Genomic DNA, 244,461 nt, shown 5'->3' with positions numbered 1-244,461 from the left:
GAAACTTACAGAAGTTGAAGAAAAAGTTGGATGAACCGTGATACCTTACAGCCTAAACTACACTCCTCTGTTCCCCCTGCAGGATTCTCACCTAAAGGAATTCAACAAGCAGCCAAACGGGAGATGATATGGCTGTTAAAAGTTTGAGGAACAACCAGTTATTGATGCAGAATGGATAACCCCTTGCTTCCTTCCCCCACAGTCTAGGCTGGGTCTGCAGAGCAGGCCTTGAATGTCGGTCCCACTAGTACTTCCTTCTCCTGCCTCGGACCTCATCATCCATCAGGTGGGAATATCAACAGTAGCTCAGCAATATACAGAAGCTTTAGTACTGTTTTTTCCTCAATATAGAAACAAAATAGCCCCCCTTCCCATTTTCAGTGCTACCCAAGTATTTATGAGTATACCTAAATAACACCTTTTTATATACATACCTGAACATGTATGTGTGTTTTTCTTCAATGTAAGTGGGACGTGTCTGGCATGAAGGCAGATGGTAGCTGTGCTCCGTGTCCTCTGAGAGCACCCACTTGTGATGGCCGCCTGGTCATTACGATTCTTGACTGGACTGGCAGTCTGTCTCTCTTTTATGTTGGAGGCTTCCGGGGGTGACTGTTCTTTTTATGTTACAAGGGGTTGGCTACAGTATTTGAAGGGGAAAAATGAGTTTTGCATGGAGTTTATGCTCATTTCTAAAGTGAACTAATTTCTTATTCTTTCCTTAGTTGACTTTTTAAAATTCATTATTTCCTTAGCCTCATGTTGTTTCTTTCTACCAAAACTTTTAGCTATAGTCACAGAGATTCTAACCTAAAGGTGTTTCCAAAATGGACAATATGTGCCCATTTATATCATCAGAAAGGGAACTGAGTATAAGGACAAGTCCTTTATCTATTGGAACCAACTGCAGTCAGACCAGACTTAGGCCATGCAGGTGCTGATGCCCACAATGCTCCTGATGTGTGTTCCCTCCGTCCATTGCTCTCCCACTGCCCGATGTCACATTTAGCCAAAGAGAAATGTAGAGTCTCCCACTTTCTAACAAACCGGAGGACCAGAGTGATGTCAGGAGCAGCCTTGTTCTCACAAGTGACTTCAGTTACTCGGACCCCTGGCATCATCGGTGCAGCTTTCGAGGAGCTAAAATGGAGCTCGTCCGACGGCGAAGGCAGGGAAATGTTGGCTCAAGGGAGAAGGGACTGAAATGCTCTCTACAACCTAAAAAACAAACCTGGCTTTCCCCTTCCCCCAGATCGCAGAACACATTTCTGAAAGTTGTCCATGTTCAGAGACCTGAGGTTTTTCTTGTAGGCACACTTGCAATCTTATTTTAATCTGCTTAGCCACATAGAGTTAAAACCACGTCCAGTGGTGCGTAGAAGAACTTCATGGTGTTTAATTAGTTTTGGTCACATACAGAGAGAATTTTCTATTTCAGGATTAGGTTGTAAGAACATTAGTTAGATATTTTTTTATCCTCAAGGACATATAAAGCCTAATCCTGTTGTTACCGAACAAGGGTCCGAGGAGGGGGGCAATACTTGGCCCACGGAGGGATGCCAAAAACTGCTTCAGAAAACAGGGGCCCCTCCCAAGGACAGAATACTAATATCTATTGGGCTCTTCTGTCCACCGCCAATTGGAAAGACATCTCTCAATACCAGAGATTTGTGAAAAGGAAACAAAATGTTTACTTAATGCTATTCAGGCCTAGTGCCTTCATTAAAATATCAAAGTCTTTAAGGGTATACACACACACACACACACACAGTGCTCCCTTCTCCCACTGTCCCAACTCCCGGTACCATAAATCAGGAAAAGAGCACACGACAATTTTTCAGGTTGCTGGCACGTGAGCTGTGTCGCCTGTCCAGGCAGGATCTCCAATTAATCCAAAGTCATGTGGCACCTTTCACTGGCAAGAGTTCTTTGTACCAAGTTCCAGTCAAAGTCTCTCCTGCTTTCCAGGCCACTTGGCCAAAAGGAGCATCCCAAAGCCACGTGGGCTTCTTCTACCAAAGCCACACTCCTCCAAAAGCGCATCTTTCTTCTTCACCTGGCCGCAGGGATCTCCATTCTGACAAAGCTGCGTGGTCTTCCCTTTCACCTGGCCAAGAGGGGGTCTGCCCACTGCTGAAACCGTGTGTCTCTCCCTCCAATGGCTGTCCTGTCTGGGTTTTAAATCCCCCCCCCCCCCCGTGCCCATCTTCCTCTGTACCCCTATTTCCGACTCCTCCCACGATCAGTTACACCTGCCAGTATTTCTGTATTATTATAAGTTTACTGGGCTGCCATTGTTAGTCTGGGGAGGTGTGGCCCCATGTCCTAGAGCCAATCTCCTCCAAGCCCCCACGCAGGTGCTGTAATTCAGGGGATCTGCCCCCCAGTCACATCTTGGGGGGAAGTGACTTCATTCCCCTAGCTCCAAGCATGGCCGCAGCCATTTAACATATCCCTGTGACCCGCCAAAGGCTATAGATATGTTAAATGACCATTCCAGAGGTTAGCTGCAAATGTTGCTATGCAAAACAGCTCTCAATGGCCCTGCTCCATTTGTCCCTTCCCCCAACTGACACCTGGGGTTGGGCTGAGGACATCTTAATAATATTTTCTCCAATATTCTTATACACTCTGAGATCTGGACACCATTCCAAATCTTTTTTTGCCCCGCCCCCCGCCCGCCTTTGGCTGCACCCTGTATCACTGTCATACTTTAAAGTCATAATTTCAAGTTTGGAATTTTTTTAATTAAATAATTCTAAATAATTAGATTTCTGTTAGTTTAAAATAAAAAATTTCAAAGCCTTAACCCAGACTTCTAGCACACAAATTTGGAGTGTAAGAATAGATCTTTTAAAAATATATATTTTCTATTTTCAAGTAAAATTGAGGGACATCACTTCCTGATTCCCAGAAATCCTGAAGACTCCAGAGGGAGAGGAACTCTGGATGTACCCTCAGATGGCTGTCGGATACATACTCCTACACAAATGCTCACGTGGAGTCTTATAACCACATCTACTTTAAAACAGGCCTCCCTTCTGGCCTAATGGTGTTTTTGTTGGCTTGTTTTTAAGACACTGCCGTATACAGAATAGAGCCATGCCTGGTGGGCAGCTGGCTACACCCCGCCCCTGGGGTGTCCATGCCCTCAGATGAAACCCCCTCTCCCATTAGGATGGTTCACGGTGTTCTCCAAGGCCAGCATTGCCCCACCACCAGGGCCAGAGGTCAGCCACCTTTTGACCTTGCCCTGCATTCAAATGAATACCTATAATTACTTAGCACTTACAAAGGAGGGGAAGGTTGAATAGTTCTTTAATGTAACATAAAGTCATGCAGATGGCAACCCAAGAAGACAAAGAGCTGCCCTAATCAGGGTGGAACAATGGGAGGAAATACTGATTTCCAGATAACCAGAGTAACTGATTTCAAACCCAAGTCTGCAGAAATCCAAAATAGTCCCTGACTTCCATGGGAGCCAACAATCAGGAGACAATTCCTTCACCTCACCTGCCCTTTCTTAAGGTTCTGGAATGTAATCTACTCCCCACCATACCCCGCCTCCAATGACTTCCTTTTTCATGCAGGTAAGAGGAGAGGAGCTATTAATGACTTGTATTCCACTCTTTGCCCACACCTACCTCTCACACCCTAGTGCCCAGCAGAAGTTAGAGCAAGTGACACAGCAAGTAACAACTGAGCTTCAAAATATCAGTCTGATTAATACCTGGGAGATCCCGTGCTTTCCCCTGTCCTCCATCCTGCCCTCCCTTCCCTCCCAGGATGATGGTGAGACGCAGTGTCTCCCGAGCCACCCAAGTCAGAGCAAGATGTGGAGCGACCTGAGAAAGGCAGCTGCTGAGAAGCGGGTATTACCCGAACAAACGGATGCTTGTAGCCTCATCTGACACTCCCGTTCTCTGTGACATGCAGCTTTGCTAAGATAGTGACTAATGTGTGACATGGTGGCAGCGGGGCGCTCCAGTGTGCGCTCTGCAGCAGCTGCCCTGCCTGGCGAATTCTGTGTGGTGCATGTGCTGTGCCACGTGTAGCTGCACCCGCTCCCCAACTTGCATGACACATTTTCTTACATTTCTGAGAACTCCGTTGCACAAACCTCATTTTTAAATATATTTTATTGAGTATGCCATTACAGTTGTTCCATTCCCCCCCTTCATTCCTCTCCACCCTGCACACCCCCTCCCTCCCACATCCCCCCTTTTATCCATATATCACAAATTCTTTAGCTTCTACATTTCCTATACTATTCTTGCCCTCCCCCGTCTATTTTCTACCTACCATCTATGCCACTTATTCTCTGTACCATCTCCCCCCTTCTCCTCCTCCCACTCCCCTGTTGCTAACTCTACATGTGATCTCCATGTCTGTGGCTCTGCTCCTGATCTAGCTGTCTGCTTAGTTTGCTTTTATTTTAGGTGTGGTTGTTAATAATTGAGTTTGATGTGCTTTCACTGTTCATATTTTTTATCTTCTTTTTCTTAGATAAGTCCCTTTAACATTTCATATAATGAGGGATTGGTGATAATGAACTCCTTGAACTTGACCTCATCTGAGAAGTGCTTTATCTGCCCTTCCATTCTAAATGAAAGCTTTGCTGGATTGAGCAATCTTGGATGTAGGTCTTTGGATTTCATGACTTGGAATACTTCTTTCCAGCCCCTTCTTGCCTGTAAGGTCTCTTTTGAGAAATCAGCTGACAGTCTGATGGGTACTCCTTTGTAGGTGACTGTCCCCTTATCTCTTGCTGCTTCTAAGATTCTCTTCTTATTTTTAATCTTGTCTAAAGTAACTATGATGTGCCTTGGTGTGTTCCTCCTTGGGTCCAACTTCTTTGGGACTCTCTGAGCTTCCTGGACTTCCTGGAAGTCTATTTCCTCTGCCAGTTTGGGGAAGTTCTCCTTTATTATTTGTTCAAATAAGTTTTCCACTTGTTGGTCTTCCTCTTCCCCTTTTGGTACCCCTATAATTCAGATGTTGGAATGTTTAAAGATGTCCTGGAGGTTCCTAAGCCTCTCCTCATTTTTTTGAATTCTTGTTTCTTGATTCTTTTCTGTTTGGTTGTTTCTTTCTTCTTTCTGCTCCACTCCATTGATTTGAGTCCCAGTTTCCTTCCCATCACTATTGGTCCCCTATGCATTTTCCTTGATTTCACTTAATGTAGCCTTCATTTTATCATCTAATCTGCGACCAAAATCAACCAGTTCTGTGAGCATCCTGATCACCAGTGCTTTGAACTGTGCATTTGTTAGGTCGGCTGTCTCTTGGTTGCTTCTTCTGTTTGAGCCATAATGTTTTGGTCTGTTTGCCCCTGTTACGTATGAGGGGCAGAGCCTTAGGTGTTCACCAGGGTGGGGCTGTTGCATCACTGGGTTGTGACACTGTGGGGGCGGGGTCAGAGAGGGAGCAATGGCGCTTGCTCCACTCTCTCTCAGATTTCAGTCCCCTCTGCCGCTTCCCACAAGCAAATTGGGCCCTTCTGGTGCTGGTTCCCAGGTGGGTGGGCTTGTGTGCGTTTGTGTAGGCTTGTGTAGGCTTGTAGGCTGGGAGTTTCTCCCAGCAACTCAAACCCCACAAGTGTTTCCAATCAGTGCTTTTAGGCTTTATTTCCCATCCCTGGGGCCCTGGGTTGTGAGGTCTGTCTCACTGGTCGTTTTCACCTGGTTTATCTGCACAAATGTGTGACCACGGTCAGCCAACCGCCTTGCACACCTCACTGGGTCTGCTCGTTTCATCCCCACACCCATGTCTGCCAATCACCCCTTTTTCCTGCCACGATCCCCCTCACTGCCAGCCACTGACTCCACCCCTCTTATTGGTCTGGATGAATGGCTCGTTGTTGGACTTCCATACAGTTCAATTTTCTGTCTGTTCTGGTTGTGTTTTTGTTTCTAAATCCTTGCTGTCCTTAAATTTGGTTGTGCTAGGGGGCACAGTGTTTCCATCTACGCCTCCATCTTGGCCAGAAGTCCCACCAACCTTATTTTTAATAGTTGCCTGTTTTTCAACTATATGGATGTCCCATAAATTACTTGGCTACTTTCCCACATACGGATGTGTAAGATGTTGATATTTTGAATTTTGAAAAGCAATCCCCAAATGCTAAGCTGTGAGCATTTGCAGATGCTAGGGTCATCTGGACTAAAAACTATCCATCTGACCTGCTGGCCCCTCTATCTCCTGACCCTAAGTCAGCAGCCCCTGTCTTCTCCAGGGCTCCGCATCAGTCTCAGCGGGCCAGCTTGCAGGCTCCAACCCCTTGTCCTTGTGTCTCCTCCTGTCACCTCCTGAACACACACTGCTCCTGCCAAGCCCTCCCTGGCCAACAAGCAGTGATTTTCAACCTTTTTCATCTCAGGCCCCACATAAGCCAATTATTAAAATTCGTCAGCACACCAAAAAACATAATTTTTGCCCATCTGACAAAAACAAATAGGTATAACTTTGATTCATTCACACCAGATGGCTGTTGTGTTGGCTATTGTCATTTTTTTTTTATTCAACAATACAAGGGAAAAGAGGTCAGTGCCCCTGAGGAGTCAGGCATTGCCTGTTTTAAAAACTCTCACAGCACACGGGTTGAAAATCACTGTCCTGACACAAGGGGAGGGGTCACAAGGCCAGAGTGGCGGCAACCCCTTCCTGGGAATCGAAGCATCGCACCCACTCACTATTGACCACCAGCCCTCAGCAAACAGGTCACTATGGGCCGCCTAATAAAAGGCGGTGCATGCGGACACCCACGGAGCTGGTGTTCAGCTCGGCTCGTTGGAGCCTAGCTGCCTCTCACCACTGTCAGCAGCCGCACCTGGCACTTGTGCGGCTCCTACCACCACTGCGACCAGCAGGCCTCTCCGGGCGCCACTCAGTGGAGAGGGGAGAGAGGTGGAGAGCCTCCTCTTCCACAAGAACCCTCAGTTAACACTCCTCAGGAGGCTATGGCCTGGCTCGCCCGTTTCTCCCTGTAGACTACAGACAGCAAACTGGCGGCGCGTGTGCATCTTTGTTCCGTATTTTGAAAAAAAAGAAGAAATGGAGGGAAAGAAACAGCTGTAAACTCTTAAAATTTGGGTGATTTTGCATAAAGATCTAGTTCTCTTTTAAAATGGGCAGGTCTGGCCACCAGGGGTGCTGTGTTTTGGGAGAGTGGCATGTGGCTGCAGCGGCCGTCAGACAGGGCGCAGGTCCCCACCTGGCCCACCTCCCCTGTCCTCTTAACTCCACAGCCGCCGGGAGCCTATGGGTCTGTGACGTTGTGAAGGGCTTGTGTATAGGCTGTCGGCTCCCAGAGCAGGAGGGAAGGAAAGGATTTCTCGGGGGAGAGAAGCAGCACTGTGGGAAAGGCCATGGCTTGTAAATAGCTAACCCACAGGAATTTTTATGACTTGACATTCTCAGGGCCAGTGACAGCTGCTTTGGGGCAGGTGTCAGGAACATGGAAACAGCTGCAAGCCATGCCTAGCCTGCACCCTCTCCATCCTTCTAGCAGGAGGGAGCTGGTGCTGACCTCCCTGTCCCCTCACAGGGCTGGCAGCACCCTGTGGTGACTGCAAGAGTTGAGAAAGCCCATTCTCAGCTGACTCAGGACAGCAGCCCTTCTCCTGAGGCCCAAAGTATCCTCACATTCCCCTTTATCCCATGAGCCAGGAGCTCTCATGCAAGAGGGGCCCCTGATAACCCAAGCTGATTATACTCTGCTTTGAGAAGGTCTCCCTTTAGGGAATTCTAACACCAGCCAACCTTGGAGGACCAGATCCTTGGTAGCATCAATGAACTTGAGAACCAGCCTTGTACTGAGGACCCTCAGACTCAACCCACGAGACACACACCTGCCACTTAACCCCCAGGCCAAGTTATCTGGGAGCAGAATGCCATCTTGATTTGCAAGGTTAGTCATTAAAACACCAGAATCTCCTGGGACAAGTTGTCCTGCTTACGAGCCTGGGCCACAGAACTCACAAAAACAAAGGCCAAAGGATTAAAACAACTGGGGCTACCAGCTTTAGCCCTCACACTGCAAAAGAAAAAGCAACCCCAACAGTCCGCCTCACTGACCCAGCAGCACCCCTCACTACACAAAGACTCCTGGAGCCCTAACTGTGGACCTCGGACGCCGTGCTGGGCTGTGGGTAGGTGAGGAAGTAGACGTAGGCCCTTGGGGGGGGAGACAGGAAGCATGTTGATGTTTACATTAAGCAAACAAGTTTGTGAGTTAACAGAGGATGGGGTTCTGAAGAGAGAGGACTCGGCTCTCCAGGCAGCCTGGGGCAGGGGGCCCTTATCAGAGAGGGTGGAAGCAAGAGGTAAGGTGAGCAATATGAAGCAGACCAGATGGCAGGGCGGGGCAGCCTTAGACACTTCAACTTGTTTATTGTGTAATGGAAAACCAAAACCTTTAAACAGAGGACTGGAATGTTTGCCTTATGTTTTGCTCCAGAACCAGAACTACTGTTGAGAGAGAGAGAGAGAGAGAGAAATGGCAGAGAGATTAACAGATCACTGTGACGAGCTCCGTATGTTGGGAGACAATCCTCCACGGGTGTCTCGTGTTTTTATACTTCTGTGCAGAGACCACTTTTGTCTCAAACTGTCTCTTCAAGGATGTTTTTGCCACGAAAGCCCCTATAAGACAGATAGCGCTGTCCCTTGCAGGCAGAGGATAATAGGAAGAATGTCCCTTCTCGGTGGCCACGGTGGGGTCCTAGGCTGAGAGTCTGTCGGAAGGTGAGGAGGCACACACCCACTGCAGGTACAATATCTGTCTAGGTCACTGTCCCCTCTGGGGCTAGGGGACACTATTACAGACATGAAACTCATGCCCCTGCAGGGCTGTAATTATGTCCTTGGTCTCTGACCCAGGAGTCTCATGTCTCCTCACGGCACGGGGGAAACTGAGGCAGGATAAGTCGTGAGCTTGCAAGGAGGGCAAAGCCTCGGAGCCTTCACAGTTCTTCATGCTTCAATTAGGGTTAGGTCGACAGAAATGGGTACAAAGAGGATTCTGAAGTGTCCGAGTCGGGTGACAGGGCAGAAGACAGTGGCGTGTTTACCGAGAGAAAGAACACAGGCGGTTCCTGCAGAAGAAAAGTGGGCGGGCTTTGCTGTGCTGGGGTCCAGGGCTGAGGGGATCTGGAGGAGGAGCCAGCCGTGGGCAGGTCCTCGGTCCAGCTGAGCCTTGACTACAGGAGATGCTCCGGGAACAAACTGCACCTCTCCGCCTGTAGTGCGCCCTGAACTGAGCACTGCCTACACCCACACATCCCTGTGGCACATCAAGGTCCCGAGGAGACACAGTAACAGGTCCCTTTAAAAAAAAAGTAAAAGGTGCACTTTACTCAAAACTTAGGGTGTCAACTCCCTGGAGCTGGAGCCTGGGCATCTGAACTGTCTGAAGCCCCAAAGGTGATTCTGATCTGCAACCAGAGCAGAAAGTGATGATCTGTTAGCACCAAGGGCAATTAAACTTTCCTTAATGTCCTCGGAGAGAGCCTGACTTAGCCAACGGAAAGGTCAGCACCCTATTTGGGCAGCAGGTGGCCATTTACTGCATCAGCAATCCCCATCATTTTCGAGGCCCCTGATGTCTGGCCCAGGGACCAATTACCACTTGCCAAGTAACCACTGCACTGAGAGTGAGCAGACTTCCTGAGCTGCGCCACTCCGGCTGGGGTCGAAGGGAGGCATCTGCCTTCCATCGCCCTGAACTACCTGGACCGATCGTTTTGCATGACGGATCCTCTGCAGAAATCATCTGGAAACACCCATGCGTGCCCAGTCTTACTGGGCCCAACCCCAGACACAGCTATCCACCCCCATGCTGTCTCCCATCACCCTTCTGAAAAGCCCAGACACAGCAGACTCGGGCTGACAGTCTGGGGGCTCTGGGCTTCCAGAGAAGGCGAAGGGAGTGGCGGTGCCCCTAGGAAGCTCAGAGCCTTCCTCTGTAGCTTCCCATGTGGCCCCATGCACCTCACAGCCTTTCCATGGGGTGGCTATGACTTCCTCTTACCTTGGGAAGGTTGGCCCCCTTTCCTCTGCAGAACAGCTGAAGGGGAACCATCTAGTCCAGAATGTACACTCTCAATAACTGTTGGGATGTAAACTCATGAGAGTCACGAGTGTTTCTCAGCTCAATTTGATCCCACCTCCTGGCAACACGGCTATTTCAAAAAATGATTGGTTCGGAAATCCTTCACGCCTGGGAGAAACTTAGAATTTATTAGCAAAGTAATTTCTTCCAAGGCTTAATCCTCACCCCCAGTTGCCTTCCCAGTTTGATGCTTACACAGGGTTGGGGACCAGAGGGAGTTGCCTCGGGGGGGTTAGGCACCCGCTGTTTGCAACACAGGCCAAGCTCATCCTGGCCCGGAAGGCAGTTGCCAGAGCCAGCTCATCTTTTGTGTTTTTAATATTTCATGTATGCCTTTTCAGAGAGAGGGGGAGGGAGGGAGAAAAAGAGGGAGAGAAGCATAGGTGTGAGAGAGAAACATTGATCAGTTGCCTCTCAAACACGCCCCTACCAGGGACCTGGCCCGCAGCCCAGGCCTGTGCCCTGACCGGGAATCTAAGTGGTGACCTTTCACTTGGCGGGGTCACCCAACCAACCGAGCCACACCAGTCAGGCGCAGTCAGTTCATCTTGGAAAAAAAATCTTACGAGAAAACGCAGATCCATTTTACAGAATAGAAGTCCATTCTGTAGGCGAGCTTGCACCGTCTAGCCAGAAACAGAGGTACTCCCACCCCTTGTGACATGCTCCAGGCAGCAGCCTCGCACACCCCTGGGCACTGGAGACACAGAGGTCAATGATACGGGCCAATGCCACAGAGAAAAGGTGCAGCTCGAGTTTGGGTATGACAAGTTCTTAAAAAGAGAGAGCACATCTTGGTCAGATGGGGGGGCGACCGAAATTCTGATGGGACCTCCCTGAGAAAGGCAGTCTCAGTGAGGCCAGAGCATGAAGGGCGTTTGTGGAAGGACAGTACTTCTTCCTCTGCATCCCATGGGCTGTTGCTACCACTTCCATCTTATGAGCAGGACGCCGAGGATGGGAGGGAGCCAGCGGCCCACGGAAGGCCACACCACGAGCCGCGGCCAAGCTCCAAGCGGCTCTTCGATGCATCGGCACAGTCACAACCTGGGACTTTCTGACTTTTCCACACATGGGGTTCCTTTTTTCTAAAATCACCCTAGAGAACTTTCCCACTAGGTATAGATTGCACAGTGTTAAAGACAAGACAATAGGCCCAATATGCTGAGCCCAAACCAAGACTTACTCTTAAACCAGCCAGTCAGGAATCTGCTGATCAGCACCGGTGAGGTCGCCTGCCTGACGGACCCCTGCCACGCCCCAAAGGAAAGTGACCTGGGCACAGCCGCTCTTCCTAGTATAACTCCTTGTGCCGCTCCCTCCTGCCTGTAACACTCTCATTTTGTACAGCTCCTGACCAACTTTCCACCTGCGAGCTGGGATGCTGCCAGATTCGTGAATTGTTGAACAAAGCCAGTAAGATCTTTAAAATTTACTCGGCTGAATTTTGTTTTTTAACAATATCCTTTGGGGCTAACGAGGGACCAGCCCCCTAGGGTCTTCACAGAGACCGTTCACTAAGACACATGCTCCAGCGCTCCACTGGAGTCCACTGGAGTCCACCTCCTTCCGGGGTGGCCAGCGAAGGCATGGGCACCTTGCAAAGGCTTCGCTCTGCACCACCTCGCAATTAGCCCGGTCTCATTCTTTGTATTTGTTTCAATGCTTCCCTCTCACCCTGCCCCTTGAGCAGAATGTTTGATACATTGTACATGAGACTCGAAAGTCAAGTGCTGAAAGTCCACATTAGCAACAGCAGTCTGAGGGAGGCCTTCGCAGTCAGAACTCAGGCGCAGAGGCCTGAGACGGTTCTTCCCAAGAGGCCTGACACACCCTGGAGCGCCATTTTCGTGTTCCTACTGTCACTCCAGGTGATGGGAAATGAGTGCAGCTCCTCGTAGGTGGTCTTTGCTTTTCAAAGTGTGGTCCGCAGGTGAATCAGGGTTTCCTGGGAGCCTACAAGAGAGCCATGGACTCTCCAGCCCCACTCAAGATCTGCTGAGTGAGACACAGGTGATGGAAGCTGCGTTAAGGTGACCCAGGATTCACGCACATTAAAGTGTGGAAACTCTGGTAGCTCATTAAGATAATCTGGGCACTTAAAAAGGCAGAGAGGAAGGGCTGCATGTGGGTTTTTTGTTTGGTTTTGATGCCCCTGGATGATCCTAGCAAGCGTCTCTGATGCTGAGAACCGCTGCTCTCAGGCAGGGGCCTGGCCTCAGCCTGACAGAGAACCTCTAGCTGCTCCAACGCAGAGTCCCTTGTGGCAACTTGTCGGTGACCTCCCTGCCAGCTCCCAGGTCACAGAAATTCCACAGGGATAGCGGACCAAGATGGAGGAAACCCTTGGGTTTCAGAACAAGAAGAAAACATTTCCTGTTGCTCTGCAGGGCTTTAAGGCCATTTTTGCAAGTTTGTAAAATTACAGTGACTTTTGGGGGAGGATGTGGAGTGAGTGTTATTTTATTTGCCTTCCACAAAATGCCTTTGGGGTAATTCTGGCAAATTTTGGGGGGTGGTTTTTAAAAATATTCCCATCACATAGCATGGTTTTTGTACCTGCACAGTGTCCCGCTTTACCAAAAATTCTACTTGGCATCAGTCCCCTCTTTGCTCAGAATGAGGGGGCTGCCCTTCTCCTCAATTACCAACACTCATCGTTCAGCAAGTTTTTCAGTGCCTGGCATATGCTCGGGACTGGGCTATAATTCCAGGGTTTTCTGTCCTTGACCTTGACGCTTCTCAGCACTTTTCCCCACGCCCACAGCCTGGAAGTCCTGGGGCCTCCCCTACTCCCCAGCAGTACTCACCTTCTCAGTCCTGCTCTGGAATGACTTCCGCTGTTCTCCACTTGACCTTGGGGCCTTGAGACTTGTCCCTGAGTTCTTCTGTCTCAGTCAGCCCCACCCGGGAAGAGTTTAGCTCTTGATGAAGTCTAAATTTTCCATGTGGGCTTGTCTCTCCTCAGTTTACATTTCCCCAAAAGTGCATACAGAGTGCTTACAGCTCAGTGCCTGGAACACAGTAAACTCACAGTGAGTGAGAGCTGTTATCTCGAGGGATAGATATAGCATTCACCGTGGCAGCAAGGAGCTGGGTAAACTAGTGGGCTGATTCAATCACAAAGTAATAAGACCAAAACAAAGCACACATCATGGAAGTATAGCTCTTTATTTATAAGACTTGAATCACTCGAACAAGTTGCATTTAAGATCACTGAGTTCCAATAAATACAGACTGTAAAAGGTGTCGAGGCTGTTTTCAAGGGCTTAAAGCAAACACAGAGAGTGTGCCCCAAGCCATGTGCAGGCGCACCCATTGACAGCAAGGAGCACATACACACTCATCGTTCTTCCAGTGAAAAGGAGCACATGGAACTCAGAGCAGAAACACCACTGCCAGCCTGGAAGCCAGCAACAGACAACCAAACTCAGTGTCAACTTCCTAAGTTGGCCATAGCTCAGTACCGCACAGTGGGAGGGAGGCTTAACTACAGAAACTTACTGTCTCGCAATTCCGAAGGTGAAATCCGAAGTCAGGGTGCCTGCAGGGTTGGTTCCTTCTGGAGGCTCTGAGGGAGGAGGGGTTCCAGGCCCCCTAGATTCTGGTGGTTTGCTGGCAAGATTTTTTGGCCTTCCATGGCTAACAGACGCATCACTCGACCTCTGCCTTCCTGCTCCCTGTGTGAGTCTCTGTGTCCAAATTTCCCTTTTTATAGGAGCACTGGTTGCACTGGCTAGGACTTCATCTTACGTAATTTATTACATCTGCAAAAACCCCTATTCCAAATACAGTCACATTCTGATGTACTGGGGTCAGGACTTCCACATACAAATTTTTGGAAGATGCCATTGAACCCATAACTACCTCCTAAAACACAGTGGTCCAGGACACCTCACACCCAACCAGTCCTCACGACCTCCACAATCAAGGTTGCAAATTCTCAGATCAAAGCAAACTCCAGGTGATCCACACAGGAGCTCTTAGAGGAAGTAGATGGAACGTTCTATTCATTGTTTTGGAAGAGTTACCTGCCAGACTGATGAGCAGTTTGAGGCCATCCCCACTTTTCTATAAACTGTGTGAATCTAGGCAGGAGCACAGTGCCCTTCAAAGTCCTGGCTGCAAGAGCAGGATGTAGGTGGTAAACTACCTGCTCCTTATCTCTCCCAAATAAACTATGTTATTTTCAAGAGTGTATAAAAGGAGTAAAACACCTACTCACCCTAAGCATGCAACGTAACAACTGTACACATGTAGCCTTCAAGTTTCTGCAAAGTGTGAGCACCTGCAGGGACTATGCCAGCTCCAGTCAGTTGTTCCACATGATCACCACTAGAGGGCAGCCCATGAAAATGTTCCTGTTAACCCAGCCGCTCTACAAAAGCAAAATCTGATAAGACGATAAACTCCAGATTTAAAAGGTTCTTTCTCCCACATATAATGCAACTATACATTCAAGGAAGGTCAGCAACATGGTAAGCGGTATGTTGTTTGCACATTACCCTTTTTGGAGTGTATTAATAGAGTGTATAGTCCATGCACTCACCTGCTCTTTCTGCAAGTTTTCTTCAGTTGGGAGTCCCTATTGCGGGGGACAAACTGCACTGGCCAGTGCGGAGTCTGGTTCGGGTTCATGGGTACCAGGAGTGGACTAACTCAAGCATCCTCTCACTGGGTGCCAAGCTCACCTGAACACGCCACAAGGAGCTTTATTTAATTCACCAAATTAAAGAAGCCCTAAAGACGGTAATTTCATCAATTCTACCTTTGTCACACACTCTTCCCAAAAGAAAGGCACAAGTAAGCGTAAAGTTGGTTTCAGCCCCTCTTCAGAGTTCAGTTTCTCTACTCCGCCTCCTACCCCACCCAGCTGTGTCCATCTTCTCTGCTGTCACGTGTCAATCTATGTCACCAGGACCAGGCCTAGAGAGTCTACTTCTAGACAAACACCATGCCTCCCTTCTCATTCCAAAACTAGGCCTCTCACTCCTGAGAGAGCAGCACCTAGAAACAGCCCCACAGCCAGGCTAGAGAGTGCTGGCCAGTGTTTATGGACAGGCTCCCAGTTCTTCTTCAGAGGTCTAAACAGGATTGTCCTAGAGAGGCAGGGCTTCGTGGATTCAATGACCAAGAGCACTGGGGAAGGCTGGACAGACCGCTGGGCTCCAACTCCACATTGTTCGGCCCACCAGCTTCCCAGGGCTCTGGTCCAAGCCAGCCGGAAACAGACCCTGAGGAGTTCCACCGAACTTTAGCTATTCCACTACTGCCCGCACAAACACAAGGCATGACTGAGAATGAGAAAAAGCCAAGAGACACTTTTCAGAGACTCCTTGAGAGAAGAATGACTGGGAGGACCTGTGGCAGGAAGAAAGCTGAAAGAAAAGTACAGGTCCGTTCCTTGGTAGAAAGAAAAAATCAAAAGTAGAAAAATTTTTCCAAGTGTTTCATGATGCAAAATTCTGTGTACTTCCAGTGTAATTCATTTTTTGAAACAGTATTAGATATTTTTAAATCACGGAAGCACTGACGCTTGCGGTAACCGGTCCAACAATACAGATACAGAGAAACAGAACAATCATCCTCCAAATCGTCCTGCGAGTCCACCATCTACACACAGCAGAAAGTGCCTGTAAGTTCGGGTTTTGTGGACAAAGCATCCTTTTCCTGCTGAGCTGTGATATTCCCTCCCCAGTTGGCCTCGAGTTTGCCGAGAGCAATGAGGATGGATTACCTCATGAGTATAAAATATCTACAGCACAGCTAAGAAAACTCAAGAAATAGGGATATTAGAGATTTCTCATCACCGCTGATAAAGTTCCTCTAAAGTCAAAATAACATTTTGGTCTCAAATATCCAGGGGAATGAGACAAAATGTTCTTCAAACAAGTCCTTCCTTGCACAGTGTCAGGGACTGAGAATGCCACATGAACCTTAGAATTTAATCTTTAAAGAACATCTTTAATACTTTTCTCTAGAAGTATTAAAAATCTTCTGCAATGATAACTCAAAATAAAAGTTCAGTATTTCTCAAATTGGTTGTTAAAATTCCTGCTCTATGGGACTATAGGAAATTATTTCCTCAGAAAAAGGTTGTTAATATTATTAAGATTTAGGTAGGTTCATGAGTTCTAATTCTCATTGTGCATCGTATTTTCAGTGGAACCTTCTTAAAAATATAGGCCCCGGCTCCCTCACTGCAGAATTGCTAGGAGCAAGGCCTGATAATCTGCAATCTGCATGGTCCCTGGGTGATTGTGACCAGCAGACAATGACCTTAGGAACACAGATTTCCTACACACCCAGCTCTGCCCTGGTCTCTCATTACTCAGCATCTAGTAGCACTAAGAGCTTTCCCTCCCAATCACCAACTTCCCCCTCCCTGTCCCTCCCAATCACAAACTTTCCCCCTCCCTGTCCCTCCCAATCACAAACTTTCCCCCTCCCTGTCCCTCCCAATCACAAACCTTCCCTCTCCTGCCCCCCTTAGAGAATCAGACCAGAACGGCACTTCTCAAATCATGCTTCCAAAATACACAGCGACAGTCACCTGAGAACAGGTCAAAACCGCACATTCTCAACCTCCCCCAGCCCCAGAACCACCGAATGAGAAATTGTGGGGATGGGGCAAACAGAGTCATCTCTGTTGCGACAAGCCATCCCGTGGTGCTGATGCACACTGAAGTTTGAGAAAAACTGGATCGGAGAGTTTTGCAATTCCGAGAGAGAAGAAACAAAGAATGACATAACTCCATGTAAGGTAGAACCAAGTTTATTAATGACAGCCTTTATTACAACCACTCCCAAGTGTAAAAAATAAAGGGTGATTCATTAAAATGTTAAACTCACTTGGACTTCCACTTGGCCTTTGACTGGATGTGCCAAAGGGTGGGAATCTTGCCTGGTTCTGAGTCAACGGGTCAGATGGAGCTCCCTGGAGAGTGAGGTACTGAACAGAAAAGACGAGAGTGCCCGTCGGAGAGCACAGGCCTCCCCCGTGCTGGCAGGGCACTGCAGGACAGCTGCGGCGGGCGGACAGGAAGGAACACAACCTTACAGCTGAAGTATGGAGTGAACACTTCTAGTTACACAGAGACACAAACACACACACATGCAGAGTCATACACACCCAAACTCTGGAGACTAGGTTTTCAAAGAATGTTGCCCTTTCTCTGAGCGCATTGACACATTCATCAGCCCCAGGGAAGCAACGTGGGGCAGAGATGGAAAACTTGCTAAATGTTCACAAAGTATGCTAACTGGCTGCCCAGTAATGTGTTGGCAAATGTGTCTTCACCATGAAATATGCCTGCGGTTTTCCCAGCATTCCACAGACCACTGTCTACTGCCCTAGGAGAATGACATCCTGGTAGACAGTGGCTGGATGGAAGTCTGGGTACAAAACTCTCCCTGCCCACTGGGGCAGGGGTGGGTGGCAGCGCCTGGAGGTGGTTTCCCACCGGTGACCCAGAGCGCTTGTCCCATGGATGTTCTCCCCTCCATGGTATTTGTGCTTTGTCACCATCCTGACGGCTAGTCTGCACTGAGAGAACAGAAGAAGCTCTGCCCCTGCACGCTTATTTTTTTAATAAAAGAAAATTAAAACCAGAAGGAAAAAAACCCGCTAGAGGCTTTCTGACTGTGTCCACATTGTTTTGGGATGGGGTTCAATTCCATTCGAAGAGAAGGAGGGGCAGGATGCAGAAGAGGCCATGACAACCAATACGATTAAGGGAGAGCTGAGTCCACGGAAGCATCTTCGATGGCCCAGCTGGTCCCTCCCCAGCCAGGGAGGACTTGCCGTGCCTCCCAAGTCCATGAACCTATCGAACAGATGCTGACCAAATCCCATCTATAAACGGTGTGAGAAAGACGGCAGAAAGAGTACCTGCTGGATTCAGATTCACAAGTCATGCAAGAAGATGACACAAAAAAATTAATATTTGAGCCTGTGAGAAAACACTTCAGGGTTTAAGAGAAACTGTAGCTTTCCCTTTGGGGAGAACAAAAAAAAATCAAAAAAGCCAAAATCCCAAAGTATTCCAGAGTTTCCAAGGAATCCAACGCCTAATTTGGTGTGCTGGGGGGAGGGAGTATTTGGCTAATACCTCATCATGAACTTCATTCTCTTCTTGGATCTCACTGATCAATAAAGCACAGGCCTACTTAGAAAAAAAGAGGTGTCCTGCTAACACTCAGCATCACGAGTGTCCCCATGTCCTCACTCACAGTGTGGGAAATACACAACTTCTCTTAGACAGAGACCGAATGTGCCCCGCCCCCCCGCCCCGAGTTACTCGTTAATGTGGTCACCAAGTCTGACCTTAAAGACAAGCTGCTTTCTTCTTGGGATGAGAGTTGTCACAATTCCTTGAGTTGTACAGCAAAGGGAGGCCAGTCCCCCGCAGACCACAGGAAAGGGGTTGAGTTTTAGAGAAGGCGCACTTCTTCAGGCCATGGAACAGAAGGCAGTCCCTTCAAGGTGGGAGGAAGAGCCAGCTGACCCCTCCCAGCCTTCCAGGTACTGATGTGGACAGCAGGGCTGTTTTCCACATACTCAAGTACACCTGCGTCCCTCACCCTCCCTTTTTTTCTGGTTTTGGTAAGGATCCAACCATCCATCAATTCATGGCTACAGTAGAGATTCATGGCGCGACGACTGTCATACTGTTTTTTGTGTTTTTTTTTAATTCTGTCAGTGAGCAGCATATCCCAGCTTTACCCCCCACCACAAGTTCTCGGCAGCTCGGTCGGGCGGGACAGTGGGTGCCTCTGTGACGGGGTCCATGCAGCGTGGATGTGGCTGGGCAGGCGGAGGGCCCGGAAGGCTGGGTCATCCAGTGTCTCGCAGCAGCGGTGGCAGGGCCTCTGCTCTACCAGCTGGCCCTGACGGCTTCAATGTCGCTGACCAAATTCTGGGCCAGGCATATCCCAAAAATCTGAGCAAGGGAGAAAAAGGACCAGTGAAACTATGAACTTCATTAGGTTTTTCCTTGGCCAAGGAACCCCATTTTTCTTATCTTTGCTTTTTTAAATGGACGTATAACTCACATACTGTAAAATCCAACCTCTTAAAGTGCATTGCTCAGAGGTTTTCAGTCTGTACACAAGGATGTGCAACTACAACCACTCTCTGACTCTGAAACATGGTATCAGGCCAAAAAGAAAACTGCACCCATTAGCAGTGATTCCCGTCCCTCGGTCTTCACAGCCCTGGCAGCCACACCCTACTTTCTGTCTCTGTGGGTGTGCCCACTCTGGACATTTCATATAGAGGGAATCATATAATACCTGGCCTTTTGTGTCGGTCTGCTCTCCCATAGCAAAGTGTTTGCAAGGTTCACCAGCGCCATCGTAGCATGGGCCAGTATTTCAATCCTTTTGATGGTTTGAATAATATTCCACTGTGTCCATAAAGCACATTTGGTTTATCCATTCAGCAGGTGATGAGCATGTGCAGTGTTCCCACTTTGGGGCTATTATGGATAGTGCTACTATGAACATCTGTGTATGAGTTTTCGGGTGAACATATGTTTTCAGTTCTCTTGGGTACATACCCCAGAATAGAACTGCTGAGTCATATGGTAACCGTTAAATTTTCTGAGGAATTGCCAAGTTGTTTTCCATAGAGGCTGCGTCATTTTCATTCCCTTCAGCAATGTGCAAGGGTTCCAATTTCTCCACATCCTCGACAACTCTTGTTATTACCCTGCTCTTTAATTACAGTTGACCCTTGAGCAGCACAGGGATTAGGGGTGCTGAAACCCTTCACAGTCGAAAATCTGCATATAATTACAGTCAGTTCTCCACATACTCAGATTCTCAGCCATGGAAATGAACCTTGAACAAGTCAAGTCAGCTGAACTACGTCAGTCAACGGAACTGTGGTCAACTGAAGAAACGTGCTCACGCTGGGCCCACATGACTCCAGCCCCTGCTGTTCACGAGTCAGGGGTCTGCCCATCCCAGCGTGGGCGATGTGGTACATCACTGTGTTCCAAGGAGAAGTTCCCTCGGAACAACCAATAACGACGAGCCTCTTTTCGTGGTACATCACTGTGGTACATCACTGTGTTCCGAGGAGAAGTTCCCGCGGAACAACCAATAATGACGAGCATCTTTTCATGTGCTTACTAGCTTTTGTATCTGCTTTGGAGACATGTCTATTCAAATTTTTGGCCAATCTTTAAACTGCGTTTGTCTTTCTAATTGTTGAGTGGGTTTTTTTTATATTATAGATACCTGATCCTTACCAGGTATTATGATTTGGAGATATATTCTCCCATTTTGCGGGTTGTAATTTCATTTTCTTGATAGCAGTTTCATCACAGAAGTTTTTGATTTTGATGAAGTTCAATTTACCTCCGATTTCTTTGGTTACTTGTGTTTTTGGAGTCATATCTAAGAAACACTATCTAATGCCCAGTAACGAAGAGTTATGCCTATACTTTCTCCTAAGAGTTTTATAGTTTTACCTCTTATATTCTGGCCTTTGATCTACTTGCGTTAATTTTTGTAGATGGTGCGAGGTACGTATGAGTTCAAACTCATTCTTTTGCACACAGACATTCAGTGGGTCCGGCACCACTGGCTGAAAAGACTGCTCTTTCCCTAGGGAATGGGCTTAGTTTGCTTGTCAAAAGTCAACTAGTCACTGATGCACGAGTTTATGGCTGGACTTTCTATTCCAGTCCATTAATTCTGATGCCCAGCCTTCGGCCTGTATTCACTATCCTGATTACCACAGCTTTGAAGTCTGGAATTGGGAAGTGTGACAGTCTCCAACTTTGTCCTTTTTCAAGTTGGTTTTGCTATTCTGGGTCCCTTGCATTTCCATATGAATTTTGGGATCAGCTTGTCTATTTAAAAAAAAAAGGCTGGGGGGTGGGGGAGCAGCTGGAATTTTGATGCAGATTGCACCGAACCTGCAGGACCTTGAGGAGCACCCGCCGCCGTAACAACAGTAAGCCTTTCAATCTGTGAATATGGAATGGCTTTCCGTTTGCTTAGGTTTTCTTTAATTTCTCCCAACCACTGCACCCTATTTGTGCTCAAAGAAAAGTACCACATCCCCACATGGCAAAGAAGCCTAGCCCCTCAGACTGCCCGGGAGGGTAGTGGGCACGCCTTTCCCTCACTAGCACTTGCCAAGGTGGCGCAGAGATGGGAAGGGGCACCGCACGTCTTTGAAAATCCAAAAAACTTAACGCTACATGGATCTACTTTCGACCGTCCCTGTCTGCCCAGCTGTCAGGTGCAGCATTACTGAGCTCAGGGAAATGCCGGCATGTCAGCAGGCAGCTACTGACCCAATTTCTCTATGTCCACAAGGAAAAAAGGTTAAACCAGAACTTTAATAAAATACAAAGTGAATAAGGCAGGTCTGTTTCCCAGCCCCTCCAATCGTGTCTTAACAACTATGGCACTAAGGCGATTAAGCAAAGCCCCTGTCCTAGCGAGGGTTCTCCCTACGGGCACGGTTTCCCCGTGGCACCCAGAAAGGAGCCCTGTCTTACCTGCAGCAACGCGATGCCTATGAATATACCAGCCACGATGGTCAAGTTGTCCTGCAGCCACTTTTCAAACTGGGGCACGCAGCCTTTCGTGTAGATCACAACCTGCTGGTCGACTTCCTTCACCAGGGAAGAGGAAAGCACAGCATCACCACGCAAGTTCAACAGCTCCTCCAACACCCTTTGTGCTAACAGACAAGGTGGTACTCCACTTACTGGTTTCTGCCTGGCGTCATAGCCACACTGAGTGTTGATGACATCTTCCTGGTGGAGAAAGAAAACAACAGTGAAACTGACGCCTGCTCCTGAGCCCACGGAGGAGGCGACTGCGACCACAGGAGATCCCCATTAAAGGTCGGCGACACGCTGTGTATTTGGGCCTCCAGACAGTTGAGCACTTCTGTACATTACCCATGCAATTACTGTAACAATCCTCCGAAGCTGGTATTAAAAAGTGAGGCTCGGGAAATAGCAGAAAGGAGAGCAAACCTATTATGTGGAAGGCTCATGATTCAGACTTGATGAGCCTCCATAAGTATATGGACTTTAGGGAACAGAGACATAGATAAACTGGGGTCAAAGGATACAATGACTATCTTCGTTTTTGCTTTTTTGGGCGGGAGGGGGATTTCTACTTTCTAATCTATATGTTTCTGTATTACTTAAATGGGTTTCAATGAAAATACAATACTTGGTTAAAAATAAAATAATGCCCTAATCACGCACCACATGGACTGATGTTCTGACACCGACAGGCCTGATCAGAAATGTGGGTTCCCCTCTTTTAGGTTTGTATTTTCCCCTCTGCAGGGCATGGGTGGAATTTATCAGCTTAGCACTTATGGGATAAATGCTAAGCTTATCCCAGAGGATCTGTAGTTGAAAGGGGGAGGTACAATGCCTTCTAAGAATCTTCAGAATTCATCTGATGGGAGACTAACACAGGGCAGGAAATGGAGACAGAGCACAGTTTGTATCTTCTGGCCGGATTGGGCACCCTTTGCTGGGCACTCCTGCCTTCTGGCCCCACTCAGAGGAAAGGGAGGAACAAACCAGTGGGAAAGGTCAGCTGTCCTGGCAAGGTCTCAGGGCAGAAAGCACAGCCCTTACTGATTCTCCGTCTCCTTCAGAGTAAGAGTACAGCCCAGGCTGACCCCCTCCCCCACCCCGCAGTGGGTGGCCTGCAGGGACCTTCTGCTTTTCCACCCTAGGCCACAGCCCCTTTTAAAGAGGCCCACTCCCTCTACCTGACAGGGGAAATGGCACTGAACTCATCGGCGCCCACTCGGTTCCCCTTCACGGGGAAGGGCAGCTCTGAGAGTGGAGGCCTGGGGACTAACAGGCCAGAAAGAAGCTGGAAAGTCCAAGGGAGATAAATGCTGGAACAACTGCATTTGTCATTCTACCACTCACGTCTGGCTTTTAACGTACAATTAAGAGACTATAAGTCATTCTATAGAGCAGGCACGTAACCGGACCCAAAATTATGCAAGCATGTCCATGGTAAAACACACACACACATGTAAAACTGTAATTAACTGTGGTCATTACAACAGACAGTCTGGGCAGCCACGGTCTCCCCACATAGCATTCTAGTCCTATCTTGTCTCGAACTCTCCCATATTCCCCAGAATTAAGTCAGGAAGAAAAGGGTTACCAACCCCCAACCAATGCAGAGCGCTCTCGGGTAAGCCCCTCCTCCTCTTAAAGAAGGAGCAACAGACCCTGGGTCTGAAGCTCAGCGCCAACACTTGCTAGCAATGCGAGCTTGGGAGAGTTTACTTACACTCCATGAGCCTTGATCTCACCCAAAAAGGGAAGATAATGGTGGTGTGTGCCAGTAGGAACGTTCTGAACTTCAGTGAGCCAAGGCACAAAATGGCTCAGAATAGGAACCAGCATGCAGTGCTAAATCAACGCCAGTCATTATTACTCCTACCGGGAAGAACTGAGAACTAGAACCCCCGCAGGAGCTGCAATTAGGGCTAAGAGGGCAAGAAAAGGTTTTAAGAAAAAGATCTCTGTGTTCCTCCCACACACGCCGTCCTGTGCGACGCGCGGAGCAGTAAGCGATGTGCTGGCGTCCACTTACCGCGGGATCCTTAGTACAGCAGGAAAAGGGTACGCCGCATCGCTCCCGACTTGCATTGGAATCTGTGCAATTGAAGTAAATATTTAGGTTCCAATCATCAGCTCCAAAAGCCCCACAGCACTGCCACTAGAGCAAACAGGAGAGAATTAGAACATCTCGAGGTGGAGGCCACCAGGCGCCTACACGCACACCCGCCAAAGCGCCGACACCCGGCCACTGCCAGCTCTAACCCTCTCTTCTGTCTCAGAATTTATTTCTAAACCAAACGGAACCTACACGGCCCCTGTAAAAGGTTTCAAAATAATGAAGGCTGAGGGTTTGTAAAGATGTGTTTGCACGTGATTGGTAAGGACGTGTCGCCACGGTGTTGGGTGGGGGAAGGGCAGGCATTGGACCCAGGGCTCAGCTGGAACCGAGGGGTTTGGTTGGCGCGCACGGAGGAGCGTTCGCGACGGGTACTCCAGACACTGAACAGTGGGGTCTGTCCGAAGGGGGCCACTGGGGCTGGGGTGGGGCATAACTAGAGACTTCCTTTTTTACAATTTTGATCTCTACACCTTAAAGGTTTTTTTTTTTAGTCCAATTTATTGAGGTACGACTGACATACAATAAACTGCACCTATTTAAAGTGTACAATTTTATAATTTTTCACACATGTATACATTGTGAAACCATCACTGTAATCAAAACTGGACATATCCATTACCCCCCGAAGTTTTAGAGGCTTACTCTTCATCACACATCTGTTAGTACCCTGAATTTGTTTTCAACAAAGCATATATTTACATTTTCACCGTAAAAATTCAGTTGTCTCATTAAAATATAATAAAGTAGGGTGTTAAATTCTCTGGGTCTTCAAGGGCCTGATTCAAAGGCTGTTTGTTCCCGAGTCCCCTGCCACCGCGCCCCTGGGCTGCAGTGGCTCTGCTTCTCCAGTGAAATAAACATCAGGCCTTGATCATCATAACACGTTCAGGACCAAGAGCTACTTCAAGACATGAAACTCCGTGACAGAGTAAGACAACCGCAGGAAGGCAGCATTGCCTTATAAAGCACACAGCAACTGAGGAGCTCGTGCATAAGCTCCTCCCGGGCCTGAGGGGTGCATCTCGGGGTCTGCCTGCGGAGCTCTATCAGATCTGCCGCGCAGAGGAGGCAGCCACAATATTTGGCAGGGTGCGAGCTTGCATCCAGTTACCGCCTAACAAAACAGTGAGGTCGGCTGAGCAGATGACACAGGCTCCCTTTCAGGCCTGAGGTATGACTTACTCCAAGGCAGTCCCTGCTGCCACCGAACAAAACCAACAACTCGTGGTGCCTCCCCCAGGGCGAGCGCTGATAGGGCCCTCTCCCCCCTTTATCAAAAGGGGCCCCAGCTCATTCTGGAAAGCTCATCCCCTGGGCTTCTGTGTGCTCTCCGGCCCTGCCACAAGTGTTAATATAATGGACTCCACTGTCCAGGTCTGCTCAGCTTATCCAGTGTTTCCCGGGTGCAAATAAACACCCATCCGTTTGTAAGACCATCAGACTGTAAGCCCAATACAAAGCCATGCACATTTTATCAGAGTGCCATAGGATGTCCAAGAGTTAAGCTGGAGCTCTTATCCTTTCCGCTTTACTGTTGGGGAAATAGGCCACGGTTCTACTAGCCCAAGGTGACTTAGCTCATCAGATCTGGGCCCTGGATCTGTGTCTTCTGAGCCCTGTCTCTCTCATTTCGCACTTTGAGTGGAACAGGGCGTCTGCTACTTCCTTTGCGCTGCTGGGGCTCTCACACAGAAACACCCCGAAACCCAGGTGGGAGGGTCTGCTGTACCAAGTCTTCACTTCTTAGAGGTCATCGGGGCTTAGAACATCCTCAATTTTTGGTTTTAACCACATGTGCTATAATGATACTTGAAGAATACTTGAATACATAGACTTCAGGAACTTTTTGGACAAGTATTTTACTGATACATATATTATTCTGAGCTGTGAAGTGTGGAGAATGACCAAAAATGGGCAAGGAACAAGAAAGAACCCATGTTCACCAAAACACAGCGTCAAACCTAGAGCAGAACAATATTCCTTAAATATCCACAGCAAAGGGCAACCGTGATTAACACCTTCTTGCTCTAGGGTTTTCTTCTTTGTTCCTCCCAGCAGAAATTAAGATAAGGGAAAATAGGATATTTCCATTTAGGGCACAAATCATATAAGTCAGAGAACAAGTCAGAGAATAATAAGTGGACGAGTGAACACAGCAAACACCATGCAGGAAAGTCAGAGGTGGGTTCCAGCTGGCAGACACCCAAGTCAGGGGGATGTGCTCTGGGGTCATCCTTCCCAGAAGAAGGCTTTCAACTTAAAAATAAACCAAATGTAAACTTACATATTCCTGGGTGAAGTCTATGAGGTTTTGCAAATCAATGTCATCCCTGTATGCTCTGATGTTGTTGTTTATAAAGAAATACAGCTGGTCTTTGATCCAGTCTTTGAAAACAAATGCCAGAACGCCAGCAGTGAGCTCCAGGAAGAAAATAATTCCCAGGAACACAGAAAACTAAGACAAAAGACACACACAGAGAGAACAGTTATAAAGGCTATTTTGATCATATACAATTAAATAGTTCCTTCTAAAAAGGCTTGTAATTACATTGGGTTGCTATACACATCCAAAGCAGATAACCTTCCGTTTCTTGGGATTTGTTAATAAAATATTACACTTCAAGAAAGTATTTTTAAAAATCATTTCAGAATCACACTTCGACGCTACGGTGCTCCATTTGGCAATTAACCAACGAAGTTCATAAGCAAACATGGATACCAGGAACTTCTCGTTGGATCCACATGAGGCCTCATGAACTTCTCCTGACTGATATGCTGCCAGACAATGACCTTTCCCCACCTCTGGTAGGTTTCTGTGACACTGAAAAAGAAATTATCCCAATATTTTAAGATCACCTGTCCTTCGTTACTGTGGCCTTGACCTCATACACAAGATATTCCTTCTGTGGATTAAGATGCTGCTTTAATTCCCTTTGCACCTGCCATACAGGGTGAAATGGCAGACATGTTCATCTTAGGTAAAGAGATCAAAGAGGAAGTTGTGGGGTGATTGTGGCGTGAAAATAATTTCCCATCGAGAAAACAAAACGAAACCGCTGCGTTGAGGGCCTTCCTTCGTGAAGCACCCGTCTCAGAATATTTAAATACCACCAACATACAGCCACTGGGAGACTTCTGACTAATGTATAGACTAAGGTTTTAAAAGGAAGGAGAGAGACCACAGGCAAGGTGGCACTGCCTATACTTCTGGAGAAAACTCCCTTCCATCTAGAACACTCTCAAGAGCCCCACCTTAGTCATATCAATATACTATTCACACGCACAGTTCCTTCCACTTCCTCCAACACCCACATTCTTACCCTTTGCAAAGTTTTTTGCTCAAACAGATTATGAGAAATGAGGCTATAAAAGACTAGTGTAAACTGCAGGCAAGCTTCTGGTGACAAGGACAGAAAGGCTGACACTGGGGCCGCACAGCTGAGCAGAGCTCCTGAAGGCTGCAGGACAGGTGTGGCTGAGGGGGCAGAGGGGCCAGCGCTGCCTGAGGCCTCTGTTCAGCAGGCAGACACAACAGCCAAGAGAACACTGCACTGCATGGGGGGAGGGCAAAAAGGAAACTACACAGTTACTTAACATTAAAAAAGCCAGACAAAGTGTGTATTATTCATTCAGCAAACATCTAATGAATGACCTGTAACAGATCAGGCCCTGAGCTGGTGGGCTTGGCAGAAGCAACGTTGAACAGGACCACACCCCTGCCTCCAAAGAGCTGACGTTGGTATGGAATTTCGGGGTAGGGGGGAGGAAGGGCAGTGGGGCGGAACCAGTTCACATCGGGTGTCAGTATATCTGACAGTGTTTATCCAGGGTGCCAAGGGCCCTTCTCGGACGGTGGGCATGAGGGGCGGACTGGGCCTGGCGAACTCTGGGACCCCAAGGTTTAGTTAGGCCCCCAATCTAGGCTGTCTGGCCCAGCCCCTCAGGTTCCACAGAGCTCCTGGTTATCCCCCCTTGATGAGTTCACTGGCAACAGAATCTAAAGGGCCCTTCACGATCACTAGTGGTACCGGTAATTTTAAGGTGAGCTTTCCTCAATCTACAAAAAAAAAAAAAAAAGGACAGAAAAAAAATCCTGTCACGTTTACTCCATGCCTACCCTATAGCATAAACAACCCCTCCCTTTATTAGGTGCCGCCATGTACACAACAGTTACCACACTGCAAAAAGGAGGAAAACCACAGCAACCTCACATGTGTGTACGTACACTGTACCAACACAGAAGTCATGCAAAGGTTTTAGTTAGATTTTTGTTCTGACCTTCATAAGGCTAGGCGAGTTCATTCTCTAGTTACCCTGGTACATTTTCTCATGTTACAAAATATACATATCAAAGCCTGAGTCCAAATTAAGTCCTTATCAAACGTTTGGCAGAATGCTGCAGGCCCCAGGCTCTGTGAGCTAATTTCCCCATTTCCAAAGGTGCAAAGCTGGCGAGAAAGTTCCATTTCCATTTCACACAGGTTGTCCCTAGCTCTTGGATTTTCCCTCAGCAATTCTCCAGGCATTATGGCTTGAGATCATTGAGACTTCCTACTTATTTAAAAGACCACCCTAGGCCATTTTTTACGGTATGTGCTAAATGGAGAAAGGGACCATTTCAAATATTTCCCAAGACTTAAAAGAAGTCAAGAAAAAATACAATTCTCTTTGTTTCCAACCTGGGACTTCATAAATTAAGGTGATGGTTTAAAGAAATGTATATATTTCTGTCTATTCAAGTTACCTCTAAGCATCTTCATTCATAAAAATACAAAAGGGACTACCCTTATAAACCAACATGACTCAAGTGAATCATATTCAAGGGGACCCCACATTTGAGGACATGGTGGTTAAAGCTGATTAAAAAATAGTGGCAACTGGTAAGTATGACAAGGCCCAAAGGGCTACAAAAAAAGCTCAGTGAGGTGAGGCTCCAACTGTAGAAATATCTCACGCTAAAAAGACTGGCAGGTTAGCAGGCTGTGATCAGGGACAGAACTGTCGTGTGTGTGTGTGTGTGTGTGTGTGTGTGTGTGAGAGAGAGAGAGAGAGAGAGAGAGAGAGAGAGAGAGAGAGAGAGACAGACAGACAAATGGAGTTTTGGGAAACCAGCTACTCCCACCGGGGGTCTGTGTACACAGAACAGAGATCTAGCTGCTCATCAGGTTTTACACAGGACCAAGTAGCCCTTGGTTTGCCCTATTCGCATGAGCTCCCAGTAAAACAGCCTCCAGACCCTTGTTTTGGCCGGAGCTGCCCCAATTCAAAACGGGCTGCCCTGCATGGGCAGTAAGGGGACAGTGAGTCTGCTCTTCTTAGCAGTCCTCAAGAAAAAATGCCAGACAAAGATGTGCCAGACGTGCTGGGAAGAGCATCACATTCCACACGGCAGCTGGGGTTGCTTCGGGTCTATGCTTCTGTTTTTGATGAAAACGGTCCTCAACGATGCCATGTCACTAAAGGATGAGCATCATTCTACAAACAGGTGATAATTACATTAATACCGCTCTCTAGAAATCCCACCATCTTTCCTCATCATAGGAGGTTGTAGTTTTTCAATCCTTTTCCTGTTTTTAGAAAGGGGAGTGGATGCTGCCAGGATACGGCCACCATGGGAATGCCCACCCCCAGACGGACAGACCCTGTGGCTGACCTCTGGCTACACTTAGCGAACCGTCTCACACCTGTACCAGCACGCACAGGCTGTTCTGTCCCCCTTTGGAAGGACTCGCCAAAGGAAAAGCTTTCACTTTTTATTCTCTGCCTGTATTTTTAATTCCTAACAACCCCCTAGGAAAACTCCTCTTCCAAATCTGTCCATGCTAACAGTGATCTCACCAAGCACCCTGCAAGGGACCTAAAAATTATGCTGGTCATAGAAAGGAAGACCTTGCCTTCTACTGTTTCTTCATATTCACCAAAACCTATGCTTAACAGATTTAATCTGGCCAGGCAACAGCCCCTGCGTTTATGTCTGGTTTCTCTAAACGAACTAGCTGAACAATTTTCTGCTGATTATGTGCTTAAAAGAAAAAGCAAAAATCACTTAAAAGAAGAAACTATATGTAGAGCAACCTGAGTTCTAAAGGCCTTTCCAGGACTGAAATGGAAAGTCGTGATACCCACGTAGGAAACCGCCACAGGTAACGTGGGTGGGGCAGGTGCAGACATTATTAAGGAGGCATGGGCAGGGGGCGGAACCAGCGAGTTCTGCAAAAAAGAACGGCATTACCCAGGCCATATTTTTGCCAGGGCTCTTAGTTCAGCTCACTCTTGCCTAAAAATAGAGTGTCCTCCTGGTGTGGCTATGTTTCGTTTTCAACCTGGGAGCAGGCTGTGACACTTACAAATTTGAGAAGGAACGTGTTTTCCCGCAGAGCTCCAATGCACCCTGCAAATCCCAGAATGAACATCACTCCTCCCACCACGAGGAAGAGCCAGACCGGGTCAAAGCCGCCGAGGTCGGTGATGGAAGAGATGTTGGACAGAACTCCCTGCGGGCAGCAAAGAACACACAACAGGGCACCAGGTGCCCGGTTAGTTCTCCGACATGAAAAGATGATTACAGCCGACTTTCCCCTCTCCCGAAGAAAAACAGCATAGGTCATCTGATTATTCGGTGTGATTAATGCTCAAGAGACACTGCAAAAAAAAAAAAAAAGAAAAAGTAAAAACAGAAAACAACTTTCTTTCCAAATCTAGATAGGGTCGTATTTTAAGTAAAACTACATAAAGCAAAGAAAGGATCCCAAGAAATCATCCGTAGACCCTGTGGGGAGAAGATGTGGAAGTTACCTTTGCTTTCCATGTCCACAAACATAAGTGTCTGGAGTAAACAGCACGTATGTAAGCAAAATACCTCCCCTGTATACCTGAAACTAATATAAAATACTACCGAATGTAAACTGCAATTGAACATTTTTGAAAATTTTAAAGGGGAAAAAAGGAAAAACACCTCCCTCCACCCAGAAAGAAAGAAGAGTCATCCGGTCCCGGGACGTGGGTAAGTCAGACAAGGACCTGCATCGAGCCCTTGGCATTTCTCAGGGAACAAGGGATCCTGATGCTGCTGACATAGCAGCTAGGCCCAGACACAGCCCTTAAAAGTCTTCCAGGCAAAAACTGAACGTCCGGATCTGCCCTTGAGCTTCACAGATCTGTCAGGCTGAGATCCTCAAAGCTAAGAACAGGGGTTTAAATGATTTAGAAATCAAAGGTTACTCCCTGGGTTTCAACCCTTTCGTTCTCCTACCAAAGGAACCCAGAGTAATCTCATTTCTCCACAAATAATGCCATTTCTTTACAGAGAGCTTTTCTCCATTAATGAGACCACATCAAATATCACCCAAAACTCTGTCAAAAATTAGGAGATGATTTTCCCGTAAAATGCATGATACAAATTTATTATTCCTTCCTACAGAGACCAGCTACTGTTATCTTCAACCTGGATATATAGGAGTCTCAAATACTCAGTATCACCAATATTTTTCTTATCTTATTATTTTTGAATTCTCAAAATAGCCACAGAGTATCATGGTACATAGTTGGCTATAAAGTCTTAATATTAAGCAATTTGTTTTCACAGCATTTTCAAGAACCTGGAAGAATACAAAGTATTCATCTGATTTTATACCTGAGAAAAATGGAACCTAGAGAGGTGCGGTGAGTGGCTAAAGGCAATCTTTTCTGTGTTTTGGACACAGAAAAGAATATTTACTTCAGCACGATATAAAAAAAAGAAAGATTTATTGTGTTTAGAGGGGAAAAGAGGAAAAAGAACACTGATGTGAGAAAGATACATCCATCAGTTTCCTCTCACATGTGCCCCAAAAGGGGACTGACCCACGACCCAGGCATGTGCCCTGACTGGGAAGCAAACTGGTGACCTTTTGCTCTGCTGGACACGCCCAGCCCTCTGCACCACCCCAGCCGGGGCTGCACTGTTTTCTACCAAGCGGAAGCTGTACACTTGCTTCCAAGCACTTCTCAGTCAGCACTTGCCAACACCTGACTCTGGGAGTTTTAAGGTTTGGCCCATTTTAAGGTAGAAGGAACATGTGAACAAGAGTATGTTGTTTATTAGGTTTTTATTTGTTTGGGATGAGGGGAGCATCACCTTAAGAACAATAATAGGATATTAATCTAGAACACATAAGAGGAATTAGGAAGTCTTAAAGTACAACTTAAGCCCTATGACAGAGGCCAAGGTTTTAACTAAATCACAGATGAAGGGTTGGGAGACTGTGACAGCACTTAGGAATGCAGGGCTTATTCACTGACTTCTGAGCTGACATCACAAAAGACAACCACACCCTTCACCAGAATGCGGAGACGGTGGTGGCTAGATTCAGTCTTGTGTGCTCAGACATCCCAGCTCTGAACTGTGAGTCCCGGTGGGACCCAGCAAAGAGACACAGCAACCAATTGTGCACCGACACAAATGAGGCTCGGACAAGTCACACAAAATCGAAGCAACAGTGCTGAGGATCATGTGGGAAATCAACCACTCTCTCCCCCTCAGAACCTTTAAACACAGGTAGGAAGTTTCAGACCTTAGCTAGGGGAACAGAGGTCTTTGGGAGTACACAATAACAGTCTTAAAATGTAAAAAGTCAACTTAAATATGGAAGACGTAGACTCGATGTACTCAGCACCAAAAAGAAGAGGCAGCAGAGGTGGAAGAGGCAGGAAGAGATGCAAGGTCCACCAAAAGGAGGCCTTCCCAACACTGGCCTGTCTGCAGCAGTGGGTCAGAGAGGCTGCCTGAGAAATTGGTACCCTTCTGGGGCGATGCTGAGACCTCCGTTGGCAGTGTTCCGGAGGGGGCTCCCAAGTTGGAGGGCAGACGGGGATTCACTAACTTTTAAGTTCCTTCCATGTTAAAGAGCATTCTGTGATTCCATGGATTTTTAATGGGCTGCTTATTTGTGATTCACGCCCCAGTCTGAGCAAAGAGCAGATTGTTCCCACTGTTCTGTGCTCCAAGGCCAGGCACAAAGAGCTCAGTGAATCACAAGGACGGTTCTCTGGGCAACTCGGGCCCACCTAGCAAGCCAGCGAACGCACCTGTGCTGAAACACTCAGGCTCTCCCGCCCCCGAGGCAAGAAAATTACCATCCCAGGTCCAAGCAGGCTCCTGAGTCAGCTGTCCTCTCTGGGTTTCATCTGGAGGATGAGAATTTGGCTTCTCAGACAAACTCATTTTCAGACTCTCACTCTCTCCAGCCCGTAGGTAGTTTTAATTGCGAGGCCTTTCACTGTTTCCATGGAAACAACAATCACTGGGGGCTAGTCGGACTGCATAGTCTACTCATTTAAACCTAAATTCCAGCGAAAGACAGGGCTGGAAACAGATACTGAGAGGGTGTGGGAAAAGACATTCTGCAAAGCACAGAATGACCAAGAACTTTATTTTCAATGGATTCAGACTATACTCAGGGAGTTACCAGGTGAAAACAAATTCAAGTCTTAAAACACGGAGTGTGGACGTCAATGCCCAGAGCCCTGTGGTTAGGACATCACTCTCTTCGCCTGTGGGATGTTTCCAATATGCACGAAGGGCCGGCAGCCCCAGTGCTGCTGCCTGCACAGGAGGGTGAGGGGGAGCTGAAAGGAACGCTGGCAACGACCGGACTGCAAAGACGCAGGTGAGCTGACAGCCCGGCCTTCTGTGGGCTTCAAGACGGGGTCTCTCCTTGGACTTTGTAATTCTGTTAAGCTCAATTTGACAAATGAATAAGAAGTGCTAGAACATGCCTGCTGAAGAACAATTATAATTAAAGCTTGTGGTTGACAAGAAGCCGGAAGAAAAAAATCTGAGATTACAGTTAGGTGTGCCAAGTGATTTAAAATAGACATTCATTAGTGCTAAATCCTCAGGAACGTGTAAAAACAACACCAGCAGACACCTGGCCTTCTGGGGACCTGTGGGCACCACCTTCTTCTTCGGGGACACACACGTCCCCCTTCCCATGAGAATTCCTTCTCCCCCAAATCTGCGCCTCAGACCTGCCAATTCTCACAGGACCCCACGGGCTCAATGAGAGTCGAAAGCCTGAATGCCCTTCCTCGGAAACCAGGATTCAGAACATGCATTTCTCTCATGTGGCTGCAGCTGTAAAATACCAGACTCGCAGCCACAGGCAGCATGGTGTCCACCACGTGACCAAAACTGGAGCTCACACGTTGTGCTGGGAGGAATGGATCGGGGGTGGGGTGGGGGCAGACAAGGGGTAGGGACAAGGGCTGGATTTAATGCGGTCCCTCTTCTCGGCTGGCTGATATTTCCAGTCAGCATAACCACTAAGCCCACGTAAACAGCTTTCCTTCACGTTGATTCACTAGCAATTCCCCATCATTAATGACATGAGCCCTAGATGGAAATGTTAGGTGATTTATCTGTGTCACTGACAAATAATACATGATCTGAGCTCTAATTCTGCTCGTAACCTTGAATGCTCGGTCTCTGGGTTGAACTGCCAACTTATTAGTACTCAAATTTATTGAAAAAAGAGTGCAAACTGTCATTTGGCTACCCTCTTCTATACCCAGAACTGCTGCTTATGCAAGAAGTGTGCACACAGAGCCTGGCAGTTGCAGCCCAGCTGTAACTTCTTGTCCTCCTCCCCGTGAATCCTGCGGGCAAGGCCCTGGGAGGGGAAGATGCCAAGGAGACTGGACTTCATGGAGGAAGTCTGAAAATGCCCCGTGGAGCTGAACTGAATGGGAATGAGGATAAATGGATGACAAGCAGAGCAATTACCCACGTGTGCTTATTCCTCTCGCCATTTCTTCTGGCCAACCTGAAAGCAGAATTCTGAACAGAAGCCACAGAGACAGAAAGGGAAAGTGTAAGAAAGAGAGCCAGAGGCCAAGGCTGCCGTCACAAGAAAAATATATTCAAATACTACAGAGTCAAAACTACAGGAGAATTTCCTACACATATATTCTTTATTGATACATTATTGAGATTAATGGGCCCTGGCCGGGTAGCTCAGCTGCTCAGATCGTTGCCCCGATACGCCATGGTTGTAGGTTTGCTCCCAGGTCAGGACACACACGAGACTCAGCCAATGAGTGCATAAATAGGCGGAACAAAATTAATATTTCTATTTTTCTCTCCCTTCCTCTCTCTCTCTAAAAGTCAATACATTTTTAAAGAGGCAACCAATGAATACTTAAATAAGTGGCAAAACAATCCAGGGTTTCTCTTACCCTTCTTCCCTCTAAAATCAATGAAAAATTTTAATGATTATATTGATGAACACTGATGTAAATGAACACTTAAGAGAATTCTATTCTTCATGTTCAGACTCCTTGCTCCCATATCTCTGGTCTTCTGCCCCTCAGTCACCTAAAGTCCATGCCTGCTGCGGCAGCAGGCGGCAGAGGCGGAAACAAGTCAGCTGGGCCACAAAGCACGGCCATAGCGATGGAGTGCACACCAGTCCATTTTAAAAGGTGAAAGAAACAAAACTACTCAGCAAATTAGCCATTCCACAAACTGGCCTTTGGACAACTAGTTCTTGGCATATCCATTTGGAGCCGTGAGGAGTGACCCTCCAGGGACATGGGAGATTCCCATGATCCACTGGGTGCCAGACAGTCTCTCTCACAACTTAGCATGTGTCTAAAGAGGAATAAAACAGGCTAATGCAACATGTCTAAGGCCATATCATATACCAGAAGTTTAGGGAGCCAACAAACAACTGTGTGGACGTGCACCCCTCATGGTAAAAGGGAGGCTCTGGTAGTCCAGCTCCTGAGACGAGCCTGCGCTGGGTGTGGCACAGAGCACCGCATCCTGCACGCGGTCCTACGTAGTACGCAAGCCCACCTGCATCACCGACCATTTACCTGGACTCCTGAAACACATGAAAAGGGTAGCCTGGACAGGGCTAGACGTGGGGCAGAGAAACAGGGCAGTTAATACAGACACAGTGTCGTGAATCCCAGTTCTACTGCTTGCAAGCAGTGTGATCTTGGGCAAGTTACCAAACCTGCCTAAGCCTCAGTTCCCACATCAGTGAAATGGTGCTCTATGCCATGCAGTTATGAGGATGGAGGAAATAGCCCAAGTAAATACAAACACTCTGCTGGTGTTTGTATATAAGGATTCAAACAAAGTTTATCACCACTGTCATAAGCATCCCTGCTGTACTAGACCAAGAGGAAGACATCAGCTGCTATAGAAGCGCATAGGAGGGGTGTCTAATCCCAACTGCACAGGGGAGAATCTGTTTTGCTCTGGCACTTGCACTGCCTGATGCATTTTTGAGAAAAAGCTTTGGCCACACCCAGTTATCATGCCAGATGCAGGTGGCAGTGACAAACTCGCCAACTTGATCTTCTTTCTTGGGGAATTGAAGCCACCTAACAGACACTCAGAATAGAGGCAGAAGGGAGAATCCAGGAGTAAGCAAAAGCCAAGAGAAGACAGAGGCCATGAGTGAGTGGAAGCGAAGAGTGCCCAGAAGTGGAGAGAGAAGCAGTGAGAAGCCAGTCAACAGTGGTGAGCACTCCAAGCAGTAAGCAGCTGTGCCGCCGCCGTGACGGTGGCACCCTGAACCAGGGCAATGGCACTTCTGCTGTGGGGAGGAGGAGTGGGCACACTGGTCGCCCAAGACTCGCTGCTCATGAATGACCTTTCAGTCTCCGAGCCTCTCCTGGTCCCTGTGAGATGACCTTGTTCCATGGTTTTACGAACACTGTATGTTTCACAGAGAATGAAAAATCAGCCCATCATCCCTCCGATCTGCATCTCCTCCACAGCACCTCACACATTCGTTTGTCTCTGGAACTTAAGCAGCTTCTTCCCCACAGCTCTACCACTATTTCTTCTTGGAAGAGGTTTTATGCACGTGCAGAAATGAAAAGGCAAACAAAGCTCCAGAAGGGCTTCAAACCAACAAACCTCAGGAGTGTCTGTGGTTTTTTTCCACCACCAGCACAGACCGTCCTCTGTGTACCACCTGGCAGGCTTCAGTTCCTTCTTTCAACCCACACAGAAAAGAAATGCAAAAATAGCATTAATAAGCCCCGAAGGTCTGGGACTCTTCTGCTCTGGCATAGACAAGCACATTCCTTCCAACTGCTGGATGAGAAACAGAGACAGGCATATGGAATGCGCACCCAAAGCCAGGCCAGATGGACCCCTCCGAGATTTATGAGACTGGGTCCTGATTCACCCACCCCTCTTTAAACCAGTCCCCTCTGGTTTAAGGCGAGAGTTTTCCTGGAGGGAGAGAAGCATTTCCTTACCTGACAAAGGATGATTAAATAGGCCATTTTAAAGAAAATGAGCTTCTCAAGGGGGGATGGTCCTGGAGTTGGAGATAAGGTTTTCAACAATGTCCCTGGGAAGACCAAACTGGGACCACAGCAAAACCTGCCCCTTAAAAAGTCATCAGGCCCTGGCCAGGGGGTCAGTTGGTTAGAGTGTCGCCCTGATGTGCCAAGGTTGCAGGTTTGATCCTTGATCAGGATCAGCCAATGAATGTGTCAGTAAGTGGAACAACAAACTGATGTTTCTCTCTCCCTCTCTTGTCAATTTTTTTTTTTAATTCATCAAAGATCTTCAAAGAATGTTATAGGGCAAACCACTCTGCAAACCCCAAAACATCCATCCATCTAAGAACTTGCTGCAGAGCCCAGAGAGAGGCAGCAGAATGTGAACACAAGGGTGGGCAACAGACCCGGGGCCGCCCAGGGCATTGTAGTTGCACAGGGGCAGCACAACTCAGGGACGCAAGGTTAAAGGAAGGCCAGCCATTCTAAAGACGTGGTCTCCCTTTTTCTTCTGTCCAAGTCACCAGTTGAGACTAAAAGAAATCCCCTCTTGTCAAAAGTGGTTACAACCTGCCTTTGGGGAGGAAAGGAAGAAGGGGCAGTCACCCTGTAGGTCTCCAGGAAAGCCTGCAAGCAAGCAGCGGCTGGGGAGGCTTCTGTGAGAGTCCCATCACTGGGCCGCTCACAGGCGGGAAACCACAGGCACCACCCTGGTGCGAGTGACTGCCCTTGAATATGGAAACACAACCACCTGCAAAAGTGTCACTTTTCAGAAATCTGCCGTGTTCCTAGCCACTCTCCAGATACTTTCGCTTGCATTTTCGGAAGACAGGAGACAGGAACATTCCTGTCTAAGTATAGAGTTTAAACTTGAAATATGTGATTGAGGCTCTGATCATGGTGCACCCAAACTAAAATAAAAGGAAGCAAAGTCTTACCTACTGGCAGGTAATCACTGTGTTCTGGGGCCTCGGAGATACATAGCTTGCTTAGTTACTGAGCAAATACTTTCATGGGGATCACCTGAGGGGTTCCAGGGACTGTGTTACTCATGGGTATTCAGGATGGAAGTGTGGTGACCCTCAGTAACTAGGCTAGGGGATGACGAGTGAGTAGGGACAGTGTTGGGCAGACATACTAGCTCATGGTGTCACAGGGGGACAGAGGGGTGGGGCAGAGGCATGTCAGCAAGTGCAGAGACAAAGTGACAGGGCGGAGGGGTCTGTGCAGACATGTGACCAGTGGTCAGAGGAGACTAGGAGGCTGGCAGGGTGCAGCTGGGTTTGAACCTGAAGGCTTTTGAGCAAAAGAAGGCCCAAATCGTTTGTGCATTTGGCAAGCTCATTCCATGAGTGGCAGGTGGGTAGGCTCTGTGGTCATCCGGGCCGGCGATGCCAACAGCCAGCACCACAGTAACATAAAGGCTACACTACTGATCAGAGGCTGGCACAGCCTGGACTACTGCACCCTCGCAACAAGCCTAGCAAGTAGGACTATTATGCATGGCAGGAAATAGACCCAGAAACAGAGTTACCTGCCGAGTCACCCAGGTAAGCAAGTGGCAGAATGGATGCGAGGCCAGGCTGCCTGACCCCAGAGCAGGGTCTGAACCACGACGCTCTACTATCTGGAAACAGTGAAGAGTAGTTGATGAGAAGATTCTCACTTCTACAGCAACATCACATACCTGCTTCTAAAATGTTAACAAAAATCTGTGACCACGTGGATCAGGTGGTTGGAGCATTGTTCCGTGCAAAGGTTACCAGTTCGATTCAATTCCTAGGCATGGTCAGGGCACATGCCTGGGCTGTGGGTTCGATTCCCAGTTGGAGCATATACGTCCCTTTCNCTATTATGCATGGCAGGAAATAGACCCAGAAACAGAGTTACCTGCCGAGTCACCCAGGTAAGCAAGTGGCAGAATGGATGCGAGGCCAGGCTGCCTGACCCCAGAGCAGGGTCTGAACCACGACGCTCTACTATCTGGAAACAGTGAAGAGTAGTTGATGAGAAGATTCTCACTTCTACAACAACATCACATACCGGCTTCTAAAATGTTAAGAAAAATCTGTGACCACGTGGATCAGGTGGTTGGAGCATTGTTCCGTGCAAAGGTTACCAGTTCGATTCGATTCCTAGGCATGGTCAGGGCACATGCCTGGGCTGTGGGTTCGATTCCCAGTTGGAGCATATACGTCCCTTTCTCTCTCTCTCTCTCCATCTCTCCCTCCCTCCCTCCCTCCCTAAAAATCAATGGAAATATGTTCCCGGGTGAGGATTTAAAAAATAAAAAAAAATGCTAAGAAAAATATGTGCCATGATGTTAGAATGATCTTCCCACCTCCGACTGACCACTGTCTGAAAAACAGGCACAGAGCACTCCTTTCCCTCGCGTGCCTCAGTGAAACCCGGTGGACAAAAAGGTCAAAGGGAGGACTGAGGGAGGGAACTGGATTTCTCTGGGGAGAGTGGTTGCTGTGCTATGTGACATCACTACCCTAAACCTAGTGAGGATTCTCAAGAGGACCCCTGGGGGAGCTCTGAGACAGAGTGACTGGGGCCTGACTCCACCTAGGGAGGAGCCTGGGGGGCACGTCATCTGACCCCTGGCCTGGAGCTCTAGGAAGAGGGGCAGGCTCCAGGGCAGATGAGGGCTGTTCTGGTGTGTGGGCTGCACCCCCAGATGAGTGTGTCCAGGAGAAAACATGAGATGAGCACAGGAAGGCACTTAGAATGAGAAAAGACCTCAAAGGCAGAGTTCAGAAGAGCACTGGCTGAGGATGATGGCCCAGTCTGAGCAGGGGCACCAGGCAGCCACCCAGAACAGTGATACCCAATACTGGGCAGAGGAACTCTGCAGGGAAGCCTCAAAAAGACCAGACAGAACCCACTTACCATCTGCCAGGCCCAGATGGCAAAGCCCTGCCCCCACTTCTGCCCTGGAAGGAAGTGGGCAGAGGAGCATCTGATGAGTGGGGGAGGGGCGACAGGCGGAATCAGGGAAGGAAGGCCTCGCCCTGTTCCCCTCTTCAGGGGCCCAAGGCAGATGGAGCTGGGCACAGGAGAACACTCTAAGCCACAGTCAGGTTTGGAGCTTTAATTATTACCCTGCCCCGTGTAGTAACCCAGCTTGGACTTGTACCTCAAAACAAGAGTGGGACGGTGGTATCTGAGAGTGAGTGACCAAACTGCTGAATTTTTGACCCCACCTGATTTTCATTCTTGAGAAAACCCTCTAAGTAAAGTTTGGAGGGACATAAAAAAAGAAAAATTAATTCTCAATCTACTTCATGTGTTTGTCCAATGCAGCGATGACAGCGCGTCAGGTCGCAAAGGCCAGCTTTCCGGGTACCGAACGAGAGCTGTTTTGTTTTTAGATTTTGGGCTACAACCAAACACTTGAGGAGATTACTTGGATAACTGAGGAAGAGAAAAGCAGACAAACGTACACCATTTCAGTCAGTAAAATAAAATCTTCAAAGAAGAATTGTCAGCATCTCAGAAATGTCTCCTTAAAGCAGCTTCAAAGCCAAGGCATCTCCTTTTCTGTTCAAGTTACCTCATCCCCTCCCCCGCCCTCCTCCCTCAGGCTACGGAAACTTGCTGCTATTGCTAGGAACGGCTGGAACCACTGAATCTCACAGTCTCTAAGGTGACTTCTTGGGGGGAAAAAGGGAGTTTTTCCAAGGTAAGTCTACCGTAGAGTTGTGACAGGAATCAGCTGGAAGGTTCCAATGTGAGACTTACAATTACAGACAATGGTAGGGGGAAAGCCTAGAGGAAGAGAGTCCCTGTCATCCCCGGGAAAGCCGATGACAAGGTAAAATCGGGCTGCAGTCGTTCTGACTCCCATTCCCAAAATGGGGTCAGGAACTGCCAACTCTCTCCTTAGAAGCAGCTCACTGCCCACAGAGCCCAGCCCAGCCAGTGGCCTGAGGACAATGGAGGGCTGGAGAGGGACCTGGGGGGAGGCTCTGACTTCCAGCGTAACCTCTCTGGGCCTCAGTTTCCCCACCTCTGACACAGCAGGTCACCCTTCTATAAACATTTCATCTTAAGGCTGTAGAGATCACAGAAGTGAAAATGAAACTCCTGTGTGAAAAGCTGTTTTTCCTATGTGGTCCTCCACAATGTATAAGGGTTTTTCAGGGGCGGGGGAGTATTGCATATTTCCATTCATTCAGTCACAGATGATGTCTGGGCCTCCATGGTGTGGGGAGGCAGGGTGCTAGTACTGAGCAAAGAAGGGCAAAGATGACAGGCCCCTGCCCTCAAGGGGTTTGCAGGCCCGACAAGCCAGGATGGGTTACACCCTCCAACCGGTATGCTTGTGCTATGTGTGGGGGGAGGGGGGACAGAAAGGAGGAGCAAAGAACCTTGAACTTGCACTGAAGAACACTAAAGGGCACCCTTCCTGCTCTAAAACGCTAAGTGTCTCCTCATCCCCAGCACCTCTGCTGGCAGCACCTCACTTGTGAAGATATGTCAGCAGTATATCACCCTGAATCTTGCCTCCTTCCACTCCAAAACTCAGTCATGAGCGTAAATGGTGGGCAAAATGGAAAAGGAAAGGTACCCCTACTTTTTCCACAAATTGAGACAATCATAAATAGATTCTCATTTTTGTGCCAGAAATAAATGCTTATTTTTCTTTCCTGACATCTAGAATTAATAATGGATGTTGTTTCTACCACTGTCCCACTATCAAATCAGACACAGAAACCACATGCAATTTTACTTTCTTTTATGCTGTTAACATAGTGTGATTGCTAGAGAGAGATCTGAGGCAGCTACTGACTTCTGTAACTGAGCCATCCGAACCACAAAATAGTCAGGGTTTAAAAGAATGCTTTCATCATTCATCTGCTCATTCATTCTTTCATAAGCAATGTTTTTTGAACACCTACTATGTGCCAGTTAAATGTTCTAGGCACTAGAGTATAGGAGTGAACAAAAGCCTCCACCCTCACAGGGAAAGAGCAACAAACTTCTTAGCATATAAGTGTAAGTCTTATGGAAATACAAGGGGAGAGACTCAGGGATGGGCAGAAGAAAAGGCCCAGGGTAGGGTGACAGTGCTTATGAACAAAGGTGACATCCGAAAAGAGATCAGGAAGGAAGAAAAATGACAATGTGAATTTTGGGAGGACACCACACCAGATAGTGAAGAGCAAGTGCAAAGGCCCTGGGGTAGTGAGTTATGTTTGAGATTTTGGAGGTAAAGCAAGATGATGAGTAGAGGCTTGTATGAATGGAGTGGGGGTGGACCGGGGGTGCACAGTGTGGGAAACAAGGTTCCAGAAGTAATGGGGCACCACATACTCACTGCTTTGAGTGAGAAATGTTCACCGTAGGGTTTGGAGTGGAGAAGTGACAGAATCTGCCTTACATTTTTGAAGGACCACTCTGGCTGCTGTATGGAAATGGGCCTGGGGCACAGGGCGGGAGGCGCACATGAGCAATGCAGGCAAGATGTGGTGGCAGTCTAGAGCAGGGCGTAACGGCGGAGATGGTCAGAAGTCAGATTCTCAATACCCTTCCAAAGGAGGGTTGACAGCAGTTGCTGACAGACCGAATGTGGTATAAGAGAAAAGAAAGAAGGGTGTCTGGAACACCCAAGCAAGTGGAAGAACAGAGTTGCTGTTTGTTACAATTGGGAAGGGCAGGTTGGGGGTGGGGGGTGGACGTTAGGAGTGTTGTCTTAGACTGCTGACTTTCAGAAGCCCATTGGGCATTTAAGTGGAGGTGGTATGTAGGCCATACAAGTCTGGAATTCAGATGAGGTTGGGAACACAGATCTAAATTCGGAAGACATCAGTGTTAGGCACCATTTAGAGCCCCGAGCCTCACAGGGGTGTCCAACCCGCAGCCACGGGCCGCATGCAGCCCAGGATGGCCACGAATGCAGCCCAACATGAAATTGTTAATTTCCTTAAAACCCTTTTCTGGCTCATCCGTTTTCATTAGTGTGTGAGTATTTAATGTGTGGCCCAGAGGTGCCAAAAGGTCGGACACCCCTGGAAGAGCGTGAATAAAGATTGAGAAGAGGTCCCAGGACCCAGCCTGGAGCATGCAAAATTTAGAGGTCAGAGAGGTGAGCTGGAACTGGCAAAGGAGTGTGAGAAGGCACTGCCTGTGAGGCAGGAGAACCAGAAATGTGGGCTATCTTGGAGGCCAAGTGGGGAGAGTGTTTCTAGAAGGGAGAAACGGCAAACTGTGACTTAGTCCTAGCTTTATTGATCAGAGTTTCTGAGTACCTAGGGGAGACAGTGATGTGCTCCATGACTCAGACAGGTTCAACAAGAAAGCGACAGGATCAATAAGTCCCTCGGCTGGTTAATCAGAGATAAATTGAAGGCTATAGTCTAGCTATAAAGACAAGATGCAGAAAAACAATCTGATGTCATGACAGGTAGATAGATTACAAACCACGTGGCACCCAGGGGCAAACATAAGCGAATGAGTGTCAACCCCAAAGAAAATTTCTAGTGACATATCACTGGGCTCTGTCCTCGGCCTGCTTGACATGCCAGTGGCTTTGATCAGTGATAACTAAATTTGACTGCAATCAAAACCATCTAAGAGGCTCGTGAAAAGCGAGCATCCCTGTGTCCAGCCAGACCTACTGAGTCAGGATTCCCCCTGTGGGCAGTGGGGCGAGAAGCTAAAGGAAGCCCTGAGCAGAGAAAGGAATTGAAGGAGCAGGCTGATCGGCTGAAATGTACAGCTAAAACCAAGTTGAGTGGAATGTAGAATGTGCTCGAAGATGACAACTGGGTAAATGTGGAATCCTGCATTTAACTCTGGATAGGGTACACCCAGCTGGATCTGAGACCAACTTGAACTCTCAGTGATGAACCATGTGACCTCAATCTTTACGGACAGCACATGACGGGAAAAGGCACATAACCCAGCCATACCCACTATGTCCCCCTAAAGCACTCTCTCAGTGGGACAGAGGACACATGGGAGGGCGGTCAGAGGAACATGACCAAGATGCTGACAGGACTCCACCCAAAGAGAAGCAGATGTTTAGCCAAGAAACTCGGAAGAAAACAGGACTCCACCCTGAATACCTCAAGGGCCAATATGGAGAAGGACTTATTTTGTGGGATCCAAGAGGGTAGATCCACAACCAATGAGTAAAAACTACTAGAACACGATTCTACTGTAGTGGAAGGAAGGTCTTTTCAACAGCAGGAGTAACCCAAAGAGACAGAAGTAGTAGGTGCTTTGCTGCAGGAATAAACTCATGCACACTAAATCAGCACTCACTGCAATGCTCTATGTGCACATGTGTTACAGACACATGTGCACCCTTGCTAGACTGGAAGTCCTGAAGAATTTCAACCCCAGCGTCCAGCGCCAGCCCTGCCCTGTGCTCTGTGCGCAGTGAATGTCACTGGAACGAACGAGCAGACCGTGGCTGGATGCCACCAAGCCTGCTGGGCAACTGCAAGTCACGCTACACAACTGTTTGTGTTCCTCCTGAAACAGCAGATCCTGCTCTTTCTCAAAAACTGCACGCAAACCACTTTGGAGATAACAGTTACCCTCTGCATCTTCACAGTCAACTTGGAATTCAGAAATGAATTATTTAACTGTTACGTATAACAGTCAATAGTAATATTAGCCCTAGGTTTAAAACTCGGCCTGGTATTACATAAGTACAAGCAATAATAATTTTTGCCTCCAAAGTCTCTGTAGATTACATAAAAATCTGTGTTGAAAAAATCTGAGCCTTGCCCTCCAGGCCTCCTCTCATGTAAATGTCACTACATCTCTCCCTGGGGGGATTTATTTACTGATTCATGGGCTGGAGTGATTGGCCCCCTGGAGCAAGCCACCCACCACCCTTGGCCAGCTGTGGTTCACCACCAATGCCACCCTGTCAACAGGCCTGGTTAAGCTTAGAAGTTAACCCAAAGGGCATCCACAGAGCAGCCTTTGCAGTTACCAAGGCGATGGATGCGCATCATATCCTCCTTAAGAGCTCCCAATACCAAACCAATTCTCTGGTCCATGAATCAGAGCTAGGAACGCATCGAAAACCGAGGTCCTCTTCCAAAGCCATATTCTGCCCTAGTCCCCATGCAGGGGCAGACAGGCTACAGCCATGCGTCCAGGAGAGGGAGCCATGTCTCCCAGAAGCATTTACTCTACTGCAGGCACTGCCTTAGGGGCCAACTCATTTAATCCTCACAACAATCCTCTGAGGTGGGATTGGAGCCCCACTGCACGAATGGGAAAAGGATATCTCGGAGAAGTTGACACAGGTGCCCCAAGTCACACAGACGGTAAATGGACAAGCCAGTATCGGAACTCAGGTCTGGTCGGCCCCTAAACTGTACACAGCAAACAAAACAATCTTAAAGCAAAAAGCCAGATTGGGACACTCCCTTGTCAAAATGCCCGGGTGACTTCCTCTCAGCCAAACTTCTGCAGGACCCCACCTACTCAGGCCTCTGCCGGCCTCTCTTGCCTCATGCCCTATTCTTCTCACCCTTGTTCTCTCCTTCCCAATCCTACTGGCCTTGCTCCTGTCCCTAAGAGTCCCCAAGTCTCTGACTCCGGGCTACCACTCCTGCTAATCCCTCTGCCCAGAATGCTATGCTCCCCAACGCCCTACAGGTCCCCCTCACTTCATCCAGGTCTCTGCTCCAATGCCACTTCCTCAGGAGGCCATTCCCAACTGCTCTATCAGAAAGAGACTTCTTCTGTCACCACTCTCTAACTAGCCCTTACCCCCCACCTTATGTTTCTCGCCAGCACTTACCAGTACTGGACCGTACACACTTGGTTAGTAAACTGCTCATTGTCAGCACCTCCGCAGGAATACAACCTCCGGGGGGCGGGGGAGTGGGCAGGGACTCTGCATCACTCCTGCTGCTCCCCTGCGTCCAGGACCCCCAGGCGGCCCGTGCATGCCAAACTGGGTTGCTGTGTGCCCTCCACCCTCTGCCAACTCCATCTGGTCTCAGACACTGAGGGCTGCTACACAGTAAGTGGATGACCTTGTCCAAGTAACTTCAGCTCTCCAAAGACATCTCCCATTTACTGAGAGCGGCCCTGACAAAGAAGGGACGGGTATTTCATCCCTCCCTGAAGACCGCGTCGCCCTCCTGCTCTGATATTTGCTACTTTTGGAATTCTGTGATTTTATCAGAGAAGAGACATTTGGTGCAGCTGATGAAACAAAAAGATAATTATATGTCACAAAAAGAGAAAAAAAACCCTTCAAAACAACCAATTGTCTGTTTATTGCTAGAACAGACAATTAGTTCATTTAATGCCTTCCAGTATCTGTTCAAAGCAGACAGAAATGGAACTCTTATTAAAGGAGAGTTACACAGAGCTGCACGATCCAGCACTGAACCAACCCGAGGGCTTCCAGAGGTGGAATTTCTGCAATTCCACCAATGCAAATCCCCAAGCTTACAAGGGGATTGAGGCAGAAGCTGGTCATAATCCAAGAGAAGACCGGTATTCAACATTAAAGTTTCTAGAGATAAAATTATCTCTGTTTGGGGAACTTAGTTTGTCTCTCTCCATTTTTCCATAAAACATTTTACATTCTGCACAGTGTTTTGCAAATAAACAGCGGCTTGTTAGTTTCAAAACTCAGGATTTACTGTGAGTTTTATTTGATGCATTCTATCCGAACATTGTTTTAGTGGTGGAAATTTATCCTGGCATCAGAGGCATTTGTTTACCGTGCTTTCTTAGTTTTTCTCTTTCTTTTTAACACATATAATACTTCAAAGAAATGCTTGGCTTCAGGCCCTGGTCAAGCTCAAAGGGTGAAATACCAAAGAGATAAGAGAACAATCTTCTGGGAAAATTTAAGCTAACCTCTTAGTTTACAACTTTCAACCAATCCATCCACTCCCTCATTCTTACAAGGTGGGAGATGATAAAGCTTTACTGTGTAGCCAAATACCGGAACAGATAAAATGCCGACAGCAATCTCACTTCCAAAAAAGGGAGAAAAAAAGAGTTTGCATTTGTCTTTGAATTCCAGTGCTTGGCCTCAGTAGGGGAAGTTATACAGAAAAGATTAAAAGGTGCGGATGGAAAGTAAAGAGCGAACTTAAGAGTATAAAATGCTCAGAACAGTGTATCTTCACTGAATCTTGGAATATGCCCTTCTTCACTGCCAGATTTTTTTTCCTTTTACTGTACTGTATCTGATCATAAATTTTGAATATTCCTAAGTGTTTTCCATCAGCAGACAAGTGTCCACACTCTGTAGCATTAGTGGTAAGTTGATCTAATTCAAACAAATTACACCCAGCTTCCTTCACAGGATAGGCTAACAGCTTATCCCATAATGCTCACACTAAACAAAAAAAAAAAGATCTTTATGGCTTGAGCAATCTTCCAAAAGGTTAAAAACAAATAGAAAGAAGGCTGCAGGTTGTTCAGTGATATTTATGAGCATTATTGAAGTTCTTGTGCCAATATTGGGAAACGTTTCATGGAAACACTCATCTCTGACCAACTGATAAAATTCCAATACACAGTCTGTTGCCCACATGTATTGTTACTTCTGTGATTATTCTGATATAGTGATCAATTTAGGCTCCACCTCTAAGGAGTCTTTGAAATATGGTATTATCTCGCAAAATACTTTCCTTAAAGAATCATGGTTTTTTAAAAAATTTTTGTTGAATGTACTTGAGTGACACTGGTTAATAAAATTACATAGGTTTCAAGTATGTAACTCCGCAATATATCATGTATACATTGTATTGTGTGTTCAGCACCCAAAGTCGAGTCTCCATTTATGCCCCCGAGCCCTCTTCCCCTTCCTCCTTCACCCCCTTTCCCACTGGGAATCACCCACTAGTATCTGTGTCTGTCAAGTATGTATTTTTTGTTGTTGAATTCTTTCACCTTTTCACCCTGTCCCCCAGACCATAACTGCTCACACTCTGTGGTTTCAAGGAGGAAGAGAAGACAACCTCCCCCAGTATAACGTGCGGCCCCGAACAGCCCAGATGCGCGAATTTCCTCGAGTCACTCACTTTTTCGTTCCACGCCCACAGTCCAATTCCGAGAAACGCTATTCCCAAAAACTGAAAGAGAGAGAGAAAGCAGTATAAATACAAGGGTAAACACCATGTTTTTACTGATATCAATTATAAAGTCTTCTATTAATTCTTTTGCCACTTTTACCTGGCTAAGAAATAGTTTTCTCTAAAATCTGAGTAACAGGCTAACAGAAAACAGAACAAAACAGAATCCCCTTGATTAAAGTTACCACAGCATTGAAAAGCATTGGTTTAAAAAAAAAATGGAGTGTGTACATATGCAATGGAATATTATTCAGCCTTTAAAAAGAAGGAAGTCCTACCAAATGTGACAACAGGGATGAACCTGAAGGACATTATGTTAAATGAAATAATCCAGACAGAGACGATAAATACCACTTGGCATCACTGGTACGTAGAATCTAAAAATAAGTAAGTCAAACTCATAGAAACAGAGCAGAAAAGTGGTTACTTGGTGTGGGGGAAGTAGGAGGGATGGGTGAGAGGGTGCATACTTTCTGTTAAAAGATAAATAAGATATGAGAATCTAACGTACAAAGTGGTGACTATAGTTGATAATGTACTGTACAATTTAAATTTGCTAAAAGAATAGAACTTGAATGTTCTCACCAAAAACAAAGGTAACCATGTGTGGGCATGGATGTGTTCATTAACTTGATGGGCAGAGTCTTTTCATAATGTGAGTGTGTGTATCAAATCATCATGTGTACCCTAAACACCTTACAATTTTGTCACTTACGCTTCACTAAAACTGAAAAATCCACAAAATTTTAAAATAAAAAAGGGGCTGGGGACACATACATAGGTGCTTAGAAATCATTCAGGTTATGAATAATAAAGAGGTAGAATTTTGAATGAGGTCAAGGTCATTCATAACGTTTAATGGTGCCTTTGAAGGTCAAAGAGGCACAGCACATGCCCCCACAAGTCCAACCTGGTGCTCACTGCGAGACAAAAACCGGGGACGTGCACTGGGAAGAGCTGGCAACTCTCTTCACCACCAAACCATTACAGATGGGCCAGGCCAGAGAGGGCACGTGGAAAGCCCCCTGTCCCTCCACGAGCTCTTTGTCACTCCTTCAAAAGGCAGCATGAATCTTATCAAGTCCAAAGTGACCTCAAGAAAATTCCTGGATGCTTCTGTTCTTCAGAATCTTAAATTACTTATACTTGAGAGGACTTCCATGACTGGGTCTGGTCAACCCAGGTCCGCAACTTCACGTGTGACATGGAGCACAAAAGTGACAGGAAGCCGAGTTAAAGGAGGACACGATGCACTCAGCTAAGGCAGAGGTGTCCCTCATCCACGAACATGGACCTCACGTGCTGCCCATGAACTGTGGTGAATATGGGGGCGGGGGGCTGGGGGTGGGAGAGGAACAATTGGTGACCAGGGGAACTTTCCATTCTAACTCATCTTCAGAATAGTCCATCTGTTCTAAGACATGCATTTCCACCCTCCCCATACTTTAACATCTCTGAAACTGGGACGTGTCTTAAAATCGATGGTACCTTATAGTTGTTTTTCCTTAATTGTACCAAAAAATGCTATGTGACTTCTGATAAGGGTGTCACAAGTTTGATGACACATCACACAGTGCTGTCCGCCCACAAAGAGCTCGGGGATCAGAACTGGGTGTAACTGGCCGTGAGGGAAGGCTCACTCCTCATCTCCGTCAACAATAGCAACTCAGAATTTCCTGTCCAAACACTAAAGTGAGAAGAACAGGCCAGCTGACCAGCAGCATCTGACGTCAGCAGCACACTGTTTATTTTCCTTCATTCTGGTGAAGTTAAATGCCAGGAAAGCTGTCCTCTGAGAGGGGTACGCAAACAAAGTGACCGTGAGGGTGGCCACTCTTTCCAGGTTCGGGGATACCCGAGAACTGTGCACCTGGCGAGGTCTTCACCATTCGCCACAGGGAGCGACACTTTGCAGGCATTGGCTAAAAATCCGACCGGGGCTGGGAAAACAGCAGGAGCAGAGGGGAGGGGAACTGAAAAAACACAAACAATGGACGGGCCCTGGAAACGTCGTGCTGTTTCTAAAAGTCGAACTTCCCAAATCTCCCCACAACCATGCGTCAGGACAGCAAGGGTATGCAACACGTTCTCAGCCCCCATGCAGAAAAGTTCCAGCAAGTCCTTGGTTTGGCAAAAAAGACCCTTTTCTTCCTAATTTTGCTCTTACATGTTTGAATTGTATTTAGAAAGATTTTTTGTTTTTGATATCCCATCAGAAAAACTGTGGTCAGCCACTCTACTCCCCTGGTCAGAGTGCTATTTCACTTTACGTTTCTGATCCAAAACAATGAGGTACCAGTTCCCCAGAAGGTAGAGGGGACGCTGTAGTACAACAATAAAGCAGTTCAGCATGTTACTCTCTCCCTGTCTCTCACATTTACAGGCCCTCGGCACCACAGGGTGACACGTGTACACGCAGGGTCCCATCAGGCCTAGAGATCACTGAACGTCTCATTCCACATGTATGACACCCAACTCATCCCAAACCAATGCCTGATGCTAAAGCTCGGATCCTGAAGCTCTTCACAGACAAAGGTTCACATTGCCCCCCGTGCAGTACTTAGTCACAGTGACATCACGAGATGAGTGGGATGTTGTGGCAGAGGACATTGAAGTCAGCATTCCTCCCTGTGGAAGAGGGTGGACATGCCTCTTCTGAGAGCCCTGCCTAATTGCTAACATTTATTTCCCTTCATCACTCACCAGCCATTGTGCTCTGTGGGCAGTGTCTCTCTCAAGCATCACAACAAGTTTATTTTTAAATAAACACAGAGTTTAAGAAAGAGAAAAATAAGGCTCACAGAGGCACACAGCTTCTAAGTGGAAAAGCAGAGATTTGAAGTAAGAGGAGTCTAGCATCAAAGTACATGTTCTTCCCAGTCTTGATAAATCCCCATTTTCCCCCCCAAAATAGAAGATCAAGGCATCCGGGTTAGAATCATGTGGAACAAGAACAACAGAGTATGCATTTCCTCTCCAGAAAGCAAAGGAAGGTTGAGGCAGAAAGAGATAAAAACCTGGTTGAAGAACAGAGATGCCCCAGGCTAGAGTCTGCAATGGAGCGACATAGAAAACAGAAATTCCATGGTGGGTCAACTGTCTCCTCTTCCTGTCACTTTGAAAACCCTTTTTCTTTTATGAACCATATCAGTGGATTGAAAACCAAGAGTCTTCCACAAAAAGGTGAGAGAAAAAAATATCGGGATCTGAAGAAGACTCACAGACAATTCCTTTATAAACTTGCTCCAATACTTTCTGCTGTAATGCTGACTTTCCAAACAGAGGTTTAAGAATTTGGAGAAAGAGCCCTGGATTTAAAGTCAAGGAAAGCACCTAAGCGAGCAAGTGGTGCAGGGCTGGGGCCTCAACACACACATACCTTCGGTGCTACGTCACTAGGAAATGTCCTCCTGATCACTCTCAGCCCATATGTTTTGTTTTAAACCCAAGTTGTTCCAGCTCCAAATAATTAAACAGAGAAGAGCCAAGAAACAGAGACAGGCACGCAGCACTCGCGGCACACCGAGTTTCTTCCTTCCCACCTCCCCAGGAGAAGAGGACCATAAACCACCAAACTGACCTCACTTGGAAACCCAGGGGCCAGCGTACACGGAACAGCTGAGAACACTTAAAGGCAACTCTCTTCCTCTGAAACAGAACAGATCTGACGCATCTTCCCACATGGCAGTGTATGCAAACACGCAGTACAAGTGTTTGTCCACCCAATTTTTGATGTTTTAAAATGAGCAACAATAATTTTGCCAACATCTGTTGAATGCGAGTATGAACTAGGTACTCTGTACTTTTATGAATTAGCTAAAACAGCTCTGCCTAATACAGTAGCAATGAGCTACTGAGCCTCTGAAATGTGGCTCGTTCAAATCGAGACATGCTTGCAGTGTGAACTGTACACCAGATTTTAAAGGCTGAATATGAGTGAAAAGAATGTAAAATACCTCATTAATAGTTGTTTTATTATTGATTACATGTTGAGATGACAAAGCTTTAGGTATAGAGGGTTACATAAAAGATATTAAAGTTAATTTCACTCCTTTCATTTTAGTTTTTTTTACAATACAGTTTCTGTAACACTTAAATCATATATGGCTTGCACTATATTACTATTGAACCATGCTGGTCTGAAGTATCCCCCATCAGTCCCAGGCAGTGGGCACTGACACCATCACCATTTTATGGATAAGGAAACTGAGCCTCAGAAACATAATTCTCCCAAGACCACAATGGTGCCTGAGCTGCGATGCTCAGGAAATGACTCCTCCGCCCAAGCTCAAAATTATTTTAATACTTTCCTAATGAGCACAAAATGTTTGTCCAGCCAAAGAAGGAATAGAGAATCATACTGACACTCCTGTCCTAACACTCAAAATTGCTCCTTTAATTTCTGGGTGTTGGAGGCAAAGAGATGTTTTCCTGACTGGCAGTGAGGGTGGCACCAGGTGCAAACTGCCAGAGCCGCAGGCTGAGGGAGGTCGGCCCAGCTGTGCAGACTGGAGCCAGCAGGGCTGATGCGTAGCAACAGCTGGAGAGGAAAATGGCCCTCAGATGTGATTTGGGTGACTGGGCGTCTTTGCCAGGAGGGACACATCTGCCCCTTTTTCTCTGAGGAAAGGAAGATCTCTTCTTCCATCTGTTGTTTTAGTCCTTGTTGGGCCTCCAACATCTTGGCAATGAACCAATGCTCCGTTCTAACTGGTGCACAAATGGGTATTTCAAGAAGCCACTCATCCGTCCACCCACGATCCTGAACAAACATTCTTGCGCTCCTGCTTTACGCTAGACAATGCTTTTCTCTTGTGATAAACAAGATATTTTTAAAAAATGATATGGTCTCTGCCCCCTGTGAGCCTGAAGTTCAGTAAGAGACAGATTTTAACCAAATAATCAAAGCATTAAAGACAAGCTTGCCCTTGATGGTGCTATAAAGGAAAAGAAAATGAGGCCAATAAGACTACAGGAGCGGTATCTGACCCAGAAAGCACTCCAGGAAGGCTTCTCTGAGTGAGGGACGTAGGAACCGGAGTCTGAAGGATGAGAAGACATTAACTGGAAAAAAAGAAGAGAAAAGAAAAGAAAAAAAGGAAGAGTTTTAAGCAGAGGGAAGAGAACACGCGAAGGCCCCGTGGTGGGACCTCCACTAGGGTGGAGGACATTCTGACCTCCACTAGGGTGGAGGACAAAAGGCTCTGAAAGGTGACTGGTGTGGGCGGTGCACAGAGGATGGGGAAAGAGAAGAGGGCAGGTTTGCAATTAGAGATGCAAGCATGACCCAGCCCATGCAGGGCCTTGCAAGCCCTATTAAGGGATCCAGTCATTACACTAAGAGTGGTAGGAAGCCATTTGTGGGCTGTTTGTGTGTAGGGAGCTGCGGTGAGGGGAGGAGGCAGGTCTGCAACAGATTTGGTCATTGGCAAAATGATGATCTGGGCTGCAAAAAAGATTAGATGCACCAGGAACCAGGAGACAGCTTCGGTCGTGCTGACAAGCCTGGATCTCGTCCTGGACTGAAATGTGGTAGAGAAGTAAATGGGACTGAGACTATTTAGAAGGAAACCTGTCATTTTCGGGGATGACTAGATCTGGTGACGGGCAGGGGAAGGGTGAAGGAGAGGGAGGTGTTAGTGGTAATGCCCGTGATTCCAGCATCTTCTACATGGATGGCATTTCAAAATCCATCTTGAGTCCTCTGTGACAGAAATAACTCTCAGGTGCTAATTTTCTCAGTGGCTTTAGATCCAGTGGCATTTCTGAAGGCCAGTTTTCTTTTATAGGTATTTTGGTTGCTATCTGCAGTTTTTTTGAAGAAAATTTCAGCTCGCCTACTTTAAAAAATTAATTATTTAAAATCCATACATACACATGTCCACTATGATTATTCATAAAAGGAAGCAGTTATGTATAGATGTGCATTAAAATTCACAGGCAATTCTTTAAAAAAATAACAATTACACTAATGGCATTGGCCCCGAATCCCATGAAGAGCCTCAAAATAATAATGCAGCAAGTAAACAAGATGGAGAAAAACAAAAATCAGGTCAGTCTTTTCACCTCCACTGGAGCCTCAAAATATTATCTTAAATAACAATGGATAGAACTGTTATTCCTTCATCATTCCCATAAAGTTTTTTTAAAAAATTTTAGGCTCTGCCTGAATAAACAGGAGAGATGCACTGAATACACCTGGCACAACAGAAAGGAAAAGCCAGCCAGCCATTAGGAGAGACGTATTCTCCTGCGACTGCAGCACATGGACTTGTCATTGGCTATTTTCTGACTCTTCAGCGTGAACACCACTCCAGTTCTGGCAGGGGTGGGTGGTGAGGAGGGACAGTCCACCCAAGTGTGCTGAACACTTATGTTAACAAAACATGTGTGGTCTTTCAGGAGCAGGGGCCGATTTCAGGCATGGTAGATGCCATTTCTGCCACGTCTCTGGAGTAAGTGAGGTTGGCGGAAAATTCAATACGCAGAAAGTCAATCCCAGTTTTGCCACTGGGTCCCTGTGCCCCAGTTTGTACATTCAATCTGTCCAGAATCCTCATGATAGGATGGTATGACAGATAAAGCTCAAACTTGTAAACAGGACATTCCACATCTGAGCTGGGTCAACCTCTCTCACTTCCCCTCTCTCTCCTGGCCTCCTTCATGTGGCCCGAACACACGCAGGCTGCTGAACCCCGGCTCCGGTGCAACATGGGTCTGTGATCTTGAGAAACACTCTTCATTCAACAGATTTACCGAGCACCTACCATGAGCCAGGCAGCCCTCTAGAGGCTTGGATAAATCAGGAAACAAAACAGACAAAAGTGCCTGCTCTTACGGCTGACACTCCAGTTGGGTTGTGGGGAGGCAAAGGCAAAGGAAAGGCATGAAGGAGCAGATTACACAGGATGATGAGAAGCGCTGGGAAAGGAGAGCAGCATAAGGGGAATGAAATGTAGTGCAGGGTGCAGGGAGGGGTAGCATTATTAAAATAGAGGAGACAAGGCAAGTCTCCAATAAGAAAGCTACGTATAAGCAAAAACAGGATGGAAACGAAGGAGGTGGCGGGCCGATATTAGGGAGTGGTATTCCAGGCAAAGGAACAGCCTGGCTGGAGGAAGAGGGGCAGGGGCACGTTAGAGGAACAGCCGCCCAAGGGTGGGCTGGAGGGACCAGGGCAGGAGTCACAGGAGCCAGGCTGGGTGGGTCTTTGATGGTCAGTGACAACTGTGGTTTCTACTAGAAGAAAAAAAGAACCACAGGAGGGCTTCCTGACTTGCTACAGTGTCATGGTTGTCATTTGTCACATGCACATAATAAAGGTATTTAAGGAAATGCATGACAGCTGCAGGGGAATGGGATCACGTGAGGTCTGTGTGAGATTCTGACAGCCTACCCTGGTGCCTGGTACAGCCAGTGCCACGCACAGTAGCACCCTCCCCCTTCCTCAAGCATTGCTCAGCCTGCCTCCTTGCCGCACACCTACCTGTGTCCATCGGAAACCTTGTTTCAGGACCTGCCTCCTCCAAAGTTTGGACCTGTTTCTCCAAATGGGAGAACATCCTCGTCCTCATGATCAGAAGCCCTCTCCTCTGAACTTCGTAACCACTCACCACATGTCCCCTTACCTGACACATTCACACAAAGGACATAAAGGAGAGATGTGACGTGACCTGGGCTCACACCACAGGAGGGGCAGGGGCTGTGTGGATCATCGGACGTGTGCCCATTCAAGAGGCAGCAGCCCCTGCCCTCCAGTTAATCATCTCTCTTCCCTGGCACTCGCCAGAGGATTCTTCCAAAACAGTGGATACAAGCATCCCCATGCATTTAAAATAAACTATTAAAAGGTATACCATTCAGAACATTGAGATTGTGTTTAACTTCAAATCTTTTCAATTTCTTTATGTTAGCTCTCTAGTTCAGGAATTCTGGATATATGGGCCCTGGAATCTAAAAACCTACTAATTTTGGAAGCCCACCTTAAAATAAGTTTTTTCCTATCAGGCTTTATCGATGTCTCTTCCTTCTACCTAAAATTATTCTTTTTGTTGTTGTTGCCATTCTTTAATGCAAAGGGACATGTTTATCGATTTTAGAAAGAGAAAGGGAGAAAACAAGAGAGAGAAGAAACATTGATGTGAGAGAGAAACATCAAGTGGTTGCCACCTGTATGCACCGCAAACAGGGACTGAAATTGCAACCCAGTATTGGGTCCTGACAGGGGATCAAACCCACAACCTTTTGGTGTAACAAGGCAGTGCTCCAACCAACTGAGCCACCCAGCCAGGCTCACTCCCTGTTTTTATATTACATCCTTTATAAACAGGTTTTGGTTTCATTATACCCATTTAAAAAATAATAACACCCTTTAGGAGGAATGTGGGATATAAATTATAACCAATACTTATTGGGGTAGTTTCTCAAACTATACCCACCCATTTTTGAACACTGACCCCTATTCTTAAGGGGAGCCCTGCAGCCACGTTTGTGAAGGGGGTCCCACCCACTCTCTCCCCTCTCTAGACCAAGGAGTTAACTAAAGTGGGACACGTGACTCAGAGCCATTCCATTGAACACTGGGCTGAGGTGGAGTCTGTGCCCCCAGGAATCGGAGTTTGGATGCAGGGAATGGTGGTCAGCCTCAGACTTCCTTATGCTGTAACAGACTAGGGGTGCTGAGGTGACAGCGTGAAGACCTAGAAAGAGGGAGAGACCACAAGGACCTTCTACTCCTGACTACCCTCTGCTCCTCCCCGCACGCCCTTGTTCTGACCTGGGGTTCCACACGATGCCCTGGGTCCCTGCTCTACCTCTCTTCTTCTCCCTGCTCCTTTCTTAGCTCAAGCTACTTTGGGGGCTTTTTGTTACTTGCAGCCAAGAAGGTCCTAAGAAATACTGGGTTGGCCAAAAAGTTCATTACTTTTATTCCATGAAATAAAAGACACATTTTTCATTTTCAGCAATAACTTTGCTCATTTGGATATCTTGAGTAGGTCGGCTATCTCCTGCTATTGGCTTCTAGTGGATAGAGGGCAAGGATGCTGCTAAACAGCTTCCAATGCATAGGACAGCCCCACAGCAAAGAATCAATTTGGCCAAAATGTCAATAGCACCAAGAAACTTCGTAACCCACTTTTGACACGTCCGATGAGGCACAGCACCTTCTCCACATGCTGCAGAAATCTTTTTTTAAAATTTCAGTTGCTTTTACCATTTTTTCTTTTCATATATTTTTCTTTTCAGATATTTTTACCACTCTTGAAACAATAGGGCATAATAAAACAAAAATGTTGGGTGTATTCTTTCATTTTCAACATTAAAATGGCTGCACCAAAATTCACCAATTTTGATAATTTTTTAAACGCATGCTGACATGACAGCTGTCAAAATACAATCTAACAAAATTGTTTCAAATGAAGTTAAAGACAGCCAAGCACTACTAGAGCCATCTATGGAAAAAATGTAACAGACTTTTAGCCAACCCAATAAATAAGAGACCAGATGAATTCCCTTAGTCAGGGACAAGTCACTGTTAACAACAGAGCATGCAGAACAGGCATGAGCGTGATGGTGCTCTAGGGACTAATAACAACCGGGCAGAGGCAGCTGTTCTTTCCATATAACCGAGTAGAAACACCAGTGGCTCTGAAGTGCCCCATAAGCTGTTGTTACCTGGTGTGAGAAGGAACACATCATTCAGCCATGCTTCCACCTGAAGGAAGGAGCTGCCTTCTGCTTGCCCGTGAAATGTTGGAAGAAGAATGATAAAGCCAGACCTCAAGAAATAGTTCCCAAAGCAATACCACACAGCAGAGCCTGGGAAAGGGCAAGAGGGAACAGGGGAGGAGCCTTTTCAGTGTTCCCAGGCACTGAGGACCCATGCTCTCTCCTCCTGCTTTTCTAGAGACATGGAAGGGCTCTCTGCCTTTGACCTTGCTCTACAGCCGATGAAGGCCAGAGCACCCCTTGAAGAAGTGTCTACAGTCCTGGGACAATTTTGTTCAGAAATTCCTTTGTTGAGAGTTTGAAGCTTTAACATTCTGGCAAGAACGTATAATCTGATAGGGAAAGGGAGAGAAAAAGGGAGGGTTATGCAGACGATGAAACCTATATTCTTCTTGGGAATTATGCAGACAAAGCTCATAGAAGGGAACCTAAGCGATGCAACTTCGGGTGGAAATGTGGAGGCTGCAAGTTTACAGCTCACTAATCCGAGTCAGAAAGAGCAAGGCTTACCCTGCCCAGGCTATGCTATCAGTAACTCTCTGATTAGATAAAGCCAAGGCTAAGAACAGACCAGAGAGATGTTCTGAAGGCTGAGGAGGACTGAGGGGTAGCTCAAGCATTTCACACCACAGGCAGGTTCAAGAAGGGAGGTATCTACAGACAACCACCAGCCTCTTCGGGAATAAGCTCCTGCTGTTCGCCTTAAATGTCAGGCCTTGAAAGTTTAATGCTCTCAAATATAAGACAGAAAACTGTACTTGAACAAGAATTCACTGGGGGTGTGGGGGTTGGGGGGGCAGGGCTGGGAATACAAGACAGAAAGTTTAATGCTCTCAGATGTATACTGATTTTTGTGTTGGAGTATCTTAATTTCTTAAAAAAAAACATCTTGGGCAACATTTAAAGGGTAATGCAAATAAAAATTAAAATAGGATTACTCTTTTTTAAAGTGCAAGTAGGTTTCTATAATTCAAGTCATTAAATAAGTATCGTCAGTCTATGCTGGGCATGGTGCTAGGTGCCCAGGACAGAAGGGTGAAGAATACAACTGATGATCCCTTTTCTTAAAGAGCTGTGGAGGGGTTGTGGGTGGGAAGCAAGTAACCAAAACCACAACTTACCCACAAGGGATGGAGCCTACCCCTGAGGCACGTTGCCATAGAAACAGAGAGCTGAGGCTATGGGATCACTGTGGGGCCAGAGGAAGCCTCCTAGGAAGTGATACTTGAACTGGGTTTTCAGGAGAAGGAGAAAGGAAGATCACTCCTGCAGAGGAAGCACCTTGTGCAAAAGGATCAGACCTGCAAGAGTGTGCCCATCAGGAGCCTGCAAGCGTGGCCAGAGCTGGGGCAGAGGCAGGAAGGCCAGGCCCCAGGCAGCCAATACCACCCAGTGTGGGTCCTGCTTTGGCAGCAGCTCCCAGGAACTTGTGAGAAATACAAATTCTCAGACCACCCCTGCAGTGGGGCTCAGCGAGCCCTGCGTTAACAAGCCCTGGAGATAACTTGAAACGTGGTAAAATCTGAGAACCTCTGGGCTAGAGGTGGCTAAGTGGGGGGCATTGTCACAGCAGGCTGTATGTGTGTCCTAGGTACCAGAGCACCAAGGCACCACCAGGCTACAGGGAGCCAACAAGGGAGTTTTAGCAAAACAATGATGATCACATTGCATTTAAGAACTACCGTTCCAGTACAGCTCAGAGAATGAATTGAAGGTAGACAGTGAGACGAGTAGGGAGGCTACTGTAGTAATTCTGGTGACAATGGCACCAGCCCCGAAGGGCAGAGGCAGAAGGATGAAGACAGAAGAAAAGACCGAGGAGGAGACTCTGTGGGACTTGGTAACGGGAAGCAGAAAGGGGAAGGTTAAGACCATGGTTGAACTACAACGCCTGGGTTTGAATCCTGAATATGTGACCTTGGACAAGTTAATCTCCCTATTTCTCAGTCTCAACTCTATAAAAGAGGGATATTAATTTCTACAAACTCCATGGGGGCAGGGATGTTTGTTCGTTTACTTCATTCTGAACCCTCCGAACTCAGATCTGTGTGTACTTCACAGTAGGCCTTAAATAACTACCTGCTGAATTCATCCGTGATTGCGCTGGGAGATGAGGAAGAGAGAAGAATCTAAGGACATTCCCAAGCCTTTAGCTTAAGCAATTCAGTAGGCTGTTGTGTCGTTTTCTGAAGTTGGGAAAGCTGATGGGGAAGAATATTTTAGGAGAAAGATCAATTTAACAGTTTGGTTTTAGACAGGCTGCATTTCAGACGAATGCCCAACATGCAGGAGAGAGTGTCCCGGTGTGTACATGTGAGGGTTAGAAATCAGGTTCCACCACTTACTAATTGTGTGAGCTTGAACAAATAACTTAACCTCTAAGTTCTCTATTCCCCCCTCTGTAAAGTACAGAGAATAGTGGTATCCATCGCATAGGGTCATTGGAAAGACTGAATGAGATAATGCATGTGAGATGCTTCCTCAAGTGCCTGGCCCGTTCCGTACGTAGCACACGCTCAACAAAGAACCATTATCGTGGTTATTGTTCAGGCCGTATAAGGAGTTTGTAGAGAAGAGGACCACGGCACTGTCTTAGAGAACACTTAGATTTATGGTGGGGTGCACAGACCGAACTTGGAGGGGAGACGGCAAATAAGTAGATAAAGGGGCAACAGGACACCAGGGAAGACAGGTGTCACCGAAGTCCACATAAGGAGAATCCACAGCCTGTAAGGGTACATCAACGCAGGGAGAAAAGGGGGCTGAAACAGTGGCGACTGCCTGTGTTCAGTCAAGTTGAAATGAAACATAGAACAATGAGAAAACAGTAAAGAAAGTAACTTCCCTTATTTCCCTGACTTTGGACACCACGGGCAGCACCGCCACCAGACAGTCCCCCCTCGTGTGGTGGCTGGGCAGGACCCAGTGTTACTTAAGAGGGCTGAAAACCACCAAAAAGGAACTCGGGGCTGAACCAGGGTCACCTCTACGGCCAGTCCTGTCCTTTGCCCTGTGTAGGAGACAAAAGGGAGACAGGATTATGCAATGGGTTCCAAGACCAACACATGGGGTGTAGGAAACCCCAGGTCCAGAGCCAACGGGAACATAGCTAGCTGGGTGAATTCAGTCAAGTCACTGAAGGACGAGTGTGCGTAGAGAATGCCACCACCCGGCCCAGCCACACAGGGCTTGGCAATCCCACACAAATGCCAGGGAGACATTTGGAAAAGGATATGCTTGCTATATATACTCAATGTGATTAAAATGTCACATTTTACCCATCTGTTAAAATGACAGAGAAAAATCACGCTGCAGCGACTGGCTATATCATCTGGCACATCTGTGGCCCTTAAAAACCAGCACACATTAGTAGTTTGCGGAATCTGTGCTTATTTAGTGTCTGTTTCCAGAGCGTTTTGTGGTGGGAGATAATTTTCTCAAGTTCCTGAACGTCTATTGAGGGAGTAACTGATTGGAATTATGAGTGTGTCATTTGTTGCAGACAATCGTTTCAAAGAAGTCTGTACAGCAGACAGCCTTGGAAGATGGAGGCTGTGTTTCCTTACAGGGACCCTGGACAAGGACCAGGCAGGCTTACTGGCCATTACAAAAGTCTTAAGCTCCCTAAACTCAGGGTTACCTCCGATAACGCTCTGCATACGGGCATCCACTGGCCCTCTGTGCATCACCAAATGGAAACTGGGGCTCAGAGAAAGAGTGTGAAAAATACTAACAGAGTAGCAACTAGTACTGCTGTGATTAACAAAGCCCCACGTCTCGGACCTAGGGGGCTGGAGTCTCTGCCAGTGCCCACGAGACTGAGGCGGGGCAGCTGTGAGCTGGCAGGTAGAGCCAAACCTCAGACGCTTCACAATCCTTGACATTTATGGTTTTAGAAGAGGGTGCTTCCCTCCCACCCAACAGACTTTTCTCCAGCAGCCATGGCCTCCTCCAGTCTGCCCCATGGAAGTCAGCACTGTTAGAGCCCAGAAGGCAGAGGAGATGTTAGCCTAAGACAAACACTTTCTGCCCACGTGTGTGTGTGTGTGTGTGTGTGTGTCTTAAAGTACTGTGTTTTTTCCTTATTTTTTAAAATTTGTTTTGCTAATAATACCTACTTTCTTTTTTAAGAAACATAAGGACACACATTTTTTGAGGGAAGAAATTGTGACTAATAGACACCTTTGCTATAGATAATGTATAATTCTTTCATTTTAAAATGTTCTCATTGAACTCTAAATATTAAAAGCACTAAGAAATAACTGTGTATTTCAGGTAAAATTTAGTAAACGTTGTACCTTAATTACAAACATTTATTAAAAAACACCAGGAGAATGTAACTTCAATCCCTTAGCTGATACAGAATGAGACTATTGTTGCCTAACTCACCCGCCCCTGCAGCGAGCACTCGCAGGTGCGCACACTCGCACTGGCGCGCATGCGCACGCACCGTCAAGCCACAAAAGAAAACTAGAATCAAGAGCCTGCTACACAGACTCCTTGGAATTCAGAATTTTTCTTTAAAATGAAACAAAAGTATGCGCGAAATCATCTTGGAGAACCTTGGAGAACCCTCAAGTTCATATTAAAACAAGAACTGAATTTTCTCCCAGGTGGCCTTTTGAAATGTTAAATTCTAACAAACACGCGATGTCCTAGAAATACCACATAGCCTTCTTAATAACTCTCACAGAAGTTTTAATTCTGATCAAATCAAATGAGCACCCTTACCCCCCCCAAAAGATGGCAGGTACCTTCATTTCAAGCTCTTTTTTACATTTCCATACTTATGTTTAAAATATCTTTAATATTTATACTGGACTGACAACTTTCTGATGCTTCATATTCAATCAAGACCCCAAACATCTTGACAGATGAATGCAGAAAACATGGAGCACACCCAGAAAATTCAAATCCATTGATTATCATGTGAAAGAAGGCCTGGAGGCAATTAGTCCTTTGTTGTGGAGGACCAAAAAGCCTCCGCAGAAAATGTTCTATACACTGAGGCACCTTTGATCAGTCTCACTGGCTCAGTGACTCACAAAGGCTGGGAGGGGGAGCGTCTGAAAACAAAAGGGCAGACTGACGGCACCGTTTAGTTATTTATTCTGTATGTTCAGCTCAGTTTTTCCTCTTTCCAGCTTCTCAGGACACTATAAAAAGAAATGAAATGGATTCTTTTCAACCAAAAACATCAGCACTGCATACTAAGGAGAAAAGTATGCAGTGGGTCCTTTATATGGGTCCTTAACACAGGACCCATATAAACCACTAAATATCAAACTGCTCTCTCTAGTTAGGTATTTTAATAGGGGAAATGGGTTTTGACAAATCGCTCTTTTGTATGTTCTTTTATATAAGAGTTTATTACACAGACTCTTGAAAATTAATTTACATGTGAGACAAACTGGCCAAACCATTCACTGTATCAGGGATGGAAGGCTGGATTCTGAACAGGCAATGCCTTGGACACTATCCGTGTGTGATCCCTGGAATTTTCCTTCTCTATTAGAATTGTTTGGAAGCCTCTCAAGATGAACAACAGTGTGAACAATGTGTGAGTAAGCTGTACTTATTTCCTCCCATTTAAAAAGGCCCACAACTTTCCCTTCTCTGAACAGAAGCTGTATGATAATAAAATGATTTGAAAACAACGTCTTTGGGATCAGCATGCTTCTAAAACGACTTATTAATTCAGGTGAACGTAAAAAAATCAACATGGAAGTAGGAATTATATCTTAAAGGCTAATAAGAACACTGATATTTTCCACCATTTTAAAGGGATGGTACAAAGGGGTCGTATGAATCATGAATAGTAACCGTAAAATGAGCATGGCCTCTGGTTACAAACCATGGTTCAAAGCTGGGCCCCGGCACTTAGTATGTGTGACCCCAGACAAGCTGACAGACTCAATTTGCTCACCTGTCAATGGAGGTAGTAACAGTATTCACATAATGTGAGAATTAGTGAGTTAACATGTGTGTTTTGTGTTTAGTATGTATGCATTCAGTAAATACATTATCAGTGCAATTAAAACTGTCATGGAAAAAGCATCATGGCTCACTTTTCTGATAACAAAAGGCAATTATGTCACCTGTGTATTATGGAATTAATCTAGTAGATTTTTATCAGAAGAGTTTTCTCACATACCATGGGAATAAAGATTACAAAGAGGATTTTAAATCTTCCTTTTGTTTCCCCCTCTGCAAGAAACTTTTTATTCTCAATATCAGATTTCTCTTAAAGCTGTTTAATCAGAGAGGGTCGCCACGGGAAAGTAAACTGCTGACAGCATATATTAGGTTCACACTAATTTATGGAGGTAGCATCATGCTTATGAAAAATTGCTGGCTGGGATCCCACCGCGTGCCCTTGAGCCCCTGCCAGCAGCGAAGTTTCCTGCAATGTGATCAGTGAAGGAGGAGACCTTGGATGATTAATTAATGCTCCAAGTCAATCCTGTCTGACAGGCTTTCAGGCCCTACTGTCAAATAAGCCAGCTGATTTCGACTTTCCTGTGAACAAGTTTGTCAAGCACTTTACACACGGAAGGAAGATCTTCTCAGTATCCCCTTTAAGACAAATCCTGCTTCCTTTGACACACAGTTTGCCTCTGGTAAATGGCAGACTGAATGGAAAAGAATCTAAATCAGAAAGCTTGTCTGCAAATTCTCTGAAGACTGAGTGAAACTGAACTCATTTCCTAAGTCCCTATAAGCATTTGATACTCAAAACAGAAAAACTTCCTTGTGGATGAACAGATTTACCAGAAACACCTAACGGTCCATCAGTCTCTTTAAAAAGGTCAGCATAAAAACTGTACCTCAGTAACTTTTATTAGATTTTACCACGCAGCTATCAGTGTGGTGCTTTTTTTTCTTTCTTTCTTTTCACTGTCTGCTTCACTAGATATTAACTTTGTAACGTAGGTCTGTTTTTTAACCTACTCTAGGTCTGTTAGTTTGCATTACTGCATAGGCAGTGCTCTGAAATCTATCACTACTTCAGTCAAGCTTCTGAAATTAGATTTAAAAGAGAAAGAGATAACTTTCCTAAATCAAACCACTTCCTTTAAATGAAGCTGACCTTTGGGTAGATAATTTGTGTAAACATCAAATGGGCCCTGCCCTCTAAAGCTCATCATTAGCCTGGGTCTCAAAACCACGCTCCGAATGGGAGGTGGTGGGTAAAGATACAAATACTCTACTCTGGTCTATACAATACTGTCTCATTTTACATAAAGGCTTTACAGGAATAAAGTACTGTGCATAAACACTCTCACCTACAGCACCTGTAGAGCAGTGTACACACAAAAAAACATCTACAAACATCTTATGCTATAAAATGCAGGCCTCGGAGGATAAAATCATCCGTTTCATGACACAAAGGCCCAAGGTTTAAAGGTGTCAGGCTGTGCTTAATCAGAAAGGAGGCTGTTACTGATCTCCGCTCATACATGATCGGAGCTGAAAGGAGCCTCTTAGATCCAGCAAAGTCACGTCAGGAAACAGGAGACTGAGAACCTCCACTTAGAAGCTGGAATGGCAATCCTGACCTAAGTTCATTGTCTGCTGGGAATCCAAGGTAGCCCACAGATGAAAACGTCCTATCTAGGCAAGTAGCTCCCAAGGGTCCACATACAAACTTGACTTCTATGGCTTTCAAACGTCAGCACAAAAGTAGAGAAGCATCCAAGACACCGGGCAGTTTTTCGACACACAGCTCAGGGGACGGGACACCTGCTACATACCCAGGTTGATGGGTGGCCCCAGGGCCCAAGCCCCGGAGACACTTACAGTCAGGAGATAAGTAATAAGTCACTAACTAACATGAAAGCCAATTTGCAGTAAATGTCATAAATGAGACTGAGGGGAAAAAATGGTAAGTTCAGGAAAGACTACCAGATCCTAAAAAGGATTTCATGCGTCTGAGTCTTGAGGAATGGGTAGAATTTCAGAAAATGGAGATGGAAGGCCTTCTAGATCAGTGTTTCTCACAGTTTAATGGATCAAGACCAGCATTTCCGTCCCCTGCCCCTTGTGAAAGGGTATTTCACGTGGCAAGATGGAGTACTGCTTCATGACACCTCTGGTTCACACGTAAATCGTATTTCATACTGATTTCATACTGGGGGTCTTGATCAAAGAGTTTGAGAGCCGCTGTGTTGTTTTGTGGAAAATAAAGAGTGACCTCTCACGGGCCGGATGACAGCAACTAAGCTGCGAGGTCATCCTGGGCCTGAGCACAGACGGTCTAGAACACAGCAGCCAGAAACTGGATTTTATGCTGCAGGGGCAGGGAGCTCATTGTCATGTTTTAGCTTTTTGCCCTTTTTATTTTTAGGTTCTATTGACATCTACTGTGCGTGGTATGTCACACACATTGATCTCATTTAATTGTAACACACACCCTTTGAAGTGGGTATTATTATCTCCACTATAGAGGGGAAAGTGAGAATCAGACAGATCACGTAACCAGCCCATAACATAAAGCCAGGTCTTTTGACTTCAAAGCTCCTGATGTTTAAGAAAAAAAAAAAAAAGAAGAAAATCATGATCAGAGCTGGGCTTTAGGAATATTAACTTTGCACCTTCAAACAGTGAAAATGAATAGACTTTACACAATTATATTATTAGAGGGGTTTCTTTTGATCACTCAATTTTAAAATATAAGATCAATTTAAATACGCTCCAAATCCTAGGCAAAAATCACACCAAACCAACAGTTAAAACTGTTCTTTCTTAATGACCCTAAAAGGATCTGAGTGAAGGCTCTCATTTCTCAATAACTACATTGGTAACCTTTTTACTTCATTCTGCAGCAAGGTAGTTAATGACTGTTATCACTTGAAAAATGCTTTGAAGAAAAAAATGAAAATAGGTGCAAGTGCAGAAGTCTGCCTAAAGCAGAAATGCTAACATAAAAGGAACGACCCACTGCTTTCTCCAGACTCACTGACTCCAGCCCTCTGTTCTCACACCCAGACCTTCTGTCTGATGCCACCTACCTCCAGGAACAACTGTGAAGACTCATGGTGTCTTCTGTGAAGGGCAGAGCTCCAGGGGAAAGGAAGCTGGAAAAGCCCAGATATTATCACTGCGGGGAGAGGACCTGAGAACTCACCAAGAGTCAACTTCCTAATATAAAAAGGTGAAAAGGCAGGAACAGGAGACAGAACAATGGTGTGTCTAATTTAAAAAGGAAAAAAATAAGAACTTGAATGTGGCTACATCTGATGAATAGAATATGGACGACAGGAATATTGAGCAATGACAGAGAAATATTCTTCTCCTTTCTGATAAAAGCACCCCTTCCCCAGAGTCAAAGAAGCTCCTCCACATGGCCCAATAACCCGACCACTTAACGCTCAAAGAACCCAGGAGGGTCAAGGGCTCCCCTGTCCAATGTGTGAGCTGGACAGAAAAATGCATGCTGAGTACCAGCAAATCAGAAAGATCTCTGCAGACTCCAAATGATCTAGATGGTGTTTCCTGACTGACTGACATGCAGACCCTCTTTAAGAGTCATTCACTGACTCGCGATGGTAATATAACTTATTTTAATTAAAATATTCCTCAAATGTGCAGAAACAAAAAACTGGTATAAAGTCCCAAATACATGTATAAGTCCACTGCAGACATTATTGAACCAACAGAATGCAAACCAGCAACAGATGATGTTTTTTTGTGCCACTAAAATGCTGACATAGCACCTAGCCTGGCTCTACATTTCATCTGTTTGGGTATTTTGACTTTCATATATGTTTACACAGGACACATTTGTTTGTGTAAATATGTTGAAGAAAACAGCAAGTAACTTAGAGACCAGACTGGAAGATTCAGATCTCATACTTAACTCAAAGTCAGCCTATTATGATGAAGTGTCACATGGTAACTCTACAAAGCTTTTATTTCAGAGGTCGTACTGCCGCATCATTGAAATTTGCATTTTTCCAGCTTTACTAAGGTATAATTGACAAAAAAAATTGTATGTATGTAAAGTGTACAATGTGGTTCGAAATGATTACTACAATCAAGCCAATTAACATATCCATCACCTTCCCAAGTTACCATTTTCCGTGTGTGTGTGTCTGTGTGTGTGTGTGCGCATAAGAATACTTAAAATCCACTTTCTTAGCAAATTTCAAGTACACTATAGAGGATTACTAACTGCAGCTACCATGCTAGACATCAGATCTCCAGGACATACCCATCCCGCCCAACCAAAGTCGTGTCCACTTGGACCAACGTTGCCCCATTGCCCCTCCCCTTAGTCCCTGGCAACCCCCATTTTACTCTTTTATGAGTCCAATATTTTTAGATTCCACACACAACAAAGATCATGCACTAAATGGGTGTCTAACCCAATGACTGCTAAAATGAGAAACATACTTTTTTCACTGAGCATTTACCAGCTATGCTACCACCAGTGAACTGCACTGCAAGGTGCGTGTGCATGCCCGGGCCTGCCCACGTCCTGCTGGCAGTGACAGCAGGTCACTGACTGCTGCCAGTGCAATAGGACCCCACTGCAGGTCGCTTCTCGTTCGTCTCCTTCAGTCTTCACTATCACCCTGGGGAGTGTACTTTGTACACATTCCACAGATGAGGAAACAGTTGGGTTAAGTGACTCACCCGAGGTCACACAGATTGATAGAGATGGGGCCAGGATGCAAACCAGAAGGCTGGTCTTACTCCAGACCCCAAGTCCTAAACCACAAACGCCTCTTGACCACTGTATTTTCCACGTGACCCCATCCGGAAACTAAGAACACAAGCAAATTAGAGGCAGGCACTGCCTTACAGCCAAGCCTTCACATATAATTGGTTGAGCACCTGATCTGGAAGATGCTGATATTTTTATCTCCATTGGGTTATTCTGCATTCAAAGAAGACAGGTGTCTTCAAAGACATCAGAGACTTTTCCTGCAAACTGGTAGGATCTTATTTAGGATTTGAAAATGATTACAACCATTTCTGAAGAGTAAAAAACTGCCAGATGTAGGCAGTGAGTTTAAAAATATGCCCAGAAATAAAAACGAGCTACCATTTATTCAAGTTCTTAAAGTGAACCTGATGCAGTTCAGTACTTTGCATGTATAATCTCACTGAAGTCTCACAACGCTTGAAGGTAAACACTGTTAACATCTACACTTTGCAAGCATAGACATTAAGCTTAAGGGGCATTAAGTGACCCGGCCTAGAGTGGGCACCCAGGCATCTGCCTCCAGAATCTCAACCCACTCTGCAGGACAGCTGGGAAAAGGCCTGCTGGCAAGACCCTTGCTGCCTCACTGCTCCTCAGAACGTGGGACTTCTGCAACCGGTTCAATCTGTAATGCACTTGTCCTATCTGGGTGGTCAAGAGATAGTCTGCCGCAAAACAACACAGAACTGTAATAATTTAGAACCTTCTTTTCTCTGAGACCCAAAAGTACTGGAATCCTAAGAAAAATCACTAATTAAAGGCCTGTTCGGATTTCAGGTAGGTTCAAGCAAAGAGATCCACACTGCCTTAGAAGCACAAAACTCAGCTTTGATCAGAAAGCCAGCCCACCATTTCTGCAGCTGCCACCCAAAACGGTGACTGGTTCCTCAAGGTGGGCATCACACGTCGCACGTGGTACCTGCAGGAAAAGGGGTCCTGAAACACTGCTGCTAACCTCAGGCACGCCCACTCCTCTGTCGTCCCCACAGCCATCTCCTCACTCATTGGGCATCTGTACGTAATGGACGCCTGCTGCCAGGAACTGACGAGGCCACTGGGTCAGGGTGGAAGAGAGATCCCAGGTAGACAGGGCGGAGGTGCCCAGGATGAAGTGCCCTTAGTGCCAAAAGACAATGGTAATAGTTCCCTCCTATTGGTCACCAGTCTGTGCCAGGAACTACAGGTGCCTTCTATTCAGTAATCATTTTCATAGCTTGTGAAGTGGACAATGTGATCCCCAGCACACAAATGAAGAAACTGAGGCTCAGAGGCAACACAGTTCTAGGGAACAGCTTGAGGCCAGAGCCCCCCAAACCCACAGCTGTTTCCACTTCCCACATGTGCTCTCCTCTCCCTCTGCGCTCCTGCTGCAGCAATGGACGTAAGGAGCCGGGATGGGTATTATGAGATTCACACAGGATTACACAGTGTTTAGGTTTTTAACTAGAATTACTGAACCCTTACTGTGTACCACACACAGCCCTGGTGACTTTAAATACATTAGCTAATTGAATCCTCACCACAACCCCCTGAGACAGATATCCCACTTTATAGGTGAGGGAGCTAAGGCATAAGGAGGTTATATACCTGATCAAAGATTTTTGCTGCAAGCCCTGTGCTCATCACGAACCACTATCCCCCCTCACAGTGAGCTACTGAACTAGCCAATGTTCATGTCTCCAGTGCTGTCTCTCCCTGTGAGAAGGTGGCAAGGACCCCATGCAGAGGTCTCTGCAGTCACGCCCCTCTGCACCATCACCCTGGTTTTGCTCCCTGTTTCTGTGGCACTGTTATCTGAGGCACTGCACCCCATGGACAGACGTGGGGTTTACGTTCTCCCGCACTCTGAGCTGGGTTGGCTGGATTCCAGCTGACACAGGACACAGCAGGCTGTGTGGCCGCCTGCAAGGGGCTCACCTAAATGTCCCGACATGGGGACCTGGAGGGCCCTGTATGGTGTCACTTCCTGGCACGGCTTTTCCTAAAGCATGAGCAGCAGCAGCGAAAAGCACACTCCTAGGAAGGCTTGGGTTCATCACCCTCTCACAGGGGGGCCACATCTGCATCCAGTGGAGGACACAGCTGTTCCGAGGCCAGAGAGCTCACTGAAAATGAGGATGCGCAAAGGGCTCCAGAATCAACTGTTGCTTACGAAGTTGCTCCATTTTTACAATGATTTGGAGCACTTAGCCTCTCAGGGTCCGGCCGAGGAGTAGCGGTAGTTACTCTGTGGCTGTCCTGCCTGCTGTCCACCCTTGGCCAACAACAGGTCTGGCCAGAGGTGGAATAAACCATGGGCCTCTTCTCTGAGAGAGGCAAGGCAGCAGGTCATGTTGGTTCACTGCATTACCTCCTTAGTCTGGCAGAGGGGCCCCCAGATGGGCAGGGAGAGGGGCAAGGACCACTCAGTTGACCAAAGGTAGGGTCTGCGCTAGTCCCCTGACATGTAAGATTCACATCTGAATGACCACAGCTCAAAGCCAGCAGACTTGTGGTCACTAAATATTAGGTTCAAGCCACTTAGGGGAAACTGATTGTTTCTCTCCATTACTTGGTACACACACATTACTGTACTATTCAATGAAATACCAGATTTTATTGAATGCACGACATAAAAAAAATTTTAATTAATATTTTGTGTTATACTTTGCATCTGTTTATGTTGAAATATTTATCAACATGTTTTGTGACTGCCTGTGCAGGAATTTATTCAAAGCTAGTCCATTTTGCTCTTTGTTTTGTGTTGATTTTACTGATAAATTTCCTTTGTATGTACTATAAAAGATTCCATTCATATTTATATGATATTACAGTTTGCTTTTGCATTACTATTAATCACCAAAATATAAGTAGGTACTCTTTGTGAAAGCTCTGCATGTGTGATATAAAATTGTCACCTACCTGCTCTGCACCCATGAGTTTCTTTTATTATCTGTATGATTTAATAGTTGGGAGGAGCTATAGAATATTATTACTTATCTAGATATTATGATTTCCTTCTGGACTTTACAAGACTGTTATGGCATAAACAAAATTCCCCCCCCCAAAAAAAAACACTTCAAGTCATTTTCAATACATTTATGACTGATGTACATCATATTCTTCAAATAATAATTTGTAAAAATTGGAAAATCTCTTACAAATCTCTGCTTCTGAGCCATGAGCCTCTCAAGTTTCACCTGTACTGAATCCTAAACTCCCTATCCTCGGGTCCCGGAGGAATTTGTGTTTTGGGCCTCAGATTCCCCAAAGTACAAATGACCTCCGGGCCAAGTGCACCCAGACCCTTCCGCCCACTCTCCTGCCATGACCCCCGTCTGCCCCACACCACACCCAGCTCATGGTGGCCTAGAAAGAAGTCAGGAGGTTCCTCTCAGGTGGAAGAAACATTAAACAGTTTAGTGGGCCCTGGCTGCTATAGCTCAGTGGATTGAGCACAGGCCTGAGAACCAAAGGGCTGCGGTTTGATTCCCAGTCAGGGCACATGCCTCGGTTGCAGGCCAGGTCCCCGCAGGAGCCACAGGAGAGGCAACCACACACTGATGTTTCTCTCCCTCTCTTTCTCCTTCCCTTCCCCTCTCCTTAAAAATAAATAAATAAAACCTGAAAAAAGAAAGAACGAGTTTATTGGGGCTTTCATCCCTCAGCGCTGCATTCCCTTCCGATTTTTTTATTCTAGAGATCTTTTGTATTCTGTAATACTCTCTGGATAGGGGAGAGCTGTGGATAGTAACTTACATAACTTATTCTAACAAAATTTTAATGTACAAACTGTGGTACGCAGCCTCCAACTTGGCTTCCAATCATCCTCACCTCATGGTGTTCACACCCTTGTGTAGCTCTCCTACAACACTGTACCTGGGTTGGTTGTGTGCCCAACGGAATTCAAGAGAAGTAAGGAAATGCCATTTCCTAGACTAGCTCATAAAAAGATTCTAGCTTCCGCCCTGGCCAATGTGGCTCAGGTGGTTGAAGCGTCTCTTACAAACTGAAAGGTTGCAGGTTCGATTCCTAATCAGGACATATAACTGGGTTGCAAGTTTGGTCCCCTGTTGAAGTGTATTTGGGAAGCAACCAATTGACGTTTCGTTTACATCGATGTTTCTCTCCTTCTATCTCCCTTCCTCTGTCTAGAATCAATGGACATATCCTCAGTTCAGGATTTTAAAAAAAAGATTCTAGCTTCTCTCCTGGTCACTAGTGCAATTTTTCTTTCCCTCAGATCAACACGGTGCTGAGAGAAGCCACCACAGTGAGCAGCCCTGTGGAGAGGCTGCACGGTGAGAAGTGAAGCCTCTTGCCAACACCCATGGGAGTGGGTTTGAGAGTGGTCCCTCCAGCCCCGGTCAGACATCCAGGTGACTATAGCCTCCACTCACAGCTGACGATTCATGAGAGAACTACTCAGCTGAGCCACTCCCAGGTTCCCGACTTTCAAATCCCATGAGGTAATAAAAGTTTCTTGCTTTACTCTGCTAAGTTTGGGGACAATGTGTTACATGGCAATAGATAACTAATACACATGTAGGTTTTCATATTCCTCTGTCAGTTTTCTTCAGTTCTCAAAGCTTCTACTGTAAACCTGGGAATTAGTTTCATACACAGAAATGTCAGTTCCTGGCATAGGTTTGATGAAGATGCTACACGGAAGATACAAGCATGGATAACAGCAAGTTGAAATAGGTTCCTTCCATCTTAAGATTCTACTGACACCCAAATCCTCCCGATCTGTCTTCTTTACATCACCCAGGCAGGCTCAAAAATATGCATCCAAGATGTAATTTCACTCACAAAAATATAAGAATTATTACCCCAAATACTATGATCAATTGCCTCCAGTACCGACTAAGGACTACAGAAGGATTTATATTTAAGAGATATTTAGTATTAGTTTTAGGAAGAACTTCTTGCCAAGAAAAGCCTGGTGCCGAAGAACTGTTCGGAATGAACAGTCACCCTACCACCCACAGTGGATGGATGCATCGGCACGAAGACCCAGGCCGCAGAGGCAGCCACACTAAGTTCACGCCCAGGACCCATTTCTCTCTGGCTGTACAACTTTGGATAAGTCACTTTACCTCTCTGAAGCTCGGGTTCCATACCTACAAAACAGTGAAATCCTCATCTACCTTGTAGGTGCACAGCTGTCCTCATGCCCCCCTTCTCTAGACAGGACGGATAAAAACACATCTCTAGACCCTTTGCAGCCCTCTGGTTCTCTGGCCCAAGCTTTACACTGGCTTGAGATGGCCAGATGTGGATTCATTAACACTCGGGAACTCATGTCTACCAACCTTCCTTCTCTCTAGGCAAACTCTGACTCTCGTTTCCTGAATATTTCTCTCAGGAAGATTACATGCCGCCGCTACGCAGCCCTTCCCTTGGAAGAAAACATGACCTAGCCAGGACACTAAATCTCGTGAAGAACAGGACACTAACTAGCTGGGGGGCTCTTGAAGCAAATTGTCGCACCCCTCTGGGGCTCCATCATCCTGTTGGGATACGGGAAAGTTGGGATAAATGATTATCTAGGTCATTTCTACCTCTCCAAGCCTGGACTCTGATTTTGGGGCAGATGGAGAACGCTTCAGAAGTCTTTATGTTACAGTGGGGTTTTCGCTTAAGGGAAAGCTATCTCCGTACAGTTTCTCTCTGTCTCCCTGCCTCCCTCGCTCTTCCTCCTCTTAATTTAACTCCATGTCAAATGCTCTCATTCCCTTTGCAAAACATATTTTGTGTAGTTGAGTGCTGGCAGCCAGCAGGCTGAGAACTCAGGCAAATCTCCTACCCTCACCATGTTTCATTTTGCCTCATCTACGAAAACGAAATAAAATCTCCCCTGACTGGGGCGCGGTGAAGATTAGATGAGTCAACAGATGGAAAGAGCCGAGCACACACAGCCAGCCCCAGAGAAGGGTCAGCGGCTGGTGGTCGCGGTGCCAGCACACCTGCTCCCACCGCTTCCCACCAACAGAGCGCGTGCTTCTGCCAGACGGGCCGTGCTTCCTTCTCAGACCCTTTGTGCCAATGGTATTTGCTCTGCATCTATACTAAACAAGCATCGTGTCAAAGCGATGAAATAGGAATGTGAAAAAAGTCACTGCTGTAAAAATTAAACTAAATTGCCTCCCAGAGGCTCCGTGAAAGCAAACCAGGAAAGGTCTGCTGTTGCACCAGCCATGAGAGAGACAACTGGGGACAATGGGAAGAGCCCTGGATCCCAACCAAAGATGGCTTTGCAAATATCACTGCTGAATTCTAGACCACTTAAATAACTGGAAATGGACACTGTGGCCAAGAAATTACATCCGGAGTTTATATAAGAAAGAGACTTCAGTCAGAGGATCCTTCCTTAAGAAGAAGATTTCAGGCCAACAGTGGAACATTTTCGGTACTCAAAATTTTATAGCAAGTGTCGGAGATGACGGCAGGGTCTTCGTGTGTATGGTACGGGCGTGGAAACAACAAAATGCTAATCAATGTGTTGCTTAAAAATTATGTTTTCATTCAAAACAACATGTTTAAAGCATGTGTCATTTTTCACGTATCCCCATCACTTTAACGGACTCTTCGAGGCAACAGACTTAGTTGCCCATAGGGCTCAACTGCAGGTGTGCACCTGTTTTCACACACGTGGGTGTGCCAGGGGGGCCACCAAATTCCCATCCAACCACAAATCCCATCTTCTCTTGGCCTGTTATTTAATATACTTACATAACACATCTATACGCACTCACATGTATAAACGTGTAAGTAAAAATTTTGAGACTTTCATGTTTTTAGAGAATCTCCTAATTTTGCCTCCAAAATAATAGACACTTTGAGAATAACTAAACGTATACCTTTGTCTATACATGGACTTCACAATGTTTGGTTTATCAATACTACACAATTCCCAGCTATTAGATTATAATATTGAGCTTAAAAATAGAGGAGTGTAAATAATGGGCAAAGAACTTGGACACGCATTTCTCCACAGAAGACATATGAATGGCCAATAAGTACATGAAAAGATGCTCAACATCACTAATCATTAGGAAAGTGCAAATCAAAAGTACCAGGAGATACCACTGCACAATGATTAGGATGGCTACATCAAAACCAGAGCAAACAGCGTTGGCAAAAATATAGAGAAATCAGAACCCCCGTCAGAAAATGTCACTGCTACTATGGAAAACTATATGGCAGTTCCTCAAAAAATTAAGAATAGGATTGTCATATGACCCAGCAATTCCACTTCTGAGTATATATGCCCCAAAGAATTGAAAGTAGGGTCTTGAAGAGGTATTTGTACACACATGTTCCTTGCAACATTATTCACAATAGCCAAAAGATGGAAGCAACCCAAGTGCCCCTCACTGAACGACTGGATAACCGAACGCAGTACACATACAATGGAGTATTATCCGGCCCTAGAAAGATAGGAAATTCTGCAGCATGCTACAACATGGACCAACCTTGAGGACATTATGCTGAGTAAAATAAGCCAGTCAAAAAAAGATAAAGACTGTATAATTCCATTTACATGAGGTACTTAGAGTAGCCACAATCATAAAGACAGCCGGTGGTTGCCGGGCCTGAGGGCAGAGAAGAATGTGGAGGGATCATTCAACAAGCGACGCGTTTCAGTTTCACCAGTGCAGAGTTACAGGGACTGACAGCGGCGAGGGCTGTGCCGCAACGTAAGGGTACCCAATACCACTGCACCGCACAGCCCAAATCGCTTAAGACAGCAATGGCTATGTACACATTACCCCAGTAAGAACTAAAGGAGTGGTCACTTGGCATCTAATTTAACTAGTGGGCTGACAGTACCTTGTACACGGCAGATGAAAGGCTCTGGGATGTGCCCTCAGCGTGGCTGGCCCGAGACCCACAATTCCCTTAAACGACCTGGCAGACGCCATTCGCCATCTGGAGCCCCTATCGAAACAAAAGTGCCCAGCGACTACTGTCCCATCTGTGTCCACGTGGATAAATGCGTGTGTCTGTGTGAGCACGTACGCAGGCACCGGGGAGGCCAGGGCTGTCCAACCACTATAGGCCCAAACTCCCGGAATCCGGTACATCAATCAGCGAGCCTCACTTGCAGCCAGAGATGAAAGGGTGCTGTGCAACGGGGCCCTCGTGCGTACCAAGGCTCTGGCGCTCAGACTGGCCCGGCCACAGAATGGGAGCACCTCTGAGGGGGGTGAGACGCCACATCTCAGCCTGCACATTGTTTTTCATAATAAGATCAACGAGTGCCAAAAGCTTGGGACAGCAGATTAAGTCTCAAGAGAAGCATAAAAATAAGATAGAACGGAATGAGTTTCATGCAGCAACAAAAAGATGGGGTGACTGGAAAAAAATTTTCCTTAGCAGTGGTCAGAGCATCACTTAGAATGTGGCAGGGCACATCTCTGAACACAGCTGAACTGTCAGAGTGAAACAGAATGCAATTTAGAACAGGAGTACCTTGGTGTCAAAACAGTATTCCCAGTGATTATCCAAACACAGCATCTCACATAAAAAGGCCTGCCACCCGAGAAGGAATGGCTGGACATGCACAGTGGACATCCGCCGGGTTCCTGCACACAGCAGCCCACCCCCGCCCCACCCCTGTTCATGTGCTTGGGGCGCAGCTGAGCCCACAGAGGAGGGACGTGACCCGAGTAGGCACCATTGCCTCCACTGGCTTAGCCACTGAGGTGGCAGGCAGATGGTCAGGAGGGGTGACTCGAGTCCGGCGGAATCAATGGCCCTCCGATGCAGCACTAAGTTGAAGTGGGATATAAACCAGAGCAGCTGGTGGCTGTTTCTGCCACGGCTTGGGGCAATCCCGCCTGAAAATGAAGCCAACAGGGAGAGGCAGAACAAGAAATGAAGAAACAGAGACTTCTGGAACCGTCAGAGCAGCTGGATGTGGCCAATGCCTAAGGCAACACTCCAAGACTTTTCCGTTACGTGAGTCAGTAATTTCTTGGTTTTGATTAAGCTAGTTTGATTGGGGTTTCTGTCACTTGTAATTGAAAATGCCCTGACTAATTCAAGATGTAAATGTATGGTTTCAATATATTGTTTCCATTTAACCACAATCTGTGCTTCGGAACATAGGGTTTATTCCTACACATAAGCCACATACTCTTAATGAGCTGAGTATAAACTATTCCAAAGGGCAGAAGAAAAATGCAATCCATTTAAGGGATATTTGCAAACACTAAGATACAATATTAATAGCATTAAGAGCAAACATTTGCTAAAAGTTACTAAGTATTTCTACTAAATGTTGTTCATATAACTCAAGCTTGATAACATTTCAAGGTAAGTGTTCTCATCATCTCTATTTTACATGTGCAGACACTAACTCTGCACCAGAAACACATGGTGCTATCACAGGTCAGGTGTGAGCAGGGTGTGCTGACCGGCACACTAACCGCTGTGCTCCGCCTCCTCCAGGAGATCACAATGCTACCAACAACACACGAGGCCACTCGGTTCTGCGGTGCCACACAAAGAGGCTCGCTCAGCCCCAGAGACACAAATGACAACGTGACACAGAGCATTCCTACAGAGCATCCCTCAAGAAGTAGCTTTCCATCCGCAGGTTGCAAACCATTAGCAATTAAAACCAATTTAGGAGCCCTGGCAGGTGTAGCTCAGTGGATTGAGCGCAGGCCTGCAAACCACATGATCGCAGTTCGATTCCCAGTCAGGGCACGTGCCTGGGTTGCAGGCCAGTTCCCAGCAGGCCAACTCCCAGCAGGGGATGCACAAAAGGCAACCATACATTGATATTTCTCTCCTTCTCTCCTTCCCTTCCCCTCTAAAGGTAAATAAATAAAATATTAAAAAAAACACTTTAGGGAGTAGAGACTGCAAATGTTTTCCCCCCATGGAACAGAAAATATACTATCAGTACAGCATATGTTACACGGGTAAATATTGCTTTAGGAAACCTTTTTAATTATATCCAGGAATACATTTGTATACATATGCACTGGGTCATGATATAAAATACATCTTTCTGTATATCACTATCAAGAAGTTTTAAGGCCGTTGATACAGAGCAAAAGGCTCTGTGCATGTCGGCTGTGAAACTGCCTACACCAGGATTCACACCGCCAGCGGTGGGGAAAGCGTTGGGCATCAAAACCAAAGGGATGCCAGCGAAGTCAAAACAGGAGGTGTTGTGTGTGAACTACTGAGGCCCAGGCAGCAGACGGTGTGAGGGCCAAAGCTCTAGGCAGCACCCACAGCCCTAAGGCTGACATTTAAAATCACTGGGGAAACTTGAGTTTTGGGAGAGCAAATCAAAATGGATAAGCACAACAGGCCCTGACTGGGTGAAGAGAAACATCAAGCTCCTTCCCCGTCCCTCAGTAGTTCCAATAGTTCACAGGTAAGTCCGCGAAGAGATGCGGAGGGCCTGAACATCTGACTCTGATCTCCCGCTGAGGCTTCCTGACCCACCTCCTCCCCCACAGAAGAGATACTTCTTAAACTTTCATGAAACTGTTGTCATAAATTGTTTATGAGAGCAAAGTAACATTGTGTCACTTTCCCTTTACTTCCAAATGCCGACAGGTGGACTGTGCCTGCTTCAAAGCACCAAGCCAAACCCAGCTGGAGCCAAACCCAGCTGGCAGCACACTTGCAGCCATTCATAGCTAACCAGCAGCACGGACGAAGCCAGTTTCATGACAGGCTCCTCCATCGTGTATTTTGTTTGAACTCTGTTCAAACTCAATTTATTAATGTGAGTTAGCAATTCATCCCAAAGCCTACATAAATGTCTTTGTGTTTCTCCAAAGTTGCTTCACTCTTGTAGCTTCTCCCCTAAATAATAAATTGTTTAACCTCCTAAAGTCAGGAAACATTTCTTGTCAGCATAAGATACTTTCATCAGTGGCCCTGCACCTTTTGTAGAATAGGGTCTCCTCTGAGCATATACTGAAAGCTATGGACCCTCACTTGAGAAAAATCCATACAGGTGTACAGATGTAGGTGCATATGCATGCACACACAATTTTGCTAGGATTTTATGGGGTTCCTAGACACCCAGAAAGTCCCCCAGGGTCTTTTAGAAAGCCTATGAACCCCAGGTTAATATTCTCAGTTCTAATCCCTATCATCTTTCACAGTAGTAAATAAATATGCTTGTAACAACAACAAAAAATATGTCAAGTTATGTAGTGAAGTGTTTTCTCTTAAACACATACCAAAAAACAAAACAAAATAAAACAAAAACAACAAAAAAACCCCAGTGATGTCAACATCTCCTACTTAACTCTATTATGTTTCAGAAATGGCCATCAGTTAAGCATTGGGGTCAGTTATTTGGGACCATGCTTAGTGCTAAAGTGGATATAAAAATGTAGAAGGCTTGGTCCCTCATCTTATGAAAACTATTGTGCAGATAGCAGGCACAATAGTGGAAAAAAGAAGTCTACACACAGTTCTCTACTAAATCACATGGCACCAACTACAGGGATAATGGGAATTAGACTTCACTCTTCACTGACCTCCACAGTGGACATCCACAGCCTTTTCTGCTTAGAGTCTGTTTCCCTTCTTCTAGTTACAGCACCTTCGTTTCTGCTGGGGCAACACACTGGTGCTTCAGGTGAGCAGGGAAAGATGTGACCCAACCCTGGTAATCACAACATTCCACCTCGCCTGCCACATTGAATTGTCTGGGAATAACAAGTACTCAGTGGTAACCCAGTTAGACTCAGTACTGGGACAGCTACCCAAGTGCTTGGAAAGAGAAACACTCATTTGCTAGAGTTACTAAACTGGCAGGACAGACGCCAGCAGCTGCTGGTGGCCGGCTTGAAACCACGTGGGAATACCTAAAAGAGGATGAAGCCAATCCGAGAGAAGGCAGAGTCCAGAGACAGACATGTGTGATCACTGAATACAGCTGCAGCGGCAGCTCTTCCCAGGCATGTGAGCTACTCGCTCCTCCTCAGCCTCACAGAGCGCATGGACCGCCACGGCCAGCTCAGGTTCTGCACTGCTGCGTCCCTTCCGCAACTTGTTCACCTCTCAAAGAGTACCTGTAGTTTACTAAGTTGCCAATAGGGTGAAAGAGTTAAAATAATGAATGATCTGTTTGTTGTTACTTTACTGGATGCCATTACAGTGCTATTCAACCACGCAAGGATGTTTATCTAATTAAAGGCATATAATTGCAACATCTTATTTAATATGCATGTACATTATAAATTTTTGTGAGCTAACATTTTAAAATACAACAGTAAGCAAAACATATTGCTGGATAATAACACTAAGGTAAGATCACCTAACTTGTCTGAAATATCAGAGGAAAGGAAGTAAAAGCTGAAAGAGTATGATAGCATTTTAGGACCAACCTAAATCTTCAAGAGGAAAATAATTAAAGTCCATGACTACAATGCTACATTGCATCTCAATATATTGAGTCTTAGACAGTTTAAAATTGATATCAATATTACAGAAAATTAGAAGAAAAAAATCCCTGCATATTTTCCAAACTATCCATCCAGATCATATCTTGATAATGGAAGAAAAATTGAGCTTTTAAAATAAAAGACAAGATAATGATACAGATTGAAAATAATATGCCTCTCTTTCAAAATGCCGTAGGAACAGATTGACTTCATTAAAAAACATATTCATAAGCTTTTACTGAAAGAACCTTCAAATGGTAAAATAGGCATCTGTGTATTTTCAGGTATCATGTTTCCAGAAAGGTTCTTGGCATCACCAGATCAGAGGGCCAAAACACGTAGCCAATAGTTTGGGCAAGACTACACCAAACAAAATTTCAGACTCCAGCTAGTTCTCCAAAAGCCTCCCAAATAAAATACCGAAGGCATTTTGGGTGCTGTGTTAAATGCTAACGTCTTGCAATCAATAGTTTCCTCAAAGTGAAACTTCAATTCCATTTTATACTTGATCCCTTCAAAAGTAAAATTATCCTTGCACTATAAAAAGAAACATCTTGTCCCAAATCCCAAGAAGGATATAAAATATCTGGTTACGTAACTGCCTTTTAACTTTTTAACGGTGTTTTCAAAAATTTGAAACTCATCCTGATTTGAAACCTGAGCCTAGGGACTCCAAAAGCCATCCTATGATAGAGTGAAGTTCAGTGCCCCACACTTTGTGTGTTCACAGCACGAACCATTATGGAGAAAGCTTAATAAAAGCTCTCATTTTACATTACAAATCCATAATCAAACATACTAATTATATCCATTCGGCTACTGCATAAATGCCATTGTATACCATAATCATTAAAATTCACCATGGAGTAGTAACTTTAAAATCTCATCTTGAACACAAAGCTATTTTAAATGACTACATTATCTTTAATTTATTTCTGTCTTAAGTTTGGTTAAATGTCCCTGCAGGCTTTTTATATGAGAATCTAAATATGATAAGGCAACAAACGGTAAAATATTCCATCACCACAGAGAATATAAACTCTATTAACATGCGTAAGTTCTTAAAGAAAACAAAAGTTTCAGCTTGGACCTAGAGGACACATCCACAAATATTACAAGAAAGAATTTTCTGAAAAGACAAGCCTTATTTTGTAAAGAAAAAACTTTTGAAAACAAAGGTGTCCTACCTACCAAATAATTCCTGGGGTGAGTTGGGGAAAGACCTGGCATTATTACAAAATCCCATAGAAAAATACCTTTTGTGCTGCTAGAAGCATTAGGCTTTGGAAGATTTTTTTTTTTTTAAAAGGCTCAGAAAACCAGAAGTTCTCCCAAAGGAAGTCTCAGAAATTCAGCTGGACCATACACACAAGAGGGCAGCAACAGGAGTGAGCTGTAGTTCCCAGGAGCCCTAAACGATGCTTCCCATTGGTAGGGGTGTTCAGTTTTTTCATCTGGATGCTGGTGACACAGGTACGCCCACCTGCCCAAACCCATCAGTACGAGCTCTTTTCCTGCAGACACATCGCACCTCCTTACTCTGAGAGTCTCCACGTTCTCCTTCCCACCGCTTCACCAATGGCTCATCACACCATCCTCTACAGTCTCATGGGCCCACTCCTTGACCACACAAAGCAATTCCCCGCTTCCACCTTCGTGCCAACTGAATCTCTTCCTTCCCTCTTCCTGCGGATGGATTATCACCACTCAGCTCCTCTCAGATGACACCTCTTCTTTAACCGCCCTTGCTGCTGTCAGCGCACTCACCCGTTTGTGCCTCCTTCTCACCACCACATCCTGAAATGACCTCCCCTAACTACGTTTGTAGTTGCGTCAGCTGTTTCCGCTACTAGCCTGCATATGCCTCAGGAGAATGGAGACTGTTCATCTAATCCACTTAGGTTTCTCCAGCACAGCACCTAGCACATAGTAGGTGTTTAAAAACAGACTGGCTGAAAAACTGATCCCTCACATCAAAAAATCTTTCCAGGCATTATGCTAAAAGGCAGATACAAAAAACCATGTAGTTATAAATTAAGACTTCGTTTGAACTAAGATAGAATTAAACTGCTCTCATGTGTCTGCTTACAACACTGTTGGCAAAACAGTGAAGTACCAGCCTCACAGGAACCTAACCCACCTTTTCCATGAAAAGACTGACCACATTGCTGAGATGCTATTAGGGAGAAAAGCAATCCTAATATTCTGTTTCCTGCAAAAAGGTGGAAAATCACTTCAGGCATCTGTGATCACGTGTACACACACACGCACACACATGCTCACACACACTCACACCCATACACTCCTGGCAGGCACAGCCCTCTAAAACCAGCCGGGTGTCTCCACCCACAGCCCAGCCCACCGGGGACTTCATAATCCTCACACATAATCCTTGGCCTGAGATGCAGAGAAATTTTATGCCAAGTTTGTGGGCGGGAGACCAATTCCATCCTTCCTGCAGAAGTATTGTAGATACAGACAATTATTACACAGCTTCAGGATGGCCCAGGCCTTCCTGTCTCAGGAAGCTCCCTGAGGCTCCTAATTGTCTCACGCATCAGGGCAGTGGGTTTCAAACTTGCTCGGAGGATGAAGCACCTGGAAGTCCCACAGCCCCCAGAGGAAAACATGTGATACCAAAATAGTTTCTACTTAGGACCAGGAACAAGTTTTCCTGCAGAAAAGGCAGTAGGGGGATGCCTTGTAAAACCACAGCCTAAACTCATGTGTTCTCCACAAAATACCATAGAGACAGATATTGAACTAATTGGCTCTATGAGTTTTTCTGCTACTAGTCGTTTGCTACACATCTGCTCATGGCTGCTGATACTCACAAAGGGCGTGTGGTGGCCAGTGCCAAAGGCTTAAGAAGAATTGACAGGAAAAAAACTTGAAAATGAAAAAATGATCCCCCGTTTACCCATTTTTCCCTCCATGAATGAGGAGAGGGCCTTAATTATTTTTAACAATAAAATATATTTATTTATACAATTATATATAAACATAAAATCTTTTAAAACCTTTTTGATCTTTAAAATCTTCATACATATAAGAATAAGAAAATGTATATAAATATACAAATATATGGAAACGTTAACACATACTCCTGTATAAGGAAGAAACTTCCAATTCTCACCATGTATATACTTATCAAAAAAATTAGGGAAATGGTTATATTTTAAAATAATTTTGTTTAAAATAACAACAAAATTTTTAAAGAACCAAGAAACAAGATGATCCCTACAATCACAGTGTATTATAATGTGCACAAATGTTAAGTATGGAGTCATTGGGAAGTTGATTGTACAACTTTTCATTATACATGCTTACTGGAAGTGACAAAGTCAAAGCCAATGAATAGACATGAAAGGATGTCTTCAATACTAATGCTCTGAAAATACATAAAGGGGTCGGAATAGTTCAATCATAAGAGCACTCTTCTAAGCAGGGTATGTCTTCAACATCAACTCACACAGGTCCATGGCCTCCAAACATTACACTAGCACAGCGGAAGCAGAAGAAAACGCAAACGGATTAACTCTGGACACAGAAATGAGAGAGGGCGGCATCTGCAACCTCTGGCCTGCCTGAGAGCAAACACCTGCAGGGACACAGTTCTACAGCCTCCATTCAAGGCTGCGTGGTTTCAGTTTGGAAAGCCCATTTCTCCCTTTTGGAATAAAGCACCCCTCAAAAGACATCTGTAAGCCCTGGCCTGCGAACCAAAGGATCGAGGTTTGATTCCCAGTCAGGGCCCATGCCTGGGTTGCAGGCCAGTTCCCAGCAGGGGATGCACGAGGGCAACCATACATTTATATTTCTCTCCCTCTCTCCTTCCCTTCCCCTCTAAAGACAAATAAATAAAATCTTTTTTTTTTAAAGACGTTTGTAGGTAACTGTAATGAATACCATGGTAACTGCTCTACCAGCCAAGTAGCTTTTAAAATTACACAATTAAAACCACGTCTGAGAATTCCAGATAATGTAGGTACTCTGGCCTCAGTGGGAAAAAAGCCATAATTTCCATTCTTTAAGTGTAGGCTGTGCCTTGTGACTTCCTTCAATGCCTACAGGAAGTTCTCACTTAATGTAATCAGTAGGTGCTTGGAAACTGCAACTTCAAGAGGATTGACTAATTTCACCATAGGCTAAGTGACGGAAACAAGAGTAAGTTTCTATGGTATATCTGGTCACAAAAACATCAACAAACATTCAAATAAAGACCCAGGCCTTGACTGGTGTGGCTCAATTAGTTTGGCGTCATCCCACAAAGCGGAAGGTCGCTGGTTCAATTCCCAGTTGGGGCACATGCCTGGGTTGCAGTATCATTTTGGTTGGGGCGTGTACGAGAGGCAACCAATCAATGTGTCTCTCTCACATCAATGTTTCTATCCCCCTCTCTCTCTCCCTTCTCCTTCAAGTAATTTTAAAGTAACAAGAAAGATAATTCTTTTCCAACTCACTGATTTCAACACATGGTCACAGGTGGCCAGAGCCTGTCCCAGCCGCTCAGGGCACAAGGTACGACCAGCCCTGGCCAGGACGCCCTTCATCTCAGGGCACTCACACATACTACACTCCCTCAGCCTGGGAGAGGGCAGACATGCCACTGTCACTGGCACACCTTTGGGATGTGGGAGCAAACTCGAGTCCCTGGAACAAACCCACAGGGACATGAGGAGAACGTGCAGGCTCCACACAGACCAGGAATTGATTTTTTCCCCCTCACCAATGTTATAATGAAACTATGCTGAATGAAATGACACTATTTGAGGACCTGCTGTGTGGTGTGGAAAAGGTGGTGGGGGTAAGGGGGTGGAAAACTTTGCACTGGAGAAACCTGGCAGACCCTCCATCAACCAAGCGATCAAGCCCAGCATCAACAGTAACAAGTCATGTTGGTACCATGACAACAGTAGGTACCATTGATATGACCAAAATGGCACCTATGTGGCCTTCCCCCCCAAACTGATCACCCCAGTCTGATCATGAGAAAAACATCAAACAAATCTGAATTAAGAAACACTCCACCAAATACTTCAACAATGTCCCTCCAAACTATCGTGATTATCAAAAACAAAAAGTCTATGAAACTGCCACACACAAGAGGAGCCTAAGAAATGGTGATGAATAAATACAATGTGCTATTCTGGATGAGCTACTGGAATATAAAAAGGACATTAGGTAAAAACTAAGAAAATCTGCCCTGGTTGGTGTAGCTCAGTGGATTGAGCGCAGGCCTGCGAACCACACGATTGTGGTTCGATTCCCAGTCAGGGCACATGCCTGGGTTGCAGGCCAGTTCTCGGCAGGGGACACACCAGAGGCAACCATACATTGATATTTCTCTCTCTCTCCTTCCTTTCCCCTCTGAGGATAAATAAATAAAATCTTAAAAAAAACTAAGAAAATCTGAATAAGGTATAGACATTAGTTAGTAATGTATCGACACCAGTTTGTTAGCTGTAAAAAAGTGCAGCATATTATCACATAAGATGTTAATAATGGGAAATTGGGTGTAAGGTAAAAAAGAAGTCTGTACTGTGTTTGCAATTTCTTCTGTAAATCCAAAACTCTCCTAAAATAAAATTTATTTTAAAAACTAAGACTGAGTGTGATATTTCAGTTCCCATAGAGCCACAGACAAGGGAGAAATGTGTTGACAAAAGTTTGTTGAGCTCTGAAACTTGTTTTCATTGTTGTTCAGATGGTTGTCTTTCTAAATCAAATTAAAATAAACGAGATCCTCACAGAAATCATGAAGAACAGGCAGTCTGAGGTAAGCTCATTCTGGTCTAGTCCCCTCTCAGGCAACAGTGGTACATCTTACACTCCTGGACTTGACCGGCATCTCCTTACTTCCTGTGCAACTGAACCCAGAGCCCCTCGGAAAGCTCCTGACAGTGTTTTCTGTGGACTGCCGGTTCCACCGAACCGAACCATCAGAGAGATGAGATGAGCGTGTTGGGCGAATTCAGTTGCCGCAATCTCTAGGCAAGCTTAGCAATGTCAAGGTAAAACCAGATCCTCTCCAGGCAAACTTCTCAGGGTCTTTAATTCAAACGGGCACAGCGAAGAGGATGATACGTCACACCATTTCCAAAATTTCTATGACCAGAAAACTTTGATGGGTGTGTGTAGGGAGAGGTTAATCTCCAGTTTCACGGCATCATTTTGGGAAAGCCAACTCTGGACAGTGCTAGAGCACCCAGAGGTAGGGAGAGGGGAATGCAGCCCGTGGCAGCTCCCGCAGACCCGGTCCCTGGGAGGCACCCTTCCTCACAGCACCCAGGACGCTTGGCTTCCCCGACACGCAGTCCCACAGTGCTCATCCCTCTGGGTTGTTTTGTTATTAAAGCAGATGGATTTCTCGGTTTTCACTTTTCTAACTAAAAGATAGAAAATTTTCACAATTTAAAAGTTGGGGGTGGGGTATAACACGCTTTCATCGGGAAGGAAGAGAAGCTTACAAAGAGTGTGTCTCCTCAATGCTCTGCACCCCTGCAGATGTGAATACTGACTTTAATTTGGAAGGGAGAGAGAGTCTTTGGGGGATATTTCTTCAGAAATTGTGGACTAGTCACTTCAGGTAAGAACAGGCTCCTTCTCAGTTAGGCCACCAGGACCTGAAGTCCTTCTGAGTCAGTCCTCTGATACTGTGAGAGAGGTGTGAGCAGGGATGCACGGTGAAAACTAAACATTTTCTACGTACATCTATTTCTCCTTTCTTCACTAAACAGAACAACTGCATTCTTAAAAAACCAAACATATATATCATGTGAGGTCTGTATAGCACTCCCAAATATTAATTAGATTTCATTTAATTACGGTTGAAAGGAAGCATCTTCCCTCATAGCAATTAGATCCATCACCACGATGGAGTACTCAGACCAAATGACACCCATCATCAGCCCTGGCTGAGGAAGACTTCATTTACCACACTGCTCCACCTCTCGTGCGGCCACACCCCTGAGGACACGGGAACCCGCCTGGGAGTCCTCTTTGAGGTTGGGGCTATTTGGCCGATCACTCGAATACCAGCTTGAAAACCCAGCTGTTTGAAAGAAGCCTTACAGAAATAAAAGGCATGTTGTTACTTCTAGTAACAGAAAACTCAGTTACCTAAGAGAAGACATGTTTATTTTCCCAGTTACTATAGGTGACAACTCGTTAGCACTGGTTGTTCATATTAAACTGGCTCTTGACTAACCAGAAAAAAAAAGGCTATGTTTGTCTCAGAGAATGGAGAATAAATCAAAAGAAAAAAATTAAAATTTTTCCCCAAAATTTCATGCTGGTAGAATAGTATAATCTTTAAAAGCCACTAAAAAACTAAAAGTATCTCAAGTTTTACCAGAATGTAAGACTAAAAACTGGAAAGCTAAAAAAAAAAAAGACTTGAAAAGTACTTTCTAACAAAATTAGCAATCAAAGCCCATGATTTACATTACTGCTGGATCTCGGTCTGCTGCCTAGTGAAACGCAGAACTGAGATTCTTCAGCGGAAAGTTTTACGAGCCCCAGACCTGAAGGCANAAAATTTCATGCTGGTAGAATAGTATAATCTTTAAAAGCCACTAAAAAACTAAAAGTATCTCAGGTTTTACCAGAATGTAAGACTAAAAACTGGAAAGCTAAAAAAAAAAAAGACTTGAAAAGTACTTTCTAACAAAATTAGCAATCAAAGCCCATGATTTACATTACTGCTGGATCTCGGTCCGCTGCCTAGTGAAACGCAGAACTGAGATTCTTCAGCAGAAAGTTTTACGAGCCCCAGACCTGAAGGCAGGGGTTCCCACCCAGCTGCTGGCTGACTCTCACTCCCTGTCCCCACCGGGAGTCCCCGTGGGCCGGCTCCAAAGACCTGCTCTGCCAGCTAGGTCACCACTACAGAGAATATTTCAGTATCTCAAAGTGCCTTTAGAAAGGGTCCCCCCTATCTGGACGCTCCAGAGGGCAGTTTCTAAATTTTGATATTTAGTGTCAGTTTTTTCTCACTTCCACTTGAACCTTCCTTGTTTACGATCAGCTGTGCACACTGAACGAGCCACCGAGCAGAGAGGCTGACATCCACCTGTGCAGGCAGACACATCTGCGCGTGGACAGGCCAGCGTCGTCCGAGAGACAGCCAGATTTTTCACTGTTCTTTAGACAATGAGTTGGAAGCGTCTGTTCCTTCCCCTTAGCAGCAGGGACCAGAATCCCTGCCTACCCTGGGCTGGTCCTCAGTATGTTGCCTCATTTGATCTCCCAGCATCCTATGGGGAATGGTCCTCTCAATGTCCCCACTTTAATTAGGATGACACGGGATCAGTAATGTATGATAACTCTCGGAGCTGCAGAGCAGAGTTTACCCAGGCCTACCCAAACCTGTAGTCTTGCTGACTGACATGTTCCTTTCCCTGAACACAAGGCAACAACACACGGATGGAATCAAGCCTTTTGAGCATTACCACAGCATCAGTAAGGACAGTAAGACAATGTCCATCCTGTGGTCTCTGTAGCAACAGGCATCCCTGTTTGGGAAAATGTCTAACAGGCTAGGTCTCCCTTCCCAACCTCTCAAACTTGGAAATCATAGGTGGGGATGGCCGGGGTCAGGGAAAGTGGTGGTGGGGAGGAGGGATGGAGACAACTGCACTTGAACAACAATAAAAAAAAGAAAAAAATGTTTTAATTTTAAAAATCATGCTAAAATAAAAGAACAGTTCTAAACACAATACAGATGGCAAAACATGACCAGATATGCCAAACAAACACTGCTGGCATTAACGATCTAATGGGGCACTATTACTATGTAATAAAGGGGACATGTTCTATATCTATCCTTATTTACCCCTGCGCTTTTCCAGAGAGGAAGGAAAATGTATAAATCTGGGTAAAAATAGAATAAAGAAATTGATGATGAATTCATAAGACAGTTTAAGCCTTTCTACACACTAAATTATGACACACACTATTCTCTCGAACACTGTTTTCAGCTTTTTAACTATCATTAGATACCGTTGTTGCTTGAATTAGCTTAATAACCACTAGTTGGAAATACTTCAAAATGCGTAGGCTCTGAAAGCATTAGTTTATTTGCAAAGATTAGTAACTACAGACAGCCACAGCTACATTGGTTAGCCCCTGCGTCTTCGGACACAACCTGAGCACGAGGTGCTCTTGAAATTAAAGCTGCATTTTCACTACTGGTGGAAAGCAGAAGTCTGAGTCAACCAATGGCTACAGCCTGCTGAAACCCACAGGCTGTTTCAGTCATTCCCTCAGTGCAGAATGGGTTGACAACTATATTGAGCCGTTTTTGTGTGTTCCCCTCCTGAGATGTCACTTCTTGGAGAATTTCTACCCACACACAACCAATCCAAAGACAAGCATTCCCCCTTAAATTGATTTTAATCTTTTCCTAATCTAAAACATCTTAGAGTGGAAAAAGCAATTTTCCTAAGCAGAAACATATTTCCTTTTGTCCCCAAGTAGACTCCAAATTCTAATCAGATTCTATCCAAATGCCACTTAATCACTACGTGTTCCAACCCAGACAACAAGACATGCCACTAACTCACAACTTGGTGACAAACGACTCTTTATGCAAGTGTCCCCCACTGGTGGTATTATTAGCAATGAAGAGAGGGACTTACAGGCAGACTCTTTCAAAGGCTAAAGCAGAGTGGGATGGCTTTGCATGCCAAGTTTCCCCCTAAAACTGAGTAACATGTTCACTGCAGAGATTTTCTAAGTACGCTGCTAACGAATATTCTCATTCCACAAACGTATTAAATGCTTCTAAATGCTAAGCACAAAAGAAAGTTGAAAGAGACACTGAATAAACTATACACTCCAGGAGGGCAGAGGCCTCAACACCTCACTCAGCATGTGTCTCCAAGGCCGCCCAGCACAAGGCGCTCCATGTCAAATACCTGTGGAAACATGTATGACAAAGCTCCGCCTTTAAGGAGCTCACGGTCCCTGCAGTGCCAGGTTCTATCCTAGGCTCTGCAGTACAACGAAACAAAACTTGTGCTTTGGGAGCACTTATATTTTACTGGTGATGGGACGGGGAAGTGAGAAGGACAATAACTAAAACTGTATCTAGGACACATAATATACTGTGAGGAATGGGGAGGGACACTCTTGTAGACTGGTGGCTTTACACATGGAGATCTTTCAAATAAGGTTGAGATTTAAATGGAGAAAGAGCAAGTCTTGCAAACATTTTGGGTGAACATGTTCTAAACAAAGAAACTACCTAATATGTAGGCATCTGATGAGACACAATTTGCAACCAGTGTAACGAGGTGGGTGGACTCGGTCTGCCACCTGCCGAACTACCGAACTCCCTGGGCACCATTCCTTCTCCCTGGGCACCCAGAGAGGCCTCAACGACCCTTGCAGTGGAGGAGCCGACGAATGTGAGAGCAGTGGAGTGTGTAACTGCCGAGACCTGGCTTTCAGAAGCTGTGTGTGGACTCTGCTCCTTCTCTTCCTTCCACATAGAGGAGAAGATGATGGGCTCAGCAGAGCCACGTGGATGGGGCCTGGGTTCCTGCAGCCCTGCATGGAGGACAGGTGCCACTGACCAAGCTCCCAACGAGGCATGGACAGAATGCTCTTGCACCTATTACACTGAGACCCTTGAGGACAGGGAGCAGGCCTTTTTCATCTTCTTATCCCTAGAACCTGGCATGATTCCTGGAAAATGGGAGGTATGCAGTATTAACTGAATAAATGCTACTGAAACAGTGAAAAGGACCATTAGGTTTGTTAAAAGGTAATTGAGGAAAGGAATTAGCGAGAGCTCACAATAAGAACTTTTTAAGAACAGAGTGAGTGGTTTATAAAAGATGGTGGGGTGTGAGGATAGATTCTTAGCAGAGGGAAGACCATGAGCAAAGAAAGGAAGAAAGGACAGGGTGCGTGCATTTCAGGGACCAGAGGACGGAGACACCTCTACTCACATGCACTCATCGCTACACAGTTAACAATTCTCCCTGGCTGTCAAGAATTATGAAGCTAGACTAAAAATCACTTCAGGGCACTTTCAAATGGCTCTTCCAAAACAGAAAATAAACCTAAGGAACGGAACACCTATAATGGCACAAAAAAGCCAATGAGCTTTTACATCAAGATTCATTAGTTCAAACCAGTGGCTCTGAAACAAGGGTGATGTTGCTTCTTCCCCAAGTGATATATGACAATATATGGAGACATTTTTAGTTGTCACAACAGTAGGGACAGGGGTGGGGAGGTGAGCAGAGGCCAAAGATGGTGCTAACACCCTACAAGGCACCAAACAGCCCTCGGCACAAAGAATTAGCTGGCCCAGATGTCACTGGTATCAAGGTGAAAAAAAATGTGTTCAGTTATATGCTTCTTGAGGCTTGGGACCAGTATTTCTTGATGTAAAGAAGATTCTCAAAAATGTTTCCTAAGACAAATTAAATGGAACACAGTTATCACACTATATTGAAGAAATGGGCAACAATTCACTTATTTTCCCCCATCTCCTTCCTTCTAGGTTCCCAATTCAAAATACAGAAGAAGCCAATAAAAACCGTTAGAAATCTATGTGATAAATATAGTGTAAGTTCTTTTTGATAAAGCAAATTCTATAATTTCTATCAAACTCTTATAGCATATACTAAATTTATGCCCAAAGCAAGATGTTCAAAAAGAATACCTCTTCCTGTGTAAAGTTCCATTACTATTTTCCAAGAGTCACATGAATAATAAAAGTAATGGTCCACATAAAATACAAATAAAAATACCTCTTGATCACTGTTCTACATATGGAAGAATGCAATTCTGGCAGTTAATTTAGATGAATGAAAAAGCAAACAGACTGGAACAGAACATAAGCTACATGCAGGTGACCTCAGTTAATCTCCGTCTTTCATGCCATTACTGATTACTGCTCCCTGCACCTGACCTCAATAGCCATTCGTCTGCTCAGAAGTTCAGTGCGAGTCCATAACTTGCACACATTTTGTAATGAGGCATCTGACGTAACTTCCGACGACATCTGCTCAGGAGCTGGCATTAAAATTGACTATGTTCCTCGTTTTTAAGGTTCTACTTTAATTTCCACTGTAACGAAATAAGAAACAAAAGCTTTTTTCTTTTAAAAAAAACTCTAGACCACTGTGTTCCTGCTTCTCCTGGAAAGGAGCCAAGACATCGTTAACCCCATACAGCACCCTTCAGGAACTGAGGCTTCCTGTCCACCCAGCGGCAAGGCGAGGGCTGCCCGATGCGCCAGGTACCGGGGAGTGCCACACCTGCTGAATGGATTTCCATGGAACAGAAATCACTTTTCCACTACCTGCCACTTACAAGCCTGCTTCCCACGAACCTTGGGCCCTGCACAATATGACTCATCATGTCCCTTCAGACAGCTAGAAACCAGTGACCCTTTGCCGGAGCAGATAAAGGGCATTTTCCCTTTTGACACTAAGGATTCCCCCGCTTGTACAGTGAAATTTTTTATGGAAATCACAGGAATATCCAATTCCCACATGCCAATTAAATTTTAAAATACTTATATACTTGCACGTTTCATATAACTGTTGAGCATTTTAATGGGATTTAGAAACACATTTATCTGTTATTTTCCTAGGATATTTTCCAAGTGCATCAGATCTGCTGCTCTTACGATTTTGCATGAGAACTTTTAAGCAACTTTTCATCCCATTTGGGGCCCGTAAAGGACCAAGGACACAGACCCACAGTTGACTCCACATTTATGTGGAGAAATTTCTGACTGAGAAATTTCCCCCCAGACGTGAACTCCGAAATTCACTTAATCCTCTTGAAAATGGAATTGCTGAAAAGAACAATGATTCAAGACACTGCTGTCGATGTGACATCATTCGTATCCATCTAATTCCAGGGCTCATATTAAATTCAGCCTGCTTTGAAGGAGGAAAGTTATATATTCTCCTTCAGGGACTGAGGTCACCTGCTCTTTTTGTGGCCCTCATCCCAAGCAGCTGAGGATCCCAGGGGCTGTTTGAAAGTCACACAAACAGCATCTCTCCTGAGGAAGTCCCATCTGTCCATGGTCAGCCTGGGCACCCGTGCTCTCTCCTTCTCCCCGGCCCAGGGCATCGCCTCACCTGCATGCCCAACACACGCGTGAGCGGATGCTGCTGCAGCGAAGCGATCCAGTCACAAAAGCAACACTTCTCTGTACACCAAAGGCTCTCTGTGCACCAAACCGCAGTGCAATTTAATGCGCGCTGGGATAAAGAGCCAAGTGAGTAGTTATGAAGCCAAAAGGAAATACAAGAAAAGTTCCTCGGCTTTAGTGAGAAGGAAGTAGCAGAGAGCATCTTGGGCACACTTGGATGGGAAATGAGAGGAGAGGTGAGGGGACAGCTCCCTGCCAGGTCTATTTTAGGAAAATGGTGAAAAAGTTTCCCGCACTCTGGCTCCTGAGGTTAGGAGTGCTTATCATCTCTGCTAACAATTCTAAACTCTTTCTGGTGTCAGGAGAAGCCAGTGACATTTCACATGACTGAAGCAGAATATGCTGATCTTGCTAAAAAAAAAAGAGAAGGCCCAGCATTTCCTGAGAGTGACTGGAAATGGGTCTTTGACTCGGCACGTAAAAACCTTGGGAGGAAAAAAGCAGCAGCCTACCCAAATCTCACAGGGAAGGCACACCTGCGCAAGAAAGGACCTCTGCATCACAGAGAGATGGCAGTAGGGATGTATGCTGACAACCCTGAGGATAATACCCAAGGCAAGAGCCAAAACATGTGATTGCAGGGTCAGGCCAGAGCCCAGCTGGAGCGGCCATGGGAAAGAAAGATGCCATACAGAGGAGAAGCCGAGGGCCAGCGCTGAGTGAAGTGGGTGACAAAGTGGTGCTGAGGCACCACAAGCGACAGGCTTGTTCTCTCCCGTCCAAGGATGTAAGCTGTAAGAGGCTTTCACTCTGGAAGCCTGGATGCTGGGCGGGAAGGCAGACGGCATGTGCACAGCTGAGCCTTACTCTGAGGCAGCGGGAGGCTGTCCACGCCAGTGCAGAAGGGACCACGTGACACAGAGACGCCAGCCCCTGGGACAGGTGGATGTGTGGCCCTGGGCAGAGGCACAGCAAGCGGAACAAGAGGTTCCGAATCCAACACAACACATCCCCCAGGACCCACAAACATGCCCTGGTCTGGAGAGGAGGAATCAAACACTGTGGTCAATTGTCACAGAAACAGCTGCGCTGCAGCCCGCAGAACGAGTGCAGGACGGCCTGACATCTTCAAGAGGGTGCAGGCTCCTGAGTAGAGCAGAAACAAAGCAGCCCTCAGGGTCTTGCCGGCCAAGTCATGCGAAGTGGCACTCAATAAGTGACTGTGTAATTGGTGGGAGTACCCTCTGCCCCACCATGAAAATCCATCAACCAGAACCGACTGAGTGTCTTGGAGCTTGTGAGGATACACAAGGATGGAATCCTCTCTCCAACCTCCAAGGGTTTATTGGCATCTAAGCCAGATGGTTTTCTCTAAACTGTGGGTAGTCTCCCATAGTGAAGTTACAATCAATTAAATGGGTCAAAATCAAGTATTGCTTTTAACATACACACACACACACACACACACACACACGAAGAGACAGGCGAAAGCTCTTATAGAACTTTTTTTAACCTCACCCGAGAATATATTTATTGATTTTGGAGGAAGAGGAAGGGAGAAAGAAACACTGATGTGAGAGAGAAACATCAATCAGTTGCCTCCCATATGTACCCCAACTGGGGATAGAACCCACAACACCTAGGTATGTGCCCTGCCCAAGAATCGAACCCGCAACCTTCTGGCGTATGGGACAATGCTCCAAACAACTGAGCCACCCAGCTAGAGCTCTTGAGGAACTTTTGATTCACATATGAGTGTTTGAAACCACCAGTTCATGATGTTAAAATACATTCCTCACTGTGGGCGAAAGTAAAAATACATTTGAAAGTAGCTGATCATTTGAAGAACATGGGAACAGTCATTCACAAAAAAACTTTCACACACTAGTTTATGAAATCATCCAGAAACCAAATGAAGCGACTGCCATTATTAGGCCCATGTTTTCAGTAACTCAGAGAGGTTAACTGACTTGTTCAAAGCAGCACAGCAGAGCCCGGATATAATCCTAGATGGCTCTGACTCTGGTACATTCTCAACTACCGCAGGGAGTTCAGAGTCGATAGTGGGCAAAGAGGGCCGGAGAAGAAAGGAAAGGAGTGAGAGAGAAAGTACAGCCTGGAAGGGGCTTGGAAAAGTGGGTAGCTCTTGACTGAAAGAGAGGGGCAGAACAGCAGAAGTGAGCAGGGCTAGTTTGGGGGTGAGTTGAGAACTCAGCCTGATGGAGCAGAGGCACTGGGAGAGGCAACAGCGTTGAACGGACCCAGGCATCCCACGTCCGTCCTGAGACTTTGGGCTCAGAAGTAATGTCTTTGAGCTTTACTACTCTCCTGTGTAAAATGGGATAAAAATAGTACATACTTCAGCCCTGACCGGTGTGGCTCAGCTGGTTGGGCGTCATCCTGCAAAGCGAAAGGTCACCAGTTCACTTCCAGGTCGGGGCACATGCCTGGGTTGCAAGTTTGTACCAGGTTGGGGCACGTACAGGAGGCGGCCGACCAATGTTTCTCTCCCCTCTTTTTCCCTCCCCTTCCCACGCTCTAAAAATAAATGAACAAATTTTTTTAAAAAAATAGTACCTACTTCAAAGAAGACTAAGTGAAATAATTACAGAAAGTGCTATGTTCAACATACAATAGCTTAAAAAGAGAAGTTGCTTCACTCATGCAGGATCCTGCATGATTATTCATAAATGAACTTGTACCACTTTATTTGGCCCTGACAATAAACCTATGAGATAGGCAAGACAGATTGTCAGAGCTCAAGAAACTCCAGCAGAGACACAGAATGACCTAGGTGGGGGCTTCTGCTCTGAGCTGTATTCAACAGGGAGAAGAGCAGAAAATAAGGCTGAATAGTTCAGGGAGGCTGACAGAGGACCTGGAGGCTAGGCAGGGAGAGAGTCAGGGAGTATAAAAGGTTTCCGAGGAACAGAGCTTCTGGGTGTGGAAGCATGTTATACAGCAAGGCTCTGAAATCAGAAAAATAATGCTCTCAGAGCTAAACTTTCAAAGTCAAGACATGTAAAGTCATCATAGAGAAACAATTCCAAGGACTACAAAATAAAAAGCATTAAATCTAGGGGCAACGAATGTCCATCCCATGGGGCTGGCCAGACCTGAAAGTGGAGAAAAGAGAAAGCCGCCCTGGCCTGGCGACTCAGAGCAACGATAGGGAGAGAAAGAGACACAGGCAACATCCTTAGTCCCTGGAGGGCGCAGGACGTACTGGCAGCACAGTCAGCCCCCAGCAGGGCAGATGCGGGCAGCTGGAGCCAACTGCCTTTGGAGAGTCCCACTGGCGAGCCTCCTGACCATGAAGTGGACGCCTTGGACTTCACCTGATGCTGCTAACACTTAACTTCTCTGTGTTTTTATTCCATACTGGCTAACAAAGCATCTAATTATGATTTGGCTTCCCACGCAGGCCTGGCTACAGGAAGAGAGTGAATGTGTATCGACTTTTCCCACACTAGCATCCCAGGCCATGAAATGGAAAATAAGAATAGTTCTATCCTCACACTGAGTCAGTGGGCTGGCAACACAGCCACCTCCTGACCCGGGCTGACACGAGGAAGGCCTGCCTGTTACGTTCGTCGAACTCTTTCTGAGCTTACAGAGCTGGGGGTCATCAGGCGACCAAAGACGTCCACTGGATTATGCTGCTCTGCAAAATTCCCAAGGAAAACCCACCTGGGCCACCTACAGGCTGACCTAAGGGGGTGGTAGAGGCGGCCCTGTCTGGCTAACGCAGGGTGCAGGGCGGCCGGGGGAGCATGGGTCTCGTGTCAGCAAGGCCAGCCTACGAGTGACCGAAAATGTAAACTAGAGCAGAGGCAATAAGGCGGCGGAGTGGAGAGGTAGGAAAATATAAGAGAAACTTAAGGGGGCAAAAGAGATGCAAAGATGACAGGGATTCAGAGCAGGACCTTCACCTCCAAAACACAGGGAGGTTTGTTGAACGCAGGTCTGACCTGGGATCTTCATTTAAGAGGATGCTACAGTAGCTCTGTCCAAATCAACGACCTGGTTGGGACCATAAGAGTATCCGTTATGTTGCGGGTCTTTTCATTCACAAAGATTTACTGAGTGTCTACAGCATCTCACATACTACTCTACCACTCACCAGGGATGCCTGCCTTCAAAGAGCTTACTGTCTGGGGTGTTGACAGAGAGGTGAGTTTAGTACTTGGGTGAGCACAGGTGCTAATGACAGCAGTCTGCACAGAACACAATGGGAACATCTAAAATAATGAACACCATGGGGCAAGAGGAGGAGGAGGGGGAAAAAACAACTTTCTCCAGCCAAAGGAGAGAAATCATTTTTATTTTTTTATCCTCACCTGAGGACATGCTTATTTGTTTTTAGAGAGAGGGGAAGGGAAGGAGAGAAGGGTCTATGTGAGAGAGAAAAAAAATCGGTTGGTGGCCTCTCTTATGTGCCCCTACCAGGGACTGACTCCAAAACCTAAGCATGTGTCGTGCCCAGGAATCAAACCCACGACCAGTCGGTTCCCAGAAGAATGCTCCAACCAAGTGAGCCGCACTGGCCAGGGGGAGAACTCATTTTTAAAGAGAAGGGTCAATGTTCTCTTTTTACTTGGTTCAATTTCTGAATCTGTGGAAATGTGGAGTTTAAATCAGACAGCAAATTGCATCTAATTGTACTTCCTTTCATTCCATCCGTGGTGAAAAAGAAGTAACAAGAGGACTGGAAAACATTTCAGCTGAGAGATTGCATCAACATAAGTAGGAAAAGCCCAATAATAACACAAAGGGAGATTCCAGGGCTGTGGCAGCCCACGGCCAGGCAGACCTCTCATATCCAGGCCAAGCCCATGCCCACGAGGCACTGTCTGTGTAAAGACCACAAGCTCACCTCGTTTCGCCACCTGGTATGAATCCCCAACTGCAACTCCTATTAACACCTTAATTCTTCCCTTCACTGAAAACTTACCAGATCCCAAAATCTCAAGAGTTGAAAGAAAGGCAATATTAGCAAGCAGCACAATTCCAGGGTATTTTTTATCTTGCAACCCGGCAGAATTTTCCAAAAGAATAATAATGTCAAGTGTATAAACCAAAGAAAATATCCTAGAGCCACCAAAAATTGAAATTTTGGAAAGACAATAGGGTCTTCCACAATCACCATAACAGGGTCAAGCGAGGCACATAAGAAAATACAGAGCTAACTAAGAACATTGAGCGGCGGACATAAAAAGTGCAGAGACAGATATTAAAAAAACAAAAATAAAGAGAGTCTTGGTTGGTCAGAGCTCATACCTCTAATCTATACCTTTTCTTCCCTCCCCCCACCCTCCCCCCTAGCCTCAGTAAAATATACTAGCTCTTTTTACAGAAGACTGGAAGATTTGGGAACAAATATTTCCAGTACACATTCTATGGAATATGCCTTTAAATATGCTTTGTCCCTGGTAGACTCTTTCTGAGACGAATTTTTTGGGTTGTTCCAGAGACTTCGCTGAAGCTGTCTCCCATGGTATCCACATTCCCAGGCGGTATGACTTCTCTAAGCGGGATCACATACTTTGTAACATGAGGCTATGGTTCCCTTTTTGCACTGCCTCATGGGAGGCTCAGAAAACATTTGAACACACGTTTGGCAAGTTCAACTACCCACCACGGTACACTCTGATCTCTTAGTTTTCCTTCACGCATTCCCCTAATTTACTTAAAAACAATAAACAAAATAAGACATGTGTGGTAGTTAATAGCAAGTATAGTTGAGTGCTTATCAGACATTCTAAGGTCAGTGTACCCACATCTCCCTTACCTTACATCATGACTCTTCAAACCATGTAAGAATTTTAATAGATGTAGTGTTTTATATACTTAAATACTGTGTATTTAAACATTTTAAGTTTTGTTTTTAGAAAAGGTAGGGGATAAAGAGGTGGGCACCTGGATGAGTGAACTGACAGATGGGAGGGGAACTAGATCAATATCTCATATTTCTATGTGGCTTTTCCACCAAATCATAGAGAAAAGGCACTAATGATGGAAAGTGAATGGAGACACACTAGGTGGGGCCTGGGGCCCCCTGGGCTGCGGGGTCTAGAGACCCCCCACCAACAGCAGCTTTAATTACCATCTGGGATAACGAATAAACAAAACAAAAGCTGCCAGTCCCCTGGATTAGAGAGGCTACAAGTCAGCACAGCATTTTATTTGTACCTTAAATTTGCCTTGTTTATAGAGCACATATAATAATCAATCCTGACCGTGAGTTTCAGCCCTGCAGGGTCAGAGGGGGAAAAGCTTCTACCAGAAGACCCAACACAGTGTCTGAACCAGCTCTGGGCCAGGAGAGCATGGGCAGAGGGAGAGACACCAACAGCAGGAGACGGGCCTGAAGACACATCGACAGGAAGCCACCTTTCCCCTTAGTACTCACTCGGCCTTGACCAGTCAGTGCTCTTTCATTTTGCCACTTGTTTCTTCCCCTCTACTCTGTCTAACCCACCTCACCCCCTTAAGACCACAACGCACCTTCCCCAGAATCCAGAAAAACTAGCTGGTGTACGATGACTACCTGACAGCAGGTACTCTGGAAAGGCCCAAGAACTGTGGACACAATACTCAACCTCCCAAATTTCCGCTGTCCGGTGCGCGAGACGGACAAGAAAAGTCATTGCCCATACAGGGAGCGGAGCGTTAGAGCTGTATGCATGGGAGCAGCGTGTGTGGGGTCACCTGACCGTTGTACAGAGGAGAGAGGGCAAAGTCTACAAGGCGGCACAGCTGAGAAGATTAAAGAGGTTTTCACGCCTCAATTAATTATATCTGCACATACTTCAACGTCACTGTGTGCCAGCACTGTGCTGGGGACCGACACCACAGCAGAGAACAGTCCAAGACCCCTGCCCTCGTGATGCTTACTTACACTTGCGGAAAGAGAGGTAAAATAAATACTCAAAGACAAAAATATGTGATGATTGAAAAGTGCGAAGGAAGCTCAAGTCAGGAAGAGGGAGTGCCAGGAAGGAGACGCAACCTTATGCAGACGAGATGGGTGAGAAGGCGCCTCGAGCTGCCTGCGACAAGTGCCGGGGCGCAGAGGAAAGCCTGCGGGAGCGCCCTGAGCGGGAGGCCTGCCCGCACGCTCGCCTCACGGGCTTACTTGTGTTCCGGACGCTGTTTCAGAGGACAGCGAAGACTTCAGAAAGCGTTCCGTTCCAAGGGATTAAGGAGCAGTGTTGCTGTTTAATGGAGAACCGCATCAGCTCTCCAGAAAGCTAGCTGTCCGAAATAACGCCCTCACGGCCTAAGCCGAGGTTTTACCGTACTGCCTCGTTTAATGTCTTTCTTCTTTTTTTCCTTTAGCCCCTGAAATAAAAATGGAGATGAAAAGAAGTTGCAAATAGATTTCCCTCACACAGCACCTTCCCCGTTCGCCTGGAACATGTTTACCTGGTGTGTCAATAAACAGCCCAGACCGTCTGACTCCTAAGAGCGAGCCATGGTGCCATCACAGGGGTTTGTTGGAAGAATTCTGCCCACTGCCTGATTAGCCTATAGGTCGCCATCTGTCTCTAGGTCCTCATAAAACTAACCATATGTTGTTTTCATCACGGGCTGCGCGGGAGTGGCATACACTCCTCCCCTCAAGAAAGACGCTACAAACTTGTTTTCCCTCCGGTGGAGGGAATGTTGGGGGTTCTATGACCTCTCCATTAACTCCAATTTTTTTTTAATTTAAAAATTTTATTTATTTTGTTCTGTTCTTGCTTTGCCCATGACTGCCAACCCAAACAACCCGAACAACCCCAACAATTTCTAGGAACTGCTGAGAAGGCTCTCCCAGGAGACCCTGGGCGGACAGGCTCAGAGCCCTAGTTTTCTCCTGCGGTTTCACCTGGCGACAGGAAGCAAAAGGCAGACAGCAAATGGGCCCTACGAACAACTCTCCCGATGTGCTGTCTACAAGCCACGAAACATCAACTTCTCAACCAGAGTAACTCCACTCGCATGCGGATAACAACTACAAAGGAACTGAAACCGGCATTTAAAACAGCACAAAAGCCGTCATCTAAAGCTATTTTGATTTATGAGAACAAGGATCCTCAAACTGCTGAGCTCTGTTCTCATCACACCACCAACCGCCAAACAGTCTTAATAAGAAGCAGCAGTACAAAATGTTCTGGACTTCAGTTTGATTTAATTTACCTTTTAAGCAAAAGAGGAATAAAAATTACCCCCCCAAAATGTGACTGCCGTTTAAAATTACTCTAAAGCATTGAGATAACTCAAGAAGGTCAGACTCGCGTGGTGGAAGTGGGTAACACCCCCGCTAAGACCCAGAAAAACCGGTCCGCCATCGACGGACTTCCCTCGGTCCACAGAGTCAAGCATAAATTACATTTACAAAAATGGCCACAATTTCACCATTTAAAAAAGGCCAAGAGAGTCTGACAAGGCTAATGATTCCCTTTGGCCTGGGAAAGTACTTGATCTAAATTTAATGGTGCAAAGAAGAGAGATTCCAACCTTGTTCACCTCTGCACTCATTCATTCTTAAGTGAATCTTCGTCACTGAACTAATCAACCTCTCAAACCTTTAAAGGTTTTAGTGCATCGCATTCCACTTCCTTATTGAACACGAGTCGCTTCTCTAAACTTACCAACGGGTAAAGATGGACAGGTTCCTCCTCATATGTCAGAGATTTCAGGTGAGCTCTCTTCTGCACCCAGATCACTGACCTGACCCATACGCATGTAATGTAAGACTAATTCTTGCTATATTTTTAACAGTTATCCCTCAGAGATTTCAAACATTCTCCAGAGACCTCTTTAACTTAAGGTATTTCAGGACTAGGTCTTATTATGAATATTTCCAGTGAGCAGGACCTTGTGCATCGTTAGCACAGGCTGTGGTGGCTCATGGAGTGCCTTGTCAAGATTCCTCCCCATCCTCCTCGAATGGCAGTGTCCCAGTGAGTCCCAATTAAAAGAATCAGTAGCATGATCTAAGGACAAGAGACAGAGGCAGCTTCCAGTCCTGGCTCCACCTCGTATCTTACTTTCAACCGCGACTTCATCTTTTCTAAAATGAGAATGCCACCTCCTCATTAGGGTAATTATGAATAGCATGTTAAACCATGAAGGGCGCTCAGCAAGAAGCCCAAGCCCCAAAGGGTACCCGATAATGATAACATTCCTGAAGAGGTTAGAGATTGTCCTGCCTAACAAAGCCGATGTTTGTAATCCAGCTAAAATGGTCTTTGCCCACTTTCCAATGCATTAAAATCCATCCAAGTCAAAAATAGTACCACAAAGATTAAGAGGTAGCTGGGTGAAGAGGACGGAAGCCAGGGCTGAGGATGCGAGCAGGGGAGTCGGGGGGCACTGAGTGCCAAGGAGACGTGGGCAATCGGGGCTTTCCAGCCCCACAGCCGTGGAGCTCACGAATCCCCCTTTCAGAGAATATTGAGTGACACAGCGCAACACTCACTATGCAGCAGCAAACTGAGAAAACAAAGTGCAGGCTAAGTATAAAAAGATATGGAGACATATACACAAATATTTGGAAGATAAGAATACAGGAAAAAATTTTTTTAATCTATAAATCAGCAAAGATAATCAGTACACACTCACTCATATCTATATGCAGGTTTTCTAAACTTGGGGAATAATTGGAACACATAGGTATCTATAATGGGGGTGCAGTAAAGCAACAGCCCGCACTGTCAGTTTCCTTCCCAGTGAGATGACAGAAATGGTGATCTTTCAGATCTAAGCTCTTCAGTACACATTACACCTGAGAGGTTTGTAACGCCCCACTGAGGGCTGGTCCCCAGCTCTTTCTGTCTGGGAGGCGTCAGTGATTGCTAAGTGGGTGATTCTGCCAGTCGGAGCCACAGGGGTTTCTTCAAACTCAAAAGGAGGATCAGGAATAATACCAAACTCTCTTAGATATCTCAATTAATGAAAAACTGGCCTAGTGGTTTAAATATTTTCAATAATCAGCACCTTACACAACATTCACAGAATGTTCTGGGAGCTTTTTCTCTTTCATTAGCAACTACCACATCCTGAATATTTTATATTCAATGCCATCCCCATCCATCTGGCTTGGGGAAAAAAAGATTATTTTATTTCCTTTCTCTGTCTCTGAAGGCTTAGTGTGTTCTCTCTCCTTATGGATAGTCACATTATTTATAAGAGGACTTTTTAAAAAATCAGATAGTATTCATTTTTTCTTTCTCTTTATGTGTACACATCNGTGGTTTAAATATTTTCAATAATCAGCACCTTACACAACATTCACAGAATGTTCTGGGAGCTTTTTCTCTTTCATTAGCAACTACCACATCCTGAATATTTTATATTCAATGCCATCCCCATCCATCTGGCTTGGGGAAAAAAAGATTATTTTATTTCCTTTCTCTGTCTCTGAAGGCTTAGTGTGTTCTCTCTCCTTATGGATAGTCCCATTATTTATTCTCTTTCCTTATAGATAGTCACATTATTTATAAGAGGACTTTTTAAAAAATCAGATAGTATTAATTTTTTCTTTCTCTTTATGTGTACCTATCCACTTTTCTAATGTTATTAAAGCTTCAAATTAGCCCTGGCTGGTGTGGCTCAGTGGCCTGAGTCCCAGCCTGTGAATCCAAAGGTCTCTCGTTCGATTCCTGTCAGTCAGGGCACTGGCCTAGGTTGCAGGCCAGGTCCCCAGCTCTAGGCGTGTGAGAGGCAATTAATTGATGTTTTTCTCCCTCTCTCTCTCTCCCTCCCTTCTCCTCCCTCTAAAAATAATAAATGGAACCTAAAAACAAAATAAAACCTTCAAGTTATACAATCAACTCAAAACTCTATCTGTAATGCTAAAAAAGTTAAAGTTGAATCGCCATGTCTATAATATACACAAATTCTGCCTTTTTAAAAAAGAAAAATATTAACAGTTGCACATGAACCAAATCAGATTATCTGAATACACTCATTATCGTTGATTATCTAGACACTTTGATTAAAGAAATGCCATGACTCACACTGATTTCTTTTCTAGCATAAACACAGCTATTGTTTTTTACTAAGCCTTCCATCCTGGTAGTGATGAGCATTTTTAAAAATGCTTTATATTCTGCTTTAAAATAAAACTAAAATCTAAAACTCAAAAACTTCTTCATCCTCTTTTTCATATTGCTGTTAATACAGAAGAGAGATGAGGCTCATTCCCACTTATCAAGCACAATGCCCGCACATTGTATTTAAGTGTTGTGACATACCTAAACGTCTCATCCAAGTTACTGCTCTACTGAATTTACACTGTTGTCTGCCCTCAAAATTTTCCAAGAGGCTTGCCGCCCAGAATCCTTAATTCCCTCCCCACTGAAACTCCAAGTCCCCCCACCATGTGGCTTCTCCCAGCCCAAAGGTAGTACATACCTTCGCCTTGTAGCATAGCTCCAAAACTGACCTCCAATGCACTACGTGATCGCCACCTACCATTATGCAAGGGAAATGATTTGTCCAAACCTTTCTCAACCTGTGTTACAGTGTTGTGGTCTACTTATCTGTACTATACCCACTCGATGTTATCACATGTGACAAGGGTGTTGGCATGACAGACGGCAGAATTAAGAAGACGGCAGGGAAATGGGACCTCCTAGAAGAAAAGAAGCAACGTTGGCTGGGCTTCCAAAGCCTGAGTGTTCCCACTCAGACCCAGGTCTCCCACCTACTGACTTTGAGCTTTGACTTCATTACTTGGGGAATCAGCTCTCACAGCTAGAAATGAAGATACTCATAGTGCTAATTCATAGGGTGTTTGTGATAATAAAATATGAAAAGGAAGGAACAAGATGAGGTCTTCAGGACAATGCCTGGCCTATGATAAACGATAAGTATTAGCTATCTTCAGAGACCTGTTTATCGATTCAGGAACTAAGGATCCCCTGAAAGCCTCAAGATCATTAATTACACCTTGTCAAGGAGCTGCCGCACCACTTCAGATCACAAGATTCAGCACACATCCTATTTTTTGGCACTTTTAATTCTGGAGAGTTAATTAAAAAAATGAAATTTATTTTAGGAAAGAAATGCAAACAACTATGCAGACTTAATCAATTATGCAAAGCTGTGTGTGAGTCCCACATAACCCTGAACCTCCCCCTGAGGCGTCAGCTTGGAACATGAGCTGGAAATACCATCACCTTTATTCCTGCAGAGCCAACCCGCCTGCGAGGGAAGTTCACTGACAGGCCCCTCAAATGCTTGTACGTAAAAGAAAACAATCCTGGAATCATATTCAGTTTACCTACTAAAAAATGAATTCTCCTCTTAGCTCTTAGCCCAAAAATAACCCCTGGACTTCTTTCCCTTCTGCAAGAATTTATTAGCACCTATCATATGCCAAAGCCTGTGCTGAGCTTTGGGGATCAGATTCAAGCAGAAGTCGCAGGTCCTCCCCTTGCGAAAGCTCAGAAGAGTCCCCTGTGTCTAGAAAATCCACACCCACTGGATTTGAGTTTTGGTGGTTTGTTGGTTTGTTTATTCTCACCTGAGGGCATTTTTTTCATTGCTTTTTAGCGAGAGAGGAAGGGAGCAAGGAAGGCAGAGAGAGAAACAGCGATGTGAGAGAGAAGCATCGTTTGGTTGCCACCTCCCACGTGTGCCTGGACCAGGGATCAGACACACCCAGATGGGGCCTGTATGTGACCAGACAAGGCAGGGAACTCACAACCCAGGCACGTGCCCTAACCAGGAATCTAATCCACAACCTTTCAGTTACAGGATGCTCCAACCGACTGAGCCATACTGGCCATGGCTGGATTTGAGTTTTTAAACACTGACCTCAGAGTGTCATGAAATCATGTGGAATAGATTAACTGCTGAGCCAGAGAAAGAAACAAGCATTGACACAAAGGTCCTCACCACGCACTGCAGCCAGATAAGTCAACAAAACGACACATCCACCGCGACCGGAACATTCGATTCTTCCCTGTGAGTGAGGGGATACTCCCTTCGCTCTGACTACTGACCATGGAAGATAACGGCATGCTGTTTCTGACACCACACTCTCAAGGGGGCTGTGCCAACCCGCTCCTCCCAGATCCGCAGCAGGCGCACACCGCCACCCACCCCGGTCCTCCTCAAACCATCTCAGGAATCCTTTCCTCTAACCTGAATGTGGCGCTTTGTAAGGCGAACCTCTCCCCACCGAGGGGAACCAAAGTTCCGCCACCCCAAAGTGTGCCTTTTGGGATATTGATTTCAAGCAGGTTATTAACAAACAAAAGACTCAGAAAGAACCTTTGGTACTGCTCCTTTCTAGCCTAAAGAAATTCAGATAGGAGAACCTGCTTCAGGAAGGGAAACTTCATGTATTCACTTTAGTCTATTCACCTTAGCTGATATAAATTAAGTGTGACAGACAGGAAGGATCCAAGAAGAAAATCTGTTCCCTAGATTCCCCTCTGTGCCACACTATTCTGGGTTACCTAGCAAGAATTTGTTTACCCCATGTTATTTACCTGTGAATTGCATACTTTTCCTTTGAAATCCTAGTCCCCTGACTTTCTTTTCCTTTGCCCAAAATGACACATAAATCTCAACTGCCCTGTGAGTCTTTGGGTCTCATGTCTCATGACGCCCCTCAAATGTAGTTACAAACCTCAGGGAAACATGGAGACATCTGGGTGAAGTCGGGGGACAGCTTTCCTCTGAATAAAGCTGCCGAGAACAGCTGCCACCTTCAGGTCCCCCAAAGTGCACTGCCAACGGCCCTCTACAGTACCATCTGCCATGGCACTGCACTCCCAGCCCAAGCTGGCCCTGGTCCTTCTTGGCTTCGTCCTGGCACTGCCCAGCGTCCTCACACATTTTCCTCCTTCTGTGTCAAACACCACCATATACACTCAGTCGAAGGAACAAAATAAATGCTCCCTCTCCACAAGCCTGTGCCCAAGGGCAGCCTTTCACACACGAACCAGGAGCAAATGAGAGAAAGAGACAGAGCAAGACAAAGCCAGAGAGGGAGAGAAAGAGGGAACTGGCCGAGTAGATGAATGTTTAACCAAAGGCCAGAGACTCATTCTCTGTTAAATTTGATCATTTTTAACCACTTCTTTGAAATAACAGTCTAATTACTTTTCCCACTAAAATTGTAAGAATATAAGAAAGTCGAGAAAGCAGCATTACAAGAACCTACCTCAACATTAAGGCTCTTATCCCATTACCAATCCTGCTTCTCATGAGTTTCTCTACCCCTCGCTCTCATATGGAGCATCAGGATGGCATTGGGCTTATCATCTACAGAAGGCAAGAGCTCCCGGGTTGTATTTATTCGGGTTAGATCTTCATAAACAATGTAAATGACAGACATGGGGAAATACCAGCTTATCACTTGATTGCAATTATTGTGTAAAATTCTATGTGACAACTTATGTGAAATTTTTCACACATTTGTATTTAGATGTCAGATAAAGATTTTTTTAAACTATTGACCCCAAAAGATGTTTAAATCATCCTTTAGAAGAATTTATATGCATATATGATGATTGGCTAGGTTATCTGCTTTGTGACATTTGAACAGTATACAACAGCATCTTTTTCATTTAGTAATTCTCTCCACGTTTTTGTCTAGAAAAAGACTTGCACACCTATTTGCGGAGAGAAAGTAGAAATACTAGTTCAAACAAAAATTTCCATTATTGTCTTTAAGAAAAATAAGCTCTTGCCCATCACAATTGTAAACACACACATGTAGATGTAGGTTTTGCGCGTAGAAGTCTCCAAGAAATTGTCGTAGGTGGTGACCACCAACCACGATCAGGCTACAGCAGATGCAGGCTGAAGATGCTGGCTGCATAGACAAACCCATCTGACCCAGAAAAACGGTCCATGGAAACATTACCCACACAGACTGCTTGGTTCCAGCGAGGCCGAGCTGTCCAACTGACTTCTTTCACTCTGATGCAAACTGTGGAGAGATCTTGAGGATAAAATGACTCTGAGCTCAGACTTCCCAGGCAGGCCGGAGGCCTCACTTACACTTGCTCCCACCTTCCTGCACAGAGCAGTAGGGGCAGCACAGGAGCCCAGCCTGGGGATGGCTGCAGGGAGCAAAGTGGAGGAGAAGAGAGTAGACCCCACAACTCCAAGGCCATGGCCGTGAAGGTCAAAATGAGTAACAGCGAAAGACAAATAACATTTTTAAATATGTCTAATTCACTCATGAATAAATCAAGTTATTTGATTTTAAAGTCAAACATCAGAATTTTAAATAATACCAAAATGAGAATGCTGTCACTTTGTCATCATCAGTATCAACTAATTATTATTAAAGGAAAGAGCACAACGGGACTTAGACATTGAGCTTAATAGACTGGGGAGCAGAAGCCTGTTCGCTACAGCTTCACACCCCAGGGATCAGAGCATTGCTCCACCAAGGAAGTTAACTCTCCTCCTTATCCCCCTCCAGTACTGGATCCTCGTGGGGGGCACAGGGGGAGGGGCTGGACCACAGAGCGCTGTCAACCTAACTAGGGGCTGTAAACCTATCAAAAGCCCCAGAAAGCTTGGGAAGTTGATTGGTCATTTTGAAAAAGCACCTCATCCATCCCAAACCCAAGCTAACATAATCCCAGGGGAACAAAGAAGGTCTGTCTCTCTCCTCCTCCTTCTCCTTCATGCCCTCCAGGTCACGCACTTTCCCCATGCACTCATGTCTCTCCCTCCATAGCCACGGGACCTTAAGAGTCTCGTGGAAGGGAGCCACTCCTATGCTGTCACCACAGCAGCCGGGAACAAGCTAAGCTCCCTGGATGGGGGCAGAGACCACATAGCAGCTGCACACAGTGTCCAAAAGGAATAAGCTTTAATATTCTGGACACTGCCTTTTTCTTTGGCCTTGCTGAAGACACAGGTGGACCTTTTCCACACAGGAGAGATGGAGATGGGAAACTGGAAACCCAGGGGCAGCCTTCTACACAAATATCCCATTTTGCCACACCATAATCTACCATCTATGGGTTCTTAGAATGCTTTAGTCACGATACCATGGAAGTACCTTTTTCCACTGACAACAACCTCAGAATATTGACAATGTCAGCCAAGCAAAGACAGAGAGCTTCCTCTCTGCTTCCTGGGCAAGGGCTCTGAGGAAGGACACGGCCAGCCTCATCTGCTTCCTGGAGTTTTTTCCAACTGTAATTTTGGTGGAAAATGAGATTCTGGCTAGATCTCCACTTTCTCCTCCTCTCCTCAAATCCTTCTTATTTTGGTCAAAGTTAATGATTTCAACCTGGAAGCAGAAGCTGAGCCTCCGAAAGCCCAAAGCCAATAAAAGGAACCAGAAAAATCAACTGGAACAACGGGTCGGCCCCAAGAGGCCCGCCATGCTCTCATAGAAAACCAAATATTGTTGGGAGGAACGCCTCCTGATCGGGCTTTCAGTTTCTAAATGATGACCCAAATGGTGTTTTAATATCAAAAACATGGAAAACACAGAGACAAGACAGGCTTTCTGAGAACACAGCAAAACCCCAACTGAGGGATGGTAGCTTGGATGGAACATAATTCTTGCTGATCCACCTCAAAACACCACCATTTCTAATACTTTTTACCTGTATGACCCAGTTGGTTATCACTAGCAGATGTGAAATGTACAATTAGAGTCAGGAAAGCAAAAAATCACTCAGAAAATCCCATGCCTCAGCACTTTCTACATTGCCCTGGTCTCCTCGCAACTCAGTTCTTTTCCCCTCGCTCTCCCACGTCAGTCATCACTGCTAATCCCTCTGTAGGGTATTAATTGCTCTGTCACAATTACATTACTCCGCAAACAAGGACACCACAAAGTCCAAAATGGATTAGCTTTGTATTCATTGTGTTAACTACTTAATCTACTGTAATTGCATCATTAGTGCATTGTTTGCTGCACATTAGAAAGAAAAAGGTAATTCTTTCCCTTTGTCGTCAGCTCCACTGACTTCTATGGTTTTCCAAAAAGGACTATTTCAAAGTAACCTGTGCCGCCAGTAATCTGCCTATAAATGTGATCTCTGTTTAGAGGACCCACTGCAGAAACCAAATGATACTATGTTTCACTAGACTGACTAGAAATTGAGTTCACTTAGGAACCCAGTAGGGAAAAAACTCATGTCTAGGCCTGAGTGATGAGCACTAGTAATCAGGTTCAAATTGCAGTGCTGTCTAGGATCAAATTCATGCAAACCTGCAAGGAAATTAAGCACATACTACACACGCCCTAATAGAGAAGATGAGATGCAAAAGTGTGCAAAGAGATCTGCTTTCAGTTTTCATACCAAGTACAGGAAGCCATTCTCTACACAGTGGCTTGCCTCACACGGATCTGAACAGAAGCCCACCACCAAGAATCTGACAACGATCAGAACACTAAGCTGAAAGTCACAAGTTTTTTTTTAAGTTTTTTATTCTATTTTATTTATTTGAGAAAGAGGAAGGGAGAGAGAAACACCAATTTGTTGTTCCACCCATTTATGCATTCATTGGTGGATTCTTGCACATGCCCCAACCAGAATCGAACTCACAACTTCAACACATCAGGACCACACTCCAGCCAAGCTACTTGGGCAGGGCTAAAATCACAAGTCTTGTGGCAAACAATTCTGCAGAACAATTATTTGAGTAGTTCCTCAAGATCCTTGTAAAATGGGGCACAAAATATCTTTATACTTGCTTCTTTTCTACATCACTCAAGTTTAAATAGGAAATCACACTGTGTTCTTTATCCAAGTTTCCCACTGCATTGTAGCCATGGCCCCCCCCCACCCCATTAAACAAACAGTCAGCTCTCCGAAGGCAGGGCTTATGTTGGCTTTGCTGTATCGAAGGACTCATTCCTAGAATGAGAGTGCATGCAGTTCTTGCAAAAGAGGAAAAAATAACTACCATTCATTGTGAATTCCCTATGTGAGATGAGAGCAAAACGTACTCCTTGGTACCATACAAAAAGAGGGGGGCAGATCTAGTTACACCTAGAACACAGAATATTGTGTATACCCAGAATCACTATCTCCTACTCCTACCACCCTCACCCTAAGCCAAGTTCAATTTGTCTAGTGAAATAATTAAGGCAAAGTGAGCTGGAAGTCAAAGCAATATGTGGTGATTCATTTCTTCTTCATTTTACCAGTTTGGTCCTAGATTCTACTTTTTCTTCTTGATCCTCCAGCATAATTGTCCTTCATTTCATTTCCCCTCTAGGGCCCACAGAGACACTATTTTAATGATGAGAATTAGTCCTGAGGTCCTGACAAATTTTCAGCTTGTTAAAAGAGGATAGAGCATTCTGTGAAGGCCAGAGCGAATGGGCTGGATGACAAACAGCCCTGATGACAACACACCTGCTCCTCCGTGTGGCCCCAGGACCCCATCAATGTTGCTGATCCTCACAGCACGTGTCCTTATCGGTGACATGGGAACATGTCACTATACCACCCTCACGAGGCTGTTAAGAAGGATAAATGATGAGACTTCCAGCCAAGGCGGAGGCATAGGTGGAAACCCTGTGCCTCCTTGAACAACCAAGTTTAAAGACAACAAAGTTTTAGTAACAAAAGCGCAAGCAAAACACAGAAAATTGAACTATACGGAAGTCTGACAACAATGAACTATTCAGCCAGACTGATAAACCAGGCGAAGGAGTGAGCAGTGAGACAAACCGCGCAGGCCCCAGTGGTGGGAAGCAGCAGAGGGGATCGCCATTGCCCCTCTCTGACCCCACGCCCACATACAGCGTCACAACCCAGCGACTGAGATGCCCAGGCCTGGTGAACACCTAGGATTCTGCCCCTGTAACAGGCTCGAACAGAACAAAACATTATGGCTCAAGAAGAACTCAAAGTCCCAGAGCTAATAACTCTAAGTGACCAAGAAATAGCAAACCTATCAGATGCACAGTTCAAAGCACTGGTGATCAGGATGCTCACAGAACTGGTTGATTTTAGTCACAAATTAGAGGAACAAATGAAGGCTACACTAAGTGAAATGAAGGGAAATACACAGGAAACCAATAGTGATGGAAAGGAAACTGGGACTCAAATCAAGGGAGTGGACCAGAAGGAAGAAAAAAATGATCAAACAGAAAAGTATAAAGAAACGAGAATTCAAAAAATGAGGAGAGGCTTAGGAACCTTCAGGACATCTTCCAATGTTCCAACATCCAAATTATAAGCACACCAGAAAGCGAAGAAGAAGAGCGACAAGTGGAAAACTTATTTGAACAAATAATAAAGGAGAACTTCCCCAATCTGGCAAAGGAAATAGACTTCCAGGAAATCCAGGAAGCTCAGACAGTCCCAAAGAAGTTGGACCCAAGAAGGAAAACACTAAGGCACATCATAATTACATTAGCCAAGATTAAAATAAAGGAGAGAATCCTAGAAGCAGCAAGAGATAAGGGGACAGTCACCTACAAAGGACTTCCCAGCAGACTGTCAGCTGATTTCTCAAAAGAGACCTTACAGGCAAGAAGGGGCTGGAAAGAAGCATTCCAAGTCATGAAATCCAAAGACCTACATCCAACATTGCTTTATCCAGCAAAGCTTTCATTTAGAATGGAATGGCAGATAAAGTGCTTTGCAGATAAGATCAAATTCAGGGAGTTCATCATCACCAAGCCCTTTTTATATGAAATGTTAAAGGGCCTTATCTAAGAAAAAGAAGATAAAAAATATGAACAGTGAAAGGACAGCAAACTCACAGTTATTAACAACCACACCTAAAACAAAAGCAAACTAGGCAGACAGCTAGATCAGGAGCAAAACCATAGAAATGAAGATCACGTGGAGGGTTAACAACAGGGGAGTGGGAGGAGGAGAGAGGGGGAGAAGGTGCAGAGAATAAGTAGCATAGATGGTAGGTAGAAAATAGATAGGGGGAGGGCAAGAGTAATAGGGGAAATATAGAATCTAAAGAACTTGAGACATGTAGGGGGTGTCTCAAGGGGAGGGAATGGTAGGGGAGGGGTGTGCAGGGTGGAGGGGAATGAAGGGGGGAATAGGACAACTGTAATGGCATAATCAATAAAATATATTTTAAAAAATAAATAAATAAAATAAAATATGTAAAAAAAAGAAGGGTAAATGAGAAAATACAGAATGGGGCAAAAGTAGATTTACAGTTGTTCGTATAAAAAATAATGCATTAAAAATAATGACATAAGAATAAACTCTGTGCTTCACATACCCACAGCTGTAAGCCTATTTTTGCCTCACCCTGTATAAAAAGCACCCCCTAGGGAGGTGTGGACCACAGCAGGTGTTATAAGAAGTTGCACCTGCTGTCACTACTATTCATCGCTTCACCACTCTCTCTTCCTATCTGGTCTCCAGTGAAGTCAATACGTAGGTCACTCAGGTAGCAATTACATACATATACAGACTCTGAAACTCCACTATAGTTGGCTCCAGGTCCCTCCCTGCCCCCACCTTCCAATCTCAACCCCCAGAGCCAAAGGCCTTGGGGCCCCACTATACACTCTGGCACCAGAGCTTGTTTTGAAGAAAATTAGAGGTGAGATCTTATAAATTATTCTTAGGATAATAAGGACACTTAAACTACTGCCATCTTACAAAAAAGATAAGTAATCAGTCCTTCACATTAAATGCATGTAGTCAAAGCGCTCATCTGTTTTTATTGAAAATGTTCCAGTTTCTGAACAAACACATATGTCTAAATATTACTGTGGCCAGAGATTGCATATATGCAACCTGCTTCCCAAGCCCTGTCATAGTCTGTAGCACTTAGCACAAGCTCAGTAACTGTTGGGTGAATGAACGAATAACAAACAGGTAGGAAAACGTATTGACAAATGAGGAGCAAATACACAAAAGGTAATTGTGATTCCTATTTTTACCTGCAGATCTTCCAGTTCAAAGTCATGACCAGAATCCTATGTCGTATTGAATAAACTATTTCCTCGCTAAAAGTCTCTTTTCCAAGATCCCATGATCCCCTCAGGCTAGCTTTTTCCTGTCCCAAGTTTTCAAGCAGAAAAGGCCAAAGGACCTTTTGTTACCTCATACTACAGGTCTACCGCCCCTGCAAAGCACCGCACATGGGACGTCAGGAAACACCGCATTACCAAGAGAACTGAAGGTGCTTTGAATGGCAAGGACATTTTTCACAATTTATTCTCAAAGTACCCAAGGTTCCAGACTGGATCTAATTCCTTCTGTTAACAATAAATACCAATAAGAGGGTTTTAAAATAGGAAGACCCAGTTTCTCCTCCTTCCACAGTTTGCCAAGCAACTTGACTGGTGGGTGGCTTCCACAGAACAGCATTCTTCTCACACTTGCTTCACTCAACTTCACCTCTGACAGAACTCAGAGCAAGTGATTTACTGAGGTCAGGACGGCTGTGGAAAGAGCACTCGACTTGGAGTCAAAAACTGGTTTTTAGTCCAGACTCTGCCCCAGACCAGATGTGTGCATTGGGCAATCCATGTCATTTCCCTGGGTGCTAATCTCCCGCACTGTGCACTAAGACTTTGTAGATCATGAGGCTCCCTTGCCGCACCCCAAGACACAGGCTAAATATTCAGCTGGGAAGATGCGCCAATTTTGCTCTCTGGCTGCTGACTACATCCTAGTTTTAAATCTTGCTTCTCCATCTCCTAAAAAAGTTGACCTGAGAAAAGCAAAACAAGTCCACAAAACAATCTGGAAGAACCAGTGCTGTTAAGCAAAGCAGTGAGAGTCTAGACTCCCTAATTGGTAGGTTTGGAATCCAGGGTCGATTGCAGCTGATCCTGCATCAGTGCTGCCAAAGGGTCGGGAAAGTTCTTCGGTGACAGCAGTCTCGAGGCACAGAGGCCACACTACTCCTTTCTTTTTAAATCTAGGTAAAACTGCTTCCAATTAATTTAAAAGTAGCCCTCTGGAAATATTACCGGAAGAATAAATCTCTGCCACTTTTTCTCCATCCTCTCTCCTTCTTGCTAACTACTGAAGACATTCTGAAATAATTCAACCTTTCCCCATGAACGGCCTTCTCAGGGTGAAGAAACCTACTGCAGATTTGCAGCAAGCCTCATGCAATTTCTGAGCCAGGGCATCGTTTCCAAGGTAACAAGGGGAGAAAAGTACAGATAGGTCTAGCCCATTTAATATGTAGATGAACTAGGTCACCCAGTAGTATTTCACGAATAGGCAAGAAGACAGATGAGCGCCTTCTACTTTTTTCTTCTCCATTTATACCAGGAGGAATTGATTTGGGGTTCTTACAAAAGACATGCTGATTCTTCTCTGGCATCGTGGTTTCCAAAATACAAAACTCCAAAGAGAGTTTGTTACAGTTAATCAAGCGAAAAGCAGCTTCTGTTGAGAAAGTCTAACTGGAGAAAGGGAAGGGGTCCTGGCACACTGAATTGAATTCTAGACACTTGTTTTTGCGGCTCCCTTCCCAATAACAATGGCACAGCACATGCGGTGTGCCAACTCCCCCACAAGCCTCAGCCAGACTCCCCATTCTGATCTCCCCACCAAGCCAGGGCACACACAGGAACCTCACAGCACCCCAGTTGGGATGAGTGGCTCTGGCTTCCAAACAGGAAAGGGGAGCCAAGGAGGCGGTGCTCTGTCCTGCCCCTGGACAAAGGCAGGGGACCGAATCATGGGCAGTTGAGAGGCTGAGCAGGCCAGGAGCGCCAGGGTGAGGGTTTTTTTTTTTTTGTCGGCCATCCTCCGTGGCCAGCATGCTGTGCTGCCACCACACACGCCAGCCCTCCTTCCAGAAAAGTGAAAGAGGCCAGAAAAGTGGAGGTGGGGGGATGGGTTGATTTGGAATACTGCAGTAACAAAATACAAAGAGATGCTGTGGAGGGGCACGGGCATGGACAGAGATGACATAGAGACATTTGGGTGGCCCAGGGGTCTAATTAGATGCAGAGGTCCCTGTGGCACAGGCAGGGCGAGGCTCCCCCAGCTACAGAACCTCAGAGCACTGGCTTCTTAGTCGCAAACAAAGACCCATTGTGTTTTCTCAGGCAGCCATGCTGCCAATTTGTCTCACACCTTCCAAAAAGGCCTAATTATTAGTCTCATCCTTGGCTGTCTGCCTTTTTCTCAGCTCTGTGCAGAGTCACCATACATTTCGATACTCTGAAGGAGGTGGGCAGCGGTACAGGAGACATAAGCAAGTCCGGGAACACGGACTCATCAGTGAAGTAAGGCACTCACACCATCTCCATAAAGACAGGGCGCTCGGACCCAGGTCCACCCGGCCCAACCATTTCCAAGTTTTCTAATAATACTCGGCCTCTTTGGCATTTCCCCGAAGGCATTCCCTACACTTCCCACCCTGTTCTTTCTCTTGGAGTTCTTAAGTGATGCCCCCCCCACCCTCATCCTCTTGCCCGGCACAGGCCTGCACTGTCTGTTCTGCAGATGGGATCTTCTGTGTCCCCTTTTGACAGTCCTTCTATTTTCCTGTTTTGTAAGTCACTGTGTCTCCGAAACTTACAAAGAAATTAACTTCATGAGGGCCCGCGAAATGAAAAAATAAAATGAAGAGGCATTAGGCTTCCAAGACGTCGCCCAGTCTTTTCAATGAGCCAACCACACCCACGCCACGTGGTGGGGTGACGGGTAACACAGAGGATCGGGGAAACCTGTTTCTGCCATGTGTCTCACTAAGCGAAGGAGGGGCGGGGCTGAGTGCTCGCTTTAATTTTTTTTTAAGTTAACAACTCTTTTCTGTTCCTGACTCTGTCACTTCTGAAAAAGGAATTTTAAAATTACCGTTGCTTATTTTTTAAAGAGTCTCTTCTCTCTACTCATAGGGCCCTCAACTTATTTTCAATCACTATTTGTAAAAAATCTTCCAATTTTCCCATTATTCCCAATGTGTGATAATAAAGGGCAAGGATAATAAAATTAAACAATGGAAACATGAAGCCAGAAGTCCAGTTAGGATATTCATAGAGATGAGTTTGCCCCACAGCACATTTATCTGCCCTTAAAGATCTTCCCCAAAGGGACGTTTGAGCTCTGCAATCATTCGTGCACCCCCAAAAGACTTCAAACAGTGTTTCTCGAACGTAGGTACTGAAATAATCTCACTGAGTTTCAATTTAATAACATCTTACATTTGTAGAATGCTTTGTTTTTTAAGGTGTCTTCATTTATAATGTACCATTATAAATGTCACATTTATTTCACAAATTTTTGATGAAAACCTTTAGAAAGTCGGCTGGAAAATAAGCTACCACTATCACAGATGCGAAAACTCCTGGCTACGACTATTCCACAGAAGAGAAAAGTGAGGCCCAAAGCAGGTGAGAGGCCTGGGAAGTGATCCACAGAGACAAGGCGGCAGTTCTGTGACGAGACTCCACACCCTGACCCCCACTCCTGTGCTGATTCAGCAGCACCTCCCCCTCCACACACTCCACCTCTGCACTTTCATGGGACACACCTTGTCTTTAATGCCAGACCATTGCAGGCCGCTGCATGTGCATTCCTCACAGCAGACACAGGCCAGACAACGGCCTCGAGCGTATTTTTGCACTACATTTCTTACAGGTCAACTCATCTCCTAGAGCTAAGGCCGATCCTGGCCGGGAAAGGACAACTGAAGCCCCTGCAATGTGGGCGTTTACCAGCCGGACCACGCGCCTCACTTACAGGCCGGAAATTCTCCCAGGACTTTTACTTAAGGCCTCCCACAATGGGTCTAGCAGACAAAGGAGGGTGAAAGTGGGCAATTACCAGGGAGTTTAATTCCCTATAAACACCAATTCGGAGTAATTGACAAGAGGGTGAGGGGGCACCTTTCTTTCCTCTTTAGCAGAATTTCTTTACATTAACTGGATAATTGCTTCCTTTTCCCAACTGCCTAGACCCACAACTGGGACTGGTGGGCCATCCACATATAGACAACTAGAATTAGGCTCAGAGCGGAAGCACCAATAATGTAATTAGGCTTCTCGCAGGTACTTTACCGGGGCACAAAAATTTTCATTGCTTTGTGTGAAGTGTTTTCTCTGATCAAACTGTAAAATGTTGGAGCAATATACACCAAACATTCTGCCTGGTGCCGCATTGCCTGTAGCAGTGTATCTAGGAAATGCTGCCGGGGAAGGTGAATGGGAAATTTTTTTTACCTGTTTTTTTTCTTTTTCTTTCAAGAATCTACTGAGTGATTTCAGTAGCACATCAAGTTCCAGTTGCACAACCGGACCTCCTCCTTCCCACACCCAAATCACGGGTGACGAGCCTCCAAGGTCAGATTATTCTCAGCACCGGGCCTGCTGTGTGCAACTCCAGTCCCATCAGTGCAGAGCAGGAAGGCAAGGTTCACAACACAAACCGGGAAATCAAAGCACACCACTTCCATTTCAAAAACACCACAGATCAGCAAAAATTTAATACATAGTCTCAACCTCTTCTCAACTCATTCTCATCCATCAGGCATTTTGTAAAATGAGTATGGAGCTACTGGACATACAATTATATGTCATACAGAGCAGAACCAGGAAGCAGCTTTGACAAAGAAGGAAACAAACTCAGGGTTACCAATAGCGTTATGTGCCAGGTACAGACCAGCAGAAACTCAAGTGGAGCCCTGGATGGTGTGGCTCAGTGGACTGAACGCTGGCCTGCAAACTGAAAGGTCACAGGTTCAATTTCCGGTCAGGACCTGGCCCGTGCCTGAGTTGTGGGCCAGGCCCCCAGTTGGAGGTATGCGAGAGGCAACCAATCGATGTATCTCTTGCACATCAATGTTTCTCTCCCTCTCTATCTGCCTCCCTTCTTCTCTGTAAAAATGAATAAAATAAAATAATAATCTCAAGTGAATGTCTTCATATTACAAGTGAATTAACTGAGGCTCAAGAGATGAATTACCTTGCCCAAGGTCACAGGACTGGCTAGTGTCATGATTTAAACAAGGTTCAAAAGCCAAGTCTAGCCCTGGCTGGTATAGCCCAGTGGATTGAGTGCAGGCTGTGAACCAAAGGGTCACTGGTTCAATTCCCAGTCAGGGCACATGCCTGGGATGCAAGCCAGGTCCCCAGTGGGGGCCACATGGAGAGGTAACCACAATTGATGTTTCTCTTTCTCCCTCCCTTCCCCTCTCTTTCTAAAAAAAATAAGTCTTTTTTTTAAAAGGCATATAATGTTAAAAGCCAAGTTTAGTGCAATTTCTACTCATCACCTAAACCAGGCCCACCAAGGGATTTCCTGAGCCTAGTTACTAGCATTAAGGAAGACGGGAGCTGATTGGAAGATAGTTATATGGAATTATGCGTGATCTAACCTTCTGTCCTCATAGGGCAATACAGGCCGCAGTCTGGTAATACAGCTGGACTTGGTCTCAGGCTCCAACATTCAATCTACACAAACAGACCACCCACACTGCCCTAAAAATTCAACAATTCACCCTAAACCACATCAACCCATGTTTTACACGCCAAATATACAAGATTCTGAGTTCCTCAGGCATCTAATTCCCTTTGATTTGGGCTTCATCTAATTCAGGTTTACACTGACAAGATAATAGCTATGGAATTTTGAGATCTTAAACAATGAGTTCTGCAAATAGCTGACTCTCCAAATAACCACCCGTCAGCAATGGCGGAGCCTGAGGAGGCAAGAAGGAACGCACATTTTGGGTAACTCCGTAAACCTCAAATATCTGTGGGTCCGTTGGTTAGGAAATTGACTTCCCCAGTGTTTTGCTTCAGTGACAGCATTAGAAGCCAGGAACTCTGTCCTGCCAGCCTTCTACTAAACACAACGTGTTTTCCCTTAATTTTAGGTCTATGTCGGACTGTCTGTTTTTCTAAGTTCAAAGGCAGGAGCAACAGGAACTACAGAGTTAACTTGACATAAAAAGAGCAGGACAAGAGGAACATGTGCCAAAAAATAATTCTGTCCTGCTCTTATTTATACTCCTCAAACAATAAAAGTGCAAAGTTTGCCAAAGACCTACAGGAAAATCCTGTTAAAACATACACTTTAAAAAGTGTCCAGAATCTTTCTGAAAATAGCACGTAATCCAGAAGCCTGGTAAGAGAGAATCAAAATGGACCAATAATACACAAATACAAATACTCCCCAATTTTGTACAGATTATAATCTGAAAATTCATGTTCAAATTGTTTTTTAACCTTGGAATATAATATCTTTCTATAGAAACAAGATCACATAATTAGTACTATATTTACAAGGAATGCCACAAATGTATTTACTTTTTAACAAAAGCTTAAACAAATCAATTCTGAGATATAATTTACTTAATATATATTCATTCTCAATTTATAGTTAAGTGTGTTTTGACAAGTGTATACACCATGCAAGCATCCTACAATCAAGACTTAAAACGTTACCACCAGCCTCAAAAAATTCCCTTGTTAATTCCCCCAGGCCAAGCCCCAGACGACCTTGATCTGCTTCCTGTAAATATGGGCTAGTTCTGCCTATTCCAAAACATCCTGGAAATGGGATCATAAAGTATGCACTCTTTTGAGTCTCGCTGCTGTGACTCCACACAGTATTTCTGCAATTCGTGCGTGTGGTGTATGCCCACAGTTTGACCCTTTTGACTGCTGAGTGGTACTCCGCTGTAAAGATATACCACAATCTGTGGGGCCATCCACTGGGTAATGGACATCTGGGTTCTTTCAAGTTTGAGGCTGACGCGAATGCTGCTGCTATGAACATTCACATACAAGCCTATTTGTGGACATGTTTTGGGAAACTGCTAAATGGTTTTCTAACATGATTATACCATTTTACACTGCAATTAATGGTAAAGCTTAAAAGCCATCCACAAATGTCTTTTCAGTCTACTCTGGATGGGAGGCTGCCATCACTGGGCTAGTAAAAAGGAGGTCTGTGGTATAAGTAGGTTGATGAGAGGATTTTCCTCCCCATTTTTCTATTGGCAAACCAGAAACACTTTGCCTATTTCAAAATTCCTTTTTGACAAAGCCCCATTTGTGCACCTCCTTGCCCCCCACCTCCACAGACGCCTAGGTGCTCACAGCCCGAATACTGACCCTACTCTAAATCCCTGATGAAGCTACAGGAACTGCCCCACGGCTCTTTCCAAGTGTTCCATTTTCCAAAGCGACGTACTCCCCTTTCCTTCCTCCCCCCTTACACGTCAAAACTTCTGTCCCTCACTTTAACTGCTCATGTTTAGGGGTCAGAGAGGCAATTGCGTAAATGAACCTTGCATGAAGGACTGGTAACCCCTTTTAAATGAAGACGTTCCCACAAAGGCTGCAGAGATGGCTCCCTACAGCTCTGCAATACTGCTCCTACTCCAAATGAGCCCCTGACGTGCACGCACACAGCAACGCAATAAAGTGAAATAAGAAGCAGGTGTGTGAGGTGAGGCAGGGGAAGATTTATTTTTCATTTCAGGACAGGAAATACATAGCTCACTGTGTTTATAAGCTGGGCCTGCCTAGTCATATTCTCTGTCCCCCAACGTTATTTCTGTTTTTCATAGTTTCTTCCCATCTTCTATAGCTCTGAACTCACAAATTCTCCCAAACTCAAGTTCTTTTTACATTAGAATCGATAGTGAGGACAGCATGGGGGTGGCAAGGAGAAGTCACCTGTAAGTTGGATGTTGCCTCTGTACTAGGGTAGAATAAGATCTTTAATAACCAGTGGACCTACTACTAGTTCCTTCAGACTCCACCCTCCCGGGCATTCTGCTACACAGCATTCTCCACCTTCATAACAAATCACGCAGACTCTGCCGAGGAATCCTGCAGCCATACCATTTGCATCACACATTTTCATGATGTTGATAAAGGGCATTTGCCGTGGATGTATCATAAAAGATCAGGTTTCAGAAACTCAAGCATAAAAGCAACCAAAACAAGCCTGTTGTCAACAGCTGTTGAGTCTAAAACCATTATGAGTTAGCCAGCTTGCACTGGGGCATGGAAGAAAAACAGAATCAGTGCCTTTGATACATTGATGCCACAGTGGTTTCTGTCTTTCACAATCTCAGTGACTGTGAATAAAGTTACCTAGAGAGCTCAGATATCAGCAAGGAAATGAACAAAACATTTCTGGCTTATGCAACCGTCACGCAGTTCCGGTGACAGAAACACATTCAAGTGGACCAGAACTGTTTCAATAAAATAAAATAAAGTGACTGTATCATAAGAGACCAACTTAATTTGGTGGGTCAATCCTGCCCTGTGGCAGGTTACAGACAGCTCTCATTCATGATGGAAAAGATGTTCACAGTAGCACCCCAAGATTTTTTTCATTTTTTATAATTTTTATTTATTGATTTTAGAGAGAGAGATCTAATTTTTGTTCCACTTATTAATACATTTATTGGTTGATTCTTATATGTCCCCTGACTGGAGATTGAACCTGCAACCTTGGTGTATCCGGGGCGACGCTCCCTCCGTCAACTGAGCTACCCGGCCAGGGCTTCCCCAGGGTTTCTTATCTTAACTGCCCTGCTACTTACTCTGGAGCTTGAAACCAACTCCAGCCATCAGATTGGAAAAGCCACAAAACCCTTCTACTCACTTCAGAGCCCTGCAGACTCTAAGGCAGCCCAGCTGTAATCGGCACTTGAGAAACAATCACTTTCTCGAATTTCTGGAATTACTTGGTCATTCTGAACTGCTGCTCTGGTTGCCTGCCATTTCCCAATCTCTGCCTGATGCTTACTGAGCTCTTGCAGCTATATGAAAATGTGGTAAACCAGGATGAAAAAGAAAGAGAGTATTAGTACAGGCACACCTTAAACACACTGCAGGTTTGATTCCACCCCACTGAAATAAAGCATGATGTAACGTTGGTGCTGGTGNCCCTTCTACTCACTTCAGAGCCCTGCAGACTCTAAGGCAGCCCAGCTGTAATCGGCACTTGAGAAACAATCACTTTCTCGAATTTCTGGAATTACTTGGTCATTCTGAACTGCTGCTCTGGTTGCCTGCCATTTCCCAATCTCTGCCTGATGCTTACTGAGCTCTTGCAGCTATATGAAAATGTGGTAAACCAGGATGAAAAAGAAAGGGAGTATTAGTACAGGCACACCTTAAACACACTGCAGGTTTGATTCCACCCCACTGAAATACAGCATGATGTAACGTTGGTGCTGGTGGAGGCTCTTGCCTTCAATTAGTAAAAAAAAAAAAAAAATGCATCATCTGTGAGGCGCAATAAAGCGAAGCTCGCTAAACCCAGGTGTGCCTGCACTCAGCATCACTGGGCAGCGCAGGGAGGTCTGGGCGCTCGGATCCTGTGGTGCTGCAGCGCCAGGTACACTCATCACAGCCCTCTGGGAAATGAGGCCCAAACCCAGGCCATATAATAACGCCCCATCACCAATCACCCGAGCTCCGAAATCTCTATTCTTGATACCAACCCCCCCAAAAAGTTATTTTAGGCAATTCCTGGGCTTCATGAAGATCTCCTTCCACACACACAAATGATTGCTTTGTCATGCTAAGCAGATTTTTACACTGAAAACTATCCTAACATCTCCTCCTCGTCAAAATGACAAAGTCACTGCTTCTTCGACACTATGCTGTTCTGGAACTGAAGAGCTGAGATGAATCAGCATGAACCGTCTTATGAAACAATGAACATGGCATGAGACATATTCATAGAAGTCACATAGGACTCTGAAGTGAACTCTCTACTGTAATCCAGGCGGCAGGCGAGATTCGTACTTGCATCTATACACAGCCTGAGGTTCCAACTTTCAGGACATGTGAACAAACTGGAACAATCCCAGGAGACTTGCATTTAGAGAAGGATGTGTTCCTAAATACGTTTTTAAAAAACTTTTAAAACTATACTCAAAACACAAAAGGGAAATGGAAAAGAGTATTTATTGAGCACATATCATGTTCTTAGTACTCCTTACATGACTCTTCATTTCACCTCTAACACAACCGAAACAAAGGCCTCACGCCTTCTGTGTTGGGCGTGAGACACGGAAACCAAGGCTCGAAGACACTGACCAGCGGGCCCAGGGACACCGTGCTGCGGTTCCCCAACCCTTCTCTCCCTCTGGGGTTTCGTTCTCACAATATCCGCCACCACCAGGCACTCCAAACCCAGCAGATCCAGAGCTGAATTCACTTCCCATTTGCTCTACATTTTATACATAGATGCAAAATACAAACAATGTATTTTAGATAAATATGTCCATGAAAGAAAATAGTTCACGATGGCTTACCAATCAACAATAGTAACTTTTTACTCACGCTTCTGTCCTTCTCTCTGGGTTTTTGTTTTGTTAAAACAAAGAACCATTTCAGAAAGCCTGGTGGTCTGCCGATATCATCATAAACCTTAAAGTTGAAAGAGTCAAGCAAACATTTTAATGTAACCTTGAAGCAGTAACTGGACTATTAGCATGTCAGAAAAAAATGGGTCTATTATCAAGCAATGACTTGGCTACAGTACACTTGTGGGGCGCTAATTAATTCACTGAAAAGCAGGCTCACCACCCTCCCAGAGCGGGTGCCAGGAGGGGTCTGTGGACAGTGCTGCTGACTTACAGGGAGCGGGGGAGCGGGGAGCAGGTGGGAACCGACCTTTGCCCTCTGCCTTCCTTTCCTGGCACCTGCTACTCACTTGTACTCTCCTGCATGAAACACTTGAGGCTGTGACCCCAAGAATGCCCAGGCCACAAGTATTCAAATTTTCAAGCAAAATATTCTTCGGATTAGTGGAATCAGTTTATAAGGTTAATTCAATATGCCTTCAGTTTACAAAGCCCTAAATTATCAAGCCCTCTGAATATTTCCTCCCTGTGAATGACCAGAAGGGGAGCCAACTTTTAATGATTTCTAAACAGTCTAAAAAAAGAATTGTACTTGTGGCAATTTAAAGTCCACCCATTTTGAGTTGATGTGTGTTTTTTGCACTATATCTTAGCTGCCTATCCAGGATTGCTCAGGAAAATCATGGACCACTGTGTAACACCCACTTCCCCCAGCCACTTGGTGCTGTGTAGACTTTGTGAAGTTGCCCTCATTAGAAGCAGCTCAACAGCAACGCTACCCTTGAGTGCAGGGTGTTTCCCAGTGCCCTGATGGGGGGACTCCCTCTGCAAACACTGTTTGTTGTCCTGCTTGTGGTATCTTTATGACAATGGCATGATTCTCCCAGAGGGCCGCAGAACACGTGTCTCTATAGAGCAGTCTCAGCTGCTCAGGGCAGTCACCACCATGTAAACCTATGCACATCGCTCTCCTGGAAAGCAACCAGAGGTGACCTCTGAAAGTGGTTAGTCACCTGACCCAGCAAACCCTACAAAAGCATGCAAATCAAGAGGTTCAAATCTCCGTGTTCACTTTAAGAACACTAATGAAACTGCCCAGACCATCAAGCATATGCATATCTGAAAAGCCGTCAAGCATTTTCAGGATGTCACTTTATAGAAGCAATGTGTGCTCTTTCCCGGCTGCAATGGTGCCGTTGGTGGGTGTGCCGGGCCGAACAGTGGGGCTGGACACAGGGCCAGTGGCCCAAAATAAGAGTACTGAATTTCTGCTGTATATGCTTCCAAAAGCAGAGAGTAATGCTGAACTTAAGGTGTAGATGTAGATGCTCTGGTCACTGAGCGCATCCAGGCGAACAAGGCTCCCAAGATGTGTTGCAGAACTCACAGAGCTCACGGCAGATTAACCCCTAAGGAGCTGTCCCTGCCACCTTGAAATGAACTTACCGGAAAAGAGCAGATTCTTTCTGAACCGGAAGAGGAGGTTGCACAGAAGAAAATAACATCCCAGAAGAAACAAACAGTTATGGCCCAGGTGTAAATTCAGCATAAAATAAATAACAATAAAAATTAAAAATAAAACAAAATTACGCTCATCACAACAGCCTACTATCATAATACTATGCCTACTCTTCAAATGAAGTGGAAATCTATCAAGCCAATCTAAAATTGTAATGAAATGGAGGAATGAACCAAAAGAAACTCGGTTTTATTTCTGCAGTTTACCTGCACCCTATCCAGGGTCTTTGCTGCATAAAGCAAGTCATCACATTCAGGTCTAGCTTTTCCCCTGTCAGAAAAGGTTTGCCTCACACCTGCACTTTTCAAACGATAACAGGACAAACACAAAACCCTCACATACAAAATGTTTCAAAGCAATATGAGGTTCTCCTCCTGAGCCACTCCAGGAAGATAAGGAAACATCTGTCTGCACCGTATACTATTTCTGGATAAAACTGTAATGGGAAATACAGGTAAAACTATGTAAGGGTTTAAATATTTTCCATGCCCTCCTCCATCCTCCACCTCTCACCCAGATCAAACACTATGAGCAAGAAAATATATTTTAAAGTATTTATGGATTGAGATACTTGTTCTTAGTCTTCCAAAACAATGTAAAGGTATTTTTAACCATGGCTTAAGTGGGAAAGTTCATACAACTTTTGAGCACATATGGAAAGAAATAAGAACTTAAAAAGTCTTTTTTACTCCTGAATTTTTGTGACTTGTTTTTGTTTTGTTTTTTAAGAGAAAAAGGAGCAGAAGAAGAAAGCCTTGCAGTTTGGCAAAGAAATGTGTAACTTGATTCTAAAGAGACTTTACTGTGATTCTCATTCCAAACTAAAAAATAAGTTTCATCTTTGACGCATCTATTGTCACAGAGTGAAGGTGCTTTGCCATTAGGTGAAGGAAGAGTTTTTCCTGAAGTGGCAAGGCACAAGCTGACCACAGCAAAGGGCCTTCCTGCAGCTCTGCTCTCAGCAGGCCTCCGGGCAGCACCCTGAACTTCCAGAGCAGAAAATCACCACTGAGCCCAGCGCATCCACAAGGAAAGCACACTATCACCCTCCTCATTATCCACACGCTGGGCAGTTCCAGCGAGTGCGATCTCGCATGGTAGGCTACCACAATTCCTGGCAGTTAAGACAACCGGGTTCCTAGCAAGATGGGGAGAAAGCTCAAAGAACCACATGCTGGGATCCCATTAGCTAGGCATTCCACACGGAGAGTCCCCTTCCTCCCCGCAAAAAACCCTGCTGAAGTGGAAAGCAGTCGCAAGAAAAGCACTTCCATAGGTTTGGTAAAAGTGCAGAGCATGGCACATAATGGGAGACATGCTATTAAATCTTAGATTTCATACATTAATCCCAGAATATCTCATCTAATTTGCTTTAATTAAAAAAAGAATGCTGAGCTCTGGCTGGTGTAGCTCAGTGGATTGAGCACGGGCCTGTGAAGCAAAGGGTCGCTGGTTCGATTCCCAGTCAGGGCACATGCCTGGGTTGCAGGCCAACTCCCCAGTGGGGGATACGTGAGAGGCAACCATATATTGATGTTTCTCTCCCACTTTCTCCTTCCCTTCCCCTCTCCCTAAAAATAAATTTTAAAAATATTTTTTAAAAAAAGAAGTATCTTACGCTTAAAAAAAAAAAGAATGCTGATAGCCACCACCTTTCTCTTTTTACCTTGGTTTCCAGGAAGCTCAGACTTAAATGTAATGTTCATTTGCAAAAACTTCACTAGCCTAAGTGAAGCTATTGGATATAATCATGACCCCTGTCCTCTGTGTGGATTTTATCACTTATTTGTGTTTTATCGGAACTATTATCCTCATATATATTTTGTTACAATCTTGTTTAAATACTTTTCACCTGTAATTAGAGTACAGCTTAACAAAATCTGTAGTGCCTGAAATAAAATTTATATCCACTGTACCTACTAGCATTCTATTTTTTTAGAAAACTTCGGAAAAAGTTTAACTTTGGAACCTTGCCCATTAGAGCATAACATGCGAGACATAAGCTGCTCAAGTGTGAAGGAACAAAAACAACAACAACAAAAAACCTCTGAATTCACAGGATTTTCTACTACATTGTGTGGACATCCCTTCCCCATCAGATAAACACGCCCATGATAGGGGGTCTTCCCTTTCTTCCCTAGTCACCTGACTCCCTTTAAGATTTGGATTTTAAAAAGCCAAGGGACTTCCCCGGAAAAGAAAGTGCACCCTCACACACATTCCCTCCACGCCTGACACAATTCTAAGGCATTCACAGACCCCTGGCCCCAGCCGGGTTCCTTCTTGCTACATAAACGGCAGGAGAGACAGTGAGCCCGCTGCCCACAGCCACCTGCAGCCCTTCCGGCAGCCGGCACACTCACTAGTGCAGCCACTCCCGGCCCCTAACCACCCCCCTCTTCCCTGGTCCTGTCCCCAGAGAACTGCCACTGAGAGGACCAGTCTTCTGTGACAGTCCCAAGTCTCAACACTGGCGAGCAACAGTGGCAAAATAAAGTCCATCCTTTCTGACCCCAAACAGGAATTCTGATGGTGTTTGCCCTCTGTGTTATTAAGTGGCATAACGCTTCTCTCCAGAAAAAATCAGTCTGTAACACTTTGCCACTCTTACAGACCAGGCATTATATAAATGCACTGCCTTATTTGTAACCACAAAATGCACACAGTGCTTCTTCCTTCAGGTTCTCCACCCAGTATTTGTCTCTGATATAAAATTTTGAATACTCACCCTCAAAGATAGTCCTTTTAAGTTCATTTATCCCCCAGATAAAAATGCAGTTACCTATGAGGGATACTTATTCTGTTTACTGAGCAAGATATCACTTATCATAAACCCAGGCTTACATCACTCTCTGTATAAGACAAATTTAGATGGTTTTCTGTAGCAAATCAGGATTAGGCTAGAAAACCACAATGGTCACAGCGGTGTCCAACCCAGGGCCTGTGGGCCGCACGTGGCCCAGGATGGCTATGAATGCAGCCCAACACAAAATCTATTTGAAAATGAGAGAGAGAGATGAGGCCCAAGCCTCATCCATACTAATTAACCCAGAATTGCTGGGGGTGAGATTTTTCAAGCTCTTCATGTTAGTCCGCCGTGGGGCTAAAGAGGGGTACACCCACCCCAGGTCATTCCCTGAGGAAGAGAGGCAGTGGGGAGGGCCAGGGCAAAAGCAGGGTGATGGCTGGAAGGCTAGAAAGAAAACCGCATGTGTCTCTGTGTGTCCCTTTTTGCTAGTCCTCTCAGGTAGACACGATCACTCCAGCAGGTGTTCAGAGGGAATGCGTTCTCTGAGCAACACTGGTGGCAGCCAGCAGCCCATGCAGCACAGGGAACAGGAGCTGGGCAGCGAAGGAAGCTCCTGGTGAGCTCGGCCCCCAAGCCAGGCTTCGTCACCTCTGTCTGGATGCAAACCTAGTTCTGATCCACTTTCTTTGAACTCCTGGCTGTGTTCAAGGACAATGTTTCTAGCAGCTTGTTCACCATGGCCACCAGCACCTCGAAGTTCAAAGGGCTCCTAATGCCCCAATTCTCTGCACAGTAGGGCAGAATCTGCCCCCTACCTCAAGAGGACAAGGAGGCCACTGTCCCTGGGAGAGACCAGGGGAGACAGGTTCAAGCCTGAGGGAAGATAAGCGTGACAACCAGCTAGTGCTGAAGGGCTCTGGGCAGAAGGTAAGTAAGCAGCTCACTGATGCCTACGGTACCACCAGCACAGCACCTTCCTGTAACAAGTGGGGGGCCCTCATCCAACACACAGGACCAACAGACCTGGCGGAGTCCTCAGCCCAGCTGCTGCATGCCCCAGGCCTGCACAGCCCTGTCTCCCCCACAAGCTCCACTCAGTTGCCATCAGTAGCAAAAATCTTTCTTTTAAAACCTGATGACAGGTAAACCAACCCTCTGCCACGTGGGGGCTCGATACTCACTGCAAATACAGAACCGTTGTGATGAGCTGAGCTGGCCCAGGCTGGTACCATCGATGACTAGACCACACGACACTCAGGTGAAGAGCGAACAAACTGGACCAAGTAGCATGATCGAGCACATGTATGAAAAGTGGTCTGATAAATTTAGAGCTGCGGAAGAACCATCATAAAAGGTTCTGTGGTAGCCACTCATTACCCGCCTCATTAGCCAACCACTCCCCCAGCATCCCACACACAGTCTAATGCTACCTTCAAAAGGGATGAGGGAGAAAAAAAATGGGACAACTGTAAAGCAAAACAAATAAAATATACTTTTAAAAAAAGAAGGGATGAAAACTAGTGTGTTTATAGTCCCCTGGCACCCCACCTTGCTCCTTTCAGTATTCAGCTCCCCTATTTTTAGGGAGGAGCTGAGTACTGAAAGTAACCAGGCCCCTGGCCCCCAGTAGACCACCCTCCCCGGGTTCCCCTGGAGCTAGGTAAGCTCCTGAGACTATCCGTGATACGATATGACTTGAAGTGATGTGTTAAGTTGGCGGTCTCCTTCTTAACGACTAAGCCATGCATTACTGGCCAAGACACGGTGATGGAGTCACACGGCCAGGGTAGAAAAGGCAGCGAGTGGCAGCCTTCAGCCCTCGCCATTCACCACTGAACTACAATCTGTCATCAGGGGTGTTCTTGTCACAGGAGATTAATCCACACCCTGACTGATTCCAGAAGGAAGAAAGAATCCATTTTCTAGCCCTGACTCCAAACTCTAATTTGTGTGGGGCAAGCCACTTAATCTCCCAGGCCCACGGTTTCCTCCTTTATAAAATGGAGATAAAAGTACCTGTTCAGTCTGATTAGTAAGAAGAATTGAACGCAATATTAAAGCACAAATGCTTTGGAACCTTGTGTGAGGTGGCCTCTGTGAATGAACGTGATGTAACTACAACCCGGGCACCACACGCTTGTGCAAAGCACTGCCCCAGCTGGAAACGAGGCTGGAGTTGTATCAGATAACCACTATTTTTGACAAGCTAAAGTGTGATTTCAGCATGGTGATGAAAATATTTCAAAATACATTAAATGCTTACAAAAATGATTTATATGCCCTGACTACAAAAATATGTCCATTATAACCAGTAACACACCAGGGGGGAAAAGGCGCCAGCCCTGCGTGGTGTAAAGGGGACCAAACGCTGGCCTAGTCATGTCTCAGCAGGACAGAGCAGGGCGTTGCTGGGCGGCAGTCATGACCCAGAGCTCACTGACGCCTCCCCTAGGTAGGGCCACGGCCAGCCTTTAGGGCACCTCTGGGGGATTTCAGAAATGGGCTTGGCTGGCTAAGTAGCTTTCGTGAGAAATAGAAAGACTCCCCCTTCCTCCAGGCTGGTCCGCCCAGGCCTTGGACAGCAGGCTGCACATACCCAGTGGGCTCAGCCCTCTACTGCCCCTCAGCCGGGGCCCTTGGCCCAGAAGACACCTGACAACAGCACTCAGGGCCCTGTCCCAAATTTAAAACGCACATGGTATACTCAATAATGTGACTGTCCTTAATGTTTCCTAGGGATCTTTATTCTGGAGAAAAACACTACCTGTCAATAAACCCACCAGAACTCCTGCATTGGCAACGGAGGTTTATTTCATCCCAAAAAAAACACCACTAAGTGAACTTCTCCTTCCCATCTCACTTCCGAGCACTCAAATAAATAAATAAATAAATAAGAAAAACAAAGCTGCGAGAATTACAAAAAGACAGGCGTTGGGAGGTGAAGGGTGAAGGCTTGTAGCCCAGAACTCCAAGCTGATGACTGTGAACACAGAGTGAAAAGGCCAGAAGACAAGGCCCAAGCCAGGGATTTGCGAGAACAATAACACATTCTCCAATTAAATTCTTTTATTTAAACTAATCTTTCAATTCTTGTAATGTGCTCAAGTGAAACCATTGACAACTCTCAGAGCAAAACACACACCCTAGAATTTGCTAAGCAGACCCAGCAGTGACAACCACTGTGACCTGCGAGGACCCCCTTGCCAGCAAAGGGACATTTAGGTAGGTCATCTCATCATCACGCCACTGAGGAAACACAGAACAGATGCAGCCGTCTCTCCTGGAAACATGCCCTCTCTCACTCCTCACTCTCCAAAACCCAGCCTCTGCCCACTCCAGGCCTTCTCTATACTGTCCCCGCCCCTTGTCCCCCCACTCCCCCCCCCACCCCTGCCTGACGGACCCTGCCCCCACTCTTCACACAGATAACCCTCTCCATCTCTCAGTTTTCAGCTACGATATCATTTCCTCAGAGAGGCCTTCCCTCCCACCTAACCTGTGTTCTTCCTGTTTTTCTCTTTCACTGTCCCCTGTGTTTTCTTTCTCTCTCCACAGCACTCATTGCAATTTATTTTTTCCTTGCAGTACTAATGTATTTCTTCCCTGGGACCCTCCCAGAGGTGTGAATGCCAGGAAGTCAAGAATCAGTTCTGTTTTGTTCATCACTGCACGCCCAGTCCTGTGACAGCCACCAAGGTGAGTCTGTACCATACTTTGCCGTGTATAATGTGCACGTTTTTGCCCAAATTTTTGAGGGAAAAATAAGGATGTACATTATACATGGGTGGTACTAATTCTGTGTCTATATAAATGTTTTTAATTCTTTCACTTATGCGTTAAAAGTGTATCTCTAAAAAGCAATAACTATACCCGTATGCAAAATAATACCCTGGAATATAATGATTGGTTTGTTCCTAAACGTAAATTTTAAAATATTGAATTAAAAAATGAAAATGAAAGACTTTTTCCTGAAAGTTGGGGCCAAAAACATGGATGCATATTATACATGGCAGAATATGGCATTTGCTGCAGAAATGAAGGGGGGTGGAAGAGAGAGAAGAATCAAGAAGATGTGATGGGCCCTGACCGGGCAGCTCAGTGGGTCTGAGCGCTGTCCCGATACACCAAGGCTGTGGGCTCCACCCCCAGTCAGGGCACATACAAGCACCAACCAGTGAGTGCATGCATGGGTGGAACAACAGATCCCTGTTTCTTGCCCTCCCTTTCCACGCTTTCCTCTCTGTCTCTAAAATCAATGCATAAATTTTTTTTAAGGATGTGATGGGCCCAGCCCTGGAGATGAAGTCAAACAGCCCTGGGCTGAGCCCAGGGGCTATATTTCCATTGCGCATCGCACCAGTGACTGAGATGCACAATGCCCCAGAGAGCGGAGGACCAACCTGACGTTTTCCTGGCAAAATAATATATAGAAATACCAGGCTGGCTGCCCTATAATAAACAAACTTGAAGAAAAACATATAGGAATGCCACAGTTTCTGATAAATACAATGTGTCCACAAAGCAGCAGGCTTACAAATGGTGCCTTTGCTCTGCTCTCTGACAGTGTTTTCCGAGATCTTGACTGTGCCATGGGTGAGCAGAATGAAACCTACCCAGGATGAACTGCAACAAGAAAGGCTATTTTGTGAATGAACGACCACTTTACCCATAATCATGTGTTCGCTAACCACATAAATGTGGGGTTTGCAAAACACCAAGGTCCAAAATCCCTTCTGTCATAAGGCACTGGGGTCCCAGATTACTTATTTCAAAAACTGTTAAGATGCCAACCTCTCCACATAAAATTTTCTAGTCCCTGTTGCAGACATCAAAGCTTTGGCCAAACAACAAAAAACGGTGACTCATGCAACCCAGTCCTAGATATCTCCTGGCGGTGGTTATAGCATAAATTATTACAACTTGATAAAGATAAATGGGGAGTATGAATTTAAAATGCATAGTCACTGTTACTACTAAACGTCAGTTTTCATTTCAAAGCTCCCCTAGCAATGACATGAGCTACATTTTCGCACTGCTTTCCAATTTTATCCCCCCCTAGGCACAACCAATTATCGCTTCAGCCTCCATCTAGCCGGCTACAGGGCCCCTCGCATCTCTCTACATCCTCTCATTTCTGAAACTGTTTTTCTCATAAAGCTGTTCACTCCAAAGTTTTACCAAAATGACTGCCAACTGCCTAAACAATTATTTCGTTTTTTAAAAGTAGTTTAACAATGGCTGGATAGCTTAAAGCGTAAATGAGTTTTGCAGTCTTCACAGTTTTTAAAAGTCATTTGGTATTACTCATCTAAACGTTACCAGGGTAGATACACAGAAATGAGCTAAGCTGCCTAGAACTTCGGTGATCCCACAGCTGAATCAGAGTTCCACCAAGGGCCTTACTTACAGCTCAGACTTCCAGGTGTCACATCTTCAACTCAGCCCCAAACCTGCTACACATACAACACCTCTGGGCAAAGGGCCCAGGCTGTTCAATGCACCAAGGGAAAAAGTCTTCTATAGCGTGTGATGGCCCTACCCCTGGTTCATTGGACCAAAAATGAGCACACGACCCAGGACAACCAATACAAAGACTGTTCAGCTGGGCCTTTCAGAGGTCAAGACAGCCTTGCACCACTCAATTTTAACACTTCTAGTTACATTACATTTTAACACTTCTAGTCTCAAAGAAATGAGACTTCCAGTCAAGATGGACATATAAGTAAACATGGCTTGCCTCCTTGCACAACCATAGCAAAAATTACAAATAAAATACAAAACTATCACCCAGAATCCTCAGAAAATTGAGCTGCATGAAGTCCGCCAATCAAGGAACTACAGAGTTCACACTCACCTAGATGGGTAGGAGGAGCAGAGACAGAGAGACACGGAGACGTGGAGATGCAAAGATACGGAGCGGCAGTCCCACCCCCACATGTGGTAGAGGTAAAAGGGAGGGGCACCTCAGGAGTGATGGATCCCAGCCCCACACCACCACCCAGCGCAGGGCTCCAGTGCCAGGAACATAAGTCCCCATAACTTCTGGCTGTAAAAATCCATGCGGGTTGGGGCAGAGGAAGAAACTGCAGGGTTCCCAGGTGTCTCCTCTCAAGGGCACAAAACAGACTTAGGACTTACACAGACTCACTCCCTCTGGGCTCTGGCACTGAGGCAGCAGTTGGAAGGGCACCAGTGGTATATGGGGAGAAACTGAAGTATCAGGCATCAGGGCAAGTGATGGAAACAGGGGACTGTTTCCCCCTGGACAAAACCCCAGAGGACAGGCAGTGGTCACCTCTTCCTGAGCCCTCTCCCACATACAGCTATATCCGAGAGATACCATATCTGAGACTCCATCAACCTGGTTCACTTGGGTTGTCCTGCCCTGGCAATTACCCAAAACTCCACCCCATCCAACTTACAGGTGTGCTTTTCTACAACAGGCTACACTATCAAGACAAGGAGTCAAAGCAGCTCTACCTAATACAGAAGCGAACACAGGGAGGCTGCCAAATGAGCAGACAAAGAAACATGGCCCAAACGAGATCAAAACTCTAGAAAAAGAAGTAAACAAGATGGATATAAGCAATCTGTCCAATGCAGAGTTCAAAACACTGGTTATTACGATACTCAAGGAACTCATTCGGTACTTCAACGACATAAAAAAGGCCCAGGCAGAAATGAACTTTGCATGAAGTTAAATAAAAGAAAATTTACAGGGAACCAACAGTGTAGTGGATGAAGCCAAGAATCAAATCAATAATTTGGAACATAAGGACAAAAAAAACATTCAAAAAGAACAGCAAGAAAAAAAAAGAATACAAAAAAATGAAAATAGGCTAAGAAGCCTCTGGTACAACATCCAACATACCAACATCTGAATCACAGTAGTGCCACAAGCAGCCAAGGAGCAAGAAACTGAAAACTTATTTGAAAAAATAATGAAAAAAAAAGTTCTCTAATTTGGTGAAGGAAATAGACATACAAGTCCAGGAAGCATGGAGGGTCCCAAACAAGTTGGACACGAAAAGGACAACACCAAGACACATCATAATCAAATTGCCAAAGATTAAAGATAAGGAGAGAATCTTAAAAGCAGCAAGAGAAAAGTGGAGTGTTACCTACAAAGGAGTTCCCATAAGACTATCAGATGATTTCACAAAAGAAACCTTACAGGCAAGGAGGGGCTGGGAAGAAGTATTCAAAGTCATGAAATGCAAGGACCTACAAACCAGATTATTGTAACCCGCAAAGCTACCATTTAGAATGGAAGGGCAGATTAAAGTGCTTCCCAGACAACGTAAAGCTAAAGGAATTCATCATTACCAAGCCATTATTGCGTGAAATGTTGAAGATCAAACTATGAACATTAAAATAAGAACAAATTCACAACAATCAACAACTGAATCTAAAAAACTAAGCAAACAAGCAGAACAGAAAAACATCATGGATATGGAAATTATTTAGAGGGTTATCAGTTGGGGGGGGAGAAGAGGGAGGATGGGGGAAAAAAGTGCAGGGATTAAAAAGTACAAATTGGTAGGTTCAAAATAGACAGGGGGATGTTAAAAACAGTATGGAAAATGAAAAACCAAAGAACTTACATGCACAACCCATGGACATGTACTAAGGGGTGGGGAGGGGACTACCAGAGACAATGAGGGGTACCAGGTGAATGGGGGCAAAGGGAGAAAATTTGGGACAACTGTAACAGCATAATTGATAATAATATATATTATATATATATTAAATATATATATTCTTTTTAAAATATATATATTAAATATATATATTTATATAATATAAATAGAGTCTTGCTGCAACAGCCTCAGACATGTGGTGAAAACTTTCTGGGCCTCAGTGTCCGTGCACCATAAAGGGGCTGACCACATGGTGCCATTGCAGTACTGTGCTTTACATTATTTATATAATATAAATATATATATTTAATATATATATTAAAAAAGAAATGAGCAGTTTAATGTCTACATTAAACAAATTAACATGTAACACCCAAATAACACTTAACTCTAATTATGCTCTTTATAAGACAGTTCAAGATTGATAAAACATAGTAATTCATAGCACACCACAGACGTTAATGAGAAACATATCTAAATTTGCATGATGAATGCCATCTTCTTTCAACCCCGCCACTTTGTCTCTGTGGCTGAATGTGTAAGTTCACATGCAGGTAACACTAAACGAATAAATTTGAGCCTCCTCATGGATGTGAGGAGCAAGCTAAATGGCCTCCACCATCCGGAGAGCACACATAACACCCTGCTGGCCAACAACACAGGACCAAACATTTCATTCAAATTCTATGGTAATCAGCCAGACCCGTGTGAAGTCATCACAGCAGGTTATGCCAAGGAACAGGCACCAGGGACTCCCACTGGGGACATCTCCAACTCGGCCATGGATCTATCTGGCACCACAGTGTGGGTGAGGCCTGGCCACGACAGTTTGTATCCACGGATATTCTCAGGAGCCCCGTTTCCCCTGCCACATGTAACCTTAGCAATAACCCCTGCCACCGAGTTTTTGTGACCTTCAACCAAGAGCGCCTAATGCCTCGACTTTCTTGAAAATTCTTGAGAGGCTGCCCCTGTGCAAAATTTACACCGGCCCGAAAATCTCAGTGGGGGGAACAGAATACCTTCCACTTCTCTTAGCACATCGTCCCCACCTTTACAGTTGTTGTTGCCCTTCCTAGTCCTTTTGCTTTCAATCCCTGACCTGCTTTCTTCACTAAGAAAGTCCACCATTTAACTCCCATTATTTCCAGACTCTCAGACACAGAGATTTCCTAACGGTGCTTGCGGGAAAAAGAAAAACACTACATTAAATGTGCACATTGATTCTTAGACTCGCTGGAATTCCACGCACATTTTTAAAAGTTAATGTCTTAGAGTAAAGAAAATAAGGCGTGTGTGTCTATTCCAATGAGGGAGAAGTGATGGAGACAGGTAGAAATGGCCAAATCTGGCTGGCATCACATCCTGGAAAATGTCACATGGGGCACTTGGTGGCTACAACAATATAAGAAAAAGAACGAGAATCAAAGTAAGAGAAACATGCTATAACTCGTGACAACATACATGCAGCCTCTAGAGAGCTTCCAGTTTTCCAGGGCTCTGCAGAAGAACCTTTCCCAAACACTCATCGGATTTGCAAGGGCTCCGGGGTCACACTTTTTCCGCACGATGGTTCCTAGGTCCCTACGTAAACCCAGTCCACTCAGCTCTGGCCTCTCTCGTGTTCCACAAAAATCTGCATCACTCCTGAGACTTGTACCTCTGCTCCTCTCACAAATTAAATCCCTCAGAGAAAGAAGCATTGTTGGGGTGGAGGTAAGAAGTGACTTCTCATGAAGAACACTTCCAGGGCCTGCACCAGCTCCTGAGCAGCAGTGCATGCCTACACAGACCACAACGAAGAGGGAACCCAAAGCTCTTACAGTGCCCTCTATCTTGAAATAATTCCTCAGAGCACAGGTGACTGGGCATTTCAGAACCTAGCGGGTTAGAGGACGGTTAACATGAGAGGTCCTTACCTAAGGTTGCTGACAAGCACTAACAAAGAAACCAGCTGGATCAGATGCCCAAGAGGCTCTGGAGAGGTCAAGATGTACAAAGTACAGCCTTGGCCCTCACAGAGTCTAGCTGCAACAGCCTCAGACATGTGGTGAAAACTTTCTGGGCCTCAGTGTCCTCACACCATGAAGGGGCTGACCTCATGGTGCCATTGCAGTACTGTGCTTCTATCATTCTATACTGCGTATATAATTCCACACTGTACTTTACCAACAGCAATTGCAATCAGTTTTTCCCAAGAGTAACTAGGACAAGATCATTTCCAGGCTGCCGAAGGAGATGAAATCTGAGTCCTTGTCCCCATAAAATAATGGTACTGCCTCTAATTTCCAAACTCTTGAATACTAGATATGGGGAAGCGCCATGTGAATCTTTAAGAAAGAATTTAAGAGCAAAAAGAAGGTTTTACATTTCACCTTGTAAAAAATAAATTTGTGGAGTCCACTTTTCAAAGAAGCAAATACCAAAATATACAAATAGATACATAAAATATCTTACTCAGAGTTGGGCAATAAAGGCATCTCATACCTATGACATCATCTAGTCTGGTCCCTTTATTTTATAGATAAGGAAAGTGAGACAGAGAGATTGAGTAATTGCCCAAGGACACCCAGCTACTGAGATGCAGGCCAAATACTAGAACCCAGCCAAGGATGATTTAATCACTTTTTAAAAGGTATCAGAGGACGTTAACAAAATCTGGGATAAGTTCCTACTCTTCAGAGGCTACTATCAATGAAGAGAGCCAAACTCTCCCACAGAGCACTCTGCTTACTGCTCTGCACGAGCAGGGACACCAGGCTAGCCCATGTAAGATGCACACATCTTTGGCTCCCACACTCACACATTTCCATCTATGCCAAAGGTGGCATAAGTCCCACAAGGCGTAGTAGCTGACATCTCCTCTAAAATAGTCCAACAGCTCCAAAATGGCCACGGCCTTCTCAGATTCCAAGCTGGGTTTCTTACTTCATTGTTGTCACTGAACCACATACAATCATCTCATCAAACCCCGAGAAGCCCAGGCTGCGGGGGGCCAGCCCACCAGCAGAGCAGCCGCAGCTGCCCCAACAACATCACCCTAGGAGCTCACTTCCCGTTCTGGCAATCAAACTGACATCCGCGCCAGATCAGGGTCTAGCCCATCGTTTTCAAAGCTTAGAGCTGGACAGGGCCCAGATATCCAAGAAACCATCTGCTACAAAACCCTGCCTCCTCCAAATTCACTTCACAACAGAGCATGGCATCTGCCACCGTCCGTGGTTAACATAAGTAGAAATGAACAAGAGCTTTCTGATCCGAAGGTACAGAGCTCTTACTGGCGACCCTGCGGAGACCCTGCCCCAGCCCATTCCAACCCCACCCAGAAACCAGGGAGACGCCAGTTTCCGACCAGACGTCCTGAGACAAACGCCTCCACGCACTCTGTCTGGCATTGGCTATGGTAGCTTTTAGAAAAATGCATTCAATTTTCTGAAGTCCTAGAATTTTTAACCATTTCTCTATTTCAATGTATAATTACTTATTCTTTACTAGACAGCATTCAAAGCAAAATCGCAGTATTAAAGACAAGGTAGAAATCATCACACTAATAATATACTAATATCCCAGCCTAAAACAGCATAAACTTAACGTCCCAATTAAGACCAAAACCAGAATAAGATGGAGATCTCTTTGAAAGCTGTTCCAGTATCTCTGTATTTAAATTCCAAGCAAAGCCCAAGCAGTCACGTTCGTGTAAGAACAGTCACGACAACTAGCGAGGGTTGAGCATTCACTCTGCACCGAACTGCACCAGGGTCTTTATAGGTCAGATCTCACGAAACCCTTCTAACAGCTCTAGCGTGATCTCGTCCAACCACCCCCCCTTTTTTTAAGTGAATGAGGCACATTTTTTAAATTGACAAGGGTTACTTACCTAAAGTCCCATCAATGAGAAGTGGCAGGATCACGGTTCAAACCCAGATCCCTGTGACTCCAAAGCCAGTGTTCTAACACTACCCCACACTGCCTTGGGGTCTTCGGTGTGGAGAAGCCAAAACTGCAACTGCATTTTAACTTACTGAACCACAGCCTGCTGCATTGTAAGAGGCTCTGTGTAAATGACTGCCCTAACAACCTTTCAGGCCAGGACGAGTACTGGTGTTCATCTACCAAGTCTGTAGCACAGACTTCAAGCCGCTGCGCAGGCGCCAGTGGGCCTGTGACCTGTGTGCCTGGGCAAGGCTGTGTGTGCGTCTGCCTCAGACTCGGAACTTTTAAAAGACATGAGGAGCCGAGGAGGCAAGGAGATGGGAGGGAGAGTCTCATTTTTAATTCTGCCAAGTGTTAAATAAACATGATCAGCCCCATATAGCTCTGATACATTCTATTAAAAATAAAATGTAAAAAGCGGTAGGTATCCCTTACTATACCCTTTCTTCACCTAACAGCACAGAATTCCACGAGCACACACACAACCCCTATTAGCATTAGCCTATTTAATTTAAACCTTCAATTTTTGGCTTCACTTATACTTATGTTGCTACGTTTTACCAAAGGCATCAAGGTGACTTCCGCTTGGGTAGCGGCTCTCAGGCATTTCATGTGATGTCACTAGTCACAAGGTAGCCACAGATTTACTGCCGAACAGCTGAGATCTTGGGGATGAAACAATAAAGCCACGGGCCAATGGCCATATTTCCTAGTGACCAATTCTGGATCAGCTGCACAGCTTGTGTTGTAAGTGAATGTCTTTCCTCGCTCAACCTTTTCTCATGCTTCACAGTCAACTTCCACTTCAGAGTCTTACCAAATGCCAGTCATTGTGTTAGGTGCTGGGAATATTATGGTGAGCAAAATAAGCTTTTCATGTGGCTAAAAAGGCAGAAATTGGCCCTAAATGGTGTGGCTCAGTGGACTGAGTCCCGGCCTGTGAAATAAAGGGTTGCTGGTACAATTCCCAGTCAGGGCACATGCCTGGGTTGCAGGCCGGGTCCCCAGTAGGGGGTGTGCAAAAGGCAACCACACATTGATGTTTCTCTCCTTCTCTCTCTCCTTCCCCTCCCCTCTTTCTAAAAATAAATAAATAAAATCTTTTTTTAAAAGGCAGAAATTGATCCAATAACAACACAAAAGAATGAGTGATCTATGAAGGAGCTCTATGAAGAAACAGAGATTGATGAGTATTGGGGCAGTTTTTAAACACAGCAGCAAATACTCATGCTGCTCCCATTGAGAAGTAAGGTCTCTAACTCCTCCTTGTGAATCTGGGTGGGCTATGACAGCTTCAGCCATTGCGACAGAGTGGGAATGATGCTTTGTGACTTCCAAAGCTAGGTCATGAGAGCGATCCCACTTCTTGCTTCTTTTTATTTGCTGGACTTCTATCTCGGAGCTCTGAGCTGCCCTGTAAGCAGTCTGCCTCTCCTGAGGCTGCCCGCTGCGAGCCTCCTGAAGGAACCTTGGGTGGGAACTCTCGTCAATCAAAGACAGAGTGTGTAACGAAAGAGGCTCTCTCACCCGGGGAGTCATGCAAGCACTTGCCATGAAAGTAACTTGAGAGCTGAGACCCGAATAGTGAAAGGCTTCCAACAAATCCAAGGGGAGGGGAAGGGGAGAAAAGTAGGTTGTAGGCACAGGCCCTGAGGTCTGCAAGACGTGGCTGACCCAGGAAACCAGCCTGCTGGCCAGAGCGCGCAGAGAGAAGAGCAGAAAGGCTGACGAGAGGCAGGCCGAGGCCAGATCATGCCCAGGCATCTGGTATCTTACTTGAGAACAGTTACAATTTTCTGGAGGGTTGATTTTTGGTTTGGGTTTTATTTTTGAGGTAAAATTCATATAACATAAATGTCACTATTATGAGTTGAGTTACATGCTTCAAAAATTCATAGGAAGTCAAAACCAGCACCTTGAAATGTGACCTTATTTGGAAAGAGGGTTGTCTCGAATGTAATTCATTAAAATGGAGTATTTGAGGCAGGCCCTAATCAAGGACTGTATCCTTATAGAAAAAGGACATCTGGACACAGCAAGAATGTCATGCGGACATCAAGGCCAAGACTGAGGTAATGAGTACATGAGCCAAGAAATGCCCAAGACTGCCCGCAAACCATCAGAAGCTCGAGGCAAGGGACAGAATCTCCCTGCCTGCCCTCAGAGGGGACCAGCTCGGCCAGCCACCTGAGATCAGACGTGTGACCTCCTGAGCTATGAGACAAAAAATGGCTGCTTTTTATGTCACCCAGGTTGTGGTACTTGGTCACAGCAGCCCTGGGGAACTAATACAGTCCCCACTTTAACCATTTCCAGATGTACAGTTCAGTGGTTTTTAGTATCTTCAAAACAGTGCATTAACCTCCACTATCTAATTCTAGAGCATGTTCACATCCCACAAGGAAATGCTGTTCCCTTCTCCCCACAGCCCTGGCAACCATGAATCTGCTTTCCATTACTCCGGATTGGCCTGTTGTGGACATTTTATAGACATGGAATCAAACAGTATGTGGCCTTTCATGTCCTATTTCTTTCACTCTACATAAGACTTTCAAGGCTCATCCACGTTGCAGCACCCATCAGTACTTCATTCCTCCACGAAGCTGAATAATCTCCCAGGATATATACACACCACATATCCGTTCATCGCCTGGCAGACATTTAAGTGGATTCCACTTTCTGGCTACTATGAACCACATTGCTACTGAACATTCCTGTACACACTTTACATGAACACCTGTTTTCAATTCTCTTGGGCATGACTCTATATTTAACTTGTGGAGGAACCACCGAAGTGTTCTCCACATCACTGCACCGCTTTCATTTCCACCAGCAATGTGTGAGGGCTTCTCAGCAAGTTTCAGGCAAATAGGGTAAAAATCAGAATTGTGCTTTGAAAAAAAGAGTTAAGAACCCGCTTTTACGAAAGATTATGAATTAGTTTTGGAGCAATGAGTTTGAGATGCCTTTCAAGCCATTCCAGTGGAGATGTCAGGCAGGAGAGGCTTAAGAAGAGGCTGGTAGGCTTAGGAGTTAAAACCGACTCTGCAGCCTGGAGAGTGAACAAGATTCCTCAAAAGAAAGTACAGAGACTAGAAAGGGCAGCTTGGTCGGAACTTCGAGGCGGTCCAAATGAACGGCAGAGTAGAGCAAAATGAGTGTCTAAAAAGGAGCGTCGACAGAATGAACAAAATTATAAAACTGGTGGAATAAGAAGAAAGTGACTGAGCAAAGACAAAAGAGAGTTACCAAACTGTAATCAGAGGCAAAGGATCTGAAAATGGTCTAAATTCTGACATTTTAACAAAGAAGGTATGTATCATCTCCTTTCTTTCTACATCTTCCCTTTTATTTCCTCTTTTTTGGGGGGAGAAGGTGGGAGGGTAAGAGGGGTGTCATGGTGGAGAGGAACCACTTTAGCTCCCTCCGTCTTCTGTGTAAGATGCTGAACTACTTGGCGTTTTTATCAGAACTGGTGAGAAAATGCGTGTCGGTCTGGACATCAAAACTGTCTAACTTAAGACAGACCTCCCTTAGGGGGCTGTGTGGAAGAATCAGGTTACGCACTTAACAAGTTGCTACTGTCTCATCCAACCAAGGGTCTGAAAGCCGGTGCAGACAGTTGGACCGCACTTCAAAGGGTCACTGAGAAATCAACAGCGATCAAAGCAGGAGAACGACCATTGTTGCTCCCCACACCCGTCTGCCCACCTGTAGGCATTCAACTTCAGAGGCAAATCAAAGATGAGAATCCTAAGAATAAAACCTAGAACAACATCCCTTGTCCCCTCTCAAAATTATAGTTTCGATGATTGTGTTCCTCCAAAGCCACAGTTTCAAAGATTACAAAACTCTCTTTACATACCAGTCAAGAGTGTAGCTAATCCTTTCAGGCCTACATTGCAAGGAACTGAATTTTAACTTTGTAATCATGCGAACAAAGGACTCTTGTGGTGAAAGAAGCGTTGCCCATAGAAGAGCACAGGACTGCTGCCGCTCTGGACACAGTGTGCCCCCACCCTGGCTGAGCCACCACATTAATACAGAGTCAGGGAATGGAAAATCGCATTACACTCAATTACTTTATTTGAATAAAATACACGCACAATCCCATATTGACTCTAAATCCACATTCTTTGAAAAATTTAATATTATCTATTGACAGAAGAGTGTCCTTCCAGAGTAAATTTGGACAGTAGATATTTAAGGTAAGTCTATGTCAGGCAGAAGTCCAACAGACGTGAGGACCCTGAAAGATGTCTTCCTCTGCTTTACATGAAAACTACGAAATGGGTTTACATTTCCAAATGGAATTGCATTGGAAAAAAGGAATAAAATCACCGTATTAGCCACAATCAGCTACATATGCTGGCACGTGTGTCTGGTATTTGCTATACAGGTCATTCAAAAGGAATTACTATCCATGTTTTCAAGACAAAAGTCCTGAGATGCCGAAGCTCCAAGTCTTGCCTCTGGTGATGCAGAGTTAAAGCACAACCTTTAGAACCTTCTGACTCAGCACAGGTGTAACTGCTGCATCAGGCCGAGAAAGTGAAGTCAAAGTGAAAGGCGGCGATAATCCAGAGAAAAAATAATTAGTAATTACTAAATAAGTCACATTCTACTGCTAAGGGTTTTACAAGAAGTTATTATTTCATTAGTTTTTGTTGTTGGAGAGTTACAGAGCTTTTAGAGGTGAGAAATAAGACTCACGTTGTTTCCGATACCGGAAGTAATGCAACAGCAGGCGTGGCATAAAGCACCGTTCCCCACACGGGGCATAAAAACGTCCTCTCAGTGCCCATTTCAGAGAATCAGTTTGATGGCGGTCCTCGAACAGACTGTAAGAGCAGTGACTAATGCTGCACAGAACTTAAAGGGACAGAGCCATACACATTAACTTACTCATTAATTCTCAACGCACATCCCTAAAGCAAATATGAGAATCCCTCTCTTATAGAGGGGGGATATGTCATATAAGTGATATCAGACAGCTTGCAGAAAGTGCTGGTCACAAATACAAAGGACAAACTACACTGAAGGCTTTAAATTCCTCATATACATGAGGCATAAATGAGCATATTCTTATATACAACCAAGAACTACACTCTTCCCAAAACAGCAATCGTTGAAAATTTATATTCCAGAAGGCAAAATATGATTTGAAAACACTGAAATATAATAATAACAATAATAATAGGAGGAGAAGGAGAAAATGCTAACAATTGTTGAATGCTTATAATATGCCAGACCCCATTCTAAGTAGCTATGGGTATTAACTCTTACTCCACACAATGAGCTTGCAAGGTAGGTTCAGTGACCCCCCACCTACATAGCCACGGAGGCATGTAAGTTGCACATGTGAGAGTTCAGAGGAGAATTTGGAGCCAGTCAGGACCCACAGTCCCTGCTCTTGGCCACGACAGCATGACACAGTTAAACAAGGAACAGCTTGTTTTCATGTTCAAACCAAGATTACTCACACAAGAGTGAACTTACTCCACCAAGGAGCAGAAACAAAAGTCCCTTAATGCTTTGCACTTAGTCCTGTTTCCAGGGCTCCTCTGACACATGGCCCGTGGACCTCTGGTGCAATAAAATGCCAGGCCAGATCTGGTCTATTCGAGCTCTAAAATAGACATTTGTACCTAAAATATTCATTTGTAACTCAAATACTGGCTGTTATCTTTAATGGCTTCATCCAACCTACTCCCTGAATCCAATTTCCTCTAGAATACATTTAATAGCTTCTTTGTGAGTGAATGCTATTAGAAGCATGTATTCAGTCCTTCTGAAATCACGTGTTTGGAGGCAGGAAATGATTTTATTACTGCATGTCAGGGTATTAGGTTTATTTCATAAAATACACATCTCTTAAATAACCTTGCCTCATCAGATCATTATGTACTAGATAAGTCGTAAGAGGAAATTTTTACTACCACATAGATTTTTTTTTAAGTTGAGTAATATGTTTATAAGAAATAAAGCAATAAGAGTGGAAGCACTTCATATCTAAGTATTTCTAAAGGGCTTTCCATAAACCAATTATTCACTCATTCCAAAATCACTTCTTACTTATTATTCATCAACCTGTGGCTCAAGCACCATCCACATGAGAATCTCCAGGAGGTGGTTCTTAAAAATTCAGGTGAGGCCAAACGGATTCTAGTTTCTAGTGAAGAAATCTGCACCGCTCATGAACAGCCGTTGGAAGTCTTATGTAAAGTGTGAAGTCCACCAAGTCCCCTCCCTATGCCATATAGGACACACTGTGCAAAATACTTATTACACCCCCTTTCTAATCAGTCTCCCTGCTCCCCCTCGTCCCTGTCCCCATATGCCTGCTGTTCTCTGCACAACACAGGGTTCCTTTTTTAACCAAAAGTCAGGTCATGTCACTTGTCTGGTCAAAACTGTCCAAGGGTTGCTCCTGCCCCACCGTGGCCAAAAGCCCCAATGGATCTCACACTTCACCTTTCCTACCTCGCTCCCCTCCCTCTGCTCCAGCCCCATGCCACTGCCTTCTCTCTCACTAGGCCTGCCCAAGGCAGAGCCTTGGCTCCCTACAGACTCCCTCTGTCCCCACCGCTTTCCTGCAGATACCTGCATGGCCTGTTACCACACTTCCTCCAGTCCTGCTCCAGAATCACCACCATGGGAGGCCTGTCCTGGTCACACAGTCAAGAATCATAGCCTCTCCCCTTTCCTGCCCAATTGTATCCTCTTTAGCACCTTTTTGACATACCTGCTAGTTACTGATTTATCTTGTTAGTGGGTTGTTACCCTTACTAAAATGTATGCTTCATAAAAGAGGGGCATTTTTCCTTCAGTCCATTTTTGTTGGGAACTGCCCTGATAGTTTCAGAAGCTGTAACCCCCCATGAATAAGGCTGAGTGAATGACCTTAGGACCCTAAGCCACTAAGGAGACAAAGCTTATCTCCCTGGCAGGGCGTTGCCTCTGCCTCTGCCCACTTTACTTCACCCTGCTTGGCCCCAAGTGGATGACTGGTTAGCCAACAACTGGTAAGATTCCTCAAGAGAGGAACAACCTAAGTCAGGTACAGTCACAAAGGGACGCTCAGGGAAGGACTTGGGGGCTATAGAAAAAGCAGGTGATGGACCCTTGCCCCTTGGCTTTGACACAGCCTGAGTCCTCATTCTGTCTGCAAGATATATCCTAATCTTTTGGCTGCCTTCCCCAGGCCTGCCTTAAGCCTGAAACAATGCTGGAGGTGGGTGGGGCTCTTTACTGGAAAGGGCCAGTTCCCCAGGGCAATCAGGCTGAAGAAAGAATGCATAAAATCTTGTGAAACCTGCTTTGCTAATACCCTCAATTTAAATGATAAGGGTCTAAGCATGAAATGAGTTTATTTCCCAAAGTTTTATGGACCTTTAACTATCTGACCCTGACTCAGAATAAGCCCTCATAGTTCTTTGAATGTTATCTATTGTTAGATCCTTACTTCCTGACAATGATTGATGAGCTTTATGTATACGCCCTGTATTCTTATGAAAATGAACCCAATAAAATCCCATTGAAGAAAAGGCTCCTGACCCTTCTCCTTTGAGAGATCAGCCACCTTTCTTCCTCAAGCAGATCACGTTTTGGTAGACTTGATTTACCAAGTCTACGCCCTGTGGGTGGACCCCCCCCCAACATTTTATTCTTAAATGTATCCCACTTAGCATACAGAAGTGAAAAAGTATTTGCTAAATGAATGAGTGAATGAATGAATATAAAGGTATTAACAAGGTATTAAATGAATCTAAAGGAGAGAGCAACTGATTCTTCACAAGAGCAGCCCAGCCCTCCTCACAGAAGAAGACACCAGTTGGGTTTTGAGGGAGGAACAGAGAATACTCTCTAAGAAAAGGAAGGGTATTCTACATAAACAACTGGCCTGCAATCTTCAAAAATGTCAATGAATGACAAAGAGACAAAGAGGAACTCTTCCCGACTGAAAGAGCCAAGAACATATGATAGCTGGGTGTGATGCGTGCTTCTGCAGTTGAGTCCTTCTGCATTTTCAGGAGAACTAGAGAAACATGAATGGGTTTTTTCAGTAAAGGTATACAGGAGCTTTTTAAAATATTCTTACAACTTTCTTGTAAGTTTGGAATTATCTCAAAAGAAGAAGAAAAATGTGAGGGGGGTAGCTAAGAAAAGACAAAAGGAACTAGAATTATAGGACCATAAGTAATGCATCAAATAATCTGTAAGTGAAATTCCCAACAAATAATACAGGGAGGAAAAGGACTGTTTCTTTCAAACACGTCTCTGCTCCTTACTCCCTCACTTCTCCAAGAACTTTCGGTCTATATCATTGTGGCTTGGAGTCAGCCCAAATATCGTCATTTTTCTCTAAGCATAACACAAATAAGCCCAAGGATCCCAGTGAAAACACAGCACGCAGCAGGACATCTGTCTGTATAAGCTCCGCAGTCAATGACATCTCTCTTCTCCCCACAGAATGGAAGCCAGATCCCCACGAATTGCTGTAACTCAAAACATACTTTTTACATAAAAATAATGATGAGGCTGGAAACAGAAAAAGTAAATCTTTGGGCTCGATTGCTGTTGTGAGCCAAAGGGAATGATTAAATATAAAACAAGAAGGGAAAAACATAGCAATAGCACTGGGCTATAAAGAAACAGATTGACATAGATTTTTTTTTGAAACTGGAAGTTACAGGCAACATGCCTAGAATTTAGACACCAGTATTAAGGACGGAATACTCTTCCAAGCATCTACAGTTCCCCTGACAGGTCCAACCTCATTACAACAAACACCACAGCCATAAGGATCTCTGAGGAGCCCAAAGCATGCCTACTCAACAATCTCCTGAACTCCAGCAAAATACGGTATCTAACCGTGGCCCTCATTTTAAGCCTAAGAAAGTACAAACACAAAACAAGTGCACTGAGTGACCGGTGGCTATACCAAGGACTCATCCGAAGTGCCCTGATTTTCCATAAAAAGGAACAAGGCTAGTTTTAAAATATAGGGCGGCAATAGCTTGCATCAACTTTTCTGGGATATAGCTACGGACTGGATAACCAAAATGTCAAGAGGCAAATGCGAGCAGGAGTTAATGCCACAGCAGGGAATCTACGGGTAGATAGAGACCTCCTCCACATTCCATGGCACGTGGGGTATGCCACATTCTCTGGTACTGCTTTGTTGGAAATTTGAATTTTCAATGTCAAACTCAAATTTTGGAAGAAATTTGACTTTTCTTCCAAAGCACAGAGCTGAAACATTTCACGTTTAAAAAATAGGGAATTGCAACTTCTTCTGGGAAATGGTTAGATCCGGCAACAGAGGTGCATATTCTCTGGTCAGCCACCAGCTGGAGGGAAGCAGCTGCCTCTGCACCGGGCAGAAGCATGGCTGACCCGTTACCACACTCCCTGTCGCTTTCCCACCTGCCCTCAACAACTTGGTCTTCTGTCTGGTGCCTCCAAGCACAGGACTCGAACCCCACCTTCAAAGAGCAACAAAGCACCCAACTTACTGGGATACCAGTGTCTGAGAGCTGTATCTCACACATTCTGCCGTAATAAGACTTCAGAGAGAAAAAGGTGACTATAAATAGTAAAAAGTACATTCACGTGTTTCCAAATGCATTCTCACAAGCATCAATGGCAAGGCGGCACATTTTATCATTTTTAACTGAAACTACTTTACTTGGAAAACAGGAATGCTCTGCAAGTCTCTGAGCTTTTCAAAACACGGAGTTACCTGTTTTAGAAACCCTCTAAATGAGTTCAAAGCTAACCATCATTGTTTATGTGTATATGTATATGTATATGAAATATGTGTATTTCACAATTTTAAAAAGAAAAACTATCATAAACACACACATACTGTAATGGAACAATTAATAAACATAATTGCCGTAAACTGTCAAAAAGAATGACTATGAAAACGTCTTGCTGAATATTTCCCAATCTCCCAGTTGCATATTGTACGGCATATAATCGGAATGTGGTCAGTCTCAGAGGGGCTGTTTGTGGGCACACCTCCCTGTGCCCCAAAGTCCTCGTCAGTACAGTGTGGGCACCGGGAGGACTGAATGTGTGAACACACATGAGCAGCACTCAGAACAGTGCCCACGTCATAACTGCTAAACAGAATGAAAAAGAATCTATTTCCATTGTCCAGCCTTCTGGCACTTGACACACCTACCTAAGAATTGCAGATAAGCTGTTTTTCTGTGGGAAACATCCTCACCTCTGCCCTGGTTTGCCAAGCGAAACACAGTCTCCCAGTTTTCTACGAAAGTTCACTCCATTATTATCAATTTCAGTTGCTGCCAAATCTCAGAAGTCATTAATAAAAATGGGGATGTCTCAAATGGTTTATGGTCAGCCACTCTAAGAAGTACTTAATGGAGAAAAATTCACTCTAAGCCAGTATCCAAGAGATACAGATTACTCAAAAACAATGATCAAATTTAAAGAATAAAATCCCCAGTGCAGGAAAAATGCAACATTCAAAAGAAGTCAATGCAAAAAAAAAAAAAAAAAAGGACATTATTATTTCAAAAGGTAGAAGCTGTCAGTGAGTGAATGAATGAACACTGAAATGATGATATGCTGCTGACCACAGACTTGTGCTTTCCTTAAAATAAAATCAGACACTCTGTTTATGCTTGAGTGTCACTGCTGAATGGTCCTGCCATACTTGCATAGCCAGGTAGTAACAATGTATAAAAATCCCTACCTTTCCCTAAATACTTGTGGAATGCACTGTGCATTTGTGCTTAATGCGGGTGGGATGGTCCTGCTCTCACCGAGTTTAAAACCTAATTGGGTAGAGCTTCCAGTGGCAGGGTCTGCGGAAGGGGCGTCAGGGGCCATGTTCAGCTGACAAGACGACGACCCTGAAGCAGCCCAAGAAGCAAGCTAAGGAGATGGTCGAAATAAGGCACCGTAATCAAGCAGATACAAATGAGGAAAAAGTCCAGGTACTAAAAGTGAAGGCCGCAGAGTGAAATTAAGAAATCCGGCATGGTGAGCAACACGGTCACATGCAGGCTTTCAGCGAGGGCGAGCTTACAGGATCGAAGCTAGCAGAGCGAGCATCGGGTGTGAAGTCCCGGTCACTGGCAGCGTCCGCCGGCGGAGGGGCAGGTGACAGTACTGAGCCAGGCAGTGCAGTGGCGTGGAAGCCCAGCAAGGTCCGAAGCGTGACCCATGGTTCAGCCAGGCTCCAGCACGGGGTGGTCAGGGCTCTGAGCTCTCACGGCCTGCCACAGGTGGAGGTCCCAGTCCTATCACCGTCCAGGTCTAGTCCTTATCCGAGTGTCCAGACCTGTGGTTTCGGGTGTTCGGGACCCATGCTGAGGGCGTTCATTATACCCCATTACTTTAGTCTTGTGTGTGTGCTTTACTTTTGGGGGGTGACATTGGTTAAGATTATATAGGCGACAAGTGTACAATTATAATACATCATCTGTATATTGTATTATGTGCTCACCACCCCAAATCAAGTCTCCTTCCATCACCATTTATTGCCCCTTTACCCTCTTCTACCTCCCCCACCCCCTTTTCCCTCTTAAAATCACCATATTGCTGTCTGTGTGTATGAAGTTTTTTTCTTGCTTAATCCCTTCACCTTTTTCACCTAGCCCCCCAACCACCCTCCCCTCTGACAGCTGTTTCTTTTTTATTACTTGATTTTGTTAATTAGATTCCACACGAGTGAAGTCATATGGTATGTGTCTTTCTCCTGCTGGCTTAACACACTTAGCATAATGCTCTCTAGGTTCATCCATGTTGTTGCAAAGGGTAAGATTACCTTCTTTTTTAGGGCCGAGTAGTACTCCATTCTGTACATGTCCCATAGTCGTTTTATCCACTCACCTACTGATGGACACTTGGGCTGCTTCCAAATCTTGGCTATTGTAAATACTGCTGCAATGAACAAAGGGGTGTATATATTGCATATATTTTTTTGAGTTAGTGTTTTGGGTTTCTTCAGATATATTCCCAGAAGTGGAATCTCTGGGTCATAAGGCAGATCCATTTTTAATTTTTTGAGGAGGCTCCATAATGTTTTCCAGAGTGGCTGTATGAGCAATGCACACGGGTCCATCCCAGGTCTCCACATCCTCACCAACAGTCCTTCTGACAGATATGAGGTGACAGCTCATTGGGATTTTAATGTGCATCTCTCTGATGATTAGTGACACTGAGCATCCTTTCATATGCCTATTGGCGTCCTATTGGTGAAGAGTCTATTCAGGTCCTTTGCCCACTATTTTAACTGGGTTGTTTATTTGTTGTTATGTAAGTTCTTTATAAATTTTTAATATTAACCCCTTATCAGACATACCATTGGCAAATATGTTCTTCTAATCAGTGGGTTGTCTTTTCATTTCGTGGATGGTTTCCCTTGCTATACAAAAACTTTTTAGTTTGATGGAGTCCCATTTGTTTATTTTTTCCTTTATTTCCATTGCCCACAGTGACGTATCAGAAAAAAATAATGCTGTGAGAAATGTCTTATACTTTACTGCCTATGTTTTCTTCTAGGGTTTTGATGGTTTCAAGACTTACATTTAAGCCTTTAATTCATTTTGAGTTTATTCTTGTACATGGTGTAAGAAGGTGGTCTACTTTCAATTTTTTTGCATGTATTGTCTAATTTTCCTATCACCATTTGTTAGACTATCTTTATTCCATCATATGTCCCTGGCCCCTCTGTCAAATAGTGATTGACCACAAAGATGTGGGTTTATTTCTGGGCTCTCTAATTTGCTCCATTGACTGGTATGTCGGTTTTTATGCAAGTTCCATGCTGCTTTGACTGCTATGGCCTCGTAGTGTGATATCAGGTAGTGTGATTCCTCCAGCTTTGTTCTTCTTTCTCAAGATTGCTGTGGCTAATCAGGGTCTTTTGTGGTTCCATATACATTTTTGGAATATCTGTTCTAGGTCCAGGAAATACGCCACTGGTATCCTGATAGGAACTGCGCTGAATATAGATTGTTCTGGGTATTATGAACATTAATGATGTTAATTCTGCCTGTCCATGAACACAGTATTTGCTTCCATTTATTTGTATATTCTTCTGTTTCTTTCTTCAGTGTCTTATAATTCACCAAGTACAGATCTTTTACATCTTTGGTTAAATTTATTCCTAGGTATTTTTTATGCAATTATGAATGGGATTGTTTCTTAGTTTCCCTTTCTGACAGTTCATTACTTGGTGTATAAAAATGCACCAATAATGTAGTTTCTAGATATTTCTTTTGTATCCTACTATTTCACTGAAATCATTGATCAGTTCTAGTGGTTTTTTTTGGTGGAATCTTTAGTGTTCTCTCTGTACAGTATCTTGTCATCTGCTCCTCTAGCTCAGACTTGACACAGCACTGATGACATCACTGTCATGGCCAACAGCGGCCGCACACTGGCTTGTCAAAGGTGACCGGGAAGTCCGCTCTGCTCTTACTCCATACCTCTGGCAAAAAGTGAGTTCTTTGTACCTGGGACAGTGGTGAGCCTTACCTCCATTCCTGTTTTAACATCTGTTGCCACCTATAGCTAGAACGAAGTGCTGTCTAAACTTCTGTAAAAGTAATAATCTTGCAGTGGCTCATCTCTGTAGTTCCTCTCAATCAGCCACTCCAACCTCAGCTGTGAGTTCAGAGCAAGCCCAGCCCAGACTCCTGCCAAAGCGTGTGTGCTTCAGTCTGTTCTGTCCTGAATTCTGTACTGCCTGAGATTAAACAAACTCATTTGAAAAAAAAAATCTAGTTGGGTAACAAAACCAACACAGACAAACTAAGTGGTAACCTCTGAGTATCAATTATTCAAGTTCAAGGAAAGACACAACTAGGCTAGGCTGCAAGAGCCCTCAAAGTGAACAGAAACCAGATAAAGTCAAAGGAAGACAGAAAAACAGCCCCTTTGCCCTCAGAGTCCACCGGGCTGCACACAGCAGAATGTGCAACATCCGGCCCAACTCGGCATCCTAGCAAGTTGGGCAGGGGTCCTTGGCTGCCGGGGAAAAATACAGCAGGTGGTGTTCTATCCAGCAAATCCCTAGTCCTCCTCAAATGCACAGCAACACTGCCTGCTTGGAAGCATTCCCTGATCACTCCATCCTCAGGCTTACACACCCTGTCCCTTGTATGTGCATATTTATATGCAGGTCTTTCGCCCACAGGACTAAAAGCTCCCAAAGTCCAACAATGATCTGAAGACACCATCCTGTACTGTGGTTCCAGGCCTGCACCTTGCGCAAACATCCCTGAATGGAATGAGTCACAGGGAGGAACCCTGAGCAGAGGAGAGAGTTCCATAATTACCACTGGGGAACTGAGGTTGTGCAAGTGATTTACAAAGGGTGGAACCCTCGGAATCCAATGCCAAGCCTGCCTGCGCATCAGTATTCCCAGAACGAGGGACAGCCTTGGCCCTCAAGGAATTTCGAGTCCACTTAGAATACAAAAACTGTTCTGAGAAAGCATTTTAAGTGCTCTACTGAGACACTCATTTATCACTGGAAATGTGAAGACGATGTCTTTCCCTTAAAGTGAGGTGTAGTGGTGTTTCCAGGCTACGGACTCCAGCACGACGTTCCGCTGGGGCTTGGCACAAACAGTGAATAAGAGTTCACTGGGTCACACCAAGGAAGGGAATCATCCTACTCATAAAATCTCAACTGCTCCCTCGCTTGCTCACTGGCTGAGAAACTGCCATCTGGAAGGCTTAGCAATTATCGTGGTTCTGCTGGAATATTTCTGGTAGGCAGACAACACGAGATGCCAGAACTCAAAAAAAAAAAAAAATCACAAAATTCTGATTACCTCATTTCACTTTTCTTTTTAGCCAACCCAAATTTGGCTGCTACAGATTTTAACTATTACCGAGAGAAACCTTGCAAATGCTTTGCTGAACCCTGTGACTGTCAAACTCTCCACGAGGCCTGCCCTCTCCACCCCCCCTTTCTAATGCTCTGAGGACCTGGGCCACCTAGGCAGGCAGGCAGGCAGCAGCCCTCACACACAGCCATCCAACCGAAAGGCCGTAGAAAAGCGAGAAAGACTGTATTACATTTCACCAATGCCATCATGGTCTCTCAGTAGGTCCACATCAACATCTCAGAAGCGAGTGACCTTCGCATGCATTTTCCCTCCCTGACTCTGGGCGGATGTGCCTGTATCTACACAATGAACACGCCACCCACACTCGGAGAGACACAGCGGGTCTGGGGTTTGTTGCTCTGTTTCCAGCACCTCTGAGGACTCCCCACCCTGCAAGGCCGGCAGCAAGGAAGCTACCACGCTAAGGCTCCGTCCAAGGGTGGCACACAGAAGTCTGGCCTGAGAATGGCCTATTGCTGTTGTTGTTTTGAGACCTCAGGCTACAGAATGTGATAAAAATTATATTCGGACTGGTGTCACAAAAAGCGCTTTTCCCCTGAAGGGGCCCAGCACTTTGAAAGTGTCTTGCCAAGCATGTTCTTGCTCCATTCTTCAGAGCCTTCCCTGAGGCAGGTGCATGTCCGCTCCAGTCAGAGAGGAGGAAACTGAGTCTCTGGGGGCCTGGCCCGGAACAGGGCCTCCTGCTGCCATCTGGACTTTTTTTCTTAGCTGAGCACATGATCACAAGAACACTGTCCACATCACCTTCTCTGAGTGCGTGGGTGGGCAGGGAAATTAAAGCACACAGGAGCCATGTGCTCAGACAAGACCTCCCCTCCCGCTCCAAAAACCCCCCTCAGAAAACTGGAGACCTGCTCACTCTCGAGTGAGGAGGACAGCCAAGGCCATGTCTGCTGGTCAAACAAATGTAATAACACCCTCAACCCCTCACAATCAAAAGCACGTCGGCCTCTAGCTGGAAGAAGCGCCTACCCACAGCCCCCACCCTGGCGTCTGTTTGCCATTTCTGTAGCGGTTGTGATGCCTCCCACTCGCATATTCTAAAATCCCAGGTGCACAGGGAATGTTCTTGCCTCTTCAAAATGTTAAAAACATGCACGTCTGTATATGTTTTCACAGAGTTTCAAGAACCTAAATTATCTTCAGCCAGAATGTGAATTTAGCAACAGTCCCTCGCCACCTGTGCCCTGCACTGGGCCTCCCTGTTCTAGGAGCCTGACAATGGAATCCCTCGCCTCACTGACTTAACAGCCTTCGGATCCTTTAAATAAGATCACTATACATGCCATCATTTGAAATGAATAATTTTCCCAGTGAAAGGGAGATACTATTACTCATTACATGGGGAATAAAACTGTCACGGAGAACCAAGACGTATTGAGCACGTTGAAGGCCCTGCCCTGGGTACTAATGTGACCATCAATGTGGCATCATGAACAACACCCTCTCAAAGCTGAATAATTAGTGCAGAACACAATCAAGTAACCACACAAATAACTAATAATGGCCTAGCCTAAATATGATGAGCGCTCAGAAGGAAAGTGTTGGAGGGTATGACAGAATATTATTACACGGCTTTACCTATTTTGGGGGGAATCCCATGTGCTCTGGGAATAGTTTATCTAAAGGCTCTGAAGCAGGAAGGATTCCAGGAAGAAAAAAGGCGCGAGAGGGCTGGAGTGGAGGAGCAAGAAGAAAAGGAAGGGGTAAGGACTCAGGTGGGCACTGGAACCCATGACAGGGGGCGTTTCGGGCTACGCCAAGGACCGTGGGAAGCCACGGGGATCACTCATAACATGGGAGTGTGCTCATCAGACAGAGGTGACACAGAAGAACCGTGGCACAGGGTGGAAAGTGGACCAGAGGGAGAGAAGCAGGAGGCAGAGAAACGGCAGGAGTCCTGAGGTCGGAGGCTCAGATCAGGGCAACAGTGTACGACGAACTAATGAGGGCAGGTGCGAAAGAGATTAAGAAGTGACATCCAAAGACTGTAGCTCAGCCAGAGAAAAGGGACCTGACACAGGACAGCCAAGCAGGTGGCCCTAGGTATGCCTTATACGCTTGTTCACACAGCCTCAAAAAAACCCCTTGCATAATGTCAAAATGAAATGCAAATGCTAAAACTACCCACTAGTTTCTCCTCACCCACAAATCAATTAATTTTTCAATCATCTAAACAAGACAAATTCGTCTAAACAACTCAATATTCTCAGTGTTTCCTATGACCTCTTTTGTAATGTCACCCAGTAATACAGCTGAAGAAGTAAGGAGAGTTCTGAGTGACACAGGAAGTTTGCCTTTCATCTTTACAGATGGTATTCCAACCTCAACTCCTTTCTAGGATTGAAAAATCTGTACAATCATATGGTCCCTATTTACTTCTTCAGTTCAGAGAACAATTTTGTTTTTAAACAGAATTTAAAATGATTGGTAGTCACCCTTTGAGATGACCTGATAAATGGAAAGGAATTGCTTAGGTTACAATGTTCGCACTGCCCTGTACACTACTCCCAACCAAAGACTGGGCTTTCATGAAATAAATCACAAACAGAAAACAGAACAGTATCCCACCTCTTCGGTATGTCAAGCCAGGATTTCCCCTGCACTTACATAACGACCAATCACAACAAAAATTACTAACAACTTCTATTCGAATCATACTCTTAGTTTGTAAACCCTGGACTTTTTCAGTGACCCTGACAGCACAAGCAAGCAAATACATACCCATGTATCAAGATTTGTCACAGGGCTCAAGTGCTGGGAGTGACAGAGCACTCCCATAAGGTCATCTCTGTGACAGACAGGTATAATCGGCTTTTGCCTTTCCATACCTAAGTCAACAAAGGAAAACTGTCTGGGACCAAAGTCCTGATTACAATATACAAAGTCTTCCTACCCAAGAGTGTCACAGTCCAGATTTTTCTAGAGAAGTTTTCATTTCAAATATTTAAATACTGTTAACAGAGATGCAAACATATGTACTTTTTCTCTGATAAACACTTTTTTCTTTTTTGAGTAATCGTGTAATTTGCAATGAAATAAATTCATTAAAGGTGATTTGGTTTGTATGCTATCATAAAATATTTCATATAAAAGGAGTCCATAACAGGGGAGGGGGAAATCCTGTGTTAGATGCTTTGTCCCCATTTGAATGTTTTAAAATATACAGTCACCGCCACTTTATGTGACCAGACATACCCTAATTCAAATAGGGTCCCAGAAAATATCTAGGAAACAGAAAGGAGGGGTCTGTGGCTCTGAGAGGAAAAATGATATCAGAATTCTCTACAGGAGAAAACAAGAAGAGAGATGGTGAGAAGCAGGTGGAGAGGATTAAAGGGATAATAAACCATACTGGAGGGGGCAGAAAAGAGGCAAAAGATGTCCATTCTTTGGAAAGTCCTCCAGGTTTGAACTAAAATAGGTCACAGAAGTCAGGATGATCGGCTACTCAGGGCTTGGTCCACAGCCGGGCAGGATAACCTCTCACGGAGAGAGATGGAGGAGGACAGAAGCGCAAGCAGGAGAAGGCCACGTACAAGAGACATTTTGCAACGCCCCCCCCCCCCAATCTCCACTGTCAGCCCTCAGTCCTTTGCACATCAAAAAAGGAGGAAACAGTTCACACTTGGGTTAACTAAGCACTCTCACAATTTTGCAGTCATTCATGCATTCAAAACAATTTGTGGAATGCCTTCTGGGAGCCAGCCCCTGCAAAGACCTAGAATGAAACCCCATGCAGGTCCTGTGCCCAGGACCTCCAAGACCAGGGTGTGGATGCCATAACCAAATGGACACCAAAAAGGCTACTGTGGCAAGCATCCTAGTGGGCTGCAAATGCAACAATGTAATCCCTCCATGAGGGAGGAATTTACTAACTGATGTTTTTACCTTTTCATCATTGTTTAAAATGGTTCCAACAATGGGCCCAGCTAGATAGAACAAAATCCGTGATTTGATAGCTTGTAAAACAACTTAATAGCCAAATTTTATGTTAACCATTTAAACCTACCTTTGATATATCCTTTAGAAAACAGACCATTTGTTGTAAATCAAAGACCATTGGGTGGAAAATGGGCTGTGAAAGAGGGGGCAGAAAAGACTGCAAAACAAAACAAAACAAAACAAAACGGACTGCCCAAAGCCACTGAAACTGAAAAAGGCGATTGCCATGCAGGCCCTCTTGCTAAGAGCATTCCCCAGACCCTTTCTACGGATGCCATTCAGCTGGCCACAAGGAAAACACATAAACTCCTTTTCGGTATTATAACAGGCTCTGGTGCGTATCTGATGATTTGAGAAACATTTCCAATAAAGAGCCGTAAGGAATATATACATGCTAAAGGAGTACGCGGCTAAATGTGGTGCACCTGAATGATGGGGAGGGGTGGGAGTGGAGGAAGCATAGCAAGGAATTCCCAAAGGTGGTGATTCTGGAACCAACTCCTGTAAGAACAACTGCAGCAGCTACCAAGGCCCTGAGGTAAGTGCTCTGCACTCATGACCTCTTTATTCTCTATAAGTCTGTGGCAGATAGCATACTTTCTGTAGAAGCTAGACAGAAGTGAGGGAGATGTCACTGGAAGCAGAGGAAAGCACCAGGTTAGTCAGGAAACGTAAGTAAGTTCAGAATCCACCGGTTCCTAAGCCCCAATTCCCACAGAGTGATGGGAAGCAGACCAGGGGACATTGACATACACAGAGGATACATCACAGCAAAGGACCCCTGAACTTAGGGAACCTGAGTATTTCATAATGGCACTAAGTATGCCTACCCCTTTCCTCCACACAGGGATGGCTGGGAAAGAAAATATGAATATGGGAGGTGAGAAACAGACAAGATCCCTATAATAGTTTGGTTTTACTCCTGTCCAAATTAAGAGCCATTTAAGTCTTTATAGCAGGGAAGTGTGGCATGATCAGATTTGCCACTGGGGAAACCTCCCTGCAGTAGAGTGGAGAGAACAGAGTGCTGGGGAAGGAAGGGAGAACTACCACAATGGTGCAAGTGAGAAAAGGTCACAGTCTGAACCAAGGCAGGTGCAGGTGGTGGAAAGGAGCACGAGATAGCCCGAGATTACTGTTCAGGGTGCAGATTTTAAACCTACTTAGAAACTAACCCCTTAGCCTATCAGTTTCATGGATGCTGGCAGGAGACATGAAACTCCTGGGTCAGAGACAAAGGGCAGTTTTCAACAAATCAATAGTAGCCACAGTATCAGCATCTGTACCATTTCCTCTAAGTAACAGTTCCCATAGGACATTAAAAAGAGTATTCACACAGTGACACTATAACGGAAGACACCTGAACTTATGGAACCCAATTTTTTTAATGGGCATCTTCCCTCCAGAGCTTTTTATTATACAAACATCCTTGAAAAAAATAGTCCAGAACAGAGGCAGTCAGTACCTCAGCTGGCAAGATGCGCAGAAACAAGAGAGACCTATGGAGAACTATTTCCCAACATAATTCACCTCTAAGGAAACTAAGACTCAAAAAGCTTAGTGTGAGCCAGGATAAAAGTGGGGTCAACACATAGGTCTCCCATCACCTTGGAAGAGAGCTGGCCAGGACTCCTGAACAGAAGGAATGTGCATTGTTTTGGGAATGGATTATAACTCTCCTTATCTCCTTTTTTTTTAAGATTTAAAAGATTTTACTTATTTATCTTTAGAGGGGAAGAGAAAGAGAGGAGAGAAATATCAATGTATGGTTACTTCTCGTGAGTCCCCTGCTAGGAACTGGCCTGCAACCCAGGCATGTGCCCTGACTGGGACTCAACCGCGATCGTGTGGTTCACAGGCCTGCGCTCAATCCACTGAGCCACACCAGCCAGGGCTCTCCTTATCTCCTTTCAGGAGTGCGTCTTGTTCTGTGACTGCTTCTTGACCTTTTCCTTCTGTACATGCACACTGACATAATGTATCTCTGGGCCACACGCAAGTTTGTGCACCTGCACCTGTGCTGCCTTCGTCTGGGACCCCTTATAACGAGCCTCAGACTGGAGGAGGTGTGGTCTCTCTCGCACCAACCTGCCACAATCAGTGCCCTATTATGTGAGTAATAAATGGCATGTCCACATCAACTAGTCCTCTGGCTGTTTTTTTTTTTTCCTGGAATATTATGAACACTTAAGCAGCTCCCTATTTAGGGGCTCCTGTGCCACAACTGGCATCACGAACGGAGTACTCCAGAAAATACCTGTCGGGCAGACTGCACATGATACCATGTTAGGTGGGGGTAACAGGCCAGGGGGTAACCCTGGAAGTAGCAGAGGGGATTCTGGGGTGGTGCACCAGTATTGGGGCCACACCCCACAACCTTCCCGTGGTCCTGCAGAGGACCTGCATGAGAGAAAAGGAAGCAGCAGCTGAAGCAAAAGTACAGCAGTTAGAGGGTGAGTTTAAGTTAGAAAAAGAAGATGAGATTCTAAATCTACTCCTAATTCCTTCTTGAAATTTTGCCTTTTCTTTAGATTTTGTCTTTGTTTCTATTTTGGAAAGGAGCATCTTAGACTAATGAGAACTGTTCTGCTAAAGGTCTAGTATATGGGGTAAGACTTATGAAGTATATTCATGAATTTGTCAATCTAAAGAATGCTAATTTCATTTAAGTTGGAAAACTATATATACAGCTTTAGTAATAAAAGGTGTAAATGATGGCAATACATTTTGAAGGAAATAGAATTAAACGTATATTGTTCTAATTTCTGGATGAGTTAAAAGGGCAAACTAAAAGGGACTAAGTCACAGAAGGACTGTGCAGAGGGAAGAAGCAAAAAGACAAGGAAATGAGAACATCTTTCGCTTTCTCTACCCAAAGTAGTAAGTCAAATTACATGTATAGTAGTCTTAATGTGTTCAGTCTCCATGTGTATGGTCTTTATGTAATATATGTTTGCCTGTGTATTACATGTGGTGTGTTTTCTGCCTCCAGATGGCATAATTACGGTATAATATTTCACTGGCCTAAAAAAAGTAAACACATAAATTAAGCAGGTTTCTGTGGTCTGGACAAATTATTTGCTATGAAAACTAGATTTAAGTTTAATTAATGTCTTTTCAAGTTATTACTATAACAACGTGCATTATTTTACAAAAAGTTTATGTTCTACTCTTGGTTAAGTTTCTTTGACAGCGTTCCCAAAGTTAAAATCTTAAGAGACTCTTTAACTGAGAAATTACTGTATTTTGCTGTGTATAATGTACACCTATGTTTTTGTGCATGTTATACACAGGATTATCGTGCCCATTATTATTCCCATGGTATGTACTCATACCCATGTGTAATAGGCATCCTTATTTCCCGTCAAAAATTTGGGCAAGAAAGTGCACATTATACATGGCAAAATATAGTATTTGGAGTTATTCCAATGGGCCCCTGAAATACCTCAAGGATTTGTACTCCCTCTTTTATTAAAGTTTTTGAACTAATTAGGCCTACTTAATATGCTTAATGCACATGGAAAACTTTGACAAATAAAGAAATAAGTATGTTCTACCTGTATACACATATTTTTATTATTAAAGTAGATGTTCTAGAGATTATGAGTTCTGATATACTTTCATTTGTAATTTTAGTTCTCTTAAAATGTTGTTGCAGCAAAGCAAATTCTTTTGTCAACTGCATTATACTCAACTCTGTAACCATGTCGTTTTAAGTTTTGTCATTTATAAACAATCCCTTTTTTGCTCTAATGTATTTGCAAAAATATATTATGTCTTGGGAGGGGTTCCTGGAGAGGACTCTGACTTGTTTCAGATTGCATATTTCTGAAAAGAGATTTTTGGATCATACCTCTGAACTGAGTGAAGATTGCTGAAGCTCTGTGAAATGACTGGATTTATAGTGGTGTTTGCAGATAACAGGATAAACAGAAATTACAGGACATAATATACTGAAGATAATTGCAGCATATATAGCTTTTTGCTGAAAATATTGCTAATTTTTAATCACTTGTTTTTCAAACATAAAAGCTTTTTCTTAAGGCAGTTTGGTAAAGTATACTTTCATAAACAATAAGGAGGCATTTATAGTTTTCTCCCTACCTGATCCTTCTAGAATTTGAAAGCTCACAATGAGCATCATTCTTTCCATGGCAATGTTTGCATAAGTTCAATAGGAATATGATTTCTTCATAATAGAATGCATAAAGCCAGTTTCCATTTGTCATGCAATTAACTAAGTCTTTGACTGCAATGTCTTGCCTGAAGGAGGCATGCCTGGTTGCTACCAAAAAAAACTTGAGGAACTGAGATTGACTTTTAAAGCCAATAAAAGCTTGCTGGAGAAATGGTGTGATACCATGTTTGGTCATGTGGTTCATAGCAGTCTTTCCAGGTAGGAGTGAAAGTTTCTTTCCTGTAAGATGACAAGGAGGAACCTCAAGACACTATGGGAACCTCAAGGACTTGAAAAATGTAGGTACTGCAGGCAAAGCCTAATGGCAAGTAGGTATGGCTTGGGTTCTGTGCCCAGGAGGGTTGAACCCCAGCAGAGCAGTCTTAAACAGCCTGGATGATCAATTGTCATTCATGTGGTGTTTATGCAAATAATCAGGCCAAACTGAAACTGGACTTAACACAGTAAATGAATTGGTCTTGATTTAGCTTTTTGACAAAAACTAGAGTAATTTTAAAGGAAAAATTATATTTTAATATAATCTGTTATACACAATTATGGAAAGTAGGCTCTAAACTCAGTAAATTGTCTGTGAAACTTTATTTCTCACCTATCAACTAGACTGGGTCCTGAATTTCTCCAGCTTCCTTTCAAATTAATGTTTCATTTTTCCTTTATCATTTCATTTGGAATTACTGAGAACTACTGATGCAATATCAACCACATAGAATTTACCTGAGCACCTGATAATATCACCAGGGACATTTAAACTACAGATAAAAGAGGATCTATCAGCCTGGCTGGTGTGGTTCAGTGGATTAAGCACCAGACTGCAAAGCAAAGGTTCACCAGTTTGATTCCCAGCCAGGGCACATGCCTGGGTTGCAGGCCAGGTCCCAAGTATGGGGCACATGAGGGGCAACCACACATTAATGTTTTTCTCCCTCTCTTTCTCCTTCCCTTCCCCCCTCTCTAAAAAATATATAAATAAAATCTTTTTTTAAAAAGGGGGATCAAATTGGCACTGATTGATTTCATTACAACAAAAGCCTTACATTTGGGAGTCTTCTCATCTATCACTCTTGCAGACTATGAAACTGGCTTATGATTTGCTGTGTCCATTAAACTTTGTCTTCTTTCTGTTTTCATAGAATGTATACTATGCCCTTGTTTACCTACTTTCTCTATCAAATTCTTGGGGGTTGTCTGGCGGGAGTCTGCAGAATCAACACCTTCCCTCAATGGGTGGTAATACTGGCCACTGAGAAAAACCACCCAGACTGTTGGGTCTGCACAGATTTCCTGACCATGGCCTTTGCCAGCCTGCCAGGGTGGACCCACCCTGTGAACCAGATACACTGGGACTGGCTGCAAGGCTAGAAGGCTTCTGACCTCCTCTTCAAACAGACATGTGAGAAAGGGTTTTCCATCTTCAGAAAGCAGGCTAACTGTATCAAGCCATAGCTCACATATGCAATTTGGGATGGTGTGAGGAGGCTGTCAGCATTACAGCTAGAAGTATGACAGTCCAGTCCAGAAACAGGACTGCAATTGAAAGTGTGCAACTCATGGAGTGGATGCCAGCAACCCTGTGCAAGAATATTATGGTACTGACTGCTACAGACTATTGGTGATGTTCCCTCCTCCTGGGTCTCTTGGGCTTCTTCATTATATTTTTAGTCTTAGAATGTAGTCTTTACTGTATCTGTGGTATATGGATGCAAAGTGCCAACACGCTCCCCACACTGGTCGCCTACTGGAAGAATTAACACAAAGAATGTGAGATGGAAGAGCAATGTTGGGGTGAAGTGTGGGGCCAATACATGACTCTCCCACCACCTGTGACCACCTGTCGCCAGAAGGAATGTGTTTTGTTTTGGGAATGGTTTGAAACTCTCTCCTTATCTCCTTTGGGAAGTGGTTTCTTGTCCTGTGACGTGCTTCTTAACCTCTTCCTTCTGTACATGCACACTGACGTACTGTAGCTCTGGCCCACACATAGGTCTGCACAACCTGCACCTGTGCTGCCTTTGTCTGGGGACCCCTTATAAAGAGTCTCAGACTGGAGGAGGTGTGGTCTCTCACGCACTCTGGTTTGGGGTTCTGTGCTACAGTACCATAGCTAGAAAGTAACAGAAGTGGGATTCAAACCCAGACTTTCTGACACTGTGGGGTAGCTCAAGACATGGCCCCTCCACTTGGAAGAACAGATGGCTACCTGGCCAGCAGCCATAAGGAATGAGGAAAACAGTCTCTCAAGGCCCCTGTGTCTCAAGGCTCCTGTGTGTTATCACAACCCTGCAGCACTTTCACACACTACAGCAGCTCCCTCCCTGCTGCCACTGCTCCCTCCCTAAGCCTGTAAGTAGCCACCAAGGCTGGAGGCAAGGCTGCTCTAGGACACCATCAGTGCCCTTGTGATGTATAGGTCATCCACCTCTGCATTACTTACAGAGGTATGCACTAAAATAACTTTCCATATAAAAATGATCTCTATTAATCTGTGCATTTAAACTAGCCACCATCAGTGCCTTCCCCTGGAACGTAATAAACAGCATGTCCACACCTACTGGTCCTCTGGGTGGTATGTTCAGAATATCACAAACACTTAAGCAGCTCCATGGCTTGGAGCTCCTGCGTTACAGATGCCAAGTCTCACTGTCTCCTACTATTCAAAATCCTATTGCACCAATCATAGCTACTTCTGCTCCTGCTCAGGGAAGAGGGTATGAGAGTGAGATACAGGTCATCCAGGCTTCTTGAAGGTGGTCAGCTCACCCTGGAAGAAAACAAGGAACATACCTGGGGCTGGCAATTCTGCCTAGCTACAAGGACAGAAGTTTACTTTGTGTTCTATGTATCAAAATTCAAATGGCAGAGCAAACTAGGCTGTTGTAGAAGGCAACATTAGTGTCTCTATGTAGTGGGACAGAATTCCACTCCCAAACCCTTTGTAACTACTAAAGCCCTAAATCCACCCTGCAAAAATTTCAGTATTATATGAGATCGTCTTCAGAATGGTGAATAAAAGTTTGTATGTCAATAATTGGCCTTTATTTCCTAAAATCACTTGCAGAGGTATGCATAAAAATAACTTTCCATATAAAAATGATCTCTATTAATATGTGCACTTCACATATATAAAAGAAAGTAAATTAACTGAATTAAGAAACTGACAAAATTTGGTCGGCAATATCTTCATTTTGATAACAAATATACTGGCTTCAAGAGTCAATGGCAATTGCAGACAATTATTTACAAACAAGGGTTAATTATTTTGAACATAAGTGATCAAGTTTATTCATCCATTAACATAAGCAAACAAATGGTTTACCTGACTTCAAGGGTACAATAACAGACGGTAGGCAACTGCAGGTCTTTTGGACTCCTTGGACCCCATAAAGAGTGGACCCTGGACTGAGGTTTCCTGGCCCAGCCTGCAAGGCCCCCAGGCACCTGAGCAATCCTTGTCAGACTGAGAAACACTCCCCCTTGGCAGGGAGCTCCCAGCCGGCAACTTCACCATTCTCACCACCACCAGGTTCCTCCTCAAGGGTTTACAGGCACAGGTGGTACTTATCACACTATTAGAAGGACGGCCTGTTTTATATGCCTTATTTAAACCTTCAGATGCCTGCCCACAAAGCTGCCACCACACTGTACCACTGCAGGGAGCAGCAGCACACCCCCAGGAGCTGGGTGGCTCACAAGCCTGGGTGGTGACATGCAGCGATGGCCCTTAGGGAGAGGGGGTCACTCCCTCAGATAATTCCCTATTAAAATCCACTTCCTGACCATTTTTCTACTTAAGCCATGAATTGCTAGATTCCAGAAGTCACCATAGATCTAAATTGATGGCTGAAAGCAGTTAATAACTTTCACATATTATTAAACAAATGAAAAACACTATTTAGAATTTGGTTCTGACTAAATGCCAGTAGGATTCATGTTAGAAACAACAGGAGTAGGGTTTCAACATCTTATACATGTGAGCTCTGAGAGTTCCCTCTCCTAGAATTCCACCTAGAATCTTAATGCCAAGCCTAATTACCACTAAGACATTATTCTTTTTGATGGTGGAAGGAGCAAATACCTATTGCAGATAATAGGCACATACACTTTTACACATACATTGCAAAGGAAAAACAAAAAAAAAAGTACTGTTCTGAACAAATGTTCTTACTTGGCTTTCATCAGTGGCACGGCTGTTAATTATAAATGCTTATCTCAATTGCCCAAACCAGCTTGGAGGTGATCTCAGTGTCATTTTCCAAAAGGTTGGTTAACTGATTGCTTGAAAACAAATTCATTCTGCAAATATCAAAACGCAAACAAATTCTCTTTGCTAATCCAACTGCAGCAAAGCCAGGCTGTTTCTGAGGCGGGCTCTTCCGGCCCCTCCTTAGCTCCGGCCCCTGCCTTGGCCCGGACTTCCCCACCTCTGCTCTTTCAGAGCCAGGTGTCTGGCGATCTCGGCATCCCGTCCCGTCTGTGCGCGCCAGGGGCTGCCCAGGCTCCTAACCTTCTGGGCTGTCCTCCCCCTGCCACCAAAAATCTTAAAATTGTTGTTCTGCACTCTTCAAATCAACCACTCACGTGTGTCAGCTTTACACCTTACCTCTAACTCTAGATGCACACTTCTTGGCAAACTGCTTCCCTGGAGAAGCACTGGTCAGTACCACAGAGACACAGGGCCTCAGAAGCCCTCATCCGGTCTCAGAAACCCGAGAAACTCAACGGAGCCACCCACCATCACCTTCTGAACCCCACTATTTGCAGGTTAGACCCAGGTGATTATGTTCTAAATAGGACACATCTGAACACATTTAGCTGGCTATGTCCTGAACTTTTACACAATATACCTATGTCTGGGCTTGATTTGTTTAACCTACCTACAAGGTAATAAATTAACCTCTTACTACAAGCATACTTCAATTTATTGTTCTTTGTTTTACTGCACATCACAGATACCACGTGTTTTATAAATTAAAGGCAAGGCACTCTATCAGCAAAAAATTATGACTCACTTTATTGCGCACCTTGCTTTATCGTGGTGGTCTAGAATGAAGTGCGTAATACCTCTGAGATATGTCTGCATTCACAGGAGCTGGCAGAAGACACAAGACTGCTGGGTCAGAGACAAAGAACTTTATTATTCATTCACAGCACAGCAGGCAACAAAGCACCATGTTTGTGTCAGTTCTCCTGGACACCAAAATCTAACGGGGGTGGCATTAAGGGCCCCAGATGGAAGCTGCATGTGCTGCTTATGTTCACATCATAGCTGAGAAACCTGTGCTTAGCAAACCTGCTGCTTTATACTAAGCAGTGAAATTGCTCTTTGTTCCCAAGAGATACATCATCTCATCCTTCAAGGTTGCTCATTGCAAACATAACCCTAAGAAATGGCCCAGTACAGAGCATTGATGGCACACCCAGGAAAAGACGGAAAACAACACAAGGGACCTGTGAAGGGGTGTCTCCCCAAAGCCTGTGTGTATTGCTAAACTGAGATGAAAACCCTTATAGGGTTCATGGTCCCAGCAACTACTTGCTCCACGTGGATTTCCACCACAGTCTTCGAGTCAGGAATTGTCAAAGCAGCAGCGTATGCCCTGCATTGGGAGGGGACTTTCAAACACCTATAATTTCATTGTTTAGTCCAATACCACAGTGTGAGATCAGCTTCTCTCCCCCCCCTGTACAACGGCCCCACACAGCCTGTGTCTCCTCCTTTCTGTCTCACCACCTCCACCTTGGAAATTTATCTGTATTTGGACATGTATTTTTTAAATTAAAAAAATAATGATAAACTGATAGTGGACAGGACAGAAGCTGGTTTCGACCTGGGCAAAACTTTAGTTCCAGAAATTCTCATCTATAGAGTTAAAGGAAGAGAAACGACTTACGATGTCAGAAAATGAAAAACACTGAGGAAAAGTTCCACTTGGCAAATGCTCACACTCTGAAAGGTACTTTAGAGAAGGAGACAGCTTCTATTTTATAAGGTCAGCAATTTTTCCAAACATATTTTTTACTTCCTGTATACTGAAAAACAGTTTAAATGTCTGACTGTTTAAAGTTCAACAGCCCATAAAAGCATACATGTAAATACAAATTCGCAAGCATGTAAATATAAATTCAATGAGAAAATCTGTAATTATCACAGAATAAATTGCACATTAATAAATTAAACATCATAAACATACCTACTTGTGCATAACAAATTTTTGCAGAGGGGCCTAAATGGATGGTGATTTTGTTCCTATGTTAAGAAAATAACTTTAGCTTTAGCTGATATATTTCAATAATTATTGGATATCTACTATATTTTACATATTTTTCCAGGCATATTTGTATTATTAGAATGGTAATGTTCTACATATACTACCACTACAACAACATTAGCAGCAACCAAGAAACGACCCTCTCGGCAAGACATAAGATACGTTGGTGTCTGTGACAGGGAAACAGAGGTCTGGTCAGGCCATGCCAGGGGTGGGCACGGTGGACAGCTGCAGCTCACCATGAGAGAAAGTTAAGGTCCAAAAGATAGGGCAATGGAGCAGCTGCCCAGGCTAGAAAATTCTCAGCTAGATCCAGTTACCAAAGGAAAGCATGGAAATACAGTCTCCCGCAGTGAGTAAAGGAGAACAGAAAACAAAGGTTGGCATGAGTGAAAAGTTCCGTCATACAGCGTGCATTTCCCTAACATGGAAAGTTGAGGTTCTTGAACACCTTTCCTGGGCGATAATGCCCCAAAGCCTGCATCTGTGCTGAGCAGTCATCCGTCCCACACATGATTACAATATCAGCACCCACTGAGCACTCACCCTCTCAGGCCCCGTGCTCAGAGTTGTATGTGCATCATCTCACTGAGTCGTTACAGTTTTCCCAGAGGTAAGGCACTACTGTTACCCACTTTGTGCCCCAAAACAACAGTTCAGAATGATGAAGTAATGGTTCATGGTTACATAGCTCAGAAGTATCAAGGCCAATAGCTCACCCCAAGTAGTTTCGTGATTGCCGTCTTATATGCTACAACATTCTATGCATAGTTTGGGGAAGGGGGGTGGAAAAGGTTAGAAATGAAGAGTAAACATCCCCCTTCTTTTTAAAAATCACCTTGTCCTACCTGGAGCTCATCAGCGCAAAACAAACAACAAAATTAATATCATGGGGACTTCTGGTCAAGATGGCAGCATAGGCAGACATGGCTCACTTCGTCACACAACCACATCAAAAATACCACAAAATTATAGAACAACCATCACTCAGAACCATCAGAAATCGAGTTGAATGGAGGTCTGTCAACTACGAAATTAAAGAAACTACATCCATCCAGACTGGTAGGAGGGGTGTGAACACAGAATGGGATAGTCCCTCACCCACGTGGTGGATAAAAATTCAGGAGGGATACCTCAGGAGTGAGGAGTCCCAGCCCCAAACCAGCCCCAAAGCAGCCCAGGGTTTCAGTGCCAGGAATATAAGTTTCCACTTCTGGCTGTGAAAACCGGCAGGGATCAAATAGAAGAAACTGCTGAGTTCTCAAGCAGTTCTTAAAGAACCCACACAGGGACTCACCTACTCAGACTCATTCCCTCTGAGCTTCAACACTAGCCTGAAAGGTACCAGTGGCATACAGGGAGAACCTGAGGTGCCTGGCATCAAGGTAAGCAGAGGTCATTGTCTCTTTTCCAAAGCCTCCCCCTACAAAGCCAGCAAGCTGGTCTCATTTTGAAATTCCATCAACCTAGCTAACACTATATGACCTGCCTCGGAGATCCCCAGAGATCCCACCCCCACCCAATTTAAAGGTCCATCCAAGTTGCTCTTACATATGAATGGCTAGTCTTGGCTCCTACTTCACAACTTCCTAAATCTTCTCAAATAAACTACAGCTGGCCCGAGGCCCAGCACTAGCAGCAGCCAGCCTAGACTCACAGCTTGGCTTCACCTGGGAATCTCCAAGCCCAGCACAAGTAGCAGCCATCTTAGATTGCTTTATAGCTCAGGCAGGGTGGCCCGAGGGTGTTCACTTGCACACCCAGTGAACAACTACAGACCACATTGGAACACCAGCATCCTGACCCTGCACGGCTGATCCTACAGAGAAGGCAGAGGTTGGTGGTAAGTGGTCACAGCCAATCCTTGCATCTGACTGACCTGGGTAAAGTCCCTCCCATTGACCTGACAACAGCAACCAAGGTTCAACTACAAGAGATATACCCACAGAGAGGGTGTACCTAGAGTACCCAGCTTGGGTGATGGGCAGGCTATGTCACTGGCCCCTACAGGACACCTATTATTATATCAGGCCACACTACCAAGATAGGGAGTCAAAGCAGCTCTACCTAATACATAGAAGCAAACACAGGGAGGCTGCCAAAACGAGGAGACAAAGAACCATGGCCCAAATGAAAGAACAAATCAAAACTCCAGAAAAAGAGCTAAATGAAATGGAGCTAAGCAATCTATCAGATGTAGAGTTCAAAACACTGGTTATATGGATGCTCAAGGAACTTAGTGAGGACCTCAGCAGCATAACAAGATCCAATCAGAAACAAAGGGCACACAAATTGAAGTAATGAACAACTTACAGTGAAACAACAGTAAAGCAGATGAAGCCAAGAATCAAATCAATGATTTGGAACGTAAGGAAACAAAAAAAAAAAAGCCAATTCGAACAAGAAGAAGAAAAAAGAATCCAAAAAATGATAGCATAAAAAGCCTCTGGAACAACTTCAAGAGGCCCCACATTCATATCTTAGGGGTGCCAGAAGGAGAAGAGAAAGAAGAAGGAATTATAAACCTATTTTGAAAAAATAATGAAACAAAACTTCCCTAATTTGGTGAAGGAAATAGGCATGCAAGTCCAGGAAGCACAGAGAATCCCAAGCAAGATGGATGCAAAGAGGCCCACTCCAAAACAATCATAATTAAAATGCCAAAGGTTAAAGATAAAGGGAGAACCTTAAAAGCAGTAAGAGAAAAGCAGAGAGTTACCTACATAGGAATTCCCATGAAACTGTCAGCTGATTTCTCAAAAGAAACTTTACAGGCTAGAAGGGATTGGCAAGAAATATTCAAAGTCATGAAGAGCAGGGACCTATAGCCAAGACTGCTCTATCCAGCAAAGCTAACATTTAGAATTGAAGGACAGATAAAGAGCTTCCCAGACAAGAAAAAAACTAAAGGAGTTCATCATCACCAACCCATTGTTATTTGAAATGTTAAAGGGACTTATATAAGAAAAAGATCACAACTATGAACAATAAAAGGACAAAAAATACATATCTATCAACAACTGAATCTAAGAAACAAAGCAAACAAGAACAGAGACAGAATCATGGATATAGAGACCATTTTAATGGATATCAAAGGGGAGGGGAGTGTCGGGGAATGGGTGAAGAAGTGAGGGGACCAGGAAGTACATACAGGGAGTTGCAGAATAGCCATGGGGATGTTAAGCACAGTATAGGAAATGGAGTAGCCAAAGAATTTATATGTTGACCTACGGACATGAACAATGGTGGGGGGGACTGCCTGAAAGACTGGGGAGTACTGGGCAGAGGGGGGAAAAGGGGGGAAAACCAAGACAACTATAATAGCATAATCAGTAAAATATAATTTTAAAAAAGGAAAAAATTTCACTCCTTTCAGTAATTAATTCCTTTCAGTGTTCACATTTGGTAATAAAAAAACAAATAGGACATAAGTGAATTCATAAATTATGTTAACCACCACAGAATCTTCAAACACCTAATAGCTTGTTTAAGTGAAATATGAACAATATTAGAAATGACAAAGAATTTCAAATAATATCTATGCCATCAAGTTTAATCTACTCAATATGCAACTTTATGTGCAAATTAATTGGAAGCCTGTGTGTTTCTGCTAACTTAAAAGCCACATATGGAATACATATAAAGCAGTTTTTGAGCCTGCTCATTCCAAAGCATGAGAGTAATACATAATAAATAACCTGAATACTTACTCGACATAAGCAAGGTTGATGTTAATCAAATTGACTGCACCAAAGCTGCTTAGCAGAGCTAAACGGCGCCAAAACGCTCGGTCCTGGAAACTCGGGCAACTGGCAAGCACACAGCCTACAGATAGCACAGGCCAAACGCAACCTCATCCCAGTTCAATGCATAAATGGTAAACAGATGCCTTCTCTCCCACTCCCCCTCCACACACTCTCCCCACACAGCAAGGCCGGGCAAGAATGGCTGAGCCCACTGAGCCCCCAGCATAGCAGCTGTTCCCTGCTTTAAAAATTGGGCGTTCTCTTTAAAACTTTGTTTGGAGGGAGAAAGCAGACTTGCGGGGCAGGGGGGGAGGGGCAGGTGAGAGAGGGGAAGTGGGAAGGAGGTAAAACCAGAGGGCTTTTTAAGGTCCCTTTTAACATATAAATTCTAAGATAATATAATCAGGACGGCAAAAAACCAATGAAAAGATAGTTCCAATAAGTGGGCACTAAAATAACCCACAAGAACACGGAATTAAGTATTTGCATTCCTGCTGAAAATAACGCCAACCTGCTGTTCTCTCATCAGCAGGTTAACCTTTTAAAAAGTGAGAGCGAGATATAGCTTTCCTAAAAGCAAAGGCCCTGTCTTCTCAATTTGGAATTAGAACCACAGAAAGAAGGGAGATGAAAAGAGGAAAATTCAATAGAATGGACGCTTAAAATTTAAAAACTGCACTTGAAAGGTTCTTAGCAACAATTAATGATGTCTTAGTGCCTCCAGCTAAAATGTACTAATTTCACTGCTCAGAGTTTATTTTCCAGTCTTCATCTAAGAACAAAAAATATAATAATAGTCTATTTTTCTGGTTGTGGCTTAGTATCTAAAACTGATCTCTGGTTTTTATTTTTAACGTAAAAGAAGATTTCATTTAGTTAGCATATTTATCATAGTATGTACTGTGATAACGAAATTTTAGTCTTTATGCAAATGATAATTTTTAGAGGTCATATAGTCACCTAGGTAGCTTCATTTCTCCAAAGAGCACATTATCTCCTTAACAACCACAAAAAAGATTCCAAAGATATAGATGAATACATCATATGCATGAAGACTATATACTGATAATATATACATTAAAAATCAAAGGATATATATCAATATTTAAATGGAACATATATGTATTTCACAAAATAGAAAAAAATATTTCAACCCTCTTTTTAGTGAACCCCGATCCCTTCATTTCTAAAATCTTGATTCTGCATATTTTAAAAAAGATGAGTAAAACACTACTTTTGCACCTTTTATGTAACAGTTTTAAATCCTCACCTGAAAGCAACTTTAAAATTCTCAAATCATACAGCACACACATTAGGCATTATTAAATCTCACAGACTCAGGATAAAAGTGAAAATGCCACACATAACTGCATCCTCTAACCATCTCTTCATTCAATTTAGTCTTTCAAAAACCAATAGATGAACCTAACAGAACAGGTATCAAAGAAACACTATTTTCAACAGGATTCTAGTTATGAGATTTATAAAAAAATACTAAGTAGCATTTCTCACATGATATGGCATGTAGGCACCGATAATAAAACGTGCTCCAAAAGATCTCAGCTACATTTTTTTGTTTACATAAAGGTCATGTTGAAAAGAAACACTGAGCTAGGAGTCAGGTTTGAGTTATCGTTTTTCAGTTACTTAACGCTGTAACTCCTTTAGAAGTATAGGTTTCTCTCAAATGACTAAAGCAGACTTATTGATTTTTTTTGGTTGTGTGAAATTGATTATTTATTCACAAGGTATTTGTTCTGTATGTTGAAAACAGTCTAAATGTTATCCTGAGGTGAACATGCTGGTAAATTCAGAAGAAACACTAAAGGTAATGGGGAAAAGCACGTTTCTCGTTTACAAACTTAAGTAACTCAGGTTTGCTAAAATCAAATCTCTGTAAGTGACTACAACTGCAGCTCTACAAAAAATTTTGGTTGTCTGTTTTAGGGTATTTGCTCACAGCTCTTAGAGCATTTGTCTAGGAGTCTCCACTTTTACTACAATTAAACCAAAAGAATTACTAGAACTGTACTGAACTTCTTCTCCAAAAAGAGGTGTATTGATGTTGCTGAATTGTTTTTACAATAGAAAAGCATAAGTGTCTTATTCTAACAAATGCATCAAATAAATGGACTCATTACAAAATGTAACATAATTGATATAGTAACTTGAAGAAAGAGGAGAGGAGAGAACAAAAGTCACTGAGACAGACTTCCTAACTTCCTGTAGCCTGAGATACAATTTTCCAAAGTATTTTCATTTTTATACCTAAGATGTCGCTAGCTACTCCCTGGAGCTGGGGTGGGCAACAGTTCAGAAATGGGGGATGCCCTTCTTTTATCACTAATAAGAAGTAGAACCTGGAGTAGGCAAAAATGTCAACACATACCCCCACCCACTGTACTTCTAGGGCTCTATCCATCTCACTAACGGGGTTCAGCTCACAAATGTATGCCTGCCTGTGAATTACTTGAAAGCAGTGTTCCCCCAAGTGTGATTCCCTGGTGACCTGGGGTGCCAGAAGAGACAATTTTAGAATATAGCATTCAATAACTTTGAATAAGAACGTCATTCCCTGTTCTGCTTTTTTCATCCTCTGCTCTAGTCATGGAGAAAGTCTCCATTTGATGCCAGGGTGCCGAACACGCTGCACACTTGTTAACCTCCCCAGTAACAAAGGAAAAGCTGCCTGACTCAGGCCTGCCAGCAGGCACCAAGAGCTACCTAGAAGTTAATAAGCCATATTATTGTCATTGTATGCACTGGAAGAGTAATATTTTTCTAGTTTCCTTTTGAAAGAAATGTATTTAAGCTTTAAAATGGAGTCAATTTAAAAGAAAATTAGTTTGAAATGATCTAGATCCTTGCAACTCAAAATGAGATCAGTGGACCAGCAGCTTCCACCTCAGCTGGGAGCCTGTTACAGGTGCAAGATCTTCGGCCCCTCTGATACCTGCTCCGTCAGAATCTGCTTCTTAAACAAGACCCCAGTGTGATTGTACGCTCATTGAAATCTGAGAAACACTGGGGTAGCCCAAGAGCTCATCCAAAACCGTGCAGGCAGTTTGCAAATGACCGAGCACTGAGATGCACAGGTACCGATCATCAGGCGGCTCTCCCCAACACTCTGGGGAACCAGGTGGAGGAGGGCAGGACAAAGAGCAGCTTGAGCTCTCCCAGTGGGGAAAGCTCTCCATCAGTGGAGTGTGAGATCAATGAGCAAATCTAAACCAGGAGTGCTGGGGGTGTAATGGGTAAGCTAAAATCACTTTAAATACGATCCTAAAACATCCTGTCATGCTACACAAATCATTCTTTTTACCAATGGCTATTACAGTAAAATTCTACTTAGCCCTCTCCTTCGTCCCTCCTTTACCACCTTCGAGGGCTGGGGTTTTCTGCACACCTGCTGCCTGAGAATGGTGGCAAGGCTCGTGCCCTGGCTTTTTCTCCCAGGGATGAGCGCAGTTACGGAGAAGGTTATTCTCAGAAATAGGACAGCCTGGGTCTTCTGCTTCAGGTGATAGTACTAGAGGCAAAATACCACAGCTGTCCAGGCATCCCACTCATGCCCCAGAGGAGAAGCCAGGCAGCTGCTCACCCACCAAGATGGGTGACCCACTTAGGCAACGATTCAGGCAGTTCAGCCAAAGTCCTGGCTGTGAATCCACTGGAAGAACACGCAGGGAGAAACGTGAGGTATCTGTACCACTGACTTGAGGATCGCTTTCCAAACCTAAGGAATTTATCTGAAATACATGAAGTAAAACAAAGACCAAAATTTGAAGGACTTGTGATACCAGAGAAGATAAAAAAAAAAAATAGTTACAGCCCTCTAGATAATTCCAGAATATCCAGACTTAACAAATGTTAATAAAATGTTTCCATTCCCCCCCCCACCAGGTGCTTGGCTAAAACTCAACTTCCTAGTACAAAACACTAACATAAGACAGTTTGGTTTTGCAAAGAAAATGAAGAATGAATCTAACTGGGTAAAGAAAAATGGGAAAATTAACAACAAACAATAGACACGAACTCAGAGTCTGGTATCCATGATAAGAATTACATGCCACTCATTTCAATGAAAAGAACATTGTGAACATTTGTTAGATCTTTCTTCCCTTTAGTTATCTTGAGAATGTACTTATGTAGGCAGAACATTAAAAAGAACAAACAATATATGTGACAATGTAAGATTATTTTCATGGTTCTGAAAGAAATTAGGAAAAACAGCCAAACAGCAATTACGGGTCTTGAGGAAAACAGAATAATAATTGCTAATACCTTTTGCTTATTCCAAGCAGTTTATACATATTAACTCCTCCAATCCTCACGACTGGAGATAGTGTTTAGGCCTTACTACTACCATTGATAACATTAACACTAAGCTAAGAATGCCACTTTGCAGATGAAAAAGAAACAAAATGCAAGGAAGTAACCTACCTGAGGTCACAAGCTGGAGAAAGGGGCTTGGTAAAAGTTCACACGTACTCAGTGCCCAAACTCCTTCCCACCACCCGCCTCGCACAGGAGGCTCTAAGGATGCCCACGGCAGGATGAGACTTTCCTTGCTCTCTAACACGGTACTCCACAAGGCACTTTCCCGAAAGCCCAATGCCTGTGCAGTCTTCATCAGTCAAGGAGCTGGGCCACACTGATCCAACTATACCTTAAAACAGGAAATCAAATACTGGGCCTTAATGCTTCATTCAACAGTGATTAGAACTACAGTACTCACTTGGCAGAATTAAGTTTTAAGGCTGCTTCAGGGGAAATGTTAACAGTTGGGGGAAATTTTTGTTGGAAGCAAAACATCATACTTTGAGAAACGCTTCAGTCAAGTATTCCTTTTATTGGGACTACTTAATTAAGTAGAAAAGCATTAAAATAGTTGGCTTGAAAATTTTCAGAGCACCAGCTGTTCCCTCCAGATTTTTGGAAATCTGAGCTTCAGTGACAAGTATAACTTAGGGAAAAAATCCAGCAAGTAAGAAGAGCCCGTTGCCTTGCAATGCTTACCTAAATTGTGAACAGGAGCTGCGAGGGCTCTAGAATGTCACTGTGATTTTCAGTGAGGGGAGCCAGCATGTTTTCTCATCCATTTCCAAACACCATTTTGTTATTGTGGTTGGTAAGTGCATTACTTAAAAATTATACACTGCATTTCATAATTAACAAACCCGTCTGTACGGGGTTGGCCAAAAAGTCCGTTATGTTTCCGTATGGTGTCTCTAGCCGTGTTTTTGTCTTGAACATCATTCGAAACAATTTTGTTAGATTGTATTGTGTCAGCTGTCCTATCAACAGTGCATTTTTTTTAAAAAAGTATCAAAGTTCGGGAATTTCTGTGCAGCCATTGTAATACTGAAGATGGAAGAAAATACGCAACATTTTCTGCATGTTATGCTTTATTATTTCAAGAAAAGTAAACATGCAACTGAAACACGAAGAAAAGATGTGTGCAGTGTGTATGGAGAAGGTGCTGTGACTGATCCAATGTGTCAAAAGTGGTTTGCAAAGTTTCTTGGTGCTATTGACATTTTGGCCAAATAGTTATTTGCTGTGGGGCTGTCTTATACACCTGCAGCTGTTAGCGGCACCCCGGGGCTCTACCCACCAGAAGCCAATAGCAGGAGATAGCCGGCATACTCAAAATATCCAAATCAACAAACTTTTTGGTGAAAATAAAAAGTGTGTCTTTTTATTTTATTGAAAAAAACGTAATGGACTTTTTGGCCCACCCAGTACATACAGATAACATCACAGTGCTAACCACAGGGTTGGTGTGCCCATTGGGGTTTGTTTTTTTAGTAGTGATGGTGACCATGTCCCACTACAACATCTCCTAGAGATAATTTAGATTTTTATTCAAAATTGTATTTCTTTCAAGACTTTTTTACTTGAGGGGTCCAGCCATAGTCAAGCACCTAATTTACTTTTAAAGGGGGTAAGGGAAAGGAAGACATCAAGAAAATCATGGGAAAATTCACTCTACATATACTGAATATTCTACATTGAAACTTTTCTTTCTAAAGAAAACTGACAGAGATCAGGGCTGGGTGTCGTGTATTTACTTCACTGCCGGCTCTTGGTGACAGTGCTGCAAAATTCTGCAGGCGGGAAGAAATGTCCCCACTGCGCCGTCAGGGCGCAGTGAAGTCCACATAACTGCTATGGAGGTGCAGGAAGCACTCCCCCCCACCCAGAACAAGGCTAGGGAGGCTGGGGGCCCAGGAAGCCCGGGAAATGGGCTACAAAGCAGAGCGCCTTGGGCAGGGAGGCTGGTTTCCTAGGGAAGAACGGCTGGCTTGGGCAGGGAGCAGTTTGCGGCCTAAGCGTCTGCGCTTAGACCAGGTCCACTGCGCTGAAGTGTGCAGGGCAACAAGTCCAAACAACCAAAGTGCCTTACTTCTTCCTTGTTCCTGTGGAACAGACAGCTTCTATCCCCAGCTGCGCTAATTTTTAGCATACCAATTGCAGCTCAGGTGGTTCTCTTTAGCAGAGATTTTCTCATTGTGTTTTCAAGTTTGCCTCCAGGTTTAAAAATAAACTGGCATTTTTAGATTATTAAAAAATTCCACAAGGGATGAAGTGGGCCATACTATTTTTTTTCTCATAAGCAAGGAACACTGGCAAGGTGGCTGGTGAAGTCAGACACCTTTTGGTCAGAACCCTGCACCACCCACTCCCACACCTGTCCCCCCCCCCCCCACAGAGAGCCACGGGAGGAGACGCCACAGCTTGCCCAGAAAAACAAGCCAGAGCTACTCAACCTCAGCTGAGCATCAAAATCACCTGCAGGGATTTAAAAAACAAAAACCACGAATACCAGGGCCCGTCCCAACCTACTGAATCTGATCCCGGCTACAAAGACGGACATTTCCTGACTAACAACTTACTGTGTGTGCAGCTACACCTACACAGGGATGCAATATCAACCAGTCCTGCAGGAGGCACCCTAGTCAGTGACAGACTTCCTATGCAGAGGAGAGAAATCCACACCAGAAAAAATTTTTTAAAAAACATGTCTGACCACCAAGACTAAAAACCATCTGAAGGCTACAGTGGTGGTTTTCAATTGTTTAAGCTGTAGACCCCCTCTTCTTTTCCAAGCAAAACCCTCATGGTACCCCAGAATATCAAACCTAATGGCTGACTTTTTCGGGGGCAGAGAGGTCAGACACACACCCATTCAGGCCCCTGCACACTCAGGGAAGCCTGAGGCTGCTGGCAGCACAACTTGAAAACCACTGGCCCAGAATAAGACATTTAAATGTTTAAATATATAATTCTAAATTCGAATCATTAACTAGAGAATTAGGGTTCTGATTAGCACTTAGCTTAGGGAGATGGGTTTAACAGAAGTTCACGTGAAAAAAGAGGGGATGGTTTCGCTACACTAGAAATTCAACGCGAGCTGACAATATGCTCTGGCTGCTAGGAAAAGCATGTGCGGTGTCGACTGGGTTCGTAACTACTCTCTGTACCGAGAGGTTTACCCTTTCCAAGGCACCTCCATGAGTGTGATCTCTTTGGATAATAACTCTACAAGCAATCGGAATTATTTCCCCCATACTGTAGGTGAGCAACTGAGGAACTAGTGACAAATCAGGCAGTAGCAGAGGCTTCTGCCTCCAGGTCCAGCATAGCCTGGAGACTTAAGGGGGAGTTGGAGAGTTAAGGACCCACAGCTCTCTGGATGGTTGAAACAGCAGGTAAAGAATGTGTTCCATGCCCTAGCCAGGTAGCTCAGTGGCTTAGAGTGTCATACCAATATACCAAGGGTATGGGTTCAATCTCGGTCAGGGCACAGAGAAGAATCAACCAGCGAATGCATAAATAACTAAACAACAAGTCAATGTTTCTCTCTCCCTTCAGCTCTCTCTAAAACCAATAAATTTAAAAAATACACATTTTTTACAAGAATGTGTTCCATTCCAATTTCTACTCTAATGGAAATGTGTCCAAACAGGACCACCAGCAGAGTACCATGACCAGGGCAAATAACAACGTGGAAAGAATGAATAAAAATCACATAAAGGAAGAGCTTTTAAAGATATAAAACAGGATGTTTAGGAATAACATAATGGCTATTTTTAATCAATGAAGGGCTATGGAAAAGGGAGATTAGTCTTATTTTGTACTATACACATGTAACCGAGGTCATTCTCCTTCTCCTCACTGAAAAATTCAGTCCTAAAGCCATTACTGGGGAGGTCCAAGCATGATGGGCCTTTTGCTCAGGAAGTGGTATTGGGAGGGATGTGCACGTCCAGAGCAGGGTATCACAGTCTGATCAGAGTGAGAAGGGCAGTCACACGGGGGTGGGGGTTGTGGCATGGCATGTTGCAGCACCAGCAGGTACGGAGGAGGACAGCCACGTGAGGGGCTGGGCGGCAAGGGGAGGCTGGCTGCCCACAAGAGCCTCCATCAAATCAGTGAATGGCCAAGAGTCATGGGAGCCAGGAATCTCACTGTCAAAGAAGGTAGTTACAAATATGGAAAAGGAAAAACTGAGAATATACGCTGTGGTATCAGATAGGGATCTGAGGTATCACTGTGAACTTACAGTTTCCAAAATGTATAACTGTATTATGATATAGAAGTGAAGATGTAAATGTGTGTATGTGTGCACTTGTGTATATACACACACACATTCTATTGTCCATCTACCGAGAGATCCCAGGGCTAGTGATAGCCTCACAGCAATGAGCACACTTAACCACTAGATCTTGGCTTCTAAATACCATTTTCCACTCAAAGGAAGCAAGGTTCCCTGGAGAAATGGCTGATACATAACAGATGACACAGTAAAGTACAAGATGAGTTTGGAACACGCTGTTCTACCAGAACACAAAGAAGTACTCAAAGAATGACTAGAGTTAGGGGCACCGGGGGCGGCCGGAAACAGCTGCTTCTGCCAAACCTGGACCAAAGGGAACATCAAAGTAAGTAACAAGAGTAACAGTTTAATGAAAACACACTGAAAGGAAGAAAACCCTAATTTCTTAGTGATGTAAATCAATCACTCAATCAATCAAAAATTTGATGAGGAAAGGGCTATTTACATAGTTTCAAATTAACTTGCCACAGAATGACAAAAATTACCAAAAAAAAACAAACCAGTAAAGAGTGACTTTATGGTAGAGAAGCTTGACAGACAACACCTTAATCAAGTGACCATTATCCGTAGTAGCACAAACAAAAACCAGTGCCACCTGAGGCTAGCTGGGAAAACCTCCTAGCTTACAGACAACATACACTGAAGTGTTGGTATGACAGCCATCACGCTGGCAACTGACTCTCAAATGATTCTGGATAAAAACAATTTGTACCACTTGCAATTTTTCTACAGGTGTGAGATTATTTCAAAATAAAAACTAAAAATCAACAACAATAAACTAGAAGGATAGAAGTTACAGGAAAACAGCCCTGGCTGGTGAGGCTCAGTGGATTGTGCACCAGACCGCAAACCAAAAAGTCGTGGGTTCAATTCCCAGTCAGGGCACATGCCTGGGTTGTGGGCCAGGTCCCCAGTAGGGGGCACATGAGAGGCAACCACCCCACGGATGATTCTCTCCCTCTCTTTCTCCTTCCCTTCCCCTTTCTCTAAAAATAAATGCATAAAATATTTTTAAAAACAAAAACAAGAAAAGAAGTTACAGGCAAATAGATTATATCCAGTTTGAGGATAGATGAAACTCTCCAACAATGAAAGTGGTCCAAAAAGAGATCTATCCTTAACAGGGTTGACAGGATGTTCAGGAGAAAATACTTCGCTAAACAGGAAGTTAGAGGAGATGATGTATTTTACAATGATTTCTTCATTCAGCAAACATGTATTAAACATCCACTGTGTGCCAGACATGGCCTTATGACAATGACTGAGACGCAGTCCCTGCACTTGACGTTGCATAATCCAGCCAACCATGATGATCTGGAAGTTAGAAATTTTAAGAGAGTCTTTGGTGTTAAAATAGAAAGAAGCATGCCACTCGAGAACATTGTCTTGAATACTCCAATTTTCTTTTATGAATTTTTAATAGATGACATAATAGTTTGTTTTTCTATCATATTCTTTAACTACATTTTCATCCTAACATTTTTATGCTTGTGGGTGGTGTTAATTGAGGCACACTCAAAAACTTTATCACTTTTCAATTATGAACAGATGTAAGTAACTAGACGTTTTATTCTAAAATAGCAAGCATCTTCTAAAATAAGTTTCAAAGGAGAAGCTAGGGCTGTAGTTACTGGAAGAGACTTCACACTCCAAACGTGAAGCCTGACATGTTCTTCAGCGCCTCAAGAGTCACTTCACATCTCTGTACTCCAGTTTCTTCATCTGTCATAATAAGCTTGTTAGCTGGTTTGAGATGCATAGAAGAAAGACATCATAATTATAAAGCTCTGTTCAAATACAGGTTGTTTTCACGTTCTGCCGGGGACTAACTATTATTGTGGCCATATTAAGACAGAATGATCCATCTAAATGAGCTCATGTTGGCAATTTTATGGTGGGTGGAACATTAATTGGTTTTCCAACTTTTCCCCTTGGCTTCTTTTCCGTCTTCCAGCCATATCATCAAGCAGGGATGCCTCAGTGCCTTCTCACTGACCCAGGAGTGAGCAACCAGAGTAAGCAAGTAAGTATTCCATTACTTCCCCCACTGAGGTCTGTATACCTTTCTTATAGTTTTTCTGTATGACACTTTCATAACCATATTTAGCTTTCTCCTACCATCTCCCTGTAATTCAAAAGGCAGTTTAGACTTCCATATGGTTGCCATCGGAGCTAACAGATGTCTAACAAATTAAAGCAAAAATTATGCCTTATAAATGGCTGATGTATCATCATTCGAGAACATCTTCAAATTTATAGTGAGTCATAAGATAAGGCTTCCTACTTGATGCCCCCCGAGGTTCCTCAAATCTCCTCCCTGAACTTAAGCCCTGTGGAAACAAATTAGGTACAACATTCTGCCATCAACCCAGGATAAACCTCCACTTAAAGACATAATGTAGTATTTGCAAGCACATCAAAGAGAATTTGGCCTCAAGTACCCAAGGCTGTTCTAATCCTTGTATAGCAAAGAGAACAGAAAAATGAATCATTTGGTTCTTCCAAGTTGTTCAAGGTTTCCACTGATCCATGAGACTTTTTTCTAACAAGTGATGATTAAATCTACAAAATCCATTAGCTTCATCTCCTTTTGATCCAAAGAGTATCATTATTACCTGGTAGTCATGATGCCAACACACCATCAGGCTAAGGTATTCTAGAAATTGTGCCCTGGCTGGTGTGGCTCAGTGGACCGAGTGGTGGCCTACAAACCAAAGGGTTGCCGGTTTGATTCCTGGGCATATGCTTGGGTTGTGGGGCCTGGTTCCCAGTGGAAGGCAAGTGAGAGGCAACCACGCACTGATGTTTCTCTCCCTGTCTTTCTCCTTCCCTTCCCCTCTCTAAAAATAAATAAGTAAAATTTTAAAAAAAGAAATTGTAAAGTCTATGATGGAACTAGTATGAAATCTGAGATGATAACAAATAATGATATTCACCTCTTAAATACTGAGACATCGTGCTTGGTAATACATTTTCTCATCCAACCCTTCGATCTACAGCTACATTAGATAATGTTACTCTTCTCTTATAAACAAGAATTTAAGGTTCAGTACAGCGGACTGCATTTTCCAAAGATGGCCACAACCCACACAACCTACACAAATGTCCATCAAAAGATGGAATTCCTTTCTTCACCCTTTTTAATTGAGCAGGCTCTAATGCATGGTTTAACCAGCGAAATAGATGTAAGTGACAGTTGGCCAGTTTCAGGTACAGTGTTCAGAGGCTGGAGCTTCTTCCATCTCAGAGACAAGAAGAAGCCATGGGTAGAGACTCCAGCCAAGGACTCTGGCCGAGCTCTCCACAAAGCACGCCACCCCAGCTGAGTCTTCAGATGGTTCCAGCCCTGGCCACATCTCACTGCAACCGCAGTTGAGGTCCCAAGGGCCAACTGCCCAGATGTGCCTGGTCAAATTACAGAACTGTGAGCTACTAACAATAAAGTTCAGTATTAAGCCACTAAGTTTGGGGGCTCTGTGTTATGGAGCTATAGATAGCAACAAATACTGAACTAATTTACTTGCCTAGGAAAAGCTCAGATTCACAGCCAGAATCCAAAAGGGTCCAGAGCAAAACATCTGTCAATGGTGGGTGATGGGATTTGGGTGATGGGATTTAGGGATACAGTACCCCAAAGACACAACTGTAAAACAATATTTCCTTTTTCTTCCCTCCCCCCCTTCCTGCTACACAGCCTCAGGGTTTTCCGAGAAATGTCACAGAATGGTAACACCCTCAATAATAGCAATTCCCTTCTGGCTTGAGTTCTTCCAACATAAAATAGGGATAGTAAGATTTTTTCCCACCACCCAGTGATAACTAATGGGAAAGGAATCTGTACAAGATGTTGACTTTGTTACTCAGAATATCATTACCACTGTTATATAAAAGGAATCAGATTTTACATAAGAAATTCTAACTCCAATAATAAAAAGATATTTAATGACTCAAAGGACTATATTTGAGATTCGCAATGGGCACAGGGGAACATGCATTCTATATCAATTAATGAAGAAGACAAGAAGAAATTTGAAAAATATTTTAATAAAGAATCTTTGAGGAAGAAATGAAATAATAAAATTGATCTTCAGACAAGTCTCAGTAAAAGGTCTATAATTTAACAAACATCCCAATACATGTTACTTTCATTATATATTAGGGCCCACCACTAGAATTTTTTTCCCCCAGCATATTGGAACTCAATAGATTCATTCTTTTTCAGAACCAGAAAGAGCCTTACAACTCATCCAATTCCTTCATTTTAACTGCTGAGAAACTGAGGCTTGGGACAGTGGACTGAGCAGCAAGAAGTCAAACTACTCATTAGTAAGAGAACCAAACTCTTAGTCCTGGTGATACTATATTTTCCATTTTTATTTTACCAGAATTTTACCTCCAAGTATCTTCAATGCATTTCAAATTTATTCTAGCATTTCACAGTGTGAACATGAAAGATTAGGAAACCATGCTCTTGTGTTATCAACCTCTTCTTCATAACTGTATGAGCTGTGCCAGGCCTGCCCTTTCTGGAAGCCACAGGGAGAATGTTGACTCTGCAGAGGGCACAGGTGTGCACCTTTACAGACACAGGCTGCCAAGTTACCGACCCCAGTTCTTCCGTCACTAACCTCTTAGTCTGGATTACTTTCATCATATGTCATGGCTGCCTTCCTGTTGATCGCCACCAGAGACCAGGGTACTGACAAACTGGGAGGCTTAAACATGGGGTGATTTTGAAGCAGAGAACAGGATGGGAAAGGTATGGGTGTGTGGGAGAGGGCAGCTATCTCAATGGAAAACTTCAGGCAGGGAAAGGAGTAGGAGGATGAATTGAAAGCAGAGTCCAAGAAGGGCCCCTATAATAAGAAGGGCATCTACATAACAATTCTTCCTTGGGCATCACATTTAGTTCCAAAGCCTACATCTGCTTTCCGGCTTCTCATAAAATTTCCCCCAGAGATGAAGACCTTCAAAATCAGGTAAGATGAGGCTCTATTCTGGAACCGTCTGTGCAACTACTCTGCAACTCCTTGAAGTCATCCACAATTCCACAAGTTTTGCTACAACCTAATCCACAGAAAATAGTAAATTCTCCTCTGTGCACTATACAAAATTATACTAAGCTGTCAGGAAAACAGGCCCAAATCCCTTTATTTCTTTCTACCTCCTGCTATGAAGATGCAGAGAAAATCTCTGGGTGCTTTCTGTTGCCTGGCAGCTAAAATGTGCAACTTTTGGAAGCGTCCAAGTGGGATCCAAAGGACTGGGTTCACTATCCAACACGGTCCAACCACAGTTCTGTGGTCCCTGACTCTCAAAGTCAAGAAGTTCTGAGTTCAGATAAAATCCAAATACCTCACTGAGAAATGTCACTACCTACCACTTTTAAACCCAGCAGGGGTGGGAAGAAAAAAGAAGCAAAGAAAGAAAATAATTTCTTCTTCCTGTATCTGTAGCAGTGTTTATAGGGACAGGGGTGACTGCTAATAGAAATGTGTATAATCACTGGCAAAAAAAAAATCCTGCTTGTGAATGACTGCATGTAATATTCATTTATGTGTCCCTCTCATTATCTTTATCCTCCCTGAGGAGAGATGACATGCTGACACAGAAAGTGGTCCCCAATCCCTTCCATTTCCTTTGACAAAACGGGTATGACCAAGGCGAGATACTCCTATAGAAAACAGAAAATAAAAATAGCCTGGTAATTGTGTGATAGGAAAAAAATACTGAGAGCTATATTGACAACTACTCTCATAATGTATATGTTTACAGCAAATTGCCAAAATTAAAGGGAATCAAAATAAATACACCCTGTGTTCAGAATGCTGCGAATTATTATTGATCCAGCCTTTGCATTATTGTTTATCACACAATGAACCTACACTGGAACAGCAACTTGTAGAACCCCCCCCCCCCCCAGACAGCCACCATCTTTACTTTCCATGGGGCAGGGGAGTGCCCGGTAAGGAAAAGGATGGGTTGGGATGGGATTGGATGGGATGAGATAGGGAGGAAAAATAACACGGTCTTTGAACCGGTTTCCCCTGGCCCTAGTGAACTCTTTGTCTAGTTGCTGAACACGTTTGTGAGATCAAGGAAAAGAATCCAAACAAAAGAGTAGGCGTCCCAGCCCAATTACAATGGGTGCCAAGCATATTGTAGTGCTAGCAGAGCATGGTTTGAATCTTGCGTTCAAGCATTTGCTCTCTCAGTGCCTCCAGTAGAACATGTCTCGCACCCCTTCTCCTTTGCATATCCCCCAAACAGCCCGCTCGATGTCACTCCTTTAAAAAGGGCAAGAGGCACGACCACATGGAAACAAATGTTGATGGTGTCTTCTTATTCTGACAGTAATATATTTAGAAATAAATCCATCCACCTCACGCGCCCACTGTCCAGTCCATTACGCAAAAAGGAGCGCTTTCCAGCCGAAGGGGAAGAGCTGGCAGCAAGCGTTATTTACGTGTGCATTACAGAACCATATAGCGCCGCATCTGCATCCTACACAAAGCCCGAGATGGTGCAGGAAGATACACGCTGAGCAAGGCAAAGACCAGCCGAGGCAACACTGAGCCAAGCCCTCATCCAATCAGAGCCTGGTGAGAAGATGGACCTCAGGGTCGGCTCTGCCCGATTAGCCTTCCCTGTTAAGACACCACGCTCTGCCCAACATCCATTTCCCACCGAGAGCAAATTTAATTCGTGTGGTTGCTCATTTCTCAAACTGCCGAGACCTTTCTTTCATCTGCATCCCCTAGTCGTCCCTTAAAAAGCCACCCCAAGGCCTGGGTGCTCCCTCTCCAGCTCGGTTTTTCTTTTTACCTCTTCCCATTTCCATAAAGCATGAAATGTTTCTCCAACACACAATTTGGAGAGGCTGAAGGCAAATGCCTCTCCAAGCTCCGGCACGTGCCCGAGGGGCTGCAAAAAGTAAAAACAGCAAACAACGCAGGGGAAATCTTCGCGAATCGATCGGCCACGATAGTTGAAATCCCAAAAACCTCCAACTTACCCAAAATATGACATTGAAGCCAAATATGAAATATTTGATGCAACAACTGACTTCAGGACCCTTGTAGTGCTTCCCGGACATCCTCTGGGTTCATGAAGACACTTGTCCCGGCAGCCCGAGTTTGGAGCCCCGGAGCACTGGTGCTCGGAGCAGCCCGGCAGGGAGCAGGGGCTCGGAGACGCCGCTCGGAGCCGCGGCGCGGCGGCCCAAGCTGATCCACGCGGGGTCCGACCGGCGGAGAGCGGCTCCCGTACCTCCAGCCCTGGCACGCCGAGGCCGCCGGAGCCGGGGTGGCCACGAACAGGCAGGGAACCCGCGCGCTGCAAGCCCAGAGCCTTGTCGAAGCTGACCCCGAGCACCAGGCGAGCGCCCGCGCCCCTCCGCCAGGCGACCTCTCCGTCCGTCAATCTACGGGCTTCAGGCAAACGCGGCAACGGCAGATGCTTGAGGGGACGCTACTCGCCTGCTCGCCGGCTCGAGCGCGCCCTCCCACTCCTCGCTCCGCCCGCCGCTCGCTCCACCCGCTTGGCGGGTCGCTCCTCCACCCGCGCAGCCCGCAGCTCCGCCCGCCGCCCGCTCCCCAAGCCTCACTGAGGCGCGCGCGCGCGCGCACGGGCTCGGGTGCTCGCGGGTGGCAGTGGCACCACGTAGCCGCACCGCCGCCTCTTTCCACCTCTCTCCGCTCCGCCCGCTCCCTTTCCCCGCCCCTTCTCTGGCGGCTTGAGCCCAGAGGACCCCCGAGCGCTGCAGCGGGTACTTGGGGAAGACTGCAGGCGGAAGGAAGGAGGGAGGGCGCCCGGGAGCACGCAGCTTGGGAGCAGCCTGGCGGAGAGAACGCGATTGATGAGCGGCGGGTCCCTATCTGTCACCCGCACCAGCAGCAGACAGCTTCTGGACGCGCGCAGGGGAGAGGGTTGCTGTGGGGCGAGAGGGCTGGGTGAGTAGGGATCCGGCGAAGCCCCTGCCCCAGGACAAACCACCTTCCGAGTGTAACTACACTCACGCCCTCTCTTTTAACACTAGGTTACCCTGCAGGAGAAGACTCCGGGCCCCTGAGCCTGGTAGGAAAAGGTGGTAGACTTCGCTGGGGGCGAAAGGGGAAATGGGGAAAGTGAATCGGGAGGGTTGCAAAGGAAAGTCTCTTGAATCCCATAGTGGCTCCAACCCAGCTTTCCTGCCTGCCAGAGAAATGAAGTTTATTCTAGAAGTAAAGACAAGGAGGGAGACACAGTCCAAAGTAGTCCTAATCTGGATCATGACCCTCACCCCAGGATATGATGCAGCAACACAAACCCAAACATTAAATGCCCCCCCGCCCCCCGCCCAGATGGAATAGTGCCCAAGGAACTTGAGAGGTTCCTAATTCTTAAAAAATCCAAAATGAGTTTCAGGATGGCCATCTGAGGAATCCGAACAGTGTTTCTAGATCATGAACCATTAAGCATTTGACCTCTGGAGAAAGATAAGAATGCATGTCTGGAAATTGTTTTAGAACTCTAGCTGTGAAGGCGTTTCCTCTCTGCCCTCCTCCTGGAGCACTGTCATAGGTGCTAGCCAGCAGGTACCAGTATGTCGTGCAAGAAAAATAGAGAAGCGCTCAGACTGTGTAAACACCAATGGGTATTTTTTTTAAGGCTTCGAAAAGCTACAAAGGGAGATGAGATCAGGAAACTTTTCCAGCACCGTCCCGTGTAACCTGGCACTGGGAACAGAAATCTCCACGTTTCCTAAGCTCCCCAGGTGATGCTTAAGTACGTTTAAGTTTGAGAACCTTTGGCAAAGTATTTCCCTAGTTAAGCACCTCTCGCTTTTCTCAAAAACTGGCTAGCTAGTTGACAACCTACAGTCTAGCTTTGGAGGGACAAGATGTTACTTTTTCTTGCAATAAACCACACTTTAAGGTAGGTTTGATCTTGAAAGGGATTGATACTAGCTATACTGAGGTCACAGGGGGGAGCCAGGGTAGTAACAAAGGTGGGAAAGCCAGGAGATCCCACCCATTAAGTAACAGACCTATGGCAGTAGCTAACTTTGGATGTAATAATCAGCGTTTGGGATGAAATAACTCTCCCTTAAAAGCACCTTCTACCCACCCCAAACAGCATACTACCACCAATCTCACAGTCTTCAAAGGTAAGGTCTGCCCCCAGCAGCAGATTTCCAATTAACAGGGAAGCATTAACAAGGTTTGCCTAAGCCTATTAGTGCTGTATTGTAATTCCTCCTATAAATAAAACAGTCCTGCACATTCCTGGATAAGTCAGAGGAAAAGTCTGTCTTAAGCTGATGTGACACAATTCAGAAAAGGACTCAAAATTAGGTCCCGTTGCTGGCTGAGTTGATCCCTAAGCAGGATTCATCTTTAAAATAAAAATCAGTGGAGAAGAGAAAGTTCAGATAACATAACTCATTGGCAATTTAGAGAGGGGTGGAAGGGGAACTGGTCAACATATCATTTCACATGTCAAAAGTAGTTTCTGTCCTGGCTGGTGTGGCTCAGTTGGCTGGAGCATGGTCGATTCCTGGTCAGGGCATATGCGTAGGTTGCTGGGTTGGTCCCCAGCTGGGGCCCTGGGGGGTGGGGGGGGGGGCCGCAACAGATTGATGTCTCTCCAGCACGCTCATGCATGCTCTCTCTCTCTCTCTCTCTCCGAATTAAAAAAAAAAAAAAAGTTCTAGTAGGATTAATGAATTAAATATATTTCCTAAAGAAAACAGAATATTTGTTAAACCTCAGGCTAGAAGTATTTCTCAATTTTAAAGCAACAGAAGGAAATGATCAATGGGTATGACTGGTTAATAAAACTTCTATGTGTCAAACATTTTTTAAAAAACAATCCAAACCAGAAAAAGAAATACTGACAGAAACATTTTTAAAAGTCTGAATACGTATAGTATACAATAAGTAGCGCTCATACAGCTAAAGTATGTAGAGTCCCAATGATTGAATATAAACAAAACAAACAAGCCACATACAGAGAAATCAAACAGTAAAAAATATACTGTGAAAGTTAACCTTGCTGCTATCAGAGAAATAAACATTAAAGCAAAGATAGAGATATAAAGATCATGAGCACTAGTCAGCTCCCACACTACTGGTGCTGCTATGAAATGACATTGTCCATTTAGAAAGCATTTCGGCTGTACATCTCAGGTCTGCGTGCTCCTCTGTTTTGACTCAGCAGTTCCCCTTCTGGGTATCTAGACAAAGAAATACTCCAAAACGGGGGAAAGTTATGTGCTGCAAGTTGTACATCATAGCATTATCTATATTGCAGACTTGGCCACAATTTTAATGTCCTAGTGTAGGGGCTATACCCGGCCCCTTGTAGCCACCTGGACCACAGCGTCACTTCCCGTTTCCATGCCTTTGCACACATCTCTCCTGGTCTGTGCCTGAAGCACTCACCCTGCTTTTTGTCTGGGAGCCGCCTTTTCTTTCTCCTACACTTCGATCAGCACTTTTCCAGACTACCTCCTACAGTCCCATTTCCGCACTTGGAGACTGCCTGTAATTACTCCTTTACCTGCTCTTCTCCACTCCGCTTTGACTCCCTCAGGGGTGTGGTCCATCTCTCTTTAATCCTCTTAATCACTAGCTCTCCACTAATGTGGCAGGTGTTTGATAGATATTTATTAAAGGGATGGATGAATTACTTACTCAAACCTTTTACAGTCATTAAGGATAATGATTATAAACAGTACTATAGATGGCACTATGTATGGAATTATCTCAAAGTAATGTTGTTAAATGAAAAAATCAAGAAGCAAAACAGTATATCCAGCAGACTAACATTTTGTAAAAACTGTGTTGGTAGATTGAAATGAACAATTTATTTACACATATTTCCTTGTTAATGGGTAGGCTATCTAGAGATATGGATGGGAAGAAGACCTTTATTTTTTTAATATACCCTTTGTTTTCAACTTTTGAACCAGATGCATGATATACCCATTTCGAAAAATAAATCACTGTAAAATCATACAATTATGTTATATGGAGTTAATTCTTGCCAAATAATAACAGTTGTTAGATTGTGAGTGATTCTGGTTTTATGTTTCTGGTTTCCATTTTTTAATGTGCTTATCTTGCTTTTATAATCGTGAAAGTAAAATTATAAGCAAAGATAAATAAGAAATGAAATAGTCCTTATATTTATTTATCACAACTCCTTCATGGCTCAATGAATTCTGGTCTGTTTTAAGGAGACAAGAATGTGTGAGTACTTTCCTCCCTGGAAACTGTTATGGCTATCTCCTTTATAATTCTCAGGTTGAAAAATAGTTAATAAGTTTAATTACTGAAAAGCTAATTAGCCTTGCATCTGGCGGTAAGAACAGGTAAAGCATGTTCTAATGGTTGCTAGCTGAACACCAAGATATGACAACCGCATTTTAACCAAAGACACCAAATTTAATGAGCTTGTCTGTCTGTCTGTTTCACTCTTCCTGCCCATCTGCCCCCCTCCCACCTCTCTCTTTCACCATCTCTCTCGCTCCTCCCTCCAGTCCTGTTTTCCCTTCCTTCTCTGTAGCAAGCTCTGCAGATTGCCCGTACACATGACCTCCTTCCCCTCAGAACCCTGGTGCAGTTCCAGTGCCCACCACTCTTAACAGCTCTATGCTTTGGGAAAACCAGCCCCAAAGTCTGGTTTAGACATGGGCATGTGGCACCGTTCTGGCTGCTGCGATGAAGGGAATCCGCTAGGGACTTCCTCCCATCTAAGAGACAGTTTCATTTGGGGCTTGGATTGGCTCGTGTTTGGGTGTGACAACTGAATCCTCTACATACCAGGATGAAAGAGTGAAAAATGAAACAAAACTAGGCCTTCTCGACACAGTCACAGGCCGACAAGCCCACCTCAAGACTTCCTGTCCTATGAGACAACTTACTGGGTTAAGGCACTGTGAGAAAGGTTTTCAGTTTCATGCTGCTGACAGTATCCTGACTTCAACCCTCTCCTTCTGATGTTCTCTCCCAACCCTTTGATTTTCTTGTCTTGAAAAACCACCAGTGTTTCTGTGTTTCTCTCAGCACACCTTCTTTTTCTACTTTTCCGTCCCCTCTCTACTCTCTCCCAATGGCTCCTGTCTCTCTTGAACAACAATACGGGGGAAACCTCTAGCTTTGTCGGGCCAGAGACACCCACTCCTTTCTCTCAGACTTCTCAGCCACAACGTGCTTCCCCACCTCCAGCCCCATTTCTCCTTCATGGCTGACAGGCCTGGATAGATTCAGGTGGGGCCAGCCGGAGAGTCTGTCTCACTGCAGTTGGCATTCAGTAACAACACGATCCCTGCATGTGGCTGAAGGGGAGGCACTGTTTTTAGGAAAGCTGGGGGCCTGTGTTTCCAGGAGGAGGCCACAACGCTCACTGTCTCTGCAGAAAGAGGAAGGAAGCATAAACACTGAGAGAAACAGCAGCAGAGTGTGACAGCGTGGGCTGCAAACAGTTGTGCATTTTGTGCTCTGAAAGGCTTCTGGCCCTGCCAAAGGCATTCTGTCTGCCTGTGGATTGCTCCAAGAGGTGCCGGTACTTGAGGCTTATGAGATTTTTTATATAGATTTCTTCCATCATATCCCATGTTAGCTTTAGCTGCTTTGAAGTGGGCAAATCAAAGAACCTTGATTGAAACAATAGGTCATCTACCTCAAATCCATTTGTCATTTTTTAAATTGGCCATAATATAGCCCTTGCTGGTGTGGCTCAGTTGGTTGGAAAATCATCCCATAAACCAAAGGGTTGCAGGTTGGATTCTCAGTGTCTTGTGGACTGAATGATTGAGGGTTCGGTTCCTGGTCAGGGTACATGCCTAAGTTGTAGGTTCAGTCTCTAGTCAAAACATGTGTGGGAAGCAACTAACAAATGTTTGTCTCTCACATCGATATTTCTCCCTCTTTCCCTTCTTCTCTCTCAAAAATCAATAAATGTATTTAATTGGCCATAATATAGAAGTATATTTTTGTTGTATATAATAAAGATCATGCCTACTGTTCCTTAGTTGAAAAGTGAGCAAATTGAAATGCTATATTTCTCTAAATATACTGCTCCTCTGAGGACCAACACCACATTTGTGTCCCTCTTGCCCCATAGCCACACATACCTATTTAAGAAGATCAGTTTGCAGGACCCCAGGAAGGACATACAGAGAAAGTGAATCTGTCAAAAATATGATTAAAGAAGCTTATGTAGAACACCAACCGCTGTTTCACTTTTAAAAATCAATTATAATTGCTTATGCAATAAAATGAATTCTATATTTACAAAATATGACATCAGGCACTGGTGTTTCTTTTATTCTGTCTTTTGGGGGGCGGAAGTAGCACCTCATTATCCTCCGACTTTGGAATTAGCTAGGTCTGTGAACCAGGGTGCCAGGCCCTCACCTTACCAGGGCCTAGTGCATGACAGCAGTTTGGCCAATCAGGAGCTCCCTTGGTGTTACTGAGAAGAGGTGGTACGAGTCGAGAACTACGTGAAGATCATTGATTGTAGCCCCTAGACAAACCTGAGCCTGCCCTTTTAGACTTTGAGATCTGGTTCTCCTACCCTCCCTTTAGCCCCGTAAGCTAGGTCATCTCTTTCCACTGAATCCACTTTCTGATTAAATGACACAATGCCTGTTTCCACTGCTCACACAGAAAAACTCCTAATTAGTACTATATGAACTTTAAAAACTCTATTTTCAAAGAAAAATAAATATTAACTTTTTTCTGACTTAAAAGGTAAGATACCCTTACCATTCAGAAAACATTTCTAAAGAATTGCCCATGACACTTCCAAAGAAAGTGTAGCCAATTATTTTAACATATTTTATTCATTAATAAATATTTTTACACCATTGATCTCATTCTTCAGAGGGAAAAAATTTAAAACTAGTATATCTTCCATTTGCCAGTGCCCAAAAACAGCACAGAGAAAACCTCCATCGGAACAGAAGCAGGTCCATCCCAACTTCCGGAGTGGGGCTACCTGTCAGGACACTCACCTCACCACCCCACGCATCTAGACTTGGAATGTTGTACTTTGCCACCTCATCACTGTTTCTGTTCTTCTAGGCAAGCCTGCTTGCATGCTCCCTCACATCCACTCCCAACTCCAAACAATCTCAAAGTGCCATTCCCACCCCATAAACTTCACCCTTCCATCTATCACCAAATCAAATTATTTTTCAGTTAGCCACAATTCAACTCCTTATGAAATCTGTTCCCAATTAACATGAGGCATGTTAATCATACCCAGTAACTCCCTTTTTTACCATATGGTTTCTTTTAAAGAGCTTCTTAAACTTTGCTGCCCTGGCTGGGTGGCTCAGTTAGTTAGAGTGTTGTCTCATAATCCAAAATGTTCCAGGTCCAATCTTCAGTCAGGGCACGTACCAAGGTTGTGGGTTCAATTCCTGGTTAGGACACTTGTAGGAGGCAACCAATCGATGTCTCTCTCTCTCTCTCTCTTTCTTTGTCTTTCAAATCAGTAAAAACATATCCTCAGGTGAACGTTGAAAAAAATTTTTTTGCTTCTGTTACATATTCCTTTCCAATGGAACTATAATTGCTGGAACATTGAATTTATTTCCAGAAACAGGGACTAGATCTGAGCACATTCATCAGTTATCTTTTTAGGTTTTATTTGCAGAATCAATTGCTACAATGGCAAATATTTATTCATCCTGGCTGGTGTAGCTCAGTGAATTAAGGGCAGGGCTGTGAACCAGAGGGTCACCAGTTCAATTCCCAGTCAGGGCACATGCCTGGGTTGCAGGCCAGGTCCCCAGTAGTGGGCACATTAGAGACAACCACACATTGATGTTGCTTTCTCTCTCTTTCTCCTTTGCTTCCCCTCTTTCTAAAATAAATAAATAAAATCTTTAAAAAATTAAATATTTGTTGAACACAGCTCCTGCCCTAAGAATGCAACTGGAACAAATAGAGGGGGTACAACTCAGAATGGATCAGGTGCTATGATTCCAACAAAGCTCCATGTGTATATAAAAAGTGATCAGAATGGAATCTGAAATAAACACCTCTTCCAGTTCTGTTTTTCTCTTTTTTTTGTAGTAGCAGTAGTAGTAGCATTAAAGTACCATCTCCAGGAACAAAAACTAGTTATGTTAATCCAGGCTCAATGTCTTATATCTGAATCATTTATTTCAATGAGGTCAAGACCCTGAAAGTGTAAGTTTATACTTAACCACATGGAACAGCTGCTGTGGAAAACAGTTGGCAGTTCCTCAAAACATAAAACAGAATTACCATATGATTTAGCAATTCTACCCTTAGATACATACCCCAAAGAATGGAAAACAGAGACCTAAACAGATAATTTTATACCAATATGCTTAGCAGCACAATAACTAAAAGGTGGAAACAACTCAAGTTTCCACCAACAAATGAATGGATAAACAAAATGCAGCATACATGTATTGATGGAATATTACTCACCCTTAAAAAGCAGGAAATCCTGATACACATTCCAATGTGGATGAAACTTGAAAACATAACAAGTGAAATAAGCCAGACACACAAGGACAAATACTGTCTGGTTCCACTTATATGAAGTACCAAGAAAGGCCAATTCATGGAAGACAGAAAGTAGAATAGAAGTGACCCGGGGACTGAGGAACAGGGGAACTGAGAGTGTTCGTTTTATAGGTAAACATTTTCTGTTTGGCTGTTGAAAAGGTTCTGGAAATGGATAGTGGTGACTTTTGCACAATATTGGGAATACTTACTGCCATTGATCTAAATACTTAAAAATGATAAAACTGGTTAATTTTCGGTTATGTCTGTTTTTCACAATAAAAGGTCTACACTTACAACAAATAATAAAAACTGGGGAATAGTTCAAGATGTTGAAATATTGCTCTCACAAGTCTAAAGATCATTAAAATTAAATGTCCAGTACATGCATTCTAAAGCTATGAATTGTATGTGCCCTCACTTCAGGAAATCTAATAGAATTGCAAAAACAAAGAGGCGGTTGCACTTGCAGAGGGATTTATCCAAGAATTCCTTGTAGCAAGGAACTTCCCTAGTAAACTTAATTGTCCCCTCACTGATCAGGAACAACCCAACAAAGACTGTTGAGGGCAGAAACCTCTCTGGAATGCAGTGTCAGGGGCTGGGGTCCCTCTCTAGCATAAGGTCTCACACAGAAGACCAGCCACCAGCGTTTTTCCCCTCTCAGAGGACCTCTGGCCCCTCTCAAGCCTCCTAAAATAATCCTGCACCCCTTAGGAGAGCTGGAGATGTGCGAGGGAGCACAGAACTCCCAAGCGGATGACCTGAGTTTTCATTTCAATAGTTCAGCTACTTTTTCTATAAGAATGTAAACCCCTTGAAGGATCAGGTTTTCTTTGTAGTGTGCTGCCTTGCAAGCATTCTATGCATAGTGGGTGCATAATATTATTTACTGAATAGGTGAATTTAATATTCGCTTATGGCAGTGGGGGGGGGTCAAACAAAAATTGTTACAAAGCATTGGTGAAATCCAAATATACAGGAAATCTACTTGAGTCTTATGTTTTAAAGATTTTATTTATTTTAGAGATAGGGAAAGGGAGGGTGAAAGAGGAGAGAAGCATCGATGTGAGAGAGAAACATCATTTGGTTGCTTCTCATTCAAACCTGAAACCCAGGCATGTGCCCTGACCAAGGATGGAACTGGTGACCTTTGCTTTGTGGGACAACACCCAATGGACTGAGCCACACTGGCCAGGGCCTACTTGAGTCTTAAAAGTTCAAATAACCCACATGGTCTAAGAAAAACACTCCTTAAAACACTAAGTGAGGAAAATCTATGTTCAAGTGTATCAATCCTACCTTCTACAAAAGAAAGGATGTATTTTCTACTGCGTTTGTAACGCTGCCATGCACCCAAATCAGCACATTCGCTGGGCTCACAATAAACACTGTTGACAGAGTAAATGACAAGGCAAAAAATAGCTTGCAGAACTTTTCATATTTTACAAGTGTAGAAAGCATATTAAACCATCTGCTGATTAAAACTATGCATGTTTTGACTTGCATCTGAATCCAATTAACATACATGAATCCAGCATCTCCACATCACTAGATTCACAGTCATAGCCAATGTAATTTTCCATGTTTCTTCAAATTCATCAATTCCAGAGTGGCATAATTACGTTATTAAGCATAAATACACAGTAATAATTTACAACTAGAAGTTATTTTTGTTTTAGCTCAGTTTGACAATTGTTTATCCTCTTTAAAAAAAGGCATAAGTTCATTTAAAATCTAAAATTTGATGTTCAGGTTTGCTTTATAACACCTAACATTGTTGGTGGTGAAATGACACCAGGTGTTTGACTGGTGAAGTCAGACTGGACCTTGGTTCAGCGACCTTGGTTCTTGAGTTCTGCTAAGAAAGAATTCAAAGTTAAGATTCAAGCTAAAAGCAAAAGTTTGTTTGGACAGTCACTGAGGCAAATGTGACCTGAAAATGGGCTCCGGAAACAAGTTACACCAGCAAAAGAAGGGTCCTTGGAGCTTAAAAGAGAGAGACAAGAAAAATGCAAAAATGTGCCCGGGGAAGGAGGTGGGGAAAAGAGCAGGTGGGTGTACTACACAGGGAAAGTACGCTGGGTCCTCCCTCTTGAGGATGTTTATCTGGAGGTCAGAGGTCGCAGGGAAGATCCCAATAAAATATTCGTCAGCTCTCCAGATGGGCCTTTTCAGAGTCCTAGTCTCTACTGATTGGTCAGTGCCAGGGCGGGGAGTCATCAGTCACTGCACCTGGTCCTCAGGTCAGCCATGGCATTGCTTATCTGGTTTTGCTGCTTTTCTGGGCCTGGAGCTGAAACACAACTGAGGCCCAGATGTTATCTCTAGGGCTTAATGCTTAAGGAAGAGGCTGTGTATGGGCTTGTATGAGGCTGTTCTCTGGATCCCCTGTTCCTATACCAAGGGGGTTTACCCTGCATGACTAGCAACACACCAGACGAAGAAAAGCCAGGGGAGGATCTGAACCGCACAACCAACAATATTAGAGTTCAGGGGGTTAAACCGCATGACCAGTGAAATGCTAGGGGAGAAAAAGTTGCCCTGGGATCAAGGTCCTTGTTTTCCCAGTTTTGCTTGTTGCTAGGCACCCAGGCCTTAAAGCCCTGATGACCTTCTGTGCCTGGCCCATTGTCCTTGTTCTGCTATGTCTGTCTAACTGCCTAACAAAATACCACCATGAGAAACTAAAATGTGAGGTATAGAGCAGGAACTATTATCCCTCAGAATAATAAATTGGAATTGACCAAAGTAATACATGTTGCTTCCTAACACCTTGCTGTTTTATGTAACACCAGACATGTGCAGTTTTCCAAATTGCAGCTTCTATAACCTCAGGTTCTACCTGTCTCTCTGCTCCTGCTTGTCCATCACCACCTTCCCCTCGTAGGCCCCGTCTGGGACAGGGAAGATTCTCTATGAAGCAGAGGAACAATTTTGTGTACTGTTACCCTGATGGGCCAAGCAGGTGCCCCAGGGGGAAGGACACATGCAAACTGCCAATCCGGATCAGATGTACCATCAGGTCTGGGCCAGCCATTAAGAGGGCTCCAGTTTCTGCCATACTAAGAGACACCTGTCCCTCCCTCTTAACCCTGTAGGCCCCCAGGACTCACCACCATCTGAAGCACCTGTCTAGGAGCAAGCATGTAGCCTGGATGGGATCTCCAGCACCCAGCATCCCCTTGTATCCTGCTATTGACATACCTCTGACACTCTGGTCATTGGGTCCTCCCAGGACAGCTGGCATTGAGCCTATGAGAAAAACAGGAGTCTTTCTACCACCAGGTTTCCTAGCCTTGTCTGGTAATAAGTATCATCTAGGACTGTTGATATAATCACAGATTCCCAGGCCCTTTCCCTAGGTATAGATATTCAGTAGGTCTATTTTGGATTCTGAGGGTCCAGAACAAGGTACCTATGATATGCTTTAGTAATAGGTAGAGTACTTGAACTAAAGACAATTTTAGCTACAAGCTCAGGAGAAATTTGTGCCCCTCCCCTTAAACTAAGGAAGAATTTGACCTGAGGCCTTTCTCATAAGAGATTATCAGAAAAAAAAACTTATTTTGCCTATTTGTAGGGCAGAGAAAACTACTAATTACAGAACTTCTGCTCTTCAGCAATGCACTTTGGAGCCCCCAAGGGATGTTACCTCAGTCCCTACCTCAGGGCGTCTTAAGTACATCAGTCCCCCTTTCTATCTCTGAGCCTCTCCTCTGTGCACAGGGTCCCCGACTCCCTCACACATGCGGGGTTCCCATGTGCATGATATGAAGTTTGATTTTCTCTCATCAATCTACCTCCTATTGATTTGATTATTCAGACAGCCAAAAGAACCACAGGAAGGAAAGGGAACTTTCCCCCCCTTCCCCACAGGATTCAGGAATCTGAATTTTTGAAACTGTCCAGGTAATGCTTTTCACCAAGGAATTTTGGGAAATACTGAGTTCAAGCACTCTTCAAAATGTTCTGGAGTCTCCAGTGAGGGGAATTGCCCTGCATGTACTGAAGCCTTGCCTTCTGCTGGGATAATAAAGGTGAGTATGTTTTGGATACTAAAGGTGAGTGTGTTTTGTACACTAGGATGTCTTTGTAAATCCAGGGCATCTTGCTATTATCATGATCATATACCTTTAGCAACAGCCACCAGGATGTCATGCACAGCCAGGGGGAGCCTCTCAGTACCCAGGTCTAAGAGACCAACTATGTCCCTGAGGTCCTAGAAAATGGAGGGGATGTGGAGTGGTCAAACCAGAGGCCAGAGAAAGAAAGCAGAGTAAAGCCTGGAGTCTGGAAATTACCACACAGGAAGTTCAACCTACAGGTACCTTGGCTGTTAATATAAATCATAGGAAAAAGGAGGGAAATTGAGGGGGGTGAGATATAAGCAGCATGCATTTTCAGATATTAAAGACTAAATACATTAGCTGAATTATTCATTTATTGAACCTCCAATTTTATTTTTTAGTGCTACTATGTGAATGAATGTGAGTTGGGCTCTGAGACACATCTAGGTGCTGAGATAAGCACTGACCTGATGGGCTACTGTACAAAGGAGAGGGCCTGTGAGTTCGAATCATCCACCTGAGGTTGCCAGAGCTAGGGAAAAGTTTCTATCCCGGTGGTTTGCTGTTGACTTAACATAAATTAGAGATGGATGTAGTTAGAGTGTGGTTTTCCTTTATGGACACAAAGACCAGGCCCTTCCATACAATACTGATGAAGAAAATTTGCAGTGATACCAGAAATGAAAGTAATGCATATTCCTGCAGAGTGCTGGAAGATTACTTAGAAATAACAGTCACTCTCTTTTTGAAAGCTGGATATGAAGTTTTGAGCTAAATAGTAGCCTTCAGGATCACAGAGCATTAAGAAAAGGAAATTGTAACTTGCCCTGGCCAGTGTGGTTCAGTGGATTGAGCACCGGACTGTAAACCAAAGAAAAGGAAAACTATGCTCCAAGTTTCCTGAAAAAGACGAATTCAGTCTCTGTGATTAAGTTCCTGCGTAGTGATGGAGAAATTGCCTGGCTTTTTACGATCCCATCTAAAACCATGAGTATACAACTAGGTATTAGCAACTCCACTCAGCAGAGGCACGTTTTACAAATAAACAGCATGAATGAGTAGAACAGTTAAGTCTCCCAGATGCAACGTTTGGGAAGGTGGGGGAGGAACAAATTTTTCCCTACCCCCAAGGTTCTTCTGGCTGGTCTAATAGTCAAATAGATACGAGACAGAGTGGCAAGAGAAAATAAGCAAGTTTAATACATACATATGTATGGGAACTCTGCATACACGAGTCAAGAGACAGCACATGCAGAAGAGGTCCACAGATCTAAAGAGAATATGAGTATATAAGATATTCTGAGATGGGGGTGAGATAAGTTGCCTTGGGGGCTCCAAATTTCATTACAGGACAATAAGAAGCGGTGTTTAGTAAATAGAAGTTTGCCTTGCCCTGTAGATAAGTAAAAGGAAATTACCTCTGATTATCTCTAATGGGCAAGGCCTCTAACTCAAATTTCTTCTAGGCTGAAGTTTCTCTTGAGTCTGAGGCTAAAGTTGCCTTTAGCTCCAAGTAATTGCATAGCACAGTGGGACATCTTGTGGTGACTGTTTTTCGACCCCCACAGGAAGAATCCTTCAAGTTTCTGAATAAATTTTTATTTCTTTATTTTTAAAAGATTTTATTTGCTTAATTTTAGAGCGAGGGGAAGGGAGAAAGAAAGGGAGAGAAACATCAATGTGTGGTTGCCTCTCATGCACCCCCCAACTGGAGACCCAGCCTGTAACCCAGGCATTCCCCAGCCTGACTGGGAATTGAACAGGCGACCCTTTGGTTTGCAGGCCAGCACTCAATCCACTGGGCCACAACAGCCAGGTATGAAGAAGTTTTTTTGAAACAAAGGAATTCAAAGTTAATTCAGGAATGTATTTTAGCCTCTTTAGAAGCTGTGGTTTCTTCCATTGTGACAAACGTTCCCAAGCACTTGAGTCACAGCCAGAAGACAGCTTTGGAATAATTTGGAAGCATATTAGATGCCAAAATACGTTAAATACCAAATATACCTCAAATTGCCCTCCTTTGTCACATAAACTATGTGAAAGACACTTAATAATTTTCATTTTCAATTATACTTCCTTAGGTCTCATTACTTTTTCCTCACGTATATATAACAAAAAAAAGTTTTTCCATACCCATCCTGCTGATAAAATTTCAATCACTGAAACTTTCCCTTTAAAACTAACAAGGTTTTTTATCTCCTGGAGTTGGCCAGATAACGATTTTGCAGGCCACTCACAATTACCGGTGGAGCTGAAACTGGAGCAGCACAGATAAATGAGATCCCTGTAGATAAGCCACGGAATTCAGGGCAGTCTGGAGAAGCAGCCTCTCCCCTCACTTAACCTTGTACTGGAGCTACCTTGGGTAATTTGATTCCTGATGCACCTTTCTCTGTCAGAGTGGAAAGTAGACTTTAGGGAGATGTTAGACTGTAGAGGAGGAGGAAACACCTTGTGAAGGAAGGAAAACTGTGTGAGGACATAGAAGACCTACCCCAACTAATGTGCCACCTCAGGTCAGTTACTGCACTACTCAAAAACCTTGTTCCTTTGTGTCAACGGGAGGAGGTTAGACTGAACCTTCGAGACAGAGATGGTGATGGGGAAGAACTCTCCAAAGTCCCTGTTTGGGTGCAAGTGAGAATGTAACTGGGTTCCAGGCTGTGGTTCTCTCCAAATTGTCTACTTTCATCTGTTTACACAGTGGGGTTTCGTATATGATTTCATTTTCTGAAAGGTATCGCATGCTATAGAAAGTTTGCAAACCCCTGGACTAAATAAAACAACTGTTTACTTTCAGCTCTCACACCCTCTGAATCCATGATAAGAAGGATGAATTCCTGCTAAAGCAACTAGATATTGATGGAATCTGCAAAATAAAGACATTCCTGAAGAGTGTGTAAGAGGAAACGAAGAGAAGCCCAGATGGTATGCCTCTTCCAAGTTAGGAAAAAGAGTTGTATCTCTCTTCTCTTCTCACAGAAAACTTCTCCCCACTACCCAGTGAATTTCAGCTCTGGCCTTCCAGCAGAATTACCAGGGGTTTGTGCTCCAGCTCTGGGAATTTGAGCCAACAGTTGTGAGGATGGAGCTTTCTCAGCTGTTTCAGTTTGGGGTATGTGTTTGTGTGTTTTACAAGCCATAGGTGATATTGATGTTAACTAGGACTGAGAATCTCTGCTCCATTTAATCAAAAGATGTTAGTGGCCTCTCATAATGTCAGTTATCAGTTTTAGACAGATGACTACAAATCGAAATCTCTAGAAACAACCAGCTTCCATCTGGGTGTCTCAGCAGCCAGCCTTCCCTTTAATACCATTCTGTCAGTGGCACGGCCCTTCTTCCGGTGTCTCAGGCTCCCAGTGACCTGCAGGCATCTCTGACTCTGTCACTTCCTGTGCGGCCAGCATCTTACCTGCCCAAACTTCACACACCCACCCCTGTATCTGATCCCGAATCAGGCTCCAGCTTTCCATTCCTACTGCCACTCTTCAAATCAGGCTCCCTTTGTAGACATATTATTTATAGACACTTACAGAGGTCTTACTCTCCCATCTTCATCTACTTTGATCCGTACTAATCTGACTTTGTTAGCTCCTTGTTTAAATAACTACGGTGGTTCCCACTGCCTAGTCTTTCCAAATAAACCTCTTCATCTATCTTTTAGATTCCACAGTCTGAGCTTCCAGCCTCATCTTTGATTACGCAGCAGCATGAACACAATCCATCATCAGAGAGTATTTGCTCTTTCTGTTATAAACACATCCTAGGCTTTCCTGATTATGTGCCCTCACCCTTGCTACTCCCTCAGCCTAGAACACCCTCCTCATTCTATGCTACTTCCACCCTAAAGGCTCTCCAGAGCTTTCCAAGTGAATCTGTAATTGTGCAGGAACCTTATTTTCTTTAATTTGCTCTTTTAGTTTGATTTCTCCCCTTCGACTCAAACTGACCTCACCTAGCATTCTCACTCACCCCCCTCCTTCTCCCTTGCTCAATTATGAAGCCCTCAAGACAAGGAGATTCTGGTCAGCATCCAGTGGTCTTAGAAAAAGAGCCTCAGGTCTATTGGCCACAGAGAAAGCATTTAGTCAAACTAGAGATCATATGTAGGCCTCAGACGTGTTTCCATTCCAGACCTACCCCACTGACCCCGTTCTTGTGAAACCAAATAAAGCAATGCCATGGCTGACATCAGGACCAGAAGCAATGATCAACTAACCCCTGCCCCAGTGCCAACCAGTCAATAGAAACCACAGCACTGACAGTGACTCTAACGCCCTTAGTCACTATGTTTAATGATTTTCTCCCTATATAGTCCATCCCCTGGAAGCCATCAGGGAGTCAGGTCCTTCAGCATTAGCTCACCTATGACTCTGGGCATGGCGCCATCTTCTTAATCCTTATTTTCTTGCCTGCAAACTCATGTTCATGTCCTACTAGGCCTTGATGCTCACAGGCAAACAGACCACTTCAGTCAGGTAACAAATTTGAGGCTCAGTGAAAAACACTAGGCTTGACCCTCTGTCCTGGCAGTCACTATATTCTATCTTGTAACAGGGTTATCTATAGCTGTGTCTCATCCCCTTCACTGAGCTGTCGCTTCCTCAGAGCACTGCCCAGTGAGCCTTGTAGCTGTCTGGAAAGAGAGTGAATTTGGGCCAGAGAGCCCTCTATTTAAGTTATAGCTCTGCAACCTAACCACTGTTTGAACTGTCAAATTATTTAACCATTTCCTGCTTTAGGTTCCTCTCCTGTAAAATTAGAATATTAATATCCAGTTCCTAGGATTAGCATGAAGTCTGAATGACATAATACACACAGAAGGTGTTCAACACACACAAAAGGCTCTCAACCAGTGGTAGTTCCCACTAGCAAATGTTGAATGGTGCCGTGATGGGCTGTTATCTGTAACGAAAGGTGATGTTCCACTAACCCAGACTTATGGAAACCTTTCTCTGCAGACATTCACTATCTTGTCTTTGTTACTCTTTAAGAAGATGGCGGGGCTATTTTTATTTTTGAGATAAGACTCTGGAGCAGAAGTAATGCCTTCTTCTCTCTTATCTATTGGCCAATATAATAAGTGTTAGTAGTAACAGTGAAATAGCAGATAAACAGGAAAGAAGAAGAAAACAGAAAAATCTGAATTAAAATATCCAGAAATACATTTTAAGAAACATAAAATAACCACAACTTTGCAAAACACATATTACCAAGTTACATCATGTATATAAAAGAATAAGCCACTATAGTCAGGAAGGTAGAAAACATTAGATAATAAAGAGCTAGTACTCTCGAACATCAAATACTATATATATATATATATATATATATATATATATAATTATATATATATAATTGCTTCTACAGATGCTTAAAATACATTTGATAAGATTCAACAGCAATCCCTAATAACATTTTAAAAGTAGAAATAAAAAATATTTCCTTAATATAATAAAAAGTATAAGATTGAAACCAACAGCCAACATTATGTTTATTAGTAATATTATTGAAATACCCATTAAAATATCTACAAAAGAAGGAACATTATTTAATATTGTCCTGAAAGTTATTTTCAAAGCAATAAGACATGATACAATATTAAAGGTATATTATTATTAATGAAGAGATAAGATGGTATTTATTTTTGGTTGAAATCATTATACAACTGTAATTCCAAAGCAATAATTTAAAAATCAATTAAATGCAAAGGGAAGAATATATAATAAACAGCCAGAAATAAAAAATATTCCAATATAATTGCAATAATCAGCTAGAAACTTTTATATGTATATTTATATATGGTTCTATAAAAAGATGTTAGATGGTTTTGAGAACAATATTAACAGACAGCCCGTACACAGTAACAACAAAAAATAGAAAACATCTTAGAAGTAGCCTTAGTGCACGGTTTCTTTCATCTAGTCACAGAAAAGAGCAAAATTTTATTAAGATATACTTATTAAAGCTTGAGAAAGTGGAAAAATATACTGTGTTTCTGAGCATGAAGACATTGTTAGAAATATTTAAGTATTTTCAAAATAATAAGGTTTAATCAAGACATTCAATAAGTATTTATTGAGTACATATTATATGCCTAGCAAAATCCTAGGTACTAGGGATAATCATACAGGCAGTGAATAAGATTAAGACTTTGCTTGCATGGTGTTTAGATTCTCATGGAGCTGATGAACCAAATAAAGTCTTACTAAAATACTATGTCAGGCAATGATGTGAGGCAATATGACAGAGTTAAGAGATAATGAAAGGAGGGAGATGCTGTTTAGACCAGAGTGATCAGGAAAGGCTCCCGAGGAAGTAACATCTGAAAGGTATTTGAATAAACTGTAAGGCAGAGCCATGCATCTGTCTGGGAGAAGGGTGTTACTTGCAGAGGGAACAGCAAGTGCAAAGACCCAGATGTGGAACTATGCTTCATGTCTTTCTGGAACAATAAACAATTCAGTCTTGCTAAAGCAGAGCAGGTGAAGTGGAGACTAGTAGGCAATGAGGACAGAAATAATGTGGAACAGATCATACAGGGTCTTATAAACCTGTAAGGACTTGTGGTTTTGTCCTAAGTCAATGGGAGCCAATTGAATATTGTGATCAGCTGAGGGTGTGATCTAATCAATTTTTTAAAAGAATTGTATGGTCTCAGTGCTGAGACTAGGGTAGAAGTGAGGGGGGACGTAGCGAGAGCCATGAGGAGGCTATTTCAGTAATCAGTTGGAGCAAATGTGCTTGTATAGGGTAGAAAGGGGAAAATCAGAAGCATGTCCCAGATATATTTTGGAGGGAGACACAAACTATTTGCTGATGGGTCAGGTAAGAGGGGTGAAAGGAATAGAGGAATCAGGATTGGATCCTAGGTCTTCATCTTAAGCAACTATTTGGGTCATAGCGTTAATTACCAAGATGAGGAACACTGGGAAAGGAACAGAAGTTTTGGAATTAAAATCAAGAGCTGTGTTTTTGAACATGTTTAGTTGAGATCCCAAGAAGAGATGTTGAGCTGGCAGTTGCTATGAATCTGAAGGCCATCAGCAGATAGATGGAGTCGAAAGCCAATGGACTGGATGAGGTCATCTACAGAGAGAATGCGCACAGAGAGATGCCCAGGGCTCAAGTACATTTCAAATTTGGGACAAGGAAGAAGACCCAGCAGAGAACACTAAAAGGTGGCACCTAGTAAAATAGGACAGAACCTGGGAGAATCTGGAGTCTCAGAAGCTAAATAAGTGGTTGGATATAGCCCCCACCAAATATCAGTGATTTATTTTTATTAACTGACAAAACCATTCTAAAACATATCAGAAAAGCTTAATACACACCTAGGATAATGGACTGTCATGCCACATGCTTCTATTGTAACACCTGATAGAGGCATGCTATTGTTATAACCTTGCAAAATGACAATGAAACCGTTCTTCAAAATAAGCTTATATAAGTGTTGTCTCCTGCTATATAAGCCCTCCATTTTTATATTGGCACATTTGCTTCAGTCACCTTGCTGGTATTTTTATAGCAAGTTAACAAAATGTAGCACATACTTGAGAAAAATTTGTCTAAAAAAATTTGCTTCTGATACACATAAATTGACCTATTTTATATAAGAATCTATTATGCCATAAAGAAGCATATTAAATCATTGGGCAAGGATGAATTATTCAATAAATGGTACTGGGAAAAATGTCTAGAAATATGAATACTAAATTAATTTCTCACTCCATCCCACATACCTTAGTAAATTCTAGATTGATTAAAAACTCAAATACTTAAAATTCTAATAGAAACATTTGAAGAAAGTACAGATATCTATTTATAAAACTTGTAAAAGAGGGAAGATTTCCTAAGCTTAGAAATAACCAAAGAAATTATAAAGTAAAAGATCAGCATATCTGAATCTATGAAAATGGAAAATTCTATGCACAAAAGACTATGAGATAAATTTAAAAATGAGAAAATGTCTTTAATAAAATTTCAGAGTTAATATATTTCCTGCGTAAAGAGCTCACACAAGCAAACTGATAAGAAAAGCAGCAGTAGGGCCTGACAGATAACCAGTTAATAGAATATTCATAAAAGAGATTAGTACTCAAAAAAGAAAATCCTGCTAGTTGACTCACATGCAAGCATGTTGACTCCTGATAATAACACAATAAATAACATATTAAGTTATTAATTTTTCATCAACCCTGTTACTAAAGATTTGTTTTAAAAATTATATAGTCTTAGGAAGAGTTCAGTAAGAAGGGCCATCTTTTACTCTGACGGTATACATTTAGACAAGCTTTATACAATTTGATTTTGTATCAAGGTCCTTAAAAAAAGTCCATAGTCAATTGATAACCCATTGTCTCCACTTACAGACTATCTTAAAGAAATACTCGTTCTATGAAAAAAGCTTTTTATTAAAAAATTTCAGAATATGATTATTTATAATAGCTTCCAAAAAGAAATAACATAAAAGTTATGCAGATCCAATGGACATGAAATGGTTAAGTAGAAAACAACCTCCCAGCTACTGCTAGAAATGATTCTTAATGTTACAAAGGAAGTTTCACCCTGTGCATATTTCAGCCCATTTGGGATCTCTTTGTAGCTCTGACCCCAATCAGTAAGTTACTCTGTCCATCAAAAGGAGAAGAATTACACTTGCATCAGCAATGTGGGCAGAACATCGAGGCCACTGACCAGGGAACAAACAGAACCCAGATTAAAGAACTAGAAAGCTTCAGGGTCATGCAAATACAAAGGGAGTCTGTCTGACAATAAATAAGCAGCTGTAGACATCTTTACAGAGCTTATTGAAGGAAAACAAAATCTCCCTTGCAATAAAATTGATAAAGACTATTATTTTGAGCAAACTCAAAGCGAAGAAAGACAGATTTTCTGTGGAAAAATAAGGGTCACAATAAAAGAAAATGACATTCTGGCAAATACTGGCATTGCAAAAGAAGATGAAGATCATCAGCAGAACTCCAGAGTCCTAGGTAGAGGAATCAAGAAATGGCTAAGTAGAAATGGCTCACTCAGTCACCCATCCACACACATTCATTTATTCACTCTTTCATTAACTTATTAGTTGATTCATCAAATATTTATTGAGCAGCAAATATATGAGATTTGTCTAGAAAAAATGCATTATTAATATAATTAGGACAGCTTCCCTGACATGGATGTAACCTGGCAGCCAAGGAGAGTGAACTCGGATGTGCATGCATGTACAATGGTGACTGGAATGTGCACGCATGTACAATGTGCATGCATGTACAATCTGTACTAGTCAGTGAGGACAGTAGAAACCCTTGAGTGAGTATGTGTACAGTGTAGCCATTGCCTTCAAAATGGCAGAGCAAGTAAAGCAACGAATCTGCATGAAATTTTGTGTTTAGCTTGAACAGTCCTCTGAGGACTATTCTGATTGAGTCAGAAGGCTGCAACAATGGACAACTGGTGATTGGCAGCTTCCTCAAGACAACGTGCCTGCTCATGCATCATGTCTTGTGCAGAGTTTTTTTGGGAAACATCTAAGCACCCAGGTGACTCAGCTTCCTACAGTCCAGATTTGGTGCCCTGTGACTTTTGGCTTTTCACAAAACTAAGATAACCTTGGAAAGAGAAGAGATTTCAGACTGCCAAGGGAATTCAGGAAAATACTACAGGGCAGCTGATGGCGATTGGGAGAACTGTGTGAGGTCTCATGGCCTACTTTGAAGGGCATGGAGGTGTCATTTTCCTATGTACATGTTTCTTGTATCTTCTATCTTCTTCAATAAATGTCTCTATTTTTCATAGTACATAGCTGGGTACTTTCTGGGCAGACCTCATATACTAAACTCTAAGGAAGTCCTGGTGATTATATTAGTGGAAAAGCCAAAGATCTGTTTTCATAGAACATACAGTAGTAGCAAAGCTAGGAATGAAATGCGATAAGTACTAACAAAAAGGAAGTTTTGAAATCCGCAAGAGTGACAGGAGAACGCAACCTCACTCAGAGGGTCGGAGAATCCACCTTTGGGTTTCATGAGACTTGAAGTTTTAAATGAAAGTTGAAAGTGAAAAAGATTTAGCTAGGGTAAGGATTCTTACCAATTCCTTAGTGGAGAAGGAATCATTGTTTGTGTTTTACTGAATATACAATATACATATGTTTCTATACAGTTAAATTAAATGTAATTATAGTTTTTGTTCCATTTTATGAATTTCATCATATTCAACAAACTTGATGAATTTTACCAAGACCTAAATTATTCTTTTGGGTAGATTTTCAGGCTTAAAAATCCTGAAATCGATTCAGTCTAGATTCTGGTATTTAGCAACACTTCTGCCTGGGTACTCTAACCATTACCAAAACATGACCATTTAGTATAGGCATTTCAAGATCATATTTTCACTTAAAACAACTAAGTGTTGAGTGCCTATTGTATGTTAAGCTCTATTTTGATGAAGTTAGAATGGAGAGGAAGACAGACAAGGTCCCTGAACTTCTGGAGTTTACATTCTAGTTTCTAATATTCTAATTAATTCCCAAAAGCAATATGTAGGGATGACCACTTTACAGCATTCACACCAGCATTGGGTATTATCATCACTTGCTTTTGTAATGGAGAAAAGTACAAAATTATTAAGGTATTCTTTTTGGTTGAATTGTGCCCACCACCAAAAATCTGTTAAACTATCAATTAAAGCCATTCCTTAACTAAAGTGTTAGTTAAGATGAGGTCTTTATGGTGGACCCTAACCTAGCACAACTGGTGTCCTCCTGAAAAGGGGAATTTGGAGACGGACACAGACACACACGCAGGGAGAAGGCCATGCGCAGGCTGTGCAGCTGCCGGCCAAGGAAAACACCAGCAGGAAACCACCAGAAACTAGGAGAAAGGCACGAACAGATTCCTCCTCACAGCACTCAGAAGGAACTAACCCTGCGACACACAATCACCTCAGACTTCTGGCCTCCACCACTATCACACAGTAGGTTTCTCTTGTTTACGCCCCCAGTCTGGGTGCTTTGTTATGGCCGCTCAAGGAAATACAACAGGCAGATTCCTTACTTCAGGTTCCCCTGAAAGCAGAGATTGAGAAAAGAATCGGCTGCTAATTAATGTTTGACGCATGCTCAGAATGTAAACCTCACTTTCAGAAGTATCACGATTTCTGTTAATTTCTTCTTATTTTCCCAGTGGGCGTAGACAAAAAATAACCAGGCAAACCCTGGGCCTTCAGTGAACTGTAACAGTCTCCAGCCAAAGCCGGGTAACCCGTGAGTGGAACTGGATACATGGGTAGATCTAGGTGTTGTGGAGCTTGAGGTTTATTCAATAGTCTGTAAGAGTATGAAATTATAAATAAAAAATTGGGTATAAAACTAAATATTTATTTAGAATAAAAAGAAACTAAAACAAGTTACAAATATTAGAAAGATAATAAACAGCAAATACTCCTAAATTTAGAACCATATAACACTCTTTTAATCATCTCACATCCCTTTATAATGTTTTTGTTCTACATATTTTGGCTGCATATCCTTTGATCACCTCCTTATATGACATCAATTTTGTAACATGGCTTTCTGTACAGAGAAAAGAAAATTGTCTTCTTCTAGTACGGGTGGTTAGAATTTGTGTTTCATTATTGGTAGATGGCATGCATAAAACATGCAATGTTACATGTAGCTGTAGTCGCTGCTATAGGGTGGTGAGCCAGAAACACAGGAATTCTAACAAAGTCTATTTGAAAGAATTTTATGAAAACAAATTTGGAGTTCATAACTATAGGTAATGTATTATTAAGTGCATTTCTGGCAGAAGAGACTGTCTTCTTGTTGATGACTGAATCCCCTGCCTCTAACTTTACACCTCTGATGTTTGGAGGAATTTTCCAGAAAGTTACTTCTGGCCATAATCATTGCAAACCTTGTTTCTCTCTACTCCCGACGTACTTCTAGCGCTGGGTGTTGCAGGATACTTTCCTCTCCTGACCTGATCTCTGACTCTGGTCCTTCAAGTCACAATTCCTGATAAATCAATTGAATTCAAGGCCAGGAAGAGTACCCAGAAGCCATTTCTATAACAGGCCAGCCTGTAATAGCTTAACTATATAAGGAAATGACTGTGACACTTATAAATATACCGTACTAAACCACAACTTAATGTGCCCCCAATTTAACTACCCCTGACCCAAATCCCCAAAATACTGTTGTCCACAGTAACACCACTTGACTGCAGTGTGATAAGTGGGAAAGCAAAATGGAAGGAGAATGGCCTTTACGAATTGCAAGGAAAGCATTTTGCTTTTGCAAAGTTCACACAAGTCCGGAACTGTGTAGACGTGTCAGGGTCCTTTCCAGAGCCTTAGAAAGAATCCACACATGAGAGGGGTTTGAAATTGAAGTTTCACTCACTTCATGGTAAACCTGCCTTTCACAGTGTTAAACAGATGACCTAAAGCTTCATCACAGGTCTGTCTGTCTTTATATGTTTAGTTTTTGATTACTTATACTTTGGCAACAGGCAATAAAGTTTAGACAATCCTTTGGGCAATGGTAGGCTGTGATGAATTGGAGAGTGGGTCAATGAGAGAAGGATAGTTACAAGGGCTGTTGGATGACAGTGTAGCTGGGAACAATAAGCTACAAGTTCAGAATAAGGTTTTACATCTGGTATAAAGGATGGAGGATACCTTCAAAGGCAATAGATTATCCATCTGATTTATTAACTGAAGGAGCCAGAGAACTTGGTTTTGTTCAATCCAGAGAAGTTTGTGATATAAGGACCTACCCGCTGGAAATTCATTTGAGCTATTACTTTGTAACTTATTTTCATGTGGGCCTCAAACCAAATTATTTCCTTAAGATGTTTATAATTGGCAGGTTTGTTTTTAGCAAGAGTGGAAATAAATTGGAAAATTCCCAAATCTGCATAATGATAATGATGATAAAATTATCATACTGATATTGTCATAGTGATGATAATGATACTATTAGTTTGCGGATCCACTGAATTTTGTTTGGTTTTGTATTTTTTCATTCAACTGAAGCCATTGGTATTAAGGTCAAACTAGTTCTTGATTATTTGGTAGATTTCTTTATATTAAACGAAGTGTTCTTTGATTAATAGTTAAATTGCCACTAGAGATTTTCAGGTAGATGAAGACAAAGAAATAAATTTTCAAATGAATTAACATGCAATTTATTCTTTTAAAAAATATATATTTTATTGATTATGCCATTACAGTTGTCCCACTTCCCCCCTCCATTCCCTTCCATCCTGCACACCCCCACCTCCACCATTCTCCCCCTTTAGTTTATATCCATGTATCACAAGTTCTTTAGATTCTATATTTCCCATACTATTCTTGCCCTCCCCCGTTTTTTTTTCTATCTATCATCTATGCTACTTATTCTCTGTATCTTCTTCCCTCTTCTCCTCCTCCCACTCCCCTATTGCTAACTCTCCATGTGATCTCCATTTCTATGGTTCTGCTCCTGATCTAGCTGTCCTCTTAGTTTGCTTTTGTTTAGGTATGGTTGTTAAAAACTGTGAGTTTGCTGTCCTTTCACTGTTCATATTTTTTATCTTCTTTTTCTTATATAAGTCCCTTTAACATTTCATATAATAAGGGCTTAGTGATGATGAACTCCTTGAACTTGACCTTATCTGAGAAGCACTTTATCTGCCCTTCCATTCTAAATGAAAGCTTTGCTGGATACAGCAATCTTGGGTGTAGGTCTTTGGATTTCATGACTTGGAATACTTCTTTCCAGCCCCCTCTTGCCTGTAAGGTCTCTTTTGAGAAATCAGCTGACAGTCTGATGGGAAGTCCTTTGTAGGTGACTGTCCCCTTATCTCCTGCTGCTTCTAAGAATCTCTCCTTCAGCCCTGCTGGTATAGCTCAGTGGATTGGCCTGCGAACCACATGATCGCAGTTCGATTCCCAGTCAGGGCACATGCCTGGGTTGCGGGCCAGTTCCCAGCGGGGCACTCACGAGAGGCAACCATACATTGATATTTCTCTCCTTCTCTTCCCCTCTAAGGATAAATAAATAAAATATTTTTAAAAAGAATCTCTCCTTCATTTTAATCTTGACTAATGTAATTATGATGTGCATTGGTGTGTTCCTTCTTGGGTCCAACTTCTTTGGGACTCTCTGAGCTCCCTGGATTTCCTGGAAGTCTATTTCCTTTGCCAGACTGGGGAAGTTCTCCTTTATTATTTTTCCAAATAAGTTTTCCACTCGTTGCTCTTCGTCTTCCCCTTCTGGTACCCATATAATTTGAATGTTGGAACATTTAAAGATGTCCTGGAGGTTCCTAAGCCTCCCCTCATTTTTTTGAATTCTTGTTTCTTCCTTCTTTTCTGTTTGGTCATTTTTTCTTCCTTCTGGTCCACTCTCTTGATTTGAATCCCAGTTTTCTTTCCATCACTATTGGTTTCCTGTGCATTTCCCTTCGTTTTAATTAGTTTAGCCTTCATTTGTTCCTCTAATTTGTGACTAAAATCAACCAGTTCTGTGAGCATCCTGATCACCAGTGTTTTGAACTGTGCATCTAATAGGTTGGCTATCTCTTGGTTGCTTAGAAGTATTGGCTCTGGGGTTTTGAGCTGTTTTTGAGCCATAATATTTTGGTCTGTTCACACCTGTTATGTATGGGGGGCAGAGCCCTAGTTGTTCACCATGGCGGGGCAACTCAACTGCTGGGTTGTGACACTGTATGTGGGCATGGGGTCAGAAAGGGGCAATGGCATTTGTTCCACTGTCTCTCAGATTTTGGTCCCCTCTGCTGCTTCCTGCAAGCAAACCAGGCCCCCCTGGTGCTGGCTCCCAGGTGTGTGGGCCTGTGCACCCTCCAGGACCCTGTGGGTCTCCAACAAACTCTCTGTGAGCCTGGGAGCTTCTCCTGGCACCTCGACCCTGAAAGTTTGTCCAATTGGTGCTTTTAGGCTTTAATTCCGGTGGCTGGGGCCCTAGCCTGCATAGTCTATCTCACTGCTCGCTCCTTCACCTGCTTTATCTGAGTGAATGTATGACTGCAGTCAGCCAGCCGCCTTGTGCCTCACTGGGTCTTCCCATTGCCTCTCCACACCTGGGATCTGCCAACCGCAGCCTGTGCTCCTGGGTCGGTCCAGCCGCTTTTTCCTGCCCGACCCCGCTCCACCATCCACTGACTCCGCCCCTCTTACCGGTCTGGCTAAATGGTTCGTTGTTGTCGGACTGTCATACAGTTCAATTTTCTGTGTTTTGGTTGCGTTTTTGTTACTAAAACTTTGTTGTCTTTAAACTTGGTTGTGCGAGGAGGCACAGTGTTTCCACCTACCCTCCATCTTGGCCGGAAGTCCTAATCTATTCTTTAGTGAGTACAAAAACAAACAATTTGATAGATCAATAAAAGCATTGAGGACTTTAACAGACATTGACTTTAGACCAGGAAGCTAGAGGTTTCTTAGGGGTTCTTCCTATGAAAGAAGTATCTTCCTAAACAAGAAGTATCCTACTCCTGGTTTAACTGCAGAGCTGTAAGGTGGAAGGATATGCTGACACAGAGGTCAGGTTCTCTAACTGCTATTTAACAAACTCTTTGGACTTTAAACAGCACAAATGTATTATCATGCAGTTCTGTTGGTCAGCAATCCACTTGGGCCTCACTGGCCTAAAATCAAGAGGTCGACAGGGCTACGTTCCTTTTCTAATGGCTCTAGGAAAGAATTCATTTCCTTACCTTTTCCAGATTCTAGGAACTGCCCACATTGCATGTTTTGTGGCCCTTTTATCTTTAAGGCCAGCAATGTAGTATTTCTTCCATGGGCACTCTCCTTTCTGACCACAGCTTGGGAAGGTTCTACATATTGCAGGTCTTATGTGACTAGATTGGGCCTGCCTGGATAACTCAGGCTAATCTTTCCATCTTAAGATCCTTAACTTTTTAAAAAATGATTTTTATTTATTTATTTTTAGAGGGGAAGGGAAGGAGAAAGAGAGAGAGAGAAACATCAATGTATGGTTGTCTCTTGTGCGCCCCCTTCTGGGGACCTGGCCTGCAACCCAGGCATGTGCCCTGGCTGAGATTCGAACCAGCAACCCTTTGCTTCACACGCCGGCATTCAATCCGCTGAACCACACCAGCCAGAGCAAGATTCTTAACTTAATCTCATATGCAAAGTCCCATTGCCATACAAGGTAATGTGTTAATAGGTTCTGGGGGTTAAAAATGGATTTAGGGGGCTATTTTTCTGCCTACCACATTTCCCTGGCTGAGAATATAGACTGTGGGACCAGTTTTCCCACAGTGCAGCAAGGACCATTCCATGGCATATTCTCATTCTCAGCCCTCCAAAGGGAGAGGTTTTCCAACATGGCGCTGTAAGAGCGAGGTAGATGGGAATGGCCGTTCTCTTTTAAAATTAATAATAATAATAATAAAGATCATTGGTGACATCTCTCCCCTTAAGAAGTATTCTGAGGGTTGTATTTTGTTTAAGTTGAGTGGCTATCTATCCTGCACATGGGAACAAGAGATAAAATACTACTACTTTGATTGTTATTTGTCTGGCTTGATTTCCACCACTGATTATACCACAAAAGCAAGGGGCATCAAAGTCCATTTCCAGACTCCTGGGTGGTCCATTTCCCTTCCTTGCTACTTTGTTATTTTGTGCTTTCATGATTTTGCCCATATATTTGCAACTGGGGTGGAAACCACAGCTTACCAGCCAACCGAGAATTATTTTCACCTGCATGCTATCATTCAACTTCCAAGTAACAAAATTCCTTTGAAGTTTACATATCAAAGAAAAATCACTCTTCTTTAGACTATCCCTGAACAGAGCGGCTCAGCATGCCTGGAGAGAGAGATCCCGCTGAGATCTTCTGGCAGACTGTCACCTATTGACTGAAGATCGTTGATTTTGGAAAATGATTAGTTTTATTTAGATGTTGGCCTTGGCTAAGTACTCTTTCCTTTTTATGCTTTTCCATTAAAACTGTTTACAAACCAGACACTAACCTTTAACTTATTCTTCCTTTGAATTGTTTTGTTAATTGTTACACACAGATACTATCCCACCATCAAGGCTGTTCTTCATGCGCTACAATAACGGTGAATAAATCAATGAGTGAGCAAATGCAACAGTGTTGTGTGGTTGATAAGCCCAGGGCTATCATATCTTGGCTCCGTCAATAACATTTCAACAGCTTTGGACTTCAGTGTCCTCGTCTAGAAAAGGTAGATAATAATATCTACACTGTGAGTTTATTGTGAGAATTTGAGATAATATATGTAAAAATCATTGAAACAAAGAAACTGGAAGTAAATCTTTCTCAGTAGGAATCATTACCCAGTGTTTTTCTCTCTGGGGATTACATAGCTAACCCTCAATAATCCACATGTGGGTTATTCTCTTTGCAAATTGGCTTCAGCGAAATTTTGAAAGTAAGTAGATTTTCCCATGAACTCTTCCCTTACTCTTGGCTGACTTCCTAGTACCAATCTCGTGTGTGTTTATAGAATGCAAACAATTTAATACTAAGCTACGTATTGCATTAGTCGAAAGGTAAATTTGCGGCCACAAATGGAATACATTAAAAAACCAAACAGCTATGACATTTCGGTTCTCTAACTTGCTGTTACTTGCCAAGTCTTCTGAACAAGCCAGATGTTAAAATTTTAATTTTATTGTATTAAATGGGGGGGACAGGATATCCTGGCCAAATAATTGTAGGGTTCTGTATTTTTTTTTACTTGAAACTCTTAGATCATGTCTGTATATAAACACCAGTATTAATTTTCACCAAATAGCTTTTCTGACATCTGAAATGTTCGCTGCCACTGGCTCGGTCACATCATCAGGCCAGTCACGTCCGAGCTCAGCCCCTTCTCCAGACCCCTGGGGAGAAAAATCATGCAATCGCGGCTTGCTGATGAGTTACCAACAATCCTATGGAGCTGAATCCCATAGATTAATGGAGAAGTAGCAAGGTTAATGCCATGGGAAAAAGGCTGAAATGTAAATAATTGGGAATAGTTAATAATGATGGTAAAAATTTGAAAATGAGAGTCTTAACTTAGAGTCTAGAAGGGCAAGGCATCACAATTCCAAACCAAATTAAGATATTGCACTTCTAATACATTACCAGAGGCTAGTAGATAAAGATTTAAGAAGAAGAAGAAGAAAAAACAATACATAAGTATTCCTGGTTTTTTTAGGAAGAAGAAAAAAATGAATTTTAAAAAAGACCAAGGCCAAGTGACCGTTAGTGGGAAGAGCACGGATGTGATTCAGCATCGTGAGCAACCTCCACCTCATCCATCTGTGCTGACTAGTCCAACACCCAGTTAGGAAGAACAGTGTGCCTGTCCTGTGCTCACTTTTCTTTTCTTTTTCAAGCAACTTTATTTAGATCAAGCTCACATACCATAAAAGTCACCCACCTAAAATATACAATTCAGTGGTTTTCAGTGTATTTGCTGACATGTGCAACCATCACCACAGTCGGTGTTAGAATATTTTCATCACATCAGAAAGAAACTTTGTGCCCATTAGCTATGACTACTTATTTTCCCATTCAGCCCCCAGCCCCAAGCAACCACTAAACTACTTTAGGAATCTATAGATAAGCTATTTCTAGACATTTCACGCAAGTGGAATCGTATAATGTGGTGTCTTGTGCCTGGCTTTATTTTCACTTAGCATAATGTTTCGAAGGTTTATCCAAGTCGTAGCATGTATCAGTACTTCTTTCCTTTTTTATGGCCAAATATTCTGCTGCATGGATAGGCCACATTTGTTGATCCACTCATTAACTGAAGGACGGTTGGGTTATCTCTGCCTTTTGGCTCTTATAAATATTATGAATAAGACTTCTGCCAAGATGGAGGCATAGGTGGAAACACTGTGCCTTCTCCCACAACCAAGTTTGAATACAACAAAGGTTTAGAGAACAAAGACACAGCCAAAGAACAGAAAATTGAATTATATGAAAGTCTGACAACAACAAACCGTTCAACTGGGATGGTAAGAGAGGCAGAGCCAGCAGTGGAGCAGGGTCGGGCAGGAAAGATCCTCTGACCTAGGCACGCAGGTAGCCCGGACCCAGTCAGGGTGTGGGGCAGACTGACCTCGGTCGCACATTCACGCACAGTGAGACGGACCACACAGGCCCCAGAGGGCGAAGCTAGTGGTGGAGGGCTGATAGCAGTGGCACACTCGAGTGCAGTGGGACAAAACACACGGGCCCCAGTGACAGTGGCAGCTGCGGCACCTGTGGTGGCAGCGGCGGCGGGGGTGGGGAGGGAGGCAGCAGACGGGACGCCATTGCTCCTCTTTGACCCCGACCCCACATACAGCGTCACAACCCACCGACTGAGTTGCCCTGCTCTGGTGAACACCTAGGGCTCTGATCCTACTATGTAACAGGCACAAACAGCCCAAAAGATGGCGCAAGAAGAACTCAAAGTCCCAGAGCCAGCCAATAACTCTAAGCGACTGACAAATTGCCAGCCTCTCAGAAGCACAGTTCAAGACACTGTTTATCAGGATGCTCACAGAACTGGTTGATTATAGTCACAAATTAGAGGAACATATGAAGGCTAAACTAATTGAAATGAAGGGAGATGCACAGGAAATCAATAGTGATGGAAAGGAAACTGGGACTCAAATCAATGGAATGGACCAGAAGGAAGAACGAAACATCCAACCAGAAAGGAATGAAGAAATGAGAATTCAAAAAAATGAGGAGAGGCTTAGGAACCTCCAGGACATGTTTAAACATTCCAACATCCGAATTATAGGGGTACCAGAAGGGGGAAATAAACAGCCACGAGTGGAAAATGTATTTGAACAAATAATAAAGGAGAACTTCCCCAGTCTGGCAAAGGAAATAGACTTCCAAGAAATCCAGGAAGCTCAGAGAGTCCCAAAGAAGTTGGACCCAAGAAGGAACACACCAAGGCACATCATAATGACATTAGCCAAGATTAAAATGAAGGAGAGAATCCTAGAAGCAGCAGGAGATAAGGGGACAGTCACCTACAAAGGACTTCCCATCAGACTGTCAGCTGATTTCTCAAAAGAGACCTTACAGGCAAGAAGGGGCTGGAAAGAAGTATTCCAAGTCATGAAATCCAAAGACCTACACCCAAGATTGCTTTATCCAGCAAAGCTTTCATTTAGAATGGAAGGGCAGATAAAGTGCTTCTCAGATAAGGTCAAGTTCAAGGAGTTCATCATCACCAAGCCCTTCTTATATGAAATTCTAAAGGGACTTATCTAAGAAAAAGAAGATGAAAATAGGAACAGTGAAAGGACAGCAAACTCACAGTTATTAACAACCATACCTAAAACAAAAGCAAACCAAGAGGACAGCTAGATCAGGAGTGGAACCATAGAAATGAAGAACACATAGAGGGTTAGCAATAGGGGAGTGGGAGGAGGAGAAGGGGGAAGAAGGTACAGAAAATAGTATAGACAGCAGGTAGAAAATAGATAGAGGGGAGGGCAAGAATAGTATGGGAAATATAGAATCTAAAGAACTTGAGACACGTGGTTATAAACTAAGGGGGGGAGAATGGTGGGGGAGGGAGTGTGCGGGGGGAGGGGAATGAAGGGGGGGAATAGAACAACTGTAATGGTATAATCAATAAAATATAAAAAAACAATAAAAAATACACATAAAAATATTATGAATAAACATTAATGTCTAAGTCTGTGTGGACATATGTTTTCATTTATCTTGCATATATACCTAGGAGTGGAACTCTTGTGTCATGTAGCAATTTTATACATTATCTGTTTGAGGAACTACCAAGTTGTTTTCCAAAGTAGCTGCACCATTTTATATACCAGGAGCAGTTGTATCTACTCTTATTATCTGTCCTTCTATGTGACGAAAGGGGTGATATGAAAACACAGAATTTACTTTTGGGGCAAAATGGCCCAGTATTATTAATATTCTAAGAAATGCTTACTTTCTACGCCATCGTTCTACTACAACTGTGAGCTGAGTTTTCTTCAGCATGTGCTGTGATGATTTAGAAGGTCAAAGGAAAATCTAATGCTAGATACAAAATACATTTAAAAAATAGTTCCTATATTACCACCTAAATAATAAACAGCCCAAAGTCCCCCTACCCCACCACTTCAAATGGGCAAACTTTTCCTCATCTTTTGCTCCTCTGGGTGCTTTCCCTTTGCCAATGGCTTGAGTTTGGTTACCATGGAGTGAGCCTCCCAGAGCCCTTCTACTTCCCCCAACATAACATGCATCAGAGTTTATTTTCACTACTAGATTAATATTTGTCTTGTTTTCCAGTCTGTAAGGCACTGGGGCAAGGTGACCTTGGCTATCTTCCCCACATATTCACAGCATCTAGCATATGTGTCCACTTCATAACTATTTGTTGAGTGAAGGAGCAAGGAAGGTTTTTCACTAGAGTTTTCCTGCTTACTAAACTTTTCAGTGAGTGTGTATAAATTAGGCTTTACCAAGGCGTTTGCTTGGCTTAGATACAAAAAGCCCAAGCTGCACTTTAGTTTTTTGACATGCTCCAAAAACAGGCTTATTTTACCAGCAAATTTCTCCCTGCATCAGCTAACACTAAGCTGTGTTCAATACTTGTCTAAAAACTATTCTAATCTTCCCTAACAGAGGCCAGAGAGTAGCTGAAACAGCTCTGCTGACATTTGGGAAGCTCTGGTTCTGTCAGTCATTTTCTGTTCTTTATCATGTTTGGTTTTTTTTTCCAAAGGAAAAAGCTGTTTTCCTGTGTGTGAGAACATTCTCTCCTACCTAATAACGCTCAATTGTCTTTCTCTTCCATTACTGTGTGGGGAAATCTGTCCAGCTGAAATCAGAGCTGTGCATGTCAAAGTGTCTCATTCTATATAGATATGCAGCTGTCAGATCGGGGGAAGGATTGCCTTTAATGAAAACAAGTCATTTTTAACCGATATGACTGTAGAATTTATATGACTACAGCTATCTAGATCAAGTGATTTGGCATTTGTACTTCGAAAGCTCCCCCCATTTAAACAATGACTTGCAATGTAAGGCTTTCTGGATCCAAGTCATGCCTTTCCCACATTCTGCAGTTACTCCAACACAGTGCCCAGCACAGAGCCTGGCTCAGGGAAGGTACTCAATTCACAACACTGTTTCTACAAAACAACCACCCAAATGACTATGTTTCCCCTTAATGCCACCACTTGACAGTCCTTCCACCTGGAACAGCAGCTGCAGTCCACCAACCCTCCCTCCTCTACTTACCCTCAGGTCACGTCTTACATGCCCTCCCCTTAGACCACTTGATCCCTTAGGCTACTCTGACAGAGTTTTTGGTGAGACTTAACTCTTGTAAGTGCCTACATAGCATTTGCCAAGTGCCAGGCACTGTTCTAAGTGATGTGTACCTATATTAGTTTATTTAATTCTCTTAACAATCCGATTCCAAGTTTCCAGAGGAGGAAGTGGAGGCATTTGAACCCCAGCAGTCTGACTCGGGATCTATGTGTGTAACCAGCTTCTTTAATGTCTTTTTGTTAAACTGCCCCCTGCCCAACACACACACACACAAACCACGAGCTAGGAGGCTCTGGTTGGACAGGGTCAATCCCACCCTGTCCGTGTACCCCATGCCCAAGCCCAGCGCCTGGCATAGAGTAGGAGTGTTTATAAATGGACTTTCAGAAAACAGATGGGCAAAGGAACTTCAGGGGAAAAAGAGTAATCTGTACCTGGGTCCCTGCCCTGACTAAGCTCTGTACTTGATATTTTGCATCAAGAGATGCACCTGTTAGTAGCCGACCTCAGAGAGCCGAGCGTGCCATGCCCATGACAAAGCCAGTTCCTGCCGCTCTGTGTCACAGGGGCCTCAGAGCTAGCTGTATCTTCCTCAGGAGGCAGGGGACATAGGAACTCCAACTCTGGGTATGCGCGTCCTGGTGTCTGCTCTGACACCGGCCATTGAGTGGGATCCAGGAATGATGCTCAAGAAGGTTATCAACTTATAATAAGAAAAGAGCTGGCATATACTAGGCCCTTCCACAGGGTTCCAGAAACTCCCACTGTGGGCTCAGATCCTTACAACAATTCTTCCCTGTGGGGATTTGAGATGACGAGGAAACACTCCATGAGGGCAGCACTGTATCCCGTCCCCTGGTACAGCTCAGAGTGGCCCAGAGTCGATGCTCAATAAATATCTGCCGAGTGAACTTTGTAGATGAGGACACAGAAGCTCAGTGCATTCCAGGGGCACACGCGTCAGCACTCAGCTGGTACACTCTGCAGCTGAGATCTCACTGAAAGGCTCTCTGCAGCTAAGCCATGTTCTTCCCACATTCCACACTTACTCCACACACTTTCCCCTTCCCAAGAAACTTCTCGATAGTCTTGGAGTCTTGAGGGTTCAGGGGTGACTAACATGATACCCAGGGTCCAAAATGTGAGTCTTAAAAATTGTACTTGTGTGGCTTGGGGTGGCTGTGGATGTCAGAGAACCTCAGACGTTCTTCCATCTGAAAGGATAATGGGTCTGTGGGAATGTGGAAACCAGATTCTGAGAGGCTGGTGCCTCCCTTCCCCGCAGTTCCTCAGACCTGTCTCTTCTCCTTATTGTCACTCTTCACAGACACACACAGAAGTCAAAAAGGCTCTCTTTGCATCCTCTCTTTTCCTGGACATTCATGTCAGCAGGTTCTTTTTTTTTCCTGAATATTCGGGCACCGCTGATGTCCCTGTTAAATACACTGCTTCCAGGGCCGACTTTCAGGCTGGCTTCAAAGACAGACAAGCCTTAACTCGAAGCTGTGCAATGCTTTTTAAAGGCCCAGAGAGCAGCCGAAATGTGAAGTGATGTATCTTTTACAAATGACTGACCTCATTTCGCTCTATAAAAATGCTGGGCTCATTATTTATGTGGACTGCCTATCTCCTCATTATCAATCTTGGAGAGAAATTTTCATCTTCACACTTTAATGTTACATATGTTTAAGATTCTGTTTCTCTTACTTGCAAAAAAAATTAGCAATCTGTGAAAGTATCGTGGATAACCAGGGAAAAGATGGACCATTCTAACTAGTTGTAGAAGAGGTGCTATCAGTCTCCTCACCTGCAAGGTCCTTTCTTGTTTGGGATGTCTGTCTGTCTGAATGTCCGTCTGTCTGTGAGGGTAGTAATGGGTACAAAAACCCTGCTAACAGCTGAATTGGGTAGCCATGGATCTCAATTTACACATTTAAAAACTGGTAGCAGCTAAGTTCAAAAATACATTCCTATGCAAGAAACTGACTATGCTGGCCTTATATGTAAGGGAGACAACCGGCTACTACATGGTACAGTTTGAGGTTCACACTAAAAACAAACTCTCTAAATTTCGACCCTGTCCAGTCCGAGTCGCTACCCTAGCTCACAGACTGTTACTCTGAGAGTTGAAGAGGCATAGTGAAATCAAATGTAGAGTGGGCCAAACTGGAGAGACAGACGGTATCCCAAAATAGAAATTGCACATGATTTAGAATCTCAGCACTGCTATTTCTCACTGTGTGTCCTCTGTCACATGACTCAGCCTCTCTGAGCCAAATCTTCCCCATCTCTAAAAGAAGTTTAATGATATTCATATCACAGGGTTGTGGCAAGGGCAAAATGAGAGAAAGTTAGCTAAAGCACCAGTGCCCTCCACCTTAGCCTACCTGAGGCTGCAGCTGTGGACCGCCCAGTGCCTGCAAGATCGCATCCCACTCTCCTCGGCTTTCCTCACCTTTTCCTCAGCCTCGAGTATCTTCCCCTTTGTAGTTCCCTCTTATTCTCAATATTCTTTTTGAGGTATATTTTATTGCTATTACAGCTGTCCTAATTTTTTCTCCCCTTTATCCCCCTCCACCCTGCACTCCCTTTCCCTCCAGCGTCTTCCCTCTTAGTTCATGTCCGTGGGTCATGCATATACGCTCTTTGGCTTTTGTACCTACCATTTATGCTTCTTATTCCACGTACCTTTTCCCCTATTTTCCCCTCTCCTCCTCCCCACTGATAACCCTCCATGTGATCTCTATTTCTGTGATTCTGTTCCTTTTCTAATTATTTGCTTAGTTTGTTTTTGTTTTTGTTTTTAGGTTCAGTTGTTGATAGTTCTGAGTTTATTGTCATTTTACTGTTCACAGTTTTGATCATCTTCTTTTTCTTAGTAAGCCCCTTTAACATTCCATATAATAAGGGCTTGGTGATGATGAACTCCTTTAAGTGGACCTTATCTGGGAAGTACTTTATCTGCCCTTCCATTCTAAATGAAAGTTTTGCTGGATAGAGCAATCTTGGGTGTAGGTCTTTGGATTTCATGACTAGGAATACTTCTTTCCAGCCCCTTCTTGCCTGTAAGGTCTCTTTTGAGAAATCAGCTGACAGTCTTATGGAAACTCCTTTGCAGGTAACTGTCTCCTTTTCTCTTGCTGCTTCTAAGATTCTCTCCTTATCTGTCATCTTGGCTAGTGTAATTATGATGTGCCTTGGTGTGTTCCTTCTTGGGTCCAACTTCTTTGGGACTCTCTGAGCTCCCTGGACTTCCTGAAAGTCTATTTCCTTTGCTAGATTGGGCAAGTTCTCTTTCATTATTTTTTCAAATAAGTTTTCAATTTCTTGCTCTTCCTCTTTTCCTCCTGGCACTCGTATGATTCCAATGCTGGAACGTTTAAAGTTGTCCCAGAGGTTCTTAAGCCTGTCCTGAATTTTTGAATTCTTCATTCTGTTCTGATTGAATGTTTATTTCTTCCTTCTGTTCCAAGTCACTGATTTGAGTCCCAGTTTCTTTCCCTTCACTGTTGGTTCCCTGTATACTCTTCTTTATTTCACTTTGGGTAGCCTTCACTTCTTCCTTTATTTTGCGACCATACTCAGTCATTTCTGTGAGCATCCTGATTATCAACATTTTGAACTCTGCACCTGATAGGTTTTCTATGTCCTTGCTGCTTAGTTCTTTTTCAGAAGTTTTGATCTCTTCTTTAATTTTGACCAAATTTCTTTGTCTCAGCACAACCATTATGTTGCAAGGGGCAGAGCCTTAGGTCCATCCAGGTAGGCATCCCACTTGGTTGCATTGTGGTGCTGCCTGTGGAGGAGGGGTCAGAGAGGGAATAATGCTGCTTGCTCAGCTCTCAACCATCTTTCAGTCACTATTCCTGCTGCCCACAAGCAAATTGGGCCCTCTGGTACTGATTCCTGGTGGGTGGTTTTGTGTACATTCTAGGATACTGTGGGCCTGTCCAGCAGACTTTCCTGTGAGACCGTGAGCTTCTCCCACCACTGGAACGCTGACAGGTTTTGACTGCCAGAGATTTTGAGGCTTTCTTTCCCCACGCTGCAACCCTGAGTTGCATGGTCTGTGTCATTCCCCAGCTGTTCCTCCAGGTTTATCCGCACACAATCATGGGATCCCAAGTCCACCAACCACCACCCTGCCCACCTGTTACACCAGCTACCACTTGCCATGCATCTTCTCTGCCCCTCTTACCAGTCAGGGTGAATATTTCTTCTTTAACTCTTTGGTTGACAGACTTCCATACAGTTCAATTTTCTGGCTGTTCTGATTGTTTTTTTGTTTTTTAATCAGTTTTTATCTTTCCTTTGGTCACATGAGAAAGTAAAGCATATCTACCTATACCTCTATCTTGGCTGGAAGCCCTTATTCTTGATGTTCTTAGGTGGTCTTGTATTTGCCAATCAGAACGTGGGGAGAAAATGAATAAACATTAGCTGAAAAGTATGAGTGGCAGGAGGGAGAGGGAAATGCCAGTGTAGACTGTTTTTGCCAGTCATCACACTATGTGCATTTTGGGATCTTACAGCAGCCTCCAACCAGCCGCACAGTTCGGGGAGCCTTGGTGCTCTACTCCTCACACTCTGTGATGCATCATCAGTGAAGAGCCATAGCCCCCATCCTGGAGTGCATTCTAGAGTCACAGGAATGCAGGATCAAATGGCACAGAGGTCAAGTGCGCTTGCCAACACGGGACTGCAGGCCTTACCAAACGATCATCCTTATGTCTCAGCCACCTCGTATATGAAATAGACAAAGGAAAGTTACTTTCTTATTAACAAATTGATAATTGTTATGCACTGGATATTTTCATCCCTCCACCCCAAATTCAAATGTTGAAATTCTAACCCCAGTGTGATGATGGTATTAGAAGGTGGGCGTTTTGGAGGTGACTGATCATAAGAGTAGAGCCCTCGTGAATGGTATTAATGACCTTATAAAAGAGACCCTGAGAGAAGATGGCCACCCATAAATCAGGAACAGGTCCTCACCAGAAACCCAATTTGCTAGTCCCTCGGTCTTGGACTTCCCAGCCTCCAGAACTGTGAGAACTGTTTGTTGTTTAAGTCACCCAGTCTGTAGCCTTCTTACTATAGCAGCCCAAACTGACTTAGACAACCTTAATATCAGCATGAATATGATTTTAGCTCTTTGGTCTTGGAAAATTTACTTATTCAGACAGATCAGATTCTGCCGATTACAGAGGACAGAAACCACTCAAACAAGGTCGAGTAAAAGAGAATCATAAAGAGCTATGACAGGATCCCAAGCAAATGTAGTACAGGAGGTACAGCCAAGCTTCACAGGAGCTGGAGAGCCATCTGTCTTTCCCTCTCCCCTCACTTGTGCACAGACACAGAAAGAGAGAGACAGAGTTTTTCATCATTGCTTCTGTCTCTGCATTTGCCCCACTGTCGACACAGCAGATCAGGGTCCTCACGATTCTCTATGCATCTTCAACTTGTAAGTGGCATTGACCTGCCATGGGCCAACTCTGGTCCTGGTTCTATTGGGTCTAATGTCCAATTTTTATGGCCCTGTTACTACAGGAACTGCATTTCTTAGTCAGACCCCAGAGAGAAGAAGACTGGATTTTGGCCAGATTTTGGGTTGGCTCTTTGAGATTAAGCTATTACACTCCCCAGTCTAATTGTCGAGTGTGGGTCATACAGGATGAGAGTCACTCTTTCCTGGCATGTGGGTAAGACCTGTTAAGCCAAAAGAAGGAGATTTACTAATAGGACAAAAGTCACTTTCTCGGGCCCCTTTTCGCAGAGCTGGCTGGACCCCATAAAGCATGACTGACTGACGGACCATAACTATTTTATGAGCCTTTATCTTCAGGTCTAGAAATTACTGGAAGTGCCCTGAAGGTGCAGAGGTTCTGGGAATCCATGGAACAGGACATGCTAGTCCACAACGATGGGACTAGACCCTACACCCAAACATAACATCGAAACAAGTTACAGCCTCACTGAAACATCCTGCTCTACAGCCACCTCATTTCCCAATAACAAGCCAAAGCCCTGACCCAGGCACCCTTCTCCACACCGAGCCCTTTCCCTGCTCTTGGGAAAGTGAAAATAAAACCTTTGCTCTCTGCATTTTCTTCTCTCTGTGAATTCTTTCACAGCCCATATCATCAACCACCCTAATAATTACCACAAGTAAAAATTTCAGATTACAAATTTAATTTAAGAAAGGTGTTAAATTTTAGTTTTCATAGAAAAATCTTTTCATAATACGTTATTCATTTCTCCATGTTTTATAAATTTTTTCTGATGAAAATACATATATATTTTATAAATTTAGGAAATGTACAAAACTATTAAAAATAAAAGTTAATCTCAATCTTTCTACTTAAAAATTAACCTGGTTAACATTTTTATACGTTTCTCTCTCTTTCCCTAGTGCATTTTTCATGGATAGGCTTGTAATATTTATTTTGTAGCACGGTTTTTCTTGGTTTTTAGTGTCCTGGAAAAAAATTCTGAAATAAAGATTCAAAATCACATAATTAATTTTGAAGGTGACCCCAGGAAACACCAGTAGGAAAGTGGGGGAGTGATACAGGGAAGGGTAATGTTCCAGTCACTACTGCTGTGGAATAGGTAACTTCTTCGTTGTATGAAACAGCTATATTTTTTTAGTTGTATGAACCGTACAGCCTAGTTGTATGAACCATTGTATTTTGCATACAATGCTGTGCATCAGAAATTTGTAAAGCGTTCAACAGTGACATGTCCTCAGCCTGCAGGCATTTGAAGGTTCTCTGGGCCGCATGTTCCAGATGGCCCACTTCTACGGCTAGCGGTTGACCCTGAGGGTCTGTAAGGAGCTGTTTGGTTTCTGGACCAGAGCATCTACATGTGGGCTCTGTAGCATGGCAGCCTCAGTGTACTCAGACTTGTTACCTGGTGACTAGTGTCCCCAAGGTGAGTGTCAAAGAACCCAGCAGAAACTGCTGGTCTTTTGTAGTCTAGTCTCAGAAATCACGTAGTGTCACCACTGCCATGCTACTTTGATCAAGGCCATCGAGAGCCCGCTAGGGAATGGGACATAGATCATACCACTTAATAGTAGGAATGCCAAAGATTTGGGGGCCTTTTAAAAAATTATTACAGGAAGGAAGCCAATAAGTTTGTATAATTAACCCAGTTGGCACAGTGTTGCAACTGGAGCTGAGTTCTGCTGGAGAGCGCATGGAAACTGTAGAAAACATTTCAAAATTGTCCCCAGGGAGGACTGAGGAAGCTGAAATGTTTAACCCAAAACTTCACATCAGTAATTAGTTAGGGCTGGGAAGTTTGAGGAGGAAGCAATAATTTCCCTAGGATTTGATGGGCACTCCCCTAGCATGGACTTCTAGCATGCTGCCTGGGCAGAGGAATGCCTCAGACGGAGAGCTTCGCATGGTCACAGCAAACGGCCTTTCAGGAACAGAGAACTGCACAGAGATGAATGCTAAGGGGGTCTGAGGATGGGGCGTATAGTACCTCCTACAGTGTATCTAAACCATTTTTCCTGCCACTGAATATTCTTTGTGAGGACTTTTAAGTGCCACATATATTTTTTAATTTAAGTTTTATTTTTAAAAGATTTTATTTATTTATTTTTAGAAAGAGGGGAAGGGGGAAAAAAAGACAGGGAGAGAAACATCGATGAGAGAAACATCCATCAGTTGCCTTCTGTACATGCCCCAACCTGGGATGGTACCCACAACCCAGGCATGTGCCCTGGCCGGAAATCGAACTGGTGAACTTTCGATTTGTGGGATGACGCCAACCAAATGAGAGCCACAACAGCCAGGGCTATATAGATATTTTGTTGTTTAATTAACACCTCTGCACATAAAGCTGAGGGGTGTACCAAAACATCGCACCACCATACCAATGAAAGCCACTACATTTTCTTTAACTTTAAGACCACCGGTTATTCATCGTTCTAATTTTCAACTTTCACCTCTCTCTCCATGATTCCTTTTCAATTTGTACCACCTTTATTCTAGGCAGATAACCTAATCTGGTTCAGTGACAAAATAGAAAAAAAAATCAGATGACCAACCTCAACTTTGTCCTTTCCTACCTACCCATTTTCCTATGTCTAATCCCTTTGTCGTTTTCTTCCAACCACAGAAGCTGAGGAGTCCCGCCTTCAGTTCCAGACCAACCCTATCCTGCCTTCCTCTATATGAATCCCTGCCATAACCCCACCTGAGTTCTTCCTGCCTCCTCCTAGATCTTACCTGTTTACTTCTCTCTCTACCACTTATTTTCAACCTCTCACTCACTCTTTACTCCTCCCCTGCTCCCTATAAACATATCCAAGCATTTCTTCAGGCTAAAATCACATGTACTTACCCACCTGGTAACTGTGTAATTTCTCTCCTCACTTCCCAGTCATTTCACAACACACTGCATTTGAGCTTCTGCCTCCATCAGTCTTTTGAAACTCTTCTCGCCATGGCCGTCCATCAACAGCCCACTGCCAACTCTGGAGGATAAGTCGTAGTGTCTGGTTCTTGGATCCCTTCTGCTGATGAGTCATGGAGAGCTTTCCTCTTTTTGGAAGCCCTGTTCTCTTGGCCTCCATGACTCTGATTCTGGACCCTCCTGATGAACCAGGCCTCAAGGACATTTCTTCTTCCTTTTGTCTGTCACCATTCCTTCAGCTCGCACAAAATGTTGCAGTCCCCTGGCCAGTACTGGCTTTTTGGTTACATTTTCTCCCAAGGCGATCTTATCCTCTTTCACACTTCCAATCATATATCTGCAGTCCTTTGTCTAAAACCCTTGGTGCCATATGGATTCAGAATCCAGGATTTTTCCAATTTTGGAAAGGTAATAAGGAGCATATACTGAAAATTAAATACTGTTCTCAATGGAGTCTGAAACAGCACCTTCTGATCAAATACACAATTATTTCTGTAGCAAAATATAAACATTCACACTAAGGATTTTTAAAGGGGTGATAAATAGTACATTGAGTTCAACTTTTGGTGTCAAAATTGCTCAGATCAGGTCAAGTTTTGCCACCAAGTAAAACTTTTAACGACTTTTGGTTTTTATACTTTCTTGGATTTGGAGATTGCAAGTAAGGGAATGCAGATCTCTGCCACCGGGGAGCTGATATGTTCTCCCCCAATTTTTATTTCCAGGTCACGGTTTTCTCTGAAGCGTTAGGCTTAGCTGTCCACAATTCTGCCTAGATATAGCTACCTGGATGTCTTACAGGCATATCAAGCTCAACTCACCCAAAGCTGAATATCGGCCACTCACTCTAAGGTCTGGTCCTGTGAGAAACAGACTCTGAAACATATCTGCATACAGGAGGTTTACGGGGAATGCTCTAGGGTACAGCACCTGGAGGCCAGCATGTGGGATGGGACAGCAGAATTAGGCACAGAGAGAAGCTGAAGTGTGATGCAGACAAAACAAAGGACTCTGTTGATCTTTGGGAAGGTCCTGGGCTGAAAGGACCCCTCAGAGTTTTCCTGAGTTGAGAAAATGGGACCTAGTTTTTGTGCTTCTACATTAACCAGGCATTGAATATAGGTTGCCCTTGCAAGGGGGCCTAACCCTGAGCAAAGTAGCTCCCCTGGGCCAAAGAAGACCTGTGGGCCATCAGTTGCCATTACTTCTGGAGGCTAGGGGAGTGGTGGCTTCTTCCCCATAGCATCCACTGAAAGCTCTCCTCCTGGTTTCTCTGTCTGCCACCTGCTCAGACACACAAGCTTCCAATGATCCTGGACTCCTCTCCATCCCTTACTGCTTCCATGTCTGATAACTCATGCTGTCCTGTCAACTTAGTCTCCCAAATATATTTTTAAAATCTGCCTCATCTCCTTCATCGTCATGTCCAATGTCCTAATTGAGACTCATACTGTCTCTTTGTTGCCTGATTTATGGAAATTGTCTTCTTCTGACACATTTTCCTTTCTTCCATTCTTTTCCCAATTATATTCATTTTCTGTATATGCAGCAGAATGAGCTATCCCAAACCTCAAATCTGAACAGGGCATTCTACTGCTGAAAATCTTCTGATGGCTCACAATTCCTATAGTAGATGTCCTTAGCCTATTATACAAGGACTGCCTAGCTCCTCCCCACCCCTATCCTAACACTGACTGTACTAGCATCTCTCTTCAGCACACTCTCTTCCTCCTTCATGCTATGCTGCTTCTTGTCTCCATGCTTTTGTTCATGTAGTTGGTCCTCTCTGCCCAGATGCCCTTCACTCCCCTCAACCCACCCATTAAGACTTGGCTTAGCTATCACTTGCGTTGAAAATCCTGCCTAACTCCCCATCTCCAGTCTCGGTTGGGTGTACCTTCTCTGTGCATTTCTAATGTCCTGTGCATACATCTCCCATTATATTTAACATTCTGTGTTTTATTAGACATGTTGCTTCCCCTTGAAAACAAGGACAACAGTTTCACCTTTTACGCTTCTCACCTTACACACAACTAGGGACATAACTGTCTCTCAAGAAAAGCCTTTTCAATGAATGAATAAAACATTATAACAATAATTATAATATCTATTGTTTATTAGTGTGCTGAGCGCTCTGTTCAGACAGTCACACTTATTTTCTCCCTTTATCCTTAAACACTTTTATGAGGAAAGTACTATTATTCTCATTTTTATATGAAGAAACTGAGGCTCTGGGGGCTTAACTAACATGCTTAGAGTCACACTGCTGCAAGGTGATAGAACTGGGATTTGAATGCAAGTATGTTTGACCCCAAAATGTAAGTTCTTAACTCACTGGCTTCCAGGAGCCAGTGAGCATCCATCCACAGCCCCAAAGGTGCAAAGGCTCTTGGGAACCAACACCTAGTAAAACGAGGCTTACAAGGTCAGTGTGCAGTTCAAAGTTTAGAGCATGAGATCTCTTACATTAAGCTTCAGTGGTCTCCTACTGAATATTCAATATGGTCCCATTTCTGAAAAATGGCTTAGAAGGACAACTGTTCCCAACACACTGCTGTTCTCTGAGACCTGAATGCTTCGAGCTCTTTCTAGCTTGGAGGCCTTTGCACATTCTGTGCCCCTGCCTTCCTTGTCTTTTCTATATTCTTCTCTTCCATATAGAGAGCTCTTTTGTATTTCTTTGTAAATGGTACTTCTTCAAAAATGTTTTTAAAGTAGGTCCCCATTATTATCTGTCTCATCTCCCTGTTTCCTTCATAGCATTTACCTTGATTTGTATTTTACTTCATTTGTTTATTATTTTAAATATATATTTTAATTAATTAATTTATTTTTTGAGAGAGAGAGAGAGAAACATCAATTTGTTGTTCCACTTATGTATACATTCACTGGTGATTCTTGTATGTGCCCTGACCTGGGATCGAACCCCCAACCTTCACAAATCAGGATGATACTCTAACCAAAAAAGCTACTCATCCAGGGCTCATTGGTTTATTTTTGTCTGCTCTTTTCCCTAGAAGTATAAGTTCTGTTACATTAGGGTTTTTTTTTTTTTATTGTATTCCCAGAGCTTAACACAGTGAATGAACAAATAGGAGCTTCCACCAGTAGGAGGGGTGGAAAGGGCAGAGAGGATGTGAGGCAAGGCAGCAGCTGGCAGATAGGTGGGCAAAGTGGCAGCTGGTGGACTGGGCAGTCCCACACTTGCATGCAAATAAACTGGGAGGAACAACTAGGAAGCGAGACAGACCTCACAAGTCAGAGTTCCATTGCTGGGAAATGAAGCCTCAAAACCTCTGACTAAAAAAACCCGTGGAGGTTGAGGGAGCAGGAAAAACTCCCAGCCCTACAGAAGAGTTCCTCAGAGAGACCCACAGGGTCCTAGAATGTACACAAACCCACCCACCCAGGAATCAGCACTAGAAGGGCCCAATTTGCTTGTGGGAATCAGGGGAAGTGATCGAAGGCCAGTTAAGAGCTGAGCAAGTGGCATCGTTCCCTCTTTCGCCCCTCCCCCACATACAGTGCCACAAATCAGCCAAGTAGGTTGTCTAGCCTGAGGCTCTGCTGCTTCCTGTGTAACATATGCACTGAGAAAAAAAAATGTATGGCCCTAGTGAAAGAACAGATCAAATGTCCAAAAGCAGAACTAAGCAATGAGGAGATAGCTAACCCATCATATGCACAGTTCAAAATATAGGTAATCAGGATGCTCACAGAAATGGTTGAGTATGGACACAAAGTAGAGGAAGAAGTAAAGGCTATGCAAAGTGAAATAAAGGGAAAATATACAGGGAACCAACAGTTAAGGGAAGAAAACTAGGACTCAACAGTTTGGAGCAGAAGCAAGAAATAAACATTCAACCAGAACAGAATGAACAAACAAAGATTCAAAAAAAAAAAAAAAAGAATTAGGACAGTCTTAGGAACCTCTGGGACAACTTTAAGCTTTCCAACATCTAAATTATAGGTGTGCTAGAAGGAGAACAGAAAGAGCAAGAAGCTGAAAACCTATTTGAAAAAATAATAAAGAAGAACTTCCCCAATCTGGTGAAAGAACTAGACATGCAAGTCGAGGAAGCTCAGAGAGTCCCAAAGTTGAACCCAAGGAATCTCACATGAAGGCACATCATAATTACATTACCCAAGATGAAAGATAAGGAGAGAATCTTTAAGGCAGCAAGAGAAGAGGAGACAGTTACCTACAAAGGAGTTCCCCTAAGACTATCAGCTGATTTCTCAAAAGAAACCTTGCAGTCAAGAAGGGGATGGGAAGAAGTATTTGAAGTCATGAAGGGCAAGCACCTACATTGAAGGTTACTCTATCCAGAAAAGCTATCATTTAGAATGGGAGGGCAGATAAAGTGCTTCCCAGATAAGGTCAAGTTAAAGGAGTTCATCATCACCCAACCCTTACTATGTGAAATGTGAAAAGGACTTATCTAAGAAAAAGAAAATGATGAAAAAAATATGAAGAGTTAAGTGACAACAAACTCACAACTATCAACAAAAAAAAGTAACAAAACAACAAACTCGCAACTAAACTTAAAAAAATAACAAATTAAGGGAACAACTAGAACAGGAGCAGAATCACGGAAATGGAGATCACAAGGAGGGTTATTAGGTAGGAGGAGGAGGAGGGAGAATAGGGGAAATGGTACATGAAATAAGAAGCATAAAAGGTAGGTACAAAATAGACAGGGGGGGAGGTTGAGAATAGCACAGTAAATGGAAAAACCAAAGAACTTATATGTATGACCCATGGGCATGAATGAAGTGTGGGTGGAGGAGAATGCTGGTGGGAGGGGGTTCAGGGTGGAGGAGAATAAAGGGGAGAAAAAATTGGGACAACTGTAATAGCATACTCAATAAAATATATTAAAAACAAAGTTGAATACCTATATAACAAATTTAGTATTAAGACAAAGAAAGCAGGAAATAACATGTCTGTGAGGATATGGAGAAATTGGAACACTTGTGCACTGCTGGTGAATACATAAAATGGTGCAGCCACTATGGACACATGCCAGTTCTTTGAATAAATGAAATCAAAATTACCGTATGATCCAGCACTTCTACTTCTGGGATATATCCAAAACAATCCATGGTCTAGTGGATCTTACATTTCTAGAAGTAAGAGCAGACAAAAATAAGCAAATGAAGTAAAATGCTTACAAATCAAGATGAATACTATGAAAAAAAAAAACCAAAGGAGAGACTTTTTTTTTCAAAAAAAAAAATGAAAGCAGAGACTTGAAAGACATTTGAATACCCATATTCACAGCACCACTACTTGCAATAGCCAAAAAGTGGAAGCAACCCAAATGGCCACAGATGGATGAATGGATAAACAAAATGTGGGACATACATAAAATGGAATACTATTGAGCTGTAACAAGAGAGGACATTCAGACACATGCTACCACATGGATGAACTTTGAGCACATTATGGTAAGTGAAATAAGCCAGTGACAAAAAGACAAAGATTGTATGATTCCACTTATATGAGGTACCCCAGAAAGTCAAATTCAGAGAGACAAAAAGTAGTACCATTGTCCTTGGAAGCTGGAAGAAGGCAAAATAAGAGTTATTGTTTTTTTTGACAACAGAGTTTCAATGTTTTAAGAAGAAAGTGTTCTGTAGATGAATATTGGTAATGGTAGTGCAATATACAAGATACCAATGAATTGTGCACTTAAAAATAGTAAAGATGGTAAACTTTATGTTGTGTATATTTTACCACAGTTCAAAGGAAGAACAGAGAGAAGGAGAGAGGGAAGGAAGGAAGGAAGGACGAAAGGAAGGGAGGAAAGAGAAAGTCATACACCTGATTAGCAGCATTGCTGGTCTCCTAGCTCCCAGTCCAGTATCCTCCAATTTATGTATGCTGGCCCCCATCAGAGCACATTTTATTAACTAAGTTTTACAACTATCTCCTTTCTGATAAGAGTAAATATTTCTAGGATATATCAAAAAGGGATAATACTTATTTTGGAATTAGAAGACAGTTTAGAGTTTATTTAAAATGTATCTTCTGTAGCAGTCAAGACGAGGATAATGTTAACACAGGCAGGAAGCCATTACTACCCTGACACATTTTGGGTAAGTGGGGAGGAGTGGTCACTGAAACTTGAAGAGCTGAGGTTATAGGAGAGGCAATGGCCTTTTGTAAAAGAATGGGGCTGTTGCCATGCACTGCTAACAAAAAAAAAAAAAAAAAAAATCAAACAAATATGCCTTTCTCTGATCTTCTACTAGTTCTCCCCATTGGTTGAACCCATCTGGAAGTGAGAGGGCAAAAGAATTCATTGAGGCCATTCATAAAGACCCCAGGACACAGAGTAGAGGCAGAAGGCAGAGAATGGATCTAGAGGTGACTTCACTATACTGCACTTCATTTTAGAAGTGAAAGCACTCAGACTCAAGGAATTAAATGACTTGCTTAAGGTCTCCCAGTGATAGATATGGGACTATCATGGTATTTAATACCCAATGAAGTGTCTACCCATGCATCAATTAGAAATGAAAACATTTGTCTAAATCTGGAAAATCTGCCACAAACCAAGCAAACATCTGAAGGAAGTTTTGTTTTTTTTAAAAAAGTATGCACAGCTTCCACAGAATTAGCACTCATCAGGAGCTTTTATGCTATAGGCTTCACTAGCCTGATTCATCCCACATGATGAAGGAAAAATTTTAAGATCATGAGTTTTCTTACTGGTGTGTCCTAATGATCACCACAGTGTATGGGACATTTAGAAGAAGCTAAAGCAGAGTATAGCTTATAGATGTTTAATTAAATAAAATAAGACAGCTAAATCAAAGAAAAATTTTTAAAAGATTCAGACTTGGATCCTCAAACCAGGATTTTTCACAATTTAAGGACCATGAGACAACTTAGCAGACTCCTAGAAGTTCACAAAATGCTAAAATATTAATATATCTAATATTAAAATAATATTTAAAATATCTATAGAATACTTAACATGTTGCCTCTCTGGCACATATTACATGCTTAAAAAGTGCTAGCTGGTAGTGTTATGGCGTAAAATATTCTTTTCCCTCCAAGGTGGTTATTCAGCCACATTGTGTGACTAATTCCTCACAGTTTGGGCTGACATTGGTCTATTGATCTGTGAAGACCACCATGAAGTCCAAGTGAATTATGACAGTCATAATGATGGTGATGCATCTTAAGTAGAAAACAGTGTCTGGCAACGCTGAATTTGATGAGGGAACAGGAGGAGGAATGAAAGAAGAAAGAAAAAGAGAAGCTGTAGGAGAAGAAGAAGAAAGAGCCCGAAAGGTAGATCTTTTGAAGGGTGAGGAAGAGAGGATGTGTCAGCCTGCCACTGTGGTTGATCCCAGGATCCAGGGCTAGACGTATGTTGGATCAAGGTAGAAAATCATTTAGGCTGAAATCAGTCTCAATGTGTCATGCATAGAGGACAGTGCCATACTAAAGATGCCAACATTCAGAAAGGGATTCCCTAGAGGATCAGTTACCGCCTTCTCTCTGCAATTTGTGTGGGAGGCCTACATGTGCAGGAGGAGATTTCCTGTAATTCCACATTTTAATTTGCCCTCTTCGCTTGGTGGAAACTACTGTCTGATATCATTAGGTAGGACTGCGCCAGGCTGTAGGGGGCCCCCTCCTAATCATCTTTTGAATGTGAAGTTCTCTGAACATCTCTAGGGACTCTAAAGAATGTGAAAATATCACCAAAATGGATCTCATCTTCAAGGAACTTGCAGCCCCAATTTGCTTGTTGAATTGCTTACAGATTTCTCCCCGGTCAAGTGCATCAACATAATCAGAAGAGTTAAAAAAAAACCTCTCATATCTGTTTTTCTTCCCAAAGAAGAAAATGTACTAGCTACATCATTTGTGGCAATAACAGAAAAGCAAAATAAGGAAAACCAAGCATTTGGTGTGTTTGTTCTGGAATTAAAATTAAGCTGTCCTAGCTTAGTGTGCCCATCACTAACTATATTCTGAGAGAGCTAGCATTTCAATGGCACTAAAACCATCTAAGCATTTCAGTTGTTTATTTGTGAAGCTGGGTGACAGCCTTCCGAGGCCCCTTCTATTTCCTGTTGGGGAGGTGACAGCAGTTTTCCTTCTGTCCATGGTTTCCTTTACTTTCTTTGAGCAATAAAGTGAGGCAAATCTCATTGGTGCTGTCAGGTTTCCAGTTTCCTGATTCCCCTGGCTGCGGTTTCAACTAATTCTCTGTTTTATTTCCTTTTTTTGTTCCCTGTTCTATGCCACCAATGTTGTTTGTTCCAAGAATTTGTTAAATTATGGGAACTCTGTGATCTTTTCTGGTAGGCTTCTGTGGTTCCTGCATGAAAAGAATTCTGCATTAGGGCAAAACTTATTTATACAGTATGTTTCACATGTGAAGCAATCTAGCAATCTCCCTTTGAAGGAATCACATTTTGAAACAGAAACCTAAAAACGTGAGACCTAACATGTTCCAGGATAGGTGATTTAAGTAGGAATCTAGAAACTCACAGGACAATAGGTGTTAACTTCACGGTTTTTTAAAATAATCTAGAAGATTGTTCAAATTGGAGGATTTGATCATTCATTTAAAAGAATACTGCATGATATGGATGGACCTAGAGGGTGTTATACCAAGTAAAACAAGTCAGAGAAAGACAAATACCATATGATTTCACTTATATATGGACTCGAAAGAGGAAAATAAACAAGCAAAATAGGAACAGATGCATAGGTACAGAGAACAGACTGATGGTTACCAGAGGGGAGAGGGGATGGGAAATTTAGGGGAAAAAGTTGAATGGATTAAGAAGTACATATTGGTACTTCTTAATTGGTACTATTCTGTAGTACTAATTTGAAGTACAAATTGGTACTACAGACTAGTCACAGGGACATAAATTACAGCACAGGGAATATAGTCAATGATATTGTAACAACTACATATGGCGCCAGGTGGATACTTGAAATATCGGGGGGACTACTTTGTAAAGTATATGATTGTCTATACATAAATCAGAAAGTCAAGCCTAGTCATGTTAGTGATTGACTACAATAGGGAAATAATGAAGAAGTACTGTCATAAAAAGAGAGATGACGTCAACCACACACATGTCACATATTCTACAGGGAGGAGAAGGGAAAGGTATCACTACAAGCCTTTCACTACCACAACCTGTTTATAAAAGGAAATGGAAAGGTTAAATAATTTTCCCAAGGCCACATGGCTAGGAAGTAATGGAGCTGGGATCCTTCCCAGTCAGATGCCTAAGTTTATCTTGATGCCACTAAATCATCAAAGATATTTTATATGTATGTAAGTTTGGTTTTCCTTCTATTAAAACTTGCTTTGCACACCTACTGAATGATCGAAATCTGGAACACTGACAATGCCAAACGCTGGTTAGCATGTGGAGCACCAGGAACGCGCCCTTGTTGCTTCCAGGAGCACAAAATGGTACAGACACTCTGAAGATACTGGCGGTTTCTTAAAAAACTAACACACTCTTACCACATGATTAGCAATCACGCTCCTTGGTATTTACCAAAAAGATAACAACTTATGCCTACACAAAACCTGCACATAGATGTTTAGAGCAGCTTTATTCTTAATTACCAAAACTTGGCAGCAACCAAGATGTCCTTCAGTAGGTGAACAAATAAATACATAAACTGCGGTCCATCCAGACACTGTAATATTATTCAGCACTAATAAGAAATGTACTGTCAGGTCATGAAAAGACATGGAAAAATTTTAAATGCATATTACTAAGTGGAAGAAGCCAGCCTGAAAAGGCTGCTCCAGGTTCTGGAACCAATGTCAATATGGGACAAAAGGATATTCTCCACACTAATGAGCAACTTGCTGGACACCAGCTGAGTATCCTGCGATTCAACGTGATCCACCTGAAAATAGTATCAGATTCCATGGGTTAAGAATTCAGTCCTACAAGACTGCTTCCCACCCCACCCCCATTGACTTCAGATGGCCGTTTCCTATGCTTCTGACCAACTGGCTATAGACTGGGGGCTCCAATGACCCCTACCCCCTCTTTAGGTTTAATTAATTTGCTGGACTGGCTCGCTGAATTCATTAAAACATTTTACTTACTAGATAACTGGTTATTTCCAAAGGATATAACTGAGGCCCTGTCTGGGTGGCTTTGTTGGTCAGAGCATTGTCCCATACACCAAAAGGTTTCAAGTTCAATTCCTGGTCAAGGCACATACCTAAGTCGCAGGTTTGATCCCCGTTTGGGGTGCATACAGGGGGCAACTGTTCAATGTCTCTCTCTTCCTTCCTTCCTCTATCTCTTAAAATAAATTTATAAAAGAGAAGAGTATAACTCCGGGACACCTAGGTAGAAGAGATACATAGAACAAGGTGTGGAGATAGACCCTCAGAGCATGCTGTCCTCCCAGCACCTCCAACAGGTTGTTTCACCAGCTTGGAAGCTCTCCAATCCCCATCCTTTTGCATTTTTATGGAGGTTTCATTACTTAAGCATGACTGATTCAAGTCATTGGCTATTGAAGATTGAACTCAACCTCCATCCCTCTTTCCCTCCCCAGAGGTCAGGGGGTAGGACCAAAAGTTTCAACCCTCTATACACAGGCTTGGTTCTCCTGGTAACCAGCCCTCATTCTAAGATGCTTTCAAAGTCACATTAACCTACCAATGGACACTTGCTTATATCACTTAGGTAATTCCAAGGGGTTCCAAGCTCTGTGCCAGAAACCAGAGGAAGATCAAATATGTATTTCTTAGTATAAACCACAATGTCACAGCTACATGCTATATTATTCCAACATGTGATGTTTTTGGAAAGGCAAAACTATGGGAAGAGTAAAAAGATCTTTGGTTACTAGGAGTTGGAAGTGGGGAGAGATGAATAGGCAGAGCACAGAATATTTTTAGAGCAATGAAAAGACTCATCAGTGTGATACCGTACTGATGAATACATGTCACTATACATTTGTCCAAACCCACAGAATGTATAACACCAACAGCAATCCTAATGAAAACAATGGACTTGGGGTTTAAATGATGTCAATGCATGTTCATCAACTGTAAAAAATTTACCACCCTGGTGGGAGATGTTGGTAAGGGGGCGGGTTACACATGTGTAGGGGAAAGGGGTTGTTAAAAAACGTTCACTTCCACAGCCCAAAGTCTTTTTGTAAGTAAGGTTTTATTAAAC

At 44.1% G+C, this 244,461-nt stretch overlaps 1 protein-coding gene and 1 long non-coding RNA gene across 2 annotated transcripts; one reads left to right on the top strand and one right to left on the bottom strand.

Annotated features, from left to right (window-relative positions):
- Nucleotides 1-16,870: 16,870 nt before the first annotated feature.
- On the bottom strand, nucleotides 16,871-190,486 carry TSPAN5 (tetraspanin 5). The gene is made up of 8 exons (XM_037039122.1): nucleotides 189,924-190,486; nucleotides 48,121-48,171; nucleotides 30,154-30,300; nucleotides 26,091-26,261; nucleotides 23,720-23,845; nucleotides 21,844-21,891; nucleotides 21,631-21,747; nucleotides 16,871-19,053 (listed from the first exon to the last, which is right to left on the bottom strand). Exons 1-8 carry the CDS (start codon nucleotides 190,002-190,004, stop codon nucleotides 18,988-18,990), a joined length of 807 nt encoding a protein of 268 aa, XP_036895017.1. The 5' UTR covers nucleotides 190,005-190,486; the 3' UTR covers nucleotides 16,871-18,987.
- Nucleotides 190,487-190,514: 28 nt separating this feature from the next.
- Nucleotides 190,515-205,443, top strand: LOC118982179 (uncharacterized). The gene is made up of 2 exons (XR_005065494.1): nucleotides 190,515-190,860; nucleotides 205,315-205,443. It is a non-coding gene; the product is annotated as an uncharacterized LOC118982179 (long non-coding RNA).
- The last annotated feature ends 39,018 nt before the right edge of the window (nucleotides 205,444-244,461 follow it).

Source organism: Sturnira hondurensis, unplaced genomic scaffold (genome assembly GCF_014824575.4).
Source record: "Sturnira hondurensis isolate 20B ecotype Veracruz unplaced genomic scaffold, ASM1482457v3 Scaffold0025168, whole genome shotgun sequence".
In the NCBI taxonomy this organism is placed as follows: domain Eukaryota; kingdom Metazoa; phylum Chordata; class Mammalia; order Chiroptera; family Phyllostomidae; genus Sturnira; species Sturnira hondurensis.
Note: the sequence above shows the minus strand (reverse complement) of the source record. Positions and strands in the feature narration are given on the sequence as shown.

Bases quoted from the DNA above. Each gene is read 5' to 3' on its own strand.
- TSPAN5 (XM_037039122.1), bottom strand. From the start codon at position 190,004: ATGTCCGGGAAGCACTACAAGGGTCCTGAAGTCAGTTGTTGCATCAAA. The intron at 30,301-48,120 runs GTGAGTGACTCG...TGCTGCCCGCAG, and splicing joins TGTGGGCGTGGAACGAAAAA to GGAGTTCTGTCCAACATCTC. The intron at 23,846-26,090 runs GTAAGTTTACAT...TGTTTGCTCTAG, and splicing joins TAGACTTCACCCAGGAATAT to TGGCAGTGCTGTGGGGCTTT.